A 269,951-nucleotide genomic window follows, 5' to 3' on the forward strand; every position below is an offset into this window, starting at 1 on the left:
TGTGTACCTATACGCGTATGCGTTTGGGTCTTTGTACCATACATCTCAGTTTAATACAGGTACATTCGCATGCTGTGTCAAAAAAAAAGTCATCTCTGGGAAGAAGAGAGGCGTCACCAAATGGTACAAGTGCTTGCTTCGAGTAGCAGATGCCGCACGCTGCAAGCTCAACCGCCAAACTGGGCTACATTATGAGTTTCATACCATATATGGTGAAAGCCTTTTGGAGGATGAGGACTACAATGAATATTTCCACATCAATTTCATTGCGCAGCCAAAGGAGGATCATCATCACAGTTCTAGTTCTGCTGTTGGATTGGGACATCGTTTGTTTTTCTTTGCTGAAGCACCTCGTCCTCCACGCAAGGACTTTAGGGAAGAGGATATCTCTATCTGCTGCCCGGTTGAACCTTCACCAGGGGATATAGGTACTGTAAATCCATCGACATACTCTTTTCACTTCATACTTTCTTGTAGACTTGTTTAGATCTGTAGCCTTGTTAGAAACTGCTCAAAATTTTGCCTGTTTGATCTGTAGCCTTGTTAGAAACTGCTCAAAATAGGCACTTGCCCAAGACATTTCTCATGTCAAAACATTTCCATTTTTTCTACTGATGAAGCATGTATGCATTTTGTTGTCTGTCTGCCTGTTCAATAAGTTATCATAAGTAAGTATTCTTTGTGGCTAATCCTTGTTCTACCCGCACAATGCAGATAACTGCCATGCTTGCCTCAAGGATGAAGAGAAAATCAATCACCCTGCTGTGGAGCCTCTATATCACACCCATGTTCTTCGCTTTGGTGAGCAGTGCTGCGAGATTGGTGCAGTTGATCACGAGTGGGATTTTCGGCCAGCTCTGGGTGTCGACTTTTTATGTTTTGATTCTGACAGGGACTATGGTCTTCTGGAATACCTGCACACTCTTTTTGCTCGCATTGATGCCTATCTGAATGACGATGAAAAATGATGCAGATAACTTGTTTGATAGTCGTGACCTGCCTCTGCCTGGGGTAAATCTTATCTTGCAGAATTACTTCACCAATGGCGAACTCCCTGGTGTGACAACCAAGGGTTGGGTTCTTTCTAGTGGAGGGACATTTTGAAGCTTCTTGCTGGCGACAGTAATTCTTCAAGAGGCCTGTGTTCTTGTACTTTGTAAGGTCTAGCCGCAAATCTCAGCGTGTTTCCGTCAAACGCCGAGGTTCTGGGCATCTTCCACCCTCCTCGCTTGCAAAAATCGATCTGACTTTACATATATAGGCCACTTGTTATTAGCACAACCAGGTGCAGATTAACCTGCCACGCTTGCCTGATGAAGAATCAGCGCAAAATCAATTACCCTAGCTACTGTTGTCGACTCACACACACCAATGATCTTTGTTTTGGTGATCTCGACTGGGATTTCCGGCCAAATAAACCTATTTTTTATTTGATCCTGACAGGGACAATGGCCTGCAAAATCTGTTTGCTCGCATAGACGACTACTGTTCCAATCTGGGCGATGATGAAAATGATGTTGCAGACAATTTGTTTGACACGATATTGTCGTATAGTTTCAAAAGCTATGTATGCCTATAAAAGCAGAGCAGGGCATATAAGTATTCAAGTATATTAGGTCCATTCCCCGATACGTGTTGCCGTGTTGGCTCAAGAAATGCATGCGTTTTGTTTTCTGAAATTTAGGAAATTCGGCGAGAGATAATCACTGCATTCGGCTGGTGTAGGGGACTCCAGCCCTACAGTATTTCCCTCTCACATCCCTCCAGCTCCAGCCACCAGCCAGGTAACAGTATTTTTCTCTCACAGCACTCCAGCTCCAGCCTGTCGAACACAGTAAATGTATAAGACGGATCTCGCGTGTCGCCGTCACAAAGCATACATAATCCACTTGCTAGCGCCACCAGGTGCAAACAGAACACACAAGGAAACATATATGTTGAAAATATTACCCATGTCACATTGTACAACCAAAGCACAGCTAACATCAAATTTTATTCGCTCAAGTTCTCCTCATAATGTCTTGTATGTATCCTCTAGAAAGACACAACCACAGCTCCCACTCTATCGCGGGGGATGAGACGCAACTCCGAACCGTGTTTCAGAAACACATTGCCTGAGCGGAAACAACAACAGTTCATGTCAGAAATTGGAACCCCAGTAAACAAAACTGTAAAGATACATAAATGCATTTGACAGAGAGCAGAAACTCAAAATGGAGAACGTTCAGCCAAATAACGGAGGGACCCATCCATAGAAATAAATGCACAGCAGTACATTTGTGCGAAGCATATCCCATTTTGTTTGCAGAGCAAGCCATGGCATTTTTTGTTAAAGTGCTTATATATTAGATAAGAAATTGCACTAGATGAAAAAAAGACTAAGCACAACTCAACCTTATGAAAGTAGAGGCTAGAGCCTACACAGGTGACTTCAGTTGTCAACTTTTGTGCCAGCGCAATTTAAATGGTACATCATACAGGAACAAAATTAACTAAATGTTTGTCATGTTGTCATGTGCGATTTCAGCGCGACTAGGCATGAGGGGGGAGACGTTAGTCTAGATGGGCAAGTGGTGGTCCAGAAGGATACTTTTCGGTATTTAGGATCGGTGCTACAAAAGGATGGCGACATTGATGAAGATGTTAGTCATAGAATTTCAGCTGGCTGGTTGAAATGGTGGCAAGCTTCTGGCATCCTTTGTGACAAGAGGGTGCCACAAAAGCTAAAAGGCAAATTCTATAGGACAGCAATTTGTCCGGCGATGTTATACGGTGCTGAATGTTGGCCTACAAAAAGGCGACATGTCCAGCAACTGAGTGTAGCAGAGATGCGGATGTTGCGGTGGTTTTGCGGGCACACAAGGAGGGATAGAGTCCGGAACGAAGTTATTCGGGATAGGGTCGGGGTGGCACCAATTGAGGAGAAACGGTAGCATCGGTTGAGAAGGTTTGGACATGTCCAACGAAGGCCTCCTGAGACGCCGGTGCGTAATGGGGTTCTTGAGCGGGTTGATAATGTAAAGAGGGGTAGAGGTAGACCTAAACTGACGTGGGATGAGTCGGTTAAGAGAGACCTTAAGGATTGGAATATCTCTACAGAGATAGCTTTGGAGTTTGGATAGGAGCGCTTGGAGACTAGCTATCAATGTGCCTGAATCTTGAACTTATTTCTTTCGGGTTTCATCTCTAGCTTACCCCAACTTGTTTGGGAAAAAAGGCTATGTTGTTGTTGTTTGTACTAACATTAACATTATCTAATTCAGAATATTAAACCAATCAGCTGATGCAAATTCTTATATGCGCATATTTATGCCTAAAAGGTATTGCACCAATGACTTTCTTCAAGGTAATATGCCAGGAAAAAGCACAGATTCGTAAATAAATGTATGCAAGCATCTGGAAAGGTACCTGCGCTTTGCTGTGGGTTGATGCCAACTCCATCTGCAAAGGAGAAAATGCAACATTATTTCAAGATAAGGTAAGAATGTTATGTATGACAAGCAAGAAAAATCATTTGTGGATCATCAACAAGTTATATGCAAATAAGCAGAGAACTTAAAGATCATCACATGTCACAAGCTTGATGATTAATAAATAACAAAAGCTGCATTAAGAAGAATTATGTTACAAGGCCACTGATCACCAAAAGGTAACAACACATACAGACAACTGAAAGCTACCCACACCATTCTATAGATAAACAACCTTGGAAAGAGAAGTACATTCTTTTCTGGTAGTACCACTATAAAATTAACACATCAAGATGGGGAAACCCCAAGAATTACCATTCTGTGTTTCCAATTACTCTCAAGTAAGATTTCAATGACAGCACTGAAAATCTTACAATAATGACCTTAACAGGAACCAAATGGTTTCTAGACGCAACAGCTTGAAAGGTACAAATTATCTTTCCTAATGCATCAATCAACAGATAAAATATCAGCACAAATACAACTAACAAGGAACTCATTGGAAGAATCGAACTACAGACTGCCATTGCTTGGGACTAAACCCACAATGTCAACAAAAAAAAAAAACTTCAGTAGAATCATCCATCCATAGCGCAGTAACGAATTCCGTTTCTGAGCAACATGGAATTGGATATCTCCCAAACATCTCATCCACTGAAAGCATCAAATTAAAGTATAGTAAATTTTGCTTGCCACAGCTCCCAAATAAATGAGTCATCTACCTAAAGTCTGGACCTAGCCAAGCATATAACCCTAGGCATTCAAATTCTTTTCTAGCGAACATGCCAGAGCATATATTTCATAAAGAGCCTAGGCATCCAAATTCTTTTTAGCGAACATGCCTGAGCACGTATTTCATTAAGAGGCTAGGCATCCAAATTCAATTGTGCATGCTGCAGGTTCAATTCATACACACCCTGAAATGAATCCCATGGTCGCAGGGACCTAAAATTTCATATCTATATACTACATGGCAGTTTCCATTGTCAAGGTCACATGGTGATAGAAACTAGTGCTACGCAATCATCCCAACTGAATAAAACGCCCACTCGATTCCTTCAAATTACCATCACGGTCGGGTAGATCCTCTCTAGGCAATCTAAATCGTGCAAGAGCATCCGGAATCAAATCACGACCCAAGAGAATTCCCATGAGGTGTGATGGGGTACCGTTGGTGATGATGGCGCTGGTCTGGGGCGGGACCTTGAACTCCTCGGCGGCGAACTTGAGCACTGCGGTGAAGGGCGCCGCCTCGGGCACGCTGAACCTGCGGGAATTCAGAGCAAGCGGGCGGTGGGGCGCGCCGGATCAGGGATCAGGATCAGGATCAGGACCAGGACCAGCAACCAGGGCTATCGAGGTCGAGGGAGGGATCAGATCCGTGGGAGCGAGAGCCGGTTACTCACACTTTGAAGGGGAGCTTGGGGTCGGAGGTGAGGATGATCTTGAAGGACACCTTCCCTCCTCCGCCCGCCGCGCCGCCGCCCGCCGCCGCCATGGGTTGCCGAGAAGAGAAGCCTCGCGGCTCGCGTGAGAGGACTAGGAGGTGGCTTCTGCTCTGCTCGGTGGGCCTGCGCTCCGAATCGCGAGCTCTTCCTTCCTTTTGCCAGACTAGAGACAAGAGGAGGAGGGGTTGCGTTTTCTTTTTCAAAAAAAAAAAGGAGGGCTGCGTTTTTCTCAGGCGAGCATGACGTTTGCCGCGCGTTTGCCGCGCGTTCCCGCACATTTCTTTTCCTTTTCTTTTTGTTTTCCTTCCACAATGAATCTCTTTCCTTTCTTTTCCTACTGATGAAATAACTGCTTTACTAATTAATTGGTTGAGCATCATCCTGCAAGAATCTCGAATAATATTTGTGGATTTTGACGAATTTGCATGATACTATGCAGTGCAAGTAGATTTGAATATCATCATCTGTGTAACTGCGTTCCTTCCAAGTCTCGGGGAAAACAATAATTTGCTCTGCGATTATGCAATGCATTTTCACGAATAATGTTCAGCATGTGGTAGGTTCTCAATCATAAGCCTCTGATCCCGACAAATTACGTGCATTTGTAGACCATGAATTCCGCATGATAGTGTATACGACATATACAACTTATAATAATGCCCAATGTTGGATTCAACTCAGAGTTGCTCAGTAACTAACAAGCATTACAAAGTTACAGCCCGAAAATTTCTGCAGCAAGGAGCAAGAGCAACAGCCAACAGGCTACCTTGCTCCAAGGGCACCCGAGACTATGCTAGTCTGGCAACGGCAGGTGCAAAAAAAAAAAATTACAGGAACTGAACAAAATAATTCTTATAAAGAATAACAGAATCTGCATAACACTCCTTGGTGTAGATGCAGGATCATGTGAGTGCTCTACCATTACGTTACAGAACGTCCCTGGAAATGCACAAGGCAGACTCGTTTGCTCCAACTAGCACAAATTCTGAAGCATCATGTCTTCTCCCTTCACATTGTTGGAATCTCCCCTTCCTCCAAGTCATCCCACAGTAACCCAGACATTGCTTCCACCGATTTGTCTCCGGTCATCATTTCAAAATCACAGCTTAAGAAATCGTCAACATCCATATCCCCAAACAGTTCTGGGTAGGTATCCATCATTTCTTGCTCAAAGACCAAGTCGGGTACCTCCGGGAACAGCCCACCATTGTTGTCGTCAAAGTCCAGTGGATAAACTTTCATGCAAGATTTCCTTTTCAGAGCTTCAGGAGTTGAGTTTGGTGTCCTTCTGCTCTGTTGACTATGTTCATGCTGAGGACCAGTCGCACCATCAGGGGCAAGGCTGTTGATGGAAGATGGCACTAAAGTATCTATCTTGATGTCAATCTCAGATAGAGTTGCACCTTCTGCCTCCATAAGGCTGTCAGGATATGAAGTTCCATGCTCCTTGAAATCAACAATGTTCCCCTTTGACGACAACTCACCTTCCCTAGCCTTCTCCATGCTTAGAGGACAGACTTCCATTAGGGATTTAGTTTCTGTACCCCCAAAGCTTCCATTTGATGACATCTTGCTATATTGATTCAGTTCTTTCTGCTGACCACGTATTGCTTGATTGCTGGGATATGAGAGCACCGAAGAATCAACATTGCTATCCCTCCTTGATTCACCTGTAACCTCTGCTGCGGTAAGTTTACTGGCACTCGAAGGTCCGCAGTCCTTGAGATCTATAATCTCCGTCTCAGGTGAAAACTCACCTTCCTCTATTTCCTCCTCATGAAACTTGTTGCCTTCTACAGGTGGATCATCAGTTGTGCTGCCAGTGGTTTTCCCATCTTGAACAAGCTTGTTTGCCACTTTCTCAACTTCGAAGTCACAACTGTCTGATGGAAGAAATACTTTAATAGTTGGATACTCGACAACAAGTACACCCCTCAATTGTGGTCGCAACGGTTCTTCTATATTGAGTAGACGGTATGGTGATTCTGATTCCTATAGCAAGTTAAAATAAACCATCATTTGATGAAATAAAGTAGAGCGAAGGTGAATAAGTATTTTTACACACATGATGACTTGATTTACAATACCTTGGCAGACTTTTGAATGAACAGTTTCAGATCACGAAGTTCTGTATTGCGATATTGTGTAAGCTGATCCTTCCAAGGGCCAGGACTAAGATGTTTTTCCAATAAAGAGAGCAAGGTTGTATGCTCATCTATTCTGAAAAAATAAGGCACAAAATGAGAACATAAAGAAAGTGGGTGATAGCATAACGAGATACAACAGGCTTCTGCAGTCACCATACACATTTCTATTTCACACGCACAAAAAAAATCCTACAGTAGTATGATAAATAATGACAGAATAATAACATGTATAACAGTAGGAAGTTTGAGAATGACAAGAAAACATCTTAAAAATATCTAACAAAATATTGCCATATTGAAACAGTTCCAAATTTGCAAGCAAGCAGATCAGGGGGAAGAAGAAGAATATTGATAGACTTACTCATGGTCAGTTAGGACAACATCTGTTGAATTGAATTTCCATTCGAGTGTCCAGTATATGCAATCCTTTCTGCAAAAGGGGGATTCAGGTGTAAATCTATGAAAAGAACAGAAAAAAATAATTGTGGTAATGGCATTGTTAACGGGGATATGATATAGGTCAATTTAACGAGTTTTTTTCCCTTGTAACCAATGAACTCTGATTGATTGTGAATATCTGTGCTACTTATGGATTGATCGAGGGCATATGCTAAGCAGTAAAAGTGAAACATAGCATTTTTTCACGAGACAACACTAACACAGATTAACTTCCAGTGGTAACTGCACAACACCATTATTCAAAGGAAGTCTGATAACATCTTTTGTCTATCTGGCAAGCACCCAAATATTGGAACAATGCATAGCTGAACTGAATCAAAAGCCTTTTAAATCAAGAGAAAGCAAGAATGGCGAAGCAAACCTGCTGACATCTCAGCAGCAATGCATCATACTGGGGGGGGGGGGGGGGGGGGGGGGGGAGTTTATTAGAGCAGCAAAGGCAGAGCACCTGTAGTTGTGTCGAGAACGGTTGTGCTCTCTCCTGGCCATGCCCCTGGGGAGGAAGTAGAGCCTGATACCCCTGCGCTGCGCGGCCTTGCGGAGGAAAAACAGCCAGCTGGGCAGCTGGGCGCCCCCTTGCCCCCCGAAGTTGCGGCCGAAGCCGCCGATGAGCCTGTGCGCCGACTCCCTGGCCTGCTTGGTCTCCTCCAGAAAGTTGTAATCTTTACGAGCACACACAGGGGAGCAATTCAAGCAGCGGCTTGTATTGATTGATGATGACGAGAGGGACGAAGGAAGCGAAGGAGAAGGTGAGGGATTGGGGTCGGCTTACCGGAGATGAGCTGGTTGTCGTCGAATTGGGCGAGGGGGACGGGGTCGGTGCGGGCGCGCTTGCCGGTGCAGGCGGTGCGGCGCTTGTGCGCCAGGACGCAGGGGAGGCTGCAGGTGAGGCGGGCGCAGCCGGGGCACCGGTACTTCCATGGCTGCTCCCCGCACTCCTCGCACGGGGACCCCTTCTTCTCGCCGCTGCTGGAGGAGGAGGACGCCTTCTCCGCGGGTGGCGGCTCCTGCTGCCGATCTTCCTCCATTCCGGAGGTGACTCGAGGCTCGAGAGGGGCGGCGCGGCGGGGAGGTGCTTGCTAGGGTTTAACGGGCGAGAGGTTTATGAGCGGACCCGCGCGGCCGCCTGGAGCGAGAGCCAGGTAGCCTAGGGGAACACGGAGGCCGACGGATTTTGTACTGGCGGTCGCGGCGGCGCGGGCGGAAACCACCGACGGCACGGCGAGGTGGACGCCGGGAAACCACGGTTCACGATTTGGTTGGTAGACAGCTTCAGCCATGACCATGAGCGAGTCTGCGTGCGTGTTCGCCAGTTCGATGAGACAGGTAAAAAATTGTAATGATCATTTTCTAATAACCTTCATACAATCGTTTAAACTGAAATAAGAGATCGGGCATAACACTTGCTGTAGAGCTACTACGCGGCACACCAACTATTCTATTCATGCTTTTGAAAATTCAGCTCCGGCGTAAATCAACACAGAAGTCAACTCCGAATCAAACCAGAGCAAGGGAGCGCGATCGTACATATATCCAACCAAAACAGGAGACGACAGAGACAGAATGATGATAACTTGCTCATAACATTCTTGGCATACAAACAGCCTCAAGAATTTCATCATCTAACAAAAACGAAAAACACAGAACCACTTCTACAACTTGGAAAACAAAATCTCATTGTCCTCATAATTCAAAGACCAACAGAGAAGCCTCCCCTTGCGCGCTGCATCTGTAAAGCCATTCATCAAATCAATGCGCTGGCTAACTGAAGTATCACTCCATGGAAGATGCCCCAGCACCAAATGTGCCGGTGCCGCCACCGCCACCACGGCCAAAGCCAGGTCTGCTACCCTGAACAAACCAAAACAAGCATGTCATCATTTAACATGATATTTGGCTGCATCATAAGGCAAAAATACTGAATATGATTGCAGCTCATTGATGTTAACAAAGGCCAGTCTACATGGCTGCAGTAGTAAGCAGGTTAAAGCAACACTGCCGACTCATGAAACAAGGTCACAAATCATTACAACTACTTACCAAACCACACTACTGAAACTTCTACAGGCACTTCAAAGTTTGTAATAAATAAGCATAAGACATGAACTTTGCATGCAATACGATACAAACTAAGCATTGAAGTACGAGATGTGGCACAAAATTAAGCTTATAGCTATCCTGAAATGAACTGGACAACGTAAATACAGACACCAATGTTTAAAGCTGCTCCACAATCATAGGTGCAATCCTGATCTCTATATAAGTCTTACCCTAAAAGATGGCTGGAACTCCGCAGGAGCACCACCCTTATCACCACCAAAATCACCTGGAGCACCACGCGGACCTCCTCTGTAACCTTCCCTGTCTCCAAACCTCGGCCTGTCACCCTCAAAACGTGGGGGACCCCTGCCAAATGATCAGAATATGTCAGTAACCATGGCATCACAGTGAGATTATATTGACAATCCAGATACAGACGATAATGTACAAGAGTGAGGACTCAGGAACCATTCATGAATATTATCCATTGCACAAATACTCACAACAAAACAGTGTCTGTCCAAAGACATCAACCTCATCTCCAATATAATAATGAGTTCAATTTGCATTATCTAAAATCTGGATGTCGGAATGCTTAAGTAGAAACAGCTAGTAAACTCTAGTGTCATCATTTTTAAGTAAAAAGGTTAATAGCCCCCACTCCTCAGGACAGTAGAATAACTAATCATCTAAGTAAATACCTAATGCCAGAGATGCAGGTCACATATTTCCTCATAACAATTGCAACAGATATTGTGGATGGATAAGTAGCTGGTGATCACAAATTTACCTGGGGCGGTCACCCGGTGGGCCAGAGCCGAAGGGACGAGACGGGGGCTTGGAGGACTTCTTAAGGGTATTAGGCACAACCTCCGATGGCAGGTTGAGGAAGGTGCGGAGGTGCTCAATGCCATCATTGGTCAGGTACCAGTAGTAATACTGCCAGGAGAAGGTCTCCCTTACATACTCCTTTGACTTGAAGCTCTGCATTAGCTTAATGACCTCCAAGTTGGGGACGTCAAGCTTGGGGTGCTTGGCCAGGTTGTAGTCCTTCTTGGCATACAAGACCCCCTCTGCAGCACAGACAGGTTCAGAAGTGTTGCATATACCCTCAGCCTAACAATGATCACCCATTCTACATACACATTGACATTGTATTGATCCTGGAAATAAAAAATGTCTGAATAGCAGTACCCATAACTAAGAGGCATAACAGGTTACTCTTAAAACATCCAAGAAGTGATTGCATTGGGGACATGTAAATACATTTTGAATCACTCGTTATTAGATATGAAAAAAAAAACAATAATAATCCATGCCCTCTACAGGAGACCTATATATAGAGTATATATAGCAAACAAACATTTAGAAGTTATGTCGCAATGACGAGATCCCTTTATATATATAGCATCTAAAGGCTGCAACAACTCTTCTGACGAGTACTACATTGACAATTGAGAACCTATCGGGCTAAAAATACCGACAACAGGCATCTAATCACAAATGACGGTCTGCGCAAAACCAATTGTTTGGGCGCCACAGCATAGGGATAGAAGAGAAAGGAGCTCACCGTGGAAGAGGTACTTGCAGATCTCGCGGCGGTTCTTCTTGGAGATGATCTGCGAGGGAGGGAGAAAAACACACCATCGCGTTAGAAGACGCCGCTGGAACAAATGCATTTGCAAACTAACGGATGTTGATCCGTTAAGAGCGGGTTACCATGGCGAGGGACGAGGGCCGGAGACGGCAGCGGAGGAGGGAGGGAGACGGCGGCGGCGCCGGGCGGCTTGGGGGCGGGAGAGAGGTGGTGGTGGTGGCCCGCTGCGGGGAGAGAAAACCCTAGCTGTGTGACGAGTCGATATATAGAGGGAGGCGGATCTGGGCCGCCTAGTGGGTCTGTCTGTCTGTTTTAATTGGAATTCCTTTCCTCCTCGTTCTGGGCCTTGCTTTGTTTCGTTTTATTTTATTTTGGATGCAAAAAACGGCCCATGTTCTGATGTCCGGGGCCACTAATTTTTTTCACTTCGTCAATCTCGAGGATTTGCCGGCTCAGCCTTCGAATATACTCATAGAGATAAAATTTGCGTACGTGTATTCATAGAGGTGTGAGTGTGCGTCTTAGTTGTACTGTGTAATCTCAAAAAAAACTATTTTTTTCATTTAAGAACAGCGAAAAATTGGAGCCAGGAAAAGAAGAAAAGATGGAGAGCCTTTGTTCGTCGAGAGAGAAAGCAAGATGTGAGTTTTCTTTTTTTTTAAGGCAAATGGTGAATGTGTTGGGCAGGACTGCTGGATGGATCATGAAAGAAGTGACAAGCGTAGATGCCATGAACAAGCTCATCGATCTGCCACTACCAGCGCTCATATAGTCAGTCATATGCATTGCACCGGACCATGGAGTACTTCAGTCACATAAATGCATGGAAGGGACAGTCGAGTAGACAGCGACATTAGGGCATGTACAACGGTCGTCTATTTGTCGTCTCTGTATTGGCTGTGTTTAGATCATGGAAAAGGCACATCGGATGTTGTAGCACACTGTAGCATTTTTCGTTTATTTATGGTAAATATTGTCTTACCATGACCTAACTAGGCTCAAAAGATTTGCTTCGCAACGTACATCAAAACTATGCAATTAGTTTTTTTATTTAACTACATTTAGTACTCCATGCATAAGTCATTTACTATATTTAATGTTTCGATGTGATGGAAAATTTGGAAAGTTTGGAGAAATTTGGGCATCTAAACACACCCATTGGTGTTTTTGTGGAAACCCCCTCTGTCGGGCGAGTAGACGGTCGCCCCGTCGCCTCGTGAGCAGGGTTAACATATCCAACCGCTAACCGGTAACCGCGGGCCTCCGGTTCCGGTATACCGGTCCGGTTTTACTGGTTACCGGTCGAAACCGGTGAAATTCAAATTTGAATTCAAACTTCGCCGTTCAACCGGTTCCGACCGGTATACCGGCCGGTTAGACCGGTATACCGGCCGGTTTGTCCGGTATACCGGCCGGTTTGACTAGCAACTGGTCAAATTCAATTTTTTTTCTTTTTTGGTTTAAATTCAAATGCCCGCAAAGTATACTAAATAAATGTTTGTACAACATATTTTAGTCTAAATGAACTCTCCAACCCTCTTTTGTACTACTTTTACATTGTATCTGTATACTTTTGTATGCACGTTTTTTTATTTAACTTCAAATCCCCGCAAACTATACTAAATGAACGAATTTTTGAGAAAATTTGACACCATTAGATTCGTCGCACCTTGAAGTATTTTTAGGAATTTTTTGGGAATTTTTCATTTTTTTTTAATTTAAATTTAAATTTTGAATTTGGACCGGTTTCATACCGGACCAAACCGGAACCGGTCCAGACCGGTTTGACTGGTCCGGTTACCGACGGTTTGGTGAACCCTGCTCGTGAGACGACGGGCGGGGCTCGTGCTCCGAGGGGTTGGGGACAGCTCCGACTGCGTTGTACGGCACAGCCTTGCTGCGCGCCTGATTTTTACCTTTTATTTGTATTATATGAAATTTTGTTTGATACGTGGAAGAATAATGTAATTAGATTGATAGAATATTTTTTATGATTGCAATGTATGTGAGACTAATTGGTCAATTTGTTATCTTATTTTTTTTGGCGCAGGTTGTTGCTGTAATTACTGTTAGCAGTTAGCAGGTTAAATAACTTGTGTAGTGGAAAAACTGTATGACATTAACATATAAGGGTAATCACTCTTTTGGTCATCGAGGTCACACTGTACCCACTACCGGATATCGGATCTGTTTTTTTTTTACTCGCTCCCCCCCTCTCTCTTCTGCGCCGGTAGGATCCGGCGCCAGCGAGCTGGGACCAGGCAGCCGGAGCTCGAGCCGGCGACGGGCTTTGGTTTTTGGATAGAGTAATTGTTGTATGTAGGTAGATTTTTTTAAGTAACGTACATAAGATGAATCCGTTGTTTAAGGAGTTTGCTTGCGATGAGCTCATACCACCGACGCTGGAGTTTGCACGTGTATAATTTTTATGTGATTATATTAGTTTGAGTGCAAATGATAGCGTGTATTTGCAAGCAACGTGTAAAGTAACATATAAATTGTATGTTGTTGCATATATGTAGCTGCGCAAAAAATATAGTACATTAATTAGTTTATAGTAGTGGCGGATGGCAAGCCCATACGTTACTATGGGTAATTTTTTTTAAATACTTTTTCAGTTCAGTGTTGATAAATTATGCTAGGTTAATATCATGCCTATGTTGTCTAACAGTATAAGCTTATAGAAATTTACGCATTGTAGAAATCTTTTAATCTATTGGTATGTAGCTATTGTTTTGTTTGTTTTCATAAACAACCGTCAATACTTTAAGTAGCTGGCAGTAATATTGCGAAACATAGGCATGGGTGCATATCAAAGGAGCCTCGGGGCCTGATGTCAGGGGATGGTTCGGAGTTTATGTGTCCTTTGTTTGTCCACATGTTTGTCTACGAGAAGGAGCTACCATGGGGTCCACACGGTCTTTTTTTACCCCCGGCGCCCTCCCACTCTCGCACTTTCTCTCTCTGTCTCGGCCTTCCCACTCCGTCCGCAACCTCCTCGCCACCTCCGCCGCCCGCACTGCCGTAGCTCCTGCCGGCCGTGCCGCCGCAGCTCCGGACGTGCGCGACTCTCTCTCCCTCTCTCTCCCTTTCTCGCTCTCCTTCTCCCATGGCGGATCCAGCGGCAGCCTCCCTCCCCGACGGCATCCCGTGGCGGCCTCGCGCTGCTGCGGCGGACCCAGGGCGGCGGCGCGCCTCCGAGACGGAGGAGCTGGTCTCGCGGCAGAGCGGGGCCCGCACGCGCCTCCTCCTCCCGGCGACCATGGACGGCGAAGCCCTCCCCTGCTCCTTCGGATCCCCGCGCGGGTGGCCATGGCGGCGGTGGAGCGCTGTCCCGGGTGCGAAGGCCGGCGCGAGCGGCATTGCGTGGGGGCGCTCCCCACTCCCCTGTACCCTCCAAGCGGCGGAGCCGAGGATGACCGGCGGCGCGCGAGGTCGGCGGCGGAGGGGCGCGGCGGCGAGCAGCAGGCGTCGGCGGGACTCCTGCGGGAGGACCAGGCCTCGCGCCGCGCGGAGGCCGTGCGGCGCCACAGTGGCTGCGGGCTCGTGGGGCCCGCAGCAGCGGCCGGCGCATGGTGGCTGGCTGGAGGCGCAGTGGCGCTTGGTGGCCGTTCGATGGCCCGATCGGACGGCCGTTTTTTTTCCGGCTGACGTGGCGCGACGAGAAGCCGGGGAATGACACCGAAATCGTGTTTTAGAGATATCCGGCCTCTACATCATTAACATATTGGAAGCACTAGTAGTGTAGCTATAACAATACTCCATGACAAGTTTATGGATGATTCGTTCAACTCATCAACACTGTTTGCTTACTTTGCTTCTTCATTGAGGCCATGTTTAGTTCCCACCCCATAAACCTCGTAAACGCAAAAAAACCGTCACATCGAATGTTTCGACACATGCATGGAGTACTAAATGAAATCTATTTACAAAACTTTTTGCATAGATGAGCTGTAAATCGCGAGACAAATCTTATAAGTCTACTTAATCCATAATTTGCAATATTAACGCTAACCATCAACGACCTCCGCGACCGCCTCGACAGGGCCTGCGGCGGCCGCGTTGTCTCCTGCGCCGACATCCTCACCCTCGCCGCGCGCGACTCCGTGGCCCTGGCCAGCGGCCCGGCCTACGAGGTGCCCCTCGGCCGGCGCGAAGGCCTGGCGCCCGCGTCGCAGGACGCCGTCTTCGCCGCGCTCCCGCCGCCGAGCTCCAACGTCACCACGCTCCTGAGCTTCCTGTCCAGGATCGACCTGGACGCCACCGACCTCGTCGCGCTCTCCGGCGGCCACACCGTCGGCGTCGCCCACTGCGGGTCCTTCGAGGACCACCTGTTCCCGACGCAGGACCCCACCCTGAACCAGTGGTTCGCCGGGCGGCTGAGGCTCACCTGCCCCGCCAAGGGCGCCGACGGCACGACGGCCAACGACATCCGGACGCCCAACACGTTCGACAAGTACTACGTGGACCTGCTCGACCGGGAGGGGCTCTTCACCTCCGACCAGGACCTCTTCACCGACGGCAGGACCAAGCCGCTAGTCACCAAGTTCTCCGTCGACCAGGACACACTAGTAGAAAAAAGTTTTAGGTCCACTCAAAAATACCGGTACGCTCATTCATGGGTTACTTCAAAAGGAAATCATCTCCTTCTCAATCAAAAGAACTGTGTAGCTGAGATGGTAAAAGAGCAACGCGCAAGACTAGAGATCGTGAGTTCAAATCCCAGACAAAGAAAATATTTTTCGGCAGTCGGTGCCTTAAGGCATTTTTTAGTAGTGACGCCTTCTTCCAGCAGTTCGTCTACTCGTACGTCAAGATGGGGCAGATCAATGTGCTGACGGGGGCGACGCAGGGCCAGATCCGCGCCAACTGCTCGGCGCGCAACAACAATGAGCAGCAGCTGCCGCCCTGGTCCGTCGTGGAAACCGTCGTCGACGCCGCCGAGAGCATCGTGCTCTAGATCGATCGATTGACCACTCTACTGGCTACTTGATCGATCAAGTGTGAGGCTTGCAATTGCTGCTAGCGTCCTTCGATGCATGGTTGGGTTAGTGTATGTATGTGACATTGTGAGGCGGCTACCAGACGAACCAATAATAAAGCTGATCTTTCGAGTGCGTACGTACTTATGCATGCATGGCAACAATGAACAAGAAACGCTGACCTATCGGCCTTGTTTGTATTTCCTAGAATTCTAGGAACAATGACACTTTGACTGCTAATTACGGTGTCAAACAAAGTCAGTTTACAAAACCAACTTTAGAACTCCCGCGTTAGGAACCCTGAAGAATCTAACGAGGCTTTTGACCGCGTAATTAGATGATGGTTATTGTAGCATCACTGTAGCTAACCTTCGATTAATTACCATCATTAGATTCGTCGCGAAAAGTTACATCCATATCTGAAGAGATTTTGCAAATGGACATTATCTGATAGCCTATGCATATAAAATTCTTTCCTAAAAAAGTTTATAGATTAGAAAGGAACCAAACAAGGCCGATATCCGTCCAGTGCCTGCGGCTTTCTGAATTCTGACGATGAGCAGCGCGCCGCACCAACGCAACTCCATGAAAATCATGCGTGGGCTGTGCCTTTGTAAGACGGTCCCGGCCCATATGGCAATCTTCTTCTTGTGCTAAAAAAATTCTGCACTCCAAATGGCCCAACATTTATTCAGGTCCATTTTTATATATATATTACCTGGAATAACAGAACACGGGGCCGGCTTGCACTCCTGTGGGCCGGCACACTTTATTTTCTTCTTTTTCTTAGAGCGAGCGAATGTTATTATTGTGCTTAATAGACTTCTTTCCTTTTTTTTATCTGCATGTTTTGCGTATGTATGACTTTGTATATATGCCACACGTATGTATATATAGTATTATACGATCGATCGATAATATATGCTGACGGGCTGGGCCGGGCCGGGCCGATCCGGACACGGGGATCTTCTTATTACTTATTAATAATGGATCGGAGATAGATCTTGTGCAAGGAAAGGAAATATATATATATATATATATATATATATATATATATATATATATATATATATATAGTAGGCATACACAGTAGTCACATATATGTTACGTTTTTGACAAGACGAGGCCGCCGGATCCCTTGAACTTGTCTTCCATGATGGAATCCAACTTTCTCCCCATCTCTTGACTGGATCATGTGGTTTACCCAATCACCCACCATGCCTCTCCTGAAGAAGGCTGATTTCTCATACACCACGTCGGGTCTTGGAAAGCTGCACAACCTTTACCACCTGCTCGACAACGCCGCCCTCTTCTTCCCTGTCGGTGAATGGGAAGGATCTGCCATCATGTCTTCATACTTGAGGAACATCACCCGTACTCGAGGCAATGGTTCCAGAAAGGCCCGTAGGGAAAAGAACCCTCGCAAAACTTCCCATTCACCGCCTGGGTCCAAGTCATGATCAGCGCCAACACGTACGGCCACCGCCTGGGGAGGATCCAGGAAGAAGCTAGCGGCATGGGCATATGGGTGGCGACAAGCCTTGGGGCCTTGAGCCATGTGGTGCCGCACTTGGGGTTTGTGGCTAGGATGATGTCGTCGTGACGAGGCTTGAAGATGTCTTGGAGGAGCATGACTCTCTTGGCGGTCTGGGGCCATAGCCAGTAGCCCTTGTAGAGCACCAAGCCCTCTCTCAGTGGAAGTTAGTTTGGACATAACAAGATCATCCTCATCCATCCCGACGGATCGGAGCTATTGGGTTGTGCCATGGCCGCTACAAGGCTTACTACGCCTAAGGATAAGTCGATCTAGCTGTGTGCGTGCTGAAGAACGAAGGCCGGCCGGAGAATATTATATAGACGGATCGGACATTAATTGATTGTTGTAACTATTATTGGATTGGTTGAATGAATCATCAATAATAATGTAGTACGCATGTTGATGAGATGGTGACATAGTTGATTTTTTTTTTTGTAAATCATTTGATTTGATGCCTAATGTTATCACAATTAATCTTGCTTAGGAGTATGGTAGTACAGCTTTGGATATACCCGCGCCTTCCCCTACTCATACCCATGAGTTAATTATCCAATCAATGCCCTCCCCGTAACTTGCCCATTTTAATTTGTCCATACCCACTGGGTAACGGGGAAATATAGGATGGATACGGGTAAATGCATATAATACAGGATATGAATAACCAAACAAAGCCTGGTCACAGCATTCCAACAGTGAGAGATTGTTGCTTGATCTTATAATACAATAAATCTGTAGTAGCAAGCAGGATATGCACCAACCACGGATACCAGTATCAGTATGGATATGCTAGACAAACCAAACAATAAAAATATGATTGTACAAGAGTTTGCAGGGATTCAGATGCTAGGCCTTGCAGTAGGAACAAGATGAGTGCCTCGTATATAATGTCTATTCTTTCAGAGGCTAAGAGGCAAAGATAACTTCTGCAAGAAGCTGAAAAGGGTGAATTGTTCAATGAGTACTACGAAGGCCACATGTGAATTTTAGAACCTAAGTCACATGTCCAGATAACTGGAGATGTACAATAATCTGTCACGACCCGCCTCTTGGCCGCCGGTGGTGAGGACCGGGACGTGAGGAAGATGGACTACCTCTCACCGATAGATGCTCCCGTGGCCGTCGATGATGGACGCCGCGACGTGAGATGGTCGCCGCCAAGGACGAACACGGAAGGGGAAAAACCGGATTCAGTTTGTGATTTAATTTCTGTCTCATCCTCCCCTCCCATGCGACTTCCTCATGTATCTCCCTTCCACACGCTGACAGCTGGGCCCCACCGTCTATGGACCAAGTCCACATATAGATAGCACGGGTGTTGCACTTCCGCCGCCCCAAAATGTTTCTTGTCCCCAAGCAACACCATTTCCTGGATAGTCTACTCTTTACTCAATCTTTGCTGTCCAACTTTCCTGAAGAATTTGTGCAGAACTAGACTTGTTGAAGTTGAATTTATATATGCCTGGATCCCATGGCCTGATTATCAACAAGATAACCAGTAGTAATTCTTTAGCATTAGGTGCCATGTATGCAGAATCAACTGAGTTCACCCCTTGTTTTCTTGAATCCACAGCAATTGGGAACGTCAACCACATTGCAACACCCTCACTCAATTGATCTGGAGGGACGTACATAAACTCTGCAATGATAAGTTTTGTATAGAAACCATTGCCTTCCTGAGATTTATACTGAATGGATGGTTCTTGTTTCCCATGTGGAGAGTGTTTCCTTCCAAGGACAAGGTGGTATTGCAAGCTGATCATCAGCATACTAGTTAGCTCCCACATACTAGACCCAATCCCACAGTCATCTAACTCAGGATCACACTTCTTCATGCCAACAGTACCAGGTAGTAATTGCAAACTGAATATTTCTGAAGACTTCTGAATGAACTGAATTAGGACTGAGATTTCACTTATCCTCAAGGATAATCCCATGATAAGATTGCTCCAAATGCCAGGATCTCATTGCCAAACAGAAATGCATCCCTGGTACTCCACATCCAGCAAGTACGCATCCAAAAATAATTCAGACTTGAAAGTTTGATTACTGAGCTGTGTGTTAAAGATATCACTCAAAGTCCTTTTCAGCTCAGCTAGTAGAGAAGGCGGCTCGGGCAAAGGAAGGAAGCACAGGAGGTAAATCGAACAGCACGGGCCGATGAAAGAGGGAATCTGATACCAATTATCACGACCCGCCTCTTGGCCGCCGGTGGTGAGGACCGGGACGTGAGGAAGATGGACTACCTCTCATTGATAGATGCTCCCATGGCCGCCGACGATGGACGCCGCGACGTGAGATGGTCGCCGCCGAGGACGAACACGGAAGGGGAAAAACCCGTTTCAGTTTGTGATTTGATTTCTGTCTCATCCTCCCCTCCCATGCGACTTCCTCATGTATCTCCCTTCCACACGCTGACAGCTGGGCCCCACCGTCTATGGACCAAGTCCACATGCAGATAGCACGGGTGTTACATAATCATAGCATGAGCACTAACCAATCCTCTCGTCCCTATCTGTAGAGTACAAGATAACTAGAAATATTGTAAAAGTGCCAAAGAAAAGGCCTTCACATCTGATATATCGAAACAAAAGCACCCAGGGACTGCTAATCTGTATGGAAACCTGGTCTGATCCTGCTCCTGCAACAAAATAGATGGAGTTAAAATGATATATAGCTCCAACAAAATTACCTTTCTAGCCGAGCCTATAGCTATACAATAACATGTATAGCTACTTAACAGTATAGCAGCAATCATATCAAGCAAATAACAAAAGCTAAGTGATGTCATGCAATTCTGCAAGAGTAGTTCAACAGTGAGGGATCGATCATGTGTAGCTTCCATGCACAGTAGTTCAACAGTGGGTGTGGTTTCCTAGTTTCTGCGATCTCTTGGACTCTCTTGCATGCATCTTGCACTCCTGCATAGCGCTACTGCACTACCACAGTGCATAGGGTTAGGTAACAGCTGCTTTAACACAGTGCATAGCACTATTGCACTACACTGTCAGCTGTCACAATAGAGTCAAATTTGTGAGTTCCTACCTGATTGATGCACATCGAGTGCCTTGGAAGGTATGCAGGTGTCAGGAGAGAGATGTCACGAGCAGGTAGGTGCAGACGGCTTCAATCCCAAACGAGCTAGGAACAAACTGGCCACGCTTCCATCTTCGAGCTCGCGGTCGAGGCCGTCGGCCAGCTGCGAAAGATCCACCAAGCGACGGCAGAGCTCGGACTTGCCGGAGAAGCCCCAAGAGGTTGCCCGCGGCGGCGGCGGCGCGGCCGAGATCCCCTTCAGCCTATAATTTGGGTAACGGGGAAGGACGGATAACTACAGTAATACCCTCCCCATACTCGTCTCACATATGGATATATCCATCCCTGCCCGTTAGAGACGGGTACATCCGTACCCTACCCGTTTGTTATGGATGTGGGTTTGGGCAACGGGTTCAGATATCCCTTGGCAACTTGACGTGGAAGACTGGAAGGTGCGACGCTAGCTGGTGCGCCAGTACAGCAGGCAGGCACGACACGACACGCCGCGCCGCCCGTGGTTGGAAGGTGAGCTGCTGTCCACGCGGCCCGGATGCATAGCCATCTGTCAGCAGTTGATGGCTATCTATCTCTCTGCTCCTTTGGGACTTGAGAGAATTTGTCCTACCAACAATCCACTGACTCAGCATCAGAACCTACCAATGCAACAAACACCAAATAACACGGCTACTCGCATGTATATGTGGCACGTAGGCGTAGCCAGCTAGTAGGTCTCGTCTGCTGATCGACACGACACCAAGTTTGGCCAAGAGCACGACCGTATGCATGAGTAGTCCCATGCATGCATGACCATGGACACTGACATGCATGCATGTGTCGTCATATATGAGTCTGCTTGTTTTGTTCAAATTAAAAACAAGTGAAATGAAATTGCGTTGCGTGTATAAATAATGGGAGCGAGCGAGGATACTAGCTTCAGAATTTCAGATGGGTCCTTGTTCTGCTTCGCTCGCTGCCGCAGTGGCGGCCGGCCTCCTCCTCATCTCCGGCGGCTGCGTCGTCGCCCAGCAGCCGCCGCCGGTGGCGCAAGGCCTGTCGTTCGACTTCTACAAGCGGAGCTGCCCCAAGGCGGAGTCCATCGTGCGGAGCTTCGTGCAGGACGCGGTGCGCCGGGACGTGGGCCTCGCCGCGGGCCTCCTGCGCCTCCACTTCCACGACTGCTTCGTCCAGGGCTGCGACGCCTCCGTCCTGCTCGACGGCTCCGCCACCGGCCCCGGCGAGAAGCAGGCGCCGCCCAACCTCACGCTCCGCCCCTCCGCCTTCAAGGCCATCAACGACATCCACACCCGCCTGCAGAGGGAGTGCGCCGCCGCCGTCGTCTCCTGCTCCGACGTCCTCGCGCTCGCCGCCCGCGACTCCGTCGTCGCGGTGAGTAGTTAGCTATGCCTATACATGACTGCAAATTAAATACTTATGCAATAATTAATTCGCGCATATATGCAGTCGGGAGGCCCGAGCTACCGGGTGCCCCTGGGGCGGCGCGACAGCACCAGCTTCGCGACGCAGCAGGACGTGCTCGGCGGCCTCCCGCCGCCCACCGCCACCGCCCCGGCTCTCCTGGCCGTGCTCTCCAAGCTCAACCTGGACGCCGCCGACCTGGTGGCGCTCTCCGGCGGGCACACCATCGGCCTCGGCCACTGCACCTCCTTCGAGGGCCGGCTCTTCCCGCGCCAGGACCCGACCCTGAACGCCACCTTCGCCGGCCTCCTCCGGCGGACCTGCCCGGCCATGGGCACCGACCGGAGGACGGCGCTGGACGTGCGGACGCCCAACAAGTTCGACAACAAGTACTACGTGAACCTGGTGAACCGGGAGGGGCTCTTCACCTCGGACCAGGACCTCTTCAGCAACGCCGCCACCAGGGACATGGTCGCCAGGTTCGCGCAGAGCCAGAAGGCCTTCTTCGACCAGTTCGCGTCCTCCATGGTGAAGATGGGGCAGATCAAGGTGCTCACGGGGAAGCAGGGCCAGATACGCAGCAACTGCTCCGCGCGCAACAACCCAGCCGGCCTGCTGCTGCCATGGTCCATCTCCATCCTCGACGACCAGGCCTTCTAGCTAGATACTTCATGGCTGCTCGTAGTCGATCGTACGTACCGGATCATGAGCACGTGGCAGCTTGTAGCATGCATCTAGCTTATTAGCTTGGGGAAATAAAAGTGACCATGCATCCATGGCACAAATATCAGAGTCCGGCCGGCCGGTGTGTACAAGCATATCTAGATTTTTTTTGTTGCTATTTTCATCTTACTACGACCTCTCGAATATAATAATCAGACGCTCCACGAAATTAAAAGAGATGAAGCTAGATCCCTAGAAAAACAAAAAGAATCAAAATATATGTACAAGCGGCCTCTGACGTGGCCGTGGTGAGAAATTTTTTTAATTGTTTTCGATTTTTATAGTATAGATATGTCATTTGCCGCGCGCAGCGGAGAATGAGATAGGTCACCGCCGGGCCTGTCGTCAGGAATCTAAACTGATGCCGGATATATATTTTAAAACATTAGTATAGGCACCGCACAAAAGATCCAAGCAGAAACACACAGTGAATTGAAAGATCGAGACGAGAAAGAAGCAGCAGGCCCGATCGATCAAATGCCTAGCGTGAGGAGAAGGAAGCAGCAGGCGCGCGCGGCACAGGAGCAGCACTAGTATACGTAGGGGGCGGTAAATAGCCTAAAATTTTGAACAAAAAAAATCTAAGGGCCGGATCTTAAAAGATTGGGCTTTAATTTTATACAAATTTGAATTAAAAAAATTTAAAGATCTTGATGGAATGTGAAAAAGTCACTAGGGTCATGGCCCATTACCACCCCTATATACAGCTGTCTGGGCGATGAGCTAGCTAGCTCCGTTCGTCGATCGGCCTCGGGTTCGGGACGATGCATGCTCAGTAGGTATCCATTGGAGCCGAGCAGCCGGTCATGGCAGGTTCATCACTATGTCCTGTAATCCTACGCAAGCGCAAGTCTGTATGCATGATCCTTGCCCTGAAAGATCTCTCTGCTCTGCTCTGCTCCCCCGCCGGTGCTATTATTTATATCTGACGGTGAAGGAGGGTGTTATGTACGATTGCAAATTTGATCGAGAGCTACCAGCACCTAATATAATATAGTATGTGCTATATATTGTCAGTCATTTCATTATATTCCTTCTAATGTCGTTTATGCAGGTTAATATTTTGAATTTCTCAACATTCTCTAGTTCTATGTACCTTGACATGTGTTTCATTGCAAATATAATGCTGCTGCTGCCCAGCTGTCGACCGAGGAAGGTAAACACAACTACATTGCATAATACATGGTTTTCAGTTAGTAATGTATACATTTACAACGCGCACCCAGTCCATCCGTTATTATTTTGTTCCCACTCTCTTCTTTATTGTCACATAAAGTTCAGTCATGCCAGTCATATACAATGACTTTTTGCTTTCGGATAATTGTAATGGCATGGATCCAATTAACTCTTTTTTTTACAGCTTATTTGATATGTGTACATATTTCCTGATTTTATCTACTCACTTGCAAAGCTCCTTTTCGATCGTCTAAGTAAGCAAAAAGAGTTCAGTCATGTCAGTTTATCTTATTTGTTTTATCTTCCATGTTTATCGTCTCTGCGCGTGCCGCAAAGCACGCACGGTCCTTCCTAGTTCGATTACATTCGAAATGGCACAATTGCAAGAAAAAAACCTGATTTATAAAGGATGCGTAGCTCGTATACTGAGGTTTCACCACACATTACACAAAAGCAGATACCACAGATGGGAGAAACTGATGCCTCTGGTGCCCTTGTGGCTATGTCAAGAACACCAAAACGAAGAGAATAATGAATAGAACGACCAGGAACGCAATCAACATAATCTGCCCCTTGATGCCAGCCTTCTTCATCACCATGGCCACTCTTTTCTGCACCAGCACCACCCAGTGAGACAAAGACATGTTAAGGAGGTAATGCGGGATCAACCCGTCAAGTGCCTTGGCACGTGCTGCGTGCAAAACTGGAACACAAATAAAAGTACCCACTCAAGATAGCCAAACAACACACCTGCACAAAATCAAGTCGGTTGGAAGTAGTCTCCATCTCCAAGCTTAGGTCGTTTAAGATCCTTTCCTGTAAAACAGTCATGTACCCAGGTTAGTTTACAGTTCCTGCACAACTCTACCAACTTTGCACTTTGCCAATAGCAGTTACCTGTCCAGACAGCTCTTCGTGTATGGTTAGCCCTACACCACCAATCCTCTGGACACTCGCACTGAGCTCATCAAGTTCTTCATCCTGCTGCCTGAAGTAAAAGCATGGGTGTAGATATCAAACCAATGCAAAACATATGAACTTCATATTGCTACCGTTGAAACGTATACAGCTATAATTTGGCTAGCAAATTTGAGTTTAATCAGGATATGCATTTTTTTATATATACTATTTCAATAATTAAGGGAAAACAAGTATCAGGAATAACTTAATTGCAATCAAGAGCCTAATGCTTTAGTACATGTATATGTATTACTTCCAGAAACAAGAAAACAACAACAAAGCTAATGAATACCATATAACTACTTTGCAAAAAAAAAAAAAATCAGTATATCTTCCTCCTGAAGGAAAATGGTACAGATATAAAAGAACATAAACATATGAACCACACACCCAGCATGGTCACCATGGCATAATGTGCAGCATAGAAACAACCTGCCTCACAATTCCAAGTTTAATCATTATATGTATTTGTTTCAAATCCTTTGTTTTAAATCTTTTGACAGCTCAACAAACTGGTCATGGACTCAGGGATAACTTGATTAAAATTGATACCCTAACATGTGTGTGATGTACATGCAGTAACAAGAAAGAACAGTAAAAAAAAAATATTTCTACCTAAATAAAAATAAAATATGCTGGAGGAAAGACAAGAATCCATGAAAAAGGATAGGTTATCCAATTTAATAGTCCAGGGCAAGAAGTAAAGGCATCAACTGATTAACTGAACAAGAATACAAGGTTTATGTGCCACTAAGGCGAACTCAGCTTCAAGCAAGTACACTAACATTTTCGTGTGTGTGTCAAAAGAAAAAAAAAAGCCTTAACACAGAAGGGTAGTGTGCTTATGAATTATGATGGTTACAAGCACTGCCATTTACCAGCTGCTTCATGCGTGTGGTGACCAGAAAAAACATCAAATTTATGAATTATAAACCTACGTGCATATGCAACAACAGAATCCTGAGTTTAGTCATAACAACGAATGGATAACGTATTTCTGACCAACAGATTTGCACAGTGCATTAAAAACAACAAATCAAACTCACCTCATGAGTAGCTGCTGTCTATCTGATTCTGAAGAAATGAAGTCATCATTGTCTTGGGCAGAATAGAGGTTAGTCCTGTTTGTGTCCTGGTATTTTGAAGTTGCTGAATTGCTCTTCCCCTTTTCAACAGCTCTCCTGACTGTACCAACCTGAACATGTCCGATTCCGAGTGTAAGTGGGGATCCAGAATATAAAAACAGTAACTTGGCAATTGCAGAAGCGGAACAGGGTAACATGATATCCCCAATTGTTGTCTTTCATTTTCCATAATATAGGATGCCATGCAGGCTGCAATTGCGCAACACATGATGCTTAAAATATACCTCGTAGATAATCCGAAATATCAAAGAGTTCAATCATCAAATCATTGAAGACTTGCTATTTTGTGTGTGTGTGTGGGTTGGGGGGGGGGGGGTTACAAGTATGGAGTGAAGGATGGAATATCAAATGTACACCTGATTACGGGCAGAACCAGTCCAGTTTTTTCGTCTAGAAAGCTCGACCTCATCAAGTCCATAGTATGCTGGATCCCGTGATGCAACAGTGATTGCCTTTTCCAGCTCATCTACCTTTCAAAGCATCAATGCAAGTGAGTACCATTAAGAGCAGGACAATTACATCAAGGAAGTAAGATATCATAGTCCAAATCCCAGCATCAAAAGTGAACTGACACATCATATGACCCCAATGCGTAAGAATAAATTGGCTGCAAAAAATGGCCGAAGAAGGGGGGAAAATAACCTTATAAATGTACCAATGACAGAGTAGTGACAAGAGCAAAGACTTGGTTTGTACCTGCCACTCAATGCTTTCACAGCTGGTAAGAAACTCCTTTGTGAGGTGAACATATTCTCCTGTGTTGGAAGCAGTTTGCTGCCAGCGGTGGAAGGTGCTTTGCAGTTTATCAATCTGGACCAAAAAATAACTATACTCATCAGAACTTAAAAGAATAACATATAATAAAGATGAATTTGGATAAGGCGAGGTAGGCGACAGAAATGCAAAACAGTATTAATGTTGAGGAATAACAGGAAATAGACCTGATGTAATCGCATGGTGGTAGGATATGTTTCTGAAACTATCGCGTTACCTAACAAGAACAAAACGCAGGCAAACTATTCGACCTTGCATTACCAGATCAAGTTAAAGCCCCGAGTCCCCACTAGAAGAGCTTAGTGCTGCAGGTGTATCAATCAAGCAGCTTTCTTATCCCCAATTACATGTGTCTATAAACAAAAGAATGACCTCACACAACCAGGGGCGGAGGGAGGGGGGGGCGGGCAGGGGCCTGGCCCCCCTATGATCCAAAAATTTACACTAGAAATTTAAATTTTGGTTAAATTTTTATATAAATTTGTATGGTTGGCCCCCCCTAACAATGGAAAAAATGACTTTCTGGCTCCGCCCCTGCACACAACAGAGATTAAATTTGGAGAAGATCCCTAGCAGTAATTTGGAATTTTCCTAGTGTAACCAAAGCAGTTAACATCTTCCTCGCCCGATCGGGCATCGGATTTCCAATCTCCGTCGATGCAGAACGACGGCTGGCCGATGATAGGAAAAAGTTGGCAATCACTGGAACGAACGAAGAGGAGCATAAAGAGCGAGGAAAGTAGTAAGGAATACCGAGTCCTGGATCTCCTCCCGGACGATGTAGAACGGATCTTGCGCCGAGCTCATGGTGCCCCCGCGAACGGACTCTATGGATCCAGGATTTCTTCTCCTCCAAACCCTCGGTGACACTGCTGCGGGGAGAGATCCCCAGATCCCACTGCTTCGTCGTCTACCTCGGTGACACTGCTGCGTGCGGTGCGGTGCGGCTGCCTACCGGTCGGTCCGTCCGTGAGAGGCCTACCTGACCTGACCTGACCTGTTCTGCGGAGCTCCCCCCTAGACTCGGTTCACGGAGCACCGCTGGTCTACGTGGCGCATCGGGCCCACCGGACAGAGACGCCCCCCTCTCTCGGACTCTTTCCCCTTCTTCCTCCGCGGCATCGGGAGGGAGAGAGGCGAAGCGGATAAGGCTCGCTCCAGAACCCCCCATGGCGGCCTTCAACCCCGCCGCGGCGCTGACGTCGCCGGCTCCGTGCCGGCCCTCCGCCCTCGCCGTGCGTCTGCCGGCGGCTCGGTCTCTGCCGCTCCGCTGCTCGCCGCTAGCCCTGGGCCTCAGGCGTCGGACCGGGCATTCTCGGCGGGGTTCAGCCGCGCTCCGGGTGAGGCCTTCCTGGCATTCCTTTACTCGATGATTCTCGTTGTTTTCCCGACGAATTAATTTGTCTGCTGTGCCTGTTAGCGAATGGAATAATTGTTGATTTAAAATGTCTCTTAGCACAAACCTAATTCAAGTTAACTGTGGGTTATCGACAAACTTTGGTCCAGTAGTAGCAGCAGCTGACAAAATGCCTCAACTCCATCCTCACACTTTTGCCTTTTGCCTGTTAGCATATTTTTTGGGGCCTGTCCTCATAGTTTTACAACTGTTTTTCGTTTGTATTTCCACACCCCCACCCCCACCAAAAAAAAAAAAAAAAACTTGTGGGTTTCTGTCACCTTTTGTTCTTTCCTGATATTCACTATTTGGATTGTGGATAGGTGGAAGCTAAGAAGCAAACATTCTCTTCATTTGATGAGTTGCTGGAGAAGTCTGAGAAGCCTTTACTAGTTGACTTCTATGCAACTTGGTAAGCTACTGGAAGCAGTGAACCTACCAGATATAAGTTCCTTCCATTATCAGTCTGTTTCTAGGAAGTTTGTTGTATGCCATGTTCCTGCCATTCTGCCCAAAATGACGCTAACCATGTGGGAAATGAGAACTGCACTTGGGATTGCCATGCGTTCATCTTCTGTGTACATCGCATTCATCATATCCATCTCCTTTGCAGTTTCTTTTTTATATATAATATAGGAGTACAAAACTTCTGATAATAACTGAATTAATTTTTACCAAGTGGGGAAGGGCACGTGAGGTTGGGTCTGCTTTCCACTTCAGTCATTATTATTCAACTATGTGGCCTAACAAGTTCGTACCCAGTGCCGTAGGCTCCCGCACTGCGCGGGGTCTGGGGGAGGTTATTAGCGGGAGGTCTTTCCCACACACCGTGCAATGTGTACAAGTTCAATTGTGCAAATTTTCTTTTCACAACTGGCATGTCAAGTGCCCCAAATATAACTTACTGATTTCAATGTGTTTGCTTTGTGTGGTCAGTTTGTTCAAGTACTGTCCATGATGATGTGGATTATGTCCTTCTAAATTCTTACAAAACCAGACATGTGTGGACCATGCTTAATTGTTCATGCACTGTTTATGTTTTCCTTCCGAGTTCTATTACAACTGGGGAGGGAGAACCTAGTCTTGCAGTACACTTGTCAAGCATTGTCCTAACTCCAAACAGACACCAAGCATCTTCTGATTTGTTAGCTTCATTACACCATCTAAATGAACTATGACTAATTCTTATACTTTACATTGCTCTCTGCCTTTATGTAGCTTGATTTAGGAAGGTTGATCAATACTTTAAGGCATACATTTGTATTTCTTTATTTATTTTTTTGATCAGGTGTGGCCCATGCCAATACATGGTTCCCATACTTCAAGAAGTGAGTGAAAAGTTAAGCGAGAAGGTTCAAGTTGTGAAAATTGATACTGAGAAGTACGCAGCCATTGCAAGTCGTTACAGAATTGAAGCATTGCCAACTTTTATCATCTTCAAGAACAGGAAACCTTGCTATCGTTTTGTAAGTATTCAATAAACCATTTTTTGGTTATTTTTTTGAATAGTTTAACTTGGGCCAAACTGGTAATGATGCTATGCTTTATGTTTGGGCATTCAGGAGGGAGCGTTGCCTGCTAACCAGATGATTGAACAAATTGAGAATGCTTTGGCTGTCTCAGAGTAGCACACATGGTGAGCAGAGCAGAAAAGTTTTCTGAAAAATATGTGCTGCTACTGCTACCCCGTAACATGTGCCTCTGCATGTTAATGCTTCATTATTGTTCAAAACATTCTCAATTTTTTCTATATCATTACAGTCTGAAACTATGATATTGAAAATCTTGTAATGATTTGCTACTTGATCTTTCACTGTAGGGGCCAATAGAAATAGCAAAGCGTTCGAGTCCAAGCAAGTTGGGTAGCCTAGAAATAAAACCCAACAAGAGCTACCAACAGTAGGACTACGTTATATTTCGTAGAGAATTGTTTTCAGATCTAATGCAATGAACATTATTGGACACAAAAGTGCTGTGGTTTCATATCCTACTGCAGTCTGTTTTAGTCACCTGCAATTTTTCAGAAATCTGCTCCCTGGTTTCATTTGTTTCATTTCCATCTGCACTCCACAATGATACTCACTTTTGCTGGATTGAGGGATCGATTGGACGGCATATATTTGCCCAAAAATCAGTTAAGATGGTGGGTAGATACAAAATGCTCTTTATTTTTCTGAAGGGTTGTATTGAAAATTAAATATGATGCAATTCAAGTTCCAAGATCCAAACCTTCGACAGTAGATATCCTAAGCTTGAATCTGACTCCTCCACCCACCACCCTAGCCCAGCTACTTAAAGAAACTGATATTGGACCCGAGTTTCTGTTTGTTTGAAGAAACATATTTCTGTATTATCGTGAAAGTAAAATATCGACCAAATTGTTCTGTATTACTAAATATTTGGTGAAAGAAAAACATGTTGGGATGCTTTTATCTGCAATCAATTGTTTTTTTGTTGACTTTCATGATGCAGTTGTTTGTACCAGCTGCGTCTATCTTTTCTTTTGGCAGACTATGTGTAAATGTATTTCCCATGATTTGATCATCTAGCAAAGGTAATTGCCCGCAAGCGATGCTATATCAAGGATATGGAGGTTACATCCAAGATCCATGAGTTGTTAAATCTCTTAGTGTGCTTTGTTGGGTAAAATGTTCTGCTAGACTTTTATATCTTATACACGGTGCCTTTGGGTTCCACCTGCCATATTTGTGAATGATAAGAAAAATTAACGTTTTCATATTCCATTCTTACATGAGTTTCGTTTTATTGACACAGCATATGCATCCCTTCGCATTTGTCTTTCATAAATTCTGCTTTCCCATTTGTAATTTGTCATGTTGCATCCTTTGTCCAGACTTGAGCGGTTGAGCCTTACTATTTGAAAGCTTAGGGAGGATGAATTATTCTTTTGCCCCCGCTGTATCTCTCCCTCGCAGTGCTTGTGATTGTGGATTCTAGCATCTCTCTTCCTTAGAATATTAGCTTGTGTAGCGAATAAACAGATGCTATAAATATCCGTTCAGATTTATCTTCTCCATTCATGGAACCTCAAAAATGTCTGGTCTTTTCTGAACCAAAAGTATTAGTAGTGGTGCTCTGTTTAGCGTTGGAGTTTTTTTTATGGATCATGTACATGAGACTTAGTAAATCCAAACTTGTGTTGTATAAATAAATGCGATTGGCTGAGAACACGTTTCGAAGTGGCGCTGCTGGACATTTTGTAGTATATAACTATTTGCATGATATTGCGATTTTTAGTGTATGTTCTTGGTCTGTACGTGTATATATGCAATGCATGGTCTCGCTGTCATCACTCATCACCCAAAGGCGCCAGCTGAGTACTCTGAACGATCGGTGTGTTAACTTTTGAGAGCCACTCGTCTCGTCCTGGTGGAAAGAAGTTGTCGTCTGAAATGAGGATGAGAGTTATGTCGCACATTTTCTTTTCAGTTTTCACACACAAGATGCACAATTTTTTTTTGTTTAAAGAAACAAATGGGATGTACGTACGTACATTATTATTCTCTGACACTGAAAGAAGAAATGGAATTGATGTCGACATGTCGTCATTTCGTGATAGCTAGGCTTGTCTGAAAGAAGAATAGCTTTACAGAGTGCTGGGGGGAAGAAATCCTCCCAGTTGTCAAATTATCGCATGATCTTTTCAGAAAGAGAGAAAACAACGCGCATTGGAATCTTCATACCTTCACTTATCACCCCTATAAACTATATCTATCTTAGTGAGAATGCAGTAAATTACACCAACTTTTTTAATGTCAATATTCCTTTGAAAAAATTGTGTGAACATGGAAATCGGTCACAATTCCACTAGAGTTTAAATTCCACGAAACAACACTACTCTTGTTCTGTATAATAACCTGCTGAGTTATCAAAAAATATTTTTCTCTTAATGAAATATGTGCTCAAGCATGGTTATGATAACGTCGTAAAAAATTGCTATGTTCGAAATTCGGGTTTCCCTGGTTTTAGAGGTCCCTTCTGTGTGATAGATCATACAAGGACGAAAAAAAACTGGAGCATTGCTGGAAGCATCAGATTCAGGCGTTGTCACAATCTCCCACGAATCCGCAATCCAGGGCTTTCTTTCATTTCAAAAAAACAGTTGATCATCAAATAATTTCACAAACAGAGGCCATATATCATGAAATCGTGGCATGCATGTCATGTAGTGTGCCTCACCTCATCATCGCTCGCCCTATAAATAGGGGGCGCTCCGGCCAGGCATTTGCTGCAACCAAGCTAAGCATCATCAACCCCTTATTAGCTTATTATTGGTTGTGGAGGCAACAACCCAACAACAACAAGAACCAAGGCCGCCGATCGACATGGCTGACTACTACGGCGGCCGGACCATGTACTCCAAGACCGACGAGTGCTACGACGCCGGCAGGCACGGCAGCCGGAGGGTGTACTCCCACACCGACGAGTGCTACGACGACGTGGACCGCAGGAGGCCGGGGGCCTACGCCGACGACTGCTACAACGGCGCCGGCTACGGCGGCGCCAGGCAGGCCGCCGTCTACTCCGACGAGTACTCCCGCGGCGGCTACGGCTACGGCGGCGAGCAGGAGCACTTCAAGAGGGAGGAGAGGGAGCACAAGCACAAAGAGCGCCTCGGCGAGATAGGCGCCCTCGCCGGCGGCGCCTTCGCACTGGTACCGTGCCGTACCGTATATTATATATATATATATATATATGCAAAACGAGGAGTAGTAATATTTATATATATATACTCGATCATTAACCAATATATATATCTATATGCTACGGTTGGGTGCAGTACGAGGGTCACCGTGCGAAGAAGGACCCGGAGCACGCGCAGAGGCACAAGATGGAGGCGGGCGTGGCGACGGCGGCGGCGCTGGGTGCCGGCGGCTACGCGTACCACGAGCACCGCGAGCAGAAGGAGGCCCGCTACGAGGGCAAGGACCACAGCAGGGTGCCGCACGGCTACTACTGCAACTAACTCATCATTATATTACTAGCTACTTGGATCGATCGAGTCATGCATGCATCGACGAGATGAATAATGGACGACCACGATGACGTACGGGCGTGCAAGTACTAGTAAATAAGAGCAGATGTGACGACTTGCTGCTTGTGTGTTGCTCGCTACACTACATATTAATGATATACTACTGCTAATTACTATATTGCAATAATAATCACTACTAGAAAACAGGCCTTCAGCACCGGCTGAGAAGGACCTAAGGTACCGGTTTCCCAATCGGTGCCCCGCAATCGAGACCATTGGCTTGGGTCTAAAACACCGGGTATTTAACCCGGTGCCTTAGGCACCTATTGGTACCGGTTGGAAAGTCCAACAGATACCAAAGAGGCTGCAACGCTGACGCAAGGTGGCAGCGCCTTTGGTACCGGTTGGTCTTTCCAACCGGTACCAATGAACTTTTCTCTTTTTTTTTCTCTCAAATCCAGTTTTGTTTTTATATTTATTACTATTTATTCTTTTATAATTGCTAAACGCACTCAAGCTCTACAGTACTATACGTTCATTGGCCGTTCGTGTTCGTTTTCAGAGAATATTTGAAACTAACTAAAAGTGAAATGCGAGCATATAATTAAGCTAATTAGATGAACTAATATATTTACAAATTTACAAACATCAAGGCATAATGTTTAAAAATATTTACAAATATACAAGTCATGTTTGTAGTCCAACTACTGGTCCCCTCAGGAGGTCGATGGAAGTCCTCTATGGATGTGATCGTCGTGGTAGAACTCGCCTCTAGGATCCAAGATCTCGTTCAAAATGAATCCGGCGAGCTGCTCGCACACGGCGTTGATCCGATCAGTAGAGTAGTATTCATCCCCCATTTGAGACATCTATCATTTAGGAAAAAATGATTAACATCATGTGCGTTAGTACAATTATGAAAATATACTAGTGAACGGTTTGGACGTACTCTCGTGTCTTCATCAGTAGCCTCCCCGCATGAAGTCATGATGTGTAAGTAGTCGCATACATAGTACCCGCACCAATCAGTTCCTTGTTGTTGTCTCGCACACTTAAGGAGAATCAAATAAATTACTCAATTTAGAATAATTTGGGATTATATACTTAACTAGACAAATCTTTATGAATCAACATACCGGATAATCCATGTTAACGTTCAGTTCAGGCCTCCATTGACCACGTCCTTTGTTATTTTTCACAAATTTTTTCCAAACCCTGCGCTCAAAGTTAAGTTTGATATTCAAGAATTGTTATTAACAGAAAAAGGATTTGATTGTGCAAACTGAACTTACCTGTTCAAGGGGTCTAGGATATGTTGGATTGCGGACTTTGGATTTCTCATTGAGTCAAAGACTATAAGATTGCCGGTCTCTACGGAAAGGATGAGTAAAATCCAATGATAACTGTAGATATAGATAGGATATATATATACATGCTTAGATGACTTAGTATTTATTTAGTAATACAACAGAAGATTGAGTCGACCAAGGATTACCCAAAGTTGTATGGTATGAATATATATGATTTGTAATTTTGCCTAGTCAATGAATCATACATGTTTTGGCATGTTTCCTTTTAATTTTCGTTGAGCACTTTCTGGTTGACTAGCAAAGGAGACATGAAGTCGATCTGATGGTGCCATCCATGTTTTCAGCTTCTTTGGGTCTCCTGTCTAAACGATACAATAGAAAATTTATAATGCACACATATAATTATGTTCTTGTTAACAAAAAGTATTAATGTAGAGGTAAGTGATACTTACAAAACCCAAATGGTGATGATAGAGGCGTCGAAGGCTTGTCGATGGTAAATGTGATATAAATTTTCGAAGTACACCCATAAGTCGTCCTCCCCGCGTAAGAAATCATGGTCACGATACTTGACTCCAAACATTTTCCCTTCGTCATTCGACATTCGCAGGTACCATCTATGCAAATTGAACATCTGCGTGCCTAGACTTTTCTCCTCTTCCACAGTGACAAAAGGTTTTCCATGCTGGAATGGAGTAAGAATGGGAGTGACAGGGATTTCCGCCTCCACTTGCCCCGTTGCCTCCTCTAGCGTTAATCCAGTTTCAGAAAGAAATATCGCGGCCTGTAGGTCCGCCTGGAGTTGTACGTCCGTCGGGTGTAGGAGTGACAACCCTGGCACCCGGAGGGGCTCGAGTTCTTTTTGTTGTGTGCCAAGCTGAGGAATGGTCTTGCCACATTTTTTTCTTCAGATTTCTCACGTTGTGTGTCTTTGTCAGAGTACGATCATAGTCCGAGGGTAAGCTTTTCGGTTTTGGTGGGTTGTCTAGGTTTGCGAGAAGCTTTTTCCCTAGTTCTAGAGGTACCTTTTCCCTCGGCGGGGGACTTTAGGCTTCAATTGTTCTTTTATATATCGAGTAGTCTCCTCTTCCAACTCCTCAGCGGTTTTCTTGTAGGTTATTTTTCTTTCGACCATTTTCTGCTTCTTCTTTGAGGGTCCAGCCGCTGGGAGGGATGTTGTCTTTTTCTTTCCTTTTTCTGGTGCAGGAGGAGTTGGAGTACTCGTGGCCCTTTGCGCCGGCGGAGACGATGGTGAAGGAGGTGGTTGTGGGGACGACGGTGAGGGAGGACGCGGAGACGGTCGAACGGTCTGCACGGGAGCCATTGTGCTTGCAGTAAGTTTGATGTCGGCCTTGCGCCATAGAATGATCCCGTGCAGTGTGTATCCCAATGTCTTCTCTCCATCCCCTCCAACGAAGTCGAGCTCAAGATCCTCATTGTTTCCAACTATCTGCTCGACTGTGACGGAGGTGTAGTCAGGGGGTATCGGCCTTCCATGAATTGTAGTAGAAGGATTGAGGGGCAGGGCTGACCCGTATGCGAAATGAATGGATATATTTCTTGCTCGCACATGAAGCTCGCACGGTGTCGGCATGGTGACATCATCCACTGGATACCTCTTGTCATCTACCGTCGTTGGCTCAATCTGGGGTTGCTGTTCCTCTTGTACGTCGGGCGCCGCCGTGGATGCACAGCTGCTGCGTCGCTGAGAGGCCGGGCTTATCACAGCATCCGGGTGCGAACCAGTAGTGCCCCTTTGGCTCAGAGCTAGCTGCACTGCCTCATTGACCCTGGCGTCCATCTGAGATTCCAAGGACGCAACCCTCCTGTTCATCTCTTCTTGTATGGCACAAAATTTCTCTTCCTGTTCGGCTTTGCTCTTTCAGTGAGTCTTGTAAGAGGAATCTCCGGCCCAAGCAACTTTCCATGGGACCACACCGATGCCGCGGGCTCGTCCAGGGTGTTCCGGATTCTTTAATGCCCTTGTCAGCTCATCATTCTCCCTTTGAGGCTGGAATGTTCCTTGTTGGGTCTCATCTATTGCAGCGACTAGATCACGGGACACTTCTTGCATATGGTCGGGCACGACCAAACTTCCATCCAACTGGTTTAGTGTCACGCCATTAGCAAATAACCACCACTTGGATCTATCCGGCCAATCCCAAGTCGTCGGCCTGATGCCTCTATCCATAAGGTCCTACTCCATCTTCTTCCATTTTTTAACTGACTTCTTGTACCCGGCAGCCCCAAGGTGGTGGCTGTACTTCTTATTTGCTGTATTCACCTTGGCCTGTTCGGATTTGTCTTGGGCTTCCTCTGATAGTTTGTATTATTTGAACTCCTCCCAGTATGGTTTAACCTGAGGAAGATCGTCCCAGTTCGGCTCCTTATCCTTCTTGATGTAATTGATGTACAACTTCTTCTTGAAAGTTGCAAAGGCAAGGGCCATCTTTTTCAAGGCACATTTCTTCACAAGTTCTTGGTCAACTCCTTCAGGAAGAGTGAACATATCCTTGAGTTCTACCCACAGCATTTCCTTCTGATGTGCAGGCACGGCGTGTTGCTGTTCTTTGGGTTTGCTCGTTTTCCATAGTCTTGTGGTGATCAGAATTCTTGCCCGAACAATAACCCCACATTGGTTGACAAATTTTGTGCTAGCAGCCTCTGGAGCACTTGGACAGCCCTCTGCGTCCACTTCTGTGACGACCTGTCTTCCCTCCATTTTCTTGGTTGGTAGGCATCTCCCTTTTGACTAGCTCAATGAAGTTGATGCGGAGGTCGACTAAATTACAGAAAAGATATGTTAATCATAAAACTAATCTACCAAAGTCACCATGCATATAGTTTTAAGATTCATACAGGAACATGCTGCTGTTGATTGGGCGGCGACGCAAAGTCATCATCTTCTTCATCGGCATCTCCAGACATATTCAGGAACGAATCAGCTATCCGAGCATCTTCTTTAGTGATTGGCTGGGTGGTGTTGGCTCTCGTATCTTCATTTATTGCGTCCAACATGTATTGCTTGGCGACCTTGTCATCACCGAAGGGGTCCATCCTTAACTGAAACCATAAAAATGTGTTAGAGTATGTGTCCATCCTTAAATGATGTAGGAGAATTCAATTCTTTGAACGAATATGCGTGTTTGAGAGAGAGAGAGTGTGTGTGTCTATGTTAGAGGGACATAGAGAGAGAGAGTTAGTGAGTGTGTGTGTGAGTCAGTGTGTGTGTGTGGGTGTGTGTGTCTGTGTGTTTGTGTGTTAGTGGGATAGAGAAAGAGAGAGAGAGAGTTAGTGTGTGTGAGTCAGTGTGTGAGTGTGTGTGAGTGAGTGAGTGTGTTTGTGTGTCAAGGGTCGAGGGTCGATACTTTATATAAATGTGTTAGAGTGTGTTAGGGTGTGTTTGTGTGTGTGTTAGAGTGTGTGTGTGTGTGTGTCTGTGTGTGTGTGTGAGTGTGTGTGTGTGTGTGTCGATACTTTATACAATTGTGTTAAAGTGTGAGTGTGTGTGTGTGTGTGTGTGTGTTAGAGTCTATTAGACAGTGTGTGTGTGTGTGTGTATGTGTGTGTGTGTGTGTGTGTTAGTGGGAGTGGGAGTGTGTGTGTGTGTGTGTGTGTGTGTGTGTCGTGGAACGGGGTCGAGGAACCAGGTCGAGGAACGGGGTTGAGGGTCGAGGTCTAGGGTTGAGGGTCAAGGTCGAGAGTCGAGGGACGGTGTAACACCCCTGTGTTAATCGTGCTCGCTAATCAAGTGTTTAATCGCTAATCATGGCTTAAACGCGTCATTAGCATCAATCGTGTTCGCTTAGTAAACATTGTTTTAGCCGTGTTCGTCTACGTTTTTCTCCTTGATCCGAGCTTCAAATCAACTTTCGCCCAAAACGAAAGTTGTAGATCTTCTCTTCCTCTACAACTTTTATTTTGGCCAAATTTCAAGTTTCTATATCAAAGTTTGAGTTTAGGATGGTCAAACGCGAGCCAAATTCGGTCCAAAATTCATTGAACTCTACTGTTTGGCTACTGTGCTCGCCACGGTGTCACCCTCCACCCATACCGGCGACTGTGGCCGACGGCGAGTCCCTCCACGCGTCGGCCATCGTGACGATCGACTACCGAGCGAGCTCGAGCTTATCCGGTCGCGGTGCCGTTTTCGTTTTCCTCCCTTCCATCCTCTTCTCCTTCCTCGGAGCACGTCGAGCCGACGCGAGCAGAGCTCGTCGCACCGGCCACTCCTCGCTGCCTCGTCTCAACTCCTCGCACCCCCAACCTCCCTCGCCTCGCCCCGCACCCACGCCGCACCGCTCCGACCTCGATTAGGCCGTTAACCGGCCGGAATCGGGCCGCCGCCGCCATCCGCCATCGTCGTCCGCCCCCGAAGCTTCGCCTCGCCGTTGAACTTCCCTCTCCAGCCGTCCTCCGACCGATTCGAGCCCGCGGTGAGCATCCCCGCAAGCTCCTCCTACTCCCCGGCCTCTTTTCCCCTTGATTCCGCGGCCGCCGGCGTCGGAACGCCACCTCGCCGCCGTGGCCGCCACGCGCCACCACCGGCGCACCCCGCGGGGCCCCCTCTTGCTCGTGACCGCACGCCACGCCGCGCGCCCCGGGACCCCCGGGCTTCCCTGGACACGAGCCTGCCCCTCTCCCCGCCGTCCTTCACCCCGCCAGCGAGGACACCGCGCGCCGCCGTCGCCCCTGCCATGGCGCCGCCATGGGTCGCCTGCGTGCGCCCCTGCGCCACCCCTGGAGCGTGCCCTGCTCCGCCGGTCCGCCCCTGCGTGTGTTGCATTTCATTGCATCATTTCATGAGTCTCATGCATGTCATATTTTTATTCGTATATATGCTAAAACCGAAGTCGCCTACGAGCTGATTGCCGAGCCTGTCCAGGAGCCTTCCGCAGGAGAACCGCAGCCAGGAGAAGTCATTGATCAAGCTCCCAAAAAAATCACTAACCCTACTGACCTGCAAGGCAAGCCCCGGAGCATAACCCCTACTTCAGTATTCAATGTTATTATTTAAGTATTGTGCATTAAGTTTTCTAGGAATTGAATGAAACCCTAGTATTCATGTCTCTCCCTAGGTACCTATGAGTCTCTACTAGTGTACAGGTCGTTAGTACTGTAATGCTTAATTAGGATTCGGTAGAAGTCGAGTGATTCCTGTCACTCGCGAGATATAGGTCCTTGTCACTTATGAAAGGGTTGTCAGAGAATGAATCTTTGGGAAAGAAAGGAAAAATGGAGACCGGGCGGAGATGAATTTGGTTATGGATATGGAAAGTATGGAAAGTGAGTCTCCACCTGTGTCGATTAAGGATCGTACCGTTGTTGGCACTACTGATCGAGGATTGAACAGTACTAACCACATGCCAGAAGTAGGAGGTAGTCGAAACCGGTAAGCTGTGTACCGCTTTACAACGATACTTTGAATCCCTACCTGCTACGCTGGGCGTGGGAGTTGGTGGGTGTTGGATGGATGTCACCTTCGAGTTCTCTGGGAGTTCGCCGTGAGGGGCCCAACACCTGGGTTTTAGCAGGCGCGATTCAGATGTCGTGGTAACATGGAAACAGTTGATGCGTGTGGCCCGATGGGGTTTACATGTGTCGTGTTGGTTAGGTCTACCTTGCAAGGTTAAATCGAATCGATTCGCCGTGACTTGCGGATATGAGAACCTGGATCTCTCTATCACATCGTAGTAAATGATGGAATTGGAAATGGAAAGTTGAGAATATGAGGTATGGTTGTGGTACTCTGAAAATATAATGTGATTAACCATGCGTGCTCTAGATGTACAGGCAAATCTAGTCGGTATTTGTATAATAAACTTGAGCTAAAATACTGAAAGTAAGGATCCATTATTAGTAGCTTTTCAGCAAAATAACTCCAGAGCCAAATAGCTTTGCATGTCTAGGAGTCAGCTAAGTATATACCATAGTCGGGTAAGACTTGCTGAGTATTAGTATACTCAGGGTTGTTGTTGTAACCCCTTTGAGTAGGTTGTGTCTCCGCTGACTTCGAGGAGGTCTGTGCATCCTGGGTTGGACAACCACTTCCTCCTGGGTGGACTGTCGAGTGGGTCCCGTCTTCTCCGTGAAGGTCGGGCAGATCGGCATCACATCGGTGGGCAGGATGTGGCGCTCACCTTGTACCGTCGTCGTGGTTATCGTAGTGTATTTCGAACTCAGTTTTTTTAAACTTTCGCTGTGTATTTAAACTCTGTAGTTTGTTTTCAAACCTTTTAGGTAAAACCTGTATTGTAAATTATTTGAGTATTTCTGTATGCTTGTATCATCTATGCTCGTCTTCGTACGGGTCTACTAGTGCAATTGTGATCCTAGAGTACAATAGTTTAATCGGGATTTACCCGACAGCCTGTCAGATTACACCGTTTTAAGTGCACTGTAACTTGATTAAGTATTAAGATGATGGTTAGTGCATTTAAGCCGGTTTAGTTTAGGCGGTGCTGCTACAGACGGGGTTGAGAGTCGAGATCCAGGGTCGAGGTCGAGAGTCGAGGGACGGCGAATGCGTGAGTGAGTTAGAGAGCGAATACGAACAGGTTTGAGCTTGAGAATTAATTTAAATCAATCTAAATTACAAATGCAATACATGTAATCAAAAATTATACATAAAATTATCACTCGTCGTCGTTACTCGTCATTACTCGTCGTCGTCATTACTCATTGTTGTCGTCATTACTCGTCGTCGTCATTACATTATACAGTGAAATACATGTCGTCGTCGTCTAACCATTAAATACATGATTAAATAAAATCTTTCAATGACACAATTATACACTACATAAGACATAATAATAGAAATAACTAAATTCTCTCTAAATTGTCTCTCTAAATTCTCTTCATTTCCTTCTATATATGAAATAACTAAATTCTAGATAATATCAAATAATGGCAAAAAAATAATGACTACATTCTCTCTAACTAAATTCTCTCCATTTCCTTCTCTAACTAAATTCTCTAACTAATTCTTTTTAATTCTCTAATTCTCTCTATTTGTCTACTAAATCTCTCTAATTGTCCACTAATTCTCTACTAATTCTCTAATAATTCTCCGTAATTCTCTACTTTGATCTCTCTAATTCTCTTCCAAATCACTAATAATTCTCCCTAATTCTCAAATTCTCTACCAAATCACTAATAATTCTATCCTAATTATCTTCTAATTGTCATAAAACTAAAAAAAAGGGCGGTGGCGCTCTGGCGGCCTGGCCGGCCGACCTGCACTTACGGCGAGAAGGGGCGGCAGTAGTCCAAGGGACGGCGGCGTCAAGGCGGCATCGACACGGCGAGGGGGCCGCGGCAACCGAAGGGGCGCCGGCGTCGAGGCGGCCGGCGTCGAGGAGGCGCGCAGGGGAGGCCGGCGTCGAGGAGGCGCGCAGATAAGGCGCCAAAGGGAATGGCGGCGGCGCACCGGGGTTCGGCGTCGAGGGGTCGTTGAGGAAGCCGGAGAGGTCAAGGCGAGGCGGCGGAGCGCGCGGGGCGGCGGCGGAGGACGATCGGCGTGGTGCGTGGAAGGAAGAAGTGAGGAAGAAGACAAGAAACCAGGCACAACCTTATATACACCGAAGGCCTTAGGCACCGGGTGATAATTTCAGCCGGTGCCTTTGAGGGGCTAAGGCACCGGTTTGTAACCCACCCGGTGTCTTAGGTAACCCAAAGGCACCGGGTGATAATTCCACCCGGGACCTTAGAGCTACAACGGGCGGGAGTTGAAAAGTGCCTAAGGCACCGGTTAGTAACAAAAAAACCAGTGCCTAAGGCTGCTAAAATATTTATACTTTAAAGCTTTTGCCGCCAAACCTACCGAGAGCACCGTGTAACGCAGTGGTAACCCTAAGTTTTCTAATCGCAGAGGCCCGAGTTCGACTCCCGCGCGCCACTTTTTTTTTTGCCAAAAATTTGGTACCGGTTCAAACCTTCAACCGGTGCCAATAGGTTATTTACAAAATCGATTAATTGAATAGTAAATCTTTTCATTGTATAACTAATCATATTAATTGCATAATAAATTATAATAAATTAAATAGTTGCATAATAAATCATTTAAATGCATAATAATTTTAATTACTACATAATGAATCATTTAGGTGCATAACTAATTATTTTAATTGCATAATAAAATATAATAAATCAAATAATTTCATAATAAATCATTTAAATGCACAATAATTTTAATTACCACATAATAAATCATTTAGGTGCATAACTAATTATTTAAATTGCATAATAAATCAAATAATTGCATAATAAATCATTTAAATGTACAATAATTTTAATTACTACATAATAAATCATTTAGGCGCATAACTAATTATTTTAATTGCATAATAAATCAAATAATTGCATAATAAATTGTTTAAATGCACAATAATTCTAATTACTACATGATAAATCATTTAGGTGCATAACTAATCATTTTAATTGCATAATAAATCAAATAATTGCATAATAAATCATTTAATTACCCAATAAATCAATTCATTGCATAAGAAATCTGATAATGTTCATAGAAAATATTACAAGACATAATCATTCAACTAAGGGAATATTAACGATGGTTCACTTTACAATCGTCCCTTCATTATGATCATGACGTGCGTACGGAGCCTCCTCTTCGGCTAAAAGAATACTTGTGTCAACATCCACTGCGAACGGAGTCATATCTTCAACTTTATTGTATTCTTCTTCATCTGTGACATCATCGACTCCCACAATTTTCCTTTTTCCTGCCAGAACAATATGGTGCTTTGGCTCATCTCCGGCACCTACAAAACTTGGTTTATTCCTGGACTTGTCCTTTCTCAGTTTGCTAGACATGTGTAAGGATCACTGGGGTGTCCAACCCTAGAGGGGGAGGGGGTGAATAGGGTCGCTAATCGCTTTCTATCCTAGGGCTCAATCTATTTGCATGAGATAAACCTAACACATCCTACACATGCTAGTTATGACTAAGGTTTATCTATGCTACTCTCTACTTACCCCTAAAAGACTTGCAACTTATAACCAATCCTAATCAAACTAACTAGGAAAATAAAGGCACGCAAGATAGAGTAAATGCGGAAACATAATACGATAAGTAAAGAGGTAAGGGAGAGAATATGCAAACTCCCGTGAAGACACTAAGACACACGATTTAACGTGGTTCGGTTAGGACACCAAGTCCCTCCCTACGTCCACGGCCACTTGTCCAACACGAACAAGTGTGATGACAAGTCTCTTCGCTTGATCACCGTCTTGCGTTCGCCACCAAGACTTTCGGCAAGCAAAGGCTAAGTGGCGCCAAGTCACCAAGACAAGACCACCGTCACCGTCTCTCTCAAAGCGTCACCAATGGCACCGTCTTCACTATTGGAGCTTCTCACCAAGAGGGGTCTCCTTCCCCGCACAAAGTGTCGTTGTCGCTCCACACCAAGTCGGAGAGTCACACGATGAGTACACGGTTGCTTGCCGCAGCAAGACTTTGCTCAAGGGAGCTCTCGCAAGAACTAATCCCTATACAAGTGCACAAAGCACTCTCTCAAAGCTTCTCACAAGCTAGATATGACACTAAGCTTTGCTAGGATGGTTGGAGATGTTAGTTTGCTTGGGCAACACTTCTTTCAACTTTTCTGGTGTCCAGCCTTATGCAGCAACCGGCCTTGGGGGTATATATAGCCCACACACCCCAAAAGAGCCGTTGGAAAAGTGGCTGACAAAAAGCGCTATCACCAGTTAAACCGATGATCCACTTTGTGTCATCACCGATTTAACCGGTTAGCACTTTTTTCCAACTAGCCGTTATACTTCAACGGCTACCTTAATCAACCGACGTAATCAACCGGTGAATATATCTTCATCGCCAGTTTTAACCGGTGCATGTAACTATCCCAGAGTTCCCGAAAACCAACTCTCTGGACAACTACACCGACGTTCACTTTGCCTTGATCGCCGGTTTAACCGGTGCCTGTAAAACTCCTGCTGCTTCTTTGGACTCCAAGTCCATTACACCGGTGAGTGTAAAACACCCAACGCCAGTTAATCCGGTGTCAAACCCTAACTCGCAGCTTCTGTGTTCATTGCACCGATGAGTGCAATTTGCTCATCATCGGTTTAACCAATGATAGCAAATTGTCTTCGTTTTGATATTTTCGACTTGGATTTCTTCACGGTCTCTTCAATTCTTGTCCTTTGGACCGAAGATGAGCAAATTGCACCGTAGGTGCGGCCCTTCGGGCCTATCTACGCCTATTTTCTTTTTATCATCACTTGAACCTAAAAGCCTGAGAATGGTCATCTTAACAATCATATTAGTCCAAGTGTTATGTTGTCTATATCAATCAACAAAACATTATATTGAAATATGGCATGAGAGGCCATTTTCACTACAACATGTCCTGCACATAGAAAACTTGAGTGACATCTTTAGCTAGGATGAATGGTTCGTCTCGATAGCCAAGATATTTGAGGTCTACCGTTGTCATTCCGTACTCGTCGATATCGACACCCTTTCCTGTGAGTTTAACCCATTGACAACGAAATAGAGGTATCTTCAACGGCCCATAGTCGAGTTCCCAGATATCTTCAATGTAACCAAAATATGAGTTCATTTGGCCACTAGAGTCGGTGGCATCTATACGGACACCACTATTTTGATTGGTGTTCTTGTTATCTGGGGCTCTTATATAAAATGTGTAACCATTAATTTCATATCCATGGTACATCAGGATTGAATTTGCCGGACCCCTGGCCAGCCAAACTAGCTGCTCATGAATTTGATCGTTGGCCATGACTTCCTTCTGCAACCAGGTGGCGAATGTATCGTTATGATATTTTGTAATCCATGTCTCAGGCTTCAAAGAGTATATGCTTCGCACAATTTGCATGTGCTCCTCCATGTATGGAGCCACCAAGGCTGATTGTTGCAGAACTGTGAGATGTGCTTTGCTCAACGTGGCATGATCTGTGGCATTTACTGATTTTCTTCCAAGGTGCCCTTTCCAATCAGCCGCCCCTCATGACGTGATACTGGAATCCCAATTGGGCAGTGTTCTTCCACATAGTCAACACAAAACTCAATGACCTCCTCTGTGACGTAAACCTTCGCAATGCTTCCTTCTGGACAAGCCCGATTACGAACGTATTTCTTTAGGACTGCAAAGTATCGTTCAAAAGGGAACATATTATGAAGGAAAACAGGACCGAGAATACCAATCTCTTTAACCAGGTGAACTAAAAGATGCGTCATAATATTGAAGAATGATGGAGGAAATATCATTTCAAGACTGACTAAACTTTGGAGAACATCCTCTTGTAGCCTGCTTAAACTCGATGGATCGATTGCCTTCTGAGAAATTATGTTGAGAAAGGCGCATAGCTTTATAATTGTTGCTCGAACATTAGCTGGTAGAATATCTCTAAGTGCAACTGAAATCAATTGCGTCATCAACACGTGACAGTCATGAGACTTTACGTGTGCGAATTTCTTCTCTTCCAAGTTCAGTAGCCTCTTTATATTCGAAGAGTAGCCTGATGGGACATTAATACTGTTCAAACAGTCGAACATACTTTGTTCCTCTTCCTTACTAAGAGTGTAGCACGCAGGACCTAGATAAAGACGTCATTTATCCCTTTTTACTGGATGTAGGGCGGCCCGTTGTTTCATACATTGAAGATCTTGCCGCGTTTCCAATGTATCCTTTGGCATACCGTAGACACCAAGGAAGCCTATAAGGTTCACATAAAGATTTTTTGTTAGGTGCATCACATCAATTGCGCGGCGGACGTCTAAGACTTCCCAATAAGGTAACTCCCAAAAAATACTCTTTTTCTTCCACATAGGTGCACGTCCATGATCACTCTGCACTAATCTGCAGCAGGGTCCTTTTCCAAATACTACTTTTATATCTTTGACCATTTCAAACACCATTTTCCCACAATGGTGCCTAGGCTTGGTACGATGATCTGTCTTTCCATCATAGTGAGCATGCCTCCTCCTTAATGGGTGCTTGATCGGAAGAAATCGACGATGACCCATATACACGATCTTACTATAGTGGTTGAGGTACGTGCTGTCGGTTTCTTCTAAACAATGGGTGCATGCCCTATAACCCTTATTGGATTGTCCGGAGAGGTTACTTAGTGCTAGCTAATCATTGGTGGTTACGAAAAGCAATGCACGAAGATTAAAATGATCCTCTGCGTGTGCATCCCACATACTAACACCCTCCTCTTTCCACTACAATAGAAGATCCTCAATCAGTGGTTTCAGATACACATCTATATCGTTACCGGGTTGCTTCGGGCCGGGAATAAGCATCGGCATCATAATGAATTTCTGCTTCATACACAACCAGGGAGGAAGGTTGTATATATAGAGTGTCACAGGACAGGTCCTATGGCCACTGCTCTGCTCACCGAAAGGATTCATGACATCCGTACTTAATCCGAACCTTATATTCCTCATATCATTTGCAAATGTTGGGAATGTTTTGTCCACTTTTCTCCACTGCGACCCATCAGCGGGGTGTCTCAACATATTGTCTTGCTTACGTTCTTCTTTGTGCCATCGCCTCAATTTAGCATTCGTTTTGTTCATGAACAAACGTTTCAGACGTGGTATTAGAGGGAAATACCACATCACCTTGGCAGGCACCCTCTTCTTGACACGCATCCCCTCAACGTCGCATGGATCACCTCGAGGGATCTTATACCGGCATGCGTTGCATACAGGGCATGAATCCAAATTTTTATACTCACCTCGATATAGGATGCAGTCATTAGGACAAGCATGTATCTTCTGTGCCTCTAATCCTAAAGGACAAACAACTTTTTTTGCCTCGTATGTTGTCGCCGGCAAGGTGTTACCCTCAGGGAGTAAGTTTTTTATAAGTTTCAGCAACTCCTCGAATCCCTTGGCAGACAAACCATTTGATGTCTTCCATTGCAACAATTTCAATGTCGTACCCAACTTCTTTTGGTCTTGTTTGCAATCAGGGTAAAACAATGTTCTATAGTCCTCCAACATACGCTTCAGATCTCTCGATTCCTTTTCTGTTTCGCAACCTTCCTCAGTTCCACGCAGCATTTGACCAAGATCATCTTCTACAACGTATCCTTCAGTATCTTCTTCAGGCTCACCCATTGCAGTGTCATTGAAAAAGGCATTATAATTGGCTGCAAAGTCAGGAATCATGTCATCTTCTTCTACATTATTATCCAACATAATTCCTCTTTCACCATGCTTGGTCCAAATATAGTAGTTCGGCATGAAACCATTATTGAACAAGTGACTGTGGATGGTTCTTGATGGTGAGTAATCCTTCTCATTCTTACAGAATTTGCATGGACAACGAACGAAACCGTCATACTTGTGTTTCTCGGCCGCTTCTATGAATTCATGCACGCTATCAATGAACTCCTTTGAACGCCGGTCGGCCATGTACATCCATTGCCGACTCATCTGGGTCCACAATACATTTATATACATCATTGTAGTGTACAAATAGTTCATTCATACTATCAATTTATAACTAATATTGAATACGCTATTAATAAAACTGAATTACAAAATTATAACGATGCATATGGCCTTCTGACTGCATGACTGTAAAAACTTTGTTTCTCCATATGAAACTTTATATTTTTGTATAAGAAACGACGCATGTGGCCTTCTGGCCTAGCTGAGCTGCGGGTCTTGAATTGGCGCAGCATGCATCTCGAATGTGGAATCTTATAAAGTTTTGGAATTTTGAAGGGAACTAAATAAAGCACCCTTGCATATGTAATTGATAATATTTCCATACAAAATTTGAATTCAAATATATAATTGATAATGCATATAACTATAATAAATAGATAGTATTCACTTATCAAATAAATTGATAAAATATATAAATACAATAATTTGATAGTATTCACATATCAAATAAATTGATAACGCATATAACTACAATAAAATGCTACAACTAAAAATAATTATCATATATATAAACTAAATTAAGTGATAACTGCTTCTAAAAACCAATTGCTAAGTTATGAAAACAAATAACTAACTTTTTTTGAAAAAAACAAAAATTCACCTCCCCTCCCTCACTCAGCTGCCATGAACAGTGAGTTCACGGCAGCTTGGAGAGGGGAGGGGGAGGGGTATTTATAGGCGTGGCTCAAAGGCACCGGTTGGTGCTCAACAACCGGTGGCAAACAATAGGTATAGTCACCGGTTGAAGTTACCAACCGGTGCCTTTGTTGTGGGCACGTGGCGGCACCGGGTCATGGCAAAACCCGGTGACATTGTCCGCCCTTTAGGCACCGGTTTGTGCCATCAACCGGTACACACGCATCAGTACCGGTTGCAAAAGCAGCTAATACCTTTGTCTAGATCTTTGGTCCGTTTTCTAGTAGTGAATGTAAATCACTACTCTGCTGCATGCTTCGGCGGGCAGGCAGGAACGACCCTCTGTGCGTGTGTAACCATCATTATTAATATAATGCAATTATTAAGTTACGCATAGTATAGTATTGTGTATGATCATTATGGAACAAGTCATCTCGATCAGCTCTTTGTTTCTTGTATCGACTGTTGTCGGTGGAATTTTTTTTCACTGTTTAATGTTTACTAGCAAGCATACATGTACGTGCAACACGCACATATTCTTAAAAGATATAGTGAATTTGGTCGGCACCGGAACGGAGCTGCAGACAAAAAATTTGATATTTGACATCTAATTCGCTGGCCTCGCATTTTTTAATCCTCAAAATTCGCAAGTTTTTTTTTAAATATAACCCTCTACCCACGAATTGTTTAGATTTGGAGGACTATTCGGCCCTCTGATCGTATCCATATGTATGGTTCCTTTTCGTCTCCATCTCCACGGCTCCACCTCTTCACCTCTTTATTATGATGAGGCACACAAACAAAAGGTAGTTAAGCAAAATGATCGATCACCATAGTACTTTCTCATCAGTTCCAAATATAATTAAAACGTAAGACACCGTGCACCATGTAACAATAATACATCAGACTGCTATATATATATATATATATCAAGGTTCTAAAAAACGCTAGACGCTAGGCGAACGCTTGCCTATGGTTTAGAGTTTTTTGTGATTAAACGTAGATTGAACATGATTAAACGTGTGTTGTGATTAAAAGACACTGTGATTAAACGCAACGCTTGGCCACCGTTCAGCGTTTAATCAAGATTAAACGACGTTTAAAAATGTTTTTTAGAACACTGATATATATATATATATATATATATATATATATATATATATTTCTCTCAGGCTGTAAGGCACCATGCCACCATGTATACGGTATATATAGTATGTGCATCTTGGCTTAATTATATGCCAAAGAGAGAAAAAAAAAGAGGAACAATTTGTTTGTTTTGAGGAGGAAAATCAAATGTCTGCTAGGAGTAGGACGACGAAGCAAGCAGTAATAATTGGAAACCCGAGAGGGCAAGATGTTTTTTTGAATGGTCACGGGGGCGGAGAGTATCCCCACCCGAATTATATTCAAAAAGTGTGGCAGACCACAGGTCAGAGGCCTCATTTTTAGGGAAAATGAGACAAAACCCACATTGCTCAGTTAATTTGGGAAAACCAGACTAAAACCTCAACAACCACCTATCTAAACTAGGTCTAAACCAATTCTAGAACCCAAGCACATGAGCAAATTTGTGGCATAATCACGAATAGAAAAAACACGCACACCCTATCATAAGGGTGGAAATGTGGCACAACCACGGATAGCTACAAAGCTATTGCCGGCCTTAGGAAGCTAGGGTGGTCGCTTGCGCCGTCTTCCGACGATGTACCGCACCACGGTCCGCTGCAAGCCAAGTCGTCTCGCGAAGTCGTAGCTGCAAGCGCCGTCCATTGACGCTGCCCCATACTGCACTTAGTTGCCGTCGTGGTTCGCTGCAAGCAGCCAGCTGACAACGACGAGACAACCTCTAGCCGCCAGCCAGCCATCAATGTCATATGCTGAGTTGGTTGGTTCTCAAGCAACGACAGCTCCGAGGAGGGGAACGCCGCTCCCGACTGCCACGAGCCACAGCCGCAGGCTGCAACGAAACAGGTTATCCAACGACGACGCTTTCAAGGAAGGAACGACGCCGAGGGCGCCCCGCTGCCCGCCTGAGCGAACTCAGGCAAGGTTTTCACCGAGAGAGACCTGTCAGGGAGAGGAGGGCACCTCGACAACGCCCCCAAGGGGGAACACGGCGTCTACTGAACGTCGTCGCAGCCGGCCCGGCTAGAGGCCGAGCAAGACTTTCGTCTGGCAAATCCCTCATCCCCCAGTCGTCGCAGCACCATGCGCCCTCTGCCGCTGCTGCCGCCATCTCGAGCCGCGGCCACGACCACAGCAGAGGTGGCCGCCGGCCACCATGGCACACGCCCGCGCGCCCACAACGGACACCCCTGTGTGGGGATGCCGCCGCTGGCGCTCATGGGCGTCGGGGACCCCTCAACATGCCTCCGGGCCCGGGGCGCCGGATCCGCCCGCCGGCGACCACGCGCAACCGGCTACGCGCCGCGACGGACGCTCCCGCGTGGTGGAAACCGCCGCCGCCCCGCATAGATCCGGCTAGGGGGTCGCGCTGCCCCGGGCCGCCGCAGCCGCCTCCATGCCTGGCACAAGCCTGCCGTGGTGGTGGTGGGGGCGGGGGGTGGGAGGGGTGCAGATCCGGTTCCCAGGATGCCGGATCCGCAGCCCCGGGCTGCCGCCGCCACCGAGCCCGGCACTCGGCGCAACACGTCGTGCGTGGCCGTGCCTACTCGCAGCACAGGAGAGGCCCCGCCGCCGCCTTCCCCGCAGGTGCACGGGCTTCCGACGCCCTACTCCGGCGGAGTCGAGGTGGAGGGGGAGGTCGGGAGTGGGGGAGCACGGTGGCAGGGGTGGGCGCCGCCCGAGTCGCCCCTCTGTCTATCCTCTCTTTCATTCCGAGAGGGCGAGATGTGGGCTGTCGGCTGCCCAATCAAGGCCAAACTGGGCTTCAGCCTGCCTACATATTATCAGCTCATAAGCCCACAGCAGTAGCCGAGGACTATATATTTTGATTATTTTCCCTGATGTTTTTTGAGCGAGCTAGCTGCTGACTGCTGCATAAAGTGTCAGTGTGTTCATTTATCAAAAAAAACAAAAAGTGCCAGTGTGTTCAACATACATACTGAATCGTTAAAGACCCCGAAACAATACGGACAAAAAAAACAGTAACATGAATAAATAATAAATCAATGCAATGTGAATAAGCAGTACAGGATCGACACACATACAGTAGTAGTAGGACTACGATAGTACGTCCAATTTATTGTACTATATATACAGTATATATCTGTATATATATGCTATATGTGGTGCGCGGTGCACACACACTACACTAATGGCGGTGGCCGTTGCGGCGGTGCTTCTTGGCGTCCTTCTTCTCGTGGTGCTCGTGGAAGGCGAAGCCTGCGCTGCCGACGGCGATGGCGGCGGCGACGTCCTCCTTGATCTTGTGGGAGTGCGCATGGTCGGGGTCCTTCTTGGCCTTGTGCTTCTCGTGCACGGCGTACGCTCCCGCTGCGACGGCGCCGAGCTGGGCGAGCTGCTCCATGTGCTTGTGGTGCTTCTCCTCCTTGCGCCAGTCGGTGACCTTGGGCGGCGCCTCGCCGGCGGCGGTGGCCTTGCTGTGGTGCTTGCCCAGGAAGTGGTGCGCCATTTGGACGGTGCGGACGGACGCCGGCCTAAGCTAGAACAGAGCTGCTGCGAGCTTGTTGATTCAGTGGTGGTGGTGGTGGTGATCAGAGACGACGTTCTTGTGCTGCTTGGATCGTCGAGATGGATGATGGATGTGATGAGGTGTGATGGAAATCTGCCCATGTTTATATAGGATGGAATGGATGGATCGACGTTGACGATCCAAGGCGCGTAGCCGGATTATTTTAACAACGCGTGAACGTCGTAGTTGACGCGTTATGCTTTGTTTTGGCTCCGAAATTGGTTTAGTTGGTTGCTTCGGAACGAATCCTAGCTAGCTATATACTCCCTCCATCCAAGTATAAAAGAATGCAATTCTCACTTTTTGATAAATCAAATAGTTTGAACTTTAACTAAATTATATAAAAAATTAATGACATTCATACGTAAGTACCATTAAATTCAATTTATTTGAAGACATAAGCTAATACTATTTATTACTATATATAAATTTGGTCAAACTTAAACTAGCTTGATCAGCACAAAATCTATAATTGCACTATATTTTGACAGAGGAAGTATTAGGAAGGTCAGATGAATCTAGATACTCCAGGTAGCTAATACGTGTTCAACTGTTCATGTCCGATCCGTGTTGTGTCTTCGTGCTGCACACGAGGGCACGAATACGACAGATACATCAGACAGTGTTTTGACTTGTAGCCACACACACGGACACGGAGTGAACAAGACTTTCTCGGTCGGCAAGAAAATGAAATGAAACACCCTGCTGGATGATCGAGCAAGTCATCGACGACCTTGCTTGACGACTAAGTGTAGTAGCTTAACAGTGATGTGTGGAGGTCCGGTCCGGATTAGTAGCTGAAAAATATAGTATATAATAATTAATAATACTAGTATTTCCTGTTCAGATTATATATATATATATATATATATATATATATATATATATATATATATATATATATATATATATATATATATATATATATATTCTGTGACTGTGACGCCGCCTGTTGATGTCGACATGAACTAACTGACAATGCGGATCGATCGACGCGGTTAAGCAACGACGAACTCGATCTCGGCTGCACGCAGGCATCCATCACCCACCGTACGAATAATAAATATATAGATGGAGAGAAAAGAAACTCGCTCGCTCGTAATAACACCATTAGATAGCCTTGTTTAGTTCCCAAAAAAAATTCTATAGTACCCGTCATATCAAATTTTTGGACACATGCACGGAGCACTAAATACAGTTGAAAAAAAATAACTAATGGTACAGTCTAACTGGTTAGCATAAGATGAATTTTTTAAGCCTAATTAGTCCATAATTGAACATTAATTGTCAAATACTCCCTCCATTCCAAATTATAAGACATCCCAAGAATCTTGGAGAGTCAAAGCAATCTCAAATTTGACCAAAATTATAGAAAAAATATAAAAATTTATGATATCAAATTGATGTACTATAAAAATATAACTAATAAAGAATCTATGATACTTCGTTTATATAATAAATGTCATTATTCTATTATATAAATTTGGTCAAACATAAAAAACTTTGACTCTCCAAAATTATTGAAATGTCTTATAATTTGAAATATATGGAGTAACAACGAAAGTCCTACAGTGTCAAAACTCAAAAATTTTGCGAACTAAACAAGGCCTTAAACGCGTGCAACCAAGATATATACGCGTTGTTTTCGCTTCAGCCTTGGGCCAAGTTGCCAACACGTAGTACGTACTAGCTAGCAGCCAGCACTCCTCTATATAAGTGGATCGATCGATCACCCCTATATATCTAGCTACCTACATACAACCAACACACACAATTGCCAGCACACAATTCGATCACAACCGTATCCCTAACCAGCCAGCTAGTAGCAATACAATAACTAATAATACGATGGGCCACCACCACCACGTCAAGAACAAGGAGGCCGAGGCCGCCGCCGGCGACGACCGGCGGCGCAAGGAGGAGATGAAGCACCACAAGCACATGGAGCAGCTCGCCCAGCTCGGTGCCGCCGCCGCGGGGGCCTACGCCATGCACGAGAAACACAAGGCCAACAAGGACCCCGACCACGCGCGCTCGCACCGGATGAAGCAGGAGATCGCCGCCGCCAGCGCGGGCTTCGCCATCCACGAGCACCACAAGAAGAAAGAGGCCAAGAAGCACGGGCGGCACCACCATTAATTAGCTAGATACATCCGTCTATATATGTGTTTGTTTGTCCTTCATACATTCATTATTTCTCTTTCTCAGATTGTACGTATAAACAGTATTGCGTTGTATTCGAGTTTTGTAAATTAATATTAGCCCTGTATTGTGCTACTAACTTTGTTTTCATACATTTGTTGAAGCCGTTATGAACAGAACGCCTAAAACAAAGGCTCATATCTACGCCTCCGCCTTCTGGGCTAGACTAGATGGGCCCCCACTTGTTGTTTCACACGGACCCAAAACATGCCTGGGCCTGGCTGCTTCTCAGTCCTCTCTCCACCTGCTGACTGCTGTCTGGTCCACTCAAAAAAAAAAGACTGCTGTCTGGTTAAAGAAAAGGAAAAGGATGAAATGAAAAAAATGATACTAAAGTGCGCTTCATATAACTCAGGCATCGTTTTTTTTTCTGAAAAAACAGACACCTTACAACTCAATCAGCAGGGATAGGGGACAGGACAGGTGCAGAGGCAGGAGCCATCTCCATTAATCAAAAAATAATAATGACGTAACGGTAACAGCACGCCGCTCCCGTTGAAAGAGGAGCACGAAAGGAGCGTCGCGTTGTAATTAGCATCTCATTACCCTGCGATTAGCACGCCTTTATAAGCGTACGTAATTTTTTAATTTAACCATGCTTTGCTTTCATCACAAATGCAAATGGCGGGACGGTCAAAGAGCTGGCGCTGCTTCTGCTTCCGGAAAGAGCAAATATACTACTCCTACTAGTACATGAAGGACATCATATCAGCAGGTAAAAGACCGACGCAGAAGAAAGCAGTGAAAGCAAGCAGGAGCATGGAGGAGGAAGAGACATGCACAGCGATTCCAACGCCTCGTTACTGCCGCAACCTCCACAGAAAACAGTGAGCTTTTGCTTTTAGGTAGGGGCATTGTTTGTCCCTGCTCAATCTGGGCTAGCCACTGTAGAGTCATCATCGACGCTGGTCCGCTGCTGCCAAGCCCTGCGCTTTATTATGCGCAGCGCACTCCACAGCTCCTGCTGCCATTGTTGCGTTGCGCGCAGAGCAGAGCAGGAGTTAAAGGAGTTCACGCGCAGAGCAGCAGCTCCACTGTCGGTTTAGCTCCTACTCGTACATTTGTTTGCAGCTCGCGGCTACAAGAAGCGAAGCGGCGGATCTCCGTCGGCAACCAGTTTGAAGATGGAGATGGAGATGCGGCGCTGCGGTGGTTTGGGTGTGCTCTGCCTCCTGTGCGCCGGCGTCTTGGCAGCGTGTTTGCTGCCGCAGCCCGCCGATGGCATGGTAATTAACTAAATTTCTCTTGTTGCTGCTCGACTCAAAAGCCGCAGCATGCTCCCTGCTCTGCTCTCCTCAAACTCATTGATGGATTGCCAAAAACTGTGTGTATCGCAGCAGTGGCAAGGCAATCCCGGGCGGCACGACGGCACCCTCCCGCCGCCTCCCACCGCGGGGGCCGACCTGCCGCCCACCCACCCCGCCCCGCACTTCGGCTTCCCGCTGCAGCCCACGCTCGGCTCCGCCGCGCCGCCCCCCACCTTCGCCGCCGCCGGCGAGGGGTATCCGTTCATCGGCAGCAACCCGACGGTGCCGCTGCCCACCGGCATGACGGACACCGCCACCGTGCTCCCGCTGCCCGACAAGGTGGTGGGGCTGGCAACGACCGTTCGTGTTCACGTCTCCATGATTGGCCTTGCGGTTATCTTCGCCGTCGTCTTCTTGACCACGAGCTGCTGCTGCTGCTGCTAATTGGTCCTAGATCTAGTGCCGTCAATTGTTGAAATGACATGAATCAATCTAGAGATTTTTTTAGCTTTCACCTTCCTGTAAATTTGTTCGCATTATGTTTACTTTGTCCGTTGCTAATGGTCACAGTACCCCTTCCAATTATTTTTTTCATTCGAATTGCATCCCTGGTAAGAAAAAAAAAGGGGGGGGGCAAAACCCACAGGACTTCTAAATAGCTTAGGCCTCTTCACCATGTATTAAAATCAGTGGGCTAAACTTAACACCAATTCATTATCAACCTCAACCATGAAACCATCCATAGCTCTGAAACAAAAGGCAAACACAGCTAGCTCCCATCACAATAACAAACAGGCCACGTTTATGTTACTTACAAAGAATCACAAATGTGTGCCAACTTGTGGAATAAGTTAGCTTAGCTTGTTTTAACACTATGGGCAAGAACGACGATGCATATGCCAGTGTCAGATACGAAAGCAAATCAAACGGCATAATATCTCGTCTGGCACCACTAAACACAACACCACGGCCGTCCAATGCACAACTTCCTTACAGGATGGTACAACAAGAGTTGGTTTTCTTGGCCTGCTTGTAGAACATCTGCATACAGGTGAGACAAATGTCAGCACAACATTATCATAAACAAGTTGCCCATTGGTTATAGCCAGCATAGACAGCCGTAGGAAGTGTCAGTATTGTCACTATAAGGGCAGTCCAACAAATTTTCAGTCCCTTCATAGAATGGCGAAGATTCATATGTAATTCAAGATTATATAAATATGCTGCGATTAAACAAGATACTGCACTTTGAGAGAAATGTCTTGCAAGCAGTATTGCAACTCAAAGGGGTCGTAACATGATGAAGGGCTCATGTTGACCAATTTCCCATAGGCAATAACATACGTATTTGGGCAGCATAAACCACTATAAGAACATCTGTACCTGTGAGGCAGCACTTAGATCTGAACTCTTCTCCACTAGGCTATCCAACCTTTCACCTCTGGCAAGCACACTATCAATGGTTTTATGCTGCAATATCAAAATCATGAGCACACATTCAAAGTTTTGTTAAAAGCAGCAAATAGCCATGACTAGCCTCAACAGTTACATGAATAGAAGTGAAATATAACTGAAAAAGGAGTCTGGCGACCACCAGGTGCTGAAAAGTCCAGCAAACAAGAAATAATACAAAGATTGCATTATTTAAGTGCCACATGAATTTCTCAGACAACTATGGGGCATACCGTTGATGTGCCAGAGTGAATCAACGCCTTCTATTAGCTAGTTTCAAACAGCAAGCAGGATCAAGGTACGGTAGCAAACTCTATAAGACTATGACCCTCATTTAATACCCATTCCTACATAAAATATGTTTCTTATAGATGATAGTGAATCATAATGAAACAGACTAAGAAGATGGCAATAACATTCTAAATATATTGTAGTGCCAGTTCAATAGTGTTCTCTAACATCCCCGCCCCTTCGTTATCTGAACTGTTGGTGTATATGTGAGCCCATGTATAGAGGCCCATCTAGAGGCCCATGTATAGGATCTATATATATCCCAACCTTCTAGGGTTTGGAGGGATAGAAGCCATTATTCTCTCCATCATGGTATCATTAGCCTAGGGTTAGCCTCCTCTCTCCTCTCTCCTCTCTCCTCCCTCCCCTCCCAGCTGCCGCCGCCGCCATGGCCGGCCGCCGGCGCCCCCTCCTCTCTCCTTCCCTCCCCTTCCCTCCTCTTCCTCTGCTCCAGCCATGGCCGCCGCCTCCTCTGCGCTGGGCGCGTGGGCGCCGCCCAGATCTGCGCCGCCAGCCGCAGGCTCCTCCTTCCCAGCCGCCGGCGCCAGATCTGCTCTGCTCCATGCCGCCAGGCCGGCCGGTGGCACCTCTGCCGCCGCCGCCTGGTCTTCTCCGAGTGGACGCGCCCCTGCCCATGCCATGGTCGTGCTCGGGCCGGCCCCGGATGCAGCAGCCGCCGCCGCAGGGCTCGCCCAGGCAGAACCTCCTGGAGGGGCCGCCGCCCCAGCCCCTGCCCATGGAGGATCCCCTCCTGCAGGGGACGCCGCCCCAGCCCCTGCCCGTGGTGGATCCCCTGCAGGGGCTGCCGCCCCAGCCCGTGCAGGGCCCCCTGTAGAGGATGGCGCCCCTGCAGGTGCCCGATGCCACCGCCGTCGATCCGGCCGTCTTGCGGGCCGCGGCACAGCTGCTGCAGGCCGCGGGCGCCGATCCGGCCGCCCTGCAGGCCGCGGTGCAGCTGCTGTAGGATCCCGCAGCCGCAGCCGCTGCGGCCCACCACGCCGCTGTCGCCGCGGGCAATCAGCCCGCCCCCGACGCCGCGCCTGATGCCGCGTGGACCGGGCTCGGGATGTCGCCCGCGGATGCGCCGCTCTCCGCCGCCGCCCTCCGCGGGCAGCAGGCCAACGCCACTCTCGCCGCCGCGGCCCTCCTCGCCACCAAGTCGGAGGCTTCGGCGGCCCAGGAGCGCCTCCGCGTGGCTGCCCTCACCTGGGAGCGCGAGCGCGCCGCGGCCGACGCCTCCGCTCTCCGGGTCGCCGAGGCGGAGCACTTCCTCCGCGTGTCCTCCGGCCAGCTGCCCGTCGACCCCGAGCCTGCCGCCTCTTCCTCCCGCCAGGCCCCGTCCGCTGGATCTGGAGCCCGGCACGACCCGACCGACCCCATGGTCGCCCAGCTCCACCTCCAGGTCGCCGGCGTCCAGAACATCAGGGCCCTGGTCACCGTCCTCCTCGACCCGACGTCCTCCTCCTACGGACGCTGGCGAGACCAGGTTCTGCTCGTCCTCCGCCGCTACGCCCTCGACGACCACGTCCTCCTCGACACGCCGATCGAGGCGCGGGGCGCGGTGTGGCTGCACCTCGACAGCGTCGCCATGTCCTGGATCTTTGGGACCATCTCCCTAGATCTTCAGTACCTCGTCAGGACCCACGGCGGTACCGCGCGGCAGGCCTGGGTGGCGCTCGAGGGGCTGTTCCTCGGCAACGCCGAGTACCGCGCCCTCCAGCTCGACGCCACCTTCCTCACCTTCCAGCAGGGGGACCTCTCCGTTGGTGAGTTCTGCCAGAGGATGAAGGGCATGGCCGATGCTCTTCACAACCTCGAGTGTCCCGTCTCCGATCGGGTCTTGGTGCTCAATGTCCTGCAGGGCCTGAGCAGCACCTACGACCACCTGAAGAGCTGGATCGCCCGCCAAAGGCCCTTCCCTTCCCCTCCTTCCTGCAAGTCCGGGACGACCTCGCCCTCGAGGAGATCACCAGGGGTCTCGCGCCCGGATAGTCCTCGCCCACCCCCACCGCGCTCGTCGCTGCTCCTCCGGCCTCCTCCGCCGCTCCTGTCACCTCGTTCCTTGGTGCTACTCCCGCCGGGCAGACCGGAGGTGGGGGGAGGGGGGCTGTGGACGTCGTCGGCGGGGGGGGGGGGGGGGGGGGGGACGGAGTGGTGGTGGTACTGGTGGCCCTGCTCCTGGGGATGCCGGTACCGGTGGGGGCCGTCGAGGCGCGCCGACTCCGGCTCCGGCTCTCGCTCCTGCCCCTGCCCCTGGAGATACGCCATGGCCATCCTTCAGCAACCCATAGTCAGGGCGCATCTCGATGTGGCCGTTCCAGGGTTCGGGAGGGGGGCCTCGTCCTCAGCTCCAGCCGGCGGCCATGTTCACCGGTGCTGCTCCCTTCTTCGCGCTGTCCTGGACCCCGTCCGCTCAGCCCAGCCAGCAGCCAACCTGGCCTGGGGGGTGGGACCAGGCCGCTCTGGCACAGTCCTTCAGCACCATGGGACTGACGCCGCCGGTCAGCACCGAGTGGATCGCCGACTCGAGTGCCTCCTTCCACACCACTCCTGATGCCGGTATTCTCTCTTCTGTCCGACCACCATACCCCTCTTGTCCTTCTTCTATCATGGTTGGTGATGGGTCTTGCCTTCCTGTCACCGCCGTGGTTCTGCTCCCCGTCTTCCTAATGTTCTTGTTACTCAAATGGTTCACAAACTTCTTTCCATTCGCCAATTTACTGCTGACAACTCCTGTTCTATCGAATTTGACTCTTCTGGTCTTACTGTGAAGGATTCGGCTTCCCGGCGTCCGCTCCTCAAATGTGACAGCCCGGGGCCCCTTTACACTCTTCGGCTTCCTGCTTCCGCTGCTCCGTCTTCGACTTCTTCGTCTATTGCTTTTGTCGTGACGCCTTCTTCCACCACCTGGCACCGCAGGCTTGGACACCCTGGCCGCGACGTTTTGGCTCAGCTTAGTCGTAGTACCGATGTTCCATGTACTAGGGCTCCTACTGAGTACCTCTGTCATGCGTGCCAGTTAGGTCGTCATGTTAGACTTCCGTTTTCTTCTTCTTCTTCGCATGCTGCGCATGCTTTTGATCTTATTCACTATGACCTGTGGACATCTCCTGTACTCAGCATGTCTGGCTACAAATATTATCTGGTCATTGTTGATGATTTTTCTCATTACTCTTGGACTTTTCCTTTGCGCGCCAAGTCCGAGACCTTCCCCACCCTCCTCCACTTCTTTGCCTGGCTGTCCACTCAGTTCGGCCTCACCGTTAAGGCCGTCCAGTGTGACAACGGGCGTGAGTTCGATAACTCCATCTCCCATTCTTTCTTCCTCTCTAGGGGTGTTCAGCTGCGTATGTCTTGTCCGTATACCTCTCCTCAGAACGGCAAGGCTGAGCGGATGATTCGCACGACAAACGACGTCGTGCGCACCCTTCTGATCCAGGCATCTCTGCCCTCGCGCTTCTGGGCTGAGAGCCTCCACACCGCCACCTACTTGCTCAACCGCCTTCCATCCACTGCTTCTCCTGCTCCCACTCCATACCATGCTCTCTTCGATACCCCTCCTCGCTACGACCACCTTCGGGTCTTCGGGTGTGCGTGTTACCCTAACACCGCCGCCACTGCTTCTCACAAGCTGGCGCCCCGCTCGACTCGTGTGTTCCTTGGATACTCCCCTGATCACAAGGGGTACCGATGCTTTGATCTCACCTCTCGCCGCGTTCTGATCTCCCGACACGTCGTCTTTGACGAGTCGGATTTCCCCTACTCCACCTCCTCCACACCTTCTCCTGACCCCGAGCTGGAGTCTCTGTTTCCGACTGACCCGGTGGTTCAGCCACCGTTACCTGTTTGTCCTTTCCCTGCAGGTTTTCCCGGCGCACCGGCACCGCTTCCGGTGATCCCTGCTGCGCCGAACGCGGCCCCGGTGCCTGCGGTCGCGCCACGCGCGGCCCCCGGACCTCCGGTCGTGCCGTGCGCGGACCCGGTGTCTCCTGCTGCGCCACGCACGACCCCGGTGACTTCCCCTGCACCTGCGCGGTACGCTCAGCCGGTGCAGGTGTACCGGCGTCGCTCGGCACCGACACCGGCGCCGCCTCCTGCTCCGGCGGCTCCTGCGGCGCCTACACCGGCGCCGGCGCCGCCGCCGTCTCCGCAGACTCACTCTCGAGCCGAGCCGGCGGTGTACCACCCGCCCGTCGTCCATCGGGATTCTCGGCATATCCATCTCATGGTGACTCGGCGGATGGCGTCTCAACCGCGACTTTCTCCGCCACCGAGGGAGAGCCGCGGGTCTCTCCGGTACCCTCCTCTGTCCGCGACGCCTTGGCGGATCCTCACTGGCATTGCGCAATGGAAGAGGAGTACGCGGCTCTTCTTGCCAACCAGACGTGGGACCTCGTGCCGCGTACGTCTGGTTGCAATGTGGTGACTAGCAAGTGGATCTGGATGCATAAACGTCGGGCTGATAGCACACAGGAGCGCTACAAGGCTCCCTGGGTTCTCCGGGGGTTCACTCAGCGACCTGATGTGGACTATGATGAGACCTTCAGCCCAGTGGTGAAGCCTGCTACTGTGCGCACGGTCCTCTCGCTTGCGCTGTCGCGCTCTTGGTCTGTGCACCAACTGGACGTGAAGAATGCGTTTCTTCATGGCACTCTGTCAGAGACTGTCTACTGCTCTCAGCTGGAGGGATTTGTGGACTCGAGTCGTCCGGATATGGTCTGCCGACTCAACAAGTCTCTCTATGGTCTGAAGCAGGCTCCTCGGGCTTGGTACTCTCGGTTCGCCATGTTCTTGCTGACATTGGGGTTCACCGAGGCCAAGTCTGACACGTCTCTCTTCATTTACCGTCGTGGGGATGAGACTGCATATCTGCTGCTCTATGTCGATGACATTGTGCTCACAGCCTCCAGTCAGCAGTTGCTTCAGAGTGTCATCTCCTCTCTTCAGCAGGAGTTTGCTATAAAGGATCTGGGTCAGCTCCACCACTTCTTGGGCGTCACTGTTGAGCCTCGCCCGTCTGGTCTTCTCCTTCACCAGCGGCAGTACGCGCTCAATATTCTGGAGCGGGCTGGGATGACTGATTGCAAGCCCTGCTCCACTCCTGTCGACACTCAGGCAAAGCTGTCTGCTGATCTGGGTGATCCAGTGGCTGATCCTACTGTCTACCGGAGTCTGGCTGGTGTTTTGCAGTACCTCACCTTCACCAGGCCGGACCTCACCTACGCTGTTCAGCAGGTCTGTCTCCATATGCATGATCCCCGGGAGTCACACCTTGCTGCGCTGAAGCGTCTCCTCCGCTAAGTCCGTGGCACTGTGGACCTCGGCCTGGTACTTCACCGCTCGTCCTCTGCTGAGCTGGTGGTCTACACCGACGCTGACTGGGCTGGCTGCCCGGACACTCGTCGCTCCACTTCCGGCTACGCCGTCTTCCTGGGCGGCAACCTGGTCTCTTGGTCGTCCAAGCGGCAGCCGGTTGTCTCCCGCTCCAGTGCTGAGGCGGAGTACCGGGCTGTCGCTAACGGCGTGGCGGAGGCGTCCTGGCTACGACAGCTCTTGGCGGAGCTCCACAGCCCGCTCGCCAAGAGCACGCTCGTCTACTGCGACAACGTCAGCGCCGTGTATCTCTCCACTAACCCCGTCCAGCATCAGCGGACGAAGCATGTGGAGATCGACCTACACTTCGTGCGCGACAGAGTCGCCATCGGTGATGTTCGGGTACTCCATGTCCCGAATACCTCCCAGTTTGCTGACATCTTCACCAAGGGATTGCCCTCCTCGACCTTCTCGGAGTTTCGCTCCAGCCTCAACGTAGCCGGTGGCTAGTTGTGGCTGCGGGGGGTATTTGCCCTTTGTACTCTATTTGTACTCTCTTCTTGTCCAGTCCTGAACACCGCTGCGCCGGTAGTTCAGACTACAGGGGGTGTTGGCTTTCTTGTTGTCCAGTCTTGAACACCGCTGCGCCGGTAGTTCAGATTGCGGGGGGTGTTGGTGTATATGTGAGCCCATGTATAGAGGCACATCTAGAGGCCCATGTGTAGGATCTATATATCCCACCCTTCTAGGGTTTGGAGGGATAGAAGCCATTATTCTCTCCATCATGAACCATAGCAGTGTAGAACTTTCCCTTGATGTCCTCTTTGCCTAGCCCTCATACATGAAAATAATTCCATTGGGTTTCGACAAGCTTTATATTTATGTTTCCGAGGGTCAGAAAACATACAGCTACTTACCAGAATAATCTTTGTTTCATCCAAGTCCCTCTGAATTTTCAACAACTTGTCAGCCTCTGCTGGATCCTGCAGATAACAGAATTGGAAGACAAATAATTCATTGACAAAACAAGATTCAGTAGTCAGTGAAACAAAGCTGTATTGACAAAAATAGTAAATGCATAAATTTACAAATTTGAGAGATGTGTATAACTAATAAGCACAGCAACCATTTCATTACATACAAGAATATGATTTTTGGAATAAGCATAGTCCAAGGCCATGAGCCCATGATATAAGTTTAGAAGCACATAAGCATGACTGCATGAGCATGGCAAGTGATATGTTTGAGCCGGAGGTAGAGCCTTTGCATATAGCGCCACGATTTACTGTTGAATAAATCATGAGTGAAACCAGTGTTGTCCTAATAATCGCTAAACAGTAAACAGTTGGTCAGCTATAGTTTAGCCAATTACTGGGCTAAACAGCCAATTAAACAGGCTAAACGAACAATTAAATGGAAACTGCCAGCTAGTGTGTAGTACTGTAGTGTTTCATCAATGCTATTTAAACAGCTAAACGACAGCATAACTACTTGTTTATCTCTTTCAAATGTTTAGCCACCCTAGATAACTACTTACTCAAGTAATTATGTAAAAACATCAGATATGAGTGCAAATGAAGCAAACCTGGTATTTTGTTAGGGCATCATTCAAATATTGCCAAGGTTGGGTTGCATCCTCTTTGGTTGTCCTCCATGACTCTCCAAAAGTCTTTTGGTACTCTTCAAGCACCTGTGAAAACCAAAACCGGAGACAGCCGCGCCATCTTTGTTCACATAATGAGGACACACCTTTTTAGAACAAATCAGCCATTGTTACAAGCATCTAGTCCCAGCAAAATCCACTGATCAGAATGGAACGGTACATGGTATGATCACATACAGAAAAACATGGGAAAAGTAGTGGCAACTTGGCGAGCATATTACAGAGGAAAGCAAAATGGCACCATCTAGGATAAGGGTGTATGTCAGTGCAAACATGGCAATTCATCAGGATATAAGTAAATCCAGAGAAATAGTTGGACGAGAGAAGAGTAGATAAGTTGTGCCGTACCATGTTGAGGAGGGAGAAGGCGCTCCTGACGGGGTAGTGGTCGTCGGTGAAGGCGATGGCGCAGAGGCCATTCTGGTTGTAGCAATGCACCTTGTACTCTGCAGGGTGAGGAATCGAGGGCGGATTAGCAGCCGATAGGGTTTGGAGAGGGAAAAGGGGGCAAAGGAAGAGAGGTCGACGTGCCTTCGTGCTGGACGGACTGGCGGCGGCCGGCGGGGGTGCGGAGGGCGACGGTGCGGGCGACGAAGACGATGAACTCGCGGGCGGCGGGGCGCTGGAAGTAGCCGAAGTGGCTGACGTCGGAGGCGTTGGCCAGCACGACGGCCTGCTGCTCCCCACCTCCGGAGGAGGAGGAGGAATCGCCGGGGGATTTGAGCACCAGCAGCGCCGTGATCTTCATGGCGGGATCCGGCCGGGAGGGGAAGGGGATCGAGATGGGTTGGGGTGGGGATTGGGATTGGAATTGGAATTGGATGCCGGCGACGGGCGGTGGCGTTCGGGGAGTTGAGAATTGGCAAGGGGACACCAACACGGTGACGGTGGTGGTGGGAATCGCCCAGTCGCGAACACGATGCTCTCGCTTTGGGAAGGCACCGAAACTACGAAAGGAGAGAGGAGACGAGTCGTCGGCGCACGCGCACGCGCACGCCGCCGACGTGTACCCGTTTCTAGAGATTCCTTCGATTTGACCTCCTTTTTTTCCTTTTTCAATTTCTGTTTAGAGGATTTATTTTTTAAAATTTAACTTTTTCTTTTTCTTGTCGATTTGATTGTCCCGGAGAACTTGCCGCAACAAAAAAAATGTTATTATTGTAGCCGCCCCACAAGTACTGTATATATTGACCTGATCGTCACTCGAAACAAAACAAGAATGCAGACATGGTCCACGATAGAACCAAGGGAGAAACTAGTGTCAACTCAGAATCTTGTGCCCGTCTCTTGCGACATAATCTGTCAACTTGAAACCGTTGTTGGGTCTACCAAAAACGATCATTCATAGTCGCCGCTATGGAAAAATCTGGAGGAATCCAACGACAAGCATGAGCAATGATAGCAGCTGCACCCGCACATTTCTAACGCATTTAGCAAGCATCACGTACGTTTGCACTACAGACGGATTTAGCCCTTCATCAGAATGCCACCATCAACTGATGATCATCACCAGTTTCCTGGGAGAACAACAAAGCTGCTGTGTTTTGCCCCCACAGATTTCAACTGATGGGCACAGGCACACAAAAATATAACTTCTAAAAAATCCACACAATTCTCTACCCACAAAACAACTTATAGAACTATCAGCTATAACAGGTACAACCGATCAAGCCAACCACAAGTTCCACAAAGTGACCTCATAGTCACAGAACAACGAAATACTAGTACAGAACAAAGGTAACCGGGGCAATCACAGATACAAGTGGCCACAATAAGGACCGTCTGCAGAACACAAACATTACCTTGCAATCTCTCTCCCCCCATGAAAAAAAAAACCCACACATGGAGACTGCACGAAAAGGGCAGCACAACTCAGAAGCACTTCCTGTGGACGATTGCTGGGCCAGATTCATCGTACTCCTCCTTTGATATCCACATCTGTTTTACCAATCACAAGACAAATCAGATCACAAGAACTGGTGTAATAACAAGCCATGAGACCTGATGCCTCATCAGTTTTAAACTAATTCAACAAATGTGAAACCAACTGCAGCAGCGCAAGCAGTACCTGTTGGAAGGTGCTGAGAGAAGCTAGGATAGACCCTCCGATCCAGACACTGTACTTGCGCTCAGGTGGAGCAACCACCTTGATCTTCATGCTGCTCGGAGCAAGAGCGGTGATCTCCTTGCTCATACGGTCAGCGATGCCTGGGAACATTGTTGAGCCTCCACTGAGCACAATGTTGCCGTACAGGTCCTTCCTGATATCCACATCACACTTCATGATGGAGTTGTAGGTAGTCTCGTGGATTCCAGGGGATTCCATGCCGATCATGGATGGCTGGAAGAGGACCTCAGGGCACCTAAACCTCTCCGCGCCGATGGTAATCACCTGGCCATCAGGCAGCTCGTAGCTCTTCTCAACCGAGGAGCTGTTCTTGGCAGTCTCCAGCTCCTGCTCATAATCAAGGGCCACATATGCAAGCTTCTCCTTGATGTCCCTCACAATTTCCCGCTCAGCAGAGGTGGTGAAAGAGTATCCTCTCTCAGTGAGGATCTTCATAAGAGAATCCGTGAGGTCACGGCCAGCAAGATCCAGACGGAGGATAGCATGAGGAAGCGCATATCCCTCATAAATGGGCACAGTGTGGCTCACACCATCACCAGAGTCAAGAACGATACCTGCCAGTTATGAGAATGGTATTAGCCAGATACTAGCAGAATCAATATCATTAGATGCACAATCACATTTTCATCTCCTGAATACTACTTGGTGCAAGACATAGAACAGCCCAAATTATACAGTCCGTGAAAAAATAAAGTGGATAAAAGCAAGTGCTTCATAATTAATCATCCAATTTTCAATGTTCATGCAAGTTTGGTGAGGTGCACAACTGAATTCTTAGAATTTTTTAGTAAGCAAATTCATGCTGAACTGGGAAGAAAAATGACAAGTGAAATAGTGTGTTCCATACCTGTTGTACGACCACTAGCATAGAGTGAAAGCACGGCTTGAATAGCAACATACATGGCAGGCACATTGAAGGTCTCAAACATAATCTGTGTCATCTTCTCCCTGTTAGCTTTGGGGTTCAAAGGAGCTTCCGTGAGCAACACTGGGTGCTCCTCAGGTGCAACACGGAGCTCATTGTAGAAAGTGTGATGCCAGATCTTCTCCATGTCATCCCAGTTGCTCACAATACCATGCTCGATTGGGTACTTCAACGTGAGAATACCTCTCTTGGACTGTGCCTCATCCCCAACGTATGCATCCTTCTGCCCCATCCCTACCATCACACCAGTGTGGCGAGGTCGACCAACAATGCTAGGGAAAACAGCCCTTGGTGCATCATCACCGGCAAAACCAGCCTGCAAAATTAAATCCAAGTTCAAATTGGTATAGTTACATTGGGGGATGAAAGATGTAAGCCTGGTAAAGGGAAGCAGTTCCTGACCTTGACCATTCCAGTTCCATTGTCACAGACAAGAGGCTGGATATCCTCACCGTCAGCCATTTCCTACAGGTACTCTGCAAAAGGTTGGGTATCAGTTAACAGAAAATGTATCCGGATAGATAGTTACCCAGCTGTGCAGTGGGAATAAGTAGACACTGTAAGCATAGCCTTTGAAGGCATATATGAACTGAACATATGGATTGATGCCATGCATATCAACTGAACATAAAGGGAGATTCATTCCACCGATTAGGCTAACAGTGTACTAAGAAATAATCTGTTAATATGTTCACAGATGTTTTTTTGCGATATTTATAAATTATGTAATGTGTCGTAGCCAAATACTGGTATGACTAATGTGATAGGAAAAAACTTACACTCCTAAGAAAAAGTAGTGTACATGTACTGGTTAGTAGCCAATTGTACAAGAAAATGGGTGTACCCAATCTAACATGCTTTTTTTTCCTACCTAATAAGGTGTCCTACAGAGTAATAAAAAAATCACATGCTGAATTTTCTGCCTAACATTAGGCGCCAAATAGCCAATTTCAAGATGTGACATTGCCATGACTCAAAATATTGACCACAATCAGGAGGTATATACTCCATTGCTATTTATGGCAGCGAAAAATCTAAACAAGCAGATATGCTCTGCGGATAGCTCTTATAACACTCCCAATGAACTATACACACGAATCTAACACTTTGGTATTTTAATCAGACCAAAATAAGTAGCCACTACTTTGATCCATGCTACCACAGCTACCTGGACTTGCTAGTTTAGAACAGCCTGGAGATGAAGGCGTAACCTCTTCCACTAACATCAACCGGAGCATAGCAAACATTCCTGGCAACTTTGAACCTTAGTGCCGGGAAGCAGTGACACGAACTCAGACATCAGACATCACAGCCACCACCCTAGGTAGTAGGTACCTGGCCCACACGAGCTCCCATGGCGTTCCCCCAAAACACACAAGCACACACGCACCAGATGCATCGAGACGCAGAAATACGACAGATCAGGAACGGACAAGCCCTCGACAAGTTCATCAAGCACGGGTAGGCATGAGACGAACGCCAACAAGGAAGCGGGCTAAGCGCGATCCGTCCGCGGATCCCACGGTATCCGCCCCGGATCTGGCAGAGCAGCGGGAGGGAGCGACCAGAGCGCATGCGGATCTCGAGCCAGGTCGCTCAGATCTGACCGCTAGAACGCCCGAAAGCTGGAGTAGGAGCTAGCGCGTGGAGAGATCGCGAGTGGAGAGGCTTGGGAGAGGGGAGGGGGGAGGAGGAGATTACCGGGGACGAAGCCTGCCGAATCGAGGAAGCGACGGGGCGGCGAGGGGCTTGAAGCTTGGGTGTGTGGGAGGGGGGAGGAGTAGGGTAGTTGTTGAAGCTTGAAGGGGGTGGCTCGCTGGCTGAAGCGGAGGGCCTAAATATTTGCGGTGTGGCCACAGCCAGCCAGGACCAGTTGTAGCAAATTCCCTCCCTTTCCTGCCTTCTCGAGGCTTCCAAATTATTGAGCACTTTGTATGTGTTTTTCTCTCTCTCTCCAACTGCTCTCTGTTTCTTTCAAAAAAAAACTGCTCTCTGAGAAAATAAACCTTTTTCAGAAAGGAAAATATAGTTAGTATTGATATTTATTTTTCCCAAGTGATCTCTAAGAAAATTAAAAAAATATATTCTTAGCATTAGGTTTTATAAACACAGTCAGGCACGGTGTTTTAGCATTATTTTATTTTATGGAGGGAGTATATGATACAGGTCGGCCATTCTAATTTTATTTTAATATAATACTAATGGCTATATAGCATCAAACACTGTCCATATATTATTTATTACAGACGATATGTCATCACATATATTATTGTACAATTATTGCATTTACATAGCAAAGTAATAAGGATATGTCAAACGCTTGGCTTCCAAGTTTTTAGGAAACAATCCATCTGCTGCTAAGTTTGTTTGTATTCATGGCGCTTCGATCGATATTCTTACGCCGCCGTTCTTGGTCGACATTTTGTTGTTATGGAGACCACATAGGCAATTTTCCCGCCCTATATCTTTTGCAATGCACGGAACAAGAACGCTCCCATCTTGATACCAATCAGCTCGATTGCTAGCAAGGTCCTTGACAAAGCTGGTCATCTTCTCGATAGTGACACTAGGCATCACCACGACATGGGCGATATTTTCCTCGCAAGCAAGCTGCCACTTGTATACGAACGCCTCATCTCTTGGCCTCTCGAACACTACCGTGTTGCTCAACGGGTTCAGAAATGCGCTGACCCCCACTTCTCTGAGATGGTGCACGAGGTAGTGTGCATTCCTTAGGCACTTCTGAACTTCCTTGCGAATGCCTCTGTAGCCCTTGTTGTTCAGTGTGTACCACAAGAAGATAGGAGCGTGCCCGTTGCGGCTCCCCATGATGGTCGCATCTCTGGACGACAGGTATTCGATATCGGTAGACAACACGTTCACATGCTCTCGTCTGGTGATCGCAACGCCGCAAGGTACAGGGCATCCTATGAACTTGTTGCCGGAAACGCTGACGCTCCCGATGGGTTTTTGGAATGTCACTTTTGGTGCCTAGTATGTATATCGAAGCGAAGTAAAGAACTTGTGTTAGCTATCTAATACAGTTTATTTTTTTATTTTGGTCACTCAAAAGTCAAAACTAGTAATATGTAACTTGTTGGGCAATTAATTAAATAAATAAAGAACTTCATTTGGTAGCTCACTTGTTTGATAAACGGCATCATAAGGCCAGCGAGTGCACCATCGCAGTGGATGTAAAATCGACCGGCAAATCCACATTTTTGGAGTGTGGCTATGATGCCGTCAAGATCATCGATTGCTCCCTTCACGGTTGTTCCTGCAAGAAGCAAACCAAAAATAAAGCATGCCGGCCTGCAGGCATCCTAATTGTTTGGATGCAAGTAAATGAATATAAATAAAGCAGTAATTAATAACGTAACTAACCAATGTTTACATTGACGATGGCAGGGCTCCCCGGGTTGTGCAGCAGCTTGGACTCGAAATCAGCACAGCTGATCTCCCCTGAAAGCAGAGCATCGACCTTGACACACTTGACCCTGTACATCCCGGCGGCCTTGAAGACAGAGTAGTGTGACTCGGTGGAGGCATATAGGATGCCATCAGGGAAGAGCGACGAGTAGGCCGTGCAAGTTTCCTTCCGTCCCGCAGCTGGTGATGTAGCCCCAGTACTGATCCTTTTGCAGGTCCCAGAGGCGAGCGAACCAGTCGAGCACGGCCACCTCCAATGGCCTCGAGTGCACGCCGTAGTTGCTCTCGATGAAGGGGTCGCCCAGGTTGTTGATGCACAAGTTGTGGAACTGCAAGTCCTCCAAGTTGTTCAGATTCAGATTCAGATTCAGATTGTACGGGTAACCTAAGTGGTGGGCAGTCCTGTCGTGGAGGTGCTGCCTGAAGCCGGCGAGGAGGCGGGCCACGTCGGCCTGGCGCTCCGCCGCGGCCTCCTCGTCCGCCGGCGGCTCCTCCACCGCGAAGGCACAATGCTGCAGCTGCTGCACCTGCACGCATGGGTTGTCATCGTTATTAAGCTGCTGGTGCGGCTGCTGGCCTGCTGCCACCGCCATCGCAATAGCGTTGCTCCCAACCATCTATCTAGCTATCTTGTCGATCGGTGGTCGAGATGAGCAGTGTATGCATATGTGTGTGGGGGGAGAGCGAGGAGATGATCGATCGAGAGGGAGGGTATTTATAGGCGCGCTGTAGAGGTAGAGCAGCAGGTTAGCGAGAAGACGACCAAGAAACAAGCTACTAATAATTAGGGATTCAGAATTACTACTATCTAGTGAAGATAGATATATAGATAGATGGAGAGAGACGTGAAGTTAGCTATTAGCTTGCCGTGCGGGAACGCATGGCCTCATGCTTATTAGCTTACTTTAAATAAATAGGGCGGATTATTCTAAGGGCGGGTTTATTTGTTTAAGTTTTTGGGCAGCTTTTCAGCTGAAGCACATCAAGCGAATTTCTCGTGCAGTTTTCGGAGAACCAAAAGCTCCGAGTTTATATAAAAAAATGAAAAGCTCGGTTTTCTGAATTTTTTATAGATTTTTTAAGCCCAAAAGGTTAAAAGCATCGTCTAAAAGCTAACAAGCTATTGTCAGCTTTTCGGAAGAAAAAAAAAACTTGTAGAAAGGTGAAAAGCTTCAAAATCTGCAGCTCAAACAAACAGGCTTTAATTGAGATGAGAATTAGGCTTGTGATTAAGCTTAAGCTAGGGAATATATACGTCCCGGCACGCGCGGGCGTCTTGCGCTTTCACATGTGCACTACACCGTACCGCAAAAGCTTCTGCAAAAGAACATGTGCGAGCGTGCAACATGCCAAAGCCACATACACGACCCATAAAGTTAAACATTAGTTCGCAATGCTCAACTTAACATTGAGCTAGCGTGAAGCCCGCATGCGATCGAGCGAGCCTACTCATCACTTAACATGCACGTGTATTCTGTTCAACCAGGTGATGCATGCGTACGTAATACTCCCTCTGTTCCAAATTATAAGTCATTCTAAGAATCTTGGAGAGTCAAACCATCTCAAAGTTTGATCAAAATTATAGAGAGAAATATAAAAATTTATGACATCAAATAGGTGTACTATGAAATTATAACTAATAAAGAATATAATAATACTTAATTGGTATCATAAATGTTATTATCTTGTCATATAAATTTGATCAAATTTGAAAAACTTTGACTCTCCAAGATTCTTGGAATGACTTATAATTTGAAACGGAGGGAGTACCAGACATGTCTGTGGATATTTCTTGGAAGGAAAAACAAATTATCAACCAAGGAATAATCTATCCTTAACAAAAAGTTTCCCGAAAAAAAAAGACATGGATTACTTAACAATTCATTCATTATTTAGGCTAAAAAAGTCTTTGCTATATATCTGAGAAATTTAAATCGAGATCATTAACAGTCATCCATTTGAAAAAAAAAAATCTAGGAACCTTGTATGAACTGACCATTGACTTTTTTCCCCCCTCTAATAGGAGAGAGAACAGAGAACGCTCAATATAAATACTAATCCGTGGCTCCGCGTTAAGTATCGTCCGTCGTGCTGGATCTGACGTGGGGCTCTTATTGCTTATTGGTTCTTGCCCTACCGTAGTACCACTCTCTGTACATAATAATAAAGCGCGCCCTTGTTTTTTATAGATCGAGAATCAAACTGGACCATCATGCAACATCTATCTGTTCAATTAACTACTCTAAGCTTGCCATCTAACAAAACTATACACAACTGTAAGTATATTGTTTCATCTGCTTTATGTTCAAATAAATTTATTCTAGTATATTGTTTCATCTGCTTTATGTTCAAATAAATTTATTCAAGCAATCACCTCGATGTAACATTACTTGATGTTAATAAAACTTCCCTTAAAAAAAACTTTTAGTTTTGTAGCTAGGTGCAAGAAAAGGCTTCTATGCAAAAACAAGTGTCTACAACTTTGTAATTCAAAATTTTTTCAGTTGAAGTTGTTTTGGCACTCAAATATATGGTTTAAATTTTGAATTTCAAATTTTTAAAATTTTCAAATGACCTTAGATGCAAAAAGGTGTATACGAAAGTTGTAGCTCGCCACCAGATCTACAACTTTGTAGTTGAAAAGTTTTTCATTTGAGATCGTTATAGCTGTGAAATAGGTTATATAAGACATTAGAAAGAGATGGTAAAAGAAAACTATCTTATTGCTCATCACATGTGATGGTGTAGCCTAGTGGTAGAAAAGGGTACGCTCGAGGCTGAGGTTGTGGGTTCGAATTCTAGTAAGGCAAGAAAAAATCGTATATTCGCGCAAATATTTATTTCTACTGTAAATATTTATTTTAGCACGTAAAGTAATGATGCCCGTCACCTATGTGTTGACATAGGTGACGGACTAAGGATACCATAGGTGACGGCTCACACTGATGTCCGTCACCTTTTAGGTACATAGGTGACGGGTTTTTGCCCGTCACTTTTCTATTCTAATCAGTGACGATGTCGCCGTCACCTTAGGGAGATGACGCCCGTCGCTATAGGCCTCTTCTTACATACTGAATTATACGTACGCGAGACTTATACCAACTTTGCACGGAGCAACGCACGTGCATATTTACCTAATATATATATTACTACAGCAAGCAATAATTCATTGGTCCGTCAATCTGAATCTTAATAAGAATCCAGGTGACCGGAAATTGAGTTAATAAGGGTCCGACACTATTTAGGATTAGATGGATAAAATAGAGAAAAGACTAAAATCCTCCATTGATACACTATAAATACATATAGTGTATATGCTAAATATATTTATATGGCTTCCCATATAAATACATATTTGCTAGATAAGTTTATAATTAAGCACTTGCTTTGTTTAATCCTCTGTCTGTGTGTGTCAGAAAAAGGAACCATCCGTCCCAGGCAGGCAGTTGCGTTTTGATGCCCATGGGGCTTGGGCCGCGCCCTAATGGCACTTGCAAGCCCAGTAACGACCCATCATCGTCATGATTTCTATTCATGCGGATCGGACATGAGCAAGGTGAGAGACGACGCCAGGTGTTGGCATGCCATCCCTTGCTGCTTCTTCTCCGGGGGTCAATCATGCATGCATCTCGAAACGACGGAGGGACATGGCGTTGGCACCACACATTAGCCAGCCCGCCCGCCCGCCCGTGAAGCGCGCGCGTCCTCACGCTCATGTCCGTAGTATATATATATATATACAATCCACCCCCACACGGCGATCACCAGCGTACCTCCTCCATCAACGACGACGCAACAAGATAAGATAGAAGCAGCAGCAGCCATGGCGGGCCAGCAGAGCAGGAGGATGGTGGCCCTGGTCCTGGCCCTTGTGGTGGTAGCGGCGGCGTCCCTGCCCGCGGCCACCGCGTACGGCTGCTACGACGACTGCTACGAGCGGTGCGCCAACGGCAAGGACGACCCCGTCTGCACCAAGATGTGCAACCAGGCGTGCGGCCCCGTCGACCAGGGGGCGGCCGCCGCCGGTGCCGGTGCCGCCGGGGGCGCGCCCAAGGCTTGATCATCTGCTCCAATATCTGCCCAAGGCTGATTCATCCATCGCCCACCCATCACCAACGACGACCTACTACTCTATCTCCTCCTAGTTTAATTTCATCCATCTATTACTTTGTGTGCGTGTGTTCCCCAATTCCCATCCATGAATCAATCTGTGTCGTTTTATTTGTAACGTACTCCTACAATTTAATTTGTAAGTGAAATTAAATTAAATGTCCTCTCTATATATCTCTTTATCATTCAAGATTTTGTTTCGCGATCTCAAACTAACTAACTGTTACAACGACCAACCTCAGTCCTCAGCTCGATCATCTCCGCTGCCAACTCCTAGCAGCAGATCTGGAGTACGTAGTAGATGATGACAATATAATTCATGCATTCATCAAGAGATCGATCACGACGACGTTGCCGGCGGCGGCGGGAACGGCACCTCGACGTGGCCTTCCAGCATGAGGATGACGGTCCTCATGGTCGGCCTTGCCTGCGCGCACCACAGCGCCACCTTGAGCGCCCTCTCCACCTCCAGCGCGTCGGTGGCCATCACCGGCGCCACCTCCCCCTTGAGCAGCCACTCGTGCGCCAGCTCCATGAGGGTGCGCTCCTCGCCGGCCTCCTCCAGCTCCATGCTTCGCCGGCAGGTCACCGTCTCCAGCAGCACGACGCCGTAGCTGTAGACGTCGGCCTTGACCGTGACAGGCCCGCCGCCGCGGTACCACTCGGGGGCCAGGTACCCGGGCGTGCCGCGCACCCCCGTGAAGGTCCGCGTCTGCTCCGGCAGCAGCAGCAGCTTGGCGAGGCCGAAGTCGGCGATCTTGGCCGTCCCCGACGCGTCCATCAGGATGTTGTGCGGCTTCACGTCGCAGTGGATGACGCGCCGCTCCAGCTCGTCGTGGAGGTAGTGCAGGCCGCGCGCGACGTCCAGGGCGATGCGCACGCGCTCCCCCCACGACGGCCAGCCTCCGCCGCCGCCCTTGTTGAAGAGCCGCTCCGCCAGCGACCCGTTGCTCATGTACTCGTACACCAGCAGCCGGTTGGCGCCCTCGTGGCAGAACTGTAACGAACATGGCACCATTTATGCCATTTCGAGTGATTTTGGTGATCGAATGACAACACAACACTTGGACTAATATGATTGTTAAGATGATCATTCTCAGGCTTTTAGGTTCAAGTGATGACAAAGAGAAAGAGAAAATAGGCGTAGCAAGGCCCGAAGGGCAGCCCCTACGGGGGTTCCGCTACCCGGTTAGCGGACGGGGGTCGAGGGGGAGCCGCCCCTCGCGGGTCTCAGGGCAGCGCCCTGAAAGCTCTTCGATTCAGGAGCACCGGAAGAACCGACGCCAGGGCATCGGAGCATCCGGTGGTAGTCGGAAGAACCGACGCCATAATACCTTGGTGCAGAAGGGAATCGAAGCCAAGTCAGCCTATAGGCACCGGTTGAACCGACGGTCCAAAATAGGGCATCGGTGCATTGGGCGTCCTATGTACCAGAGACGATGTCAAGCGCCCAGGAGAAGTTTCTTCAGCACCGGTTCAACCGACGGTGCATCGGAGCATACCATCGGTGCATTGGCCGTCCTTTGTACCAGAGACGATGTCAGGTGCCCAGGAGAAGTGTCTTCAGCACCGGTTCAACCGATGGGGCATCGGTGCATACCACCGGTGTAATGACGTCAGCGTCCAGGAGAAGATTCTTTCAGCACCGGTTGAACCGATGAGGCATCGGTGCATTGCATCGGTTCAACCGGTGGTCTCTGCGTCAGCCATCAGGAGTCCAACGGCTACTTCGTGTTATGAGTGACCGGATGAACCGACGCTACCCTGCCAAGAGGCATCGATTCTTCCGGTGGTACGCAGATTTTCAGCTAACCGTTGGAGCAACGGCTACAAGACTTGGTGGCCTATATATACGCCTCACCCCGGCCATTTGAAGATTGCTGGAGTTGCTGGACATCCCACACACACCCAAGAACATCTCCAAGCCATACAAAAGCATCAAGATCATATCCTTAGCCCTTAGCACACTTTGAGAGTGTTGTGTAAAGGATTAGCTCTTAGTGAGTGAGTTTGCAAGGCTTAGAGCCTTTGTGCTGTGGTTCATTAGTGAACCAAAACAAGAGCTTGGTGCGCCGGCACCTTGGAGCGTGGAGCTCGCCGGCAACGTCATCGACCCTCCGACTTGGTGTGGAGCGGCGACGACACCTTTGTGCGGGGGACGTGGAGACCCCCATCCTTTGTGGAGAAGCTCCTTAGTGGAACCCGGGGCCAAGGTGACCGTGATTGTGTTCACGGAAGAGACTTGGTGGCCGAGTAGCAATACTCTTAGTGAGTGCTACAACAACGTGGATGTAGGTGTGCCTTTGTGGCTAACCGAACCACGAGATAAACACCCGCGTCAAGAGTTTGCTATCTCCTATCCCGCTCTTTAAGCTTTCGCATTTCATTCTAGTAATTTGTATGCCTTTACTTTCATAGAATAGTTTCTTGATAGGAAAGGCTATAGGTTGCTAAACTCTTTTGGGATAGGGGTTTTACACTAGAACAACCTAGTTGCACATCTAGATAGCTTGTTTTAGTTTAAGCTTTGTGCAAACTAGTTGGAGCCATAGGTCTAAGTTTTTATTAGTGCCTAATTCACCCCCTCCCCCTCTTAGGCTAGAGCACCCGATCACTATCAAGAACCCAGCAGCCGGACCAGATTCCGGTGGCTCGTCCGCCCGATCGCGCGCACCTCCAGCTGGAACTCGAGCTCCCCCTCCTTCACCATCTTCTCCAGCCGCTTTACGGCCACCTCTCGCCCGCCCAGCGTGCCCCGGAACACGGTGCCGAACGCGCCGCGCCCCAGCGGATCGCGGAAGCTGCACGTCGCCTGCTCCAGCTCCTGGTAGCTGTACGACCGCAGGGGCGCCTCCTCCTCCTCCTCGTCCGCGTCCGCCAGCTGCCGCCGCTTCCGGGGACACGCACGTCAGTAGCCCGGTGCAGACCAGCGCGACGGTGGCCGCGCGCCCCACGCGGCGTCCGCCCCTGTCGCTGAGCGCGGGGACGGGGCTCGCCGTCCCCGCAGTGGCCTTCTTGACGAAGAGCGTGTACCCGCCGCCCTCGCGGCCGTACCGGAGCGGGAGCTGCTGCTTGGTGCACGTCCTGTCGTTGCCGTTGAGTAGCACGGCGGCGCAGAGGCAGTCGCCCACGCACGCGGCCTGGCAGTCGGCCGCGCTCGAGGCCGCGCCCACCACATCGTACGGCGTGTCCGCCCACGTCATGTTCCGCACCGCCGCCATGGCCATGGTGGCCGCCGCAGCTGTGCAGTCGCCGGCGCTCGACGTCTCGGCGCACCCGAGCGCAGCGTTGGTGTCGTCGATGAAGCCGAACCCCGGCGGGCACCTTCAGCTGGGCTGCGCGTCACGTGGCACCTGTAAGAACCGTCTAATTTGTCCTCGGTTTAGGTGAAATTATTGATTAATTCTTCAAGATGAGGTTAGCACGTGTCCGTCTCTCGACACGCCACGTGCTAATCCACACCTTAGAGGCACTTAATCAACACAATTCACCTAGAACGAGAACAAACCCGGTAGTTCCGGTACGTGTTTGCCACATGCCCAGGATTAAGCACACGTACCGTTACACAAGCACGTACATTGCCGATGATCCACAAAGAGCAATTTTACACACTTAAAATTATAAGTTCAATATAGGAGGGTTCAACTAACTTCTATTACAAGCCTTGGGCTCACGAAAGCCATATTAAACAGAAACTTAAAGATTATTATATTTATATGCTCTCACGGAGCTCGACTACGATATCAACATACTTAAGATGACGGTGTCTTGCTCAAGGACACCACCACGACCGCAGCGACCTACTACTCTCCCGCATTTGGATCAGCGGGGTAGAAGTGGCCGAACACCACTTCCAGCTCACCTTCAAACTAGGTTTAGAAAGCAATATGAGTACAAAGGTACTCGCAAGACTTACGCGATTAAATAAACAAGGATCATGCAATGGCTCAAGTAAAACCTTTAAACTTAAGTAATTATTGCATAAGCATGAGCTCTATAAACTATCACCTAGCAAAATTGATTAATATTGCCCAAACCCTCATTAAATTTTAGTTAGTTAAAAGTATAACATATAAACTCTTATTGATCATCGAGGTGATCAGAATCATTCCCACGTACCGAAACTTTCTACGAGGAGTTCAACGGACAAAGAGCTTGCTCATAACCGAGAGCGCGGCAATTTGAATTGATTTAACCTTGCAAGGGTGTACTACTTTACCCACACGACGCAAGGACCATGCGACTCACCCAACCCGCTAAAGTTGGATAAGGGGGTATTCGCGTCAACCGTTCCCAACAAGACTCGATCATTGAAATCTTCACACCTAACTTATGTGTAGAGACTTAGTTTTCACCGGGGACATCTCTAAACTTTCCTACACGTAGGTCCACCCGGGGACACCTCTAAGCTTCTCTGCATAGCCCATAGCCACGTATCTAGGACTGTACATCAATGATCAAGTCAAAGAAAATAATTGGCTCATCCGTACCATTATATTGGATATGTGGTAGCACGGAAAGGTGGTCAAAACCGACGTCATCCATGGGCGGTCCTTAATCGGTCCAAGCGGACTATGCCCATGTGACTTCATGCTCTAGGCCCTAACTTTCCGCTCGAACCTCGATACTACATTCCACTTGCCCCAGTTGCTCAAGTGCGATCAAGGATAATCAGGTAAGTGTGATACTCCAAACCATTCCTTTCTAGCAAGCAATATGAGTATTCTAAGCAGGGCTAAGCATCTAGTCGGATTAAGTTATTAACTATCTAACTGGTGCCAAGGACAAGGATAACAAATTAAGGAAGGATAATGCATGCAAGTAGGTACAAAAATATAATACATACATACTATATATAACCCAATATTACCCGGTGAGATAACTAATTAAATCAGGTTAAATAGGAGCAAGGATTCATACTTAGCTGCTTGCCTTGGTTAACTTCTGGCTCGACCACGAACTGGACTCCGAGTTCAGGCTCGACGGACTCAGCAGGCTCAACGGGCTCGTTCTCCGATGGTTCAGACACTAGAATGCATGAAGCGATGCGTATGCATTAGTATAATGCAGCGATATCAAAATGGCATGCTATGATTGAAATATAAATGCAACGCAATGCACAAGCACATGAACGCTACACATGCGATGATGCACAAACGTAACACACGCGACTACAAACGATAAGTAAACGCGAACGAGAAAGCTAGAGCAAGAATTAAGAAATGAACTTACACAACAAGCATAAATCACATTTTAAATTGAGCATGCAGGGGACATTACCGGGAACCCATGAAAATTGGTTTTGCAGCAAAAGCATTTTTCTATAATTAATCATAAATATATTAATTTTCAGCCATTTGAAAAAAGATAAATCAGAAAAGGCATGACAACTTAACTAAACAAATCTAAGAAAATTATCATAGAAACTAGGTAGAAACACAAGACTAACAAAACTAGTTTTGTCATTTTATCACTTTTCAGCAAAAAGTTCTACACTAAACCATTTTCGGACAGAGTATACGAAAACACACTAAAACCTTAACAAACAGCACGGAAACATATAAAAAACATTTTTCCTAAGTAGATCTGAGCGATACAAACCCAAAAAAATAAGTTTCGTATTTTTCTGAGGTTGGTACGATTTTCTATGCATTTTTCTAATTTGCAGACATATGAAACGTAATAAAATCCTAGAAAAATGCTAGGTGCACCCACAGCCAGCCAGGCCTGAGCCTGACAGGCGGGGCCCATGGGCCAGCGTCCCACCCAGCCCGGGTCAAGGCAAGGCACGCGCCTTGACCCGCGCGTGGGAGCGGCCACGGCGGCGGCGCGAGGCGGCGTGGCGAGGCGAGGCCGGAGCAGGCCGGGGAAGGTGCGCACGGCGAAGAGGAGGAGGCGGTGGACCTCACCGGCGGCGGCGCGGACGGGGAGCGGTGACGAGCGGGCGGCGCGGCAGCGTTGGGCGGCGGCGGGCGGACCGGCGCGGCGGCGGCCCTGCACGGCAAGGGAAGGGGCCGGGTAAGGAAGGAAATCGGAGGAGGACGACGCGAGGAATCTCCCCATGCGACGAATTGGCGCGGCACTCACCGGAGACGACAAATCGGCGACGGCAACGGAGCTCGGGGGCAGCGGCCATGGCGGGTTGGGGCTAGGGATAGGGTTAGGGTTTGAGGGGAAGGGGCCGGGGCTGGGTCTTAAGGTGAGGAGAGGAGTGAGGGGGCGGCACGACAGCCGAGGATGGCTGGCGCGTGGCGCGAGGATGGCCGGCGGTGGTGGCGACACGTGCGGCGCGCCGAAGCAAAGCAGGGAAGAGGAGAGGAGGAGGCTGACGGGTGGGCTCGGGCGAGGAAAAAGAAGAAAACAAGTTTGAAATTCAAAACGGAGATGTTCCCAGACTCAAAAATTCACCAAATTTTTACAGAAGATAGATAAAATCACCAAGAACACAATGCATCAAGAATAACTCGAAAATATTTTTTAATTTGGTCGAAACAAAAAGAACAAATAGACTACTTTTGAAAATTCCTAGAATTTTGTGCCTCTGTTAAAAGGTCACAAAATTCTGAAAAAATATTTTTAAATCAAAATTTGAGATATAGTATTTAAATAAAATTTTTGGAGGCCAAGTTGCATAACAAAATTTGAACTTTCTTAACAACCACATATTCATACATACACAAAATTAAATTCAAAACACAACAAACATGCACATGATGCTCCTTTATGCCTTAATGATGCTTATGATGATGTTATTTAAATGTTAAGCATGTTTTTACATTTGGGGTCGTGACAGCACCGGTCCCTCGGGCCGATCCACCGGACGTCGGTGCTCCACGACCACGCGCCGGCGGTGGACGCGACGGTGTGGCGGTAAAGGCGCAGCACGCCATCGGGATCGAGCGTGACCCAGTACAAGACCTGCTGCTCACTGCCTGATTTCGGGGCTCCCGGTCGCGTGAGGTTCTTGGTGTAGTTGCCGCTGTTGCCGGTGAGGTAGAGCACGCCGCCGGCGTCGAGGCGTGGCGTCAGGGGGAATCCGATCTGGAACGTGCCTGTGTCCCAGTACGCGGCGGCCGCGATGTTCTCCGTCTGCACTGGGTACATGACGAGGTTGCCGTTGTTGGCCTGGTTGGTGAGGCGGTACTTCCCGGCGGCCCTGTTGGTGTCGGAGACGGCGGAGAAGAGCTGCGCCCCGGGCGCGAGGTCCTGCCCGGGGAGCAGGGTGTCCGTGGGCGTTGCGAAGGTGGACCAGACCACGGTACCGTTGGTGCCGTAGAGCACGAAGCTGCCGTCGTCGCGCGTGGCCGCGGCGACGGCCGGCTCGGAAGGCGCGGCGAGGCTCCTGTCCTGGCCGTCGTTGGTGCCGGTCCAGACGAGGCGGCCGTCGTAGGTGATCCAGAGCGCGCTGCCCATGGCGGGTGTGTCGTTTCGACCGGCCGTCCACGTGACGGTGACGTTGGGCGCGGTGGCGAGCCACACGCCAACGGCTAGCCCCCCGTCCGTGGCGTAGAAGCCGAAGGCGAAGCGGCCGGACGGGGAGGGCCAGGCGGCGCCGCGGCGGCCTGCAGGGAGGAGCCCGAGGTGATGTTTGTGCTCTGCGCGCCTGACAGGGGCAGAGAGGAAAGCAGCAGCAGCAGATGGTGGTTGGGTTTAGACCTTGTTTAGAGGCATAAAATTTTGGGTGTAAAGCACTGTAGTATTTTCGTTTGTATTTGGTAATTATTATCCCGCCGTGGATTAACTAGGCTAAAAAGATTCGTCTCGCAAATTATAGATAAACTGTGTAATTAGTTATTTTGATTAGCTACATTTAATACTTCATGCATGTGTTGAAAAATTTTAATGTGATGAAAAATCTTGTAAAGTTTTGGAATTTTGAAGGGAACTAAAAAGTCCTAGGAGCCATGGCGGCCAAGAAGCTACGATGGATGTGTCTATGGCGAAGCTGCATATCTTATCTGCTCAAGAGGTTCTATTCTAGTAGATGAATCATTCACGCGAGCTGTCCAAGGGTTCAATTCTACTCCCTCCGTTCCAAATTCCAAATTATATGTCATTCCAAAAATTTTGGAGAGTCAAAATTTTTCAAGTTTGACCAAATTTATATGATAAGATAATAACATTTATGATACCAATTAAGTATCATTAGATTCTTTGTTAGATATATTTTCATAGTGCACCTATTTAATGTCATAAATCTTTATATTTCTCTCTATAATTTTAGTCAAACTTTAAAATTATTTGACTCTCTAAGATTCTTGGAATGACTTATAATTTAGAACGGAGAGAGCAGTAGCTGCTTAAGAGGTACTTCCGGTGGTGATGATGTACAGTAGATGATTTGCGGTCTCGTCCAAGGGTTTTCCAGTGCGTCAAGGGCCGTGTTTGGATCGGTCTTGGAGATTCTATAAATAGTGCGCGTACATTTTCCGATAGAAGAATCTCGCATACATGGAGTACTAAATAAAATCTATTTACAAAATCTTTTTAGGGATGGGTGTAACTTTTCGCGACGAATCTAATGACAGTAATTAATCAATAATTGACTATAGTGATGCTACAGTAACCATCTTCTAATCACGCGGTCAAAGACCTCATTAGATTGTTCAAGATTTCTAGCACAGGGTTCTGAAGTTGGTTTTGTGAATTGACTTTGTTTGACACCTTAATTAGCGGTCAAAATTGATAAAATTCTTAGTCCAGATTTTCCTAGTTCAAACCAAACAGGATCAAGCTGTCAAAGTCCAAGGTGAATCATTCATACAATTGAATGAATTCGAGGATGTTTGGTTGGTAGCCATTGAATGCTCAGGTACATATTTATGTCCGCCACAGGTCCGTGGCTAGCCACAGCATGGCGTGGCGTGTTGTGGCTCCAAGCCAAACACGCCATTCATTTGTTCGGCTTTCATTTCAGTTGGTCATCTATTCATAAATTTTGAATTGCAGGAACAATGATGCTATTGGTAGGATATATCTATGTATCTATCTATCTAGGATTACGATTTGCATGAAAGTTGAGAGGGAACGGGGAATTGACTTGACCCAGCTAAAGAGGCTGCTAGGGGTCACACGGGTGCCCCAGCAGACTTATCACCCACTCCAGATTTTATGTTTTTGGGCTCAAATCGACCCAACAAACTGGCCCATAGTTGAATTTATTTTAGAACAAATTTATTTTGTTTCGAAATAATTTTTTAATTATTGTAGCAATAAAAAAATTCTTCGGGAACAATTTTTTCCAAAATAAAAAATAGTTATTAGATCTTGTGCGATAATTGGACTGTCAGTAACCCGAGCGACTTTTAGCATTTGCTGGTCGCGTCGCATCTAGCAAGTGCGCACATGGCATTGACCGTCCATCCATCCATGACAACTGTTGTGAGCAGCCACTCGTGCGCTATCCAGGGTTTAATTAACCGACCGGTCCGGTCAAACCGGCGGGGTCCGGTACCGGTATACCGGACCGGTTTGGCCGGAAACCGATAGAAACCGGTCAAATTCAAATTTGAATTCAAAAAACTCAGTTCAACCGGTTCGTACCGGTATACCGGCCGGTTTGACCGGTTTGAATTAGAATCCAAATTTAAAATCGCATGCGTGACCGGTTTGGAACGGTATACCGGCCGGTTTGACCGGTTTATCAAGTGGGCCTTAATGGGCCGTCTCATTTTTTTTCTTTTCTTTTTCGGTTTAACTTTAAATGTCCGAAAAGTATGTTAAACGAACGAATTTTTGAGAAAATTTGACACCATTAGATTTGTCGCACCTTGAAGTATTTTTAGGAATTTTTCATTTTTTAAATTCAAATTTAAATTTTGAATTTGGGCCGGTTTGGTACCGGCCCAAACCGGAACCGGATCGGACCAGTTTTGTAAACCCTGGCGCTAGCTCGCTCCATGAGCGTGCGCTCCTCGCCGGCCTCCTCCAGCAGGGCCGTCCCGCAAAAAATATGGGCCCTGTGCCAAACTATACTTTAGGCCCCCAATCTAACAAAGCCAACTTCGAATACTTATATATCATGCTTGAACATATTTTTAAAATCAAATCTGATGTTCTAATTCCTTTTTTCTTTTAGTGCTTTCATAACAAGAGTCATATTTTCTATTCCAACTTTTAGAAGACATAATTTAAAATAAAGATGCACAAATAGAGAAAAAATAGAATTAGCAGGGTCACAAATTCAAGAAGAAAATTGCAAGTACATGTATGTTTACATGTACTGATATGATTATTAGTACCCGATCCAACTAGAAGAAGTTTCAAATGGTTTAGCAGAGCCAACCGATCCCATTGATTAATTTGATGCTAAGATTAAGGTGCAAGGACAAACGAGATAGAAGAGAAGAAAATGATATATAAATATGAGGTTGGCATTTGGGGATGATTCATGGTCCAACGGGATTTTACTTGGGGCAAATTGCTGATTAATTAGTGATAGGAGAATGAGAATCAGAAGTACAACTATTATGAGATGATTTACATGTGGCAAGGAAGAAGTGGAAGAGATTTTGGGGAGAAGGAAAATCTGTGTAGGTTTCTCGAGGAAGCTTCATGAGAAATTTACGTTGTGCTAGAAATTACTAATCCTAATTAGTAGTACAACTTAATCTAATGGGGGCCCCACATTTTTGGGGGCCCTGTGCAGGTGCACCGGTGGCACATGCCCAGGGACGGGCCTGTCCTCCAGCTCCATGCTTCGCTGGCAGGTCACCGTCTCCAGCAGCACGACGCCGTAGCTGTAGACGCCGTAGCTGTCGACGCCCAGCTGCGAACCGCCACGAAGCAGCCGAGGAGCGCGTGAATCGCGCGGGATTGGGCGCGCTAGCGAGGGAGGCAAATCCAGCTCGGTCCGGCGCTGGTTTTGGGCGTGCGAATAAATTGGGCACCGTTTTAGGCTACTGTTGGAGCTGAGTTTTTCTCGTTTCTTCCCAAAACTAGTTTGTATAACTATATTTTGAGCACTTTTTGAAGATGCTCTTAAAGTGTTACAACGAATACACCAGCAGCCGAATCGGATCAGGTTCCGGTGACTCGATCGCACACTCACTCGCACTCTCCCCTCCTCCACCGTCGACAGGAACATATCGTCTACCACTGTAAGCACAATGTTGTTAAAATTTTAGAATATTCGCTCTCATAAGAAGTCAACCTGATGTCCTACTGAAAGAGATTGAACTGATATGTCCTGAGATTGACATTCTTAGATAAATCTAGAAAAATACAAACAAGTCAAGTGGATGACTCAAATCTACATGAACGTCAAGAAATGTTACCAGCTGATTTACGCTCAATTCACTTATAAATATATAACATTTAATAAAAATATAATTAACTAGCTGGTTCATTATGTAAAGGAACGTAAACTGTGTGTATTGTGTATATGTGTTGTGTCAGTGTAACAAGCCACCAACAAAATAGAGCTGTTGACTAACTTAATCTGTTGAACCAATCCACACGAGTAAGAGAAAGGCAACTTTCACTGGCTAGTCATCTTCGACCCATCACATTGTTGGTTGCGATGTTGTCAGCCACTGATAACTAATACCTGCTACATGTATTGGTCAGTTGGTCGGTTGTGATGCTGACAAATCAGATCAATATAGGAGAACGGGCATATACGCAGTCCGTGTTCAGTTACAAAAATCAAAATTCCAAATTTTTTTCCGGCACTTGCATGGAGATTTAAATCTAGACAAAATAAAAAACGCATTGCGACTGCTATCTGTAAATGGCGAGACGAATCTAATGAACCTAGTCAGGCTGTAATCAGGCACTAAATTGCTACAGTAATGCTACAGTAAACAACCTCTAATGCCGGATTAATTAGGCTCATTAGATTCATTTCGCGATTTACAGACGAGTTCTGTAATTATTTTTGTGATTAGTCTATGTTTAGTACTTCAAATATAGAAAGATGTCTTTTCAAAATTTTTACATCGCGCAACCAAACGGGGCCGCAGTCTGATAATAAGGCGGTTGAACTTTTCTTTTCTCTTGTGAGCAATTCTCTTAATTAGAATGAATAAAGCTGACAGCGACACGAATACACTCACGATCCGTGCCACTAGCTAGTAGTACATGCATGGATCCTAGCTATTCAAAACGCATCCTTAACTTGTTGGTTTCCCAGTCTCGTGCATGTCGCGCGTGGGCCGCATGAAATACGTGCATAGTATATGTATATTCATGGGAAAAACCGAAGCACGTACATGCTATAGTAACATCTACTACATCCGTTTCAAATTGTAGTTTTTTTACTTCAAATTTGACCACTCATCTTTTTTTAAAAAAATTGTACAAACATTGCCAAATTAAAGTCATTTTTGAAAATCTTGTATTGATAAAGAAGCTCACAACAAAAAGAAGAAGAAGTGATATTTTATACAAATTTTTGAATAAGACGAGTGGTCAAATTTAAAGTCAAAAAAATCAAACGACATACAATTTAAAACGGAGGGAGTACCTACAAGCGTGCACACTAGTAGTAATAAGGTTATCTCCAACCCATAGTGTCCATAGATGGTGTCTAAAGGAAAAAGTGAGTAAGAAACTAGTTATAAACACTACCTCTCCAATGCATAGTTTCTATGATAAATGAAGAAAATAATCCAATCTTCTCTTTCTCTCTCATTGCCTCGCCCTATCATTCTTCTCCTTTTCTTGGTTCTTATGTAGATATGGTGTTTTACATGAGAAATCATACCTATCTTTTCTCTCATTGATCTCCTGCCATGTCACCAAATTGCTTATGTGGCAACCTCATTAATGCTATGGACACCATCCTACTAGGAGGGTTGGGATGGTCTAATACCCAAGCACAAGCAATTTTAATGGGGAGTCATCGCACAATTATTAAACTTGTGAACTTGATAATTGTGCCGGAGGATGGAGTATCAGGGCGACGACACTCATCTTTTATCCTATAAAACTCCCCTCATCTTTTCATAAATGAGACTGTTGTGTTAACAAATTTGCTGATGTGGCACGACAACTCATAACACTTCTACGATACTCCCATTAAGATTGGTCTAATAAGAGTACGTGCTGATCAGTATTTTGTAGCAATGCTCGTGAAACTGACTACGCAACCCTGATCCGATCCATCCGTCAGCTCATCTGCTCATATGGGTCGATCCAGAGAGAGAATGGAGGCCATGGATAGGTCCAGTCAAGGGAAGCGTGCGTTGCGTTTACCAAAAACAGGCCAACAAGAAAAGGAAAGAAAACTCTCCAGCTTCAGTATTTATTTTACCACACTCGCAAAAAAGTACTTATTTTACCACAGCTTCCATTTTACCACCTTCAAATTGAATAGTCTCCTAGTACTAGAATTCTCCGAAAGTTCCACGCTAGTCTACGAACTTCCAATGGCTATACATATATTTATTCGAAATGATTAATTCATCATGATAGTTAGTACAAAGATACAGTGTACTATATGTTTATGTTTCGGGATTGAAACCAAACAAGTTTTTTTTTTTGGCATGTGATGTTTATTTTTGAGGAGCTAGGCGAGGACTGTTTGTTTTCTTGATCAATCACGAGTTATTTTTTGATTGAGGGGATCCTGCTGTGCTGCTGCTGCTGCCACTGGTATTGAGAAAATGCGGGGTATTGTTTTTGTCTTAAAAAGAACTAAAATCTGAAGCAAGCAAGCAAGTAGTAAACGGCAGTTGCCTCGATCAAGCAAGCAAATAGTAAACAGCAGTAGGTTGATCACACTCGCAGGAAAACTGTGAGGGGGAAAAAAAAAAGGAGCAGACAAGGACCGATCGAGCAGCCGCCCTCCCCTCCCCTTCCTGCCCGGCTGCACCTGCCGCAAGACTCAGCGAGCAGCGAGCAGCGAGCAGCAGGCCGCAGCAGCCGAGCCCCCTCGACCTCGAGCCTCGCCTCCCAGGCTCCCACTCCACCACCGCTTCAGATTTCAGAGGCGACAGGCAAGAGGGGGAGACACCCAAACCCAGGCGGCGAGGCCACCGCTCGCCGCCTTAGCCTCTCCCCCACTTGAGAAGAAGGCGGAGCGGAGATCCGCCGCCCGCAGGAGTCCCCACCGCTTCCTCCTCTTCCCGGTAAGAAAGCCCTAGCTTTGCTCGTGGATGGATAACCGGGTCGCCGGATCTTCCCTTTCCTCCTCTGCTGCGCGACCAGTCAATCCCGAATCTTACTTGCTCACCATGGTGGCTGCCCTGCTCCAATCCGTCCACCTCGCTGTGGATTCGCTTGCTATGCGGAGGGCCCCTTTACTCCCGCCTCACTCTGATCCCCACAATGCCTCTGTTGCTTTGCTTCAAACCACCACCATATACCTTCACTAGATGATGAAAGCAGCCAGTGCTACCCTTCAAAAAAATAAATAAAAAGCAGCCAGTGCTTGGGCAGATACCTACAATCCATCGCTCCGCAGGTCTATACATATCAGAATCGTCACAAAAAAATCTTTCTTTCTTTTTATTGCAATCCCTGTTGCGTGTAGTGTAAATGTGTAATCCCTGTGTCTAAGCTTGTAGCTTGCTCTTGGTGCTATCAACCAGTAGACCCCCTGCTCTCTTGAAACACCAGTTTACCCATATTCGTGAGCGTTTTTTTCTTTCCATTCATAGCATAGGTAGACTGCTCGCATTTCATTCCTGTAACCGTTTTCAGAATCGCAGCACCCAGAACATCTCCATATATTCTAGTTCCCTGTAATTTAATTCCATTTTGATTTGACTTACCGTACCAATTGATGTGCTACGGTGGATTTCACTTCATTTCTGTTACATGTGTGCAGGTTATACAATATTCAATCAGAGCTGTTGGTCGCTTGGTCCATATGTGTTGCCACTGTTCTTAAAATTCCATAGTTACTTGGAGATCAGATGCGTCAAACATGCACGCCAAAGGGGCTTCTTCAGATGCCATCAGAGTTAGCACGTCTAGTGCCCCTAGCACATCAAGCCATGGTTCTGCACAAGATGACTATGATTCCTCAGGCGACGTATACGTGTGGGGTGAAGTCATTTGCGACAACACTGTAAGAGTTGGTTCTGACAGAGTAGTCAGGTCAGCTGGGAAGGCTGATGTTCTTCTGCCGAAGCCCTTGGAGTCCAAGTTAGTTCTTGACGTCTATCATGTGGATTGTGGAGTCAAGCACGCTGCTCTGGTCACTAAAAATGGGGAAGTGTTTACATGGGGCGAGGAATCTGGAGGACGTCTTGGCCATGGATCAAGGGAAGACTCTCTTCACCCTCATCTGGTTGAGTCCTTAGCAATTTGCAATGTGGACATCGTTGCCTGCGGGGAGTTCCACACTTGTGCTGTCACAACAGCTGGCGAACTGTACACCTGGGGTGATGGAACACATAATATTGGACTTCTAGGCAATGGTACTGATGTAAGCCACTGGATTCCAAAAAGAATTTCAGGAGCACTTGAGGGTCTTCAAGTTGCCTATGTTTCTTGTGGGACCTGGCATACTGCCTTGATTACATCAAGAGGTCAGCTATTTACCTTCGGTGATGGTACATTTGGAGTCTTAGGACATGGAAACCGTGAGAGTATATCATGTCCAATGGAGGTAGAGTCTTTATCGGGGTTAAAAACAATTGCTGTTGCATGTGGTGTATGGCACACTGCAGCTGTTGTAGAAGTTATAGTGACCCAATCCAGTTCAAGTATATCTTCTGGAAAGCTTTTCACATGGGGAGATGGTGACAAACATCGGCTTGGTCATGGTGACAAGGAACCAAGGCTTAAGCCTACTTGTGTGGCTTCACTTATCGATTATGATTTCTACAGGATAGCATGTGGTCATAGTCTTACTGTAGGCCTGACAACATCTGGACAAGTTTTGAGCATGGGTAATACTGTTTATGGCCAGCTTGGGAATCCCCGCTCAGATGGTAAACTTCCATGCTTAGTTGAAGATATTATGAGTGAACATGTTGTCCAAGTTGCCTGTGGTTCCTACCATGTTGCAGTGTTAACAAATAAGAGTGAAGTTTATACATGGGGGAAAGGGGCCAATGGAAGATTGGGCCATGGAGATATCGAGGACAGGAAAATACCTACACTCGTTGAGGCATTGAGAGACAGGGCTGTTAGGCACATAGCTTGTGGTTCAAACTTCACTGCAGCTATATGCCAGCATAAGTGGGTCTCAGGATCTGAGCAGTCACAATGCGCCTCATGTCGGCAACCGTTTGGATTCACCCGAAAGAGGCACAATTGCCATAACTGTGGGCTTGTCCATTGTAATGCCTGCACCTCACGTAAAGCTCTGAGAGCAGCACTGGCTCCTAATCCTGCGAAACCTTACCGTGTTTGCGATTCCTGTTTCACGAAACTGAACAGTGCGGCATATTCCAGTACAATTAATCAAAATAAGAGGAAAGAGGCTGTGCCTCGCCACTCTGGTGAAAGCAACCCTGATACTAAATCGGCAAAAGCAATTGTACCCAGCAATTTGGATATGATTAGAAGTTTGGATAGCAAGGCAGCAAAACAAGGGAAGAAAACTGATGCACTGTCATTTCTTCGGAATCCTCAAATGACTTCACTTCTTCAGCTAAGAGATATTGCTTTATCTGGTGGAATTGATCTGAACAAATCAGTTCCAAGAGCAGTTCGTACATCAGCAGTTCGATCGTTGAACTCGTCGAGGGCTGTTTCCCCCTTCTCTCGCAAGCCTAGCCCACCACGTTCAACCACACCAGTCCCAACAACTCATGGCCTTTCTATCGCTAAAACTGCTGCTGATAGTCTCGCAAAGACTAATGAGATGTTAAATCAAGAGGTTGAAAGACTCCGTGCACAGGTATTGAGTTTGATTTATATGGAAGTATATAGCTCTGTGTTGTTGTTACATGGACAAACAATTAAATCTGTGCACCTCTTTAGGTTGATAATCTGAGGCACCGCTGTGAGCTTCAAGAACTTGAGTTGCAGAAATCAGCAAAGAAAGTACAAGAGGCCATGACACTGGTTTCAGAGGAATCTGCAAAGTCTAAAGCTGCTAAGGAAGTGATAAAGTCCCTAACAGGACAGGTAATATTGATTGTCTTAGTACTTTTATACCTTCTTAGCTATACTGACGCTGTCGCAAATGGTATTCTGGTGCTGGTTTGGTTCTGTCAACTATCATAGTACCAGAAGGCATATATTTCATATTGCAACAGCAGCGATGGCTTTATGTCATCAAATTACACATTCAAAAAAAAAATGTAGTACTTATACCTAGCTTGATAAAATATAGAAGAGAAAATGTAGGGACTTTATCTGATCCAAGAGAAATTGTGTACTTGTACGTAGCTTGATAAAATATTGATGAGCTTATTTTGTCTTAGCGATGTGCCAACTTTCCCTTGTTTTTGACTGAGTTTGCTTTCTCTGGTGATTGTTGCATGTATTTTCTGCTGTGGCTTGTTTAGCTCAAGGATATGGCTGAGAGACTACCACCAGATCAGGGAGCCTATGATGGTAGTGAAGCAAAACAAGCACATGTTCCTAATGGCATTGAGATGTATGCTTCTATCTACACTAGCATGAATGGTATTCATCAGCCACGAAATGAGTCTGTCAGTGCTGTCAGCACACCTAGCCTGAACATGGGACGAGCATTGCACACAAATGGAATCTCAAGTCATCATAAACCACCTGGAAGTATTAGTGAAAATAGTGAAGTGAGTGCTCACAGCCTTCGGGTTTCAGGTCCTCCTGATGTTGAAAATTTGAATCGAAGAGGACATAGCAGTAGCGATGAGATGCTGAGCGCAAGCAGTAGAGCAGATGATAGTAGCAGCAAGGATGCTAGGTCCCTTTTAAATGGGGAGGATGGTTACAAATCTCGAAGTGCGGTATCAATTCCCAGCAACCAAGTTCAGGCTGAGTGGATTGAGCAGTATGAACCTGGTGTATACATAACACTGACAACTCTTCGTGATGGGACCCGAGATCTAAAGCGCGTACGCTTCAGGTAAATTAATAGTTTCTGTCTTGTTTCTTAGGAGCTGTCATGGTTATTTACATTGTTTATTATTTCATTTATAATTAGACGCATTACTAGTTGACTAGAATAGTAAAAATTGGATTTCACAAATCACTTCATGATCTTGACATTCCAGCTATGCTGGAATGTAGTAGTACTGCAGACACCTTTGCTGGCAAAGGATCATATAAATAATCAATGAGGTATATCATTCTATGAGCATTAGTCTGAAACTATGTGCAAGGAAATTTAAATAATCAATTGATTTACCAGTATCAAATGGCATAAATTTTATAGTGGATCTTATCATGAACCATGATACGGCTTGCTTGTTTCTGCTAACATCTGTTTGCACTTAGCAGCGTGCATTTGCCATTTCCTCTCATCTTAAATTTGTGTGTCCAGTCGAAGGCGGTTTGGGGAGCATCAAGCAGAGAGCTGGTGGAATGAGAACCGCGACAAGGTGTACGAGAAGTACAATGTAAGGAGCTCTGAGCGAGTGTCGTCGGCATCATCAATCCGGTCTGCTCGATGATCCAATACTGCCTGGCAGTTGGAGGGAAACATGAAGAGGAGGCGCCAAAGCCATAGTGCAAATGTGGCGAGGCCTTGAGAATTCTTTTTTTGCCCGTGTAATGTCGATAATTCTTGACACTATTGTTTTGAAAATTTTCCGAGTCATATTATCCGTCCAAGGGCTGGTAGCTAGCCCGGTTCCGATGTAATGCACATAGAGCCGTGGAACGCCGAAACAGGTAGTATGGGGGGCCAGAGCCGCCAGAGGGTGGGACAGCCCTTCTGGCCTTTTGTTGTATTGTAGCCAATGCAGGTGTAAAGAAGTTTTTTCTTTTTCTTTTTCTTTTGAATTATATGTGTTTGCATGTGTACATACTACTTATCCATGCTCGTTTCCATCATCTCATTTAAGAAATTTGATGGCGACAATGTTGCCCATGGAGTGAATGCCAGGAAGGTCGAATGTGATACTAGTGCTAATGCATTAAAGTGTTAAACTTTAGATTAGCACGAGGGTACTAAAGTTTAGTCAAATTTTAAAATAAGAACAAAATAGTATTCCCTCAATCCAGTTACAGTAGCTATATTTCTAAAATTGAAAAATTCAAAATATGATGGAGGGAGTGCATTTGACATTTAGCACCTCCAAACAGTCAGGATCTAAACCTGAATTTCGTGGCCGAAAGAAAGTTGCGAGAATGCTTTGTGCAACGGTGACGAGTTTTTGTTGAGAGTAGAGAGCCGCCTGCCTGCCTGCCGGCCGGCTGCGCCATCCAATCCAACCACCCGCCGCCCTCTGATTCAGGATCCTCCAAATCCACTCCAGCCACAAATCCTCGCCGCCGCCCGGACCCAGCCGACGAGATGCCGCCGCCGCCTCCTTCCAGCTCCACCCCCCGCCTCGCGCTGCCCGCCATGACCCGGTCCCAGGCGGACCCCGACCTCCCATCGCTCATCTCCGACCTCACCTCCCTGCTCCTCCACTTCCCCGCCGCATATTCCGGCGCCGCCGCCCCCGTCTTCTCCTCTTCCTCCCTCTCCATTCCCGCTCCCGCCGCGCCCAAGCCCAAGCCCAATCCCGCGCCCGCCGCAGCAGCCCCCACCCCTCTCGCGCGCGCCGCCATCGGGGCCTGCGCGGGCGCCGCCGCGGGGGCCTTCACCTACGCCGCGCTGCTCCCCATCGACGCCGTCAAGACCCGCCTCCAGGCCGCCGCCGCGCCCTCCGCCACCGCCTGGCAGGTCTTCCTCGACATCCTCCGCACCGACGGGCCCCTCGGCCTCTACCGCGGCCTCTCCGCCGTCATCCTCGGCTCCGCCTCCTCCTCCGCCGTCTACTTCGGCACCTGCGAGCTCGCCAAGTCGCTGCTCCGCCCCCACCTCCCGCCCTTCCTCGTGCCCCCGCTCGCCGGCGCCAGCGGCAACATCTCCTCCTCCGCCATCATGGTCCCCAAGGAGCTCATCACGCAGCGCCTCCAGTCCGGCGCCGCCACAGGCCACTCCTGGCAGGTGCTCCTCCGCATCATCCACACCGACGGCTTCCTCGGCCTCTACGCGGGATACGCCGCCACGCTCCTCCGCAACCTCCCCACCGGGGTGCTCAGCTACTCCTCCTTCGAGTACCTCAAGTCGTTCATCCTCAAGAGTCGCGACAAGGAGAGCCTCACGCCAGGGGACAGCGTGCTCTGCGGCGCTCTCGCGGGGGCCATATCCGCTGCGCTCACCACCCCGCTGGACGTCGTCAAGACGCGCCTCATGACCAGGGTGGGAACGGAGGGCAGCCGCACCATTCTGGGGACGATGAGGGAGGTGGTCGTGGAGGAGGGGCTCATGGGCCTGTCCCGTGGCATTGGCCCCAGGGTGCTGCACAGCGCCTGCTTCGCGGCGCTAGGCTACTGTGCCTTTGAGACAGCAAGGCTTGCCATTCTGCAGTGGTATCTCCTTCAAGGTTGCCAAAGGAAGGCTGCAGCGCAGCCACAGATGGAGCCTCGAGTTGCTGCTGCTGCCGCTGCCACTTGAATTTGCCGTCTCTTCCTTCATTCCTTGAGGGAAGGTAACTGTTGCTGGTGCTCAGACCTCGGTATGCTAGTGCAGGGAGTGTGAGGTTTTGTTTCAGTTAAGTAGATCAAGTGTATTATATTGTATGCTATCTTGAGGTTGATGTACTCCTACCTGTTAAAAGTTTCTCAGCTTTAGCACCATCTAGAGGTCACTGTAGAGTTGAATGATATCAGACCAAAAGAGTTATAATAGCCAGGCAATCAACCATTTGGTTATTTTATTGTTCCTACATGTCTTTTACTGTGAGCTGATAGAAAGTTGATTGCATTCTTTCAGTTGCAACACTTTGCTCTCAGATGATTTTACCAACTTCAAATCTATAATAATTTGACCAAACATGAGAATGCAATCTAATTGTTCATTCTAGTTATGATAAGTGACCATTTAATTGAATTTATTTTATTTTGCAACTTGTTTTTGTATCATGGGACTGCCCGTTACCATCCTATAGGCTGCATGTATTGAAGGAGTCCGATAGCTTATACATTCTGAAGCCTGGATATATATTGCATGATGGTATGGTCCTGATGTTGGGTGACCAACAAGTGAAGCAGATGATGACTGCATGCAACTTGATAACTGACCAGAGGAGACAAGGATGGTGAAGAGGGGATGTGCAGGAGGAAGAAAGCCGGCATGACGGCAATGGTGGCCATGGTTGGAGTGGGAGCGCAAGTGCAGCGAGCAACCGCCGCTACTGGGAAACGATGAGAGACACTACAGACAAATATGGGAATGGACTGACTCTGAGGAGGAAATGGGCCTTCAAGCCCACTATATCCAACCCAATAAGCCGAATGTCGTTGTTGTTTCAAAAGAGCTACAGCTCCTCATGTAATTTAATGTAACCGCGTGGTTTGTTGCAGATTACAATGGCAATTGCAAGAGAAGTTGCTTCTATCACCAAGCTAGGTGTAGAGGTGTATCCTTTCTACTACCCTTCATTTCTTTCTTAATTGAATATACCTGTTATCAAGATTTAGAATTAGTGAAGTAAAATGTGCATAGGTATGCTTGATAGTATTCATTAATTTAATGGTTAGATTCAGTTGCATTGAAAGCATCTTGTATTGTCTTGTTCTTCTCTATTATAATTATATGCTGTGCATTCAAAATGTTCCCTTGCAGGTTGCTATTCTTGTTGGTGGGGGCAATATCTTCTGTGGGGCCTCTTGGGCTGGATGTAGTGGGCTTGACCGCTCATCTGCGGATTGCATCGGGTAACATGCCCAGCGCTTTGTATCTTCATTCACTCATCCTGTGCTCTGCTTGTATGTGGCATTTACAAGAAGTTGAAACAGATAATGAAGCATACCCTGAGCTCAATATCAACCCATTTTGGTAGTTTCATACATCATTCATGTTAACTTTTTAGCAGTTCATCATTTGTAATACCAATGCAAGTGGATCGTGCCTAAGATACAAGCTGGAAAAAAGTTATTTGGGTATTCCATCAAAATAGTTTACTGAGAGGAAATATGAATAACTGTTTTATGGAATTTGCAATTTCGCGAAAGTTCAAAACCTCCTTTAATGTATTACATATTCTCTGTCCATAATGTTCTGTGACTCTGCTGCCAGGGGCGAAGCTACTTAGGAAGTATAGGTTGCCAATGCACCCACGAAAAAAACGAAAGTTACTCATTATAATCAAATTTTTACCACTTATGCAACCCCCCCCCCCCCACACACACAAATTAGATATGCATCCCTCAGAGCAACCTAGTGCTAATGGTGCACCCCCTTCTTGTTTGCTTTAGCTTCACCCCTGACTGCTGGTCATTATGAAAGCCATTTCTTGTGACAAGCAATAGTATGGTTTCTTACTACAAAAAAGTAGCTCAACACTACATCTGATTATATTTCCTAATTCAGCATGTTGGCCACTGTGATGAATTCTATATTTCTTCAAGCAACAATGGGGAGCATTGGAATACCAACCCGTGTGCAAACTGCATTCCGTATGTCAGAGGTTGCAGAACCATACATCCGCCGAAGAGCAGTCAAACATTTAGAGAAAGGAAGGGTTGTTATATTTGCTGCTGGGCCTGGGAGCCCGCAGCCCTTCGATGTGCAGAAAGTAAGTAAATATTCTAAACATAAGTTTTTAAGCATTAGTAGTCATTGCTGTAGTTAGTTGCAGGTAATTGGACTCACAAAAAATCTCACAGCAACATGCTTTAAGAGAGGTGTATTTATTTCACTTCATTTATCTAATGAAGGATGCATGTACATTCTGGTCCGATCAAGTGAAGACGGAAACTGCAGATGCAACTGTTAGGTTAGACAAATAATACTGGCCCAAGCTTAAGCTGGTCTCCTGCCATGGTGCTGGGACTTGTAGAAAATGTTTGTTAGCAGGTGTTTTTAATAACTCTGTTACGTTTTTACACAAGCAATCATTAATCACACTAGTGTTCCTGCAGAAACATGCTATCATTGTGCGAGCTTGAACTTATCTTTCCTAAACTGGCTTCTCAAATGATCATTGTTTTATGTAGAAGTTGTTTAAACTAACAGTATATTTTATACTGATATTTTCCTCCTGCTGTTATATGCAAACAGTCAATGCAGAGGTAGTGCTTAAAGTGACTAATGTTGATGGTCTGTACGACGCGGACCCCAGGCATAATCCCAATGCTCGTCTTCTTGAGACTGTGAGCTATCATGAAGTGACAGCAAGAGATCTCTCAGTAATGGACATGACTGCCATCACATTATGCCAGGAAAACAACATTTCCCGTAAGGATGCTACCAGTTTTGATACTTTGTGTGGGCATTTAATTCCTGTTTTAAGTTTTTAATCTGTCACTTCATTTTTTTTCTTCCAGTTGTTGTGTTTAACTTGCAAAGCCTGGAAACGGCTATTGTTGATTTGTTGGTAAGAAGGTTGTTACCTTTATTGGCTGCACAAGAAATCAGGAACAGAATGGGAACACACTGCGTGGAGAAAGAAAAGATTGGTTAGCGAGGTGTGAGCTCAACAGCTGCACGAGCTGGGAGCTTCCCCTCTTTTCTTATTTAGTTTATGCGTAGGAGGTTTTAGCGGGTTGGAGCTGGGATCAGTATAGATTGAGCATCTCCAAGAGTTCCCTATATCCCCCCCCCCCCCCCCCCCCAAATTTGTTGTTTGGCAACTCCCCAAATAGATATGGGGAGACAAAAGAAAAATCCATCTCCAATAGTACCCTATTTTTACTTCCAATTCAAAAAAAAAAAGAGAAATTGTGGCTCTATTGCTGTTTTTCCGCGCGCCGCGCCTGCAGCCTGCCGTCCGCCGCCCCTCTCTGATCGGCACCCCTCGGCGTCCCTCTCTCCTGTCTTATCGGCACCCCTCCCTGATTGGCTTGGCATCCCTCTCTGATCCACCACTTGCCAGCCTCCATGGCTGATAGGAATTGGTGCAGGGCGGCATGCAGCGGTGCAGGGCGGCAGGGAGCAGGCCCTCCGCCAGGCGCAGGACAACAGCATGCACTCCACCTAGAAGATGAATGGGATCCATAGTTACCTGTGGCAGCTGCGGCCAGTTTTCCTCGTCGGCGATGGCGCGAACGAGGTCTCCTCGCGCGGCGCGAAGAAAGGCGGGAGAAGAGGCGGCGACGAAAAATCACCAATCACCCGTGAGAAGCCGATCGGGAGTCACCGATGAGTGCGTATCTTTACGCACAAAGATGGGCAATATGCCAATTGTTAAGAGATGGGAAATTAGAATAGGGAATTATTGGAGAATGTTTTTTTCTTTTTTTCCAAAGAAATAAAGATGGGGAAGAGGGATGGGGAAGAGGGATGGGGAACTCTTGGAGATGCTCTTAGCGATCAAAGTTCTAATGGCTGTAATCTTGAAAGAAGACACTTGGGGATAAAATTTTCCAGCCGAGTGCTGCTATCCTGTGTATAGTAGACTCAAGATATTACCTAAGCAAATATGTATAAAGATTGCCTGCGGCGCACCTGAAGAACAATGTCACAACTCCTTGTCGATTTCCCAATTACACCTTTTGTCGAACCGGTTGAAGCATGTGAGTTTATTTTTGCGACTGTGGCTGGACACATTTTTCATTAAGAGGAGAAAGCATGCGAGTTTATCTTACAAAATGAAAGAAATGAAGTTTGGATTGAGAGTTGACTCAAAAGAACACTCCAGCGGTCGAAAGCAGTTTGGATTGAGAGTTGACTCAAATAATCACTGCGTTCGGCTGGTGGTGAGACCTCCAGCGCTACAGTGTTTCCCTCTCACATCCCTCCAGCTCCAGTTTCCAGCCACCAGCCAGATAACAGTGTTTTTATCTCACAGCACTCCAGCTCCAGCCTCACCACCAGCCGAATGCAGTGAATGAAATACGACTGTAAAGTGTTTTTGCGGTCAAAAAAGTAAAGTTTTTTTTTTCTGTTCTATACGCATCAGCATCATCATAGTGAGCCGCACCGCAGTAACGGTCACCTCACCCGGAGTGATTGCTGCCGCTGGCCGACTGGCCCTGGCTGACTCGGAGGCCGACACAGCTCCCGAAGCGACCGTCCTTGCCACGTCATCGCCCCCTCTTCTCTCTGACGCGTCAGAGGTCACCGCGCCCGCACCTCCCCTTGCCTCCCACGGTCCCACCCCTCCGCCGCCATGGGCCGCAGCGCGCCGCCGTCGACGAGCTCGCCGGAGCTGCGGCGGAAGCGCACGGCGGCGCCGCCCCCGGAGCCCCCGACGCCGCGCCGCTTCTGCTCCATGGACGACGTCATGCGCCGCTCGCGCCCCGTCCACGCGCCGCCCCCCGTCGCCCGCGCGCGCGAGGCCGTCTACGACGCCGTCCTCTGCGACACATGCGGCTCCGGCGACCGCGATGACGAGCTGCTCCTCTGCGACCGCTGCGACCGAGGACGCCACACCTTCTGCCTCCGCCCCATCGCCGCCAAGGTCCCCATCGGCCCATGGTTCTGCCCCGACTGCGCCCCGCCCGCCAAGCCCGTCAAAAGTGAGTCTTGGGGGCCCTCCTTCCGACATCGATCTCGACATTTCCCTCTACCGTCGCGCTTTCTCCCTCCTCCTTCTCCTAATCTCCTTCAGATTGTCGCCTTCCTTCTCCTGCTGTATCATCTTCTCAGTTCTCCCTGTTTTTTCCTGCTCCCTTTCTGTTTCTGGGGGATCTCTTAGGGTTTCCGATGAAGCAGACCAAGATCGTCAATTTCTTCCGGATTCAGAAGGATGACCACGATGGCGTGCCCGGGAAATGTAGGCTCTCCCAAGGTAATTCCTTCCACCTACGTGCACCATTGCGCGGTGCCCTGTGAAATGCGAGACCTTTTGTTTTCATTGCTTGCGTCGATGATCCCATGGCTATCCAACTGATGCAGCAAATATCCCCTGTACTGTAAATTGCAAGTTCTAGGGAACAAAGACAGCGGTTTACATTAAAATGTGACATATTCTCTTACATCATGACTGGAAATAGGTGGGACAGCATTATCGGGCAAACATTTAGCTGTTTAATTATGCATGCTTTTTGAGTAGTAATGGCAACATGGGGTTGAAACAATTCATGCTGTAGATCATTTATGGTGTCACGGTTTGCGGATTTCTGTTGTGGGTATATGTGTATCCTCTCGATTATCTTGGCTGCATTCATTTAGTCCTAAAAAATATTTCCTGCCTTTGGCTTTCCCATAAGAAATCCATATTCGTATTGGTCCTATTGCTGATTGCTGTATGTTGTACAGGCTCCATTGTCTTCTTTCTAGTCATTGGGTGTATTAGTACAGGCTGAGCTGTGTTTTTTTTATCCATGTGCAGTTCAACTTCAATTACTTCAGGCCTCAAATAACAAAAAATGAGACTTTAATGAACAGACATGTACTTCATCTTGATGGTGCGTTCATTTGCAGTAGTAATGGCAATGTGTGATTGAAAAAAGAAAAAGAATGTGTGCCCACTTCCGTATGTATCTCACAGATATTGCAAAATGTCGAATTTGATGCGCTAGATTGACTGCCTTATTATCTAATATTTTACAGAGTACCGAGCTATTGTTAAACACAAACTAAACTGATATCGGAAATAAATATAAGTAGATTGAGTATGAATCAGAAAGAGATGTATTTACTATGGTACTAACTCAAGTAATTTACTTCATCTTTTTCAGATGTTAGAAAACGAAGGAAGCGCTCTCTCGTCATGCACAAGAAGAGGAGGAGGATACTGCCATTTGTCCCAACTGAAGATAGAGCTAGAAGACTCAAACAAATGGCTTCTCTGGCCACTGCTTTGATATCTTCGAAAACGGTATTCAGTAATGAGTTGACATACATGCCTAATATGGCTCCTAGATCTTCCAATCAGGCAAGATTGGAGGAGGGTGGTATGCAGGTTAGGAAATCTTTCACCCGAAATAATATTGTACCCATTGGGTGTTTTATTCTAATATTGCACCCAACTTTTCAAGATTCTTCCCAAAGAGGATAAAGAAACCATAGAGCTATGCAGAACCATGCAACAAAGAGGCGAATGCCCTCCACTTCTTGTGGTATTTGATTCCTGTGAAGGGTACTTTCTTGAACTAATGGCACTCAGTTCTTTACTTTCTGGAAACTTGTCCGTATACAATTCAAAGTTTGCAATTTTGCGCCCCAAATTTGATATTTGTATGCATACCACTGGAATTTTTGTGTGTGACACTAACCTCGATGTGTCAGTGTCAGCCACGCAAATTTCAGTGGCATACACACAAATTCTGTGAGCAAAGCAGTGGACTCTATTGAGTACATACACATTTTTCTTTCCACTTTTCAGTAGACAGAAATAACACATGCATAGCTATTTGCAGTTTCACTGTGCAGGCTGATGCTGATATTAAGGATATGACCTTCATCACTGAATATGCTGGGGATGTTGATTATCTGGAGAACAGGGCAAGCGATGATTGCGACTGTATTATGACACTCCTTTTGACAGAAGATCCTTCTCAGAGGCTGGTCATTTGCCCTGACAAACGTGGAAACATTTCTCGCTTTATTAGCGGCATCAATAACTACACACCGTAAGTAGTTGCTTTTTCTGTTTGTGTTGTGTTCTCACCTGAAACTGAAAGAAAGGACGTGCACTGTATTCGAAGTTTCAAACTGTTAAATTGTTGCAGGGATGGCAAGAAGAAGCAGAATGTCAAATGTGTGCGTTATGACATTGATGGGGAGAGCCATGTCTTGTTGGTGGCCTGCCGTGATATAGCTTGTGGTGAAAAGCTATACTACGATTACAATGGATACGAGCATGCGTATCCCACTCATCATTTTCTCTAACCTAACCCCCAAGTTTTGACCCGCCCAGCATTAAGGAGGCTGGGCAAAATAGGGCTTATTGGCAATATTTCCAGCTTTGCCACCAAATCTAATAACTTATATGGCTCGTTGGTACAGATGATAGAATCAATCCATTTTTCGGAAGAAATCCTAATGATGGAGTTGGATAGTGCTGGTGACTGGTAGAAGTAATACCTTGATTCAGTTATGGAGCCAAGAAGGATCTTCATTGTTCCTGCTGTCAAGATGCGTCTTCTCATTCATTTTTTCTACAGGGATTCTGATTTCCGATGCCTTTTTGTGAGAGTAAATAGTTGTCTGTGTGTCTCCTACTTGTAAGAATGCTGTAGAGAAGCTAACTGTTGCTGATTAAAGGTTGATAGAATTTTTTTTCTCTTCTACAAAAATTAAGTGGTTCGGCCTTTTCTTGTTCAGCTGTTGTGGTTTTGTTACACACATATATACACACCTCTGTGTGTTCAACACGGGCATAGGATGGTCACGCAGTTGTAAAGTTGTCGAAAGGATGGAAAACAAGACGCCGGAGAAATGGGTGGTGAGCAGCAGGCAGCAGCAAGCCAGCAACGCTCACCTCACCTGGAGAGCTACTGACCTGACGACTCCAGCTGTTGAAAACACAAGCAAGTGCTAACTGTTTGCCTTGTTAATCAAATGTGCTGCTAAATTCGTACCAACCAAAATTGAATTCTTTCACTACACAAGCTACCAAGTAACGCTAAAGCATGCTCTACCCTATATTTTGGAAAATTCTACTAAACACAAGCACTAAAAAAACGCATATGCAACACACTTATTTACAATATAAGGCTTCTAGCAATTGAAGAAAACACTAGTATAGTGGTGGATTCGTGGTTTCAGCACTTACCATCTGCATCTCTTGTTGGTGCCAGAGATTACATCTGTTATTTGAAGAAAAAAACTTTTATGTTGCAGATTAACCCTCACCGTTAGGCTATTATGAGCAAAGGGCTACTGCCACATGGCATGAAATGCTTCATCAAAATGGACGCTGCCACAAGGCTCTTAGCTTTGCTCACTGACATGTGGACCTGACAGCACTCAGGTCTACTACGGCCTGATACAGGTGTGCTTGCAATACTGTGCTTTACATTTCAATTCAGGAGAATCCCATCCCGGTCCAGCAGTATTGCAAGACCAGCGTACCCCATCACCATCTAATACGCCATTGTGTTACATGTTAGTGGCTTCATCCCACTCTTCGCTAGCATCAGATCTCAGATCTTGATCAATCAAACATAAAACCAAGTGTGGTAAAGAGTACAAGCATCTGAAACACCTGTGTAACAATCTCGCAGGTGTGGTGAACATGACCAGCAATTCGACATCCTCTTATCAATCTGAACCCCAAGCCTCATCACGCATGGCTTGTCGAGCGGCAATCCTGTTCTTTCTCTCTTCCTCCTGTTTCTTCAACTCATCTGACCCAAAGTTTGTAAACTGCTTCAATCCCATACCATGAGCAATTAGCCTTTGAGCTGTTCTTGCAGATGTTTTTGGTCTCGGCTTGGGTGGTTCTAGGTCTGCACCAAGACACAAGAGCAACTTTAAACGGAGTGTGTGGTACTTTTTTAAAAAGTAAAAATCGTACAACCAAGGCTGGCGAGCAAGTAGAAAGGAAACATCATAAGATACAGGATATTACCTCTACCGTCTATTTTTGTCAATAAATCATCATTCTCCTTCAATGACCGCACTTTGCATCTTGGAGGTATGCAAGACTGAGCCTCACTAGCTACGAGTTAATTGGAAAGAATCAAGGGATCAGAATACATGCAAGCAAAGACAAGAACAACAAGAGTGGATGGCTGGACGGTTCATATCATCTGCATGAAGTTCAAGCCTTAACAGAATAGAATAACTGTGAGTCAGCATGAAATTTGAACAATCAACCCAGGTAACATAGGCAAACTGTGCATTCTGTTGCCTACTTTGGACTTGACCAAAACATAACATTTATTCCCAGCATGCCACTCACTGGAGGGAGAGGGAATTGTGTTGGTTGCGCCAAAAGAACAACCATGTAGAAATAGCATTAGAAAGAGCTGTAAGAATGAAAGTACCAGCTGATGGAGTCCTAAAAACAGCAAGTGCAGAAGTATCGTTAACCCAGCGAATGGCAACTCCATGATCCCCAAACTTCTCAAAAATCCTTTCCAGATCTGTTGTGCGCGTGCTAGGTGAAAAGTCATATAGGACGAGAACATGCTTTGTCCCAAACTGTCTAGCAGCTACAAAAAAAAAAGCCAAAGAATTAGTCCTTCATCTCTGAGCATAAACAGGCTAACTGTACAGAAAGAAATGAATACCCTTAATACCTGCAACAGCATTGTTCTCCTGCTCATTTACATGGCCTTTTGATCCACTATGAGGACTAGACTCTTTGTCATCCAAATCCCTTTCTGAACCACACTGGTCACTGTACAGAACACTCTTATCATAGAGAAATGAACCCCTCCCCCTCCTTTTGGGTCCTGAAGATGGGGTGCTACTTTTCTCTGAAGAGCTACAAGAAGGCACCCTAGCTTCTTGATCCAGGGAGCGCACTAGTGTGTCATCAAGTGCACCGCTATCTGCAATAGCCTCCCAATCTGCAAGCATCAAAGAATGAAAGATGTCAGTTTTCTATGAGATATGTTCACAAGACAAATAGGTTGGGCACACTACAAAAACAATACCATCTTCTTCATCTTCATTGTTTTGTTCAGTATTAGTTAAGACTTCAGAGTCCTTTGAACCCACTGCACCCTCTTGTGATATACATTTCTGTGTCAACTCCTGGTCCCTTCAGAAAGATTGTTTGACACAAAACAAACAAAAGTAAGAAGGAAAGGGATGTCCAGATAGGAGGATACAGATCAAGCCAACTAAACCACGCAAGTCAAACTAGTACATAACCACTTAGTTCCTGCCTGCTATTTTAGACGCATCGTATTTTGCCACTGAATCTTGGGTAGTACAAAGAATCTACTAGCAGCCAAGAGTCAACGTAATCACGCAGACAGATGGAGTAGCTATATATTCAAGTAGCAAATAATAGGCTAGATAAAGGTTGAGATGCTAAAAGTAGGAGTAATCGAGAATTAAGTGATCAATGCCTCCTGATCTTACATCATCAGGTGTCCTATTAGTAACCTCTGTACAAACCCAAACCCAATGAACCTAACTCTAATATAGTAACCGAACAGAGAAATAAATAAGCAGTTGAACAAATTGGCCGAAGCAACACGCCCCGAGCAGGAACTGCGAGAGCAAGCGTGTAGATTCTTTTCTTGTGGTGTTAAAGGCAACGAGGACGAGAAGGGGAACAAACCCTAGGGCCCCAGGGGCTGCGGCGCGGGATCGGAGGACGATGGCGCGGGCGCGGAGGTCGTCAGCGCGGAGGGTGTTGCCGCGGGAGGCGTGCAGGCCCGCGAGGTCCCCGAGCGCCGTGGCGAGGCGGAGGTCAGCGGCCGAGGGAGCGGCGGCGGAGGTGGAGAGCTTGGAGACGACGGACTCGAGGAGAGCGATGGCGCCATCGACGTTGCCGGCGTCGACCAGGTCGTCGACCTCCTCCGTCCAACGGGGGCCGTCCATGGGCGTGCTCTCCTTCCTTGGAGTAGGGGTAGGGGTGAGCTAGCGCGAGCACGGCGGCGCTCTGCTACTTGGCCACCCCCCACCCCAAGCCCAACCTCTTTTTCGTTTGGACGGGACTTAGGCCACTGTCAGTCCAGAAATTTATGATTTTTTTTACAGTAGAAATTTATGTTTTGGCCACGGTAAAAAGTGGCTTCGCCGAAATATCATCCTGAAATTAGGATCAGCTAGTTTGCTATTACTAGCATAGTGTTCATGCATTACTACGATTAATATATTTACCTAGACCTTTATGAGACCGCTAATTTTTTACTTATACAATTCGTGTCGTGACAGCACAAGGTTAATTCTCCAGAGTTTCAGATTGATTTGGATTCCAATTAGAATCGAATTGATTTATCCAGATTCTGATTTACAGATCAGTGCCCATACCTCATGGTGCCACGCGCTGCACGCTCCCCGCCGCAGCGGTGGAGATGGGTATCAAGGTGAGTGGTGGATTCCATCCTTCCTCTCCGTTGCTATTTGGATTTCGGGGTTGTCGCTGTTTGGTGGCGAATCGGCTGATGGCTGGCTTGGTTCGGGCCTTCGGTGTATGTAGGGTTTGAGGAACGGAGGACAATGCTCCCAAATCGATGAAGGCTCGGCAATTACTTCCGCCACAAAATTGTTGCGCCCCTATCTGCATTGTGTATTTTGCTTTTTCTGAAAGAAAATGAAACAAAGATGAAAGCAACTTGCAGCATTGCATATAATTCATGATAGGATTCTTTGTGATCCGTTGCAACGCACGGGCACGGACCTAATAATATTTTATAATAGCAAACTAGCAGACGCCATAGGTCGCCCCAACCCCCAAGCCCAACCTCTTTTTCGTTTGGACGGGACTTGATGGCATATCACTAACACTCTGTTCGCTTCAAACCAGCTACCAGCCAGCCAACAATGTTTTTCTCTCGCAACAAATCAGCAACAACCACAACCATGAATTGTGATGCCATCTTATCACTAAATGGAGATTCTGGGAAGTCATAATTTTCAACTTAAATATCAAAACTACAGGTACTTGCATGAGTTGTGAAAAAAAAGGTGAGATCACATTCAACAACTTACGATTTCAATCAGTAAAGCAGGTGAGATCATGGCAAACACAACAAAATGAAGTGATTTCGAGAAAATAGCCATGCAGAAAATGAATGGGATAGGATAGGTCCAAGTCCAATTACACCAGCATACATATAATGGGCCTATTACAGCCCAACACTGTGTAGAAGCTGCTCTTAGATATGGTTGGCCCGGTCCGTTTTTTCTCCGACTGGTCGGTTCTTGTATGTATGCATGCACCCGCCGCTCCGAAGGTGGCCTCAGAGACGGCCGGCGATACGATACGACTGCGGTTGCCGCGCCGGCGCCGCCGTCAGCCATATCTTTCTCCGGACGGCCGACATCAGGTGCGTACACCGCCCTCCTCCTCATCCCCTCCCTTCCCTTTTTGTGCAACGCTGGGCATCTGAAGCACCAAGCCCCAGCTTGCGCCTCAAAAAACATATATGTGGTAATGAAGGTTGAATGGCGTTTATTATTGGTAGATCCAGGATTTTCGCGTTGGTTGATTGGCAATTTAGGTAGTTATTATGGTGAACTGTTCAACTTCTTTGAACATATGAACACTTGACTAGGTATTATAATGTACTGTGAGTTCGTTTAGAGATCTGCATAAGGAATGTCTATTATTAGTATCTGAAACAAGTACTAGTACTAGCAGATTATTCAGTGCATTAAATTAACTGCGTTTAGAGGTCTGTATTAACTTTGTTTCAGCGCATTAAACACTCACCTTGTTTGGATTAGGATCTGAAGCAGCTCAGTGCTCATATACTATGCTGAACCCACCGTACCATTCATTTTTCTTATAAAACTTTTTTATACATATTTGCATTGCCTTTGGTTTTTGTATATGGACAAGAGAATATGGAAAACTATATAACTTTCCTACTGATTCTGATGCCCATGTGGCTGCTTCTTTGGTGGTTTCGTGTAAAGCTGTCTAGATTGTCAAGTCCTGCATAACATAGTTGAGCTAACAAATGAGCTTACGCGGTCATCTAATTTGGAGTCTCCTGCCAAACTTACCATGTTTCTGTATGCCTGATCTGAACAAGATATCAAAACAGTCGCTTATGACACCTGTTTGGAGTACTGTCCAACAAACTTATTCTTGGTTAACATTTATCAAAGTTGATGTTTGAACTTACAGGGGAAAAATGGTCATGAGCCCAGCCTTGACATAAAACCTGTATATGGTCTTCTGATGAGTAGATCTGTGTTAGTTTTATTACATCATTTTACTGCTGTGGCCCACATTTTGTACTTTTTCTTTAAAACGCACGCTTCTGCCTCAGTGCTATGAAGATGCTAAAACGTAGAAGAAGCTTGAAGATGAATGAAAGTGTCGATGATCTCACAAGAAGTTCAAAGAAGAATAAAAGAACTTATCTGACAAGAAGCTCAACAAAGAACAAAATAATTCGCAATGAAGGAGAGACAACTGAGTTACTGATTTCAGGTCTTCTGTCCCTTCCTCTTTTCTGCTCATGTTTCTTACAGCTCTATCTGAACACTCACTGCTGCGTTGTATCATGTTTCTTTAACTAGGTGACTTGCATCTGGAATCAAGTCAAGTTGTCTGGAATGAGCTCAGTGAACAAGTTGTATCAAAGTTGTCTAAAAGTGGTCTCGCTTTCTCTATCCAATGGTGATTATATGCGCTGTTTCTACTCTTCTTATTCTTATCATATATTTTAAACATCGCTGATTAAAATTGATGAAAATTACGATTTAGGACGCATGGTGTTATTTACATGCTCAGGCATAGCTGTGAAACGCAAGAGGAACATTACAAGGTTTGTGACTTCAGCAAGCTTGGTTAAAGCTTTATTTAAAGAAAGAAAATACCATGATAACTTAAAGGTTGCTGCTGGTAATCATCCTTTACTAATTCTTTTCTTTTACATAAGATAACTATAAACATTGTTTACCATTCTTTTTCTTTACCATTATAGGTCAAAGTATGCCATAAAGACAATGTCATCATAGGGTTCTTGGGAGAATATGATCTGGATTGCAATTTTGCTGTTGTCAATGCCAAGAACTTCCTGGATCTTGAAACCGTAGGTTTCAGATATCTGTTGGAATTTCCACCTGATGGTAATGTGGTATCTGTAGGGCATGAAATCTCTGGCAACTTAACCACCACAAGTGGGATACTAAAGTGTGATTTAAGCAGATCTGTCCCATCACTTGTGAGAACAACTTGTAAAATCTCTAAGGTAGACTTGCATTGCAACATAAGTATTTTAATCTGTTTCTATTATTATATTTGGTAAAGTATATCTTTGGGGCAATATAATGATGTTTTTCCTACGTAATTCTACTTCGGTTTCACTTTATGTTATTCCAATCATCCTATGTACATGTATCGCTTGTAATCCTTTTCCTGTGCTTGGTGCTAGGTTTGTGAAGGTGGGGCAGTTTTTGATTATGATGGAAACTTTCTTGGCATGAATCTTGTTTTCAGTACCGAAGGAACCTTATTCATGCCAGACTACAGACTTCATGAAACGTTGTTTCGTTTCTGTACACCCATGGAAGAGATTAGATTTCCTAAGAAAGTCAGGTATGTCTTGTATATTTCCAATGAGGCACCTACTCCCTCCTATCCCGTTTCCCTCTCTCTACGTGATTTAATGAGTTTTTTTTATGCCAAACAACTTACGTGACTTGTTGTCTAGGGACACGGCGTGGAGGCGGGAATCTTCCCGCACGTGGAGTTTTGACGGTTTTCTCAAAACCGGCTACCTACCCGGGTTTCGCGGACCCCCAAAACCGCGAACCGGATCTTCATCGACATGACGGCATCGCGGAGAAGGCTTCGAGTCGAAGAAAGAACCTCGGCCGTCGGATGAGTCCAATGTATCTTTTCCGGTTTTGCCCCTACGGGCTTTCTAGTGTCTAGTTAAGTCTATGGGTATTTTAGTCTTTAGTCTAGAGAGTTAGTGGGGATAAAAGAGAGAGGAGGGCAGCCAACTCACCTGCCCATGGAGCCAAGGAACCAGACACCACTCTCATCTCCTCCAGGCGCCCCCTCTGTCCCTTTCTCTCTGTTCTCTCCCTCTCTTCTCTAGGAGTAGAAGTTGAACCATGGGATTTTGAGTTTTTTACTGAGATTGATCGGGAAAGGAGGCCCTTCCCTCCTTGTGCCCTCCGGGGTTTTGAATTCACTTCGATTTCGTTCATCTTGAGCCTCGTCTGTTTGAAATTCGATTTTCCTTTGTCGATTCATGAGCACGAGTTGATGGCTTGGTTATTGATGATTTCGTGACTCTTTGAAGTGACTCTAATACATCTAGCCTAGTGCTACAATCCCTGGAATCACGAGTCCACTCGGATCGAAGTTCTTGATGTTCTAGAGAAAACCCCCGTTCTTGCTCGTAATTCTTCGATTCCTCCCAAACTATGGAGTGATTCGTCGATTCTTTCCGTGGACATGTTCACAAGTCTTTTGTGATCATGGCTGCAAAATTTGAGCTCCTTTGGACTTGATTTGATCTTCCAATCATCGAAGATTCCAAAGATCGCGGGCTGAAAAGGGTTTCTGGACTCTGTTCTTCCTAGCACCGGATGAACCGACGCCTTGAAGTTGTCCGCATCGGATCAACCAGTGTTTAGGATCTTGGTACTTTAGGGTTTTGGACGTTCGGCTTGGTTGCACCGATGCTTTTGTTCCACAAGCATCGGTTCAACCGGTGAAGCCTGAATATCTGTCTCTGCGTGCTGGTTTTTGCCGTTGCACCGGCGTATTGAAGTTTGTCTACGTCGGTTTAACCGGTGCTCAGCACTTTTCGCCTTGTGATCTCTTTGGTCAATTGCACCGACGCTAGGGTTTTGTTGGCGTCGGTTTAACCGGTGTTCACTACGTCGTTTTGCAGTCCCTCTGGACAACTGCACCGACGATTGGGCTTGATTTTGTTGGATCATCCGGTGCTCTATCACCGGTTCAACCGACGCCCTTTGAAGCCTCTGCCTCGGTTCAACCGGTGCTCGCTTTGACTGCTGCCGGCTCTGCTCGTCGGTTGAACCGACGCCATTCAAACTCAAGCGTCGGATCAACCGGTGAGTTATACCGTGCTGTTTTTGTGCTGCTCTTCGTGGTTGCTTCCGCGGTCGCTCTTGCTTGTTCCTATCGCTGCTTTGTGTTAGTGTAGCTCCTCTATAGCTGCTCTACACTTCCCCTAGGACTCGAGGGTTGGGTGTAAACTTGGAATCATAGGCCGAACTTTTAATTGCGAGAATTTTTCATTGGCTCCCATTCACCCCCTCTGGTCGCCTTTTTCGGTCCCTCAAATAGAAAATCGTGGGAGAGAGAAACTTTCCCAAAAAAGAAAAATCAGCCGCTGTCCGAAATCGAGCGCTGGTTGCCGTTCCGGCGCTCGCGCGCTGATTAGCTGAGCCCATATCAGTTCGTTTGCAATGAATGAAAACAATAAAAATAAAATACTACAGTGGAGGCAAGATGGTTGATTCCCTGACCTGACCGAGTGACCGAGCCGGGAAAGCAAAAACCTGCATGCATGCATCCAAAGTACTATGGTATTGGCATGGCATTGCCATTCATGAGTCATGACGACTTTGCTTTTACAATGGCCAATGCATGTTGACAGGCAGCTAGCACATAGCTTTAGCATGGGCAAAAGCAAGCAAACTCATACAGACCGACAAGCTTAGCTAGCCTGGGCGCTCGCTGCTCACATCGATCACCAAGCGTCTCGGGCCGGCGACGCCGCCGGCGTGTAGAACGGCGTCTCGGGAGGCTCCTCCTCATCTTGTTGTGGCTGGTCGCTGTCCCCGTCCTCCTCCTCCTCGTCGATGGTGTAGAGCGGCCCCAACCAGCACCGCTCCCTCGACGAAGCCACGACCGGAGACGGCTGCGCCTGCGAGGAGGAGGAGGCCGGCTCGACGCGCGCGCGCTGGCGATGCCCGGAGCAGGAGCAGGAGCAGAGCATTGTTAGCAGGAAGACGAGGAGGTGGCGGCTCTTGACGGCAGTGGGGTCGTGGGAGAGCGGCAGCTCCGGCGGCGGCGGCCGCTTCCTGCTCCCTCGGCGGTTCTGGCAGACGAGGATGAGCGCGGCGGCCAAGGCGGAGGCGGCCGCGGCGAGGAGGACGAGCTCAGCCACCTCCTGGCGTCCGCTCATCATGGCGTGGCGGATGGGTTTGGGTGCGTGGCGGTTAATTAATATCCGGATATCCGTATTTGAATATGAATGGATCGGGGGATTTGGATTTGGATTCAATCAGTTTCGGATGTGGTTGGAGGGAGAATGGAAGGAATATTTTTGCTCGCTGCTGGAATGGAATGGGAGCAGACATTAGCTTTTCTTTTTCATGAGTCTGTGTGTACTAGCAAAGCAAAGCTAGTGCATGCCTCTGCTTTAGGTAAGGGAAGCTGCACTGCTTCTGCCACGCCACACCACACCACGTCACATGCAACTTAAACTTTTTTCTATTCCGCCTACACTATATTAGGACTAGTTTCAACTCTCCTACTACAGCATCTCTTCCGCTACCGGCACTTTTTACCATAACTTCTGCTCGTTGCAAACTCACTGGATGCTTTTCTTAAGCTTTTGAATCCACAAGTACCCGCGGAAGACCAGAAAACCACCCGACCCTGACGGTTATAATGGTATTGTTGAAACTGGCTTGAACATGAATAATGCCTTTTGTTATTCTACGTGCACTCTTCCATAAACTAAAACGTTCCTACTAGGATGGTAGCATTAATGAGTATGCTACCTAAACAATTTGGTGACATGATAAATGAATTAATGAGAAAAAAGATAGACATGGTTTGTTATGCAAAAACACCATATCTACATAAGAAACAAAAAAGGGAGAAGAGGATTGGATGAGGCAAGGAGAGAGAAAGGAGAGAATTGGATGTGATTTATTTTCTTTATTTATCAGAGAAACTATGCATTGGGGAGACAGTTTCGATGAGTAGTTTTTACTTTTTTTCTATTTAGACACCACCTATAGACACTATGAGTTGGGAATGGTCTAAGAAGCTGCACTACACTGTATGTAAAGAGGAAGGAAACTAAAAAAAATCTTACATATACATACATACATACATACATACATACATACATACAATGCAGGCGGCAACTTGAATAACGAACCTAAGCTTCTGGGCTGGGCTGGCGGCCTGGCCTAGCGAGATCCTCCAACCAAGGAAACCAACAAACCAAACCACGTGCTCAAGTCCTATATATCCTTTTTCCTGATAGCAAGTAAGCAACTGGTGCAGCAAAGTTGGTTTCCGTTGTGTCGAGAGGAAACTTGCATTGTGCGAATTTGGCAAACACGTCAGGATGAAACCGGAAGGCAATCACGGCACACTTGACTTATTAGACCATCTGTCCAAAGTGCCCCCGGCATTGACAGTGTCATAACGCCAGCCAAAATCTCTTGCTTCTTCCTGTCTTTATCTTTCTTGGATATTTATACTTATATAATGATGAAGCCGAGATTATATATATTGCCCCGTACTTGCTTCATAGTACTCTATTTGAAACCGCACAATGGAAATTAAAAATTCTTACTTTAATGTTTGAAGATGCACATGCCAATACGTACTAGTGCTCTAGTTTGAGCCGTTGATCATGTCATGTGCTGTCGCGTGTATAATCCAACAATCACGTGCCTGCATGCCTCCCATCACACAACATATATTATTGTCATTATTATCATCATTATTATAAAAGCATAAATATTGTTAAATTCTAAAAGATTCGTTCTCATGGGAAGTCGAATCCAGAACCAAAAGTTTTGCTCTTGTAACCACTAGGTTATTTACTTTTACAATTGTTTTGATTCTTTCTAGATTTATTATTAGCTGGTTTGATTTTTCTAGATTTATAGAGCTTTGCTAATGCTTAATAATTTGGGAATGAGCGAGTAGTTACTATGGTAAAATATAACAAACCACGACCACTCTCTCCTTTCCTTCCCCGCTCCCAAGTCCAACTCCCCTCCCTCTCGGCCTCGGCTCCGTCTCTCTCTTTGTTTACTCCTACTTTTTTTAATATTATTATCGGCCTCTCCGATTTTTATTCTCGCCCCTCGCGCCGCCTCGCCCTCGCCCCCTCCCCTCCGGCGGACTGCGGTGCGGCGGCCGCCGGCGATCCCCGATCGACCAGCCAGACTCAGGTACTCCTCCACCGATTCTCTTCTGCTCCAATTCGTTTCGATCGTCTTCCTTCCTTCCTTCCTTCCTTCCGATGGCTTGCTCTGATTTCGATTGCTCGGACCTCACAAGTTTTGCGGGTACGCATCCTAATCACTAGTACTTACTACTACGGATCAGTCGAAATCTTCCTCCTCTTTAACTAGCGGGCTTAATTAATTTCCTTTTTATTATATACTTACTTATACCACACATCCACACGCCACACAGTTTGCTTGCTTGCTGTTGCTGTTGCTGATAGGGGGCGCCATTGCTGCCTGACCGCTGTGCTCACGGATTGATGCTGTTTCCGTTTACTCTAGTGGGGGCTACTGCCCTACAGCCCTTTTGCTTCCACACTAGTACTTACCTAGGACCGCTTCTACTTGGGCCACCAATTTATTACCGCAATGGCTTTATTCAATTGCAAACTCGCTTACATCCCATGCATGGCCATGGCCTCCTTTGTTCCAGCTCCTCTTTTTTTTTTCTTCCTCCTTTGTACTACCACCGGCTGTGCCTGGGCGTGCTGCTCTCGGATTTTCCAATGCTTTCGCCGTGTCATGGATGCACTAGATAGATAGATAGATGCTGTTCATGCAGTTGGTAGGTGGTGCTACGCCAAGCCCATGCTCCTCCATGTGATTCCTGCTTCTCTGCTAATGTGTCAATCGTGCGTGATTCACTTTCACTTGCCTGCCCGACCCTACATCTCAGATCGCACACCTCAACACTTCTACCACCAACCTTGATTAACCACTTTGTCTAGTTATTAGTTAGCTAGCAGCTGCTGTATGTTCACTGCACCATCCATCCTAGTGTCCATTCATGAGGAGCCAGGACACTTAGACTTCAAAGCTGCACCTCAATTAAAGTAGCCGCCTGGGTTCACATCCTCCATAGCTTAAGCTTAACAGATGAATCTCATATCCTTCTATGTTTGATGCAGGAACGAATTTCTCTTACATCTGATTCTTAATGCGTTGCTGCTTATATTTTTCACCTTTTCTTACACTAGGGAGTTTTTCCCCCTCAACAGTGCCTTCACACAGTACATTGGAGTGTGATGCAATAGTCGTCTCTTCCATCTTCAAAGGGTCAGATTCTGTCCACCGGCGTTTCCTTGATCATTCAAGTGCCCTTACAACTAAACCGTTCTAGTTTACCTGTATATAGCTGATCAAAGAGTAGCAACAATGGCATCGCTTCAATTGTTGCAACTGACAGAACGCGGCCGCAACCTTTTGTCTTCAAGAAGGTACGCTGATCCAACAATACTGCTTTTTTCTTTTTTTTTCCTTTTTAATTAATTGGCGAGTAGATTATCACCACAAATGTTAACTTGTGCTTCCTTCCTTTTCCCTCAAATTTGTACAGGAGAACAGTTGCAGTTGTTTCTGGAGCGCTAATTGCCGGTGGAACTTTAGCATATACCCAGTCAGGCCGATGGAAAAGGCAACAGAAAACAAATTCTTCCAGCAATGGAAATGCACATACCAAAGACAGAATTGGACATAATGGTACTGATGCTAAATTGGTCAAGCCAAGGAAAAAGAAAAGTGGACTCAAGTCCTTACATTTTCTAGCTGCTATCTTACTGAAGAAGATTGGCTCAAATGGATCAAATTACCTTCTTGGCTTGATTATAACAGCAGTAAGTTATGCAGCTTTCGCTATTTGCTCATTTCAGTTATCTGTCATATTGATATTCATGCTCTGATGCATATCAAAACATGCATGTAATCTATATGCTATTTTCAAAATTTCCATTGCCTTGCATCTTTTTAACCATTCTTTGTGATTTTCTACTGTTTGCCTTTGTAGTGTGTTACTGTGTTGCACTCTTCAATTCTGATTATCTATGGTTAGCTGTATCTTGAGTCTTAATACTCTAAATCATTATGGGCTTTGTGAACATGTATTTCCTGTTTTATTGCCAACTAAGCTAGACATGCCCTCATCGGTGATGTGAACATTGTGACTTTATATTTGCTCCTCTAGGTACATGTAAACCTCAGAACTTTGCTAGACATACTCACGTAGTTATTAATGTTCTAAAGCACTGGGATGATGCATCCAATCTTTTTGCAGGTCTTGCGTACAGCTGTTGGCCACAGATTGGCAAAAGTACAAGGGTATTTGTTCAGAGCTGCTTTCCTTCGGCGTGTTCCAACCTTTACACGTCTGATTATTGAAAACCTTCTTCTATGCTTTCTCCAATCCACAATATACCAGACGTCAAAGTACTTGACAGGGTCCTTAGGCTTGTGCTTCAAGAAAATTTTGACAGATCTTGTCCATGCTGATTATTTTGAGGTATGTTGGGTTATAAAGTTGGAATCCATCAATCGTTTGCACTCTTTGTTACTTTTTTTTCTTTCTCGAACACGCAGGAGAACTGCGCATCAATATATTAAGAAGAAGAAAAAGGGGTGGAGGGCCCCCAAAATGTTACAGCTTATCAGGGCCTGTAACCGCCCTTCTTACATACAACTAACTACTTTACTCTTAGAAACAAAAACACACAACTCGACCAGGAACACAGGACCATGTACCTAAGGGCCTGCAGACGCTTGGGCGAGGAGAAAAGAAACTCCTCGAGCACCAGCAAAAGACCACTGCAGCAGCTCCTCATTAATGACAGAAACGATACTGGATAAGCTAGGATTAATTCCATAAAAAACACAACGATTCCGATGATTCCAAAGTGACCAAGCTCCTAAAATGATAATGGAGTTCAAGCCCTTCTGTCCTTGACCGGAGACCCTCCTGCTTATATTTTCCCACGAATCATCAAAGGACAGCTCCACTACTTGAGGGGCAAGGTCCTGCAAACCGAATCCTTGCAAGACGGTGATTTCCCCTGTTGTCTTTGCCCAGAAAATGAACTAACTCACTTTTTCCCTGGATTTCAGCTGCTTATATTATTATATAGATGCAATGCTCTGGAAAAAAAAATGTGGTGTTCTCTTTGAGGGATCACCTGTAGTTTTCATTCTTTGCATTTGAATATCAAACCCTATCCCCATCTACCCTTCCCTTGCAGGGTTGTAGTGAATCTTTTATGTTCAGCCGGATTGATTCTTTTTCCGTCTTGTGTCCAGAACATGGTGTACTACAAGATTTCACATGTTGATCATAGGATCTCAAACCCAGAGCAAAGAATTGCAAGTGATATACCAAAGTTCTGTGCAGAACTAAGTGACCTTGTACAAGATGATCTGGCAGCAATTGCGGAAGGGTTAATATATATCTGGCGTCTCTGCTCTTATGCAAGTCCAAAATATGTATTATGGATTCTGGTAATTCTTCTATGGATCGACTGTTACTCTTTATGAATTGCAGATGATATTAATACTTGCTTTAAAATAAAATTGCTCCTAGTTCTCCTTTTCTTTTCTCTAGAGAAAGTTTGTTCTCATTTATCGAGAGTCTATTCTTTATATTTAGTTAAATTATTAATAAGTATGCACTTTGCAGGCATATGTTATAGGTGCTGGTGGTACAATTAGAAAATTTTCTCCTGCTTTTGGTAAGTTGAAATCTACGGAACAACAGCTAGAGGGGGAATATCGCCAGGTCCATTCACGATTGAGAACCCATGCTGAGAGCGTGGCATTTTACGGTGGTGAAAACAGAGAAGCATCGCATATTATGCAGCGGTTTGGGGCTCTTGTTAAGCACTTGAATGTTGTTCTTCATGAAAACTGGTGGTTCGGCATGATTCAAGATTTTCTTCTTAAGTATCTTGGTGCCACCGTGGGAGTTATCCTAATTATTGAACCTTTCTTTGCGGGGAATCTTAGACCTGAATCATCCACCTTAGGACGGGCAGAGATGTTGAGCAATCTCCGATATCACACCAGTGTGATAATATCACTATTTCAGTCTCTTGGGACCCTTTCTATCAGTTCGAGGCGCTTAAATATTCTCAGGTAATTGCTGAGTCCACTGTGTCAAATACAACCACCCATAAGCTAAGTACACTGTAATAAAGTAATCTAATCTAACCTGTATCATGTTGAATCACAACCTTAAGTGATCCAAATTGTTAAGATCTAAATGAAATATGTCGCTTGTAAAATTGAGCAATTGCCCCTAACTAGAGTTCCTGAGAACAGGATTGGAATTAGGTGCATTTGAAATAAGAGAAGTACGCACCCAAATTTGAGTTAAAGAGGACTTAAACCTAGGGTGCGGGTGTACATGCAACCTCCAATCTACCGAGCTGTGAATTCAGTTTTAGATTCTCAATGGTCTTGAAATTCCGAGTAGTATTTGATGTTGATTAACTATCTTTTTCTTTTTTTGCAGTGGCTATGCTAATCGTATTCATGAATTACTGGATGTCTCACGTGAGCTATCTGGTGTTCGTGATAGATTGTTGTGTGAAAATTCATCTGCTGGAAATTATATCAGCGAGGCAAATTATATAGAGTTCTCAGGTGTTAAGGTAATAATATACCATACTGATTTCAATTTTATCTACTCTGTGTGGATATTCTTAGAAAGAATTTGTTACAGGTGGTGACACCCTCTGGGAACATCTTGGTTGATGATTTGACACTCCGGTTGGAGTCAGGCTCTAATCTATTGATCACTGGTAATGCTCTTAAATATTTACTCCCATTATCTGGATCTGTGTTACTTATTATCTCAATGCTTGCTCTAAAGGAAATTGAATTGATTGTTGAGTATTCAAATGTACTGCAAGAACAAGAAAATTCGTGCAAGAATAATTTGGTATTTCCTATTCTGTAGATGTGCTTCCCACTTATCTGAGGGTACTGTTTTTGAGTATATGATACATTGAATGTTACTGGTGACTTTCTGTCCTAGTCCAATAGATTTTCTTTCACATTTAATTCTAGTCAGTTGATTTCTTTCTTCTATATAATACAAAAGGGCGCAGCTCACCTGTGTATGCAAGAATAAAAGAGAAAAAAAAGGCCAGTTGACTATAGTGCATTACTTTGGGACTTGTCTTCAAATATTCTCTTTGGCCTGGAATTGGTTGATTCTTGGCTACAAAAAAAATCTTGCCTGGAATACGTGTTTTTCTTACTATTTCAGTTTGAGGTATTCCATTTTTTACCTGATAACAGGGCAAGAGTTCTGGCATTCTTGCCCCATAGGTGCTACACTATTATCAGAGAATATGAAAACACGATACCATAGGGAGCAGCACCCAGAGAAATAACTAAACAGAATATGCTAAACTAACCTGTAGAAGAGGACTTGCCGCATAGGAAGGTTAGCTATTTCTTCTTAATATTATTGGTGCTTGTTCTGTCTGTTTAAGCACCCTTAGATATGTTCATCTTAAAGGACAATTAGGATTATTAAACCAAGCCGGTACAGGCTCTTTTCCCAATGCATCAATCTTGTTTGTGTGGTTCATTGATTCTACTGGTAATCAATGTTACATGAGATATTTTAATTATTTGTTTGGCTTAGATGCACTTAATGTGTCTTCTCGACTGATAATCATCTGGTTAGTCCTCAAAAAAGAAAGTTCATCTCCTTGGACGAGGGTGAGGTTGATGTGTCAAGTAGCTGTTTATTCGTAACATTTTATGCATGCCTAATGCTATTTTTATCTCTGAGATTTCACGTTATGTAAGTTACAGCCATGGGAGATTAATTCTGTGATGCACATGAACTTTATATTTCAGGCCCCAATGGTAGTGGAAAAAGCTCTCTATTCCGTGTTCTTGGTGGTCTGTGGCCACTGGTATCTGGTCATATTGTCAAACCTGGTGTTGGTTCTAATCTCAACAAGGAAATATTCTATGTGCCCCAGAGACCATATACAGCTGTCGGAACACTTCGTGACCAGTTAATCTATCCACTCACAGCCGACCAGGAAACTGAACCACTCAGCTATAGTGGCATGGTGGATCTTCTAAAGAATGTAATAACAAACATGTCTGTATAGTTTATAAATTGGCCAATCAAGCATTACCATCATCCTTGTGTGTGTGTGTGTGTGTGTGTGTGTGTGTGTGTGTGTGTGTGTGTGTGTGTGTGTGTGTGTGTGTGTGTGTGTGTGTGTGCAAACAACTGAAACAACTAGTAACTATGTTGGAAATCTTAATGTTTCCTTTTGATTGCAGGTTGATCTAGAATACTTGCTAGAACGCTATCCCCTTGATAAGGAAGTTAACTGGGGTGATGAATTGTCTCTTGGCGAACAGCAAAGATTAGGAATGGCTAGACTATTCTATCACAAGCCCAAGTTTGCTATCCTGGACGAATGCACTAGTGCTGTGACAATTGATATGGAAGAACGCTTCTGCAAACGGGTTCGAGCAATGGGCACATCATGCATAACAATATCTCACCGTCCAGCATTAGTTGCATTTCATGAAATCGTTTTGTCCTTGGATGGTGAAGGAGGGTGGAATGTTCAGGACAACAGGTAACAGTCATGAAAATATGCTTTTCTTTTCTTTTTAACTTTTGAGCAATGAAAAAGTAAGGCTGAAGTTGATTTTACTATTGTAGAAATGGTTCTTCCTTCTCTCCTGAAGTAGAGTTTGATGTGTTGAAGTCATCAGAAACTGATCGTAAATCTGATGCACGTACTGTTCAAAGAGCTTTTGTCAAGAACACAAAGGTACTTATATTTTCAGAACATCACTTCAGTGTGTTACTATTTGGCTCATCTTCATTCAAACTGAATTTTATTTATACCAGGGAAATGCATCATCAAAGCTCAAGAAGCACTCCTATTCAACAGAGGTCATAGCATCTTCCCCTAGTATGGAGATAGAACATACAGTACAAGCACCTATCGTCACACAATTGCAATGCTCTCCAAGACCTTTGCCTGCCAGAGTTGCTGCAATGTCTCAAATACTGGTACATACTTGTACATAATCTATTTTAGTGTTAGGATAAGTTGTGCTCATTATTATCAGTTGCTTATTTCCTCTTGAACCTGATTTAACATGTGATGATTTGAAGATACCAGAAGCTCAAATCTTGAATTGGATTACTACAAACATACCACAAAACATACTTATATTGATGCTAATTATTTTTTGGTTGCCAGGTTCCAAAGCTGTTTGATAAACAAGGAGGGCAGCTGCTTGCAGTGGCACTACTTGTATTTTCCCGCACTTGGATTTCAGACCGTATAGCTTCACTGAATGGTATGATGTTTGATATTATTCTCTTCGCTAACTATATGGACTAGAGCTGATAGCGTGCTTACATACTAATATATTTCATTTTGATAGGAACAAGTGTCAAGTATGTCTTGGAGCAGGACAAAGCAGCCTTCATTCGTTTGACTGGAATCAGTGTGCTGCAAAGTGCTGCAAATTCTATCGTATCACCCTCACTAAGGTAATTTGTTGGTTCCACTGATTTGAAGTATTTTCTAGATACTCAATTTAGTTCCTCATGGAATATTCACTACATGAATTCCAATTATTATTTTCCCAAGCATACACATTAGCTTCTTGTGCGCCTTAACTGTTTTACATGATTGGTTTCATGGTTTGATTAAATGATTTCTCTGCAGAAATCTTACTTCAAGAATTGCCCTTGGATGGCGGATTCGCATGACCAACCATCTACTTCAATATTATTTGAAAAGAAATGCTTTTTACAAGGTGAGCTATCTCCAATGGAATACTCACCAGGCCTTTATTGCACTGTGGTTTCTTTCCTTTTATCTATTGTTATTCTTTTGTGCGGCACGCGTATCATCGTTTGGATGAGCAAGCATTCAATTTTTTCTCGAATGATGAGCAAGCATTCAATACTATCAGAGAATTTTGGCTATACTCATGTTTGATTGTTCATGTGGTTTGTGTGTATCGCATGTGTGCCTCTATATAGTACTGTGCAACCTCAGTCTGGTACTATCCTGTTCTTTCCCCATTTTTATATCTGGAGTAAATGGATAGATAAAAGTTCGAGAACGTGACAATTTGACCTGTTGCGTTTTTACTCCGCACTCGGCATTAATACTTGATTAATCTTTTTGTAAACATGTCCTGAGCTGCTCACTACCAGAACATTTGAAGTTTCCTGGTAGTTGATACTGTAAATATGTAGTGGGCCGATTCAAAGGCACAGGGTTTTGTACCTCAACTGGATCGTTATGAACTAAATTGACTGTAGATTGGATAGCTAAAGTTAATATTGGTCCTCATTCTGAAAATTTGGTAGACCTTGGGTTTCAGAATGGGCTTGTGTTTTGTGCTGATTCTAATATCTATGATTAAACATACAATTTAACTTTATTTTGCAGGTATTCAACATTTCGGGCATGAATGTGGATGCAGACCAAAGATTGACACATGATGTAGAGAAGTTGACCGATGATCTTGCTGGCTTGGTTACTGGAATGGTGAAGCCACTAGTCGACATTCTTTGGTGAGTTCATGATCTCCGAGTTTTGGCTATGTGTTCCTTAATACTGAGGTTTTGTTTGTAACCCTATTGGAATTCACCAGGTTTACATGGAGAATGAAGCTTTTGTCTGGGCGAAGAGGAGTTGCTATACTGTATGCTTACATGTTCCTAGGTCTTGGTTTTCTAAGAGCTGTGTCCCCTGACTTCGGTGATCTTGCAAACCAAGAACAAGAACTTGAAGGCACATTCAGGTTAGTAATACATACTTCATTGAGCACTCGCAAAGTTCACTTTCTTATCATTTGAAAAGCTTTAAAGTGTTGACCTTGTAACCTTTTTCAAGATTTATGCACTCAAGATTGCGGACACATGCTGAGTCAATAGCTTTCTTTGGTGGTGGATCAAGGGAAAAAGCTGTAAGTTTATTCATACCAAATGAATGCAACTCAAAATTATCTTGTCTATACCATGATGCTTCTGAACAGTGTGTTGTCTGGTGCTTTCTTTCAATCAATCTTGAGGTTGAATCAAAATCGTAATTACCAAGTATTGTACATGCACTTCAATCACAAATTTGTCTGTAGATTAAATTAAAATGCTAAAAAGTTAGAGTTTTGTAGATTATTTGTCATCTTATACATGATCTTTTCTTGGTAAAATTGTATGCCCTCTCTTATGCTTTTTTTCCCCTTTAAAAAACAGATGATTGAAGCTAAATTCTCAACATGGCTCAACCACTCGAAGGTTCTATTGAGGAAAAAGTGGCTTTATGGTATTTTTGATGATTTTGTGACGAAACAATTACCTCATAATGTGACGTGGGGACTGAGTTTGTTTTATGCTTTGGAGCACAAGGGAGACCGAGCTTTGACTTCAACACAAGGTTAATTTTAATCCTAAAAGTTCTATATTAAAAAATATCAAGTCCTTCCATTTTCTATATGGTGTTCCTCTTGCTGTAGAGTTTTAAAGTAGGCACTCATTTTTCTAAATTACAGGAGAGCTGGCACATGCCCTGCGGTTCTTGGCATCTGTGGTGTCACAAAGCTTCATAGCATTTGGTGATATCCTTGAATTACACAAGAAGTTCCTTGAACTTTCTGGTGGTATTAATAGAATATTTGAGCTTGAGGAGCTTCTTCAGGCAGCACAAAGCAGTAAGTGGCAATTCATACTGAAACTTGGTGCTAGTAGGTAGTGGTGTGGCAGACTGATCGTCCACTGAATATTTGCAGTTCAGAAAATGATAAATTTAGACTTATCTGTCTTTTATGTGCTTGATTAATTGGTCACTTGCCTGGACCTGAACATAGTATTGCTGTTCATGTAGATCCTGCTGGGCCTTCTAATGCTATAAATGTTGCCTCCGAAGAAATCATCTCCTTCCATAACGTGGATATTGTCACGCCGTCACAGAAGCTATTGGCTAACCAATTGTCTTGTGATGTATCTCAAGGAAAAAGCCTTCTTGTGACTGGTATATGATCCTGCAGCTTCTGTTTATCTTAAAATTAGCACTGTGACAATATTGTTACTCTAATCTCTATTGTGTTTTTTTTGTTCCTTGAAGGTCCAAATGGTAGTGGAAAGAGCTCTATTTTTAGGGTGCTCCGAGGTTTGTGGCCCATTGCTTCTGGTAGACTTACCAAGCCATCTGAAGGAATTTTTAATGTACCTCAGCGTCCATATACTTGTCTTGGAACCTTGAGGGATCAGATCATATACCCCCTCTCGCATGAGGAAGCGGAGTTGAAGATGCTTTCACACGAAAGAAGTTTGTGCCACCATCTCTGCCAATATGTTGCTGTTTCTATGAAATGCCTCATATTTAGTCCTATATATTTATATCGGTATTGGTATGTAGGTGACAAGTCTGCAGCTTCCAAGTTGTTGGATGATCACTTGAAGATGATTCTAGAGAATGTTCGTTTGGTGTATCTTCTAGAAAGGGAAGGTTGGGATGCTACTCCTAACTGGGAAGATATCCTGTCCTTGGGAGAACAGCAGAGGCTGGGGATGGTCAGTGATTAAGATCTATATCTTTGAACCAGTATTATTTGTGTTTAACAAATTTCCATCTGTTTAAATAGCTGCTTTCTTTTCAGGCTCGTTTATTCTTTCACTGTCCTAAATATGGCATCCTTGACGAGTGCACCAAGTATGTCTTGATATTTTTCTTATTTTCATTTCATTTGTGCTGAACAAACACTGCAGTACTTGGAAATAATACTCTCTTTGCAGTGCCACAAGTGTGGATGTCGAGGAGCATTTGTACAGGATAGCAACCAGCATGGGCATAACAGTCATCACGTCCTCGCAAGTACGCGTTGGCGTTCATCATACTCTCTATTTTTTCTAGTTGGCAGCTGCAGACACAGTTTTTATCTTTGTTTCTCACATGTGAAGTGCATGTTACTGAAACCTTTTTCTTGATTCTTAATTTGCAGCGGCCTGCTCTGATTCCCTTCCATTCGTTGGAACTGAAACTCATCGATGGAGAAGGGAAGTGGGAGCTATGTGCCATCCACCAATAACTAGTGCTGCCATCAACTGACTTTCATCTATAGTTAGTTACCTGTCAATTGTACAAAGAGCTGTTGGCGTCGGTGGCAGTCTTCAGAAGGCAGAAAGGCAATTGCAAGGATGCACGCGGAGCTGTTGTCCTTGGGTTGAAGATTTATTTTTTGGTTTTCAGAAATTTTGAAATACGGAATGGAAGAAATATACATACGTCAGTGTTAGGAAGGAAAGGTTTAGATAGCATAGTACATATAGTCCTGATAATAATGTCGGCCTGATTGTTGAATTTTGTCCGAGAATAGGTTGGTGGTGTGGTGGCCAAGCTGACAGATGAGAATGGATTGGTGCCGTGTAGAATAAATCATATCATCATCATTTGTATGTAAACAAACTGCTGGATAGGGGCACGAAGTGCGCCTTGTAAATGGCAACTGACTATATGTCTATATTTATAGAAAATTCGTCATCTTTTCTCTCTTTTTTTCTCGTTGGTTATTTAGATCGATACAAAAATGTGGTGCTGGGCACTAGAGTTGCAGATCCTGGGATCAAAGCAGCAGCAGCAGCTGCTGCTGCTGCTGCTGCTGCGAGAGCAGGACGAGCAGTTGGGAAGCTGACGAGGCCGAATCAGACGACGGGTGTGACGTCGACGCCGGCGAGGAAGGGCTCCGTGGGCGCGGTACGCCAGCACGTAGGGGATGGAAGGATGAAGAGGAAGCCCAGCGCCGACCACCGTCTTGGCCGTCGCCGGATCCAGGTCCAGGTCGCCTGGCAGCACCCAAGCATGGCACGGGAGCACTGGGGTGCTGCTCGCCGCGTTGGCCGCCGCGTGGTCGCATCATTACAGTTTCTCATGATGAGCGGGTGTCGGCTTCCTGGAATTGAAGCAAGTTACCATCCCTTGAATATTTGAATTGATCTATCGAGCTCCAAGAAAGAATAACAGGCCATTTTATTGATGGAGGGAGCTCGATCGATCTCCCAGTAATTCTTGGGTACTGACCTTGGTGGCGGCGGCAGCGATTGCAGAGACGATCGTTCGTGGCCACGCAAGGTTTGGGAGCCACAAGCCTCCATGAGTGAGTTTTTTTATTTTTTTATTTTTGATAATATCGCATCAGTATTTATAGTTTAGGAAAACATACAGCAGGAAATACGGATACAGACACGCACGGACAGGATACAGCTACGCCAACCAAACTTCGCGAGAGACCCAACCAAAACAAAAATTACAGATATGCTCCTGGATCTTCCGCAAACCTCCTCTGACCGCCCTCCTCGCCGCCGGCCACCGCCACCGGAGAGGAAGACGAGCACCCCTTGAGCTGAAGAAGACCCATCGCACGCTGGCTTTGAGAGGAGTCGAAGTTGAAGAAGCCGTCGGCGGTCGCCCATCGACCGGGGCTGCGCCCCGCCTCCTCCAGCTCCTGGATCTGAGCTCGCCAGTGACGACCACCGTCGCCGTCGAGGAAAGGTTGGCTCAGATCTAGCCGGCCATCGCCCACCAACCTTAAAGCATGCTCCATACCCTTGAAGAAGTAGGAGACCAGCAGCAACATCACCTGACCAAGGCGAAGAAGCTCCAGTCCCGACCTCCAGCTCAAAACTCCACGACTCCACCGCCGACGCAGGAGAGAAGCGCCACCGGAGCGAGGAAGAAGCCTGGAGACAACATTCCCCAGCGCCGCCGCCGCCTTCGCCTCGTCGACGCCACCCAGGAAAACAAGCCACAGAGGAAGCCACTCCCGGCGAACCCTATCCAAGTCCCAGCTAGAGAGGGTGGAGTCGCCAACAACAGATGCTGCAGCAACATCCCACGGCGTCGTCACTGTCTGCACCCTCAGCAAGCTCTAAATCCGGCGAGAAGCCGCCATGGACAGCATCACCCAGAGAACACAGATTATTTAACCTCTAGACAACTACATTATTCTACATACCTACCTCAAACCTACTGAACTACAACCGCCGGGCGTCGATCTGCTGTCTCTCCAACTCCTCCGGTGCCTAAAAGGCAAGCAGAGGAGAGGCCAGCCAGCGAGATCGACGCCGGCGACGGAGTCGCCTCGAAGTCGCCTGGAAGGAGATGCCTTTGTACTGTAGCGCGACATTATCCCTTCGACCCCAACACGATTGTCTTTGAGTTGGATTTGATTTGAAAAATGACGTCGTACCTCCATGAGTGAGTTGAATCGAGAGGCAAGCGGTAGCAGCTGGGGGACCCTATCCATCTTGTGGAAGATGGTTAAACAAGTCATCTATAAAGCCCATTAAGACCCAGTTCATGTTGAACTAGCATTCGGAAATATTGAACTAGTATTTCGAAAATATTGAACTAGTATTTCGAAAATGTTGAAGCAGTATTTTGAAAATGTTGAAACTCACATTTTTTTTCCACATCATCTTCTCCGGTGCCGCCGAGAGCCGGCAACAACGCCGGAGCTCCATGGCGCGGTGGCGGAGACCAGGGGCGGCGGCCATGGCGCGGAGGCGGTCTGGGGCGTCGCCGGGCACGGCGGTGGCCGGGCGCGGAGGCGGTCTGGGGCGTCGCCGGGCACGACGGTGGCCGGGCGCGCGGCGTCGGCCATGGCGCGGAGGCGGTCGGTCGGGGGCGTCGCCGGGCACGGCAGTAGGGCGCGCGGCGTCGGCCATGGCGGCGGCGGCCGGGGGCTGCGGCGGGCGCGGCGATGGCTCGGCGCGGCGGCAAGGTCAGGGGGCGCCGCGCGCGGGCTCAGTGGAGGAAGGGCACGGGAGGGGTTAGGGTTGACTGTGTGGATCCAATGGTGGTTGATATTTGCAAGAATCTCAAACACTGGAAGGTGGATAAGAAAAAAACTTCCGGAAGATATATATGATCCACGGTAGCAGCCTGCCTTGTGTTTGTTTGGACTTTGTGTTGGGCCGGCGGGCCCCCAATAGCATTCCTAGAAGAAAGCAGGCAAGGCCCACTACTTACGGCCCAAGAGACAAACACACTAGACTAATCTTCCCGACGGCCGACTGCGTGCGACTGCTAAGCTCCGCCGAGCGCCGCCGCCCGCCTCCGAATAATGCTCTCCGGGATGCTGCTGCCGCGGCTGCGCTCCTCCACGCGCGTCCTCCGCAAGGTAAGCGGCTCCTCTCCCCGTCCTGCGCCACCCAGCGACGCTGCCTCACCCAATCCCGCCCCATCGTTGCAGCTGTGCGGATTGGAACCCGCGGCGGCGCGACTGCTCTCCTCCGCCGACGCACCCGCGCGTGATAACTCACTCCTGCACCCTCTCCCCGGCCTCGACCTGCCTCCGCCCCTCCCAGACAACCTGGGCCGCAGCCCCACCCGGGTCACCACGCTCCCCAACGGCATCCGCGTCGCCACCGAAGACGTCCCGGTAATGCTCCAAGGCACATCCGCTGTGCCGCCCCCCTTTTCATTTTCAGTTTTTCAGTTGCAGTTGGATTGACTGAAGCTCTGCCCTGCGCAGGGTCCTTCCGCGTGCATCGGTTTCTTTGTTAACTCCGGCTCGGTTTACGAGTCCGCCGAGACCACCGGCGTGTCCTACTTGCTGGAGAAGATGGCCTTCAAGGACACCAACCACCGCACGCACCGCAATCTCGTGCATCAGCTCGAGCTTGCTGGAGGCAACGTTGGTGCCTCCTGTTCCAGGGAGCAGATGGTCTACAGCTATGACACGCTCAAGGGCTACATGCCCGAGGCCATCGAGATACTCGTCGACTGCATGCGCAACCCGCTCTTCCTCCAGGAAGAAGTCCAACGACAGGTACCACCACATGCTGGGCTTCTCGCTTCTCGGTGGGTGTCATACCTCAACGTTTGGTCACTCTCACTCACTCACTGTTATAATTGCTGTCTGTCTGTTAGTTGGTCCTTGCTCAAGAAGAACTCCAGGACCTGCACAAGAACCCTGAGAGGTTTCTTCATGAACAGCTTAACCTTGTCGGATATTCAGGTGCTCTTGCAAATCCGCTAATAGCTCCTGAGGATGCTCTTGCCAGAATCAATCACAAGATTATTCAAAAGTTTTATCATGTAAACTCCTTTTCCTTTCCCCCTTAACATGTGATTCCTGTTCCTTATAAGACACAAAATAGTGCTCATAAGTACATAGTTTTAAGTGACCACACCACAATTGTATCATCTTCCAGTTATTTATGATACTAGTTTGGGTTCATAAACGCATGTAATTCAGTTCACATAGGCTGCATAATGGGTTCTTCAAGTTGGCAGCCTAATTTAATGCTGAAATGCAAATGGTGTTCTAGCCACTACACATACTGCAACAGTTTGATGCTAATGTGCTATTGTCTTACCTTACACTAGTAGAAAGAAAGAAAGAAAGAAAAAACTACTATACATATAGTTGAATTCATATGTTTTATCTGTTATGAAGGAATTCTATGCACAAAAGTGAGAAAAATGCTATTTATGTAACAGGAAAACTATACCGCTGATCGTGTGGTTCTAGCAGCATCTGGTGTTGATCATGAAAGCTTGCTAAACCATGCTGAATTTTTGTTAAATGATTGGCACAAGGGGTCCCCTGTGGAAAAACCAAAGTCTACATACGTGGGTGGTGATTCCAGACACAGAGCAGATTCAGATGTAATATGACCATACAACCCTTTCTGTTTGGGTTTCCTTCTGTTCTACTTCTGTGTATTTGACTAATAGATAGAGGCTTTGCTCATCTTGCTGTCTTATGCAGATGACACATGTTGCATTAGCTTTTGAAGTGCCAGGGGGCTGGCTTCAAGAAAGAGATGCTACAACTATGACCGTCATACAGGTGCATCTAATACTTCTGAATTCTCTAGTAGTTTGCTGGGTTACATTCATTGTTCCTTCCTTTTATAATTGTTAATCCATGAATGTTCATACACAACAACGATATATGGCAGACTTTAATGGGTGGTGGTGGTTCATTCTCCTCTGGCGGTCCTGGGAAAGGAATGCATTCACGGCTTTGTAAGTCTTGAACTCTTGATGATTGCTTCAACTGTACTTGGATTTCTGTACTTTGCACTGTAGTTAGATTGTGGTCATTGCTTTAACTGTTTTGCACTTTGGAGTTGTGCCGCATGGTGCACTATCCACCTCTTTTTTGGTGGTTTTAGTTTCTTCAGGCTTATTTTTTGTCGTGGATGAAATATTCTTGATAAATGTATTCAATTGTTGTTTCTTTGCAGATCTACGGGTCCTAAATAAATATCACTCTGTCCAATCTTTTTCAGCATTTAGTAATGTATATGACAATACTGGTCTCTTTGGCATCTACTTGACCACGGTGAGCTAATCTTTTCCACATGGTTCTGTGCCTCGTATATTTTTTTTTCCATTAAACATGTTTCTGCTTTCAACTAAAGTTTGCAAATTTGATATTTCTGTTTGATCATGTTCTGTGATTATGACTTCTGGGGTTGGATTAAGGCCTTCCCTATTTATCCTGCTTTTATCCCTGTAATTTTCCTGTGGGTGCTAGCTGGTGATGATGTCCCTTGTTGTCTAGTGACTTCCTTCTGGAGATAGGATGGCCTATCGGCCTATAGAAAATACGCAATATGAATAAGTGAATAGTAATGGAACTTCGATCAACATGATAATTACATGTTCCTGCCCAAGTTTGAGCCTTGATTGTTAATATTACTCCTTAGCATGATGGATGGCCTAGTTTGTTTGTTTTTTTCAATGCAAAATTAGCTAGAGAGTAGGTCTCCTGTCTTGGACCAGTCAATTCTAGCATGAGCAACAGGGGTTTGGTTCATGCTGTAACTATGATTTGTCTTTATAAAATTCAACATGGCAGACTCTGCCTTTCTTCTTTGTATGGGGCTCTGATATATCATTTGCCTATTTTAATTGGTTCAGCCACCAGATTTTGTTGCAAAGGCTGTTGATGTTGCAATAAGTGAATTGATTGCTGTTGCAACACCTGGAGAAGGTATGAATCGTGCCCTACTTGGTGGGAAAACTTGACTACTTACTGCCTGTTCTGAAGCATGTGGTTTGCATATACTCAGTGACGGAGGTTGAACTGCAACGAGCTAAAAACTCAACAATTTCGTCTGTATTGATGAATCTTGAATCCAGGGTAATCTTATCTTGAATGTCTAATCTTTTTTCCCTTTTTCTCTCAGGTATACTTAAGATTTGACATCCTTTGTTTACCCTACTGCAGGTAATTGTTGCAGAAGATATTGGAAGGCAGTTGTTGACTTATGGTTGCAGGTAAGTCGGTATGCTAGTTACTTCAGTGTTATCTTTACTAGCTTTAGCTAACTATTGATCCGTTTTGCTCTGTTTTGGCATAACAACAGGAAGCCTATTGATTACTTCCTTCGATGTATGGAAGAAATTACTGTAGATGATATCACAACATTTGCCAGGAAGATGTTATCTTCGCAACCCACAATGGTTAGCTGGGGAGATGGTACGCTCGCTATTGCTGTACTTAGTTTGAAATATACATATATGCTTATGACTGATCGGCTTGCATTACCCATCTTGCAGTTGACAAAGTTCCTCCATATGAATTTGTTTACAAGCGGTTCCAGTAGTACCCTACACAGTGATCCCTGATGGACTTGAAGAATGGTCCATTTGGGTTTTATTTTGACCTTGTACTCGGCCACTGGCTCAGAAACTACTTTCTTTCAGAAGTGCAAATCATTGTTAGGATTTCTGCAGCTACGATCATTTGTAATTGTTCAAACAGCACACAGATGAAATGAATGAAGTTGTCAGAAATGAAAATTTTGAAGAGTTTGTTTGTGAAAATTAGCCATTCCTACATGTTCACTTTTGATCTGTTGCCATGCTGTGCCATTTCTTATCGACAGTGGATTGCTGGAGGAGATCGTGGTCACAAGGGAAACTTGTTTGTTGATGATCAAAACATAAAACCATGATCATTCTATGTGGGCATGATTAATGGATGGGAAATAAAGCCACGATTAATGGAAAAGAAAGCATGCTGCTGATTTCACGTTAAAATCGAGGTTTTCACCATTGCTTCATTCTAAACCACAACACTTGGCAAACAAATGTCGCCAAATAAATCTGCTTGCAAGGTGATGCTACAAAAAAGAACTACAATAAACGCTACTGATCACCATAAAACTTATTACAAGGCACTAATCATCCCATCCTGACAGACCGAGTCCGCCTGAACCCACCTCTGGAACAGAGGATATCATCTTAAGAACTGAGGAATCGGTGATGGTGACTGCCCCTTTTGACTTATTTTTCTTCTTTGTGTGATCAATTACCAATTCTCCAAACTTCCCGTCTGGAGCTGCTTCCTGGGCTGAACTGTCCTTTAGTTTGGGCTCTGAATTGTTTTGCTTGGAGAACACTAAATCAGCAAATGAAATATCAGTATTGTCGATTCCTTCAGCATCTTCTTCGTCAACAAATTTCTTCCTCTTGGCATCCTTCTTATCCTTTCTACCAGTATGATCTACATCATCCTCCCTCTTTGATTTGCCGTCATTGGTAGGTTCTTCCACAGACTTCTTTGCTTCCTTCCTGTCCCTTTTCCTTTCCTTGCCATCCAGAACTTCAGATTTGCCAAGTGCAGAAGTGGTGACACCTGGGGAAATAGTCTTGACTTCAGGCTCTTCAGGGCCCTTTAGATGTTGTTTCGACTGCTGCCTTTTATCCTTTTTTCTATCAATCTCAACTGGATCATATTTGCTTGGAATATTATCTTTTCCACTGCTCTTATCACTCTTGGAGCTGGCCTCTAGGGGCTTTCCATTCAAGATTCTCAAGGTTGGCACAAATTTCTTTACCTGAGAGAATGTATTGGAGTTACTCCACAATTACAACACTTGGAAAATAAGTTTGTCTGGGAATATCACCTTTTTGACAAGACTGTCTTTCTCAGAAATAGGATTTCCCTGCAAATTAAGGTTCCTCAAGTAGCGCAATTCAGAAAGTACCTGGCAACCAAACAAGTAATTGTGGCACTCTAGATTTCCATGATAGATTAGGTAGCAAAATAAGGAGCAAACCTTCAGATCTGAACTCCTCTCAATCAAGTTATTCCCTAAATCAAGGTTCAGGATCTTCACATTTTTAGCCAAATCCGAAGGGATTGTCTGTAAGTTAAGGTTCAAACAAGATGTCAGTCATCAAGTGCAATGGACAACATAAGCTAGCAACAGCAATCTAAGTGAAAAAAACAACAACAAATGAAATCATACAGTGATCTTGTTGTGGGAAAGCCTGAGTTCCTTCAATTCCACGCACGCAGCAAGGGAAGATCCAACATGTTCTATTTGGCAGTGAGACAAGGATAGCTATGGAAAGAAGTACCAGCGACAAATTAGTCATTTAGAGTTAGAGATTCTCAATACGAAAAGCAACACTGCATTTTTATATATTTACTAAGGATTATGAAGAAATGAACAATACCTTTTTCATAGACTTAGCCTTGGCCAGAGCATTGCCGATGGTAAAAACAGGATTCTTAGAGAGAACTGCAGCAGAGTAAATGTTCACAAATTACAGCTACGTGAAGGGAAACATGGCTATTTATTGTCTATAGGTACTAAAAGAAAACATAATGTTTATTAGGTGATACATTTACATATAGATCCAGGAGCAAAATGAATGCCATATTCACAAACTATTATTTACCATGCAGATTTCTATGGTTATATAACAAACATATTGTTCTAATAAAGCAATAAAAAATATTTTTTAATATTACAAGTGCCCAACCATGATAATCATTTTAAGAAAGGATATAAGTATGTGTTGCAAAGATAAGGTAATCCAGTCCAAGATACAACATATGTACTATTTTGATTACATACCAAGTGTATTCAACTGTTGCAGCCGATCAAGCTTGCAGATGGAAGAAATATTGTTATCTGCATTAGAAATTGCAAAGATTCTCATATGCAATTAAGTACACTGCTAACAGATAACATAGGAGCTACTGAAAGTCCCTGATATTCATCCATTGCATTACCGTTCAGAATCAATGCTCCCAGGCTTGTTAAGGATGCAACCTCATCCATTTTTGTAAGTTTGTTCTTGCCAGCATTCAGCACCTGTACAAGCAGAGGGAAGAATGATTGGCAAGAAAGGCAAGTCAAGTGATGTGGTAAGATTCAGGACTGAAGTAGGCCACATGGAAATGCTGGGCAGGAAGGCAACTCACTTGCAGCTTTGATAGTCCTTCGACGCCTTTTAAGCTCACAAGCTTGTTTTCGATAACTGAAAGCCACTTGAGGTGGGCACAAGATGATAAGCCCTTCAGAGCATAAAAGCAAGACCTTTAAGTGAAAGGTAGAATCACAAATAGACAAGCTCAGGTACAAACAGTAACAGTCTATAGCAACTGCTATGGACCTGCTTGGAAGGGAAGATTGGTCTGGAAACTTTAGGATTTAGTCCAAGCTAGTATTTTTTTTTTAGGGTCAGTTGAAGGTTGTACTAAATCCTAAGAATTCAGATCCTAAATCTACCTTTTCCAAACAAGACCTACATGGATTAAGACTGCAAGTAAACAAACATGAAAATGGTAGCATAGTTATCATTTGAGCATGCCCTCAACTTATATCAGTATAGATCGATTTTACAGTACGTCTGCAGAGAAAATGTGGTCAAGAGAAGATGAATGATAATAATAAGAGCACACAAAATCAACCAGACTGAGATTCTAGCAACAGTCCACATCAATCATACATATTTAACCTGTATATGTGCTATTCATCGAAATAGGAGTAGTGCAGACAAACAGCATTGCCCAAATATAATACCCACCGCATATTATACTAGTGTCTGTAACAGCAAGAGCGCAATAGAGGTAAGGTACCTCGAGGGTGACGAGGCAGTTGTAGCCGAGGTCAAGGCGCTCCAGCTTGTTGAAGCTTCTCAGGCACGACACCTGCACACGCAGCACAAAAGGATCATGAGCAAGCAGCACGCGAACCCCCGGGGAGTAGGATGCGAGGTGGAGGGACTCCAGTCCACTGACGTCGGAGAGCGCGCGGTGGGAGAGGTTGAGGGCCTTAGCGCCGCTCCCGTCCGAGCCCGCCTCGCGCGCCGCCTGCTCCACGGTTAGCCGCATCATCTCCTCCCCCTCCGCCGCCGCCGCCGCCGCCGCCGCCGGGACGAAGTGATCGCTCGGTACCCTGTCCTGCCCTAACGGCGGCGAGAGCCCAAAGCAAGCAGAAAAGAGAAGGGGAATTTGGAGGACCCTTACAGGTGGGCCCTCCACCTTAAGTAGGACCCGCTTGTCTGTCTCCACGGAACGGAACGAGTCTCCCGTCTCCGTCTCCAGTCGTCACAAACACAAGGGGAGAGAGAGACAGAGGTGAGGAAAGGCGAAGCTCCTCCTCCTCCTCGCCAACGACGATGGCGATGACCGTCGAAGGTGGTGCTCTTCCTCCCCTAAATTTCAACCGCTCTGCTTCGCTTCGGATCCGATTCGTGTATGGAATCCGGGAGATTGAGTAGCTAGGGTTCGGTTCCATGGGTGGGTGCTGTGGTTTTCTGCGGATTAGGGCTTGGGAGATCCCAATTACTCTACCGGTGGTGGGGGTGCTGTAAGTTATGGATTGTGAGGTAGTGAGGTGTGCATCTCCTGTTACTCAAGGCTCTCCGCAGCGCCACCCGTGGGTTGTTACTGCGATCCGAGGTTGGTCATGGAAATTTGCCAGATTAATCTTGGACAAAGTCATGATGTGCTTGCATATAAGGTTGTTTGCACAGTTGAGTTCCCTGAACCCGGTGCTAATTAGATCGTCCGAGTACTAGCACTAGTTGTTTGGGAGTTAGATTTGTGAAACTCAATGCATGAAATGTATTTGTCTAGTCTTCTGCATTTCACCATTCATCTTTTTCTTTTTGTTCGTTAAAAATCTTCAGGACTTTGAGCTCGGTTACTAACTTTGCATGCTATTTGTCTGCTTGTCCTCCATACTCTTGTGCTGGACGATGCTGTTAACTTACTCTTGGTGTTTCTCTTGGCAGTGTAAGTTTATTGTCCTGATGAGTCTTTTCTTAACTTTGTTTTGCATACAAAAAGTCTCATCTGTTTAATTCCTTCTGTTACAGGCTGGCTGGACTCGCATTTATGTTCTCCACGAGCATTCTGCTGCAAATACTGGTAAGTTCTGCCCACTTATTTAAGGATCCTCTTAGCCTCCACCAGGAACTAATTTGGATTTTTTAAATTTTTAACATCATGTCAATGAACTATCACTTATGATATATTTTAGTGCCTTTGAGAAGTGAGAACGTCACTCAATTTATGTTTGTCCTGTGATATGTGACTGAAGAATGATACACATAAAAAGGAAATCATGAATAACCATTAGATGCTTGCTTAGATTATATCAGAATTATCATATGTGAGTAAGAGTCATAACTCATATGCGCTGGAGGAAGTGCTCTGCAGTCGCAAAGATTGTTTACACACCAGATACTGTTGATTTATATCCTAGTTATAGTATTTTCATGGACAAGGCACCATCGGTTTATCAGACCATTGTTGTTTCACTAAGTTGTGGCCTCTTTAATGTTCAGTTTTGATTTTCAATGGTGCAGGCATGTGCTTTGTACAACAACTGGTGGCCTATGTTAGCAGGTGATTGCTAGTTTGTTGAGCTCCTCAGTCATGAGAAAGTCGCCATGGTCTTTCTACTGACATTGTTACATTCTCATACTCCTGCAGCTCTCATGTATGTCCTTATACCAATGCCATGCCTGTTTTTTGGTGATGGATCCACACACTTTTTGACAAGCAGAGAAGGTGGAGGGTAAGTTCTAATATTTGATGTTGTTGGTTTATGAAAAATTGTACCACACAACATGTATGTGTACAGTTAAAGAGATGTACAGAATAGGCTACTGTGAGGATTTCATAGGTTTATTCAACCCTGTGGTATCACAATGATACTGATAGCCAGGAGGCATTAAACATTTCAGGTGGATTAATGCTGCAAAATTCCTGACTGGTGCATCTGCCATGGGAAGCCTCGCTATCCCAGCTATTCTGAGGCACGCGGGCCTAATTGAGACCGGTGCCATGTTTATCGAGTTCACATCCTTCTTCATCCTTGTATGCACGGTCCTGTGCTTCCATAGGGCTACCCTAGATGAAGATTGGTAAATGTGCATGCACGGACCCCAGAAGAATAGCAATTCTGTGGCCGCTTCTCTCCATGCTAAGCAGAAAAATTCCAGTTGGAAGTTAACAATTAGCATGGATCTGTACAAAGAAGTGTATTTGAATCCCCTCGCTGATGTTTTATATAGGCACTGTTTAAGATCTGTGGTGATGTGGCAAGGCAGATGTTATTTCGATCACTTTGACATCGCAGTCGCATGTTTCTGTGGCGAAGGAACCCAATCTGTGCAAAACATGTGCAAGAGCCTGTACACGATACACCATAGTACTTCTTTGGGTGGCCGCTACATTGCCTTAACATGTTATTCAATGAAGTGGTGGAAACTTGATGCTGATATTTGTTTGATTCTGAACTGTTGAAACCTCGTTGCTTTTGTCGAAAGCTAGAATTGAGATTCCGTATCCAAATTTCTGATACATCTACGTTACACCCTTTGCTGCTCAATGTTGAAGGGAAGCTCGATTAAGTATGAAGATAGATAAAAGGCCAGTTGAACCTTCAAAATCAATTAACAGGCCAAAAACACACAGCACGCAAGGCAGGGATTTTTTTTCTTTTCTAAAATAACATTATTTTAATAGAAAAATGCAAAAACAGATAGTAAAATAGAAAAATTGCAAATCTAGCGTATTGTCGGACACCTGATTGCCGATAGAAATGCTATCGGCAGTGCAACAGCCAACAAGTCTACCTGGCAAAGACGTGGCAATACGTGCATATGGCCCTGTTTGGGACGGTGGGTGAGAAACGCGCGGCGCTTATACGTGTAAGCGGCTGGGAGGCCGCTTTTGCGATTCTGGCTCGCGTAGTTCTTTTTGCCGTGTTTTGCGTTGTGGGCGGCCGGCGGACGCGCGTTCGTCGCGAGGCGTTCGGCGAGATTTTTTTCGCGTTTCTCGCTCATACGCGACGCGTCGCGGTCCCAAACAGGGCCTATATCGGCCCTCAAAAGCCGATTGGCGTAATCGGCAATCCCATAGCCGAGTAGTTGTATGCACCCATTAAATATATCCATCGTTTCGTGCTATGCCTACCCTAATATTTAATTAGAATTTAGATAAAGATACAGTGAGCCAGTTATTGGATTAAACATGGTATTAACTGTTAGCCAGCAACCTGTGCATAGGTTGGTTAATATTGATAGTGCATAGCTGGAGCATCTCTAGTAGATTATGTATCTCTTATACTCTATATATTTTCTCTCTCCATTACATATAATTCCTTTTAAGTTTTTGGCAGCCAGTGCAGTAGCAGATTACTCAAAGGATAAGGTAGAGAGAGGAATCCCCTATATTTTCAGCAAGAATGCTGTGTGTTTTAACGATCACAAAAAATTGTTAGTATTGGCGATGGAATAGACAATCTGCTACACATTCCATTACCAAAAGTACCAGTTTTGGGTGGGGAGAGCCGGTGGAGATGCTCTTAGTATTGTTGTTAGAATAAATATAATATGACATGTAAATAAAAATGAAAGGAGTAGTACTCGTGCATGCTGCAAGAAATTTTGGGTGCATTGTGACGATGAGTTTTCAGTTAAAGCATTGGAGGACTAACAAAAAAAAATCTGCTTTACATTTATTATATGATAAGTAAGGTTATTTTTCTGGATCATTGTGCCAAGGTGAAATATAGCTATCAAAAGGGATGTAGAGAGTATTAATTGTTGTCAGGCTACCTGTGCACTGCATGCATGTGCTTTAATTCTCGAGTGCATGGAGATACTCGCATGCTGCAATCAATTCTCGGGTGCATGGAGATACTACGCAGATGGGCAAAATATATGCGCTTCTCGGTCATTGGAGAGCCGATAGGGCCTCTCGGCTAAGAAATGGCTGACAAGTTCTGCATGCGCCACCGTGGAAGCCTGTAGCCGACAGTTTCTTATGCGTGCGCCGACGTGGAAGCCCGTAGCCGACGTGGAAGGCAACTTGGACAACCAATCGGCTGTTTAAGTGCCGATAACGAGAACTCTCTTATCGGCAATCTACGAGCCGACAGGCTGCTAAATCTACAATTTTCTTAATTGACTATCTATTTTCACACTTTTCTATAATATTATTCAAAAAAAATTCCGCAAGGCAGTGATATAACATCATTCTCCATTAAAACTTTATGCGTTATTAGACATTTTGTAGAATTTCAATCAGAAATGACAGTTTGGCCGAGTGGTCTAAGGCGCCAGATTTAGGCTCTGGTCCGAAAGGGCGTGGGTTCAAATCCCACAGCTGTCAATATTTTTTTCCTTTATTTTGCGAACAAATCCCACAGCTGTCAATGTTTTTTCTTTTCCTTTCTTTTGCGCGCCCACACAAAAAAAACCTTGTTCAGTCCCCTATTATCTGTTCACTTTCTCTTGGCAAACACAGAAAAACTCATGGTCTTCCCTTGGTCACTGATTAGACTGATGATCCTAGTATTAATCTTGTGAGCTGCAGAAGATGCAGATCAATAAACCTTTACCAAGCCCGAGAAGCACATGTTTAGGCCGGCCGGCCGGCCCCTTATCGAGATTCCTCCGACGGTCCAACAATACTTCTCTCTTTCATTCACACCATTTGACATGGTTCAGACTTTTCATTTTGAACCTTGGCTCGCAGCAGATTCAGATAAAACTTGCTTCTTATCGAGATTCCTCCGACGGTCCAACAATACTTCTCTCTTTTCATTCACACCATTTGACATGGTTCAAACTTTTCATTTTGAACCTTTGTTCGCAGCAGATTCAGATAAAACTTGAACGTGTTTATTTAGTACTCCTGTTTCCCAGTGCGTGATATTTCTACAAGTAAAGGTTCTGGATGCAAAGTAGTCAGCCACAGCACCGGTGGAAATAAATTACTCTGCTGTATTCCTCTGAATATTCTGAGACCCTCCTTGAACCAACCCAAAGCAACTGTTTCGTTACTTTTCTACTACTGCTCACCTTGTCAAGTTAAAGAGTTAACAAATTCATCTAATCTAATCTAGCACTAGCATCCTCTCTCTCTCTCTCTCTCTCTCTCTCTCTCTCCATGGCCCTCATGCTCCGTCCTTGGGCCTTTCTTCTCTTCCTTGCACTGGGCTCCTACGATGAATTTGGTCTGCAGAGCAGAAGGAATGGAGTCGCACAGGCCACGCAGAGGGTCTTCCTGTATCCGCAGTCTCCGAAGGTGTCCTCTATTGTCAGCACCAAGTACAGGACTGCCTACCACTTCCAGCCTCCCAAGAACTGGATCAACGGTATGAGCTTGTGCTCTTCTTTTCTCACTACTTATCGCCTGTTGACTTTCTTGCAATCGCAGACCAAAACATGGGTTCATTGCAGTGAAACTTGTCGACACACAAAAAACAACAAATGGCTATTGTCTTCTAGTTTCGGGTCTTTTTCATGGTTCAAGAAAAACCTCTGATCTAGTTTTGCCCAACTGGAGAGAGCTTCCTTTTCTTTCTAGGAAAAAAGAATCATCTGGAGCAGTTAAACCTAGAAGTAGGTGACCATAATTTTTGTGTGCTCATGTCTCATGATATGAGATGGGAAAGTTAGGTAGGCAACTCAATACTTGTGCTTGTGCAGTCCTGTGGCTGAATGCTGCACAGGATAGGTGCTCACATTTATGGCACTGCAGTGCAGTTAGATTTTCAGTAACCGCTGTAATATAGTGATAGCCATATTTAAATCTATGCCCTAATCGAAGTTGTTCGTTGATAAAAAGTTCACATTCATTACCCCATTTTGAAGGGAAGCATTTCAGTTGTCACCCCATACCCATCTTGGTTCATCTCTAGATCTACTATTGGACTTGCTCCACTGGTACTACCACCGTCTGAAAGTATTCAGTTAGGCAATACCGAATACCCTATCAACCCAACTGAAAGTATCTCCAAAATATTAGAGGGATCTTCCGTGATGATCCTTGGGCAATAAAGTGTTAGCAGCTTCTGAACTCTTGCATCTTTGCCCCTGCTTGTACTGTCTTACATATCAATATGCAGTTCTACAAGCTTTTTTGACACCATCTTTCTTTTTTTGTCCTTCAAAATTCTGATGAATGGGCGATCTTTTAAAACCTTTGACAATTCAAAAGATCCAAATGGTATGTGTCTCTCTTACACAAAATACTTGCATACCAAACTGTAAACATTCCTCAACTAATGCTGCCTTCATTTCCAGGACCAATGTACTACAATGGTATCTATCACCAATTCTACCAGTACAATCCAAACGGTTCACTCTGGGGTAACATAGTTTGGGGCCACTCGGTCTCAACAGATCTCATCAACTGGATCCGGTTTGAGCCAGCGATAGAACGAACAACTCCGAGTGACATAAATGGTTGTTGGACTGGTTCAGCCACAATCCTCAAGGGCGGTCGGCCTGCTATCATATACACTGGTGCTGACACAGAGAAGCGTCAAGTCCAAAACATTGTGTTTCCAAAGAACTTGTCTGATCCATACCTGAGGGAATGGATCAAACCAGACAACAACCCATTGATCCAACCAGTTGGTCAAGGATTGAACTCAGACCAGTTTAGAGATCCGACAACCGGATGGATTGGACCAGATGGACTGTGGAGAATAGCAGTTGGGGCTGAGCTGAACGGCTACAGTGCAGCACTTTTGTACAAGAGCGAGGATTTTGTGAACTGGACTAGAGTTGATCACCCACTGTACTCTTCCAATGCCTCCACCATGTGGGAGTGCCCAGATTTCTTTGCAGTATTACCCGGAAAGAACAGTGGATTGGACTTATCTGCAGCTATCCCGAATGGTGCTAAGCATGTCCTCAAAATGAGCTTGGATAATTGTGACAAGTACATGGTTGGTGTTTATGATCTCAAAAGTGATGCCTTTGTCCCAGATACCGTACTTGATGACCGAAGATTGTGGTCAAGGATTGACTACGGCAATTACTATGCTTCTAAGTCGTTCTTCGATTCGAAGAGGGGCAGGAGGATTATATGGGGTTGGACCAATGAGACAGATAGTTCGTCAGATGATGTTGCCAAAGGTTGGGCAGGAATCCATGTAAGCAAATCTGCCTCTAACTGCATTGCCTATTTCCTGTTGAGTTAGTGATTGTTGCTTTAATTCATTTTTCACCCTCGTTTCCCCCCCAAATTTAGGCGATCCCCAGGACTATATGGTTAGATAGCAACAGTAAGCAATTGCTGCAATGGCCAGTTGAAGAGATTGAGTCACTTCGAAGAGAAGAAGTCGGCCACCAAAGCTTGGAGCTGAATCAGGGGGATCTGTTTGAGATTAAGGGAATTGATACTTTACAGGCTAGTTTCTCCTGCACACACTTGCTTACTTGACCCTCCGAGTTCCAAATCGCTCTCTTTTTACTTCAACTGGATGCCATAATAACAGTTAACTTTGTGCCTGTGGTACTTTACGCACACTTAGGTTTTGCCATTCCGGTTTGTTTTTCATAGCAGCTGCAGCTGATCCGGCACATGATTTTCTCGAAACAGGCAGATGTGGAGATATATTTTGAGCTTACATCCATAGATCGTGCTGGTCCTTTTGATCCTTCCTGGCTTTTGGACATCGAGAAGCATTGTCGGGAAGCAGGTGCATCAGTTCATGGTGATGTGGGCCCATTTGGACTTGTGGTTCTTGCGTCTGATAACATGGAAGAGCACACTTCTGTACACTTCAGAGTTTACAAATCACAGGAGAAGTACATGATTCTTATGTGCTCTGATCTGAGAAAGTTAGTACGCGCGTTCCATCTTTTATTTTTCAGTTTTTGCTAACTTTTTCAGACATCTTGATATTTGTAAAAATTTCGTGTCCATTGCATCAATTAATTTTTCTTGTTTATGCAGATCATCCTTGAGACCAGAGCTGTACACACCTGCCTATGGAGGCTTCTTCGAATTTGACCTCGAGAAGGAAAAGACAATATCTTTGAGAACTTTGGTGAGTTGGGGAGCTTTGCTTACACTGTTGTTCATGTAAGAAATGAAATGGATGAATTATAACAGCAATACCTCTGGACGCCCTGCAGATTGATCGCTCTGCGGTGGAGAGCTTTGGTGGCGGTGGCAGGCTCTGCATCATGGCCAGGGTTTACCCCGTGACGCTCATCAACGGCGGCACTCGGATGTATGCGTTCAACAATGGAACTAGCACCGTCAAAGTGCCTCAGCTGAAGGCATGGAGCATGAGGAGAGCACAAGTGAATGTGAAGATCGGATAAGCATGTTACTATACATCATTTAGTAATAACAAACCCTTTTGACCATTGGGGGAGTGCATGAGTTACTACATCAAGGCATTCCTACTTGCAAGCTTATTATTTAGCTCCCGGAAAGAAAAGAAGGGGGGACACAATACAAAACACCAGATGACTGACCTCAGATTATGTAATTCATTTGCTAGAAGGAAAGGAAACAGAGATTATTGTTTAGTACTACTGATTAGAAGAACAAACAACTCCATCGTACAAAGTGAAAGTATTTTATGGACAACTACTATAAAGTTTCAGGACCCGTGAAGACTTGTGTCTGATCTTCAGATCTTGCATCGTCACAAAATAAATTTGTCAGTAGCTTAGCTTGAGAGAAGGAAAGGAAACATAGATTATTGTTTAGTACTACTGATTAGAATAACAAACAACTCCATCGTTCAAAGTGAAAGTATTTTATGGACAACTACTATAAAGTTCCAGGACCCGTGAAGACTTGTGTCTGATCTTTAGATCTTGCATCGTCACAAAATAAATTTGTCAGTAGCTTAGCTCGAGAAAAGCGGGAAAAAAAAGAACAGTGAAAGGGCCCATCCAGATTCGAACCGGAGACCTCTTGATCTGCAGTGAAATGCTCTACCACTGAGCTATGGACCCTTCTGAGCAAACAATTTCCAATGCAACCTATTGGAAGACAACGAACTGTAATAACGCTCATTTTGTGGTGCCGGCTAATAAATAATGTGATTTGCTTTAATGCCACCCCCCCAGATTTGCCTAAAAAAAATGACGCTCCCAGATCGGTTCTACCCCGAAAGCAATTACTGTGGGCATATGACGGCCCTGCTTTGCTCAAGCACATGCCATTTCTATCCTTGCAATTTGCAAATGGGAATCGACGAATGGAACATAGAGTTCTAAATTTGATATACTGATGATCGAGCCAAATAGAAAGTACCAGTGAATACAAGAGGTGCATCACAGCATCCAACTAAAACACTCAACCATCACTACGGATAAATCCGTCTCAAGAATCGTCTCTTATACACCCATGTTTGGAGTGTTTGGCATACAGACTAGACAGCAAGCTAGCAAAGTTGTCCAACTCATTTCGGGTTCCTGAGAACAATGATGACTGAATCCCCACGGAGGAACATCTTGCTTATGAACCTGTCTTTGTTCACCGGAAGAGCCTTCTTCTTGCCTTTACCAGTCTTTGGTATCTGTGATAAGAGCAACAGATGTTAGTGAACACATAAACACAATTGACGGAACTGATACAGCAGCTCAGATAACATGCCATATATTGATATACCTCAGTCCACATCTCCCTAACATTCTCAAGAACCATGTTGCAATGTCGATCAAATGCCCTCACACGACCAAGTAACTTCTTGTTGTTCCGGCAGTTGATAAGAACCTAAGATGTAAGAGAGTGTGATAAGAATAAAGAACAGTTGAACAATTCTATCTGCAGTCAACACTAAGCAATTAAGCATAATATAAAATGCTTAAAATGCGATGCGATACACCAGAGAGAAACTATAATATAGCTGATGGGTAACAAACTAACAATGATATAGCTAGCACACTTTGTAGCCTGCTAACAATGTCCAGGGTTTAAAATGCAGAGTTCAGATCTAGTGCGTGAAAATGTACAACACTGAGACTTGCTGGCCTGGAAGCTAGCAGCACCTAGGTAGACGAATCAGTGTTTATTTGCAATACGTCAATACGTGACCACGTTTTATGGCTAACCAACTTACAAGCAACTTAGACTCAACAAATTAGTCAGGTTACAACAATATCAGTCATTACACTCTGAAAACAGATCAAGGCAAAAACACAAAAATCCAACTTCAGATAGTGAAAATAAATGAAAGACAGGAATGTAGAAAATGTAGGCTGAATAACCTGAGACAGAGGCAGGCACTACTGCTATTGGTCATAACATCAAATCATGATGCAAAACTGACTGTTGCCACCACTTACTGCTGTTGGACATAAGTGATGTTGGAATCACAGCTATGGCCTATGGGGGACATGTTGTAGCAAATGAAACGAGAACCATAGCTAAGGAACATGATGCTGCTACAGAAAATATGGTAACACACCCTAATGATGATATAATTTTCAGGAAGATAACTGTAGAAGATATAGTGCATTCTGTTGTGGGCACCTCGGTTAACTGAACTTTGAGGTAGCACAATTACATGACAAGAAATTATCAGAATTTGTGTACTTGGGCGAGAAAATCAATGTAGATAGACTGACAGTTGAGAGTGGAGAGGTAAGCTGAGATCACAATAGTTGTAGAAATGTAGCAACCTGGGTATTGTTCTTGACGCTCATCATCAGCACTGACAGGGGGCCTGTGCTGAATTCCTCCTCCTCCTTCTTTCCCTGTTTCAACAAAGGCGTTGAACGCACATGAACCAGTTAATACCAAGAAGACAGGCACCACAAAAGTAGAGAAATAAGAGCGGCCACTTGGTGCTTACATTGGCTTCCTCCGCCATCCGTGCGGCTCACCAAGTAGAGCCGGCAGTCTTCACATGGGGCAAAAAAAAAAAGCAAATGCTTAGTAGCTTGAATGAAAGCTTGCTTATTGGGAGCAGTTAACACCGTCTATTGGTTTGGCGGTTATTGGAGTTGGATATACATACCGAGGCGTGATTAATGTATAGCATGGGGGGATTCAGGTTGACCCCCGCAAATTTCATTTCAGAAAATAATAAAAAAAAAAAGAATAGACAACAAAAAAGAGCAATCCTTGGCAGCAAACTAACTAGGGCATTGAAAGCAACAAAACTAGGTCCGGATGGATCTCGAGTCCACGCAAGGCCATCACAGGCTACTTACTAAATACACGGGAGAAGGAAGAGAGGGTGGATTACCTTACCTGGGCGTGGAGGCGACAAGGAAGGCGGCGGCGAGAAGAAACCCTAGTTCGGCTGGGCTGGACGCCTGGACCCCAACCAAGCGAAGAAGGGGGTGGGGGGCGTTCTGGCGGTTTTGCAGATGGCCCCCTGGGTTTAGTCGGATCGCGTGTAATTGTGTTTTGGAGGAGGTGCGGCCCGCGGCCGTGGATGATATGATGGCCCATCGATGATTTTATTTGTTTGGGCTGAAATTGCCCGTGGGTCGAATTTGATTTTTGTTCATTAAATTTCTAGTTTTTATTTATTAAATTTCTAGTGAGTGATCCCTATGTACGTTGCGTTTGGAGGAAAACAGCAGACATAGTCGACGAAACTGAAATACATCCAAACACACATTCATATATCAGGATACCATACAGCAACTATATGTATTAAACGGGAATGGTATGACGATGTCCATCACATCAGACACGATCCATACACGGGAGAGAGAGAGAGAGAGAGAGAGAGAGAGAGAGAGAGAGAGAGGAGAGAGAGAGAGAGAGAGAGAGAGAGAGAGAGAGAGAGAGAGAGAGAGAGAGAGAGAGAGAGAGAGAGAGAGAGAGAGAGAGAATGCAATGCTGACCATTTGCACGAGTCACCTTGAATATAATTCACACGCCAAGCAAAGCAACTAGCAGCTAGCTAGTATTACATCGATCATCAATGGATGGATGAATGATTGTTTATATTTGTGTCATGATATGAATTATGGACGACCACCACCACCAGCAGCAGAGGAAGACGATGAGGACGGCGAGGAGGAGGAGGAGGCGGCATGTCCATGATCGGCCGGTGATGGTTGTTGGTGCTTGAGCGCCCTCTCGATGAGCATGTTGAGCAAGTTCATGACTTGCACCGCATACTTGAGCGCCGTCAGGGGATCCACGCTCTAGTGTGTGTGTTCATCAGAAAATTAATTAATAAATAAAGAAGAAGGTAATAAATAATAATAATAATAATAATAATAATAATAATAAGGCGGCGGCAGCAGCAAGTAGTAGTAATTAATACTAATTAATTAACGATAGATGGATGATCGACCGTACTAGCGTCATGTTTGGCGCGAAGACCATGGCGACGTTCCTCGTGCCCATCTTGTTGGCCTTCTCCTCCCTTGCGACGTCGGCCATGAGGCTGACGGCCCAGTCGAGGAGGGCAGCCTTGGGCGGCGTGAGCCTGGCGGCGCAGAGGCGGGCGCAGTCGTCCTCCGTCTGGCACCGCGCCACCTCGTCCGGCGGCAGGTCGTCCATTAGGCCGCCGGGGAGCTCCCGGAACCAGGCCGCCTTGATGAGGCTCGCCAGGCAGTGGACGTCGACGCCGTCGGGCACGAGGCCGGAGGAGTTGAGGTGGTCCCTGGCGCGCTGCTCCTGGGCGGCGTCGGCGGCGATCCTGAACTGAAGAGGCCCTCGGCGGCGAGGCCGCCCTGGTGGTAGAGGCGGCGCTGCAGGTGGAGCAGGATGGTGGGGACGCTGTTCCCCCTGCCGTCGTAGGAGCAGTGCATCGAGTCGGTGGACACGCCGAACACCGTGCTGCTGGCGCTGGGCGCCCCCGCAGGTCCCGCAGCTCCTCGGGCACGCCGCGGAACCCGTGGAACCGGTCGAACGTCACGTGCGCCACGTGCCGGACGTCCGTCGGCCACCCGATCTCCATCGGCGGCGGCGGCGGCCGGTGGTGGTTGACGAGGCCTGCATCATGTATGTATATTATTATATATGGATATGATTATTTGTCTCGATCGATCGGATTATTGGATCGGGCGACGCGACGGCCGGCCGGTGGGCTGGTCAATAAGCTTAGCAGGGCAGTTGATGGATGATGGATCGGACGGAGGAAGGGGATGAAGAGGTGGATCGATGAGAGAGATGAGGAGACCGAGTAGCTAGGGAGGGAAGGGTGGAATGAAGAGTGGGGAGGTGGTTGGGGATGGATGCGCATGTCATGTCATTCCTAGCTAGTTTGCAGCATAGCTATAGTGACCGACGACGTGGGCGACACTACTACTATACCTACCTGTACGCCATTCATTCTCTACATATACATAATACATAGGACGGAGTTTATTAATTAGTAGAACAAATATATATATATATATATATATATATATATATATATATATATATATATATATATATATATAAGAACAAGCAAGCAAACACAAACCTGTCAAATATATATAATTGAGATGAGATTGAGACGAGGACAAGCAAAAAACCAAGGCTCAGGCTGGCAAAGAATTTGGAGTCGCCACGGTCCGACTCCAAAACACCGGTTTAAATTCACTTGAAATTTGATCAAATCAGAATTTCCACTTGTGTTGGGCCTTGGGCTCCGCTGGGCTGGGCTGGCCTTGTACGGTCCTATCTCTCTCTCTCTCTCGCCCGTCGTCACCTCCCTTCCGCCGCGCCGCCCCGCCCCGCCCCGCCCGACACTAGCCGGCCGTCGATGGCTCTGCTCCGCCTCCACCTCCCAAGGCCTCCGCCGCTACCAGCCCAGCCCTACTCCCGCTCCCCTCTCTCCTCCTACACCTCGTCCTGGTTGCGCCTCCCCGCCGTCTCCCCGCGCCTCCTCTGCTCCACCCACCCGGCCTCGCCCCTCGACGCCGCCCCGCCATCCATCGTCGCCGGCCTCCTCGACTACCTCAACGACTCATGGACGCAATTCCACGCCACAGGTTCCTCACCCGCTCCCGGCCCCTTCTCTAGTCTTCCAGCCTCCTGCCCCCCCGCTCGCTCTAGTGTTCGACGATATTACTCAGTTTCCTGCTAACTCCGCTCCGCTCAACTAACCTCTGCTCCGCCATGCATGCTTGTGTTCCTTCCAGCTGAGGCCAAGCGCCAGCTTCTCGACGCGGGCTTCAAGCTGCTCAGCGAGAGTGATGACTGGGACCTGCAGCCCGGTGGACGCTACTTCTTCACGCGCAACATGTCCTGCTTGGTCGCCTTTGCCATTGGGGAAAAGTCAGTCCACTCACTTCTTTCTTATTCACGCGTGCCTTGCACTTGCCACCCCATATGAATGCATTGCATACACACCGCTGCAGGTACAGGCTCGGGAACGGGTTCAATATAATCGCTGCCCACACTGATAGTCCATGCCTCAAGCTCAAGCCCAGGTCTGCCACCTTCAAATCTGGCCACCAAATGGTCAATGTGCAGACCTACGGGAGTGGGCTGTGGCATACTTGGTTTGACAGGGATCTAACTTTGGCTGGGAGAGTCATCCTCAAGGCTGCAGATGATTCCTTCAAGCATAAGCTCGTCAAGATCACCAGACCATTGATACGTGTGCCCACACTGGCCATACATCTTAACCGGTGATCTCACATACTCATCTTCTTACTTGTCTAGTAAATCTTATGATCATTACCATTTATATATGATTTATGATTTCTACTCTATGCATTGTATATTAAGAAAATACTTCTAAAGTTCATCTATACTTTTTTTTCTCAAAAAAGAGAGAGAAAAAACATGGCTCCTCCCCCCTTGTCTTAGTGAATTCCTTTTCATTTTAGCACAGTGAATTCTGATGGCTTCAAGCCTAACCTAGAGACCCATCTTGTTCCACTTCTTGCAACAAAGCATGAAGAAGCAACTATGAATTCTGATGACAAAAGTTCTAGCTCTACAAAAGTCGCCCACCATCCGCTATTTTTGCAGGTACCTCTAATCCCACTGCTTCTGTTTTGGGGCTTGTCCCCTTCACTGTACGAAAATTTATTTGGAAATTGCAACACATGACTTGAAATCATATCTTCTTCTTATCTCTGTACTCATCAGATTCTCTCAGAGGAAATTGGTTGTCAATCGAATGAAATAATTGGTATGGAATTGAACGTATGTGATACTCAGCCTAGCTGCCTTGGCGGGGGGTACAATGAGTTCATCTATTCTGGAAGACTGGATAATCTTGCCTCATGTTATTGTGCTCTCAGATCCCTCATGGACTCTTCCAAGGCAGCAGAACAACTGTCCAATGAGAAGGCTATAAGAATGGTTGCTATGTTCGATAACGAGGAGGTACGCTATATGCACAAAAAGTGCTGCCCTGCATGAGATGTGTCACAGTACATTTTACTCTACTGGTGAAGAATATATCTTTGCATTTCTAGATTCCTATTCCTCATTAGGATCCTGCTTAAGATGGCTATTTGCTTAAGGTGGCCTTAAGCAAGAAATAAATCTCTAGTTGTGATTTCAGGGAATGCTATATTTTTTAAGGGGGTAATTGGAACTAATTTGATATTCATGTTTGTTCCCTGCACTATTCAGGTGGGTTCAGATTCAATGCAAGGGGCAGGTGCATCAACCATGTTCCAGGCTATGAGACGAATCGTCGATTCCTTGATGCATCAGTCAATGGGGGAGGGAGCTTTGGAACGTGCAATACATTCTTCATTCCTTGGTAAGACTTGAACATGTAGGGCTCATCAGATGTCCCCAGTGATGTAAGAGGATGGAATAGTTGCTCTAACTGACTTTTATTTACCCTTTTTAGTTTCGGCAGACATGGCTCATGCCCTGCACCCAAACTATTCAGACAAGCATGAAGAGTGCCATAGACCAGAGCTACAGAAGGGTCTTGTCATCAAGCACAATGCTAACCAACGTTATGCCACAAGTGCTATTACAGCTTTTCTCTTCAAAGAAATAGCGAGGATCCAAAACCTTCCAGTTCAGGTGCTTTTCAGTTTTCTGCACTATGGTTTTATTAGTAGCCTGGTTTGCAAGAACATAGTGATGTGTATGAAAAGACATGGACGAGCTATTGAGCTGTGCAACGGACTAAAGACAGGCTAATGATGATCTGATTTTTTTTGTTTGTTTATAATCTTTTGCTAGTACCACTGATAGGTAGAGCAGCAACTGCAGTACCGCTGCAAGAAGTGAGATGCTTCTGGCATCCTTTGTGACAAGAGGGTGCCACAAAAGCTAAAAGGCAAATTCTATAGGACAGCAATTCGTCCGGCGATGTTATACGGTGCTGAATGTTGGCCTAAAAAAGGCGACATGTGCAGCAACTGAGTGTAGCAGAGATGCGGATGTTGCGGTGGTTTTGCAGGCACACAAGGAGGGATAGAGTCCGGAACGAAGTTATTTGGGATAGGGTCGGGGTGGCACCAATTGAGGAGAAACTTACTCAACATCGGCTGAGATGGTTTGGACATGTCCAACGAAGGCCTCCTGAGGCGCCGGTGCGTATTGGGGTTCTTGAGCGGGTCGATAATATAAAGAGGGGTAGAGGTAGACCTAAACTGACGTGGGATGAGTTGGTTAAGAGAGACCTTAAGGATTGGAATATCTCTAAAGAGATAGCTTTGGATAGGAGCGCTTGTAGACTAGCTATCAATGTGCCTGAACCTTGAACTTATTTTTTTCGGGTTTCATCTCTAGCCTACCCCAACTTGCTTGGGAAAAAAGGCTATGTTGTTGTTGTTGTTGTTGTTGTTGTTGTAATTTCTTTTCTTAGTCAAATCTCTCTCGTTGCTTCATTTGTGTTTGGATTGCATTAGGTGGTTTTTCCGGAACTATTCATTTGATTTTAATACCATACAGGAATTTGTTGTAAGGAATGATATGGGATGTGGCTCCACTATTGGACCCATACTTGCTTCTGGTGTTGGCATACGGACTGTTGACTGTGGCATTCCTCAGCTTTCGATGCACAGGTATTAATCAGCTCATTCAACATTTGTTATTGGAATGTTTTAATTCAACAAATTTCTCTCGTGAATTGCTGATTTCTTTTTGAAATCTTGCATCGCTGAATACTATACTACCTTGCATTGGTTGCAGCATACGAGAAATGTGCGGCAAAGAAGATGTTGACACAACATACAGGCACTTCAAAGCTTTTTTTGAGATGTTCTCCGATATTGACAGGAAGTTGAATGTAGATTTTTAGGCCTATATCTTTCACTGTTCAATGTTTGAATAATTAATGGAAATTCGAATTGTGGCTATCTAGCATAGCATCAGTTTTATATATTACCGACATCCCGTCTGTTTGTACCATTCAGGACGTGACCATGAGTTGAGAAATCCGTTGATATGTATAAGTTTACGTGCTGACAACTCTGTTTCATGAGATAACTTGGGACATATAAAAGCCTCGCCATTTCTCCTTTTGATGGGATATATATCTGGCTGCATATCGTTAGCTACTTTTGTTTCTTATGATGGAAAATAAGCATCGTCTTACAACAGTTATGATTTCTTAAATAAAAAATAGTTAAAGCTTATAAGTTGACAACCGCAATCCTTAACCTAATAATTCCAATAAAATTTTGTCCACAATTAGGGAAACACGTGTAATAAATCTATCTCCATATTGTTGCATTGGACAAAAGCAGCAGGTGGCATTAGCTAGTAAAACATTCTGATGAAAGTGTTTAATAAATGTATCGCTCAACAATGTCACCTTGAAAGGTTATCATGGATACAGAATGCAATAAACTTTTCATTAACCAGGGAAAGGAAACGATGGTATACCCAGTTGAGTTTTACACTGTATCATGGAATCAATGAAATCCTTAGTGCCAGTGTAGTTTCCTTTGCCAATGATTGCTTCTAACCTATCTGGCGCACAACTGTAAGGAAGGGTAATGATCATTGTCCCAAATATTTGGGACGGCAAGAACTGCTTGTAGAATACACAACCAAGCAGATTGCAGAAACACAGTATGCTTTAGTTGCTCATGGATGACCACTCCTACCATAGATGCCACTGCTGGATAGGAAATCACTCTCTATCCTTTCTTTTACCAGTTCTCGAATCAGCCTTATCTTCTTGCAAACTCTGCTGCACCCCGTTAGATGCCTCATTTGGAGGAACTTCCTGGACTACTCCATTAGTTGTAGGAACTTTGTCAGGTACTTTGCAGGTCCCTGTCCTGCCAATACAAAGCCAAATCCTAACTCTCTCATCCCCAGACTTCTCTTCCATCGGAACATGCCAAGATCCCACCTCGGACTCCTGTAAAAAATATTGCATAAGCAACAGAAAATACAGGGCTCTGGAAAAATAACTGAAACCAGGATACTTACTTGAATCTCTGAAGAATAAGGGGGTGGCATCACAAGCACTGCTTTCCCTTTATTGAAGGTGTACTTTACCTGCACAATAGCAACAAGTTTAAAAATTCCAATATGTGAAAAAGGTTTAAAGAAAAGGATCAAGGCCCTACGAAACTAATAAATCACGCATGGAAAATGGACATTGAGCTCACCCGGTGGCGCTGCTTCCACTTTGGGAAAAAGGATGATCCTAGAAGCTCGAAAATGTGATCTCTCATTTCATCATTGGTCACGAGCAAACAATTTAATTTGATTGCTGCATATAGCCAATACCTGCCAGGAGAGAAACCTAACAATGAGAAAAAGCAAAAACTTCACATACTATGTGATTGTAAATGTTTGTGGTCTGTGCACAATTACTACATAAAGACGAAACACCTCCCAGTTTACAAAAAGGTGGCCACAAGGTGTTTCCATTGTCTTTGAGAACTTTGAACTTAAAAAGTAATTGCAGGGATACTGAAGGCCAGAAACTGAGCATTACCAGTCATCATTTGACCCATTTGGTGTAGTGTACAATGCTCCATTTGCTCTCCAAGTTTCAATCAAATGTCTATCGGACGAATTTTCCATAAGCTTGGCAATTCGTTTATTATGTAAAATGACAAGTGGCCATTTACCATGATATCTACCCCGTAACTCTGTTATAACGGAGTCCAGCTGCTCTATATTAAGCATGTGAATTTGAACAAGAAATAGGATGTATCGTGAAACGACGTGTAAAGGGGTCGGTGTAAAGTGGTGCACAGACCTGAGTCAAACTGAAACCGCCCTCCGCAAAATTTTGTTGATACAATGCGATATTTGCACCATCAACTATAGCTTCATATTCTTTATTCTCTTCCAACCACTCCTACATAAATGATATTACTCAATCGGTGTTCACAAATGGGTAGTGTTTGAAACATAGGGATCTGAATAATTAATTAATAAAGCTATTTCTTTACGCTAGCTCTATAGTCATGTGAATACAATGCATTAGTTATAACATAATAATTTCTAAATGACAGACATGTTTTAGTATGACACTGGCATGAAAAGCAAAGCTTAGGTGCCTAAGGATGCCCGAGCCTAATAAGTCACGTGGCAGCAAACAACAGCTCATTTTTCTGTCGAGGATGTGCGAATCAATGTACATAGAGCACCCTACATATCCAAAGTCCAAGCCTCATAGCATAGCTCTATCTGTATGTATTCTGAAAAGTGGCAGGACACAGTATGTTTATGCCAATTTTCCGAGGTTAATTCTTAGTGATTTAGCAAATGAATGATGGTAACTAGAAGCAATCGGGGATATGCACCTGAAAGTGGCTGAAATTGGCTTTGGTCTCCCTCTCAAGTGCCAAAGCAGCAACAGAATCAGCAAACCTGTGCGTCTTGTCCATGTCAATGTCAACAGAAGCAAGGCGGCATTTACAGCCAGCACACTGACCATGAGGCCCAGATGTGACCCGCTGCAGCGTCCAGGGGCCAGTCCCAAGCCATCCAAGCTGATGGCACCCACCACCATTCAACACAATGGCGTCCTTCACCTCAGCGGCGTCCCACTGGGGCTTACCAGCCATGGCCGCCTTGTCAGTCCTGAACCAAGCCTCGAGGACCTGCGCAGTGTCCTCAGTGACGCAGTCGACGGTTTGCCTGAGCTTGTGCATATACTCATACACCTTGTCCGCGTGGCCGGCTGTGGAGCTGACATGGAGGAGCGCGGCCAGCTCGGGCTCCTCAGGCGACACACCGGAGGCTGCCATGTGGGCCTCGACAGCGTAGGCCCTGGAGGCGTCCCCGGCACGGCGGAAGGCGGCGAGCACGGGGCTGTAGGAGCGGAGGCGCGGGGCGAGGCCGTGCTTGTCCTTCATGGTGGCCACAAGGTGGAAGGCCTCGTCAGGATAATCGAGCAGGGCGCGGGCGAGGGAGGTGATGGTGGCCTCGGACGGCGGCGCGCCGGCCTGGAGCATGTGGTCGAAGACGCGGCGCGCGGCGGCAGCGGGGGTGGGGAAGGAGGAGCGGTCGGCCGTGGCGAGGAGATGGAGGAGCTGGTTGTACTGGTGGGCGGCGAGGCGGGCGGGGGCGTCGGGGTCGGAGACGGCGTTGTCGAAAGCGGCCATGGCGGCAGCGGAGTCCCCGCGGCGGGTGCAATCGGTGAGGGCGCGGGAGAGGTCGGGGTTAGGGCCCTTGGAGCCGCGGCGCCTTGCCATTGCCGTGTGCGGGGCGCGGCGGCGGCTGGAGCGGGGAGGAAGACGGAGAAGAAGAGCCCTAGCTCGCTGGTTTGGGCCCATTAAGCTGATTGAGCCCATGGTGCCTCAGTGGTATTAGTCCCATACCGTGAGCTCACGTGGACAGCGCTCTGCTTATAAGGGATAGATAGCAACGGCGCAGATATGCCACAGGATGAAGTGAGCGGGCCTAACAAGCCCTGGAAAGTCCCCGGGGCCCCCTCTGCGTAGCGATGCGCCCACGGAGACGTGGACGGGCCGGCTCTCCCCGCCGCCTTCTGTGGTGGGGGGCTGAGACGTGTGTGGAGCCAAGGGAGCCGGCTCTGGGTCAAATGGCCGAAATTGTCTCACAGTTATTCACTTGGTCCATGATGACTGGACTAACAGAACGGGGCTTACACTCCTGTGGCATACTTTTTTATTTCCTTTCCAATTTGTTTCCAAAGTTAATTTATAAAACTAACTCCAGAACCTGCGTTATAAACTCTGAAGAATTTAATGAAGCTTTTAATTGCGTAATTAGAGAATAATTACTGTAGCACCATTGTAATCAATTATTAATTAATTACCGTCATTAGATTCCTCGCAAAAAATTATACTCATCTCTAAAAAATTTTTGAATAAACTTTATTTAACACTTCATGCATGCGCGCGGCGGTGTCGGTGTCGACGTGTCGTATTACGGCCCCGTTTGGCACGGCTCACGCCGGCTCCGGCTTCACTGTGCAAACACTGTAGCTCTACTGTAGCGGCACTATTCACCGAAGCGGCTCTGCCTCCCTTCTCTCACTGGCACGAATACTGTTCATAGAAGCTGCCTAAGCCAGGTTTGGGTGGCTCACCCGGCTCCGCGCTACAGTAGTGCTACAGTGCTGAAGCCGGAGCCGCCGTGAGCCGTGCCAAACGGGCCCTACATGCCAGCCGAGAGAATGTGCGGCCAAGGCAGGCAGGTCTCTGCGCTCTCAGCTCTCGTCGTATCGCAAATCGCCCGTCGGGTCGTCAGACTGGGCAGCTGACCAGTCTGCGAGCGTACGCAAAGGGGAATTAATTCATCGCATGCATGCATGCTGGTTTTAATTTGTTGTTGATTTCATTCATTCAACAGTAGTGAACATTTATTACATATTCAGGCATGCATCGCATGCTGCGCTGTAATAATAATATAATGAAGCCAAATGATGGATTAGTAGGCCTTGGCGGTGACCATGGCGATGCCGCGGAACCTGGCGACGGCGCAGTCGGTGGCGAAGATGTCGGAGGACACGTACTTGGGCGCGCCGCCCATGACGGGCATGCTGGCGCTCACGCTCAGCTGGTTGACGTAGTCGGAGCGGTAGGTCTGGCCCAGGACGCCGTGCACGTCGTCGGTGAGGTCGTACAACTTGAAGCCCAGGTCCAGGTGCGCCAGGCTGTCGTCCTCGGTGACGCCGTAGTTGTGGACGCGGGACTCCTCCTCCGTGATGGGCACCACGCTGGCCATCATGTCCAGCACCCCGGCGAGCTGCACCCGCACGCCGTTGGCCGCGGTGGTCCTCGTCACCGACAGCCCCGGCACGGCCGCCGACTCCCAGCGCGCGCCGGCCTCGGCGGGGATGCTGACGGGCTCGTCGTCCAGGGCCAGCTCCAGGCGGTCGACGTCGCTGCTCCACTTGGCCGTCTTCTGGGCGCCCAGGTAGAGGCGGTGGTGGGCGAAGCGGATGCCCAGCGCCTGGATCCAGGTGAAGTCGCGCCTCATGCTCGGGTTGCGCTTGCCGATGAAGTGGGCGTTGATGTGCAGGTTGGCGTCGGAGAGGACGCAGAAGTCCTGGTCCTTCTTGCCGTGGAAGTAGAAGTTGTTGCCGTCGCCGCCGGTGAAGCGGGGGTCGCCGCAGGACACGCCGGGGTAGAAGTCGCACACTGCCGCGGCGGTGAATTATTTGAATCATGCATGCATGTCGAATATAGTATATCAAAAGAGGAGGAGGAAGAAGAAGATATATAATATAATTAAGCAAGCACGTACTGCAGAAGGTCTTGCATCCTGGGCAGAGGACGATGCACTGGTTGGGGCAGCGCCTGTCGCACTTGGCGTTGCAGCTGGGCTTGTTGCCGTTGGGGTCGCCGCAAGCCAGCTGCTGGTCCCTCTTGAACTTGCCCGGGGTGATGATGTGGTAGTTGGACGGCAGCGGCTGCGGCAGAGTTAGCTGCTGCGCGGCGACGGAGGCGGCGGCGGCCACCACCAGGGCCGCCACTGCAGCGCCCAAATAACTCCTCCGCCGGGCCGCCATCTTCTATATATCTTATTAGCTTGTTGGATCGACGACGAGCTGAGCTACTACTGCTGCCTGCTGGTGTGCAGATGGATCCCTCGAATTTATAGGGCGGGCCTGGTAGGTCCTGGCCGTCGATCGTGGCCACCTCGTGCTGTGCATATGCATGCTCAGCCTCCCGGCCGGCCGCCGTAGTGCATGCCCAGCCCAGCCCAGCCCAGCCCAGATGCATGCATGCCATGCCAGCTTGTGCGTGCACCTGAATGCACCTGGCACCTTTCTGTGCGCCTCACGCGAGCCTTCCACAAACTGCATAAACACTTGCTATTGGCTTTGAATTTAATTTGAAACTGGACCCAGCTATTGCCAGAGTTGTTCAGAACACAATCTTCTGATTCTTTATAATCATTGTAGCATACATAGCTCTCATTTGAAATGCACGCATTAATTTTGTGGACTAACAAACTTGTGAAGCGATGCTTTGCCGCTTTACGTAGTCCGGATGCATGCAGCAGCCTCATCACTCGATCTGTCTCCAGATCGAGAGCATCTTCTGCGTGCTGCGACAAATTAAATGCAATGCACGTCACCATGTGCTAATCTACACCCTAGGTGTAGAATAGCATTCTACACCTAGAACCCAACCGACCAGCCAACCCAGCCTATGCACCCGAGACCCGCACCAAAACGGCTCGACCCATCAACTTGACCCACCCTGGGCCAGATACCCCCCCCCGGCACCCACACCCTGATCCTGATCCCAAATCACAAATCAGGAACGCGAATCCCCGGCGGCGATGGCGGGGTGGCGGCGACGGCGAAGCGTGGCGTGGCGAGCCTAGCCGCGCGAGCGAGCGGTGGAGGCTGTAGGGCCGACCTGCGCCACCCATGCAGCGGCATCGAGGAGAGGGGCGCGGAGGCGGCTCACTGGCATCCTCGAGCAGCCGGGTGCGGCGCTAGCGGTGGAGTGCCGACTGTGACCGGCGGCCGCCGGGCGCATCACGCATACAGTCCCGCCCACATCCGCCCGCGCCCTTGCACGGCACTCGCAGAGGCCTCGAGCAGCAGCTGCGGGGTTGACTCTCCCTTTCTCATGCCGGGCCCTTGCGCTGCAGCCGCGGTGGCTTGCGTGCCCCCAGCGGGGGAGCACTGCTGCCTGACCGGGAGGGTGCGCAGCTCGAGCTCCCTGAGCGGGGGAGTTGAGGCGGTGCATGCTCCTGCTTCACGGCTCATTGGCAGATTTGACATTTTTTGGTGAGCGTCCGTTTTCACAATGCATAGCTCCACTTTTTTTTATCGACAAAGCGCATCTCCTATCCTCCATTGCATTTGATCATGCATCCTTTTCAGTAGTTTAGTAACTTATGTTTGCTTTAGTTTCAGTAGTTTATGAGAGCATCCAGTTTCAGCATCCTTTTCAGTAGTTCATTAGGTAGTTCAGCATCCTTTTCAGTAGTTCTGTAAGCAATTTTCAATTCAGTAATTTGTTACTGCAAGCACAAATTTTTTATTGCTTAGTTTAGGCTCAACACTATGTTATTTTCAGTAGTACTACAGTAGTTGGGTTAGCATCTAGCATCAGTAAATTCCAGTCATTACTGAACATATGATGCTGAGTTAGTATAGTAGTTCAGTAGTCATTACTAAACATTTCACTACGGAACCTCATGAGATTAAATAGAGCTCGATCAGTAAGAAAACTACTGAAACTACTCAATATAGTTTGAATAGTCTAATTACTGAACCTTCTAGAGCCAGATACTGATCTTGACGGCTAAGAACAAAACCAAAAACCATGCTATAAACTACTGAAACTCAATCACATGAGTTAGTATAGTAGTTCTATTAGCTTCTAGTATGAGTATTTTTTTTTGTTAGATCAGTAGTACCTTGGCTTTTTCTCTTTGGCTCAGTAATATTCTCAACACCATTTTATCAGCAATTACTAAATGTTGATGTTCTAAATTGAGTAGTTAGGCTAGTAGTATCAGTAATTTGTTAGGTTTAGTAGTTAGACCAGTATTTTTTTTCTGAGCAATGGTGACCTGAACCGAGTACGTAATCTATTAGTTCAGTAACTAGTCATCAGTGAACTACTTGATCAAACAACAAAATACTAGACTACCTAACTATATGAGTTTTTAGGCTAGTAGTTTTGATAGGACTTTAAGTTTAGTTGTCTGGTCTAGGTTTTTTTTATTACTGAGTATTGGATGATCTGAACTGAGTAGTTAGTCGAGTACTTCTATTAGCATTTTTTGGTTCAGTAATTTTTTATTTCAAGCACAATTGTTTTTTTTTTCATTTTTATTTTAAGCTCAGTACTATATTATTTCAGTAGTAGTATAATACATGTGTTTCTAAGTAAAGCAGCAACCCAGTATTTTAGTAGTACACATCCAGCAATTTCTATGTATGTCTTGGATTCAGTATTCTAGAGATCTGATATTCAGTACCTATGTATATCTTGAATTCAGTAATTTTTAGGTTTGTAAATAGCCTAGAATTTTTTATTATTGATGCTTGATGAGAAAGAACTACACACCAATTCTTCCGGATATGGGTTCATCCTACCACCTTCGCTTGCGGTAGGTATCTAGTAATCCAGTAATAATTACAAGTACCAGTAATCCCTCAATGCCCAGTAATTATCAGTAATACAGTAGTACTAGGTGGCATTTAAGTTATTCTCATTAAAACAGTAACCCAGTAATTCAATATTCTGCATGTCTCACTTTGTGTTTTCTCAATGATCTTTTTTAGAGTTTTACCGGTGGCAGGTTCATGTGGGCATGGCACTCTTTTTCCGATTCATCGTCTCACACATACGACAGTGATAGTACTAAACTTGACAATGGAGAGGGTTCTAAGATAAAAAGAAAGATGCTTCATGCCTTTTCCGAAGACTTTTTTTACTTGGATTCAGTAATCCAAAGAAGTAGCTATTCAGTATTATGTACTTTTTTCAGTAGTTTCTCATATTTTTGGTGAATTATTTTTCCAGTAACACACCATTCAGTAATTTAGAGATCCATTATTATTCAGTATTTTCTATGCACATTCAGTTATTTTTCTTATATTTTTGGGTAATTCAAGACTTTCACCAATAATTATTTTTATTACACTCGTTTGGGTTCGATAACGCAGAGATCCAGTTATTTAGGAGCAGCGCCCCCTCTCTTTTTTTTGTGGTTCAGGACTTCCACTAGCACATGTAGATATTGTAATGCTCGTCCAATAATTCCTTTAACAAATTCATACAGCAAATCCAGAGTAAATACTAGATTACTAAACTACTGAACCATCGAAGAGCCAGATACTGAAATTGATGGTTAAGAAGAAAACTAAAATCCCTTATAAATTACTAAATTCAATCACCTCAAAACACACAGAGATAAGTTGTGAAAGGAGGAGTAGTAGCTTAATTAATGAGAGAAGAAGTCCAAGTGCTTCATTATTTTTTAAATTCCAAAGGAAGGTTCAGTAATTTTTTTCGAATCTGCTCGATGCAGTACATCTCCAAGCATGTCCAATCTTCTCACCACACTACACCTCCACGGCTCCACGCATGGTGTACTCGCCGCCCGACGCTCCCTGCCTGGGCGGGTCGCGCCCAATCTTTTTGCACAACTAGGTACTACACACATGCTTTTCAGTAGTCCAGCAACTTACGTTTCCTTTTAATTTCAGTAGTTTAGTAGTTTATGAGAACGCCACATTCTTCAGTAATTTTTTCAAATCATAGTAGAAGGTTCAGTAATTTTTTAACCCCCAATCTACTCGCCATGGAACAGCTAGCCTGCAGGGGTCGCTGCAGGCACGGCGGCATGCACCGTCGTTGCTCCGCTCGAGCGGGTTGCGACGCCGCCTACACAGCAACGGGGACTGCCTACACAATAGCGGGGACGCGTGCAGAACGCGTCGCGGCGACCCGCTGGGGTCTGCGCAACTAAGATCCTCGAATGCGCAAGCGCCTCCCGCGGCCATGGCCAGCTCCCGCGGGACCATCTCCCGGTTACCGCCTGCTCCTCCGCCGTTCCGTGCGGCTACCTTCCCACGCTCCCACAGCCAAAGGCCGTGCTGCTGCCGCTCCCCACCTGCTCGCTAGCCTCTGCGGCCTCTCTACTCTTGCCGCGCATCCGCTGGTCCTTGGCCGCTCCCCGCAGACTGCGAGATCGCGCCGCCGCTCCCAGTGCAGGCTGCCCCGCCGCAGCTCACCGCCCAAGCCGCCCGCCGCAGCTCCCAGCAAGGCCGCGCCGTACGCTCCCGGCACCATATGCCATGCCGCTGCTCCTCGTGCGGGCCTGCGCCGCCGCTCCTTCCTGTGCGGTCGGCGCACCGCAACTCCCAATGGCCCCGTGCGCCGCCGATCTGGGGAGGCCTCACACTCGCCGCTCGCGGTGCTCCGCGCCGCTCGCGGCGCTCCGCGCCGGCGCGTGCTCGCGAACGAAGAAGCTGGACATGTGGGGGCGGGTCGGAAGGGGTGGGGGTATCGATCGGTGGGTTTGCTGGTTTGTTGTTGGGTTGGTTGGGTGTAGAATCCTATTCTACACTTAGGGTGTAGAATAGCGCTGCCGTGTGTGTGTATATATATATATATAGCAATTAAAAGAACGTATTAAATAATCTACAAAACTTGGAAAGATTTGCTTCCGTTGCTCATAAAACTAAAAATATGTTGTAGGAGTATTACTTTTATTTTTTTCAAAAAAATATACCGGAAGCTAGAGCCTCGGAATGACGCTTCACTCGCTCTCTCCGGTAATGGCAATAGCTAGTAGGGATGCAAGTTATATATATTTTGGGTCATTAGGTCCAAAAAGCTGATAAAATAGCATCCTCTCCATGGGCCAGGACTTTGGCATCTTGGGTACAGGGTACCCACTAATAGCATCCTTACTAGCTAGAGATGGAATTCATCAAGTCATCTAAAGCCAAAGAATCACTCTGCTAGCCAGCTGAAAGGCAATTATATATATTAATCGTCGAATATTAGTATGCAGCTAGAGTTGGGCAGAGCTTGATTTAGGATGATGAAAAGGTACGGCAGGTGATGAAAGATTCCTTTCATTTGCTGCCCAATATATATAATCAAGTAGCGGGCTAATAGTAGTCAACTAGATCTTTAGCTAGTTGATTGGTTGATCAGGTAGTTAGGTGCCCATGCCAATACAATCCAGGTGATCGAACGCAAAGTGTTTCCTGATCGACCCGAACACGCCGCCGGCACGACGTGTTAGCTTCGCCGCGACGTACGCCGCCGGGCGCCGGCCCCTATAAATTGGCACCTTCCCTGACCAGGTTCCTCACAACACACTAGCAGCAATTGTAGCAAATAAACTGTACACACACCACAAATTGAAGGCGTCGCCACCAATGGCCCGCCACCTCGCTGCATGTGTGGCTGCCGCCGCCCTTGTCGCGGCCCTGTGCGCCGCCGCGGCCTCCGTAGTGGCGGCGCAGCCACCGCGGCCGCTGCCGTCTAACTACCACGTCATCACCCCGGGCAAGTACAGGAGGGACCAGCAGCTGGCCTGCAACGACGACAAGACCAACAAGACGGCGTGCATGGCCAAGTGCGACAGGCGCTGCCCTAACCAGTGCATCGTCCTCTGCCCAGGATGCAAGACCTTCTGCAGTACGCACTTGCTTGCTTTGTTCTTCTTGAATTCGTCATCACCAGCTATGTAGCTAATCGATCCATCACCATTACTCCCTCCATCCCAAATTATTAGTTATTTTATTTTTTTTACACATTATATCGATTTTGCTATGCATGTCTAGATGTATATAGCAAAATCAATGTATCTAGAAAAATCAAAAAGACTAATAATTTGAGATAGAGTGAATAGTACCAAATAAATAAAGTAACTTTTCTTTCTCAATTCCTTCTTCCTATATGATTCCAGTGTGCGACTTCTACCCCGGCGTGTCGTGCGGCGACCCCCGCTTCACCGGCGGCGACGGCAACAACTTCTACTTCCACGGAAAGAAGGACCAGGACTTCTGCATCCTCTCCGACGCCAGCCTGCACATCAACGCCCACTTCATCGGCAAGCGCAACCCCGCCATGAGCCGCGACTTCACCTGGATCCAGGCCCTCGGCGTCCGCTTCGCCGACCACCGCCTCTACATGGGCGCCAAGAAGACCGCCAAGTGGAACAACGACGTCGATCGCATGAAGCTGGCCTTCGACGGCGCCCCCATCGACATCCCGACCGAGATCGGTGCCGTTTGGCAGTCCGACGCCGTGCCTGGGCTCACCGTCACCAGGACCGCCCCCACCAACGGCGTCAGGGTGCATCTCAAGGGGGTGTTCGACATCATGGCCAACGTGGTGCCCATCAGCGAGGAGGATTCTCGCACCCACAACTACGGCGTCACCGACGACGACAGCCTCGCGCACTTCGACCTCGGCTTCAAGTTCCTCGACCTCACCGACGACGTCCACGGCGTCCTCGGCCAGACCTACCGCTCCGACTACGTCAACAAGCTCAGCGTGAGCTCCAAGATGCCAGTCATGGGCGGGGCGCCCAACTACGCCGTCTCAGACATCTTCGCCACCGACTGCGCCGTTGCAAGGTTCGTCGGCGCCGCCGGCATCGCCACGGTCGTCACTTCTAGGGCCTACTAATTAAACTCGTCGTTGTTACGTCGTTGCCGTGGATGCAACAAGCATAATAATAAATTTTCGTTTAGCAACAAGAACCTCATCTTGTTGATGTTGGGAACGAATTGAAAGATCATTATGGCGGAAGTGGAATAATTATTCAATGTTGCTTATTACTAGTCCCTGTAAAAACTCGATCGCTCCATAATCATTATTCGGTGATGTTGTCTTTGCTCTTGCACGATGCCCGTTTGCTTCCGCCTACCTAGCTATGGAGGGGCGGCGGCGCGTACAAAAGAGTGCAAGGAGGGTGGCGGCGCATGGAGGAGAGGAAAGGTGGGCGAGCAGGGAGGGGCGGCGGCGCAGAGGAGAGAAATGAGAAGTAGAGTTTGGTTCACGAATTGAACTATGGGTTCATTTTAAGAGAGCCGGAGCGTTTTTCTGCAAAATCTGCCAACAACGTAGCAACAAAAGGTAGTTAGACTATGGGTTGATTTCAAGAAAGTATGAGGGTTTTTATATAAAATCTCCATAGTAACTTTTATAGGCAAGATGTACCGCGGATTGATTTCCTTGAGGTATGAGGACTTTTTTTTTTTGAAAAACTCCCGGTCATCGCTGCAGTGATAGACACGCGTCCAAATTAGCGCGCGGAACGTAGAGGAACGAGCAAAACGGGATAACTTTTAAGGCAACGTATCAGGTGCAAACCAACTTCTCCGTGCAAATTATGGAAATTTCAATTTGTACCATCAGATCAACATCCAAGAGGTGTGGAGATTGGGTAATTTTACAATCTAGGCCCGCCCTTTGATTGGGTAATTACACTTTTATAAATCTCTCCTCCCACTTCTCTGCGCCCCTCCCCTCCGAGCTTCCGAGCATCTTACATTGCCTGGCGTCTCGGCCTACTTGGCCATGGGCTTGCGCGCCTGGATCTCGCTGCCGGATGCGGGCACCATGTTGTTGGACACGGAGCGCGGGACCTGGCAGATGGAAGGGACATGGTGTGACATCCCAGAGTTTTAAAATGCTAAGCAAGCAATATTAAATATGATTTTATGCATAATCAACCAAGAAAAATAGAATCGAATACATTTATGCGTGCATGCATGTGTATGTGTGTATGTATGTGCCCATGTATATGCACTTTAGCAATCAATAACTCACAAACCAATAAAGGTATACATATGAAATTGTTTTGGCATGTCACTAACGTCATGATAAACCAAAGTCTAGTTGAAGTTAAAATGAGAAAATAAAATTTTACACATGAAATGACAAGTCTTTTGAATCATGGGTTTTAAAGATTTAAACAATCTTTCAAATTTTAAACAAATATGCTTTGAAAATAATTTCTAAAATATAGCTTAAATAAACTTTTGCCTAGAACCAAAGTTATAGAGTTTTAAATGGTGAACAACTTTCGTGTACAAAATTTTTCGAGTTGCCACACAAAAATGGGAGAAAAATTTCAATTTCGAAGCATATAGTACCTTTTCAAACGCACTCAAGTTTCAAATTTTATTTTTCAAACGAAGCCTCAAATGAAAAAGTGCCTAAAACAAAATTTGTAGATATCGAAATTTTAAGCAAGTTTGATATTCAAAAGTTTTTTATTTGACCTTTAGAATAGGGAGAAAAATTGAGTTTATGAGCTGGAGTTTTGAAACTTTGTTTTAATTATGAAAATGCCCTCACTCCATCTCCCTTCTCTGTTTTAAGTCCTTGGGTTCTCCCGAAGTCTCTCGGCCCCTCCACGCGGCGCCACCTCCCTGCGCGCACGCCGAGGACGGCCGCTCCACGCGCCATGGCGACGACGCGCCGAGCCGTGCCGTGCGCCACTTTCTCCGTTCGCATGCGCCCTCGCCCGTTTCCTCCCCTTTGGGCGGTGCAGCAGACGTGCTCGACCCCCTTTCCACTCTTTTCCCTTTCTCCAGAGCCGAGCCGAGTTTTTCCCTGCGCCAGGGAGCTCGCCGTCGCGTCCATGGCACCGCCGCCCACGGCCTCCACGCCGAGCACCCCTTCCGGCCCTCCTCCACCGAAGCTGAGCACAGGAACGTGTTTCCCTAGCCGCCCGGCACCTCCACGGCCGACCACCGCCGCTCCCCTGCTCAGGAACGGCGCCACCGCTGCGCCACCGCCGCCGCCGCCTAGCTCACGCGGAGCCCTCCCCTCCGTCCCATCCCGACCCGAGCAAACCCTCTCACAAGCTTCACCTCGTTTCCAGGAAGCTCCCCAGCCCACTCACCGCGGCTCACGTTCGCCGGAGCGCCGCCACCGCGGAGCAGAGCTCCCGCCGCCGCCCCCTTCCGCGGCGCGCCCGCCTCCGGCCATCCCGCGCTCAATCGAAACCACCCCATGGTAGCTCCCGACCCCCTCTAGCTCCTCCACCCCCTAGCCCTCGCCGCCGGCGACGCCGGCGAACCTGGGCGCCGGGAAACGGCGGCGCCGCCCTCCCTGCGCGCGCCCTCCTCTGTTTCCTCCGGCCAGGGGCATATTTGCAAGCTCCCAAAACATTCCAGGGGCCTAGATGCAAGAGTTCGTTTTCCTTTTCTTTTGTTTTCAAAAACAGCAAACTTGTAAATTCCATATAAAATCGTAATAAAATAATAAAAATGCAAACTAAAATGTTTTGGAATCCTTAGATCAAAACCTACAACTTTTGTTACATCCACTTTTGCATTTGACCAATAGTTTTATCTTTATATTAAATATTACTTTTATCCACCTTTGTATGTATCTCAAGTTCTACTCACTATATTTAGCTGATTTTTGGAAAGTGTACTACACCCTATATGGATAGCTTAATGTAAAAATTTGAGGACATTTTGACAAATCTAGCTATAGGTTTAATTAGATCTTGGTTTATGTTTGTGTTAAATAGAATTAAATCCACAGGGTTCTATACTAGTTTTCTTGAGCTTAAATTTTTAAGACAGTCTTAGCTTTGTTTCTAGATCCTATAGAAAATTTTTGGTAATTTCTAGTAATGTACTACTAGTCCTTTTGATTTATTCATGAATAAAATTTGTAAATCGAAAGCCCTAGTTTCCTTCATTAGAAAAATCTCATATTTTTACTAGAGCTTGGTTTTCAATACATGAACATGGCTGTAAAATTTTAGCCATTGAAACTTAGTAGTTTACTCTGTAGATTTTTAGTTATATATATGCCTAGAAAAGGAATTTTAATTCTCATGTTTGCTGTGTAGCTCTTTTAATCCTGAAAATTTTACCACAAGCTCATCTTAAGGAATCCAATCTTCAGTTAAAAGATCGTTACCAGCACTTACATTTCCTAGCCTGGAGAATTATTTTTGAATAGAAATGCTTTTTCAGTTCTAATATAAAAGAAAAGCAACACACCCAGCTCTTTTATGAGTTAGTATAGATACAATTGCTACTCTATAAATGACTGCTCGGGAAATATTAATTAAGAATTATCATGTCCAAACTCACTTAGGTGGACTGCAATGTTATCGTGAAGGAAAACTAATAACACATAAATCACTAAGCCACTCGGAACTTTGCATTCATACGTATACATTGTTGCATTTCATTTAGGTACGATAGATGAACCACGTGAAGAATGTGACGTTGGAGCCAAGTCAGAAGACGGTGAATGGTGGAAACGTCTAGAAGATGGACGGATGGATCCTGATGTGCACGACCGAAGGAAGATGCTCGCCGAGCAATTAATCTCTAACTAACACTGACCTAGTGTTATTCTCAGGCAAGCCCCGGTGCATCAATCCCAGTATTTTAAATGCTATTCAAATTATGTTCCTATTATGTATCTGTGCATTTACGTTTACAGGAGTTGACTGGAACCTTAGAGGCATGATCCTAGGTACCCAGGTACTAGTTACTAGAAGTTAAGTGCGATTAGATGCCTGCTAATTAGGACCGGTAAAAGTCGAGTGGTTTCCTGCCGCTCGCGAGATGATAGGTTCTCTACTACATACTGCAGAATATAAGGTCTACGGGCGGGGTTAGGGTAATATGTTTCTGGATGAGACCCCGTCTGTTTAGTGCAGAAAATGTTAAGGCCGCAGTGTGTGGTAGTGGTGGTTAAGCGTTTGAACGTATTAGACACATGTCGAGAATATGGTAATCAGTAAGCTTAAGTACTGGATTGAACCGAGGCCGGAACATACCTCCCACTGTCTTGACTTTGGTCTCATCTGGGATGACGGGTGCAGAGCCGGGCTTTGTAGTTGAGGGCGGTGGGCCTGTTCCGTGAAGCGGGAATTGAAGGGAAAAATTGCACGTGTGACTCTGGGAGTAACCACGTGACGTGTGTTTAGGTCTGCCTGGCCAGGTTAACAAAATCGATTCGAATCGTTCCACCACTCACGGACAATGAGACTGCTTAACCCTTTTGCCACATAGAGTAAGAAGTGGAAGATGAGGATGATGATGAATTTGGCTGGTTGGATGATAAAAAATAACTATTTTCACCATGTATGCTATTGGATAGATGCTCACCTAGAATGGTTAATTGAACTAGAACCTGAAAGGTAAAACCTGCAATCGAGGATCTACTCTTTACTACTTTTCGGCAAAACAAACCCATCAAGCCAAAAGCATTGCATGTCTAGATAAAAGGGCTAAGTATACCCTTAGTCGGGTAAGTCTTGCTGAGTATTAGTATACTCAGCCTTGCTTGTGGCTTTGTTTTTCAGGTGGTACATCTGAGGATGTGGCTGACGTCATGTACGGGTTTCATCATGACGTCTGGTTTCGACGCTAGACTATCGTTCGTTTTTCGTCAAACTTGAACTCTGTTGTACCTTTATAAATTCAAACTTATTTTGTAAAAATAATACTGCAGTTTCATACTCTGTACAGTAAAATTGGTGGAATGTTGTATTCTCTTAACTGCTTTGTCGATCCTGTTTCAAGTGGTTTAATCGGGATTTTATCCGACAGTACTGCCGAATTACTCTGTTTTAAGTGCGTGTTAACCCTAGTTACTGTTTCGGTGATAGTTAGCGCACTTAAATCAGATTAATTTAGACGGGACTGCCACACATGGGAGCTGCCGCTCAACGGGCGGGGGTTCTTCGTCCCGGAGCTCGGCGTGGTCGTCGGCATCACCTGCGCCAGACACTTAGGGCCAGATACGGAGCGGTGCTTCCAGGTGTGCGCGCTCGACGTCGAGGCCCGGCCGCCGGTGGTGGTGCGCCGGTTGGCGATGGAAGGTTCTGCATCTCCCGGTCCTTCATCGTACGTGCGAGGACAAGTGTTCCCCAAGGAGCAGAGCACCTCCTTGACGCTAGTGGACGTGAGCCGCTTGCCTGGTGGCGACCTTGAGCTCGCCGAGCACGGGAACGCGTACCACCATGTGTGGCCGTGGGGGCATATCGGTCGGGCAAGCAACTTTCCTCCAGCGAATTTTTAAAATTTTAATTTTTTTTAAATTTAAAATTTTAATAATAATCTACGTTGTTCTAAATTTTCAGCCCTTTTAGTCACGCCAAAACTCGTGGCGCGACTCACTGAATTGTCGCGCCACATGCTTTGGCGCGACCAACCTGCCACGCTTGCAGCTAAGCTGACCTGGTAAGACTGAGTCGCACCACATGCTTTGGCCTGACTCTTCAGCGAGTCGTGCCGTGCGGCGTGGCGCGACTCTTAAGGAGTCGTGCCGTCCGCGTGGCGCGACTCGTCAGGAAGTCGCGCCGTGCGGCGTGGCGCGACTCAACTTAATAAACGACCACATCTTCTTCCTCCTCCGTTTTCCCCCCGCCCCTCCCACCCGACTTGATCTCCATGCCACCACCCCTCCCACCTCAATATCCACTCTATTCTCCACCCGATTCGAAGGGGAAACGAAGGGAAATCTATTCTTGTGGTAACTCCTCCATTCAAATTGATTGTTTTTTCTCCATTTCGTGAATTTTCTAGGATTTGAGTTGGTTGAGGTTATTATGGCGATCACGCTTGCATTTTCTCTGGTAACTCTTGTTTAATAGCTGGAGTTAAACACTAATTCCAATTAAAACTGGATATCAATTGAAACTATTGGCTCTATTATGTTGCGAAAGTAATCTCTTAGCGAAATCTATGTTGCATTTCAATGGAGATCTATTTCATATCCATTGTGCAGCTCATGTCCTTAATCTTATTGTAAAAAATTGTTTGAAAGTGATTGATGGAGTAATCAATGATATAAGAGAGAGCGTGAAGTACATTAAGGGTTTCAAATCTACAAAGGATAAATTTGAGGAGGTAATTGTACTGATGGGCATAGATTGTGGGAGTCGTCCTACACTAAATGTGCCGACACATTGGAACACAATGTGTGATATGTTAGAGTCAACTTTGCATTTAGAGAAGTTTTTTATAAGTTAGAAAGACAAGACCACAATTACGTATACTTTTCATCACTTGAAGAATGACAAAGAATTAAAATAGTTTGTAATTTGTTAAAGGTATTCGAAAAAGTAACTAATGTTGTTTCCGGTTCAAAATACCCCACCTCTAATTTTTATTTTCATGAAATGTGGAGTGTGAAAAAAGTACTGGACAAGAAAACATCAAGTCAAAACCAACTTATTGCATTTATGGTGATAGAAATGAAGACGAAGTTTGAGAAATATTGGAAAATCTTATACTCAAATTGCATACTAGTTATACTTGATCCTCGATTCAAGTTTGGATTTCTTGAGTTTTGATTAAACAAGACTTTTGGAGACAAAGCTAGTGTTCACGCTAATTAAGTAGGTATGACTATAAGAAATTTGTACAACGGATACTCATCTCATCTGAAATGGGAGAGTCTTTTGATTCTTCTGCTCAAGAAGGTGAGACTGAAAGTTGAGGAAAAGTTCACTCATATGACAATTTATTTCTGTGTGATAATGATAGTTTTGATATATATTTTACACTGGTAGAAGATGCATGCATCAAAATATCCAATTCTAACTTGTATGGTCTGTGATGTATTGCCTGTTATAGCATCTACTATTGCAGCTCAGGATGCAAGTGGGTTGTTATTGGTTTACCCAAAAACTGACCCACACTACTCACTTAATTATATTTGGATTTTGGGTTGGCTTGACCCAATATAATTTTTAAACCAGTGGCACCAGTGTACCTTACTAATTACACCAAAAGTCATACTCCTCCTGTCCCACAATAAGTGCATTTATTTGACTTGCACACATCGTGTTTGATCATTCGTCTTATTCAAAAAATTTATATAAATATTATCTATTTTGTTATGATTTATTACAACACTAAAAATACTTTAATAATAAATTATTTATTTTATAATTTACATAAAAAATTAAATAATACGAATAGTCAAACAAGATGTGTACAAGTCAAAAGATATGCGCTTATTGCGGGACAGAGGGAGCAGTTGTTGTTGTTGATGCTTCGAGGTGAACGCTACAGCCGTGCTGCTGCTAGATGAACGCTGCTTCAAGATGATCGTCAGTACGAGAGAGAGAGAGAGGAGTGCGTGCCTGATGAGGATAGGAGCTCTGTCGATCGTCGGCGGCGCCCCGCTTCCGGCGGTACACTACCGCCGGAAGCAAGCACAGCACAACGCGCCGCCAAAGAAGCGAATCCATCAAGCAACCCACTCCTCCGTGCTGGCCGGCTGGCCGGCCTCCTCCGTGCTGGTGCTGATGAACGGGTCTGGGCTTCTGGCAGCCTCCATAGGTGAGTCCGGCGGCTGTCTGTAGGAGGGGTGTTCTTGCGCTGGGAGACCTGGTGATGCCGGCGACGATGCGGCTCTAGCTTCGGGTCCGTCCTGCGGTCTGCGCTCTGCGGAGGCCAGAGGGGCGAGGTCACTGACACGCCTGCGGCTGAGCGTGGGCGAAGAGGGAGCGGAGCAGCGCAAGGTCGGCGGCGGCGCCGCTGCCGCGAGCTAGGAGATCAGGATAGATCAGCTGTTGCAATTCGGGTTACCCAAATGACACATCAAATATTTTTGGGTCAGCTTAGTGGGTATTTACACTGAAACTTTTATTTTGGGTATTGGGTCATTGGGTCGGTCCAAGAAAATCTGCATTCTAAGTTGCAGCCGAATTTGCATTCAGTACGTGTGGACGAATCGTCACTGACCATTAGGGATGAAAATGAAAATGGTAGTTACCGATTTTCGATGACCGTTTTTGATATTTTACCGACTTTTAAGGCTAAACAAAAATGAAAACAATTATCAGAAAATGAAAACAAAAATGGTAAAAAAATATGAAATGAAAACGAAAGTGATTTGAGCATCTTTCGATCGTTTTCGAGAAATATCATATTTTTGCGATATTTTACCATATTTTTCTTATAGAAATACCGTATTCACGTACAATACCAGCACATCCTGCTATCTATATTTTTAGAATATCATATCTATATTTTTAGAGAGTCATGACTCGTTATTCTTACTCTAAATCACAACCAAGCTGCGTGAATTCATGAGATTATGTATAGTTTCATGGATGACAAGATTAATATCTAAAATTTTAGTATTATAAAATGAGATAAATGTCATGGGTGGGCTGATACTTGGACTAATATCTTAACCATTAGTACTTGTATATGAAATATGTCAAATCATATGGTCAGTGTTGTGCTCTATGATTTGACATATTTATCGTTTTTCAAAATATCGTTTCGATGGTTTCAATCATTTTCGATGTGTCCTCGACCGTATATTTTCGTTTTCGAAATTACCGCATTACCCATGTCGTTTTCATTTTCGATAATATCGTATCGTTTTCGTTTCCGATGAAAAAATGTGAAAGCGAAAGTGGTGGAGCCTTTCGCCGATCGTTTCCGACTATTTTCATCCCAACTGACCATAGGACTAGGCTATCAGGCAATACAACCGAGTCATATACGCAGATGGGCCCGCTTGCATCTTGAGCCAGTGCCATGGAGATCAAGTTGGGTGGGAGAGGCGGGGGGAAGAAAGGAAGGAGGAAGAAGAGGTGATCATTTATTAAGTTGAGTCGCGCCACGCCGCACGACACGACTCGCTGAGAAGTCATGCCAAAGCATGTGGCGCGACTTAGGCTTGCCAGGTCAGCTGAGCTGCCAGCGTGGCAGGGTGGTCGCGCCAAAGAATGTGGCGTGACCCTTCAGTGAGTCGCGCCACGAGTTTTGGCGTGGCCAAAATGGCTAGTTCTTGAAAATTTAGATACACACATATTATTATTAAAATTTTAGATTAAAAAGGGTTAAAATTTTAAAAAAAAATCGCCTCCAGCCTGCTTAGCCTGGTTGGTCTTGTACTGCGCACAATGCATTATTTTGCATCCTACCTAGCTAGTTTATTGGTACCTACTGCTGAGCCTGAGCTCATTACAGTTCCCATGCCAGCAGTGGTGCTCAAGAACATTACATGGGACCTGCTTCTTTGGACCCATCGCCTCCGCTCCCCGTTCGATCATCGGACAAAGACTACATTAGGCAGGTGTTGGACTTTCAATATTGTAACACACTGATGAGTTTGAGTGCTGGCCGAAACACTAATGGCCTATCGGAACAAGATGGCAACAAATTAAAAAAGAAATATCAATTCTCCTTGTAAAGTTTTGTTCCTTGGGATCCCCTTAATGAAGAAATGGATCTCTTTTTCGAATTGAATGCAGTGTCGCTCTGTAATGCCACATTTAATTTGACCATTAAATTATTCTCCTATACCGACAAATAGTATGGCATGGAGTAGGGTGGCAGTTTGATTTTGCTTCTTTACAGCTGGCTGGCGTGGCGGACCGGAGAGTAGCTAGGTACTTTGTCCCCTCATACGCGACTTGCCATGTAAGGCGCGTCACCTCCACTTCAGGTCAACGCGCGGTCGCTTGCGTCCAACTAGTAGCTATAGGCATCATGCATGCATAAGAATCCCAGCCGGCCGGCAGATGGATCGACCGCAAGAGCAAGAGCTAGCTAGCTAAACTGCAGGTCGATCGATCGATGATAATGGCGAGGCGCGGCAGCAGCAGCAGCCTGGTGGTGGTGGTGGTGGCGGCCCTGGCGGCGCTCCTGGTGTGCGTGGCCTCGGCGGCAGGAGGGAAGCCGTTGAAGCCAGCAGCAGCAGCAGCAGGGCGGCGTCCCCTTCCCCCGCGCAACTCCAAGTTCGTGACCCTGACCCCCAAGACGTTCGGGCACAAGCGCAACTACCAGGTGTCCTGCTCCGACGAGGGCGGCCCGGCATGCTATGTCGGATGCCCAAAGGAATGCCCCAACAAGTGCCTCGTATTCTGCGCATACTGCCTCAGCTTCTGCAGTACGTAGTATTTCGATCTTCAATTCACATTGCATTTGAATTTGAATTTGAATTTGCATCTGATCCGTATATATGCGCAGTGTGCGACATCTTCCCCGGCACCTCCTGCGGCGACCCTCGCTTCACCGGCGGCGACGGCAACACCTTCTACTTTCACGGCAAAAAGGACCACGACTTCTGCATCCTCTCCGACGCCGACCTCCACATCAACGCCCACTTCATCGGCAACCACAACCCCGAGCTGAAGCGCGACTTCACCTGGGTGCAGGCCCTGGGCGTCACCTTCGGCGCCGGCCACCGCCTCTACGTCGGCGCCCGCAGGGCCGTCGAGTGGGACGAGGACGAGGACCACATCCAGATCACCTTGGACGCCGAGCCCGTCGACATCGACACCGTCAGGAACGAGCGCTGGGTGTCGGAGGCCCTGCCCGGCCTCTCCGTCACGCGCATGGACGCCGTCAACACCGTCATGGTGGAGCTCGCCGGCGTCTTCAGCATCTCCGCCAACGCCGTGCCCATCACCGACAAGGACAACCGGATCCACAAGTACGGCAGGACGGAGGGCGACAGCCTGGTGCACCTGGACCTGGGCTTCCAGTTCCACAACCTCACCAAGGACGTCGACGGCGTGCTCGGGCAGACCTACCGCCCTGGCTACGCCAGCAAGTTGGACATCAGGGCCAAGATGCCCATCATGGGCGGCGCACCCAAGTACCTCTCCAAGGCTGGTCTCTTCCACACGGACTGCGCCGTCTCCAGGTTCCACCGCAACGCCGGCGCCGGGGTATTCGCCTCCTAATAATATAATAAATTAAGTTAAATTAATTATTAACACGTAAGTATATATATATATATACACACATACATACATACACACGGGGCCGCTCATCCGATCGAGCCACAGGGAATAATAATACTTTCCTTTTTTCTTGCCAAATTAGAAATTACATATTTAAGTGACTAATACTTAGAGTATGTGGGCATATTCATTTTTACACTACTACAAAAAAACATTAACCGTGATCTTTAAAAAGCCATTTGGAGACGGGCACGATCGGTTAATACCTGCGATTAACCGAGGCATTCATTTTTCATTAACCAAGGCGGCTACAAAAAACTGTCTCGCGAAATTGATTAACAGCGGCGGACGCGTTAAATTGTTCGTCTCGATTAACAGACATTAAATGAGGCGGTTGTCCTGACGTAAACGCCTCAATTAATTTATTAACTGAGGCAGGCACGGTAACCTAACCGCCTCGATAAATAAGGCACATCCCGCCAGCCCAAAAAGCCCAGTTCCGAGCACACATATATATATATACAAGACTTAAGAGTTTCTCACACAATTTCACTTCTCCTTCTCCCTCATCCCGCCAGCGCTGCCCTTCCTTCTTCTCTCTCTCCCTCCGACTCCCATTCTCTTCTCTAGCGGGTGCGCCTGCCACCTCCCTCCTCTGCTCCTTCCCTTGCGAGCTCCCCCTCCATGGCGCTCACCTCCTCTTCCTCCTCCTCCACCGCGAGCAACAGCAGATTTGGGCGGATCCCTCCTTCCCGGCGGATCCCCTCTCCACTGGAGGCTACATCTCTAGGTGGCGTCCCAGCGGCCCGAGCATAGCCGGCACAAGCGCGACCGCGGGGGAGTGTGGAGGGATCATGGGCGCGAGGGCCAGGCGTCCCAGGGCATGGGATGATGAGGACGGAGGGGGCCATGGCCATTGGCCGGTGCCCCCATGGTCCTGTTGCACGGGCTCTGCTCCAATCTCTGCGCCAGAGCCCCGATCCGTGTGGGGATGGCCGGCGGTGGGGGCGAGCCGATCAGAGCAGCGGCCGCACGCGTGCCCCGCCCGCCGAGCGTGATGATAGGCATGGTCCAACGAACCCTTTCACTGTTGTAGCAGCCGGAGCTCCTTCATGATGAGGCGCGCGAGCTATCCAGGCATGGATCCAGGCGCTTGTGATATCGGGGAAGGACACAACGGCGCGGCGTGCCGGGGCCGGATCCGGTAGTGGTTGCACAGAGATGGGCTCTTGATGGGCTTGGCGGGCCTTTGCTTTTTTATTTTTTTTTATTCGATTAACCAAGGTGGTTGCATAAAAACCCAGCCTCGGTTAAAGGATTAACCGAGGCGGGTAGAGAAACAGCCTCGATTAAGGCCACAATGAACCGCTATTGGTGTAGAATAAACTGTCACACCTAGTGTGTGTGGTGTGTTTGTGTGTGTGTGTGACCTCTTTCTCACGTGTAAACTTCTCTACCACTGCACCACACAGTCACTTGTGTGTATACTCTATTTTCTTTTCTCACATATTATACTAAACCGAGTGTAAGTTGTTTAATTGTTTGAGGCCCTAAACGAATTCAAATTAAAAAATTGTCAACTACAAAGTTTTATAACTTTTCGAGATCTACAACTTTCATTTTTGTAGTTTCTCTATCCGAGGTCATTTACAAAATTTGAATTTAACTTTGTCGTGTGCCAGATCTAGGGTATACAGCAAATCATGGTTGTTTGCCATGTGCCTTGATCTGGCACACGGCAAACTCTTGCTTTGTCGTGTCTTGATCTGGCACACGGCAAAGCATGTTTGAAATAATTTTTTACCCGCAATTTTTGTAAAATTCAATTTGTTCCACTATTTAATGTTTGCATAATTTTGTCACGATGTTTACCTTGCCAAAGTGACTCAACAATTCATGTTTGATGATTCTATGCAAAAAAATCTATTATTTCATGTCTTTCAAGTTCGAATTTAAATTATATTGTTTAATTGCAAAAAAAATTAAAATTATCAAATGGCTTTGAAAAATAACAAAAATTTTACATGACACAATTTAAATTGTCTATTGGCTATAGACAAAAAAATCAAAGTCAAGCCCAATTTCTATCGTAACTTTTACTCCAAACCTGACCGCATCCTTCTCAACTCTCTGATTCTTCATTGCAAATGTTTAAATTTGTAAGCATCGTACATGACAAAATTTTGAAATCCACTCAAATTTTTACCATACCTTCCACATATGATATCATGAGATATTGACAAATCTCATAATTTTTAGACTTCATTTGTTTTTTTTAAGAATTTTAAAATTGTTCGAATACACGTTCATGGTCGTGTTTCCTGCACATGATGTTCGAAATTTCTTTTAATTTGATGGGTAAGGCCTCAAACTATGTTAAATAACATGAGTATCATTTTTCACTCATTTTATTCTATTATTTGAGTCACTTGTGGTTTAAATTTGACTTGATTAAAAAATTGCATGAAATGCAATTAATTAGTTAAATAAATAAATAAATACAAAAAATACCAAATTTTAACATGGAGTACTAGGTGTTGTATGTGAAGTGTACAAAAAGTTTTGAGGTGATAAGACAAAAAAAATTATTACTTTGTCGTGTGCCAAAATAAAACACACGGCAAAGTCATGCTTTGCCGTGTGTCACGAAAACACACACGCCAAACTATTTCTTTGCCGTGTGCCAAAAAAAGGACACGACAAACTATTTCTTTGCCATGTGCAAAAAAAAAAGTACACGACAAAGCATGTCTCCCTTGTGTGTTATATTTTTGCCATGTGTACATAGGGCAAATTACCGGACACACGGCAAAGAGCCAGATTCCAATAGTGATTCACTAACTCGGTGTAGTAATTTCTGGTCAGTTCGGTCAGTAATTTGACTATTGGGTGTAGAATAAACGCTACACCTAGAGTGTAGAATAGTATTACCGTGTGTGCAAGTCCCACTTGAAAATATAGATAGAAATTAATCTTGGGTGGAGAAAGAAGGAAATGGCGTGGCATTTCATTATTCTTGACTTGACTTGCATAACGTAGCCGACTTATTGCCTGCACTAGACCGGCCGGCCAACAATGCAAGTTGTTCTATATGTGAATATATAACTACAATTGAACGAAGACATTGCATGCATCACTGCAAGTAGGAAGAGGTACCGTAGCATAAAGAGAAACCACTAATATTATTTAGACGCGTATGTACTAGCTAATACACTAGTAGCATGATTATATTATTGGTTGCTTATTGTTTGATTAGGATAGATGTTGCTTGCACTGCATTGCATTCTGTACTCCATCTAATAATAATAATGATGCTGATATAATAATAATAATAATAATAATAATAATAATAATAATAATAATAATAATAATAATAATAATAATAATAATAACAACAACAACAACAACAACTAGTACAAAACATGCATTTTTTCCAAGTTGGGAAAACCCCACTAGTCCCGGTTTCCCAACTGAGAGTACTAATCTGGGACTAAAGACCCCAAGTCTTTAGTCCCGGGTCCAATAACCGCGACTAAAGAACTGTGGCAAGACAAAAAAAATTATTTCGCGCCTAGGACTCGAATCCGAGAGCACCCTGCCTATATAGCACATGTGATTTTGAATGTCATATCTTTCTTTTAAACTAGCCCATACCTATTGGAGTCACTAACCAGGACTAAAATCCCTTTTAGTTTGAATTGGAGCCACCAACAGAGACTAAATTAAAGGGTCATCTTTTAGTCTTGGTTGCCACCAATCAGAACTAAAGGATGACTTTTAGTCTTGATTGATGGCTCCAACCGGAACTAAAACTACCGCTGCGCCCTAGCCTTTAGATCCGCAACTAAAGGCTTCGTCGGTCCCGGCCGGACCTAACGGCGCCGGATCTAATGTGCAGGACCAATAACCCTTTTGTACCAGTGGATCTGTACAATGGCAGCAAGCATCATGCATGCATTATATTTAATTTGTCGCTGAGCCGGGACTCAAGGCTAGCTAGCTACTACTAGCTATCGCGTCAACGGCCGGCTCATCTCGATGTCTTCACTGCTGGCGAGGCCGGGCAAGAAGCAGGCACACCCTCGGCCCAGCCAGCTCGACCGATAGATCCATCACATGTATGCACGTACACGATCATCAGCTAGCTATATATATATAAGACGGGAACATATCTGGTGCAAACCAACACTTCGTAAAAACTCATGCAAACCATGACAAAAAGTCGTCTAAATTCACTAAATAAATCACACATGTAGATGATATGATGATATATAATCTTGTAAAATATCTTGTCCAAACTCGACTTTGTTTGTAAGATATAAAAATAACAAATTTCAAGCCAGAAAGTTGTTCATATGATTTGTTATAAATTTATTATTTTTATATCTCACAAACGAAGTCGAGTTTGGATAAAATATTTTACAAAGTTGTGTATCATCATATCATCTACATGTATGATTTTTTTAGTGAATTTATATGACTTTTTTACCGTGGTTTGCACAAATTTTTATGAAGGTTGTGGTTTGCACTAGATACGTTCCTAGCCTCAGCTAGCAAACAAATTAAAACCCCAGCGGCAAGCCATCATGACCACGACGGCGATGCATCACCGTCTGATGAGCAGCTGTTTGTTGGTGGCCGTGTGCCTGGCAGTGTTTGCCGTCGTGCCGTCGGCGTCCGAGCTGAGCTTGAAGGTGGCAACACCGTCGAGTAAGAAGACGCAGCTCAAGTGCACCAACACCAAGACGAACAGGACCACTTGCACGGCCAGCTGCAACAACCGATGCCCTCACAAATGCCTCATCCAGTGCCCCAGCTGCAAGACATTCTGCCGTACGTATGCATGCAGCCCCCAGCTCCGATCCTCACCAATTGTTTTAATAATTCTGATTCTTACTGATTCAATGCCGCAGGCAGTGTGCGACTTCTACCCCGGCGTGTTGGGTTCCAATCCCGCAGGGCGCAAAGATTGTCCCTGCGGCCGAAACCCGGTTCCAAAACCGGGACAAATAGCCTTTTGGAATCGAGACAAATAGCTCGATCTGTAGTAGTGGGTCTATTAATTCAACAAATACCAACTAAACAATAGTAAGAAATAAGAAAATCCAACAACCTATGAATTTGAAGACAAATTAGTTAGTGTACAATGTAAGAAAATCCAACTAAACCTGTGAATTTGAAGACAAATTAGTTAGTGTATAATATATCATATATGATTATCTAAAAACAGCAGCACACGAGAACAAGGAGACATATCTAACCAGCTCGCCCTGCACTGTAGAACTGAGCTGCTAAGGCAGGCAGATAGGCAGCAGCGGGCACTAGGCGGCAGCCCTGCAGGTTTGCCTGGCTCCGTCGATGGAGACAGCGAACGCTGCTGCTCTACCGCTGCGCCTGACGAAGAAAAGAAGGGTATTAGGGGCTCCTCGCTGGCAGTAGGTGGGGCAGCCCCACCATGCCGCATGAGGAGCTCCGCGCTCTATCAGCATGCATGCATTTCAGTAATAACCACGACAGTATTGTGTGTACACACACTATTAATCCATGACGACGATTTGGAAGAAATTCACCGTGTTCGGCTGGAGGCTGGTGCCTCCAGCCCTACAGTATTTCTCTCTCACATTCCTCCAGCACTAGCCTCCAGCCACCAAACAAGTAACAGTATTTTTCTCTCACACCACTCCAGCTTCAGCCTCCAGCTCCAGCCTGCCGAACACGGTGATTAAAGAAAAGAATGAAGAAATAAATAGGCGTAAATTAAACATTGGATTTACGTGGCAGCTAGGTAGCTCTCACTGGTTCAATTTCAAACCTTTCATCAATATGTATACGTACTTTGGTAATTTCTGATCAGTTTGGTCAATAATTTGACTTTTGGGTGTAGAAAAAACGCTGCACCTAAAGTGCTCCTGGGTGTAGGATAAAAGCTGCACCTAAAGTGTAGAATAGTATACCGTTCAATATGAATGGATCGAAGAGGATGATTGATCACTTGTGTAATCCACTATGCAATTATTATAGTGTGATGGTCTGCACTACTACACAAAATGATTTACCACGACCTTTTGTAAACACCTCCGAGACGGGCAGAAATTTCAACTGCCTCGGTTAATGGTAGACATGAACCGAGGTGCTCATTTTTTATTAACCGAGATGGTTAAAAAAACGACTCGCAAAACTGATTAACCGAGGCGGTGACCCTTAAAATGCCTGTCTCAATTAATATCGATTAACTGATGTGGTTGTTCTAAATCAAATGTCTGTATTAACTATTTAACCGAGGCAGACACACTATAAAGCTCGTCTCAAAAAATACCGAGAGCCAAATAGACCCGAAAGGCTCGGACTTCAAATTACTAAGTTTGGGTTAACAGCCTACCCATTCTCCCACTTCCACCTCTCTCTCTCCCCGGCCCTGCTCTCCCCGACCTAGTCGGCTCCTCGCGACGGTGGTGGAGGCTCCTCACGGTGGCACGGGAGGTTCCTAGTGGCGGCGCTCCTCCCTCCCCCCTTGCTGGATCCAGCGCGGAGCGGCGGTTCCCCTTTCTATTTTTTGTTTTTTATTTGATTAACCGAGGCGGGCCGCCTCTGTAAATAGGTCATTTACCGTGACCTTGCATCCGAGGTGGTTGTGAAAAATACCTCGGTTAATTATTTTTTTCGCCTCGATTAAGATTTTTGTGGTAGTGCTAGCTAGCTAGGGCGTAAAGCAACATGCATGTGAGTGGTGCTGCAATTTTTGTATTCTCTAGCTAGCTAGTATTCTTGGTTTTAATTAATCCTTCCATCGACGTGTGTCTTATTTCATAGCAACTGATAGTTGATTGCAAGTAAAAATATATATAGTTGCCATTCTCTCATAAGAACTGTGACTACTAGATTTACTGTTTATTATATTTTGGTCACTAGTGATTGTTTTTTGATAGAAAATAAAAATCCATAACCACTAGTGTCTTGATAACTTTACTATTTATTATATTCTCGATGTCAATAATAATGTTTTGGAAAAAAAATCTCAGTGCTTCGTAATCAACAGGTTAGTGAATTGCGAAAGGCCTATAGCCTAGTGGTTACAAGAGCCTCGATAGCACCTGTGGTCCTAGGTTCGACTCTTCAAGGGAGCGAATATTCTGAAATTTAACGACATTGTGCATTAAGTGGTAGGCGACGTTCCCGTCGACAGCGAGATGTCTGTGGTGACTTCGTCAATCTTCAGAATTTGCCGGCTCAGTCTTCGAAGATACTCATAGGTGTAAGATTTGCGTACATGTGTTCATAGAGTGTGAGTGTGCATGCGTTGTACTGTGTAATCTAAAAAAACAGGTTAGTAGATTTTTACAGCACATAATAAATATAAAAATAAAGAAGAATAAATCAAAACAAAATTTCTGGTGGGCCTTGACACTTTGTAGTTGGGCCAACTCACGGAAGACGACGGCCTTCGCTGCGCAATCAGCCCATAACCGAGGAGAGCACCCCCACGACGGACCATGGCCTTCGCCGGCGACGGGGAAGACGCCGGCGACCCGGTGGTTCTTGAGATCACTGACACATCCTCCGCCGCCGCCTCCGGTGCTCCCTCCTTGCCTTGTCCCGCGCCGGTCTGCGTCTCCTACCTCGCACGCTTCGACCCGCTTCCGTCCCCAACCGTCGCCGTTCGCGCCGACCGGCACAGGCAACCGCATCTCGACCTAAATCCGAGCTGTTTCCTTTCCTTTGATGATCTAATCCTTTCATCTGGTGCGTGAATCGTAACCAGGCTAATCGAGAGCTCCTCCTACTTCCGCGCACTACTCGGCGGCAGCTTCAGGTCAGCGCTCTAGTCTAGCTGCGACTTAGCTTCAGAAGGTCAGAATTCCTCACGGGCTCTGTGGCTGCAGTGAGTCGGGCAGAGCATATGTGCAGGTCGGCTGCAATTTGGAGGCTGCCGTGCAAGTGCTACGCTATCTGTTTGAGCCTTCCGAGAGCTTCACCATCACGCCCGACAATTTCCTCCCGCTATTGGAGGTATACCCAGCCCCGCATCTGCATACAATCTAGTCTTCTTTCTTATCAGTTCTGAATTGTGAATGCAATGGTCCAGAATTGTGCTGACCATGTTTGCAGTTCTGTACTTAGCTGCTGTTGTTCATAATACAAGATAATGACTCGTTTGGCTTAATGTTGGTATATTTTTAGTATGTTTCATAAATTTGGTCCCGTGCCAACAAGAATTTCATGCATTTTTTGTCTACTGTGGTCACCTCAATATGCTGCTAACCAGTAAATGGGGCCTTGCAGAAAACTGCTGCAGGGGGTGGCCATTTTGGTCATACCTTGCTACCGCCTCCGGTATTTGGTAGGCAGCACTCTAAGCCTCTAACTTACTCTATACCTTCAGGGAGCCTTGTTCCTTGCTGTTGAGGGCCTTCTAGTGGAGTGTGAAAGATGGTTCCGCACCATGTGCTCTCAAACTTCTGCAACGATAGTCCCACTGGATTTCATAATTGAAGTCTGGTACTTTGCTCAAGAGCATGGTCTGTGTCTTTGTTATAGTTTTCTGGTATTCTCGTAGCTTCCACTTTTAACAAAATCTAGTTGATTCTTGAAACCTTTTTGTTGGCTATGGCTGTGGTTGCAGGTGTTACTTTTGTTCAAGACATATGCCCAGAATATCTAGCTCAGAATTTGGTAGGTACAACATACTGCATTGCAGTACTATGGATTTATGATACTTTGCACATGTTCTTTCAGTGTTTGGTTCCTTTCTTATATGCTCATGCATTATGTAATGTGCTTCCTGTATCATTACCGTTGTGTGAACTGTGCAGGCACATGTTATCTCAAGGAGGTCATTTAATAAAATACCTTATGGTTTGTTATGTTCAACCATTGAATGTCCACATCTGACAGTTGATAGGTTCGTCGCATCTTTTCTCATTGTTATTCCAAAACTTGATTGTTATCGTTCCCCTATATGAAGGGAAATAATTTGCTGTACTTGTCCAGTGAAAAACAATTGTGCGAAGCAATTTTATATTGGGTTTCAGAAAATACGAAACCCTGTGAACGACCAAATCCCAACTCAGTAGATGACCATCTCTTCCTTCTTAGCAAGGTACACATTCTACAACATATATGAGTAATATTAGTGTCAAATCCATGTTGAATCCTGCATCTTCTGTAGTATCTTCATCAAGCACCTGACTGTGCTCATTTATGCTAACTTTTTTTTGTTTTAACTTTTTCCACAGGTAAAGATATGCCTTTTACCATTGGAATTTGCGACAGGTACAACTGCTCTATCAGTAGTTTTTAAGTGATAATAGTTAGTCCTCATGTTTATTATTTCTCTACACTACGCACCCTCCAAACTTTCTTGTCATGTGTTAGTAATAAGATGGAAAATTGAATTTTTAGGGACAAAGAGGCATTGGTTTGACTTTGGAAGCAACACTGTGTGTACAATTCTTAATCTTCTCAAGGACAGTTTGAAGACTCTAATGGATGCCATTGCTGACGGTAATATGGAAGGATATTGCATCCGAATAACAGAATATTCGAAGGTTTTCTTTTGCATTCACTTCCATTGTACTAATATTGTTGTGATACATTTAAGCTGTTTAGACTTCTTGACCATTATGATTTATTCATTTGGGTTCTTGTTGCAGTACAGAAAGTTTGTTACTTGTTTATTAGTGAACGGATCTAATGCAACCTCTTCATGTACTTTAATCTGATAAAATGTTGGGAAAATAGGCTAATTATATGCTGCAAAAGGCTTTAGGTTGACTAGATCTTTTTAAAAGCTCATGTTCTCTGATTTTTTTTCTACGTCAATTGTCTTACTTATCTTCCTTTGTAAAATTAGTTTTTTATGCAGAACATGAACTTCGTGTATTCTTAATGGATGATGATTTCATTTTGCAGAACATAGTGCTTTCAGGATGCCCACAAATAACTACAGCATTCTTGTACATATCTGTTCTCCCTACTTATCTGGATGTTTCATTTAAGAGAAGGATAGTAAGTTCATACACCCAGGTTGATCATCAAAGCTTGATTCTTTATGATGAACTTGAGAAGTCTGCTAAAACCTTATTATTTAGGAATGTGCACATGGTGGATCTTTCGAAATGTCCAAATGTTCATTTCGGTGCAGCAATTGACTGGTTAAAGTTGGCTTTTCCTGAACTAAGGATACTCAAGGCTTTATATTGTTTGTCATTTCAGTTTGATGATTTGCTATATCTGTTACTGAGATGTCCATGGATTGATGAAATTGATATGGCTATTGATAAAAGCACCATAACACCCAGACAGTCAGTAGTCTCTTCTAGTTCTGAAGTCCTAGGAAAATTGAAGCGAAATTCAAGAAAATATTACATATCATGTCCATCGTATGACAGGCAACCGAATTTAGTTTTCTTAAACATATCAAGGCTGACATTGGAGGGCAGAGATGATATTGATGGTAATTGGAAACGGTTGAGCTTATTATCTCTTGCTTTGCAGCTGTGTGCATGGTCATTGTATTACTGGCAAGCTAATAACTACTTCTTTTGTGCATGTGCAGATGTGGACTTGCTGAAGATATCTGTGCTGAAAAATTCTCTCTGTTATATAAACATTAGAAACTGCACCCTGTTGACAGATGATGGTATTTCAAACTTTCTGTTGAAATGTACAAAGATCCATTCAATGATTGTTTCTTATACTTCTTTTGGAAATCGGTCAATTCAAACGCTACATGATATGACATTTAATATACAAGAATTACATCTGGGTGGCTGCAAAGGTAAAAAAAAACTTTGTTTGATGCCCTTGATCCCTCCACAGCTGGGAAAATGATAACTTATATAGGAAAGCAGGAATATGGTGATATGGTTGTTTTATTGACTTAAACGGGTGCGGTAGCTAATTAGATTTATGTCTATGTGTAGGTATTGATGCTGCTGCTATGTCCCAGCTAATGGGCATGATAAATAACACAACGTTTCTGTGCTTAAGGGAAACATCACTTACAGATGATGCACTTTGCAAGTTTTTTGGCAGTAGTCTTGAGTATCTTGATGTTTCAGAGACTGTGGTATGATCTTTCTGTTTGAATTGTGGTTTTCTTCAATGTGCTTGGTCACATTGATTATGTGATTTAGTTTTGATCTTCTAATTAATCACATACAATTGACTGATCGATGAAATGCTCATACTGGAATATTCACTGAGCTAGGAGACTATTGAGAGTTACACATACTGAACTGTGGATCATTTGTTTCTATCAGGCTGATCTGTTAGTAGTCCTAGAGTTTGATTTTATTATATAACTTCTAATCATGTGGTGACCTTTTCTGCTTTTTTTTGTTGAATGCAACAGCCATCATTACCTTTGCGTCCAAAGGACAAACCCAAAAGTTTATCGTTTGTTTGTATTTCTCAGTTTTCATGGTCTTTATACCACAGTAAAGTGCTTAATTCTTCTGTGTTTCTGTCCATAAACTTGCAGGTTTCTATGTCATCTTTAGCACCAGTTATACGGAGAAATTGTAATTTGAACTGTCTGAAAACAGCTGGATGCCGTAGTCTTCTGTTTGAACGTGATAAAGTAGAACACATCAGTGGTAACAAGTACGGAGATTTTCTACAGGAGATAGGAAGTACTTGTTTGGAGGATGTTGAAATGGGCTGGGGATTTTGCCCTATTCAAATCGAAGACCTTATTCCTTCTTTTAGTAAAGTAAGGAATATGGCTGTTGGCCTTGGCACAACATTAGCGGAGAATGTACTGCATTCTCTTCCTGTGATTTGCCCATTTCTTGAGTCTCTGACTCTGAGGTTTCAGGTGTGCCCCAACACTCTACTGCATGTTAATCAAGAACTTGTGCCTTTCACTACATCCCATAATAAATTGGCAATCTACATCCAGGTGATATCTGACAGGGTTGTTAGAAATCTACTGGAATCATCGGTAAATCTTCAGGTGCTTTGCCTGCACTATTGTCTTGGCAGTTTAACTTCATTTATCTTTCAAGCAAAGGCACCAGCATTAAGAATATTATGCCTTCAGTGGGTTACTCCTTGGATTACAAACGATGACTTGACAATCCTTACAAAGAATTGTAATCTAGTTGAACTTTCACTGTCTGGTTGCAAACTCCTTGACTCCAGTAAGCTTTACTATATTCATTGTGTGGCTCCACCTATTATTTTGTCAGTTTGAGTTTTCACTTCTTCTTGATCTACAGGCTGTCAAGAGATAATTGCGTCTGGGTGGCCAAACTTGGTGCTTTTACACCTTGAGGTATGCATACTGCAACCTTTAGTGCAGCCATTTGAGCAAAATATTTAATGTTTCAGTGCTTAAAATAAGTTATTTTCCTCTAACATCAATTTGTGGGGTTCGTTTGCATGTTCATATTTTGTGCATTGGCATGTACTCTGAAGTTTTATCTCCCTTGCCGATAGATGTTTTATATTAGTTGAGACTTGATTTTGGCACGTATTTGACTTCGAATTCTATAGAAAATATACTGTACAAATTATTGAAAACTCTATTCTACGGCTGAAATCGTTTTCAACCTGTAAATGCCATCTTTTGTGGATGGAATTATTTTTCCATGTACAGGACTGTGGCCAAGTAACACTTGGAGGGGTTTCTTCTATTTTAAATTGTAAAGCTTTGGAAGATGTCCTATTGCGGCACACGGTGAGTATGAAAAATTCGTAGCCAGGTTCTTGTTTTGGAGATGTATGCTGGAGCCCCTTTCTTCATTAATAAGTTGAAGGGTTGATTTGTTATATAGTTTCTGAGAGTTGAGAACTGCAGGGTAGAGGCATCAGAAGGAGCATAGTAGACGATGCTATCAGAGAGGTACTTCCTCATCCTTTATCATTCCTCTAGCTCTGGCGGTTTTGAAAGCTGTAGCTTAAAGTAAGTTTGATCTCTATTGCAGTTACCACTACTACGGAAGCTGGCTTTGGATCTTTGCGATGCTTGTGAAGAAGGTTATGATAGCCCAAGCGTGAGTAGGCGAAGAGATTCATAGGTGTAACCTGATAGATAAGATTGACGCTAACATGTGGCGGTTACTATTTTGTAGAACGCAGAGGGGAAGATGATGAGAAGCCTAAGGATGAGTAGATGCAAGACGTTGAGGGGGTCTTGTTTGGAGCTCCCCAGTGAAGGGTCCTCAAAGCCGGTGCACAAGGACACCGTGGTGCTGGAATGGAGCAGCACAAGGATGACAACCACCATAGTAAAAGAGAGAGTGTAAATTTTATTTCAAAAGAAAAGAGAGTGTAATTTTATTTCAAAAGAAAAGAGAGTGTAATAAAAGTATAAAACCACCTTTGTTTTATGCATGGTTTGAAATCGCCGGCTATGACGTTTAGCAGGCTATAGCTGGCATTTAGTAAGTTATTATAGCTGGTTTTAGCAAGCTAAATGCTAGAGCCAGCTATTTAAAACCTTTTATGCGGAAGACAGAGGCACTCCTGTCACTTCTACGTTTCTGAAGACAAGTCCCATGTTTTGTAGTACCAGTGTATGCATCTATTATTCACAAAATTAGAGTAGAGTATCCTAGCGTTCAAAGTTTTGTGTTTCCATCGTTTTTCCTTTATTTGTTTTTTTTTTAGAAAAAGACTGAATGAAGCCCTCGATTGATCATGTTCATATGCTTTATTTTCCTCGATTTTTTTTGTAGTAAATATAGAATCTCTTGGACCATGTACACCATCATCAGAGGCAAAAATAGTTTGCGCATCTTGAATCGAATAATCAAGGAAATAAAATGCTGTTAAACCCGTTTAGACTGTACTGTAATAACCTTTTTATAGTTTTGTTTATTTATTTATGCCACAAGCCAACAAACAGGCCTGAAAAGAGATGGTCCGGCCCGGCCCGGCCCATATCGCTCGCCCACCTGGGAGGCTGGGACCGCCGCCGCCGCCGCCGGTTGGAGTTGGAGATGTCCCATCCCGCCGACTCCGCCTCCACGCCGCCGGCTCCAAACGCCGGCACGCCACAAAGGGGGCGGGACAAGGTGGTGATTGTGATGGGCGCCACGGGCGCCGGCAAGTCGCGGCTGGCCATCGACCTCGCGGCCCACTTCGCCGGCGTCGAGGTGGTCAGCGCTGACTCCATGCAGGTCTACCGCAGTCTTGACGTCCTCACCAACAAGGTTCCTCTGCACGAGCAGAAAGGTCTCTGGCTCCCCACTGCCTACCTGCTAACTCCCCAATTACCAACTTCAGTTTCCTGTCAGATTTAATTCTTGATGCGCATCTCCAGGTGTTCCTCATCATCTCCTTAGCGTGATCGATCCCTCCGTCGAGTTCACTTGCCGCGATTTCCGCGACTATGCCGTGCCGGTAAGCCAACACTGCTGCTGCTGCTGTACAAGTTTCACTACTTATTACTCTAGTTGCACATGATTAGTGATGCCCCACCTGGTTTGATTACCCTTGTCACACAATAGCTCCCGTCCTCCCCTCTGGTTGCAGATCATACAGGAAATACTGGATCGCGGTGGCCTCCCTGTTATTGTTGGCGGTACAAACTTCTACATCCAGGTAATTTTGATTTGATGGCATGCTGGATTCTGTAAGATGAAGTTCATCTTATTTTCAATGACTGCAGTATTTGATTTCCTGTCGTGTTTTTGCCCTTACGTATTGTAGGCCCTTGTTAGCCCATTCCTCTTTGATGACATGGCACAAGATATGCAGCACTCTACTTTGAATGATCACCGAGATGATATAGGTCGATAATCTAGTCACATTATATGCTTCTTATTCTTAGCATGAGTAGCACAATTTTCAAACATTGGTTGACCTGTCTGTTATGCCGGTCAGGGCTTACCAGTGATGATGAAGGCGGTGGGTATGAGCGCTTGAAGGAGATCGATCCTGTCGCAGCCCAAAGGATCCACCCAAACGACCATAGAAAAGTAAGGGTGCTGCCCAATTTTCCTAACTTTCTAGGACTACTGTGCTAGGTTCCTTTGCAGTTCCCCATGATGTTGATTGTTTTGTGTTTCTCTATTCTGCATGTGCTTTTGTTTTGGAAAGATAAAACGCTACCTTGAGTTATATGCGACCACAGGTGCCCTACCCAGCAATCTTTTCCAAGGAGAGGCTGCTAAGGTGAGGACTTTTGCTATAGTTGTCTCATCCTGCACAAGTCCTAGTGGAATGCCTGCTTTTTTTTTCTCATTAATATGTTGCCTTACATCTCACCTTGTCTTTTCCTGTATGTCTTAAAATCGCTGGGAATTCTAAATGTCTAAAATGAGACCATTGGTTGTGTCAGAGCAGAAATGGGGCAGGGCTAGTAACTCCAGATTCAACTGTTGTTTCCTGTGGGTAGATGCTGATCTTCAAGTTCTGGATAACTATGTGAACCAAAGGGTTGATTGCATGATGGATGCTGGCTTGCTAGATGAAGTATGCAATATATATGATCCAAATGGTGTTTACACCCAAGGGCTGCGGCAGGCCATTGGGGTTCGTGAATTTGATGAGTTTTTCAGATTATATTTAACAAGAAAAGAATCTGATAAGGATAAGGCGACTTCTTCTGCAACTATGATAACTGTACACGATGATCAACTTAAGAGCTTGCTGGATGAAGCTGTTTCCCCAGCTTAAGACAAACACACGCAGACTTGTTCGACGTCAAGTAAACACTTGCATCCTTTGTTACCTTTGTTTAAAAGATTGAGCAAACTTTGACACGCTTCAATCCCCCACCCCCAGAGACGGAGACTGCATCGGCTGAGTAAAGACTTTGAGTGGAACTTGCATCGTGTTGACGCAACCAAAGCATTCTGCTGTAAGGCCATTTCTACTTAACTGGTGCATATCGTGGAATGCATATTCTTTCTGTAGAATTATAATCCCTTGTGCGTATGTTGCTAGGTGCCACAGGCAACTCATGGAACAAGGAGGTTGTTGAACCTTGTGTGGATGTTGTGAAAAGCTTTTTGTCTGACGGTACAACTTGTTTGCCAAGCACAAATGCCTCAGATGGTATTGGAGAAAGAGAGCTGTGGACTCAATATGTGTGCGAGGTAACTAGTGGTAGCTCTTGAGTTGTATGCATAAGAATGCATAAACTAGTTGCAGTTTAAGTGATGAAGCATGTGTATGTGAATGCTGTGCTGTACAGGCCTGCGACAAGCGCGTGCTCCGAGGGGCGCACGAATGGGAGCAGCACAGGCAAGGGCGAAGCCACCGAAAAAGAGTGCAGCGCCTGAAACAGAACAAGAGCCAAATGATGAGACCACCATCAGAATCTTCGTAAGCAAAGGAAAAAAAAAAGACCCAAGCGGGTATGATTGCAATTTGCAGTGGTGTGCCATTTGTTTGTTTGTAATCGGGCTATAAGCAGTTCAAAATTTTGAAGGTAGCACCAGTCCAGTCCATGTCCATGAGAGTATTATACTATTGTGTGAATGTATTGTATGCTGGTCTCCCAACTTTATTATTATTACTCTGTCTAGTCCCCGGACTCCGGTAGGCCATCATCAGCCACCAGCAGGAGCAGCACATCATCCAACGGCGACGCTGGCACTGCCGCCGGCGGAGCCTTGTTCTCATTGCACTTGGGGGACGCTGCCGGCGATGTGGGGAGAGGGACTAACTAAGATGTGTTACTCCTAGTACGAAGAAAAGTGATAACAGCTGGTTTGCCCGAGTGGTCTAAGGGGGAAGACTTAAGATCTTCTGCACGCTCAGTGCGCGTGGGTTCGAACCCCACAGCCAGCAGAAGGCGTATATGTCTTTTTTTAAAAAAAATATTTATTATTGTAATTACTCTACTATGCATTCCTAAAGTTTTATTCCATTTTATGCATGTACTCTATCCAGTAACAAAACATGCATACCTCCACATACATCAGACAGAGTCCACTGATAGCACGCGATACAACAACACACACCCCGCGCCGCCACTTTGTTGCTCAAATAGCAACTTGACAACATGGTTTAACTGTAAAAACCAGTACAAGATTGCTGCAAGTTGAAAACAAGCAGGCAATCTATAACATTAACACCACAGATTGTAACCGTAATAAATCTGAGATGAAAAGGAATTTACTAGAGTAGACAGAGAGAATGCCACTTGCAAAATGTGAACAAAATACATACTCCGCCACCACATAGCAACATCGGTGACCACTATATGATGGGGATAGAGTGATCCATCATCATCAGGGAAGCGAAATAGCATTAATCTTCTCTGCTAGTTTTAGACCGAAGCAGAGCCAAGTCCATGGATGCAGCAAATCATGATCAAGTCGACCTGTCCGGTGCACCTCCATCCCCATCAGGCGAGTCTGAGTCATTTCTGTCCTGGTTCTCCTTCCACTTGGCCCAGGCCCATCTCAACACAATGAACGCCCCAAGTGCATACACCTAGCAGTATAGTAGGAGATGTCACTTTGCATGGAATACACTTGCCACAAGTCAGCAATATCATTCATATAGTACAGGCACAGTTGAAAATAAAGTCAAAGGCATCTAACTTTTCAGCATGAAATAATCACAGCAAACAAGAGTAAAATTGCTGTCAAGGAACATACATACTAATATATGTTTTTTTTTATCAAGACGTGGACTACCAAAAGGCTGGTAACACTAATATATTCTTCGTCGTCTTGGCGGAACAGTTACACCTTAAATCCCGTCGTCCGTTAGCCAGCAATTGTACAACATAACAAATGAGAAGACCTTTCAAACATAAGTATTGGTTCACAGCCCAGTTCGCCACTTAGCCCAGTGATTTCAAAAGTGCCTACTTGATACCGATCCTGCCAAAAAGTAACAATGAAAGTGCACCCTCGCTACAAGTGATCCTGATTCTAGAACATACACATTCATGCTTTGCCAGTGGGCAACTATATAACATTTTCAGAGCACTGCACTACAAACACGACTAAAGATGACTACAATCGGACAGGCCTAAAAAAATTGAGCAAAATGCAGCGCTTGATAGTTTCTTGAGTTTTTAAAATAAACTCCATAGGAGTTTGGGTGTTTTTGGTGTGTGTGATTTTATCCGAGCAGAAACACCTAAACTAAATGGAAACATATATATATATAGTTGCAAACTTGAAACTATATCAGTTGGCAAGATGCATCAGGTGTCAAGTATCAACAGCCTATTGCATGGCGTCCACACCTCACATGCGTTGTGCAATATATGTTTCTGAAACTTACTAATTTATTATACACTGGGGAATGAGGAAAAAAGCTCAGCGACAACAGATGATACTGTTAGCATGCCACCTTATTAGCGCTCCCGTTTGGATGAACTAGTGCTAAAGTTGAGCACTTTCACCCATTAACACTTATCCAAAAGCTGGGGAATGAGGCTCGTCGACAACAGATGATACTAGAAATTTCAACCCAAATTCCAAACAACTATCTTCGTGTTGACGTGTTGTGGACATGGACGTTATAGAATCAGGAGGCCTAGTGTGCTCTGCTGGTCCAGTGTACACATCAAATTTTTAGACACATGCATGGAGCACTAAATGTAATTGAAAAAAAAAATAATGACACAGTCTAACTGATTAGCACGAGACGAGACGAATCTTTTAAGCTTAATTAGTCCATAATTGAACATTAATTGCCAAATAATAACGAAAGTGCTACGGTACCAAAATCTAAAAAATTTCGCGAACTAAACAGGGTGATGAACTCGGAAACCAGGCAACAAGGGGTTTGGGGTGGTTTAACTGACCTAATCTAGTGTACCTGTAAACCTGGGAGGTGAAGTAAATCCAGACGGCGGCGTAGAGTACCTGCCAGAGGTTGCGCGGGGCCATCTCCTCTTCGGTGGCGGGCGGCGGCGGGCGCCTTCCTCCTCCTCGAGCTTTATCGGCGGCGGCTGCCGAGCCTTTTGGCGCTCCGCATCGGGGAAGAAACGGACCGTGGACGGCGGCGCGCGACGGGCCTCCGCGTCGGCAGCCCCATCCGCGGAGTTCTTGGCCTGCTCCGGCGCGCTCCCGGCGTTGCCCATGGCCTCCTCCCGCTCTCTCTCTCTCTCTCTCTCTCTCTCTCTCTCTCTCTCTCCTTCCTAGTCCAACAGTTTGTTTACTTGTCCCGCTACTCTCAGGATGGATCGCAAGCGAAGCAAAGGATCTCCTTTTCTTCCCTTTTCTTTTGTCCCGCTCTTTCAATTCCAACAACTTTTTTTAATCATCCAGACCAGATAATAATAATGCCAAAAGTCGTACCCAAATTTTTTGGTTCCGTGCGTTGTTTTGGTCCGTTTATATTATTAACAAGTGGGTCTTATCCATCTCATATCCATCTCATATGCGAATCAGACCAACCCTCTCCGTCTGCGAATCAGACCAACCCTCTCCGTCCATGACTTGATCACGTAGATTCCTATAAATTAACACATGGATACCAATACATATCCGATATTTATATTAACTTTATCCGTAACAACGCACGAACATAATTACCTAGTCATAACAAAAAAAATTGCGGAAAGAAATCACCATGTCGTGTACTAAGGCCCATGAGCTAAATAGCATCCCATTTCTCCTAACCTAAAACCTCTTCATTTTATTTCCGAGTTTCCATCTCAAAATCAGACTTTGATAAACTCATCTCACAAAATCAGAGGAATATTATCTTATCAGTGGAAAAAATCTGAGTCTGCCAACATCAATTTCAAGTGGTCAAAGGAACCAAACCACCAGAACTTAATAACCCACCACATCAGCAGATCAGCTATAATATGATATAGTATTGCTACCCAGCAGAGAAATGTGCGCCCAACTAATTAATAATCTCACTCACTCAGGTTGCAACATACGAACAATAACAACTCTCGCCAATGAAATGATTCCAAAGAATTGACTTGACACAGCAGGAGGCGCAACCAAAGTACAATGGGTGGAACACATCAACTCTGACATACGGATAACATCCCTTCCCTTGATAGCAGCACGGAATCTAACAAGATGATCACCTAGGGAGCAACTAGAGCCTCAAAAACGATTACTAGCTTATATGTATCCGACTTCCAAAACACCATAGCACCTGTGACTGCACTCTAAAAGAGCGCCCGCCACCACCTTTCCATCCCATCCGGGGATCACGTTATCTAACTCGACGCTGAAGCCTGTGCCATTTGCCTTTTCACAGCTTCCTTGTATGTCTTGTGCTGATATGTCAATGTTGTCTCCAGCAAATCCTTGAGAGGTGTCTTTGGATTCCAACCTACAGTTAGTCAGCATTTGCCCATTAACAAGTTGTGAGGGAAAATGGCATAACCAGAGAGCAAATCATTCAAAACACAGCAATACCTAGCTGCTTGTTGATTATAGTCATGTCAGGGATTCTCTTGTCACTATCATCATATCCTTCACCGTAGAACTGACTCGAACTCACGTCAATCATGGGTTCATCTAGTGGTGCCTCTCCTGAGACGTTTGCATAGACCTGTATTAACAAGACAACGGATGGCTCACAATAGAGACAAGCAAAGCACCACAAATCTTAAACTGCATCATCCATGGCATACCTCTGTCATCATTTGGGCCAACTCCCTAACAGTAACTTCATTGTTAGGATTCCCAACGTTGAAGATGTGACCATTAGCTCGAGCAGGATTTTCCTTTCATAATTGACAACAGGAAAAAGAAAAGGAGTTCAGTCTCACTGAATTTGAACATAAGAAGCAGCCAGAGACAAAGGTGATAACATACAATCATCAAAACAACAGCTTCGATGGCATCCTTAATGTAGACAAAAGTTCTTTGGGACTGGCCCCCATCAACAAGCTTCAAGGGCTCTCGGCGGAGCAGATTCTGTAAAACCATTAATACCATACATCTCCTGAGAAGACTGAACAAGATGCAAAACAACAACAACAACAACAACAACATAGCCTTTTTTCCCAAGCAAGTTGGGGTAGGCTAGAGATGAAACCCGAAAGAAATAAGTTCAAGGTTCAGGCACATTGATAGCTAGTCTCCAAGCGCTCCTATCCAAAGCTATCTCTTTAGAGATATTCCAATCCTTAATGTCTCTCTTAACCGACTCATCCCACGTCAGTTTAGGTCTACCTCTACCCCTCTTTACATTATCGACCCGCTCAAGAACCCCATTACGCACCGGCGCCTCAGGAGGCCTTTGTTGGACATATCCAAACCATCTCAGCCGATGCTGGGTAAGTTTCTCCTCAATTGGTGCCACCCCGACCCTATCCCGAATAACTTCGTTCCGGACTCTATCCCTCCTTGTGTGCCCGCAAAACCACCGCAACATCCGCATCTCTGCTACACTCAATTGCTGGACATGTCGCCTTTTTGTAGGCCAACATTCAGCACCGTATAATATCGCCGGACAAATTGCTGTCCTATAGAATTTGCCTTTTAGCTTTTGTGGCACCCTCAAGATGCAAAACTAATGTAATAATCCTCAGCCAAAAGGGAGAAAAGAAAAGCACACATACGTTACTGAAGCAGGCCAAAACCCGAGGTACACCCTCACTAGGGCCATCAACACCAGGAATGAAGTCCATCCTTGGTCCAATCCAATTGAAAGGTCTCACAATTGTGAACTCAAGTCCATTTTCTGCACCTTCAGCTGGTGGATATAATGACAAGAATGGTTATAATGAGAAGCTGCGACCATCAGCTACATAGTGACAAAAATAGTACAGGCCAAATTCACTGACCAAAAATAAGCCTCTCAATAAGTTGCTTTGCACATGCATAGGACCATCGCTGTTTCACGATTGGACCAAAAATGCAGGGCGACTCATCTTCTTTTAGAACATAAAATTCAGGTTCCTGTATGAAGAGCATAGTTACCACACAAACATCAGAAAAACGACAAGTATATGATCCAAAAGGAATACAAATACAGGGCATCGACTTCCGACATGCCTACAATCATAACTGTTTTCTTGCTGTTTTCTTTGTAATTTAAGCTTCTTGAACCACAACAAGGTCATGGTAAAATTCACAATTCATTCCATTTGTCAATTTTTTTACAGTTACAATAAATAAGCTCAGATCAAATAGATGGATACAACAGCACTAACTAAAACATTTTCCTTGGCTTGGGTGGAGTACCAACACAATGACACCGTCATTGCTTAATTAAGCATCCAACAGCATGGATTTTAGAAAAGCGAAAAGGAAAATAAATGGTACTGGACAATATACACAGATTAATGGATGAGGAACTCAAATAAGAAAGACCTAGGCTAACATATGCAGTCAAACCATAGATAGTATCCCTCAAAGGTCAACATCCTGTAATGATTTGAAGAATTCAGCATGACAAGAGTATGTCCCAGTGCCAACCAACAACCAAACAGGCCTCAACTAGAAAATTGATCCCCAACTAACATCAAATCTAGCCCCCCAACCTTGGTACAAGGATCGTACTACAAGGACAGCGCTTGCGGGAGAGAACAGTTATATATATACATAAATAGTTAGAAACGTGACAGTTGAGCAACCTGCAGCAGATCTTGGATTCTTTTGTTTATGGAGGCAGCTAATAAATAGACAGAAGAAAAACAAGTGGAGGCATGAAATTGTGGAGCAGAAGCATGAGTGAGGATATGCAGACGGGGTGGAATTATGGTGACCTTGCGGAGAGGGTGGTCTTTGGGGAGGAAGCTGCCGACGGTCTTGCCGTAGACCTCGCAGGTGGAGAAGTGGATGAGACGCTTGTTGTTCTCGGAGCAGTACTTGACCTGCGGAGTGGTGAGAGTTGTGTCATTTTGTGGATAGCAGAGGGTAGGGTAGGAATTAGCGAAAACGAAGAGGTTACCACTGGGAGGGCGTCGATGAAGTTGCTGTAGATGGTGTCGAGGGGCCGCGTGTTGTAGTCGGCGGGCGTGCAGATGGCCGCCAGGTTTATAGTCTGGATGAGATCCAAAGAGCAGCAGTCAGCTCAGCAGATGCATATCCATCCAAATCAGACGGAATGTGAATGCTACTAGTTTTGATTGATGATGAGATGGCAGGCAGCGAAATCAACAGCAAAAGAAAAATTGGAAGAAGAAGCAGCAGATCGGGCAAGCAACCAGATCGGCCATCTTGATGAGTCCCTCGAGCCTGGAGTCGTTCTTGATGTTGAGGCGGTGGAAGGAGATCCGTCCGGCGAGGTGCGGCGGCGCGGGGTCGACGAGGTGGCGGATCTTGTCGCAGTAGACGTCGACGGCGAGGACGACGTGTGCGGTCTCGGCCATGAGCTTCTCGCAGAGGTGGGAGCCGATGAAGCCACCCGCGCCGATCATGCAGATGGTGAGGGGCGCGACGGGGTTGCCGTCCAGATCCATGCGGGCGGGCGCCGGCGAGGGCGACGACATGGTATCCCCGTCTCCCTCCTTTCTTCTTCCTTGCCCCCTCTTGGTGCGGTTGGATCGGGGAGAATGCGCGCGGTGGCAGCGGCGTGGTGTTCGGGGAATGTGGGTGGGTGGGTGGACGACGGGTTACCAGGCGATGTCGGTGGCGGTGGCCTCGCTCGCCTTCCCTTCTCTCCCGATTCTCTCTCTACCTCTATTTATTATTAAGGAGGGAGCAGTAGATAGATAGATAGATTATCATTTGACGCCGTGTTTAGTTCAAAAATCAAAATTCCAAAAAAATTTCCGGCAACTGTATGGAGACTTAAATCTAGACGAAATAAAAAACACATTGCGACTGCTGCCTGTAAATCGCGAGACGAATCTAATGAACCTAATTAGGCTGTAATTAGACACTAAATTGCTACATTAATGCTACAGTAAACACCTCTAATGACGGATTAATTAGGCTCATTAGATTCGTCTCGCGATTTACAGACGAGTTCTGTAATTATTTTTGTGATTAGTCTATATTTAGTACTTTAAATGTAGAAAAATGTCTTTTTAAAAATTTTATGGGAGGCAACTAAACACGGCCTGAGAGAGAAAATGGGGGACAGACAGATGGAGGGAGAAGAGATAGCTGCTACTGCTTCCGCTGCGACTGGGATCCGAGCATCTCCAAAATCTTCTCCAAATCAAACTAGTCAAATTTTATTTAACTAACTATTTAACCATCCTGTCTAAAGGGTGAAAAATCCAACAGCCATCCATCCGCTCTTCCTCTTCCTCTTCCTCTCGCCTACACTCTCCTCTCTGCTCCTCTCCACCCTGGCGACTGAGCAGCCACGGCCGGCTGGAGGGCGCGCGGCCGAAGGAGGAGCGGGCGGAGGGAGGGGCGCACGACGATGGGGGACTCGGTGAAGAGGTGGGGCTCACAAGAATAGGAAGGATACCGACTCAATTGACTTCGGCGTTTTTGCCTCCCAGGAAGGATGATATGCTATGAGGATAGATAACCGGGTTGCTTGGCTAAGCTGTTGGATGCCCATTCTTCTAGTTTTTTTAGCTAATCCATCAGGATATTTTTATAGCATCTCCAGCAATACCTCCAAACTAGACCCTCCGCTTGTCAAGTAGGGGCTCTTCTTATATTTTGAGGACTTGATGTTTTTCATCCAACTTCAGCAAAAGTCTATATATCTCAGTCCCTACTTTCTCCTGACATATGGGGCCTACTTGTCAGTCTCATTTCTTCTTCCCCATGGTAGCAGCCTAGCAGGAGGAAGGACCATGACATCGGTCGGGCACGCCGACGTGTCGAGGGGCGAGGGCGGCGACTCGCGCGGTGCCAACGCACTGGGGCCGGCCAGAGTTCGGCCTGGCACGACGAGGGCGGCGGCTCGCGCGACACCGGGGGGGCAGGAGCCGGCTGGATCTCGGTGCAGGCGGGAAGGGGCTGACCGGAACTCACCCTTGCGCACACGTCGAAGGCGGGGGCGTGCCCGACGCCGGCAGGCACGGTAGAGGAGATGCTTGGAAAAAGGAAAAGGAAGAAGCAATTCAGTGGGCCCACAAATGGAGGGCTCCCTATAGGCCCCCCAGGTCTGGGGGTGGATGGGGGAGATTTGGAGGCTTTTCATTTTAGGGGCCCAAATAGAGAGTGTTTGAGTTGGTTTTTCTGATTTCACCCTTAAATTTAGAATAGGGGGCTTAATAGAGACTCTGCTAGAGTTGTTCTTATCGCAAATCTGCATCTCTCTCCACCATTAGCGATAGAGAAGTAGACTGAGAAAATTCAATCACTCGAGTGCAGCGCAGGCAGGGATGGCCCACCCGCCACAGTGATATCAGGGTTCTTCTTCTTCTTTTTCTCGAACTATTTGTATTTTTTCTAATTTTTCTTCCCATCTTGAATTTTTTTCTACAAATACGGTACAGATGCGACGCTTAAGTATATAATATATACCCATGTAACTTTAACCCTACTTATGAACACCTCTAAGACGGACTGAGAAGGTAGTTCCACGCTTACTATTTAAAGAATAGCATCGGTTAAGTCGTATAGTAAATTTAGAAAAATGGGAGCACACATGCCAAATTGAAAACTCAAACTCAGACGGTCGAATTCCGCCACAAGAAATTTTACCAGCTAAAGCTAAGCTGCCCTTAGTTCGCTCCACATCTTAACAACACTGCTGTTGTGCTGAACTCCCCAAACTGTTGGCAGGAACTCTGTAGTATCTAGAGGTGAATTTATAAAATACATCAGCCATAGATTACTTACTGCACGTGGTCGGATCTTGCTTGCCTTTTCTTTTCCTCGCTTTGACCAGCGCTTCCGTTGAGAGTGATGAAGGAAGATGCTTGTCCTCTTGTTCACTTATCCTCCTCTTCATTTTTTATCAATTCATTCATTCATCTTCTTCTTCGTTTGAGAAGATTTATCAATTCATTTAGTTTTTTTTAAAAAAAACATCAATTCATCGTCATTCTTTCTTTATGGAAGAATCGGGTTTTTATTTTATTCATAACACTAGGTGATATCCCGCAGGTTGATGCGGGAATTTTCTAAATAGAATTTTAAGTTGAAATTTAAAAATAGAAATACTAAGGTGATTGTATGGCAACATTCTTTTGCTAGTGACATTATATATGGAAACATGTTCATTTAGAACGGCTCTTAAATGATTGATCCTCTGTGTAGAAATTTTATAGCGTGATATTCACAAAGACTAATAAGTTGCATGCATGGATGTTATTAGTCACAGAAAATCGATGTAACAAATAAATAGATGGTTTTAGTGGATGGTGATGTGACATTTGATGTAGTGGATTTCTATATGACGTGGATAGCTTGCATGCTGAGAGAAATAGAGTTAACGACTCTTAGTGGGGTGCATCTATATTGGTTATATAGATAGGCTGATTACACCCAAAATTATAAAGACATCCTTAAAGGAAAAAATGTTACATTCAAGTCTTTGTAAACTCTCGGTCGTCGTCGCCACCAGCAATGGGAGCTCTCAGCTTGAACTCAGCTTGAAGCCGACCTCCTCCTTGGAGAAGAATTGAATTTTTTTACGTTGTCCTGAGCAGCACATCGGAGCCGACATGCACTTCAAACGTTCAACGAACCGGCTGAAGATGATGGGCAGAGACCATCGCATCGTCAGGCAACGAGGGATCCAATGCCCCTAGGGCCTCCAGAAACCCCAAATCGCCTAGCGACGAAGAATTCTGAAAGGGAACTGAACCACCAGATGTTGGAACTAACAACCAACCCGAATCCACTTCATGTTGGTAGGTAATCCAACTCGTTTTCTCTACGAGTTGACAAATAAACCTTCTGAAATTTTTACATATATCCATTGCCCTATTCTGGTTTACAAATCTAGCACTATCTTTGGAACCATGGGCAGCAACGGCACTAAGAGAAACTCATGGAAACCAAACATCGACACAGAAGATAAAATCGATGGCCAACCCATCTGTGACACTCTAGGTGTCTGAACAGTAGAACTGTATTTATTTTATGCGTCATGTGCTTAATTTGCTTGAGCAAGGGTCTTATTTTAAAAATATAAGGCTAAATGTGTAAATATGATTTAATGCAAGGACCTTCCTATAGTTTAATTTGAATAGGATGGGCAAATATTGCTTTTGTGGAGGGTTTATTTGTAAAATTCAGTGTAATCATTACTTGGCAGGGAATTTTACTTTTCAGTCTGATTTTAAGGCGAATTTGCTTTGGAAAAGACAAAAGTCTATTAAATTCAAAATTCTTTCTATGTTTTCAAAATAACTCTTTAACCTTTGGTCAAATTAATTTTTGCACAACACCAAAGTTGTAGATCTTGAAAAGTTGTAGATCCTCCGCCGCCTCGCCGGCGTTCCTCGCGCCCCAAGCCTCCCAAACGCCGATTGCCCTTGCCCTCCACCTCCAACGCCCTGCCCCGAGCTCGATTTCGCCGTTCCTCGGCTGGAATCACGCCCGCAACCGCTGGCCGCCATTAACCCTAACCCGAGCTCCGCCCCTCACCGCCGACAGCCCTTTTCCGCCCCTTCTCGACCCGATTCAAGGTAGTGGTGAACTTCATCGTGCTCTACTCCACCTCCCCGACCCCTTTTCCCTTGATTTTGGGCGCCGCAGTCGCTGGGAACGCGTCTCGCCGCCGCTTGCCGCCGCTCGCCCGATGCGGGCCCGCTCTGCGCGAGCCTGCGGGCTGCTGCCGCACGCCCCGAGGCCGCTTGGCCTCCCTGAGTGCTGCGCCGCCCAGTCCCGCGACCACCTTGCCCCGCCACGGCTGGAACGGCGCCACCACCGCGCGCCGCCACGAGCTGCCGCTGCCGCGCTAACGCCGCCGCCTGGCTTCGCCCTGGGCCGCCCCCACATGCGCCCCTGCTCGGCCGCGAGCGCGCTAGCCCTGGGCACGAGCCCGCCGCGTTGCCTCGCTGGCCGGCCGGCCCACGGCCGCCGAGCGCGCGCTCGGCGCACCGCCGGCGTGCGTGGCCAGGGCAGGCCAGGCAAAACAGAGGAGCCCCCCTCTCTCTCCATTCTAATGACGGGTGGGGCCCGCTGGTCAGGGGATTTAGGGGTAGTTTTTGTTTTTCTTTTTCTTGTTTTGAGTTGAAGTTTGATAAATTGTAGAAATTCGTAGAAAAATCCTATAAAGGCAAAACCAGTTCTTATAGCTCCGTAAATTCATGCTCTATCTATTAGAATCATGAGATGGGTAGATCACACTCTTTTGCTAGGTGGTTTTGCCTATGTTTGTTTGATAGTCGCTTGGGTTTATTACATTCCTTATCCATTCCAGAGTTAAGCCTGATCTGATTAATTTTACCCTCTCGTCTTCTTTGATGGAGACACTTCAGGCTAAAAAGGGACTTAGAACCAAACCCTGTCGCCGCATTCCACCACCCTTTTAAACCCTAGTTGAAGCAGCTGATTGTAAATTTTTGTCCGTGCATCCTTTTGTGAGTTTTGCATTGCATTGTATTACATTGCGTTGTATTGCATTGCATCATTTCATGAGTCTCATGCATGGCATATTTTATTCGCGTAGACGCTGGAACCGTAGTCGCCTACGAGTTGGTTGCCGAGCCGACCCAGAAGCAGCAAGCAAGGGAACCGCAAGCCGAGGTAGTTGTTGAGCAAGCTTCAAGCGAAGTCACTAACCCTGCTGACCTGCAAGGCAAGCCCCGGAGCATAACCCCTACTTTTAGTATTCCATGTTATTATTTAAGTATTGTGCATTAAGTTTTCTAGGAGTTGAATGAAACCCTAGTATGCATGTCTCCCTAGGCACCTATGAGTCTCTACTAGTGTACAGGTCGTTAGTACTGCAATGCTTAATTAGGATTCGGGAGAAGTTGAGTGATTCCTGTCACTCGCGAGATATAGGTCCTTGTCACTTATGAAAGGGTTACTAGAGAGTGGATCTTTGGGAAAGAAAGGAAAAATGGAGACCGGGCGGAGATGAATTTGGTTATGGATATGGACGGTATGGAAAGTGAGTCTCCGCCTGTGTCGATTGAGGACCGTACCGTTGTGGCACTACTGATCGAGGATTGAACAGTACTAACCACATGCCGGAAGTAGGAGGTAGTCGAAACCGGTAAGCTGTGTACCACTTTACAACGATACTTTGAATCCCTACCTGCTACGCTGGGCGTGGGAGTTGGTGGGTGTTGGATGGATGCCACCTTCGGGTTCTCTGGGAGTTCGCCGTGAGGGGCCCAACACCTGGGTTTTAGCAGGCGCGTTTCAGAGGTCGTGGTAACGATGGAAACAGTTGATGCGTGTGCCCCGACGGGGTTTACATGTGTCGTGTTGGTTAGGTCTACCTTGCAAGGTTAAATCGAATCGATTCGCCGTGACTCGCGGATATGAGAACCTGGATCTCTCTGTCACATCGTAGTAAATGATGGAATTGGAAATGGAAAGTTGAGATTATGAGGTATGGTTGTGGTTTTCTGAAAAGATAATGTGATCAACCATGCGTGCTCTAGGTGTTCAGGCAAATCTAGTCAGTATTTCCATAATAAACTTGAGCTAAAATACTGAAAGTAAGGATCCACCATTAGTAGCTTTTCAGCAAAACAACTCCAGAGCCAAACAGCTTTGCATGTCTAGGAGTCGGCTAAGTATATACCATAGTCGGGTAAGACTTGCTGAGTTATACTCAGGGTTGTTGTTGTAACCCCTTTTAGCAGGTTGTGTCTCCGCTGACTTCGAGGAGGTCGGTGCGTCCTGGACTGGACAACCACTTCCTCCTGGGTGGACTGTCGAGTGAGTCCCGTCTTCTCCGTGAAGGTCGGGCAGGTTGGCATCACATCGGTGGGCAGGATGTGGAGCTCACCTTGTATCGTCGTCGTGGTTACCGTATTGTATTTCGAACTCGGTTTTTAAACTTCCGCTGTGTATTTAAACTCTGTCGTTTGTTTTCAAACCTTTTATGTAAAATTTGTGTTGTAATTTTGTCGTGGTGCTGCAAACCACAGCCGGGTGGCGGAAGGCACCCGCCCTAGCCCAGAGGGTGTGTACTCGGGGGTTAGCTAGTCTTAGATCGATCTCTCCCAAGAACACGATGAACACAGCCAGATTTAGAGTGGTTCGGGCCGCCCCAGCGTAATACCCTACGTCCACTATGTGTAGTATTGCTTTCTCTCGTTAGAGTTCCAGGGAGCTTGTGTGTTTGTTTTTAGAGCCTATAGTGCACAACGAGCGCCTCCCTTTTATATCTCAAGAGAGGCGCGTACACGGCTGTTGGGTCCCCGACAGGTGGGCCCAACGATGTAGTATAAAATAACGTACTGCTCATACATTATGGCGTCGCAGGCTAAGGTGATCTCTCTTCCGGATCCCTTTGCCTGCTCCTGGAGTCCCTCGTTCATCATGCCCAGGCGCTGTCTTGTCGGGATGATGCCAGATGCAGCTAGTGGTGTCGCCTGCCATGTAGCTTAAGCGGGCTATGTAGCTTGCGGCGTAGGCGGCATGATGGAAAAGCGCTGTGCACCTTGGTAATACGAGGTGCACAGTGAGACCTGACAAAGGTTGTCCCGCGTGCCGCGGCGACAGAGCACGCCTCAACCATCCGCATTAAATGCGGTGGGTGGGCGAGTCTCCCTGCGGAAGACTCGCGCACGAGCCCGCGCCACCGGGACACGTGGCGGCTCCGGACCCCTACGCGGTAAGGGGGGGTCCGGGCGGGCGCAGGAGGTCCCGGACCCCTATGGGGGTCCGCGGCCTCGGCTGTCAGCTCGGATCTTCCCTTCCTTAGAGGCATGTGGCGTCTCCGGACCCATCCCAGGCGGGGAACGGGTCCGGGGCCGTTGGCCTGGTGAGGGAAAAGCCTGGCCCATGGGCCTGGCTACTCCGTCCTTTCCGCGTAGTTACGGATAACTACGCGGGTCCTGCCTTGCCGCAGTAAGAGTGGGTATCCCTGCTACAGGGTACCGACAAATTTAATTTGAGGTTTTCTGTATGCTTGTATCACCTGTGCTCGTCTTCGTACGGGTCTACTAGTGCAATTGTGATCCTGGAGTACAGTAGTTTAATCGGGATTTACCCGACAGACTGTCAGATTATACCATTTTAAGTGCATAGTAACTTGATTAATTATTAAGATGATGGTTAGTGCACTTAAGCCGGCTTAATTTGGGCGGTGCTGCTACAAGCGACATGTGCCATGGAGGAGAAATGGCTAAGAGTTGATGCTATGCTCATATAGTGTGATGGAGGAACTCATTGCATATGAGACATGACATGGAGTTATGTGACCAAAGTGGAGAAGATCAAGACAAGGCTTGGCTTGATGGACCGGTTGCAATGGAGAAGGACAAGTCAAGGCTTTGAAGCGAGGGACCGCAAGGCGGTGAAGCTTGGGCAAGATTTGGCACCGATGGACCGAGGCAACGGTGAAGAGCGAGCAAGGTCAAGATCGATGGACTAAAGAGGTCATGTGATGATATGGAGTGGATCATATCATTCAAGGAAGATCAAGCCAAGTGTTGACTCATGATGATGATCAAAAGGCTTGATGGAGTTTAGTGCTTGTGTGGCATCAACATTTGGGAAGATGAAATGGAATGCGCAAGGCAAAGGTATGACTTGTAGGGCATTTCATTTCACCGGTCAAAGGTTGTGTAGAGAAGTGCATGACCGGATTTAGGATAGATGGCCGTACTATCAAGAGGGGCAATCTTGTTTGCATATCGGTCATCTAGTGCCACTTGAGCGATCTAACATTGCGATGTTGCTAGGATCGAGTGGCGTGGTGAGATCAAGTGAAAGTTCTTTGAAAATGATTGTGAAATGCTAACACACATGCACATGGTGTTGTTCACGTGGTGGTGTTGGCACATTTGCAAAGGAGAAAGAGTTGGAGTTGATGTTTATCAACTTGGGGAAGTAAGAAAGGCTTTTCGGTGTTCTTCGGAGATTAGGTTGGCTCTTGGAGTGAAATATTGCTTTGATCCATTGTGTTTTGGATCAAATATTCAGTTTGATTGTGTAGCCCTCTGAATAAGCTTTCCATAGAGTCCAAGATCACCAAATTTGGACATAGGAGCTAAGAGTTATGGCCGTTTTACCGAGATACATTTCTGCTGGAAATAGACCTGCGGATGGTCCGCTCCTGGGGGGCGGACGGTCCGCCGTTATCTCGGATGAGCTCAAACAGAACCGTTTTTTGCTCTGTTGGTGGTCCAAAATGAACTGCGGACCGTCCGGTCCATGGGGGCGGACGGTCCGCCTTTAACAGCTGAAACGGGCACAGAAACTTGGTAGTTGTGTCTTGGGTGTCCAAATTGTACTGCGGACGGTCCGGCCCTTGGGGGCAGACGGTCCGCCTCCTACTGAAAATTCTGGGACAGAAACACTGCGGTTTCTGTGTGTGCTCACTTTTTGAACGGCGGACGATCCGCCCTTGGGGAGCAGACAGTCCGCCGGTCACTTCCAGATTTAGTCAGAGACATTTGGAATTCGGTTGGTTCGAAGTTTTGAACCGCGGACGGTCCGCCCCAGGGGTGCGGACAGTCCGCCCGGGGCTCTAACAGTCGACTCTGACACATAATCATTGCAGTTCTAGCCGTTGGTTTTGAATGACGGACGGTCCGGTCTCTGTGAGGCGGACAGTCCGCGAAAACTCTGTTTTCACGGGATTTGAGTGTAACGGCTAGTTTGGGGCCTCCCTCTATAAATACAGGGTGTGGCCGGCCATTTGAGGTAGCTGAGCACCTTGGGGACTTGGTGTCCATGTGTGAAAGTGCTTGAGAGCCCTCTACTCACTCTAACTTGATAGTAATCATCCGATCGAGTGAGAGAGCGATTCTAGTGCGATTGCTTTGAGAGATTGCATCGAGTGGCACTAGGTGATCGTGTTGCAAGCCGGTGTGCTTGTTACTCTTGGAGGTTACCACCTCCTAGACGGCTTGGTAGCAAGAGGCTCCGTTGAAGCCCGCAAGAAGATTGTGCGGTGCTCCGGAGAAGAGATTGTGAGGGGTATTGTGCTCACCCCGCGGGAGCCGCGAAGAGCAACTCTAGTTGAGCGAGACGTGAAGAGCAACAAGTGGTTCGGCCGGATCATGTGCTAGAGCTCGGTGTGAGCACTCCACGTGGGAGAGTGTGACTTGAGAGTCACCACTAGCAAGAGGATCGGTGGCAACCTTGGAGCTTGTCTCAACGGGGATTAGCTTGGTGGCAACCAAGTGAACCTCGGGATAAAAATCACCGTGCCAATTTTGTCTACTCTTCTCGGTGGTTTGCATTCTCCGAATCATAAGCCTTGTATTTACATTCATCTATATCTTGTGCTTGTGTAGTTGCTCTTAAGTGATTAATTAGCTTGTGTAGCTTGCTAATCATCTTCTTGCTTGTGTAGCTAGAAGTAGAGATCCTAGTGTAACTAGTTAGATTGTGTAGCTTAATTAGTTGCTCGTGCTTAGATTGTGTAGCTAAGCAAGTTGAGCTCTTGGATTTGGATTGTGTATCCTTGTCCTTGAGCATCTAGTGAGCTTAGGTTTGGTTTTGTGCTTTTGCTCATTAGAATTGTGTAGGAGCTCCCCCGGTTTGTGAAGTACTAGTGCTTAGACTTGTGTGACTTGGCATTAGAATTGTTATGAGAGCTCTTACTAGCTTGCACTCCATTTGCTTTGTGTAGGATCTTTTTATAGGTGCCTTAGAGTCATAGTTAGAGGGGTGAAGTCTTGGCTAAGCGAATAGTTTCAATTCCGCATAAATTTCGGTTAGCCAGCGCAATTAGTTTTAGAAAGGACTATTCACCCCCCTCTAGTCCGCCATCTCGACCATGCACCCTCGACGCGCCTTGACCTCCTCGAGCTCCCTAGCCACCTCTACCTCGCAGCCGGTGAGTCCCCTGGCCGGAACGCCGCCGATTCCCCTCCCTGTCTTCTTCTCAGGCGAACCAGGGACCACACTGCAAACTCTTCTTTCTTTCTAGGGGCCTATCTGCAAAGTATTCAGTTCCTTTCCTTTTGTTTCTAGGCTAAACTTTGAAAATTCCTAGAAATTCGTAGGGAAATCAGAAAAATACAAAACCAAATGTTTTGGAATCCTTGTTATAAGGCCTACAAATTTTGTTACATACACATCTTCAGTTTTGGTTTGCATGTTAATCCAAGAAATAGAATAGAATAAATAAGCTTTAATTGTTCTAGGAGTTGTACTCAGTAACTTCACGTGGTTTTTTAGCTATAATGTGTCTTGCAGTGTTACTAGTGCCTGGTAAAAATTTGAACCCTTTTTGACATATTTAACTAGGTCAAAGTTTCAAGATTCCTAGATCTACTAGTTTTACTATTGTATTTGTGCTGGTAGAAATATTATAGTTCTGAGTGTGAAACTTTTTCCATGCATGTATGCCACTAAAACCTTACTGTTGCACAACTTTTGGGAATTTTAGATCTGTTTAACTATATCTTTGATTTAATGCTTGTTAAGTAGGCTTTAATTATGGTAAATAGTTTCGTTGCTGAGCAAAATCTGAGAAAATTTGTGGAACTCTATTTTGGTCATATGTTCATGTCTATAAAATTTGAGATCCAGAAACAGTATAGAACTTTCTGTGCTAATTAGTTTTACCATATGTGGTTTAATTTTGTCAAAATTATTACTTCTATTTTATGCCTAGATAAATTCTGAAAAATTTAAAGGAAGTTCATAAGCATATGAAGCCTGTTATGAGAAATTTTGAGCTTCATAAGTGTTATAGTTTGTTCTATAGAATTTAATCTTGTTCTAGGTGTTGTCAGAATAAATGTTTTATTCTGAATAATTGGCTGCATGAAATGGCATGAAGTTTACAGGATAGATAGCTCTCTGTACTTCCTATTTAAATTAATTTTGCTGAGTTTAAATATTGTTTATGTGCTGAGTTACTTATTTTTTAGCAAACCATGATTTATTTGCTATATGAACTAACTAAAACTTACTTTGTGAAGATAATCAAGTTGTCTTGTGAGGTTAATCATATTGTTTTGTGTAGTAAGGCATGTTAATTAACTACTGTATATACGATTGCCCATATGCTAAGTTTTGATTGCTATTTGTTAGACTACAATTTTATTGTGAAGTGTGTGTAATTGTAATACTGCTTCTTGCATCATATATAGATACGACTGTTTTAGTGGACGGGACGTACGAGCTGATCCCGAAGTCCGAAGGAGGTGATCAAGAAGCCCAGCTGAACGCCACTACACTGACTGAAGACCCGGACCAAAGTCCGGAAGAGCCCAAGACTGAGTTAGCTAGTGACTACCGCGAAGGCAAGCCTCGGACATAAACCCAGTATTTCAAATTATGCACTATATTTATACCACTTACTTGTGCATTTACAGTTCTTAGGATTTGAATTGAAACCCTAGATGCATGATCCTAGGAACCTATGTACTGAACACTAGACTTGAGTTCGAGTAATTGCTATGCTTATAGGACCGGTAAAAGTCGAGTGATTGCCTGTCACTCGCGAGCTTAATAGGAGTTGCTTGTTTACTTTCTGCAATCACTATAAGGACGTCGGACGGGATCATGTTCGATATCATGACCTTGGGTGAGACCCCGTCTGTATTGATGAATTCTGTTAAGGTCGCGGTGTGTGGTAGCGGTGGTTAAGTGTTTGAACGTACTAGCCGCATGCCGTAAATATGGTACGCGGTAGGCCTAGTAGCTGATCGGACCGGTGAGTGGATATACCTTTCACTCTCTCTTAGATATAGATTTTTATTTATGTTTTTGTTGCGCAACACCACGGGTATAGGGAGGAAGCTGGTGCCCTGTAGTCGGGGAGAGTGACCCTATCCACAAGCCGGAATGAAAGGTCAACGGTTGTTTGGGAACGACCCGACGGTGTTCCAAACGTGTGTGTTAGGTTTATCTTGCAAGGTTGGAAATCCGATTCGAATCGTCCGTCTCTCGCGGATATCGAGACTACTTGATCCCTTTGCCACACAGAGTAATAAGAGCAATGTTATTATGATCAATCTTGATGTTTGATTAAAGTTTTACCATGGTTGATTAGAATTAGTTGCTTACATAGAATGATTAATCAACTAGAATATTGAAAGATAAAATATGAAATTAAGGACCTACTCTTTATTGCTTTTCAGCAAAAGGAAAACCAGAGCCAACAGAACCCTGCATAGTCTAGCTAAGTGGACTAAGTATATCCGTTGACGGTTAAGTCTTGCTGAGTATTAGTATACTCAGCCTTGCTGTTGAATCCTGTTTCAGGTATGAGTTTTGAGGACCAGATCGCTAGCCTAACTTGACCCTGCTCTTTGCTCCCTGGCTGGTCCGTAGAGTGGGATCCGTCTCCGGCCGGCAATGACCCCGACGAGTGATACCTTGCTTGGGCTAGCTTGGTATACTTTTGCGACGTGTTGTAGCCGTCGTGTTTTTTTCGCTGCTTAAACTCTAAAATTTAAACTTATGTCTTGTTTAATGTTCTACTGAGTTTGGACCTGTAATAATACTTTGAACTTGTTGTAATAACTGCTATGCCTGTGTTGTAAAATATATGGTTGTGATATCTCTGGACTTGCCTTCGTGCGGGGTGTGCTTGTTCGATCCGAGAACCGGTGATTGTATCGGGACGTTACCCGACAAACCAAGAATTGTTCCGTTTGAAGTGCGTTTGAGTCGGTGTTGCCTTTATGGTGATGGCCAGCGCACTTGAGCCGGGATAATTCAGGTGGTTCTACCACATCATCGATGTTGAGATCCCCGCAAAAAATGTCACCATTAAGCACCACATGCACCTCAGATAGCACCAGGACTCGCTCACCATAAACACAAGCAATAATGGAGAAACTCCGAAAGAGACAAAAGCCTACGGTCGACAGCTCCGCTGGTAAGAACTCTAACCCTAAATATAGACTAGATAAAACTAGGATATATACATCACCCACCGGATCTGCCATTTCCAAGCATATCGGCGCCAAAAAGACTATCGAAGACGAGGAAAAAACAGTGAATCCGGCCGGGAGTCAAGAAATCGCCGGTGCGTCTGCTCTCTAAACTGTTGGAGAACGGATGATGAATTGATATCATTCGATCGAGCAGACAACGACAATGATGGGCATTTTTTTATATATTTTTCAAAATTGTTTTTTTACAGAAATATATTTTCGGTTTCATAATTTACAGATTTATACCCCTACCGCCCGACTGCGGGGCGGCCGGCCCCCTGCTGCCCTACTGCCGGGCGGTAGGGACCTTAATATAAATAAAATTTATTTTTAATCCTATTTTGGCCCCTGGGGGGAGGCTGCCGCCCGGCAGCCGGGCGGCAGGTACCCGCCGCCCGGTGGCGGGGCGGTAGGCTAGGCAGCCGCCCAGCAGGGGGGCGGCAGGCCCCTCCCGCAGGTTAAACCTTGACCGTCAGTGCGGCATTGCGGCATTAGACACGGGGCCTATGGCGACAGCAGAAGGAACGCAAGGTAAATACCTAATCCGTAGCCCGAATTTATCATGTTCTTCTTATTTCTATGAATAATTTAAATAATTTTAACGGTTTACAGGATCGCACCACCAGCTTCCTGATATGGGTCCTTCTTTGTATCCACCACCAACAGGTACGTATCATGAATATGTACCCAAATATGTGACTTATAAGACGATGATTAATATATCTTAATTGCTACTGCATATGGGCCACACAGAATACCTTTGAGGCGAGCTTCGAAGACTGGAGTCGGTTATTTTCTACACCCAACTAGCAGGTCGATCCTATCTTCCAAACACCTGTGGCCACCGGACGTCCAGGTAGAGACATAGGGCCTCCAGACCGACACACCTACCCTACAGACCACGTCCACGCACATAGTAAAAGAGGTCGACATGGCCGGGGTAGTTAGGAGGTGCTTCTAGTTGTTTCTGTATTTTTGTTATGGACATGTCATCATGTTATACTTATTTCGTTCTCATGCATCACCTATTTCGTTCTCAGTTGCGTATGTGTATGAATTGCTAAGTTATATTTTTCATATTCATCTACTTTACTAACGGTTTTTATTTCTATCCAAAATATTTAAAACCACATCTAATGCTGCACTGCCGCACTAACGGTCAAGGTTTAACGGGGCCTGCCGCCCCCCTACCGGGTGGCGGGTAGGCCTACCGCCCCGCCGCCCAGCTACCGGGCGGCAGTCTCCCCCAGGGGCCAAAATGTGATTAAAAATAAATTTTATTTACATTAAGGTCCCTACCGCCCGGCAAGAGGACGGCAGGGGGCCGGTCACCCCGAAATTATGAAACCGAAAATATATTTCTGTAAAAAACGATTTTGAAAAATATAAAAAAAACGCCAGTGATGGCCAGCTCAACTAGAGCCCAAATAAATAAATGGAAAAATCCTACGGGCCCAGCCCAGCCCATCCTAGCCCATACAGCAGCCCAACTCACGCGTTTCCTTGCTCTCCTCTCTCTTCTCTCTTGTTTTGTTGTTATTTGTTTCCGACCGAGGAAAGGAAGGGAAGACGGCGACCTAAAAAAGCCGACGCCGCCGCACGCCGCACGCCGCACGCGCATCCGCATCCGCCTCCGCACGCCGCCGCCATGGCCGAGGAGACCGACACTAGGCCCACGTCCGCCGGCTCCCGGGGCCGCCCCGCACCGGACGACAACGACAGGGAGGAGGGCGAGATCACTGACGACTCCTCCGCTCCCGCCCCGCCGCTCCACCCCGCCACGCACCCGCTCGAGCACTCCTGGACCTTCTGGTTCGACAACCCGCAGGGAAAGTCCAAGCAGGCCGCATGGGGGAGCTCCATCCGACCCATCCACACCTTCTCCACCGTCGAGGACTTCTGGGGGTAATCAATTTACCTAGCCTCGCCATACTCACTCAGATCCTTTACAATACATATATGAATACTAGTCCGTGGATCTGGGATGTCTACTTACTCCATTATTACTTTCTGATCCTGCTTATTCAATCTCCTACACTAGTTTCTAGGACGAAAATTATTCGTGACGGCAGATTGAGATTTCCATGCCTTGCAACTTGCAAGCGCATCGGTTGCACAAATATTCACAGCTTTTGTGCTGAGCTACAAGACCTATCTGCTTTCTAACTTACACAATTAAACTGGCAAACTCTAAGCCATGAGGCCTTGTTTAGAGTGTTACTAGTTACTTTTGTCAACTGGGCATTTTAAGGTTACTCTTCCTTTAGGATAGCGCCAGTCATCTCTATACAGCTTCTTTCTAATTATACCCCAATCCCCCCTACTCTTTGGAGACATTTTTCCTTTTCATTTGTCATCTTAGATTACAACAAGTTGTTGGTGTGTTATGCAATTATTACTGACTTTCATTGATGTATATTAGCTGTTTGCTCAGTAGCAGCATCATATGGTGCCATTCTCAAAAGGACTGCTGCTAGTCTTTGTTCACCAGGGCAGGTTGTGGGTACTCAAATCCAAACTTTATTATATTCTAAACTGAACATTAACTGAAAGTGGGATTTGTTTTCAGAGGTTCGATTTATAGCTCTATTTTTCAGTAACTTTTGCCTCTTGCAAAAACTTTAGGATGTATTGTTCAGACTTCTGAGGTTCGATTCAATCCACTGAGCCATGCTTACTACGGTGTTGACTCTTTTGGTTGTTGTTTCCTTGCTTATGAAATCTGCTTTGTTCACAAAAGATATCACTTCATGTCTGGTCCAACAAAAAATTATAGTGGGTGTTGCACGGGATTGAAGTCGGGAGATTTGATTAAAAGAAACATAAAACTTGAAAAGGAAGGACATGCATGAGTAGCAGATGTCGATAATTTTAGTCTTTAACTTGCACCTTTTACCCCTGTCCTGGATGAGTACTTGACTCTGTTTTCTTGATAGAGTGGCTGCTTGAGGAATCTTCCGTGTTTTGTTATATTTTCTTCATTCCTTTTAAGTCCTATTCCAGCTTTAGCTATCATCCATTTATATATTCCAGAGGAGTACACTAACTAATTTCGTATTTTTTTCAGCCTTTACAATAATATTCACCACCCTAGCAAGTTGATTGTGGGAGCGGACTTCCATTGCTTCAAGAACAAGATTGAACCAAAATGGGAAGACCCTATTTGTGCTAATGGCGGTAAATGGACCATCAACTGTGGCAGAGGAAAATCTGACACAATGTGGCTGCACACTGTAAGTATTTTTTTTGCATTATAAACAATAAATTTGCTTTGCATAGTTAACCTTTTTATAGCCTCCATGTTATATCTTGTCACATGCTTTTTGTTTAGCTACTGGCAATGATTGGCGAACAATTTGATTATGGTGATGAAATTTGTGGAGCAGTCGTTAGCGTGCGTGGTAAGCAGGAAAGAATAGCTATCTGGACCAAAAATGCTGCTAATGAAGCTGCCCAGGTATTGAGTGCTGCAGTGGCATCTTATGTAAAATGCTTTTTACGGCAGCTTGTTTCTTGTATACAGGCATCATGCTTTTCTGATGGTTTAAAGCATCATGATAGATACAAAAATGATCATATTTGGATATCACATATAAGCATGTGTGTGCTGTTGCTATAATTTCTGTGGATCCATTTAGATCAGGTACCTGTTTCAAATGTATACTCAGGGAGGATTTTGTTTTTAGCTTCATATCATTTTACTCGGGGAGGGTTCTCAGCTTATATATGATATTCTGAAGAGAAGTTCATAATTTTAATGACTTATTCGTTGAAGAGTTGTTATTATAAGTATGATGTCCTCATGATGGAGACTAGAGAGGGTAACTATGGGTGGTTATTGGATTTCCTCGTGAATTGTTATTTTGTTGGTGGCACAAACAGTGCCAGGGCATCAAATCTCAGGTGTTACTTTTGAGTAGCTGATAACTGCAAATTCAATTTGGTTTGGGGGGGGGGGGGGGGGGGGGGGCGTTGCCGTTCCAATATGTTTTTTTGGGTTAATTTTAGGTTTGATGATATCCACTTTCTGTTGGATGTTTCTGGGAACTAAAAATTATTGAAAATTTGGAAGGAAAATGACGAAAATAGAAAGAGTAGCATGGCTTGGATTGGACAAAAAAATGGATCATTTCCCTGCTCCTGGGCAAGGTCCAGGAAATTGTTCAGGATCGATTTTCCGAACCTTGATAACTACTAAAGTGTTTTTTTTTTAAATATTGTAAAATGCTTGAGCCATCAACATGATTTTCATTGATTTGGAGTAATTAGGCGAAACTTGCTGAATATTTACCCTCTTTCTTCAGGTAAGCATCGGGAAGCAGTGGAAGGAACTTCTGGACTACAAGGACTCCATTGGATTCATCGTCCATGTGAGTAGCACCCAAAGCCTGCCTGCCTTTCTTGCCAGTTCCCATTGCTTAAGGCATGTACGTTTCTCACTTGGCCATTTATGCTGCAGGACGATGCAAAGAAGATGGACAAAGGTCCGAAGAACCGTTACACGGTATGATCCTGGAGCTGGAATTCCCAGAGTAGCAGGATCACATGATCCGATGCATTAGAATCGTGCTGTGAGTTGTTTAGGCATGCATAATCTAACATGTCGCATCTATATTCCTGTACTCGATAAGTAAGTCACTTTTGAGTGTTGTTTTGTCTCACTGTTGTGCTTTTGCTATGTAGCTGTGGGAATAATGTACTGAATGAGCTTAATTAATTTGATATGGACTGCAGTACGAGTGCTATGTTTGATGAAAGCCTAAGTACATGCTTGATGCTTTTCGAAAAAAAAAAACAGAACATGGCAAGGGTATGCCAAGCCCTGAGCTCTCATCCAAACAGTGCGAGCAGGACGGCGGCCAAGGCGACTGAGAGCGCAGTGATTCGCCATGGAACCCTTGCGGGATCCTGCCGGAGGAACATCCCCTCCAGCAGCGGGTAGCTCAGCGCCGCAACGTAGCTCAGGAGGAAGAGCTGCGGGAACAGCTCGCCGCCTCTGGGTGTGGTTATCACCATCATCTTCCAGGTCCCTCCGACGAGCGCCGCGGCGTTGAGCACGCAGAGCGTGGTGGCCGGGAGCAGCAGCGTGGAGCAGCCCGTGAAGTCGAAGACGCCCTTGTGGTAGAGGCTGGCGTCGCCGGCCTTGGCGGTGAGGTCGAAGTGGAGAGGCGCGGCGCCGAGCAGGTCCTGGAAGGCGCTGACGCAGCCGAAGAGCTGGCCGGTGACGGCGTTGAGCATCCAGAGCCTCTGCTCGTTCCACCAGGCCCGCACCGCCAGCCTCCGGTTGGCCACCGACACCTCGACCAGGTGCTGGAGCAGCGAGGACGCTAAGGCGGCGGCGGAAGCAGAGCTGCGGCAGGGTGGCGTAGCAGAGCACCGGGAAGGCGTAGAGGGCGAGGAAGCCGAAGTAGGCGATGGCCATGGCCTGGGGCACGGAGACGGCGAGGAGGTCCCGGCAGGCGAGCGGGCAGTGGCGGGAGAGGCCGACGGCGAGCAGGCCGGACATCCAGCGCTTGTTCTGGACGAGGACGTCGTTGAGGTTGGTGGGCACGGTGCCCAGAAACGGGGGCCGCGTCGCCGGCGCCGGGTAGCAGTAGGCCGACGTCCAGCCGCGGGCGAAGAAGCGGCGGTAGCCGGTGAAGTAGTCCTCGACCACCGACTGGTACATGAAGCCGACGTGGTCGCCCCATCCGGTGCCCTCCTCGAAGGCGCACGAGGCCACGAGCGTGGCGTCTAGAGGAACAACGGCGGAGCTGCTGGTGCTGGGTCTGGGTGTTGTCGATTGCAGGTAGGCGGCGGGCGGCGTGGCCCCGTACAGGGCGTCCCTCCGGACGTAGAAGCCGGTGCCGGAGAGGAGCGGGCCCCGGAGGCCGTCCAGGCCCATCCACCGAGTCCCGCAGATGTACTAGAAACACCGCGCAGCCTTGCTGCGCAAGACCTACCATTTATTTATATTATTTGAAATTTTATTTGACAAGACCTGGTTTGTACCATTTATTTGTATTATTTGAAACTTTATTTGGTACATTGAAGAAGAATATAATTAGGTTGATATAGTTTTTTTAAAAATTTGCTATGTATGTGAGATGATTTGGTAAATTTGTTCTCTCCGTTTTTTTGTTTGTTTTGGTCGCAGGTTATTGCTGCACTAACTGTTAGTAGGTTGAACAACATGTGTAGTGAAACAACTGTATAACATTAGAATGTAGCATACAGTATGTAAAAGATATGTTTTTATTTTATCCGTGCATGAGATTTTTAAATATGTGTGACAGGCTAAGCACTTTTTTTGGACATTGGGGGTCACGCAGGGGCCTGGACATTTGTAGAGTAATGCGGCAGGGTGTGTTTTGTCATATTATTGCAGTGAGGCTATGTTTAGATTCCAAAATTTTACATCCAAAAACATTACATCAAATATTTGGACACATGAATAGAGTATTAAATAAAATCTATTTACAAAACTTTTTGCACGGATGGATTGTAAATTGCGAGACGAATCTAATGAGCCTACTTAATCCATGATTTTGTAACAGTGATGTTACGGTGACCATCAACTAATTATGGATTAATCATAGATTCTCTTTCAAAAAGTTTTGTAAATAGATTTTATTTAATACTTTAAATAGCAAGATTCTTTTTCAAAAATTGTTGGCAAAATGGTCTAAACATGGTCTGAATGGATTTTTATTTCTTTTGTCGAGTACTATTTGTAAGTTTAGTGTCTCTTTTGAATATTTTATTCTGATCATCAAGATTCTTTATTCTATACAAAATTCCCCGCACCTGTAATAGACTGTGAGACCCCACATGTCAGTTTTTTTAACCCCCCTCCCCCAACCGACGCCCTCCTCCATCCCTGCCATTCTCTCTCCTAACGCCTTCTCCCAGCTCCCTCCCGATGCCCCTAACTCACCTGGGCCCTCCCGGCGGCTGAGCCGAGGACGGTCGGCGGCGCGTTGAGGCTGGCGATGGAGGGGCGCGACGGCGACAAGCGGGCGGCAGCGGGAGCGGCGGCAGGACTCCTGCGCGATGATTGGGCCTCGCGGTGAGCGGAGGTTGGCCGGCCCTTATGCATCCCGCTGCTATATTATTCCTGCATCCCAAATCCTTCCTGCACATTCATTATTTATTTATTTATATTATTGTCCACAAAACATCAACTTTTGTTTGACAAGCTCTAATACTATATTTTTGAACAGAATGAAAAAACAGTCGTAACTTGTACTCAATCTGCACAAATTATCATCTACCTACAAGGTCACCAGCCCAAATTCCAGCTTCATCACCGCCAGCACCTGCTCTTACTGCAGAAATGAAGAAAAGATGGTTCTAAGTTACAAAACATGAAAAGAAATATTGGATAGCTGATTCAAATGTACAACTGAGCACTGGACAGGTACCTTGAAGTAAGATGTTGCGTGAATCTGGAGGATCACTCGGAAGCTGTAGTAACTAACAAGACAGAATAAGAGCAATTAGAGGCACTTCAACATGTGTACTGTCTTCTTTCCAAGAAAAAACAAAAGCCGGCACTCTAGAATACATGAAGTTAGACATATTATCTGGAATTTATGCAACTATCAAGCAGAGTATAATATTGTATTCACCTTCAATTTTTCCTCAAGCTCTGCAAGCTGATTAGATAAAGCCTCCAACTCTGAAGCTATCATCGCACCCATATCCGGATCATCTTCATTCTCTTTTTCCAAAGCTGTCATGTTGTGAAGTAAAAAGAGCTTATGAGACTAGTAATTTATCACAGGCACCAGAAATACAGTGGCATGCCAAGCTTTTGTCTCCTCAATTTGCTTTTCACAATCCATAAACTGCCTGTATGTAGTCACAACCTAAATGTTTTTAGGAAAAAAAAGAATGTATCAATTGATGAAAAAGAGCTGATCAAATTCCACTGTAATTGGGTAGACGCCAAAGGCAAATTAAATGTTATTGTGAGCGAGCCGAATACCTGATCCAGTTCAGCAACGGACTGTGCAAGTTTTCGGTATTCGCTAGGATCTGAGACAATGTCAGGATCTGCTAACCTAACCTGAAGTAGATAACATCAGATTTGAATGTTTGGTAATTAAATATGAAATGAGATCAAAATTAGATTTTTGTCACATCATTGTGACAGCATTGCAGTTTGCATTGCCTACAGTGCCGTGCTTTTCTCCAATGACGATCAGAAGTTCAGAACTTGATTAGTTCAGTAGTGAAGTAGAATTCGATTTAGTTCCAAAATTAAAATATCCATACGATAAGAAATGGTTACTTCTGAACCATAAGAGGACGAATTGGCGACAAAATCCCAGATTAGTTTGTTATTTCAAGAAGCTACAAAAACAAATGTTAACTCTGAACAGGAGAACCATACCGACATTTCTTTCCAGGCCTTCTCCGCGGAATCCAGCTTCGCTATGAGATACGGCTCCTGCACGAAGCATGCGAAAGGAATTCTCATAAGGCTACGATAAAAACAACGAATCCAGTTTGAGTGAGAAGCGGTGTTGCCACGCTTAGGGACTTTGCTAAGCCAGCGTAAGTACCGTGGGGCCAGATATGTGTCGATGGTAATGATAAGATTAGAAATTGACTTGCTAGGAAGTGTCTGCAAGGATGTGCAGCTGCTTGCCATCAACAATTGGCTGGCCTTGCACCTTGTCACGTGAATGCGTAATGCAATCATCAATTTGTTGCGGAGGTTTTCTAATGGAATTTGCATTTAACTATGCCTCTATCGAAAGAAAATTTAGTTTATTATCCTACAAGCAGAATGAAGTCCAGATGCTTGGACCTGAAGTAGCATGTAACAAAGTCTAGAAGCTATTATCTTGTATTTTTGTCCCATTCATTTTTTTTGTGAAAGATATCTTGTCTAATTCTAAATTTAAGACCTGCATCTAGCTTGCGTGACTGTAAGACAGCAAAATTATTGGATGATACAATAAATCATAGCAGTTTACTAAATTATCTGAACTGATAAACTCGCAATGCAGCGATTTACACTACTCGCTAGCAGTATAGTGAAATGGAATCCTGGAAGGCATTGCACAATAAAGCATGAAACATATATCTTTGTATCTAACCTTTTTATGATCAGAGTGAGTAAAGTATAGTACTGAGTATTAGTAAAAGTTTTTGATACATTGTGCTGGATTTCTAGTGATCTAAGTTAGTGATTGAGGTTAAGAACAATCTTCAATTTATGGAAAATACCAAACATGGATCATATTTATCCATGGAACAACTATGTACCTGCATCCATGGACTATCTTCAGGTATACTTTTAGTTTTAGCTATTATACGATTTATCTTGGAAACAAAATCCATTATAATCAGTGCATTTCTTAATATCATGACACTAAGCCGGACAAATAATTACTCATATATGTTTCATGTGCTATACAGAGTCTTTCTTTGCTACATTTTTTTTCCTTCCACCAGCTTAAAAGAAAACACATTTCAAAGAGAGAGCACCTATTAAGCAAGGGAGGTGAGAGCCATACCAATCCTTCTCCTTGATTTCCTATTTGGGCTTACAGGTTGACCTTGTTAGCATAGACAGGCAAAATAGATGAGACTAGGCAGGTTGGCGCGCTTTGCGCGCCTGTAGCAAAAGATTTGATGTAAAATAATAATAAAAATATATTATCGTATATTACAGTTAAAGCAATATCGTGCTGATATATTTTGGCAACGTGTTGATGTATTGAATGAAGTGTGATAGTTATAGTTGATAGATTGTCATATAATTATATTTTGCGAGTTTATGAAGTGGAATTAAAATACAATAAGTGTAGGGGCTAGCACGTGTAGACGTAGTGTATGAAATATGGTTATTGTTTTCATGTAAATAAATAATTAAATATATTTTGTGGGTGGATTCCAATTGAATATTATGTGGGTAACACCTAAATAACACACAGGGCCCATCCCTGTATAAATAGTACATAGAAGAATTTATTTTGTGTATGTTAGTAGATATAATTGATGGATTAGCTTACACTAATTATTAATTTTGGTAGAAAAAATGATAGGGTTAGAAATGAATGTATGATTCAATTATATTTTGCGAGTTCACAAAGTGAAAATAAAATCCAATATATAATAGAGGTAAATGTAGTATATAATTTTTTTTTCATAAAAAACTAAACATTTAAACACATGGGCCCACTTTTTAATTTTTTTATTTTTAATTTCGAATTATATTTTTTTATTATAAACAGTACCCGGGGCCCACATGAATAGTAGTTTATTATTTTTTATTATGAACAGTACCCCCGGCCCCACATGAACAGTCATTTTATTATTTTTTAAATGATGAACAGTACCCCAGCCCGTGGGCCGCGACGCATGAGCGCGCGCCAATTCCTGGCGCGTTAGTATAGTACTCAATGCAGAAGCAGAAATCAACCTTGAACAAATGAATTGGTAGGGGGTCATTAGACCTTTGCCATCATCTTGAGGAACAGAGGTAAGCCCCGATAGCTTTGCTTGAACCTGGCGGCACTTGACTGGATTTTGATGTAGCACATAATCGGTGTCGTAGGCACTTGTTGCTATATCTGTCACTGCAGTAAATTACAATAAACCGAATACACTTAACACTGCAAGGGACATGGGGGAGGAGAATCAGTAACGTCATCTCTCATAATCAAATCATCGAGCACATCGTGTGCATCTTGAGTATTCACATCGATTCAACATTGGCAATTGCACACAAGCATTTCCGAGCTTGCTGGCATGGGTGGACGTGTGAGCACGACCGTGCCCCCCATGGGGGTCCCGCGGCGGTCGAGGTGGAAGCATATGGCCTCCAGGGCTGTTGCAGGACATGTCGCAGTCCAGCACCAGCACAAAGGGCGCGTTGCTCACAAGGCTCGACACCCGAAGCTGCGTGCAATTCGATCCACCACCTACCAGGGCGTTGAGAGCGCCGGCCTTGAAGGGGTGCGGGGACGCCCCTCCTCTTCTCACGGGACACGTACACCAGCAACGGCATTTCCTCTTCCTCTTCTTCCTTGTCCTCCTCATCGCCAGCACCGGCAGTGATGATCTGCGTGCAGATTCAGATTCAACAGCATGCATGCATGGAAGCAGCCATGCCGCCTTTGTGTCTGCTCGATCTGTCGGTGCAAGCCAAGCCTCAGCGGCTCAGCGCCCTCAGCGTAGCTATAGCTAGAGGAGCCAGCGAGGAGTACATACATATTACTACTACTCCTCCAGTCTCCTTAATTACTTGGCCGGCAATATATTAATTAATATTGCAATTGATTACCCACTGATGATATTTCAGGCCCAATTTTAGTACTAGAAGGTAGAGGCTAATTAAGCAATAACGCAAGCAACTTATGAAAGAAAGTGATGTGCATCCATCCATCAGTGTCAGTGATATGTTTTGCATTGATACGTTTTCTTCTATAAACAAGCTACGCCAAGGCTGAATGAGACATGCAATCAAGAGCCTTTATCAAATATTTACTCCAGAAATTAAAACTAATTACAGTTCACTACTTAGCTTAATTTGTTAATCTAAAATAATTAAGCATGTCTTCAGCAGCTTATGGATTATTATAATCTAAGGGTGTAGCTTATATAATTAAATAAGCTCGAGTGTTTGTTTCCTTGTGAGATTACAGATTTTAAGATGGATTGTACTATAATCTCATGGGCAAACGAACAGAGCCATAATTGCTCAGAAGAATTGTGTATGGCATGCCTGTGGGTAAGTGCCTACAGTTGAGGGGTGGGGGGAATCGAATTTAAAAGCTTCTTGCATGAGCTAAAAGAGGAATTAGATGCAAGGCCATTACTCATTAAGCATAATATACAGGGAATTTGATATGCTCACCACATATTTGTGACTTAGATGCGAAGGCACATGGGCTGTACAGGATTGACATGAACATGCTGTACCACAAGAATATAGGATATGCGAAAAAAAAGCATTAGCTAGCCTTATTTGGAGTTAAAAATATAAAAAAAACTTTCAGCAGTCATGCAGAAATTATCACCAACAACAAGCAGGCAGCGAGCACTCCGTCCATTCTATTCCCTCGTGACTCCTGCACTTGACTCTCTTCTTATTCCGATATATGCCTCTTGATAATTTTGATCTTCTCATCGTCTTTTTTCTTTCTTTCTTAGAATTAGAATAAAACTGGACTTGCAGACATCTCCGTTTGGTTTGGTGTCAGGAATTGCAGGTGATGACATGATGATGGAGCTAAACCAAACTGTTGAATTCTTTCTGTCTCGACAAAACAAAATACAGACACCATGGAGACGAGACACCCAGAATGCTTCAGATAACCTTCCCCAGCCACCTCATCTTGTCGCCCGCTCCATCCACATTTGTCTGTCTTGCACAATTCCATTGGGAGAGGACACGACCAGAAAACACACATTCATATTCATGGGAGGACAAGTGAACAATGGGAATAGCCTTAACAGCTACCGTGGAAGTTACCAACGGGAGGGAAGCACAGACAGGACAGTAAAAAAGGAGCCTCCAAAGCAGGCATATCATTCTACATCTCAGCAGTTTCAGGACCGGAAAAAGAGTGAAATCTGGCATCCAAACTAAACTATCTTGTCTATTCTCAACAATACAATTTTAGGATAGCTAATGCGTGATTCAATTTTCTGACAAACAGATAACACGACCTCCCATGCTGCCAACCGTGTGACTCACGTTGGTGATTTTGGCACCGGCCTCAAATGATGAGAAAAATGCCCTTGATTTTTGACATCAGGCTTCCTGCAATTTCAATCGGAATAAAGGCCCGCCAAGATGCCCACGCGATAAATATTCTGCAGACATTGTCAGTGCAGCATCTCTAAAAGAGAGGAGAAACCCACTGGAGTTGGAGTATGCATCACTGCTTGCTTTCTGTTACCAATCTACATCATGCCAAATTAAACTCCGTCAAACCTGGAGGGCTGGACCTCACTCATGCAATCGTCTGTCCAGCAAGCGTAGTGTTTTCTATTGGGCATGCTCCTCTGACAGCAGCAAACCCCAAATACGTCTAGGTGAGCAACTCTGCAGATAGACGGAAAGCAACGGTTAGATTCGTTTTCAGATCACCGATATTAACCAGCACCATGAAACTTTTCAGATTGCCGATATTAACCAGCACCATGAAACGATGACTAACACCTGAAGAGCATCCAATTATTCATTCTGAAAGAGACAAAAGATAAAAGAGAATCATATACAGTGGAATGAGGATAACTTTTTGTAAACAAATATATGGTTTAAGAAAAGGCATGCTTGCAAGATACGAACTATATGGTTTTAAATGCACATACAGGCGTAAAACAATGTTTTTTTTTGTGCAGCATTCCAAGGGTACACAAGTTGCAGTCCTCGAATACTTTCTCTAGTAAGATAAGACCAATACAAGTTCCCATGCATATGCATAACGATGAAATATTAATAACATCCAATCATATTAAAAAAATAAAAACCATACAGCAAAATTTTCTTGTTATTCACATTTAACAGAAAGAGTTCTATCTTTCATTGCTGAAGGGTAAAATAAACCGATGTTTCCTTTTAAAGAGGAGAGTAGAAGCATTCTTAGGAACTAAGATTAGCTAGCAAACTCAGCTGATCTACTAAAGGGATGACAGTTAAGTCATGTAACACCTAACAAAATTGAATGAAGAAAGAGAACAAGGAAAAACACAAAAGATTCGATCAAATTTGTCAAGAGAGAATAAGATGCTCAGTTATCCTTTCAAAGCGAATAAAAAAAAATCCTTGGGCCTATAAAAGAGGACAGAACAACATCCCAGCTGCAAACCAATTCGGCAATTCCACCCTTCTCAGGCTTCCTCGATACCTTTAAGCAAGGAGCCAAGTACCAATGTCTCAAGCTCAGCCCCTTCATTTCCAGGCCCAGAGGAAACATGTCAAATTTCAGGACAACCAAGCCAATGCTACGAAGGATGGGAGAGCACCAGGAACTGGTGACAAGTTGGGGCATGGCCATCATATGAAAGATGAGAAGAATACGGATGTGGACACCATAGCTTCAGAGTTCATCAAGCTTAAGCATAGGGCTTGGGCACTACAGAAGAGCACAACTATGTATCCAGCTTCTACTTAGAAGTGCCATGGTCCATCTAGTCAACAGTATCTACTTATGCTCTGTCTCTATAGTAGGTCCTAGTTTCAATAACGGATGTTGCTTGCAGCCTTGGATACTTGCAGAGTCAAGTAATCATGGCTTTGTTGCTATTAACTATGAATAAGAATGTAATGTAAATTATATATTTATGTGGCACTATTATTTGCAAGACCGATGTGTGGAGTACTTTACATATGATGAGGGTATTATTACGATCCTGTTATTTGGACTTGTTTTTATTTAGACTGCTAAGATTTTAAAGAATTCTTCTAAATAATAGCCATTCTAATGATCAGTTAAGAAAAAACTGTGCTGATAAAACAGATTTGACAAAGAAGGCTGTAAAAAAACTTCTGGTGGAAGTAAATCAAATAACTCCGCCTATGCTGACTGGAAGACTCTCCTGAGTCGTCTCAGCATAGCCGGTCCCAAGCCCGGATAAAGGAGGAGGGTTGCGTTAGGTTTTGGCAAACCAGCATAAAAATAGCCACTCTAATGGATTTGAAACCCACAAGAAACTCGTTGGGGCGTAACCCTCTTAGCGACGCGCTACATCAGAACCCGGGTGTGGTGATAAATGGGCAAGGGCCGGGTCGCCATCCCCCCAAGGGCGCGTCGTATCATGACTTGGGTACGATGATAAGTGAGTAAGGATCGGGTCGTCACCTGAATGGCGCGCTACATCTACGCCCGGGTGTAGTGAAAAATGAGCAAGGGTCTTCGCACTTTCCTCGACGGGTGCGAAGGGTAAGGAAGCTAGCCGAGCCAATTAGGATTCGTATAGGTAGCTGGAACGTAGGGTCCCTAACGGGTAAGTTGCGAGAGCTAGTTGATGTAGCAATTAGGAGGCGTGTAAATATTCTATGAGTTCAGGAGACTAAATGGAAGGGCCAGAAGGCGAAGGAGGTTGAGGATACTGGCTTCAAGCTTTGGTACACGGGAGAAACTCCGGGTAGGAATCGTGTAGGCATCTTGATTGATAGGAGCCTTAAGGATGGAGTCGTAGAGGTTAGAAGGCAAGGCGACCGGATTATCATAATGTAAGGATCGATGGACCAAGAGGGGGGTGAATTGGGCCTTTTTCAAATTTCTAAGATAGATAAAACAACCTTAACCTATGCAATGCTAGTAAGGCTCAATTCACCAACCGGCTAAACAAAGCAAGCTACACAAGCTAACAAAGATATGAAACTAAGCAAGATAGAGCTAAGCTATGATCTCTAAGGTCAAGCACATGAAAGATTGCATGAAAGTAAGTGCTTGAAAAGAGAGAGAGTCCAAGAGACAACCGGATTTTTTCCCGTGGTGTCGATGTGTTGGCACACACCCCTAATCCACGTTGTGACACTCACTAAGAGTCTTGTCACCTCCCATGTCACCGAGACTTGGGCGCTCACTAAGAGTCTCCGTTCACCATCCCGGCGTGGTGGAGCTCAAGCCACGTACAATCTTCTTCTCCGGGCTCCCACAATCCTTGGCAAGCTCCCCGAGAAACACCTCGATCACCAAGATCGCCTAGGTGATGCCAATCACCAAGAGTAACAAGCTAGGGCCTTCACTTGAGCAAGAACCGATCACCAAGAACGGATGCACACAAGCTTCTCTCTACTCAAGTCCTTAATCTTGCTTCTTGATTGATTGGATGAACAAGTATGTGAAAGATGAAGCTCAAGGTGGCTCTTGACTATAGTATGAGTGTTTGGATGTTGCCTGGTGTCAAGAGTAGCAAAATGACCCATTGGAGGGGTATATATAGGCAGCTCACACGAATAGAGCCGTTGGAGAAAAGCTGCCAGAAAACTGCGTAGCGCCGGTTAATCCGACGATCCTCCAATAGCCAGCGTCGGTTTAACCGATGAATGTAAACTGCCCCTTCTGAAAACTAGCCGTTACAACTTGGGCAGATTAACCGACGTATCATCGGTTTAACCGGTGAGTGTAGTTGTCCACTGATCAACTGAAAAACCAAGTCTCTGGACAACTGCACCGACGTTAACTCAAAACAATCGTCGGTTTAACCGGTGAGTACAACTTCAGAAATCCATGGAAAAACCATCTCACTGGTCAATTGCACCGACGTCTCATTTCAAATAGCGTCGGTTTAACCGGTGTATAGAACTTGAATTACCCTGGAAAAACCAACTCTGGACTAATGCACCGACGTTAAATTCAAACACGTCGGTTTAACCGGTGTATTGACTTGTCCAGACTCTGCTGACTTCGTTTAACCGACGTATATAAAAGGGAGAGCGTCGGTTAAACCGGTGTTAACGACTTTTTCTGATTTTGCCTTTTCTGATTTGAGTCTTGAATGAAATCCAAATATTCTTGACATATAAGTTGAGAACCACTTATTTGAACTTCTAGAAACCTGAGTGACCATAGTGTGCATCTATTTTTGATTGACCATGTCCATGCTCAAGTTACTCGGCCTTAACCCCTCTTAATAGTGCGATCACTACAAAACTATAAATCCTATACTAACCTAAGTGTCCTTCTCAACCTTATGACACTTAGGACTAGAAAGATCCTTAGTCTTGACATAAATATGAGTTGAATACCGAGATCGCCTTTTTGAATAATGAAATTGAGGGGCCTCTTTTGACATATGACCAAATGAGCGATAATGATCTATTAAGCTGCACAAACTCATTAGTCACAATAATGGTTGTCATTAATCACCGAAACATACCTTGAGGGCCTAGATGCTTACACATAATCCGGTTGGTAGTTGGAGATTCGATTTTGAATGTGATCAGTGCCTATGCCCCTCAGGTATGTCTTAGTGAGAGCACCAAGATGCAGTTCTGGGAAGATCTAGATAGCATAGTTAGTACCGTGCCTACCAGCGAGAAACTCTTCATAGGAGGAGATCTCAACGGCCATGTGGATGCGACTAATGTAGGGTTCGAGCGAGTGCACGTGGGTTTTGGGTACGGTAGCAGGAGTCAAGAGGGGGAGGATGTGTTGAACTTCGCGTTAGCCTACGACTTGTTGATAGCGAATACCGTGTTTAAGAAGAGGGAATCCCATCTTGTGACGTTTCGTAGTGGACAACACTCGAGCCAGATCGACTTTATCCTTGCTAGGAGGGAGGATAGACGTGATTGCTTAGATTGTAAGGTGATACCTGGGGAGTGTGTTATCCCTCAACACAAGCTTGTGGTGGCGGACTTTCGTCTTCGGGTACGTGTCCACCGGGACAAACGTGCCAAGATTGCGAGAACAAAGTGGTGGAAGCTTAGAGCGGAAGCGGCACAAGCGTTTAAGGAAAGGATGCTAGGTGAGGGGCCTTGAGAAGAAGGAGAAGACGCAGATGACATGTGGCTAAAGATGGCAACATGTGTTCGGAAGGTGGCCTCAGAGGTGTTTGGCGTGAGTAGAGGATGCAAACAGGAGGGGAAAGACACCTGGTGGTGGAATGACGAGGTGCAAAGGGCTATTAAGGATAAGGAGTGTTTCAAGCGCCTCCACCTTGACAAGAGTGCAGCCAACATCGAGGGCTGTAAATTAGCAAAGAGGGTTGCAAAGCGAGCTGTGAATGTAGCAAAGAGTAAGGCGTATGATGACCTGTATCAGCGGCTAGGCACGAAAGAAGGGGAGAAGGACATTTATAGGATGGTTAGGATCCGCGAGCGGAAGACAAGGGACATCAACCAAATCAAATGCATTAAGGATGTGACAGATCGACTGCTAGTGAAGGATGGGGAGATCATGGATAGATGGAGAGAGTACTTCGACAAGTTGTTTAATGGGGAGAGTGAGGGCCCTACCCTTGAGTTAGATGACTCTTTTGACGATACCAACAGACGTTTTGTGAGGAGAATTCAGGAGGTAGAGATCGGGGAGGCTTTGAAGAGGATGGAGGGAGGTAAATCGATGGGCCGTGATGGTATCCCCATTGAGGTGTGGAGATGCTTAGGAGATAGAGCAATAGTATGGTTAACTAAGCTTTTTAATCTCATTTTTCGGTCAAACAAGATGCCGGAAGAATAGAGGAGAAGTATATTAGTACCTATCTTCAAAAACAAGGGTGATGTTCAAAGTTGTACTAACTACCGTGGGATTAAACTGATGAGCCATACAATGAAGCTTTGGGAGAGGGTTATCGAGCATCGCCTAAGAAGAGTGACAAGTGTGACCCAAAACCAATTTGGGTTCATGCCTGGAAGGTCAACCATGGAGGCGATTTTCTTAATACGACAATTGATGGAGAGATATATGGAACAGAAGAAGGACTTGCACATGGTCTTCATTGACCTTGAGAAGGCATATGACAAAGTACCGAGAAATATTGTGTGGTGGGCCTTGAAGAAGCACAAAGTCCCAACTAAGTACATTACCCTCATTAAGGATATGTACAAGGATGCGACGACATTTGTCCGGACATGTGATGGCAACACCACTGACTTTTCTATTAACATAGGCCCACACCAGGGGTCAGCATTGAGCCCTTATTTATTTGCTTTAGTGATGGATGAGGTCACAAGGGATATACAAGGTGAGATCCCTTGGTGTATGCTCTTTGCTGATGATGTGGTGCTAGTTGACGAGAGTAGCGCAGGGGTTAATAGGAAGTTAGAGCTGTGGAGACGCACGTTAGAGTCGAAAGGGTTCAGACTTAGTAGGACCAAGACCGAGTACATGATGTGCGATTTCAGCGCGACTAGGCATGAGGGGGGAGACGTTAGTCTAGATGGACAAGTTGTGGTCCAGAAGGATACTTTTCGGTATTTAGGATCGGTGCTACAAAAGGATGGCGACATTGATGAAGATGTTAGGCATAGAATTTCAGCTGGCTGGTTGAAATGGCGGCAAGCTTCTGGCATCCTTTGTGACAAGAGGGTGCCACAAAAGCTAAAAGGCAAATTCTATAGGACAACAATTCGTCCGGCGATGCTATACGGTGCTGAATGTTGGCCTACAAAAAGGCGACATGTCCAGCAACTGAGTGTAGCAGAGATGCGGATGTTGCGGTGGTTTTGCGGGCACACAAGGAGGGATAGAGTCCGGAACGAAGTTATTCGGGATAGGGTCGGAGTGGCACCAATTGAGGAGAAACTTACCCAACATCGGCTGAGATGGTTTGGACATGTCCAACGAAGGCCTCCTGAGGCGCCAATGCGTAATGGGGTTCTTGAGCGGGTCGATAATGTAAAGAGGGGTAGAGGTAGACCTAAACTGACGTGGGATGAGTCGGTTAAGAGAGACCTTAAGAATTGGAATATCTCTAAAGAGATAGCTTTGGATAGGAGCACTTGGAGACTAGCTATCAATGTGCCTGAACCTTGAACTTATTTCTTTCGGGTTTCATCTCTAGCCTACCCCAATTTACTTGGGAAAAAAGGCTATGTTGTTGTTGTTGTTGTTGGAAGTAAATCAAATCATGGATGAAATAGCACCATATGCTCTGGACATCCGGAGCTGTAACTACATGATATATTTGCTTAATAAAATTGTCAAGTTCAAGATACATAACAGATATAACACCAGATCAACTACTGAGTTGTATGTAATTAAGGTGGCCAGGTAACACAAGTAACACTACTGATGGTTACAGTATTGCTATCTTACTCTGAATTCTGGAACTGAAAATGGTCCAGAGCATAACAGCATAGTGCTCAAGAATCAAGATATGGGTTCAAGTGTTTTGATTCATTCGGGTCATTTTGTAGAAAGCCAACTGACATAACTGAAATGATGTTAGAATGAAAAACAACAATTTTGAGGATGTGCCACTTGCCACCCTCCTAAGTCAAGTTAAATGGGAATATGCCAGTGAGGCAAATCCTGAAATTTAACCTACTTGTGTGGTAATATCCTTAAAATATATCTAATAAAAGAAAACATCATCAATTTATCTCATCAAACTAAATGTTAGCCATTCCAATTATCAGTTAAGAAAAAACTGTGTTGATAAAATAGATTAAGTGCAAGTGCTCAAATTTTAAGTGCAAGTGCTTCGTGGTTCACAATCTACAAACCAGAACAACATGGTGCTCAAATTCTAAGTGCAAGTGCTTCGATTCATTTCGATCATTTTGTGGGCGACAACTGCTTGCAATGTATGTAATATTAGCAACACTGAATAGAAAGAAAAACAGCAGTTCTGAGGATATGCCACCCTCCTAAGTCAAGTTACAGGGGAATATATCAGGGACACATGGGAGTGGTATATCCTGAAATTCAACTTAGTTGAGTGGTACATCCTTAAAAGATATCTGGTAAAAGATAAACCTCGTCTACTTATTCTCATCAAACTATAAATACCAAACCAAGGTTACTCTAACAATGACAAAAGGCTAAGCTTTAGCTTTCAACACAATCTCACCGACCATAGCTTGCTTCAACTCCAGTCCAGAAGCACCCTCAACTTTGATAGATTCAAACAATTCAGAGACGTGAGGGTGCTTGCGGATGTGGATAGGGCATTTGTAAAGTAAATCTTGAGCCTCAGAATATCTCCCCTCTGCGAAGAACGACTTGAGAACATGCAGGTAGGCAGCAGGTGCCGGGCAAGTATTCATCACTGTCAAGGCCTTGAGAAAGTCCCTTGCGTCTTCAACCGCACCGTGCTTAGCAATGTAAGGAGGGAATGGTTCCGTGAAAGGTGGAAACCTGAGGACTTTCATTGACCTCAGAAGGGCCAGTGCCTCGTCAAGCTTCTTTATCCTCAGCAAGTCATCAATTAGGCGCTTGTAAGTGCCTTGCCAAGGCCTCAGGTGAGCCTTGTCCACCATCTCAACAAACAAAGTGTAGGCAGCATCAACCTTTTGATTGCCACACAGACCTCTGACCATCACATCCAGCAAATTGGCGTCTGCATCCAAGTTGTTGTCTATCATCTCCGTCAAGTACTGCAGAGCTGTGTCCACATCTCCAGCCGCACAGTGCCCTTGGATCAACACGGTCCAAGTCTTCAAATCTGGGACGCAGCCTTCAGCCTCCATTTGATCAAATACTTTGCGAGCATCATCCAACCTGCGAGCCTTGCAGAGACCATACACCAGTTGGCTGTATGTAACATTGTCAGGCTGGTGGCCTTGCGCTCTCATCCTCTGCACAACCTCTGCAGCCTCGTCAAACCTCCCATTGCTGGTGAGCGCCCTGTGAATCCCATCAAACAACATCTTGGTCTTTTTGTCCCACACGGCCTCAAACTTTGTGACAACCCGATTGACAAGGTCAAGGTCCGGCGACGGAGACAGCGAGATACGCCTGATGATGAGCGGCCCATCGTTCTGGGCTGGCTTGAAAGGACCATCCATCATGAGCTCGTAGAGCTCCACAGCCTCCTTGAGCATATGCCGGTTCTGGAAGCTCCTGGAGAGCTTGACGTAGGTGTCGATATCCACGTGGACGCCGGCGGCCTTCATTTCCTGGATGAGGTCCCAGAACTCAGGCATGGATACCTCCCGCCCGAGCACCCTGGCCATGGCATTGTAGGCTACCGAGGCGTGCTTGTAGCCCTGCTGACGCCCAGACCATCGGAAGAAGGCGAGCGCCTTGGTGGGATGGCCCCTCAGCTCCCGCAGCACCTTGGAGACGGCGGTCTCGGTGAGCGGAAGGAGGCCGATGGCGCCCAGCTTCGCATGGAGGTCGGCGCCGTCGAGCTCCAGGACGGCCTCGGCGGCGGCGGAGGTGGTGGTGCCGCCCTTGGCCTCTTCCCGGGACTTGCTGTAGTGCGCGGCGAGGGCGGCGTAATCGGCGGAGAGGCTGGCCTTCTTGAAGGATGCGAGGGCGGCGAGGTAGGTGCCCTGGTCGACGGAGTGGCCAGCCTCGTGCATCTCGCGGAGAAAGGGCCAGAAGTGGCGCTGGGCGGAAGACGGGTCAGAGGCGAGGGTGCGGAGCATGATGTTGTATGCGGCGGAGCAGACGGGCTGGCCGGCGGCGGCGGAGCGGCGGAACAAGGCAAGCGCGCGGGAGGGGTCACTGGAGAGGTTGTGGATGTTGTAGATCACGGCCTCAGGGGAAGCGGGGTTGGGGGTCGTGGTCGTGGAGAGGAGGAGGCGGCGGTGGCGGCGGAGGGCGAGGAGGCGGCGGAGGGAGGGAAGCGCCGCCGCCATTGGGTTTGCTTGGCTTGGTTTGGTTCGGCGACCAGGAATGGGGAAGGGAAAAATACGCCAGAGCTAACTAACATGGGCTGGGCCATCCATGCTTTTTTTTTGAGGCCCAATCAACACATTTCCTGTGAACAGGGCCCAAGTAACATCTCTCTCTCGGCTCCAGTAGTCTGCTCTCTCTCGAGAAACGCTCACAAATGGGCACACACTCAATTCTATCAATACACACGTAGCCCTAGAGACAAACACTATGCTGAAAGGAATAAAAAACTGCAAGCAAATGGCCATTCAGTGGGTAGGACCCATTAGCCATCCAGTGAAAACATAGGAAATAAATCAAAAAGGCAGATTAATAGTTGCTACACAATGCAAGACAAACTAAAAGAAGAACATGCACGATGAGCCTAGTTAGGAAAAGCAGGCATACGCGCTAGTCACTCTGTTCGGCTGGCTGTGGCCGGTGGCTGGCGCTGATTTGTTGTGAGAGAAAAGGACTGCTGGCTAGTGTTGGTTTGGTGTGAGACAAAAATACTATTGACTGATTGAAGCGAACAGAACGAGTATGTTGTAACCCACTAAACAAAAAGACTCAACTTTCTTTCTGGCGAAGAAACATTCAATACTAAGCAGGCGACGCAGCATATGGAATGGGAAAGGTGCAGCGGCTTAGTGATCATGGACCTGAGTCATCACCAGGTCACTTGCTCGCCGGCTTAGCTACGCGAGAAAGGCACTTTTTCTCACAGCTTCCATCCGCTTATTTTCCTTTTGCTGTCCAAACAAATTAAAGAAATCTGCAGGGTGCAGGTGCAGTGACTCACCCGGTTTCAATTCCAACACTTGCTGAATCAAGAAAAAATATGCATGCAGAGACTGGATGATCTGCTCAAGGGTGATGAAAAAACATACGTAACACTTGTTGGATCTTGATTGGCTAATTCAGCTTGCTTATGTTTTTCCAGACCGATGCAAAAGAGTTAATTTGGCAGGGGAAAATAAAGGGAGATTTTATTTGAAGGCACAAATTTTTTAAACCGACCAAAACCTAAGAGATGCAAGACAAATTAATTAGGTAAAAAGCTAATCATGTGGTTAAAAGAAGCTTTTGTCAGCTAATGGCAAGGGGGTTGTGGTGTTAGGTCAAGAGGTCAGAGAATCATTTAATTTTCAGGCAAAGGTAAAGGCGTCCAGCAGATCGATCGACGACGATGCACACAAGGAAAAGGAACTTTGAGTCTCTGTCAATGCAGGAGAGGAACAAGTAAAGCTAGCAGACACTTTGATCCATCGCTGTCTCAGACTGCAGCGAGCGAGTGGCCACAGCTGCTTGTGCTTGCTTTCGATCAGCATACTAATTGTTTTTCGTCTCCATCTTTTTCATCAAAGTCCATGCATGGGGAGTGGTAGCTTTCTGCGCACATAGATGAGCCATGCCATGCCACCAATATAATCAAGCAGGCTCCCATCCCTTGCTGACTGGAAAGCATGCAGTATCATTCCTTGGGTGCAGGCACAGCAAAGAAAGCAGCATTAGTATTTTGCATTCCAGTTTATAAACAGGATCGGATCGGAGAAGCAAAATAGTCAATCGCTTTTTCAAATCAAACGGTTGTTGTTTGTGGGTTTAGAAAAGAAAAACAAAATAAATAAATGCAATGGATCGGTAGCTTCCATTCCAGAGGATCGGATCGGAGGTCGCTCGTGGGTTCGCAGGCCCCGATGATCTTGCGCCCTCGATTTCCATGGTGACTAAAGCAACTGCAGGTTTCACTTTACGTTGCTAGGATGGGACGGAACTCACTGATGAGCAAGTGTACTACGTGAGGCGGCCATGTGGGAGACAGAAAACTCCGACTACTTGGCAATGCAAGAATGCTGCATGCTGGTCCACAACCTCTGGGCTTGGGCAACCTGCAGCTGCTCTTCAATATTAATTACAATCAGTCGCCGTTGAGTCATGCTACTGTCTATTGCTCCTACCTGATGAACTGAGTTCTAGCTTGAAAGCGACTCTAGGAAGAGGGGTTACATTCCTTGCGCCTCACGCAGCTTAAGTTAATTAGCTGGCTGGCGCTCAAGAAATAAAAATTTCTCCCTTTGCATCCTTCTCACCTCGTCCCCTTTTTCTTAGCTTTTGGTCTCCTCTCCTTTTCTATGTAAATAAACAAACTTTTGAGTCACCAATAACACAACACAAGAGAACCCCCCATTTGTTTATGTGGCCACAACTGAAAAGGCAGGGCGGTTGAGAGCCAGTCATATATAAACACACAAGAGGCCGAGCAACTCTGAATGATCCAACCAGACTCCACTCCCTTTATGCTCTGCTCTATAGTCGTTGCATTGCATTGCATGTGCTGCTCTCTTCAGTCTGTTACGCAAGTGCCCTCCTCTTCCTCCTCCTTGTTGAGGCAGTTAGCAAGAGTTGAGCTCAGCAATGGAGGTGGAGGCTTGCTACAACTATGGCTTCCTCCCTGCCGACAGAGGCAGGCACCAGCCGCCGCCGCCGCCACCATATGGGCATGGCCCCTCTCCACCCCATCCGGCAGGTCTGTCTGTCTCTCTGATCCAGGCATGCTTCTTCCGCTGTTTGTTTGTTTTCTGAATTTATTCCCCCTTCAGTTTTTCTCTACCGATCTCTGGGCGATCTCAAGAAAGAAATCAGGTCTTTGATTTTGAATCTGCAATTTCTTTTGCCTTTTATTTTTTCTGTAACTTTACTTCTGCTTTCGAAACATTGGTCTGCTCTGGTCTGTATTGAGGAGGCTCCTAGTGGGTTCTGTCTGTTTGATTCTGTTTCATCAGATGCAACAAGAATATAATTTCCCTCGAGGCAAACAAGAAAAATAATTTTATTTATCGTGTTTCCTTTCGCTTTCCTTTGATAAATTAAGGAGGCTCACCTCAAGTAGGAATCTGGAGCTTTATAATATAGCAACAAAATAGATTTGTGAAAATTCTAAAAAAAAATAGATTTGTGAAAGGGGACTCTGCCTTTTTCTTCAATCCAAGGAATCGTTTGAACGAAGAAAAACCCCCCCTAGTGCCATCAGATTAAACTTGCAAAATACTACCGCTTTAGCTGATTATTGTGGAATTTATTTATTTGTTGCAGATGATGGGGAGTTGTGGGAATACTTCCCTTGCCCTTTCTGCTACATCGAGGTTGAGGTGCCCTTCATCTGCAACCACCTTCAGGAGGAGCATTGCTTTGACACTAGAAACGCTGTAAGTCTGCAACTTCATTGCTCCAAGAGCAGCGCCTGTTTGTTGGAAGTATCACTTTGCAAAATCACTCTAATCAATCAATTTTCTCGTCCCAAAATTTAATAAATTACTCATGGTACATATATATGCTCTTAAAAATCATGGTACAGTTGCTAGTCTCTATCACACTAGTATCTAAGCTAGTATGATGGTCTTGTACATGATAATAGGGCAACCTGAAACTCTCATTGGTTGGTCATTCTTCATATACGTAATTTTCTTTTCCACCTACAAGTCCTAACACCTATTAATGATGATAGCCTGTGAAATGTGAATACTGAAATACTAGTAGAAAATTTTTAACTGTTTACTGATGACCTTTCAGGTTTGCCCGATCTGTGCCAACAATCTAGGGAAAGACATGGCTGCACATTTCAGAGTTCAGCACTCGCATCTTCTCAAGGTACCTCTGCTCCTGCTACTTCAAACCTTTATTTTCTTTACCGCGACTAGTAGCAGTCCATGTTCTAGTCTTTCACCATGGCCATGAACTAATTGATAATTCATGACAGAGGAGGAAACCTTCCAAGCCAAGCTCATGGCCTGCAGCTGCTACCAACTCAGCATCTAGGACGGGAACAGCAACGTATGAAGTGAACTCTTACTTTGAAGATCCCCAGAACTACAGGATGAGCGGCAGACCATACCAAGAGCCTGCGCCTGACCCACTGCTCTCCCAGTTCATCTGCAGCGTTGCACAAACCGACGATGCGATCCCAGGCGATACCAACGCTGAGAAGGGTGCTGTAAAGATCCCAGATGAACAGAGGTAATTCAGATTTTCAGTAGCTCCCGAATAGTTCTGTATCGGACTAGATGCTGAGTGACTTTTGTTTCCCAGGTGGAGAAAGGAAGCCTATGATGATGCCTCATCCAAGCTGGGACTGGAGGAGAGGTTGCAGAGGATCGACTTTCTCACGGAGATACTCATGTCCACCATTCTTTAGTGTGTTGCTATCTAGGGTTTCTTGAGCAGTTTTAGGCCGGTTATTAGAATGTTTTGTGAGTGCATATGTGCACCACTGTCTTTGAAAAGAAAGATGTGTACCACAGGTCCACTGTCATGTATGCAAAGCACTCCCCTGCATCACATGTAAACTTACACTATAACCTTGGCTATCTATACACAAGAATGTTGCATATTCTTGCCCAATCTTGTCCATCTGAATTGTTTTCTGCAGAAGTCTTGTGTGCTGCAATGCTATCAATTCTGAATGCCCATGTTCAGATATGTGCAACAATAAGAAATACGACTCTAAAGAATCCCTCGTTCACATTTCACAAGGTCATTTCCCAGTTAGAGACCCTAAGAACAGCCAGTGCGCAACATACAGGAAAAGGTATCAAAGAATTTTGATTAATCTATATATAATATCTTGTGTGCTCTACACGTGTCATCATCAATATCTAAATCTACTCCAAGGGCTACTGATTGACCAAAAAAAAAACAATGAGTGGAATTAACATCAGAATTTCATCCTATGAGACGAATGTTACGTTTGGGGGAGTTACACCCATCATCTCGTAATACGCTTTCTCCGCCTCAGCCATTCTTGTCTGGAAAATTCCCCATTCTTTTCGGCAACGCTCTCTTACCTACATTGATGGTACCACCATAAAGTTCAGTCGCAACTTGTCATCTGCCTCAACACACTCCTATACAAAAGATGTCATTATGTAACAAAGTAGCAGGATGCATACCCCTTCCCATGGTGCCCTCCCATTCTCCGACTGCCCCTGTGCATTTTCAAGATGGGAAGAGGTTGACATTAGATATAGCAAACTCGGATGCTATGGTTAGATCTGATACTCATACTACACAGTGTGTTATTCTTACCTGGTTCCCGAGAGAAGGAACCACTTGGTGCACGATCCATTGGGAATCAACAACACCGATTTTCTCATGAGCAGGCTGCAAAGAGTTTTAATGGGCCTTAAAATTGAAGACAGGGACAAGATGTTCAAAAGCTACTGAAAATGTTTTTTCTTTAAGCGAATAAAAGAAACGGCGTTATCAAGGGCCAACAAGAGAAACAGTCAGAAAATCTCTTCAATGTGTTGACATGTTGTGAAGTGCGTACCTCCACACATTTTCGGAGAGCAAAATCGAGACCCCATCCATGAATTAAGTCATTCTGCAATAACAAGAAGATATCACAACCAAACTAAGCCAATCGGGCAGTCAGGGGAGAGCAGATACTGAAATTATGTCAGACCTGAATCATATGCCACACACATCTCCATGCATCTCTGGAGAAAACTGGAGCCATAATTTCAACAAACCTGTACATCAAATGGATATGGTTAGTCCCTCGATACCGAGCAACCAGAGTAAGCAGACTCAGCTGCTATGGGGGCAAAAATACATACCCAGCACACGGGGGGACGTGAGGATCTGAGCACCACCCTTCTCTCTCCTCTGTAACCCTGTCAGAACCATCTTTGTAAGATTCTTTTTTCCCTTTCCCAAAAGTTAGTTATATATCTCAGAAAGAGGCTAAATTTTGTAGCCTGGCACCATGATTAAATTTTTCTATCAGCGTACAAAGCAGATTTTGGGAAACAATGCCTCAAGCATCACTACCTATACATGGAGTAACATATACTTCTAGAGGACAACGCAAAAAGCTCATTGTAGCTATAAACTATAGGCCCCACCACTTACATGTGAACCTGACGGTCCCCTCTTCTTTTGGTCATCTGCCATGTCAATCCCTTATCTGGCTCTAAACCAGGTTGTGAGATTTCTAGTTGATATTTCTTGACAAGTTTAATGTACCTGCAATGTAAATCATGTTAGCAAGTCATCTGAGAAAATTATATGAAGAAATGGTCAAGTGAAGATCAACAACGTACTCGTCACCATTAAAATGATCTACTCCAAGGTCCTCATCCCAGATAAATATATACTCATAGGCTGCCACGATATCAGGATGCAAGAATCTTTTAGCATACCACCTAGAGGTCATGATAATCCAGGAAATTTAGCATCATCTTTCAAACTAAGACATGCGAAGAATAATAAAGCATCTCTACGCACCATTTTGCTTGTTTCCGGACGCTTACATGGATAGCTCGCTTTGACCATTCAAATTCATCCCATTCACTCACCCGGCCATCATAGTGAAACAACAGGATAGCAAAATCTCTCGAAAACTGCAACCAAAGGTAAAAAACTATCAGGTAGTTTGCCAAGCTATAACTCCACATATGTGCATTTATATCTAAATTTAGAGTTGCCAAAAAAAATGGAAGTAGTCTTGATTAGACTATAGAACCTGGGATGTAAGAGTAATGTCAGATGTATGAAGATTCTTTAAAAATTACCTTCTTGACAGCCCTATTTATGTTCTCTTTCTGTGAAATGCCGACAGTAAAAGTAACAAGGTACTTCGGCTTGAAGGGTAGGTCCTGCGAATTCAAATATCCATGTCAGCAAAAAAAAAAAATGCACACGTTACAAAACTTGTGGGAGAATTAACTAAAACACTAAGGTTAAAATGACAATGAATCATATCTAGGATGCCGAAATTAAGATGGCAACAACCGGATTTTATGGAAGATGAAGGAAAGGATGCAAAAGGCTGGGCCAAAAAACAGCAAGAAATTAAGCATATACAGGCAGGATGAATAATAAGGTATAAAGTCACAGCAATCCTCAGATGTCGAGCAAATGACAGCTTTCACCAGCAGTGCGAGACAAAGATAATTGAAAAGATTAAATAAGAGCAGCACACAAACACAAGAATTTTACAAGATGACAAGGAGCATGCATATGCTAATTCTTTCTTGCTGACAATGTGAAGGGAAGTATACAACATAACCTCATTTCTAGGAAGAATCAACCATAACCTGGTGCTAGTGGGAAGGAAAAGAAGAAACAGCATCCCAGAACTGAAATACATACAATATGAGACAAGGGCACATACAAGAATAGTTACCTCATCTGGGTTTCCCCATAACCTATGCTGATGAAAATCAGACTCTGGTACAACAATACCAGGTGCTAGGCTCTCTGCACCCCTGGGGTTTGTTGGTACATAAATCTACAAATTTACCAACCAAGATCATTTTTAGATTTAATAACACTAAATGAACGAGGATTGCTCACAAAACAAAAATCAAGGTATAACCCTCAATGATACTGTGATAAAGAGGGAACCATATAATCGAGGGCGATGCACATTTTGAAAATTTTGAAGAAAGAAAAAAAGGGGGCGAGTTCTGTAGAGGAATTCAGAAAACGCTCAGCATCCTACCTTCAAGGTATCATTTGTGTTTGGTTGAGAGCCATTTCCCCTTGCATTCCTGGCCGCAGTCCAAGCATGATTGAGTATGGCTTGAGCTGACAGGCCCGAGTTCTTGTCCTCTATATAAGAAACAATGCTAGATGGAAAATGAAGCTGCAAAATTTCAAACAGTTGAAGGTCAACTTACTGGGAAGCTATTGCATCGATGCCATATGTGGATAGATTTCAAGTCCGTACCTTTGTTATGCTAACTGTTGGGAACGAGATTCCGATAAAGAAACCAAAGACCACACCGACGATTGTTACTACGATAAGCCTCATGCTTTCGTTAGGTTTCCTAATTGCACTGCAAAGAAGCAAAGGATGAAGCAAGCAAAAACAATATGACGGCATAGGTAAAGATAATGAAAAAGGGCAGCATGCAAACCTGCGTGCAACAACTGGGAGTTTAGCCATTGCCTAGTATAGCAGTAAAAGTAGCAAAGGTGGAATCTTGTGTGCGGCAGGTTCTACGCATTGCTCAATGGGGGCATTACGATGGTAGCTGGAATTTGATGCACACCAATAAGACGCCAGGCCACCTGGAAGAGAGTGGGATGTGGATCAGAGCCAAAAGTAGTAGTAATGACAAGGCAGCGAAGCAAAATTACATCAGTATTGAAAGACAAGACTAGAGGTACAATACCTATTTGTACATGAATTAAAACAAATTGTAGATAAATTTAGTATATGTTAGTCGGCATGTTTAGATGGCAGGAGCATAGTATTTTGGTGGAAGCCGCAGAAGGCGAGGCAATAAGGAAAGGAAAGAAGAATACTGTGAGCGTGTGTGAATAAGCAAGCATTGATGAGGGGCATGAGGCATCCACTGATGAATTGATGGATTGAGGAGGAGGTTATGCTTGCAGAATACTTGAATGTGAAGCTCTCAAGTTGCAGCCAGCCTAGTGGCGTCCGGGAATCAATTCCTGTTGGCGGACCCAGTAAGTATAGGGCATTTCGATAATTGTTTGATTTTTTTTGTTGTAAAGAAAGAGGAAAGAAAGAAACAAGGAAAGAAATTGAAGGTAAAATCATGGTCAGATCCGAATAGAAACATTAGGGTTTGGGTGTTGAATTTGGGGCAGCAGGACGGGACGGGGGAAGGGAAGGGAATGCGCGGGCATACCAGTGTAGGACGGTCGTCGCCGGCGAAGCGGACGACGAATAACTGGCGGGCGGCGGCACTCGCCCGGCCTATCGTCGCCGCTACCGCTAGGAAAGGAAGGCACCCGAGACCGAGAGAGACAAGAGACAAGGCGTGGCGCATGCGCGCGACGCGTGGCGCCGTCGCCGAGAGAGGGCCGGCCGGAAGGCCCAAGTCCGATCAACTAGCGATCCGATTCGGGTGCGGGTGGGTGGGGTAGGTGACCCAGACGGGACAATGACTCGTGGGCCCGTTTCCGCTCGCTCGACGCCCCTACCCACCCACCCAATTCCCCTGCTGGCTGCTGCTGCTCTTCGTCTTGGATCCATCTCCACTCTCCCCCCTCCCACCAGAGCAGAGCCCCCCCACCTCCCCCCAGAGCAGAGAGCAGACAGAGCCCAGCATGTCGTCGTCGTCCAAGGTCTTCACCCTCGAGGAGGTCGCCAAGCACAACACCAAGGACGACTGCTGGCTCATCATCGCCGGCAAGGTACCTACCTACGTTGCCTCGCCTGCCTTCTCTGATTTCCCTACTACTACTAGTAGTACTAGTACTACTGCCGGATCCAGCCTTTAATTCTGATTTCCCTCGGGATCTCAAGATTCTCCCCTTTTAGATTCTGATCCCGTGGGGGTCCCGGCTGGGAGCAGCGAGATCTGCCACCAAATCATGGATCGCCTTCATTGTCTAATTTCTCTCCTCGCATCCCATAAACCACTCTAGTATTAGATTGTCTTGTCATATCCCTCCCTCACAATTCCCCGCTCCTACCACAACTTGTTACTGTTTTCTTCTTCAATATTGTGCTTGTGGGCGTCACAACAGCATGCCACCAGATCCGACCCACCGTGCTATTTCTTTCCCCCTAGGCTAGTGCCAATTCTGATGCCACTGTCTCATTTCATCATACTATTCCAAACCTTCAACATGCTCAGTGCAGGACACCTTTTTTTAGAGACCAAGAAAACAAAATCATGTTTTGGATTTCCTGCAGCCAGACAAAACAACCAGTACAAGTAACGTTAAGTTTTGTGCGTCTTCTTGGCGGAGTACATAACACAGGCTCTCTTCAATGTACCAGTTACTAGGATCTCCAGCAGCTCTTAACTCAAAGCTTTTAGTACCCAACTAAATGTTTCATCAACTTGTTATTTCACAGATGATACAAAACATATACTACATCCTGCTAGTGCTAGGTGCCGCTGCCTGTCCATATCATCTCTACACGTACCCAAATGTATTTTGGTAATCTGTCACTTTCTTGGAGCCCACTTCTTGAAGATTATTGTGCAGCCTATAATATTTGGTGGCCTCAGTTTCTACAACCATGTCTTGTAGTGCGTCTAGAATGTTCTTCACCCCTTGTTATCAATCATCTTTGGTTTCATAGCCTCACTATTAATTTGAGTAGCGTCTAGTATTCTAGATCCTTGTTGTATGACAACTGCTGATATTATTTTGATTTGCATCTCTCTATTTTAAGTTCAAAAAAATATATTTGTCCAGATACAGGATGACAATATAAAACCCTGTAACCGAATTTTCATCCCCCCCCCTCCAAATCAATAAGTTATGATTGCGTACTTCTAGTCAAGATGCGTGGCGATGGCAAACTGTGGCCTATGATTTCCCTTTGGAGTTCCTAGGGTTGCTGTTGTTATGTTGACAAGGCTTTGTATGAATATATTGATGAAAAAGTAAACCCCATCCTGTCTCGAGAAACAAAACTTTCTAACGGATACGCTCTACTTTCATAGGTGTATAATGTGACCAAGTTTCTTGAGGATCACCCTGGAGGTGATGATGTTCTGTTGTCTTCCACTGGTAAATCCCAATCACATACTTCTCATCTGTTTTAAAGTTGTGCAGGTGTAATTTCAGCTCTTGATGTTAATTCAGTATGGGTATTTTTTTTTCAGCCAAGGATGCTACTGATGACTTCGAAGATGTGGGCCACAGCACCACTGCTCGTGCGATGATGGACGAGTACTTAGTCGGCGAAATTGATGCAACTACAATACCCACTAAGGTGAAGTACACGCCCCCGAAGCAGCCGCACTACAACCAGGATAAGACCCCTGAGTTCATCATCAAGATTCTCCAGTTTTTGGTCCCCTTGGCGATATTGGGCTTGGCTGTCGCCGTAAGGATCTACACCAAGTCGGAATCCTCCTAATACCGTCATCATTCGATCAAAGATTACAACTGAATAAGTTAGTGAGGATTGTACGAGCTAGCATGGCCTGTCATGAATTTGGAAACTTCAGTCTCTGTGATGGTATGGTTACGTGCAACATCTATTCGTAAAGTGAGACAAGTGAAGTGGATGGATATTCAGTTCTATTTGCCTTATTCCTTAGGAATGTCAAGATGCACATTATGTTGCTCCGTGCCGTTTGTTTTCTATGTTGTCACCTGTTCTGAGCGATATATGTTTTGCTACGTACTCCGAAAGAAGCTACAACCTGAATTAGTTTGCAAAATCACATGTTCACAGTATCTGTTTTCTTTTCAGTACTTGTTTCAAGAAAGAACATGCGTAGAGTTTGCGATCATCACAAATTTGCCCATGCAAGGAAATTTGGAGCAGAAGTTGTCCCAAGTTTTTCTAACATTCGGAACGAATTCAGAAGTGACCCGATACAATGACTTTGCACGCTGTCAGTGTAAATGCATCAAGCAGTCTCGGACAAACTCTGCATTCAGAATTCAGTTCTGTGATAGCGATGGCTCTGTTTGACAGAAAGGTCCTTGAATAAAAAATTGAACATCAGAAGTAAACCGTTCTGATATCTCAATGATGCTGAATTCTTGTTGGGACGATTGTCCTCTTTTCTCCTCCTTAATATATAACGGCCGTTCTCCTGTCCGTTCGATAGAGAGAATAAAGATCCTCCTCGTTGTCGTAACACAGATGACAACAAAGTATCCTTTCCTTGTCAGGTGATTAGCATATTATTCTACTGCTGAATCCAACAAAAAATAGTGACATCGTAAACAAATACCAATACCAATACGGTGAGCATCATTAGTATCTGTTACAGACAGCTACCATGTACTACTACATCTGATGACTTGTTGCATGTCATGAGACAGATGAATTTTCTGGTTGACGGAGAGTAGAATGTTAAGCCTGGAAGATCCTTAACAGACAAAAAATTGTTCTTCATGCCACCTTTAATTGAGCCCTGAAAATTGATTCATATCAGCACTGAAAAGAAGCATCTTAATACCTCATGAATGCTACTAATACCATTGAGCTTGTTTTTAGCAAAAATAAAACCGAGCCAAGGAATGCCGTTTGGTTCTCTTTCTTCTCGTGTTTACTCTTATGCAGGATGAAATTACCAAAATCACCCTGAGTCATGGTTTTGCCATTTTGCAGAACTGTTACTCAGGCAAAGGCTCCTACAAATATTTATGATTGGTTATTAACAGGGAAATACCAACTGGAGTCTATGTCCAGGAAACAAATAAATATCCCTGTAAGCTAAGATGAATTCCATCCAACACTAACCCATACTCAAATGAAGAAAAAGGAAGCATAGTTGACAGATAACCACATGGCTTGGACAGGGTTTCCATTCCACTGATAAGGGGATGACAAGTATATCAAGGGTACATTAATGTGAACTCAGCAAGTACAAGGGATTTGTTCACACTACCACAGAAAAATCTATACATGTGGTGTTACATCTCTAATTGCTAAAAGTTATAGTTTTTTATGTGTCCAAGCCAATTATCTGACTACACCTTTGGAGCAAAGGAAACTAGGATAGAAACATTCACATAACCTACTTACTGAAGGCACCTCGCTGGCTTCCTCTGCTAATAGTGCAAATAGGTGGACAAATTCAGCCTCGGAAAGAGCTAGATGCAATATCTAGTGCTCCAAGATACAACGTTTTTTTGTATAACATAATTTGCCAATGCTAAGTAATTATCAACCATGCCAAAGTATCAACTATGAGCATCTCAGATTAGTTCGACTCGGTGAATTTGTTTCTATGTATAAAATTGGAATTTATTCATATGCAAATGTCCTCCATGTCAATGTCCTGAAACCCACCATATATAGCAGGTCTATCACTTCAAATGTCATGGGACAAGGTTCAATTCTTAGTTTCCCAATGATACTTGGAATGGATTTTACAGGATTATGCAACTATTGGAAATACTCTGGCAATTGAGGAGATAGATTCAGTCCTTGATGTAAACTCCAGGGGGCTAAAAATTTGTCACAAGTATTCGTTAACCTGCCCAATAATGCAGGACCACAGTTGATATATGCATGGCCTAGTAGAACAAATTCTAGAGCTATGATAAAGTTGTACCAGACTATATAGAAAAGAAATACAGTGTTCTTGATCTTGAGTTGCCCTTTTTGTGTCCTTTCTCAACCAAGGAGCATCCTTATAGATCATACCATGTATTTCATGAGTACAAACTATAATATTGGTTCCCATTCACTGGTTTATATGTAAGATTAATAGGCAACCAACTTTGAACCAACTGGATACAGAAGCATGGACTCACAAATCATGCACTTAATGAGGTAACATGCCTGAAACCGTAGTCATATGTAAAAAAAAGATTCAGATATTCAGTATATTCCAACTTGCTTTGTTTATAACAAGTACAACAACAACAACAACAAAGCCTTTTGTCCCAAGCGAGTTGGGGTAGGCTAGAGATGAAACCCAAAAGACACAAAGGTCATGGTTCAGGCACGTTGATAGCTAGTCTCCAAGCGCTCCTATCCAAAGCTTGATACTGAGAATTGTAGCAGTAGTCCAAACTGTAGTATCAAGCTCGGTAGAATGGAGTAGGACCACCAATGAGCGAGAGGTTGGGCGTGTGCTCACTATATTCAACTATTGATGTAGGAGGCAATTGTCCAATACAAATCTCATGCACTGTTGATAACAGAGGAAACAGCTCCTGCCACCCTCGATAAGTTAAGACTTCATAAACTTCTCTTGCTGTGGACACTCCCTGTAAAAATAATAATAAGATTAGATGCACTTATCATTATTTCGGATGGCATATATTCGATTTACCTGGAGTTTCTGGCCATGCAACATCTCTGCCTCTAGCTCATCAAAAGACCTGTCAGAAACAAAATGAGATGATTAACTATCACATTGTAAACCATATGACATAGAAAACTATTTATTTTTTAATACAGGTTATGATATCAGCAGATTATTTTTGTTCTGGGATTCTCCAGCAAAGAGTAAGCATAGCTACATTCAAAAAAAATGAAGACGTGCAGTTTAAAGAAGAAACCTTTGGCCACCATTTCTCGCAAAGGCCTCAGCCACTCTTCTGTTTCTTCCGCCAACTGTCATGGAACACTCATTTTTCAGTGTTTGGCTGTTTTCTGGTTAACTGAGAACAACGAATATACATACGGCATGTAGTTATTAGGTCAGCCACACCGCAGCTCTCAAAGAATGTGTTATCTCTGACTGAAGGAAACAGAAGCTTAGAGAATGCACGCATTTCCCGCAAACCAATCCTCATAATTGCCGCCTAACAAATAGGAGAATGAAATGAGGACATAATATAAAATGATACCATGAAATACATGTTTTTTTTATTTGAAATGTATCAAATAGTAGTGTCTCAACCTTTGTATTGTTTCCCATATCCAAGCCATCAACAAGGCCTGCAAGATAATTCCGCCGCATAAGCCATTAAAATGTTTAAACCAATGGATGTAACCAAACAAAATACGGAGCCATATAGAACCTGCTGCAATAGCCACAATATTTTTGAGAGTCCCACACAGCTCAACTCCTTCAATATCTTCTGCCTGCATATGAAGGGTAAGATGCACCAATAAAAACTCTATTCAACTTCATTTTATATATAAGAAATTATCTTATATGCTTCAAAGATTATGTTTCTAATATCATGCCCATCATAATGTTCATTGGCATCTCTATAATTGCTTTATAAAAGGAATTCAGATTTTTTTTTGAAAGCTATACAGCGAGGGAAGCCCTGCTGCTGGAATTCAGAATTTACTTCATTTTCCCGAGCAACCCTATATTGAGAGGACCAGAACGCAGAGTTCATGAGGATATAGTTGGAAAACTTACAACAGAAACTAGGAAGTAAGGTGTGGTAAAAAGTTTAGCCCATCGGTTTGCCACTTCCTTATCTTTCCTATATCCAATTGTTGCTTCACTGAACTTCTCAACAGCAATCTGCAGTAGAAATGTACAGTCACTTATTTTTGCTTCTGAAGACTAGAAGAAATTTTGCACTGAAAATTCAACAAGTGCTTGCCTCATTTGCAATGTTTGCCCCCATGAGGACACAGCAATTGATTCCAAGTGTATCTGCAATTAACTTAGATATCATGCACGGCCCTTCCATCTTGACCTCCATACCCTTGATGAGGGAGATAGCTTCAGCTCCTGGCCTTAGCTTCCCCACGAGCTTCTTACATATACCCTCCACAAATTGATGGGGAGTCACAAAAACCAGCATGTTCGCATCTTTGACTGAGAAAACCAAATTAAATTCTCACTGAAATTTATTTTACAACTTGCAAGCTTTGTGATGTAATTTTTTATGATAATGAGAACAAGTTTACTCATGCATGTTCATTGTCCTTTACGAAATAGTATATACTTGATCGAATAATAGAACTGAATGTATTACGGGCATTATCGTCAACCCAAAAATCAGAAAAACTAGGTAACATTATGATTACCTGCACTCTCCAAGTCGGGATCAGCAATAACATTTGGTCCAAGCTTTATACCTGGCAAATATTTGCAGTTCTCCTGTAACCCATGAGAATAACTTTAGAATTGTTAATCGGTAGTATTACAAGCCATTGGCTGAGCCAGAAGGAAGATAAGCTAACGAGCTTCAGTTCTCACATTTTCTTCGTTAATGGACTCAGATAGCTTCTTGCCTGTTGGCAGTATCTCCTCAAACACCCACATCCTTACCTCATCTACAGGGAGGTGGAAAAAAATGTCAATAGTTTTGCATGTAAATAGCATAGACCATAAGGCTGATGCATGTCTGAAAAGACTGGACACAAAATTGAAGCAATCTTATCAGATATGGTTGAATACGGCAGAGGCAATAGAATGAGAATTGAAATGGCAGCTGAGACACAAAGACATTGCTCGAGCGCCTGCATGACAGCCATGATTTACTGGGTGCTGTATCTACCATAGAAAGAGGGCAACTTGGCGGTGTTGGAGGCGATGAGGCGAGAGGCGACGCTGCCCCAGTTGCCGCTGCCAATGACCGCCACCCGGTATTTGGCGTGCCCGTTGTCCATCTCCGGCGAGGGTCCGGCGGCCAAGCAATCGATCGAGCAAACCAAGGACAAGAAGAACAAGGATGGAGGACCAGCAAGCGGAACAAGCGCGCGCGTGTGTGTGTATATATAATATACGACGGAGATTGGGGGCCCGGGCGGAGAGGAGAATGTCCGTCGGTGTGGATCGCTAGCTTAGATAGGACCGCGCGGCGGGGAACCCCAAGAATCGCATGCGTTTGTTTTCAGCAAGGCGACAGTGGATGCCATTTCGTCCTCGGGATCCAAGAGGGGAGACGAGCGGTGGCTGCTGGCTGGCTTCAGGCTTGGCTGGCGCGGAGGATTCCTCGATCTGCTTCTCGGTGGTATCGAAGGCAGGCCAGGCTCTGCTGTGGCCCGCCCGCCCAGCAAAACCAAAGGAGGGCCCAAACCACTTCACCTCCCTCTCTGGTTGCCCAAGCAAATCTTGCTTGATTCCTTCACAACTTGGCATCAGAAAGTCAGCCTTTGCTTACCTGAGTGGAGTACTTAGCGTAGCTGTCTCAAAGAAAAAAAAAATAGTGCAGTACGTAGCAAGTGATAAAACTGTTGGCCTCTTGGATGGTTTTGCATTGGTTACAACACAACACAACACAGGGAATTCGATTTCGATCGGTGTTGACGATGTGATTGCACGCTTCCCTTGGGCAGGTTACTTTCTCTTCTCTGGACTGATTCTCTCTTCTTCTTTTTTTTAAAAAAAAAAGATTATTACATGAAGCTTGTACTAGCTAGCTTCTTGTTACCTCGTGGTGCTGCTGCAGCTGTGCTCGTTCTCTGATGGAAACAAGGTTGTTCTTGATCTCACTGCAGATCCTTCCTTCCAGTAGCCTGACCGGAACCCACAGCTTGGGCTCCAGCTCAACCAGGTAGGACAGTGTGGTGTGGTAGTGGTACGAAGAATCAGAATCAGAATCCGAATCTGCTGGTGGTCCAGCCTGACCCTGGTGGTGTTGTTCCTGGACGACGGACCATTTCCCCTGGAAGAGCTTGAAATCGCCGTCGATCATGTTGAAGGCGATCTCCCTCCGCCCCCCCCCCCCCCCCCCGGCTCTCGGCGGGCAGTGACTCCATGTCCCCCTCGTAGCAGTCGATGGTGCCCTTGGCGTTGAACTTGAAGCCAAGCGCCAGATCCTGCTCGCCGACATGAATGTTGATTTGTTGTGGATTTTGTTATATATATATATATATATATATATATATATATATATATATATATATATATATATATATATATATATATATATATATATTACAGTTTTTTTCGAATGGAGATGGAATGGAATCGCAACAAGGTAAGGTAGGCAGCCAAGCCAACCAGGTAGATGCGCGCGAAGCCGTGGGCTTGGTCGAGCAGGCGGCACTCGGAGAGACCGGGGATGAAGTCGGCGAGGCCCTCGTAGTCGGTGAGCGTGGCCCAGACGGCCTCCAGCGGCGCGTCGACGCGCACCACCCGGCGGTTCCGCTTCCCCACCTTGGAGACCTGGATCTGGAAGCCGATGGCGTCGTCCCGGTCGTCGGCGAGCGGCGGCGGATCGGGCGAGGCGAGGGTTCGCCAAGAGAGCCTGGGGGCAGGTGCTACTGCTACTACTGCTGAAGGTGGGTAGACGATGAGGCGGGCGCGTCGTCGTGATCGTGAGGGGCTGCTGCTGCTGCTGCGGTACGAGTAGAAGAGGCGGGGCGAGGAGGCGCAGCAGCAGGCGGCCATGGCCGCCGCCGCCGCCGCCCTAACTACTCGGAGGCGGAGCTGAAGATGGAGAGGTACAGCTGGGCCTGGGCTGGGCTGCCTCCTCCTCCTCCTGAGTAATAATAATAATAAATAAAATAATAAAATAAACAAGGGGACAACGATGGGCCGGCAGAATCAACCATCACTAATCTCTGTGTAGGACAAGATTAATGGAATGGTTGTTGGTTACTACTAAGAGTAGTGACGTATTCTCTTCTCTGGATCTCTCTTCTCTGTGTCATTATTGTTATTATTTCCCTTGTTGTTTCGAATCGAAAAGGAGTCGTGTGGCTACTGTGGGCCGTGCAAGCCAGCTATATTTGAGTTTCTGGTCCTTGCAATTGCAACCAAAAAAGGAGCACCGCGGATATATATAAACAAGATTGGATGCAAACGTGGCCTGGCCTCCTCCTCTCGTCTGGTCTGGTCTGGTTGGGATCATATACTCTTACTCTTAACACTCTAACCTCTATACACCGTGGGGATGGGGCTGGGAGCGCTCGGTCGTTCCGGGAGCGCCGCGTGTCGCAGCTGGAGGGGGACGCCCGACGCGGGCCCTGCTTTCCGCATCGTGCCGCCTCCCACTTGCGCACCGCCTCCCACCTCGGCTTCCTCCTCTGCCTCTTCCTCCTTTTCCCCTTACTCTCAGCGGCAGCGGGCGGAGAGGCTGAGGGGAGGGGTCAGCGGAGCGAAGTAGTTGGTCAGGGGTTGGCCGGCTGGTGCGCTCAGGGTGCAGCTGCTCTGAGCAGCCGCGGAGCGGCGGCGCACCACGCAGCGGGACCGGCGGCGGAGCGGCGGTGGATCCACCGCACGGTGGACCGGCGGCAGAGCCCTTAACCTGCTCGCGGCCAGTGTTTCTCGCTGTTTGGTGAGTTCTAGATTCGGGCGGCGCGGCGGAGCATGGAGGCGGCGATGGATTGCGTGGAGGCGGCCGGCACGGTGGGGCGTGGAGGCGGCCGGCACGGTGGGGCGTGGGTTCCAACCTTCCTGTGGCCGAATCTGCCGAGCGTTGGGAAAGGAACCCCATGAATCTCGCAAATTCAAGGATGAGGATGGAGTAAGGCCTCTTACCTCCTACGCCGCCGGCAAGGACGAACACCTTGCAGCTGCATGTTGCCGCGCTGGATTTGACCAACGCCGAGAGGAAGAGGCAGCGGAACCGTGGCGGATCGATCCGGCCACCGCCGCGGAGGAAGGGGGCCATGGCTTTTGGCGGCTGCAGAGCTCCCCCGGCGAAGCAGTGCTCTGGAGCATTCTGGTCGGCCAGTAAGGGTCGCGTGCGCCTGTCCCATTTGCCTTTCTGGTGAGTAAATCCTGCGCTTTCTCCGTCCACGAGCGCCATTGCTGGTTCCTTGCCTGATATCTCTGTTTTCCCCTTCCTCTTCATCCATGTTGTGACGATGCTTCGCCTGTGCGCTTCGTACCCAATGCGACGAGATTCTGATCTTAGTTTATTTTTCCGTGTTCCTGGTTCCATGGATGCATGATGTTACTGCATTCCACGGCCGCGTGGTTTGGTCCAGTTGTACTGTTGTTCGCTGCGTCCCTGCCTTCCTTCTGATGTTTTCAACCCTTGGTACCTTGCTTCAGAGATGATTTTTTGTCTTAAAGATCGAAATGCAGCAGTAAGTTTGGAGACTCTGTTTTTGTGCGCAACTATTTGGCTGGCCGCAACGGAGCGCAGAGAGACATGCCCAACGTGACACGGTCCATGGATTTGCCGTGCCCACCTGCTGTGGCTGCAGCGCCTCGGCCCAGCCGAGGCCCACAAAAAAGGTATCCACGAGATGGCGCGTCGAAACAGGGCGCGACGGAGCGTGCTATTGTCCTAGTAACTTCTATCCACCCTGGGAAGGGAGAGCGGATGGCTCCCGGAGCCTCTCGGATCGACACGTGGTGGAGAGAAGATGCCCGACGCGAGCCCTGGGCTGCCGGTTCTGTTGTTTCCCAGCGCCGCTCTCGCTGCGAGTGAGGCCGCGACGGTCTGCCGCACCGCCTCTCCCGCAGCACCTCGCCTGCGTGTGAGTCCCGTCAAGGTCCAGTCCGTCTCCACGGGAGGCTGGCCATTCCCACCTCGCCTCCTTCCCGGCGCTCTCCACATCTTCTACCCGCTCGTCGGCCCGGCCGCATCTACCAGTACGCTGACGGCGCGCTCGCCGTGGAGGGAGCAGAGGGCGCCGAGGTCATGGAGGCCGAGGCCGAGGGCGTCGCCGTTGACAAACTCACTGGAGGCAACTGCGGCGGCGAGGCCAAGAGGGTCGTGCAGCAGCTGGTGCCGTACACAAGCGTCTGGAGGGGCTTCGACACGAGCCGGCCTTGAGCACCTGGGAGGCCGCGCTTGGTGGGGGGCCGTGCGAGCTTCCTTCGGCCACGTCGCCACGCGCGCTGCCCCCACTGGCTCCCGCCGCTGCTGGCTCTTGCGCCGCACGCATCTGCGGGTGTGTAGGGTCGAGATGGCGGACTAGAGGGGGGTGAATAGTCCTTTCTAAAACTAATTGCGCCGGCTAACCAAAACTTATGCGGAATTGAAACTATTCGCTTAGTCAAGACTTCACCCCTCTAACTAGAACTCTAAGGCACCTCCAAAAGGATCCTACACAAAGCAAATGGAGTGCCAAGCTAGTAAGAGCTCTCCTAACAATTCTAATGCCAAGTCATACAAGCCTAAGCACTAGTACTTCACAAACCGGGGAGCTCCTACACAATTCTAATGAGCAAAAGCACAAAGCCAAACCTAAGCTCACTAGATGCTCAAGGACAAGGATACACAATCCAAATCCAAGAGCTCAACTTGCTTAGCTACACAATCTAAGCAAGAGCAACTAATTAAGCTACACAAGTTAACTAGTTACACTAGGATCTCTACTTCTAGCTACACAAGCAAGAAGATGATTAGCAAGCTACACAAGCTAACTAATCACTAGAGAGCAACTACACAAGCACAAGATATATATGAATGTAAATACAATGCTTGTGATTTGGAGAATGCAAACCACCGAGAAGAGTAGACAAAATTGACACGGTGATTTTTATCCCGAGATTCACTTGGTTGCCACCAAGCTAATCCCCGTTGAGACAAGCTCCAAGGTTGCCGCCGATCCTCTTGCTAGTGGTGACTCTCAAGTCACACTCTCCCACGTGGAGTGCTCACACCGAGCTCTAGCACATGATCCGGCCGAACCACTTGTTGCTCTTCACGTCTCGCTCAACTAGAGTTGCTCTTCGCGGCTCCCGCGGGGTGAGCACAATACCCCTCACAATCTCTTCTCCGGAGCACCGCACAATCTTCTTGCGGGCTTCAACGGAGCCTCTTGCCACCAAGCCGTCTAGGAGGTGGCAACCTCCAAGAGTAACAAGCACACCGGCTTGCAACACGATCACCTAGTGCCACTCGATGCAATTTCTCAAAGCAATCGCACTAGAATCGCTCTCTCACTCGATCGGATGATTACTATCAAGTTAGAGTGAGTAGAGGGCTCTCAAGCACTCTCACACATGGACACCAAGTCCCCAAGGTGCTAAGCCATCTCAAATGGCCGGCCACACCCTCTATTTATATAGGGAAGCCCCAAACTAGCCGTTACACTCAAATCCCGTGAAAACTGAGTTTTCGCGGACTGTCCGCCTCACAAAAACCGGACCGTCCGCCATTTAAAACCAACGGCTAGAACTGCAATAATTATGTGTCAGAGTCGACCGTTAGAGCCCCGGGCGGACTGTCCGCGGTTCAAAACTTCGAACCAACCGATTTGCAAACGTCTCTGACTAAATCTGGAAGTGACCGGCGGACTGTCCGCACCCCAGGGGCGGACTGTCCGCAGTTCAAAACGTGAGCACACACAGAAACCGCAGTGTTTCTGTCCCAGAATTTTCAGAAGGAGGCGGACCGTCCGCCCCCAAGGACCGGACGGTCCGCAGTTCATTTTGGACACCAAAGACAGAACTACCAAGTTTCTGCGCCCGTTTCAGCTTTTAAAGGCGGACCGTCCGCCCCCATGGACCGGACGGTCCGCAGTTTATTTTGGACCACCAACAGAGCTAAAAACGGTTCTGTTCGAGATCAACCGAGATAACGGCGGACCGTCCGCCCCTCAATGGCGGACCGTCCGCAGGTCTAGGGCGGACCGTCCGCAGGTCTATTTCCAGCAGAAATGTACCTCGGTAAAACGGTCATAACTCTTAGCTCCGATGTCCAAATTAGGTGATCTTGGACTCTATGGAAAGCTAATTCAGAGGGCTACACAACCCAACTGAATTCTTGATCCAAAACACAATGGATCAAAGCAGTATTCCACTCCAAGAGACAACCTAATTTCTGGAGAAAACCAAAAGACCTTTCTTGCTTCCCAAAGTTGATCAACATCAACTCCAACTCTTTTTCCTTTGCAAATGTGCCAACACCACCACATGAACATCACCATGTGCATGTGTGTTAGCATTTCACAATCATTTTCAAAGGATTTTCACTTGATCTCACCACGCCACTCGATCCTAGCAACAACGCAATGTTAGATCGCTCAAGTGGCACTAGATGACCGATATGCAAACAAGTTTGCCCCTCTTGATAGTACGGCCATCTATCCTAAATCCGGTCATGCACTTCTCTACACAACCTTTGACCGGTGAAATGAAATGCCCTACAAGTCATACCTTTGCCTTGCGCATTCCATTTCATCTTCCCAAATATTGATGCCACACAAGCACCAAACTCCATCAAGCCTTTTGATCATCTTCATGAGTCAACACTTGGCTTGATCTTCCTTGAATGATATGATCCACTCCATATCATCACATGACCTCTTTGGTCCATCGATCTTGACCTTGCTCGCTCTTCACCGTTGCCTCGGTCCATCGGCGCCAAATCTTGCCCAAGCTTCACCACCTCGCGGTCCCTCGCTTCAAAGCCTTGACTTGCCCTTCTCCATTTCAACCGGTCCATCAAGCCAAGCCTTGTCTTGATCTTCTCCACTTTGGTCACATAACTCCATGTCATGTCTCATATGCAATGAGTTCCTCCATCACACTATATGAGCATAGCATCAACCCTTAGCCATTTCTCCTCCATGGCATATGTCGCTCATACTAGTGTCTTTGTGTGGACTAATCTCCTGTGGGCCCGCCTGCACACGCCGCGCACGGCGGGCTGCTGGTGATGCTGCTCCGCCGCTTGCTTCTGCCGCCGCCGCTGGTTTGGCGATGAAAGGAGAAACCTTTCGGATAAGATGATGGGTAGTAGAGTCTTTTCTCATGGATGTGGATTTTTTTCCACCCTATTTTATTTTTTTGGTGAACCACTAACTAACAGCGTCCAAATTAAGGTAAACGGAGCTTCCGTTCATCAAAAGTAGGAGCAAAATTGCACAGGTAAAAAATGATGGTGGAATCACCATTTCACTTAGGGTGTATTTAGTTGGTGAAAAGTTTGGATTTTGGTACTGTAGAATATTTTGTTGTTACTTGACAAATAATATCCAATCATTGACTAATTAGGCTTAAAAGATTCATCTCGTAGTAATTAGTTAGATGTGCAATTAGTTTTTTTCAGCTGCATTTAATGCTCGATGCATATGTCCAAAAATTTGTTATGCCGGATACTGTAGAAATTTTTTTGGAACTAAATAGTGCCTTAGGAATAGGGGCAAGAACACCAAAATTCTCTTTTTATGTTTACTGCATATGGATATCGAAGTTCACATTAGCAGTCGCGGATTCTAGCAAGGAGTTTTCTACAAATTTTTTTATACTGTGTTTGCCACGGATATATGTTTAGTGAATACAGTTCTCTTAACACTCCTATAGATCTATAGGTCTGTCAATAGAAGACTATCTCTTATTATCAAAAAGAGAAAAAGGCTATCTCTAATATATTTGTTGTGTTGTGGCTGGTGACTGGTGCTGATTTATCTCTACTACTAAAAAGAGACTAAGGGTGACAAAAATTTTCAGTCGTCTTACCCGTGCGACGTACGTCGCCCCACCCTTTCGTATCGTCCGTCGTCCAGCAAACGTCGAGCGTCTGTTTTGCCACCTCCGATCCTCCTCCGTTAGATCGTGTTCGTATCATGTGATCCCAGTAATTCTGCCGCCTGCCCAGCGCCCGCCCGCAAATCTCGCCACCTACCCAACGCCTCCGCGCGCCCGCCGGCTAATCTCGCTCGCCCAGCACTCACACGTCCTCCGCGGAACGCCACCTCCTCCAACTCTGACCAGGGTTAACGTATCCGACCGGTAACCGCCGGCCTCCGGTTCCGGTATACCGGTCCGGTTTGACCGATTACCGGTCGGAACCGGTGAAATTCAAATTTGAATTCAAACTTCCCCGTTCAACCGGTTCCGACCGGTATACCGGTAGGTTAGACCGGTATACCGGCCGGTTTGGATGGTAACCGGCCGGTTTGACTGGTAACCGATCAAATTCAAATTTTTTTCTTTTTTTGTTTAAATTCAAATGTCCACAAAGTATACTAAATAAATGTTTGTACAACATATTTTAGTCTAAATGAACCCTCCAACTCTTTTTTATACTACTTTTACATTGTATTTGTATACTTTCGTATGCACGTTTTTTTATTTAACTTATAAATTCCGCAAACCATACTAAATGAACGAATTTTTGAGAAAATTTGACACCATTAGATTCTTTGCACCTTAAAATATTTTTAAAATTTTTTTAGGAATTTTTCATTTTTTGAATTCAAATTTAAATTTTAAATTTGGACCTGTTTCATACCGGACCGAACCGGAACCGGTCCGGACCGGTTTGACCGGTAACCGGTCGCATATCCACGGACCGGTTACCGACGGTTCGGTTAACCCTGACTCTGACGCACGCAGTAGCAGCAGCGCGGTGGGATGGTCGCATATCCACGGCGCGTGCGTCGCCGTGCCGACCTGCCTCGGGTTCGTCTCTCTCCAATTATTTCTCCCCCCAATTCCGGGTTCTTGATCTTATCTGTTCACAAATTTGGTTTGGGCGAAGACTCATGGTTTCTTTCCCCCATTCTCCTCGCCTCGCCCCTAGATTCCGGTCGGATGGAAGGCGGCAGTGGATTCGACGGCGCAACCATGAAAAGGCGGCGGAGCAGCGCGGTGAGGAGGCCTAGGCCGGAGGGCGGCCCTGCCACGGACCAGCGGGACAACAGCGTCTCCTCCCCTCCATCGTCGTCTAGGAGCGGCTCGAGGAGGCTGCTGGTGACTTCAGATGAGAACGCCGCCGGCGTCTACGGGGGCCAGCGGAGGCGGGAGTTCCACCTCAACGCCCCATCGCCGGAGAGCGCCACCAAGGGGAGCATCCGGCTGCGTTTCGAGGCCGCGAGCGGTGGAGCCAGGAAGGCCGAGGGTAGCAGCCATGTTGCTCAGCCTGAGGGGAACTGTGTGGTTCGACCCCGGCCGGTGGCAAGCCGGGGAAGGTGAAGCTGAAAATTCGGAACGTGTTGCCAAAACCGGACCCTGATGTAGTGGATTCCAGGTCTTTGCCGGTGAAGCCTCCTCGGCCAGAAGATTCAAGGCACCAGCAAAAGGTTAGTAATCTAGCAAGTGCCTTGAACCATTGTATTTATTTTGTATAGTGTGCTTGCATGCCTTTGCACCGAATTCCTACATAATTAGATTCCAGAAAAGAATAGCCACCTTCTGAAATTGAATGGAAAACTAGCTGATTTTGCTAAATTGAAAAAGACACACATTTGGCAACTGATTCAAAAGGATGATTTGCTTGTAGACAGACGGTGCAAAAGATTCTGACAAGTCATCCTTTTCAAGAGATAAGAAATCCAGAAAGGAGAGGTTAGTTGAAGAAGCAATCAGCCAAAGTTCAGAGAGACCTGAACACTGAGTACTCGTGGTTTAGGGGAGGGAGACGATTCGGGAGGTCCATGCTGCAGCTAAACAAAGGTAAGAAATTCTTTTACTGCTTTGTGTACTGGATTTATGTGACGCTGCGTGAGTTGCTACGGGTGAAACAAATTTTCTCTATTAAAATTAATTTTCATTAAGATCGTTTTGTATGATCACATGTATTCCCATCGTATTGTGTCATTTAAAATAGATCTTGTGAAGTCATTTGTGAAGTTCCAATGTTTTGCCTCACACTAAGATGGAACTATACTCTAAACTATGGTAGAATGATAGCATCTCTGCAATTTGTTCAGTATAATGATTATCTGTTCAATGTCTTGATGTCAGGCTTCAGCTGATGTGTTACAAATATCTTTGTGACAATTTGATCGTTGAGATTTTCTAGCAGAGAATTTCTTTAGCTATTTTGACCTGGACCCCAACTGCTTGTTGTCAGATGATGTCAAGCAGTATTTAGCTCACTGGGATTCAATGCAAAGGTGCTATGTCTCACCTTTAAACTTTGTGGTTTTTTCATAATAGTTCTCAGGCAATTTACTGTTGATAACCGACCAGTTTATTCATGGCATTCAATTCCATGTGCTAGGAAACTGCAGTGGTGCAGAAATCCAGGAAGTGTATGCTAGAGTTGTTTTTCTGACTATTTGTTTGGATATTCATGCTACCATCTACAGCATATTTTATAATCCTTGTGAATTGTAATTTTTGACATGGTTTCTGCTTGCAGGCCTTTGAATGCATGTTGAAATATTTCAAGGCTACCTGCCATACTCTACCGGGTCTGGAAAATCACTACTCGTGAGGTAAATATTAGTTACAGGCTTACAGACTAAACATCAGTAACCAGTTGTGCATACTGCAGAATGGCAAATCAGTATTCTCTAGACCATGGCAGATATGACTGTGTTCGGCTGGCTGATTCTGGTGGCTGGTGCTGATTTTTTGTGAGAGAAAAGTACTGCTGGCTGGCTGGTGCTGGTTTTGTGTGAGAGAGAAATACTGTTGGCTGGATGCAGTGAAGATGAAGCGAACAGTCAGACCATTACCTGCTTTATTTAGTGGTGCAGATATGAACTACAGTCAGACCATTACCTGCTTGATGAATACCAGCTAACTTATGACCCTAGGTGGTTCAAGGACCAAATCCAGGAAGTCCTAAGCTTTTGGCAAGGATCACGGGAACCTAAATTTGTCACTGAAGAGGAGAGGTGGAAATGCAGTTCCTGCAAATTCGCACCAAAATGGCCGATGATCACTTCCACATCAAGGTGTTGACACTAACCAAAACATGCTCAGATTTGGTTGGAGCTTGGTGAAATATTTGACACTGAGCTGAAGAACCGAAAGTAGTATTATTGAAGGAATATTTGAAATGCCTTGCATTCCTTCTTTTGTGTTTTCTGTTTTCTTCTCGGATGAAGAAATGTAACTTTGTCTCTCACGTATTATTGATTAGCGATAGAATTCTGTTCTTGGTGCTTAAGGGCCTTGTAGCCTCTGCTCATTCTGCTCCAGACACGATTAGATATCTTGCTGATGCTTTTCCTCGAACCACCTATTGGCCTATCGAACCATCACGAAGACAACATATCAGTGACGATGTAACCATGACGTGGCCTATGCCTGCCGCCACAGCAATAGATTGTATGAATAAGATGGCTGCCAAGTGCCAAGCTTTTGGGGCATTGGGTTCATACTTTTACTGGTGGTTCAATACTTGATGGCTTGGAACCCATGATGTAAACGAAACATAAAATTAAAATTAAAATTAAGGTTATTTATGCCTTTCCAGGTGGCTGGTTGTGTTTATCACTAAGATGTGCAAGGGATTCATATTCTTCATATTTTAGGAACTATTCATAAAGATATAAAGTCAGGCTATTTCTCAATGATTTGATAGTTGTTTTGTACTTGATGTCCCGTAGCAACGCACGGGCATAGATCTAGTTGTAAGAGAAAAGTACTGCTGGCTGGCTGGTGGATGGTGCGATTTGGTGAGAGGAAAACATTGTTAGCTGATTGCAGCGAACAAAGTGATAATTGATTTAAACACTTAATTAATCATATGTTATTATCACCTACTCCCTCTGTTCCAAAATGTAGATCGTTTTGGTTTTTCTAGATTCATAGTGTTTGCTATGCACTTAAATATCACATATGTCTACGTACATAACAAAATATATAAATCTAAACAAAATTAAAACGAACTACATTTTAAAACGAAGAGATTACTATATTGCTTATTTAAAATCAGTTTGGACGGGCGCACCGTAGCGCGCCTCCTTCCTAGTACTGTTACTATTATAGCGCAAGAGGGAAGTGCCCCTCTTCTTCACCTGTGCACGTCTGCCCGACACGTGTCCATGGAAGAGTCGCGCGTCGCTGAGAATCTTTTTGAGAGGGCCTCTGTACAAGGGACTAGAACATTAGGTGCGCAATGCGCGCCCTACCATTTAAGTGTGCTAGTCTCCAAGTGTTGGCCGCGGCAGCGTGCTTCTGCTTCCCTCCACCTCTAGCCCGGATCCAGCGACTTGTATGTGGTTGATGATCTTGCCGGCACTGGAGGTGAGCCGGTCCACGACCTCGTTGCCGTTGAAGGAAACGGAAACAGTCATCGTGTTGCTCTTCTCGACATAGGTGATACTCTCTCCGCTAAAAAATAATGTAAATCTCGTTTCTCGAGGAATCAAATATTTTTAACTTTGATCGAATTAATACTAAATAGTACTAATATATATTACAACATAAGTATTTTTAAATTAATCATGTAATATATTTATATACTACATCGATTCGGAGACACAAATATTAGTAATTTTTTGTATAAATTTAATCAAAATTAAAAATATTTCACTTCTCGGAAAGTGAGATTTATATTCCTTTTGGGACGGAGGGAATAGTTTGCCCTGAATTGGAGGATGCAATTTGCAAGTTTGAACATTAATTAATAAATGAGGTGAAATACCCAAGACTGACAAATGCTACCTTTTTGCCACGATGAAAAGCTAGCGCCACGCGGCACGGGGCTCCTCTTGCCGGCTTAGGGCAGTCCCAATGCAGACTCCACTCTTAGAGTCTAAGCCTCAAAGACTCCATCACAAGAAACTATACTTCCCAATGCAAAGTGTGTTATTTTGGTTTATATGGCCCACTTGTCTCTCTCACATTCTTTCTTAATTTGCGTGAAGACTTGGAGTCTAAATAAGACTTGGAGTCTTAATTTCTCTCCCTCTCTCTTCCATAAATATACTGCCACATCAGCAAAACACAATAAATAGGAGGCTTAGACTCTATGATAGAGTCTGGATTGGGACTGCCCTAAGCGACCGCCGCCCACCCCACCCGGCCATCCACCACCCAAAATTCACGTACCAGCTCCTAACTGAGCCGCTGACTGCAGGCCCAGGGAAGGCACAACCCCACAGGACAGCGACCCACAGACCAGCTGCTGGGTGAGTTAGGTGCGCGCACAGCAAGCCCCACCCCACCGTCGGACTGCAGCGCACCTAGCACATATCAGGCCAAGAAGCTGAAAGCGGGCCACGGCTAGCAACACGGCCCATTGGTCAGCAGCGTGAAGCCGAGTTTGGACACGGTAAATTATCACCAGCCACCGCAGGAGAAAAGCAAAATGCAGTGCACTACGGCTGCCAAGCGAGCGCTGCTCGACATGTGTCCTCTTTTTTGCGCCGAAGGGAGAGCAGCAAAGAGCAGTAACTTTTAATCAACCTGACTGATGAGGGGAGGAGGTCCTCTTTCCATCTTCCCTGACTTCACTGAGCTCACGCCACTCCTAGTCCTAGTTACATACATTAGGGGCAGGGCAGATGAGAGGAGGAAGGAGCAGCAGCAGCAGCGCACCACAAAATACTACAGTAGGAGTAATGATTTGGCTTGGCTGTAACCAGGATTCACCTTTTCGATCGGAAAGACCGAAATTTCGGTGATTTTTTTCGTTTTCGGTGAACACCGGGATACGAATTTCGGTCCGGAAAGTTTGTGATTTCGGTTTCAAATTCAAAAGTATGAAAGTCAAACTTTGGTAAAAAAAAACGAAATTCACTACAGTGAAAACGAAATTGTAAACCCTGTCAGTAACACACACACATACAAAGAGAGAGAGAGAATTGTTTATTAATCTGTGACAGGCAGGCTAATACACAGTCAACTCACTTATACAATTGGTTGGTTGGTTGGTTGATATCAGGAATTAGGCTTAAATGCAATGCAATGCAATTCTCCTCTCCAGCAGCAGCAGCAGCAGCAGCATACATTCTCAAATCTGCTGGTGCTGCAAACCTCTCTTCTCTTCTATTCACTTGTCTTATTGAATGACTAATTGATTGATTAGGAAGGAGGACCAGCAGCAGCAGCAGCAATAGCAATAGCAGTAGCTGGGTGTCATTTGTCGCCGGCGCGGTGGTGGTGGTGGGACGCCAGCTGCTGCTGCTGGTATCCGTATCCGTATCCGTATCCTCCGTATCCCGCTGCTGCGCCGCTGCCGCTGTTGCTGCCGGTCAGCATGCCGACGGTGACCCACATGGGCGGCGCCGGCGCCGGCACCTGCGCCTGCGGCTCGTGGACGAGGCTGTGCGGCACGGGCGTGGAGGCGAAGATGTGGTCGGAGGCGGAGGGCCCCTCGTTGGAGAGCCCCTGCATCCGCTTCACGTACAGCCGGTACTTCTGCAGGTGGCTCGCCACGTTCTCCCGGGTGAGCCCTTCCACGTTCATCAGCTGCATGATGGTCTTGGGCACCGCGTTCTTGATCCCCAGGTGCGCCACCACGTCCACGAACCGCTTGTGCAGCTGCGGTGTCCACACCAGACGGGGGCGCTTCGACGAGTTGTTGGTCGCCTCGGCGGCTGCTGCTGCTGCTCCTCCTTCTGCTCCTGCTCCAGACAGGAAGTATGGCTGGAAGGACCCCGACGATGAAGACGACGACGCGCGCCGCAGCCGCGACACCGTGGCCGCCGACGCGCGCTGCACGTCCAGCAGCGTCCGCCCGGGCTCCGGCGGGATGCGGAAGGCGGCGGCCAGGCCCGGCGGGACCAGCGGCTGGGAAAGCGGGGTCAGCTCGTCGGCGCCGGGGAGGCCAGTCTCCCACTCCATCACCCGCTCGCAATCGGCGCCGCCCAGCAGCTCCAGGTCGTAGTCGTCCGCCGCCTCCTCTCCCATCCCCACCCCCGATCGATTTGAGTCGATTGCAGCAGCAATTGGAGGCCCGAACCGAATCAAGGGGCCAATTTCTTCTTTCTTTCTAGTCCCCTCCCCTCCCCTCCACCAGAAAAGAAGGAAGGCCCTTCTGCCGGCGGCCGGAGGAGGCGAGGCGGGTGGGTCGGGAGAGGAAAGAGGGGAGCGAGGAAGAAGACGACGATGCGACGAAGATATTTTCTTGGGTTGGGCGGCGGCTGCTGCTGTGCTGGATGGAAGGAAGGACAGATTGGGAATTTAATAATGGGGGAAATGGGAATAAAGAGCAAAAGCGCAGATCAGGATGGATCCACGTGGACCGCTCCCCCCGATATTTTTGATCCCTTCGCTTTTCCATCCATCGCCAGCCGTCCGATCCGATCCTTCCCTCGTTCGGCATCAAACGCAACGCAACGACGAAGCAACACATTTCCTCGAGATGCGCGTTGCGGATGGATGCCACCTCCACATCCGACCGCATCTATTCTGTTCGCTGTGCTTTGCTTGCTTTTTTTTAGACTCATCATGTGCTTTCCATGCTGCTCCGAAGTACCTTTTGAGTACACAGTACAACACGGACGTTTACATCTGCATGCACGTTCTATTTCTATGAACACCTCTGAATGACTGGACCGGCAGATCCGGAAATTTCCGAAGTCACCATTGACGTCTCGTTGTCGACAAAAACGTCACATAACGCTGAAAAATTCTAGAATAAATCCAGATAAATAATACTCGGAATGTTTTTTTTTACAACGGTACTACGGAGTACTCAGAATGTTGGGCGGCCCCAACACCTACCAAACGCCAAAAAAATGTTGGGCCCAACATATTCCACTCTCTGGGCCTAACTAAACAATATATATATATATATATAGAGTTTTTTTTCGTTTTTACAAAGGGTATAATATATGGACCAGAACAGAGTTGGTTGGAAACAAGAAGATGAAAACCACTGGAACGAACGAGAGAGACCAAGGGTAACATGCACAAACAACAGTCTCAAATGAACTGGACTGATGATGCTCTTATTCATTCACACTCACAAATGTAACAAGAAATAATAAAAATGATGCATGGAGGTATTGCTATACATATATATATATATAGGTCTATTTAACACCCTTGGGTATGAAATAGTTTATTTCATACCCGAGGCAGCCAGCGCCCATCCCGACCCGCGCGCTCGACTCCCGGGGCGGCCGGTTCTTTCTTTCGCGGTTTTTGTCTGCATCGCGCCTCACCTCTTGGCGGTTCTACCCCACCCACCCACACACAGGTCGCCGCTCGCCAGCAGATCGGTTTCTGTTCCCGACGGCGCTTGCTCCTCTCGTTCCTGACGCCGCACCCTCCTCTCGAAGCCGCTCTCCTCCTCCAACGGCGTTCACTCCTCCCGACGCCGCTCCCCTCCTCCCCACGCCGCTCCGCGACACCGTCATCCCATCGCCGTCGCCCTCAGGAGATTCTCCTCTGACCCGCAGAGCTCTTTCTGGGTGCGGCGCCATGGCTCCACCTTGGCCATCGTTGTCCCCTCCACAAGTGGTTCTTGTGGCGTCCACAGCTCCGCTAGTTCTCGTGTGCTGATCCGTCTCCCCTCGCGCATGGCGGTATGGCGGTGCTTCATCAGCCAAACCCATGGCTGGATCTCGAGTGTATTGGAGGAGGGCAGCAGGTCTGGCAGCTCCCTGCTACACTCTCCTCGTCCTGCTACTATTCTGCTCATGTGTTCACCTCGAAAACCCCCAGATCCCCTTTTGCAGCTGGCTCCAAATTGAGTGGAGGCTACCATACGGAGCAGTATGCCTTGGCACAATTCCAGATATGATTGAGAGAAGATCCCGTGTCTACTCATTTGATCTTGATTAATTCGTTCCCAATTTAATTTTTTGGGTGCAGATCGGAGCGGAGTGTCCTTGCCTTCAATCGCCATCAGGAAAGGTCCAAATCTCTCGCGGATGCGACCACCTTCCGATCTCAACGGCGACCTCGAATCTGTTCCCCTGTGTCGGCTGGCGGCATCCATCCACCTAGGGCGTCATTGCTGCGTTGCAGTGGCCGTATTTCGTACTGGTGGCCCCGTCAATCAGCATCCCCGAAGAGGAGGCAGGATCCTACGGTAGTACGGTAAGCTGCCGCAAATAGCTGCATCCAGCCATAAACCTTTGAGGTTCATGATTCCCCTATAGGTGCTATGGAAATATATTTTGTCTGTTCAGATCACTATGCCTTCAGTGTCCTTTCACTCTTGCAAATGCATTATAATTTAATACTTGTGTTTTTCCAGCTACATAAAAATCACAGTTCTCTTACGGTAAATTTGTCCAAAAAATCACTCAGGCTTTGTAGATCCTTGAAGTAGTCTGGTTTTTCAGATGTAGAATGAAGGCTTTGTGGAACAGATAACCTTCATGCACTAGGTCGCACAGATTTTAGGTACCAAATAAATCTTTGAATACTTTATTGCTCTTACAGTTAATCAACAGGATGCATAGTATATAGTTCTTGTAATTTACTAGACCTTCATTGATGCTACACCGTGGTAAATTACCCATGTAATATACTAGCATTTGTAATTATGTCGATCTCACCACAGTCTACAGCTGTCAGTGGTTTATCCGGATTTGGGTTCAAAGTAGCATGAAGCTAAAATATCAATTACATCAGAACCTGAATGTTATAGTAAATTCATGAGTTCATATTTCATGAATTTTCATGCATACCTTTCTGTTCTGCTGTTGATTGTCTCCAGAACCAAGCAATTTACTACAACTATTTGATTTCCTGACAGGGTGTTGGTGGGGGAATACCTATTCAGATAACTAAGCTTTATGTCCTTTTAAAAAATGGATTGACGACTTTATTTGTTTATGTATGAGTACCGATTTGAGTTCAGATACACAATATGATTTTGTTCTGAGATGGAAATACTTTTGTTCATATATGAGTGCTCAAATGTGAGTTCAAGTTCCTGAATTTCTTTCTGAGATGCTCCATTGAACACACTCGAGTTATTGACAGTGTGCTGTGAAGCCCTCAACCTCTACTGGCTCTGACCTCAACACAGGTGCTGATCCCAAGGACATCTTTCCAGCAAAACTTTCAGACAGTCTTGTAAGTTCCTGCCTGCTAATTCATTTTGGCACCATAGTCATCAATCTATCTTCAGTTCCCATTCATTTTGTCTTGGCTCTTGTGTTAGATATGTTCTGCAAACTACTCTTTTCATGGAATTAATATTTTTTTTATAAATTAGCATTTTAAGTTTTGCAGTAAAGGGTGGATCAGATTGTCAATTCTATTATTTGCTAAATGAACTAGCCTTTGGTTAGTTTCCTGAAATCATTTCATTATCTCTTTTAAACTGTGTATATTGACCTTTAGGCTTAGGTTTGTGTTGGATCTGTGCAACGAATAATTCATGATTAGCTATATTAATTGATGGCGTAATGTCTTAAAAAATTGATGGCTTTGTGGTAAAACATGCATTTGAAATATGTTGGATTGGCGAAATCAGTAGAGACTAGAGAGTTGTTTGGGATTCTGAACCTGAAGCTTTAGAAGAAAAGGTGTTCATTTCCTCATTCTACATCAAGCACTAACAGCAGCAGGAGCATATTCCTTATTCTGTGCATTTTTTTGACTCTTCACACTTAAAATTTGGTGCCTTATTCTCCTGCATCTGTTGCCTATAAAATATGAGATTTGATCTAAACTATGTCATCATCCTGCATTTCTAGATGCTGGCTAATAGTTAACTTGGCTACCATGGAGAGTTACTATCTAAGCTAAATCATCTCATTTTTATAAAAACAAATTAGTTATCTTCAGTTTGCACATTAGCAAAGAAGATGGTGTTCGGTGCATGTGTCATTGTAGAAGCTAGCATTTTTTTAATGGTTGCACTCACGCCATTTTTCTATATTTCTTTTCTCTCTCTATCCTGTGTTTGGATAACAATTTGAGTCTTTGACCCTTTTCAGTCTTAAGGATGAGTAGCAATAATTTTGCTTGGATGGTTCT

At 45.8% G+C, this 269,951-nt stretch overlaps 42 protein-coding genes, 3 long non-coding RNA genes, 3 other non-coding genes and 5 pseudogenes across 78 annotated transcripts in view; 28 read left to right on the forward strand and 25 right to left on the reverse strand.

Moving 5' to 3' along the window:
• Positions 1–1,906: 1,906 nt before the first annotated feature.
• LOC120709326 (ubiquitin-fold modifier 1) lies at positions 1,907–5,127 on the reverse strand. The gene is made up of 4 exons (XM_039994938.1): positions 4,877–5,127; positions 4,640–4,737; positions 3,409–3,441; positions 1,907–2,114 (listed from the first exon to the last, which is right to left on the reverse strand). Exons 1-4 carry the CDS (start codon positions 4,966–4,968, stop codon positions 2,035–2,037), a joined length of 303 nt encoding a protein of 100 aa, XP_039850872.1. The 5' UTR covers positions 4,969–5,127; the 3' UTR covers positions 1,907–2,034.
• Positions 5,128–5,551: 424 nt separating this feature from the next.
• Positions 5,552–8,831, reverse strand: LOC120709327 (putative box C/D snoRNA protein SPCC613.07). The gene is made up of 5 exons (XM_039994939.1): positions 8,297–8,831; positions 7,973–8,186; positions 7,427–7,495; positions 7,006–7,138; positions 5,552–6,910 (listed from the first exon to the last, which is right to left on the reverse strand). Exons 1-5 carry the CDS (start codon positions 8,550–8,552, stop codon positions 5,927–5,929), a joined length of 1,656 nt encoding a protein of 551 aa, XP_039850873.1. The 5' UTR covers positions 8,553–8,831; the 3' UTR covers positions 5,552–5,926.
• A 193-nt stretch (positions 8,832–9,024) lies between these two features.
• Positions 9,025–11,431, reverse strand: LOC120709329 (40S ribosomal protein S10-1-like). The gene is made up of 5 exons (XM_039994940.1): positions 11,284–11,431; positions 11,135–11,183; positions 10,355–10,637; positions 9,795–9,930; positions 9,025–9,375 (listed from the first exon to the last, which is right to left on the reverse strand). Exons 1-5 carry the CDS (start codon positions 11,284–11,286, stop codon positions 9,298–9,300), a joined length of 549 nt encoding a protein of 182 aa, XP_039850874.1. The 5' UTR covers positions 11,287–11,431; the 3' UTR covers positions 9,025–9,297.
• A 3,042-nt stretch (positions 11,432–14,473) lies between these two features.
• On the forward strand, positions 14,474–16,121 carry LOC120710338 (cationic peroxidase SPC4-like). Its single transcript, XM_039995965.1, has 3 exons — positions 14,474–14,736; positions 15,177–15,732; positions 15,924–16,121. The coding sequence occupies exons 1-3, from the start codon at positions 14,474–14,476 to the stop codon at positions 16,119–16,121; spliced, it is 1,017 nt and encodes a 338-aa protein (XP_039851899.1).
• A 5,519-nt stretch (positions 16,122–21,640) lies between these two features.
• LOC120709330 (cationic peroxidase SPC4-like) lies at positions 21,641–23,031 on the forward strand. The gene is made up of 2 exons (XM_039994941.1): positions 21,641–22,099; positions 22,175–23,031. The coding sequence occupies exons 1-2, from the start codon at positions 21,659–21,661 to the stop codon at positions 22,787–22,789; spliced, it is 1,056 nt and encodes a 351-aa protein (XP_039850875.1). The 5' UTR covers positions 21,641–21,658; the 3' UTR covers positions 22,790–23,031.
• A 1,273-nt stretch (positions 23,032–24,304) lies between these two features.
• Positions 24,305–27,890, reverse strand: LOC120709331 (syntaxin-61-like). The gene is made up of 7 exons (XM_039994942.1): positions 27,661–27,890; positions 26,830–26,943; positions 26,490–26,603; positions 26,035–26,183; positions 24,926–25,016; positions 24,779–24,844; positions 24,305–24,639 (listed from the first exon to the last, which is right to left on the reverse strand). Exons 1-7 carry the CDS (start codon positions 27,712–27,714, stop codon positions 24,529–24,531), a joined length of 699 nt encoding a protein of 232 aa, XP_039850876.1. The 5' UTR covers positions 27,715–27,890; the 3' UTR covers positions 24,305–24,528.
• A 78-nt stretch (positions 27,891–27,968) lies between these two features.
• LOC120709332 (thioredoxin Y, chloroplastic-like) lies at positions 27,969–31,489 on the forward strand. Of its 5 annotated transcripts, none has more exons than XM_039994946.1 (5): positions 27,969–28,247; positions 28,627–28,715; positions 29,592–29,769; positions 29,866–29,939; positions 31,158–31,489. In XM_039994946.1, exons 1-4 carry the CDS (start codon positions 28,077–28,079, stop codon positions 29,929–29,931), a joined length of 504 nt encoding a protein of 167 aa, XP_039850880.1. In that variant the 5' UTR covers positions 27,969–28,076; the 3' UTR covers positions 29,932–29,939; positions 31,158–31,489. The 5 variants fall into 5 exon arrangements, with proteins under 5 accessions (XP_039850880.1, XP_039850882.1, XP_039850879.1 ...); XM_039994948.1 differs by lacking the exon at positions 31,158–31,489 and adding an exon at positions 30,776–31,040; XM_039994945.1 differs by lacking the exon at positions 31,158–31,489 and adding an exon at positions 30,853–31,040.
• A 1,044-nt stretch (positions 31,490–32,533) lies between these two features.
• Positions 32,534–49,264, forward strand: LOC120709333 (abscisic stress-ripening protein 5-like). Of its 3 annotated transcripts, none has more exons than XR_005689642.1 (3): positions 32,534–32,979; positions 33,105–33,407; positions 49,080–49,264. XR_005689642.1 is itself a non-coding variant. In XM_039994949.1 (2 exons), the coding sequence occupies exons 1-2, from the start codon at positions 32,650–32,652 to the stop codon at positions 33,288–33,290; spliced, it is 516 nt and encodes a 171-aa protein (XP_039850883.1). In that variant the 5' UTR covers positions 32,534–32,649; the 3' UTR covers positions 33,291–33,505. The 3 variants fall into 3 exon arrangements, 1 of the variants encoding a protein (XP_039850883.1); XR_005689641.1 differs by having other exon boundaries at positions 33,105–33,404; positions 49,077–49,264; XM_039994949.1 differs by lacking the exon at positions 49,080–49,264 and having other exon boundaries at positions 33,105–33,505.
• A 2,545-nt stretch (positions 49,265–51,809) lies between these two features.
• LOC120709338 (abscisic stress-ripening protein 1-like) lies at positions 51,810–52,470 on the reverse strand. The gene has a single exon (XM_039994953.1). It carries the CDS (start codon positions 52,312–52,314, stop codon positions 51,994–51,996), a length of 321 nt encoding a protein of 106 aa, XP_039850887.1. The 5' UTR covers positions 52,315–52,470; the 3' UTR covers positions 51,810–51,993.
• Positions 52,471–54,049: 1,579 nt separating this feature from the next.
• LOC120709339 (abscisic stress-ripening protein 3-like) lies at positions 54,050–54,666 on the forward strand. Its single transcript, XM_039994954.1, has one exon. The coding sequence runs from the start codon at positions 54,223–54,225 to the stop codon at positions 54,511–54,513; it is 291 nt and encodes a 96-aa protein (XP_039850888.1). The 5' UTR covers positions 54,050–54,222; the 3' UTR covers positions 54,514–54,666.
• Positions 54,667–55,279: 613 nt separating this feature from the next.
• LOC120709337 (bile salt-activated lipase-like) lies at positions 55,280–56,417 on the forward strand. Its single transcript, XM_039994952.1, has 2 exons — positions 55,280–55,802; positions 55,914–56,417. The coding sequence occupies exons 1-2, from the start codon at positions 55,701–55,703 to the stop codon at positions 56,265–56,267; spliced, it is 456 nt and encodes a 151-aa protein (XP_039850886.1). The 5' UTR covers positions 55,280–55,700; the 3' UTR covers positions 56,268–56,417.
• Positions 56,418–56,518: 101 nt separating this feature from the next.
• LOC120709336 (VAMP-like protein YKT61) lies at positions 56,519–65,555 on the reverse strand. Its single transcript, XM_039994951.1, has 6 exons — positions 65,074–65,555; positions 64,891–64,988; positions 64,465–64,569; positions 63,797–63,862; positions 57,207–57,293; positions 56,519–56,864 (listed from the first exon to the last, which is right to left on the reverse strand). The coding sequence occupies exons 1-6, from the start codon at positions 65,288–65,290 to the stop codon at positions 56,814–56,816; spliced, it is 624 nt and encodes a 207-aa protein (XP_039850885.1). The 5' UTR covers positions 65,291–65,555; the 3' UTR covers positions 56,519–56,813.
• A 576-nt stretch (positions 65,556–66,131) lies between these two features.
• LOC120709334 (actin-7-like) lies at positions 66,132–69,486 on the reverse strand. Its single transcript, XM_039994950.1, has 5 exons — positions 69,297–69,486; positions 67,998–68,071; positions 67,518–67,911; positions 66,611–67,224; positions 66,132–66,480 (listed from the first exon to the last, which is right to left on the reverse strand). The coding sequence occupies exons 2-5, from the start codon at positions 68,055–68,057 to the stop codon at positions 66,415–66,417; spliced, it is 1,134 nt and encodes a 377-aa protein (XP_039850884.1). The 5' UTR covers positions 68,058–68,071; positions 69,297–69,486; the 3' UTR covers positions 66,132–66,414.
• Positions 69,487–69,968: 482 nt separating this feature from the next.
• On the reverse strand, positions 69,969–71,617 carry LOC120710339 (annotated as a pseudogene).
• A 3,152-nt stretch (positions 71,618–74,769) lies between these two features.
• LOC120710846 lies at positions 74,770–75,329 on the forward strand. Its single transcript, XM_039996411.1, has one exon. It carries the CDS (start codon positions 74,848–74,850, stop codon positions 75,082–75,084), a length of 237 nt encoding a protein of 78 aa, XP_039852345.1. The 5' UTR covers positions 74,770–74,847; the 3' UTR covers positions 75,085–75,329.
• Positions 75,330–75,474: 145 nt separating this feature from the next.
• On the reverse strand, positions 75,475–86,220 carry LOC120710340 (G-type lectin S-receptor-like serine/threonine-protein kinase LECRK1). Its single transcript, XM_039995966.1, has 6 exons — positions 86,185–86,220; positions 85,814–85,902; positions 81,931–82,737; positions 78,062–78,458; positions 77,809–78,015; positions 75,475–76,131 (listed from the first exon to the last, which is right to left on the reverse strand). The coding sequence occupies exons 1-6, from the start codon at positions 86,218–86,220 to the stop codon at positions 75,475–75,477; spliced, it is 2,193 nt and encodes a 730-aa protein (XP_039851900.1).
• A 2,672-nt stretch (positions 86,221–88,892) lies between these two features.
• LOC120709340 (PH, RCC1 and FYVE domains-containing protein 1-like) lies at positions 88,893–94,000 on the forward strand. The gene is made up of 5 exons (XM_039994955.1): positions 88,893–89,206; positions 89,908–91,932; positions 92,016–92,162; positions 92,546–93,090; positions 93,508–94,000. The coding sequence occupies exons 2-5, from the start codon at positions 90,007–90,009 to the stop codon at positions 93,635–93,637; spliced, it is 2,748 nt and encodes a 915-aa protein (XP_039850889.1). The 5' UTR covers positions 88,893–89,206; positions 89,908–90,006; the 3' UTR covers positions 93,638–94,000.
• Positions 94,001–94,367: 367 nt separating this feature from the next.
• Positions 94,368–98,629, forward strand: LOC120709341 (protein MITOFERRINLIKE 1, chloroplastic-like). 7 transcript variants are annotated; one of them, XM_039994958.1, is made up of 5 exons: positions 94,368–95,695; positions 96,128–96,896; positions 97,552–97,756; positions 98,242–98,418; positions 98,508–98,629. In XM_039994958.1, the coding sequence occupies exon 1, from the start codon at positions 94,483–94,485 to the stop codon at positions 95,632–95,634; it is 1,152 nt and encodes a 383-aa protein (XP_039850892.1). In that variant the 5' UTR covers positions 94,368–94,482; the 3' UTR covers positions 95,635–95,695; positions 96,128–96,896; positions 97,552–97,756; positions 98,242–98,418; positions 98,508–98,629. The 7 variants fall into 7 exon arrangements, with proteins under 7 accessions (XP_039850892.1, XP_039850890.1, XP_039850893.1 ...); XM_039994956.1 differs by having other exon boundaries at positions 96,128–96,596; positions 96,805–96,896; positions 98,242–98,594; XM_039994959.1 differs by having other exon boundaries at positions 96,231–96,596; positions 96,805–96,896; positions 98,242–98,594.
• On the forward strand, positions 97,595–98,644 carry LOC120710341 (uridylate kinase-like). Its single transcript, XM_039995967.1, has 4 exons — positions 97,595–97,756; positions 97,810–97,819; positions 98,242–98,418; positions 98,508–98,644. Exons 1-4 carry the CDS (start codon positions 97,595–97,597, stop codon positions 98,642–98,644), a joined length of 486 nt encoding a protein of 161 aa, XP_039851901.1.
• A 1,534-nt stretch (positions 98,645–100,178) lies between these two features.
• LOC120709343 (probable Histone-lysine N-methyltransferase ATXR5) lies at positions 100,179–103,391 on the forward strand. The gene is made up of 6 exons (XM_039994964.1): positions 100,179–100,640; positions 100,820–100,912; positions 101,805–102,028; positions 102,105–102,205; positions 102,486–102,698; positions 102,798–103,391. The coding sequence occupies exons 1-6, from the start codon at positions 100,292–100,294 to the stop codon at positions 102,955–102,957; spliced, it is 1,140 nt and encodes a 379-aa protein (XP_039850898.1). The 5' UTR covers positions 100,179–100,291; the 3' UTR covers positions 102,958–103,391.
• Positions 103,392–103,948: 557 nt separating this feature from the next.
• LOC120709344 (R3H and coiled-coil domain-containing protein 1-like) lies at positions 103,949–106,691 on the reverse strand. The gene is made up of 6 exons (XM_039994965.1): positions 106,310–106,691; positions 105,675–105,781; positions 105,315–105,587; positions 105,060–105,227; positions 104,642–104,731; positions 103,949–104,519 (listed from the first exon to the last, which is right to left on the reverse strand). Exons 1-6 carry the CDS (start codon positions 106,570–106,572, stop codon positions 104,332–104,334), a joined length of 1,089 nt encoding a protein of 362 aa, XP_039850899.1. The 5' UTR covers positions 106,573–106,691; the 3' UTR covers positions 103,949–104,331.
• Positions 106,692–107,903: 1,212 nt separating this feature from the next.
• LOC120709345 lies at positions 107,904–109,538 on the forward strand. Its single transcript, XM_039994966.1, has 4 exons — positions 107,904–108,023; positions 108,975–109,138; positions 109,228–109,327; positions 109,415–109,538. Exons 1-4 carry the CDS (start codon positions 107,911–107,913, stop codon positions 109,500–109,502), a joined length of 465 nt encoding a protein of 154 aa, XP_039850900.1. The 5' UTR covers positions 107,904–107,910; the 3' UTR covers positions 109,503–109,538.
• A 5,157-nt stretch (positions 109,539–114,695) lies between these two features.
• Positions 114,696–126,224, forward strand: LOC120709346 (ABC transporter D family member 1-like). 3 transcript variants are annotated; one of them, XM_039994967.1, is made up of 27 exons: positions 114,696–114,840; positions 115,875–115,953; positions 116,033–116,114; positions 116,234–116,510; positions 116,948–117,172; positions 117,961–118,158; positions 118,337–118,791; positions 119,171–119,309; positions 119,381–119,459; positions 120,532–120,770; positions 120,973–121,277; positions 121,364–121,475; positions 121,556–121,720; positions 121,914–122,013; positions 122,101–122,209; positions 122,388–122,478; positions 123,123–123,247; positions 123,328–123,477; positions 123,570–123,642; positions 123,929–124,109; positions 124,225–124,383; positions 124,557–124,703; positions 124,797–125,000; positions 125,091–125,245; positions 125,332–125,384; positions 125,468–125,546; positions 125,674–126,224. In XM_039994967.1, the coding sequence occupies exons 3-27, from the start codon at positions 116,053–116,055 to the stop codon at positions 125,758–125,760; spliced, it is 3,969 nt and encodes a 1,322-aa protein (XP_039850901.1). In that variant the 5' UTR covers positions 114,696–114,840; positions 115,875–115,953; positions 116,033–116,052; the 3' UTR covers positions 125,761–126,224. The 3 variants fall into 3 exon arrangements, with proteins under 3 accessions (XP_039850901.1, XP_039850903.1, XP_039850902.1); XM_039994969.1 differs by having other exon boundaries at positions 115,875–116,114; XM_039994968.1 differs by lacking the exon at positions 114,696–114,840 and having other exon boundaries at positions 115,806–115,953.
• Positions 126,225–126,826: 602 nt separating this feature from the next.
• On the reverse strand, positions 126,827–127,889 carry LOC120709351. The gene is made up of 2 exons (XR_005689644.1): positions 127,688–127,889; positions 126,827–127,547 (listed from the first exon to the last, which is right to left on the reverse strand). It is a non-coding gene; the product is annotated as an uncharacterized LOC120709351 (long non-coding RNA).
• An 801-nt stretch (positions 127,890–128,690) lies between these two features.
• On the forward strand, positions 128,691–132,506 carry LOC120709347 (mitochondrial-processing peptidase subunit alpha-like). The gene is made up of 13 exons (XM_039994970.1): positions 128,691–128,850; positions 128,923–129,111; positions 129,205–129,501; positions 129,603–129,770; positions 130,176–130,343; positions 130,447–130,527; positions 130,640–130,706; positions 130,928–131,025; positions 131,607–131,679; positions 131,759–131,829; positions 131,917–131,966; positions 132,056–132,168; positions 132,249–132,506. The coding sequence occupies exons 1-13, from the start codon at positions 128,794–128,796 to the stop codon at positions 132,293–132,295; spliced, it is 1,479 nt and encodes a 492-aa protein (XP_039850904.1). The 5' UTR covers positions 128,691–128,793; the 3' UTR covers positions 132,296–132,506.
• Positions 132,507–132,691: 185 nt separating this feature from the next.
• On the reverse strand, positions 132,692–135,925 carry LOC120709348 (protein phosphatase 1 regulatory subunit SDS22-like). Its single transcript, XM_039994971.1, has 10 exons — positions 135,730–135,925; positions 135,568–135,639; positions 134,911–135,003; positions 134,719–134,800; positions 134,561–134,617; positions 134,157–134,221; positions 133,946–134,041; positions 133,754–133,840; positions 133,601–133,681; positions 132,692–133,531 (listed from the first exon to the last, which is right to left on the reverse strand). The coding sequence occupies exons 1-10, from the start codon at positions 135,823–135,825 to the stop codon at positions 132,872–132,874; spliced, it is 1,389 nt and encodes a 462-aa protein (XP_039850905.1). The 5' UTR covers positions 135,826–135,925; the 3' UTR covers positions 132,692–132,871.
• Positions 135,724–138,223, forward strand: LOC120709350 (vacuolar protein sorting-associated protein 55 homolog). Of its 2 annotated transcripts, none has more exons than XM_039994972.1 (5): positions 135,724–136,128; positions 136,812–136,863; positions 137,304–137,343; positions 137,431–137,515; positions 137,685–138,223. In XM_039994972.1, the coding sequence occupies exons 2-5, from the start codon at positions 136,831–136,833 to the stop codon at positions 137,866–137,868; spliced, it is 342 nt and encodes a 113-aa protein (XP_039850906.1). In that variant the 5' UTR covers positions 135,724–136,128; positions 136,812–136,830; the 3' UTR covers positions 137,869–138,223. The 2 variants fall into 2 exon arrangements, with proteins under 2 accessions (XP_039850906.1, XP_039850907.1); XM_039994973.1 differs by lacking the exon at positions 135,724–136,128 and adding an exon at positions 136,144–136,728.
• A 1,815-nt stretch (positions 138,224–140,038) lies between these two features.
• TRNAL-UAG lies at positions 140,039–140,118 on the forward strand. The gene has a single exon. It is a non-coding gene; the product is annotated as a tRNA-Leu (tRNA).
• Positions 140,119–140,714: 596 nt separating this feature from the next.
• Positions 140,715–144,525, forward strand: LOC120709352 (beta-fructofuranosidase, insoluble isoenzyme 4-like). 2 transcript variants are annotated; one of them, XM_039994974.1, is made up of 7 exons: positions 140,723–141,106; positions 141,952–141,960; positions 142,038–142,894; positions 142,993–143,151; positions 143,344–143,585; positions 143,701–143,794; positions 143,883–144,525. In XM_039994974.1, the coding sequence occupies exons 1-7, from the start codon at positions 140,899–140,901 to the stop codon at positions 144,072–144,074; spliced, it is 1,761 nt and encodes a 586-aa protein (XP_039850908.1). In that variant the 5' UTR covers positions 140,723–140,898; the 3' UTR covers positions 144,075–144,525. The 2 variants fall into 2 exon arrangements, with proteins under 2 accessions (XP_039850909.1, XP_039850908.1); XM_039994975.1 differs by lacking the exon at positions 141,952–141,960 and having other exon boundaries at positions 140,715–141,106.
• Positions 144,526–144,647: 122 nt separating this feature from the next.
• Positions 144,648–144,719, reverse strand: TRNAC-GCA. The gene has a single exon. It is a non-coding gene; the product is annotated as a tRNA-Cys (tRNA).
• A 244-nt stretch (positions 144,720–144,963) lies between these two features.
• On the reverse strand, positions 144,964–147,107 carry LOC120709354 (small nuclear ribonucleoprotein Sm D2-like). Of its 2 annotated transcripts, none has more exons than XM_039994976.1 (5): positions 146,965–147,107; positions 146,564–146,611; positions 146,391–146,465; positions 145,378–145,482; positions 144,964–145,285 (listed from the first exon to the last, which is right to left on the reverse strand). In XM_039994976.1, the coding sequence occupies exons 2-5, from the start codon at positions 146,579–146,581 to the stop codon at positions 145,169–145,171; spliced, it is 315 nt and encodes a 104-aa protein (XP_039850910.1). In that variant the 5' UTR covers positions 146,582–146,611; positions 146,965–147,107; the 3' UTR covers positions 144,964–145,168. The 2 variants fall into 2 exon arrangements, with proteins under 2 accessions (XP_039850910.1, XP_039850911.1); XM_039994977.1 differs by having other exon boundaries at positions 146,960–147,097.
• A 433-nt stretch (positions 147,108–147,540) lies between these two features.
• Positions 147,541–148,641, reverse strand: LOC120709353 (annotated as a pseudogene).
• Positions 148,642–149,302: 661 nt separating this feature from the next.
• LOC120709356 (probable aspartyl aminopeptidase) lies at positions 149,303–153,111 on the forward strand. Its single transcript, XM_039994978.1, has 9 exons — positions 149,303–149,657; positions 149,808–149,943; positions 150,027–150,299; positions 150,501–150,645; positions 150,766–151,005; positions 151,258–151,390; positions 151,484–151,665; positions 152,542–152,654; positions 152,782–153,111. Exons 1-9 carry the CDS (start codon positions 149,429–149,431, stop codon positions 152,888–152,890), a joined length of 1,560 nt encoding a protein of 519 aa, XP_039850912.1. The 5' UTR covers positions 149,303–149,428; the 3' UTR covers positions 152,891–153,111.
• A 263-nt stretch (positions 153,112–153,374) lies between these two features.
• Positions 153,375–156,346, reverse strand: LOC120709357 (proteinaceous RNase P 2-like). Of its 2 annotated transcripts, XM_039994979.1 has the most exons (6): positions 155,364–156,342; positions 154,814–154,915; positions 154,547–154,722; positions 154,215–154,335; positions 154,033–154,101; positions 153,375–153,961 (listed from the first exon to the last, which is right to left on the reverse strand). In XM_039994979.1, exons 1-6 carry the CDS (start codon positions 156,336–156,338, stop codon positions 153,728–153,730), a joined length of 1,677 nt encoding a protein of 558 aa, XP_039850913.1. In that variant the 5' UTR covers positions 156,339–156,342; the 3' UTR covers positions 153,375–153,727. The 2 variants fall into 2 exon arrangements, with proteins under 2 accessions (XP_039850913.1, XP_039850914.1); XM_039994980.1 differs by lacking the exon at positions 154,033–154,101 and having other exon boundaries at positions 155,364–156,346.
• Positions 156,347–157,343: 997 nt separating this feature from the next.
• Positions 157,344–158,612, reverse strand: LOC120710847. The gene is made up of 2 exons (XM_039996412.1): positions 158,278–158,612; positions 157,344–158,171 (listed from the first exon to the last, which is right to left on the reverse strand). The coding sequence occupies exons 1-2, from the start codon at positions 158,540–158,542 to the stop codon at positions 157,459–157,461; spliced, it is 978 nt and encodes a 325-aa protein (XP_039852346.1). The 5' UTR covers positions 158,543–158,612; the 3' UTR covers positions 157,344–157,458.
• Positions 158,613–163,850: 5,238 nt separating this feature from the next.
• LOC120710848 lies at positions 163,851–165,307 on the forward strand. The gene is made up of 2 exons (XM_039996413.1): positions 163,851–164,162; positions 164,434–165,307. The coding sequence occupies exons 1-2, from the start codon at positions 163,901–163,903 to the stop codon at positions 165,156–165,158; spliced, it is 987 nt and encodes a 328-aa protein (XP_039852347.1). The 5' UTR covers positions 163,851–163,900; the 3' UTR covers positions 165,159–165,307.
• Positions 165,308–175,018: 9,711 nt separating this feature from the next.
• Positions 175,019–176,308, forward strand: LOC120710849. The gene is made up of 2 exons (XM_039996414.1): positions 175,019–175,379; positions 175,460–176,308. Exons 1-2 carry the CDS (start codon positions 175,067–175,069, stop codon positions 176,176–176,178), a joined length of 1,032 nt encoding a protein of 343 aa, XP_039852348.1. The 5' UTR covers positions 175,019–175,066; the 3' UTR covers positions 176,179–176,308.
• A 7,303-nt stretch (positions 176,309–183,611) lies between these two features.
• Positions 183,612–192,658, forward strand: LOC120709359 (BTB/POZ domain-containing protein FBL11-like). Its single transcript, XM_039994982.1, is given in 31 exon segments — positions 183,612–183,853; positions 183,938–183,988; positions 184,059–184,185; positions 184,559–184,694; positions 184,799–184,848; positions 184,989–185,077; positions 185,167–185,275; positions 185,412–185,448; positions 185,578–185,723; positions 186,088–186,631; positions 186,734–186,955; positions 187,101–187,246; positions 187,661–187,996; positions 188,081–188,321; positions 188,400–188,455; positions 188,780–188,860; positions 188,981–189,025; positions 189,108–189,176; positions 189,255–189,424; positions 189,728–189,731; positions 190,020–190,359; positions 190,448–190,527; positions 190,660–190,728; positions 190,837–190,918; positions 191,011–191,105; positions 191,227–191,301; positions 191,473–191,796; positions 191,798–191,836; positions 191,914–191,989; positions 192,076–192,227; positions 192,326–192,658. Coding segments are annotated over 31 exon segments (4,311 nt in total). The 5' UTR covers positions 183,612–183,668; the 3' UTR covers positions 192,461–192,658.
• Positions 192,659–192,839: 181 nt separating this feature from the next.
• On the forward strand, positions 192,840–192,924 carry TRNAL-UAA. Its single transcript has one exon. It is a non-coding gene; the product is annotated as a tRNA-Leu (tRNA).
• Positions 192,925–193,014: 90 nt separating this feature from the next.
• Positions 193,015–195,370, reverse strand: LOC120709358 (annotated as a pseudogene).
• A 456-nt stretch (positions 195,371–195,826) lies between these two features.
• On the reverse strand, positions 195,827–199,708 carry LOC120709360 (UDP-D-apiose/UDP-D-xylose synthase-like). Its single transcript, XM_039994983.1, has 9 exons — positions 199,226–199,708; positions 198,970–199,062; positions 198,785–198,892; positions 197,861–197,975; positions 197,636–197,769; positions 196,887–196,988; positions 196,703–196,795; positions 196,485–196,620; positions 195,827–196,398 (listed from the first exon to the last, which is right to left on the reverse strand). The coding sequence occupies exons 1-9, from the start codon at positions 199,508–199,510 to the stop codon at positions 196,283–196,285; spliced, it is 1,182 nt and encodes a 393-aa protein (XP_039850917.1). The 5' UTR covers positions 199,511–199,708; the 3' UTR covers positions 195,827–196,282.
• A 14,741-nt stretch (positions 199,709–214,449) lies between these two features.
• LOC120709363 (eukaryotic translation initiation factor 4E-1) lies at positions 214,450–217,662 on the forward strand. Its single transcript, XM_039994984.1, has 5 exons — positions 214,450–214,822; positions 215,985–216,150; positions 216,249–216,374; positions 217,222–217,287; positions 217,377–217,662. Exons 1-5 carry the CDS (start codon positions 214,566–214,568, stop codon positions 217,425–217,427), a joined length of 666 nt encoding a protein of 221 aa, XP_039850918.1. The 5' UTR covers positions 214,450–214,565; the 3' UTR covers positions 217,428–217,662.
• LOC120709361 lies at positions 217,615–219,964 on the reverse strand (annotated as a pseudogene).
• LOC120709364 lies at positions 219,785–220,533 on the forward strand. Its single transcript, XR_005689646.1, has 2 exons — positions 219,785–219,975; positions 220,120–220,533. It is a non-coding gene; the product is annotated as an uncharacterized LOC120709364 (long non-coding RNA).
• Positions 220,534–233,113: 12,580 nt separating this feature from the next.
• Positions 233,114–235,164, reverse strand: LOC120709365 (pentatricopeptide repeat-containing protein At3g48250, chloroplastic-like). The gene has a single exon (XM_039994985.1). It carries the CDS (start codon positions 235,122–235,124, stop codon positions 233,361–233,363), a length of 1,764 nt encoding a protein of 587 aa, XP_039850919.1. The 5' UTR covers positions 235,125–235,164; the 3' UTR covers positions 233,114–233,360.
• Positions 235,165–237,361: 2,197 nt separating this feature from the next.
• On the forward strand, positions 237,362–239,541 carry LOC120709370 (protein DEHYDRATION-INDUCED 19 homolog 5-like). The gene is made up of 5 exons (XM_039994992.1): positions 237,362–237,670; positions 238,237–238,349; positions 238,714–238,791; positions 238,901–239,157; positions 239,230–239,541. The coding sequence occupies exons 1-5, from the start codon at positions 237,559–237,561 to the stop codon at positions 239,333–239,335; spliced, it is 666 nt and encodes a 221-aa protein (XP_039850926.1). The 5' UTR covers positions 237,362–237,558; the 3' UTR covers positions 239,336–239,541.
• Positions 239,542–239,717: 176 nt separating this feature from the next.
• Positions 239,718–244,005, reverse strand: LOC120709367. 4 transcript variants are annotated; one of them, XM_039994988.1, is made up of 16 exons: positions 243,807–244,005; positions 243,552–243,606; positions 243,066–243,219; positions 242,876–242,984; positions 242,648–242,791; positions 242,330–242,434; positions 241,716–241,799; positions 241,429–241,544; positions 241,245–241,346; positions 241,054–241,167; positions 240,759–240,815; positions 240,605–240,671; positions 240,470–240,523; positions 240,226–240,300; positions 240,090–240,125; positions 239,718–239,984 (listed from the first exon to the last, which is right to left on the reverse strand). In XM_039994988.1, the coding sequence occupies exons 3-16, from the start codon at positions 243,092–243,094 to the stop codon at positions 239,868–239,870; spliced, it is 1,209 nt and encodes a 402-aa protein (XP_039850922.1). In that variant the 5' UTR covers positions 243,095–243,219; positions 243,552–243,606; positions 243,807–244,005; the 3' UTR covers positions 239,718–239,867. The 4 variants fall into 4 exon arrangements, with proteins under 4 accessions (XP_039850922.1, XP_039850920.1, XP_039850923.1 ...); XM_039994986.1 differs by lacking the exon at positions 243,552–243,606; XM_039994989.1 differs by lacking the exons at positions 243,552–243,606; positions 243,807–244,005 and adding an exon at positions 243,457–243,478.
• Positions 244,006–244,094: 89 nt separating this feature from the next.
• LOC120709371 (cytochrome b5-like) lies at positions 244,095–246,282 on the forward strand. The gene is made up of 3 exons (XM_039994993.1): positions 244,095–244,314; positions 245,583–245,649; positions 245,745–246,282. Exons 1-3 carry the CDS (start codon positions 244,228–244,230, stop codon positions 245,999–246,001), a joined length of 411 nt encoding a protein of 136 aa, XP_039850927.1. The 5' UTR covers positions 244,095–244,227; the 3' UTR covers positions 246,002–246,282.
• Positions 246,283–248,235: 1,953 nt separating this feature from the next.
• On the reverse strand, positions 248,236–251,532 carry LOC120709368 (glycerol-3-phosphate dehydrogenase [NAD(+)]-like). The gene is made up of 11 exons (XM_039994991.1): positions 251,026–251,532; positions 250,725–250,801; positions 250,553–250,625; positions 250,123–250,340; positions 249,933–250,040; positions 249,580–249,643; positions 249,459–249,496; positions 249,240–249,360; positions 249,115–249,169; positions 248,886–248,934; positions 248,236–248,820 (listed from the first exon to the last, which is right to left on the reverse strand). Exons 1-11 carry the CDS (start codon positions 251,135–251,137, stop codon positions 248,632–248,634), a joined length of 1,104 nt encoding a protein of 367 aa, XP_039850925.1. The 5' UTR covers positions 251,138–251,532; the 3' UTR covers positions 248,236–248,631.
• Positions 251,533–251,686: 154 nt separating this feature from the next.
• Positions 251,687–252,933, reverse strand: LOC120709369 (annotated as a pseudogene). The gene is made up of 2 exons (XR_005689647.1): positions 252,477–252,933; positions 251,687–252,304 (listed from the first exon to the last, which is right to left on the reverse strand). The product of XR_005689647.1 is annotated as an uncharacterized LOC120709369 (transcript).
• A 6,769-nt stretch (positions 252,934–259,702) lies between these two features.
• LOC120709372 lies at positions 259,703–262,243 on the forward strand. The gene is made up of 5 exons (XR_005689648.1): positions 259,703–259,784; positions 259,906–260,404; positions 260,605–260,777; positions 261,069–261,220; positions 261,469–262,243. It is a non-coding gene; the product is annotated as an uncharacterized LOC120709372 (long non-coding RNA).
• Positions 262,244–264,849: 2,606 nt separating this feature from the next.
• On the reverse strand, positions 264,850–266,338 carry LOC120709373 (transcription factor PCL1-like). The gene has a single exon (XM_039994994.1). The coding sequence runs from the start codon at positions 265,914–265,916 to the stop codon at positions 265,143–265,145; it is 774 nt and encodes a 257-aa protein (XP_039850928.1). The 5' UTR covers positions 265,917–266,338; the 3' UTR covers positions 264,850–265,142.
• Positions 266,339–267,125: 787 nt separating this feature from the next.
• Positions 267,126–269,951, forward strand: part of LOC120709374 — a 3,104-nt gene continuing 278 nt past the window's right edge. The window contains exons 1-4 of one of the 9 annotated variants that reach the window (XM_039994996.1): positions 267,126–267,603; positions 267,678–267,728; positions 267,828–268,047; positions 268,950–269,951. The exon at positions 268,950–269,951 is cut by the window's right edge and continues 278 nt beyond it. In XM_039994996.1, the coding sequence (XP_039850930.1) occupies positions 267,533–267,603; positions 267,678–267,728; positions 267,828–268,047; positions 268,950–269,165 (558 nt within the window). In that variant the 5' untranslated portion in view covers positions 267,126–267,532 and the 3' untranslated portion in view covers positions 269,166–269,951. Of the gene's footprint in view, positions 268,056–268,268; positions 268,365–268,719 lie in introns of all 9 variants that reach the window. The other 8 variants (XM_039994995.1, XR_005689651.1, XR_005689652.1 and 5 more) reach the window with 8 other exon arrangements.

Source organism: Panicum virgatum, chromosome 5K (genome assembly GCF_016808335.1).
Source record: "Panicum virgatum strain AP13 chromosome 5K, P.virgatum_v5, whole genome shotgun sequence".
NCBI lineage: Eukaryota > Viridiplantae > Streptophyta > Magnoliopsida > Poales > Poaceae > Panicum > Panicum virgatum.

Coding starts and splice junctions, on each gene's coding strand:
- LOC120709326 (XM_039994938.1), bottom strand. CDS start 4,968: ATGGCGGCGGCGGGCGGCGGCGCGGCGGGCGGAGGAGGGAAGGTGTCC. Junction 4,738..4,876: donor CCCAAGCTCCCCTTCAAAGT/GTGAGTAACCGG, acceptor GAATTCCCGCAG/GTTCAGCGTGCCCGAGGCGG. Junction 2,115..3,408: donor CAACCCACAGCAAAGCGCAG/GTACCTTTCCAG, acceptor GTTTCCGCTCAG/GCAATGTGTTTCTGAAACAC.
- LOC120709327 (XM_039994939.1), bottom strand. CDS start 8,552: ATGGAGGAAGATCGGCAGCAGGAGCCGCCACCCGCGGAGAAGGCGTCC. Junction 7,496..7,972: donor CGTTCTCGACACAACTACAG/GTGCTCTGCCTT, acceptor CCCCTTTTGCAG/AAAGGATTGCATATACTGGA. Junction 7,139..7,426: donor GTTGTCCTAACTGACCATGA/GTAAGTCTATCA, acceptor TTATTTTTTCAG/AATAGATGAGCATACAACCT.
- LOC120709329 (XM_039994940.1), bottom strand. Junction 10,638..11,134: donor CTGCAAGTACCTCTTCCACG/GTGAGCTCCTTT, acceptor TCTGTGCTGCAG/AGGGGGTCTTGTATGCCAAG. Junction 9,931..10,354: donor CCACCGGGTGACCGCCCCAG/GTAAATTTGTGA, acceptor ATCATTTGGCAG/GGGTCCCCCACGTTTTGAGG.
- LOC120710338 (XM_039995965.1), top strand. CDS start 14,474: ATGGCGGCGGTGGAGCGCTGTCCCGGGTGCGAAGGCCGGCGCGAGCGG. Junction 14,737..15,176: donor GCAGCAGCGGCCGGCGCATG/GTGGCTGGCTGG, acceptor ATTAACGCTAAC/CATCAACGACCTCCGCGACC. Junction 15,733..15,923: donor CCGTCGACCAGGACACACTA/GTAGAAAAAAGT, acceptor CGGTGCCTTAAG/GCATTTTTTAGTAGTGACGC.
- LOC120709330 (XM_039994941.1), top strand. CDS start 21,659: ATGGGTCCTTGTTCTGCTTCGCTCGCTGCCGCAGTGGCGGCCGGCCTC. Junction 22,100..22,174: donor CCCGCGACTCCGTCGTCGCG/GTGAGTAGTTAG, acceptor GCATATATGCAG/TCGGGAGGCCCGAGCTACCG.
- LOC120709331 (XM_039994942.1), bottom strand. CDS start 27,714: ATGAGCTCGGCGCAAGATCCGTTCTACATCGTCCGGGAGGAGATCCAG. Junction 25,017..26,034: donor AGACAGCAGCTACTCATGAG/GTGAGTTTGATT, acceptor CTTTTACTTCAG/GCAGCAGGATGAAGAACTTG. Junction 24,845..24,925: donor ACGAAGAGCTGTCTGGACAG/GTAACTGCTATT, acceptor ACTGTTTTACAG/GAAAGGATCTTAAACGACCT.
- LOC120709332 (XM_039994946.1), top strand. CDS start 28,077: ATGGCGGCCTTCAACCCCGCCGCGGCGCTGACGTCGCCGGCTCCGTGC. Junction 28,716..29,591: donor GTTGACTTCTATGCAACTTG/GTAAGCTACTGG, acceptor TTTTTTGATCAG/GTGTGGCCCATGCCAATACA. Junction 29,770..29,865: donor GGAAACCTTGCTATCGTTTT/GTAAGTATTCAA, acceptor TTGGGCATTCAG/GAGGGAGCGTTGCCTGCTAA.
- LOC120709333 (XM_039994949.1), top strand. CDS start 32,650: ATGGCTGACTACTACGGCGGCCGGACCATGTACTCCAAGACCGACGAG. Junction 32,980..33,104: donor CCGGCGGCGCCTTCGCACTG/GTACCGTGCCGT, acceptor GGTTGGGTGCAG/TACGAGGGTCACCGTGCGAA.
- LOC120709338 (XM_039994953.1), bottom strand. CDS start 52,314: ATGGCGCACCACTTCCTGGGCAAGCACCACAGCAAGGCCACCGCCGCC.
- LOC120709339 (XM_039994954.1), top strand. CDS start 54,223: ATGGGCCACCACCACCACGTCAAGAACAAGGAGGCCGAGGCCGCCGCC.
- LOC120709337 (XM_039994952.1), top strand. CDS start 55,701: ATGGAGATGGAGATGCGGCGCTGCGGTGGTTTGGGTGTGCTCTGCCTC. Junction 55,803..55,913: donor CGCAGCCCGCCGATGGCATG/GTAATTAACTAA, acceptor TGTGTATCGCAG/CAGTGGCAAGGCAATCCCGG.
- LOC120709336 (XM_039994951.1), bottom strand. CDS start 65,290: ATGAAGATCACGGCGCTGCTGGTGCTCAAATCCCCCGGCGATTCCTCC. Junction 63,863..64,464: donor ATGCCCTAACAAAATACCAG/GTTTGCTTCATT, acceptor TGTTATCTGCAG/GATCCAGCAGAGGCTGACAA. Junction 57,294..63,796: donor ATGAAACAAAGATTATTCTG/GTAAGTAGCTGT, acceptor TTGATATTGCAG/CATAAAACCATTGATAGTGT.
- LOC120709334 (XM_039994950.1), bottom strand. CDS start 68,057: ATGGCTGACGGTGAGGATATCCAGCCTCTTGTCTGTGACAATGGAACT. Junction 67,912..67,997: donor ATGGAACTGGAATGGTCAAG/GTCAGGAACTGC, acceptor TTAATTTTGCAG/GCTGGTTTTGCCGGTGATGA. Junction 67,225..67,517: donor TGCTAGTGGTCGTACAACAG/GTATGGAACACA, acceptor CATAACTGGCAG/GTATCGTTCTTGACTCTGGT.
- LOC120710846 (XM_039996411.1), top strand. CDS start 74,848: ATGGCGGGCCAGCAGAGCAGGAGGATGGTGGCCCTGGTCCTGGCCCTT.
- LOC120710340 (XM_039995966.1), bottom strand. CDS start 86,220: ATGTTCCTGTCGACGGTGGAGGAGGGGAGAGTGCGA. Junction 85,903..86,184: donor TGGAGGAGGGGAGAGTGCGA/GTGAGTGTGCGA, acceptor GGCGGTTCGCAG/CTGGGCGTCGACAGCTACGG. Junction 78,459..81,930: donor TGGATCGGCCCGAGGGACCG/GTGCTGTCACGA, acceptor GCCCAGCTGAAG/GTGCCCGCCGGGGTTCGGCT.
- LOC120709340 (XM_039994955.1), top strand. CDS start 90,007: ATGCACGCCAAAGGGGCTTCTTCAGATGCCATCAGAGTTAGCACGTCT. Junction 92,163..92,545: donor TAAAGTCCCTAACAGGACAG/GTAATATTGATT, acceptor TGGCTTGTTTAG/CTCAAGGATATGGCTGAGAG. Junction 93,091..93,507: donor CTAAAGCGCGTACGCTTCAG/GTAAATTAATAG, acceptor TTGTGTGTCCAG/TCGAAGGCGGTTTGGGGAGC.
- LOC120709341 (XM_039994958.1), top strand. CDS start 94,483: ATGCCGCCGCCGCCTCCTTCCAGCTCCACCCCCCGCCTCGCGCTGCCC.
- LOC120710341 (XM_039995967.1), top strand. CDS start 97,595: ATGGGGAGCATTGGAATACCAACCCGTGTGCAAACTGCATTCCGTATG. Junction 98,419..98,507: donor CCAGGAAAACAACATTTCCC/GTAAGGATGCTA, acceptor TTTTTCTTCCAG/TTGTTGTGTTTAACTTGCAA.
- LOC120709343 (XM_039994964.1), top strand. CDS start 100,292: ATGGGCCGCAGCGCGCCGCCGTCGACGAGCTCGCCGGAGCTGCGGCGG. Junction 102,029..102,104: donor TGGAGGAGGGTGGTATGCAG/GTTAGGAAATCT, acceptor CAACTTTTCAAG/ATTCTTCCCAAAGAGGATAA. Junction 102,699..102,797: donor GGCATCAATAACTACACACC/GTAAGTAGTTGC, acceptor AAATTGTTGCAG/GGATGGCAAGAAGAAGCAGA.
- LOC120709344 (XM_039994965.1), bottom strand. CDS start 106,572: ATGGACGGCCCCCGTTGGACGGAGGAGGTCGACGACCTGGTCGACGCC. Junction 105,782..106,309: donor GCAGCCCCTGGGGCCCTAGG/GTTTGTTCCCCT, acceptor ATCTTTCTGAAG/GGACCAGGAGTTGACACAGA. Junction 104,732..105,059: donor TTTTAGGACTCCATCAGCTG/GTACTTTCATTC, acceptor ATTAACTCGTAG/CTAGTGAGGCTCAGTCTTGC.
- LOC120709345 (XM_039994966.1), top strand. CDS start 107,911: ATGCACCCGCCGCTCCGAAGGTGGCCTCAGAGACGGCCGGCGATACGA. Junction 108,024..108,974: donor CTCCGGACGGCCGACATCAG/GTGCGTACACCG, acceptor CTTCTGCCTCAG/TGCTATGAAGATGCTAAAAC. Junction 109,328..109,414: donor CTCGCTTTCTCTATCCAATG/GTGATTATATGC, acceptor ATTACGATTTAG/GACGCATGGTGTTATTTACA.
- LOC120709346 (XM_039994969.1), top strand. CDS start 116,053: ATGGCATCGCTTCAATTGTTGCAACTGACAGAACGCGGCCGCAACCTT. Junction 116,115..116,233: donor AACCTTTTGTCTTCAAGAAG/GTACGCTGATCC, acceptor AAATTTGTACAG/GAGAACAGTTGCAGTTGTTT. Junction 125,547..125,673: donor CAGTCATCACGTCCTCGCAA/GTACGCGTTGGC, acceptor CTTAATTTGCAG/CGGCCTGCTCTGATTCCCTT.
- LOC120709347 (XM_039994970.1), top strand. CDS start 128,794: ATGCTCTCCGGGATGCTGCTGCCGCGGCTGCGCTCCTCCACGCGCGTC. Junction 131,830..131,916: donor TGATGAATCTTGAATCCAGG/GTAATCTTATCT, acceptor ACCCTACTGCAG/GTAATTGTTGCAGAAGATAT. Junction 131,967..132,055: donor TTGTTGACTTATGGTTGCAG/GTAAGTCGGTAT, acceptor GCATAACAACAG/GAAGCCTATTGATTACTTCC.
- LOC120709348 (XM_039994971.1), bottom strand. CDS start 135,825: ATGATGCGGCTAACCGTGGAGCAGGCGGCGCGCGAGGCGGGCTCGGAC. Junction 135,004..135,567: donor ACTGCCTCGTCACCCTCGAG/GTACCTTACCTC, acceptor TATGCTCTGAAG/GGCTTATCATCTTGTGCCCA. Junction 134,801..134,910: donor AAGGACTATCAAAGCTGCAA/GTGAGTTGCCTT, acceptor CTGCTTGTACAG/GTGCTGAATGCTGGCAAGAA.
- LOC120709350 (XM_039994972.1), top strand. CDS start 136,831: ATGTTCTCCACGAGCATTCTGCTGCAAATACTG. Junction 136,864..137,303: donor GCATTCTGCTGCAAATACTG/GTAAGTTCTGCC, acceptor TCAATGGTGCAG/GCATGTGCTTTGTACAACAA. Junction 137,344..137,430: donor CTGGTGGCCTATGTTAGCAG/GTGATTGCTAGT, acceptor ATACTCCTGCAG/CTCTCATGTATGTCCTTATA.
- LOC120709352 (XM_039994974.1), top strand. CDS start 140,899: ATGGCCCTCATGCTCCGTCCTTGGGCCTTTCTTCTCTTCCTTGCACTG. Junction 142,895..142,992: donor AAGGTTGGGCAGGAATCCAT/GTAAGCAAATCT, acceptor CCCCAAATTTAG/GCGATCCCCAGGACTATATG. Junction 143,795..143,882: donor CAATATCTTTGAGAACTTTG/GTGAGTTGGGGA, acceptor GACGCCCTGCAG/ATTGATCGCTCTGCGGTGGA.
- LOC120709354 (XM_039994976.1), bottom strand. Junction 145,483..146,390: donor GCGTCAAGAACAATACCCAG/GTTGCTACATTT, acceptor CTTACATCTTAG/GTTCTTATCAACTGCCGGAA. Junction 145,286..145,377: donor TTAGGGAGATGTGGACTGAG/GTATATCAATAT, acceptor CTCTTATCACAG/ATACCAAAGACTGGTAAAGG.
- LOC120709356 (XM_039994978.1), top strand. CDS start 149,429: ATGGCTCTGCTCCGCCTCCACCTCCCAAGGCCTCCGCCGCTACCAGCC. Junction 151,006..151,257: donor CTATGTTCGATAACGAGGAG/GTACGCTATATG, acceptor TGCACTATTCAG/GTGGGTTCAGATTCAATGCA. Junction 151,666..152,541: donor TCCAAAACCTTCCAGTTCAG/GTGCTTTTCAGT, acceptor AATACCATACAG/GAATTTGTTGTAAGGAATGA.
- LOC120709357 (XM_039994979.1), bottom strand. CDS start 156,338: ATGGGCCCAAACCAGCGAGCTAGGGCTCTTCTTCTCCGTCTTCCTCCC. Junction 154,916..155,363: donor CCAATTTCAGCCACTTTCAG/GTGCATATCCCC, acceptor TCATTTATGTAG/GAGTGGTTGGAAGAGAATAA. Junction 154,336..154,546: donor AATGGGTCAAATGATGACTG/GTAATGCTCAGT, acceptor CTCTCCTGGCAG/GTATTGGCTATATGCAGCAA.
- LOC120710847 (XM_039996412.1), bottom strand. CDS start 158,542: ATGGCGGCCCGGCGGAGGAGTTATTTGGGCGCTGCAGTGGCGGCCCTG. Junction 158,172..158,277: donor AGGATGCAAGACCTTCTGCA/GTACGTGCTTGC, acceptor CCGCCGCGGCAG/TGTGCGACTTCTACCCCGGC.
- LOC120710848 (XM_039996413.1), top strand. CDS start 163,901: ATGGCCCGCCACCTCGCTGCATGTGTGGCTGCCGCCGCCCTTGTCGCG. Junction 164,163..164,433: donor AGGATGCAAGACCTTCTGCA/GTACGCACTTGC, acceptor ATATGATTCCAG/TGTGCGACTTCTACCCCGGC.
- LOC120710849 (XM_039996414.1), top strand. CDS start 175,067: ATGATAATGGCGAGGCGCGGCAGCAGCAGCAGCCTGGTGGTGGTGGTG. Junction 175,380..175,459: donor ATACTGCCTCAGCTTCTGCA/GTACGTAGTATT, acceptor ATATATGCGCAG/TGTGCGACATCTTCCCCGGC.
- LOC120709360 (XM_039994983.1), bottom strand. CDS start 199,510: ATGTCGTCGCCCTCGCCGGCGCCCGCCCGCATGGATCTGGACGGCAAC. Junction 196,989..197,635: donor TTTTGGCCTGCTTCAGTAAC/GTATGTGTGCTT, acceptor ATGGTTTTACAG/AATCTGCTCCGCCGAGAGCC. Junction 196,796..196,886: donor AAGCTGTTGTTTTGATGATT/GTATGTTATCAC, acceptor CAATTATGAAAG/GAAAATCCTGCTCGAGCTAA.
- LOC120709363 (XM_039994984.1), top strand. CDS start 214,566: ATGGCCGAGGAGACCGACACTAGGCCCACGTCCGCCGGCTCCCGGGGC. Junction 214,823..215,984: donor ACCGTCGAGGACTTCTGGGG/GTAATCAATTTA, acceptor TATTTTTTTCAG/CCTTTACAATAATATTCACC. Junction 217,288..217,376: donor CCATTGGATTCATCGTCCAT/GTGAGTAGCACC, acceptor TTTATGCTGCAG/GACGATGCAAAGAAGATGGA.
- LOC120709365 (XM_039994985.1), bottom strand. CDS start 235,124: ATGGCGGCGGCGCTTCCCTCCCTCCGCCGCCTCCTCGCCCTCCGCCGC.
- LOC120709370 (XM_039994992.1), top strand. CDS start 237,559: ATGGAGGTGGAGGCTTGCTACAACTATGGCTTCCTCCCTGCCGACAGA. Junction 237,671..238,236: donor CTCTCCACCCCATCCGGCAG/GTCTGTCTGTCT, acceptor TATTTGTTGCAG/ATGATGGGGAGTTGTGGGAA. Junction 239,158..239,229: donor AAGATCCCAGATGAACAGAG/GTAATTCAGATT, acceptor TTTGTTTCCCAG/GTGGAGAAAGGAAGCCTATG.
- LOC120709367 (XM_039994986.1), bottom strand. CDS start 243,094: ATGGCTAAACTCCCAGTTGTTGCACGCAG. Junction 242,435..242,647: donor ACACAAATGATACCTTGAAG/GTAGGATGCTGA, acceptor GTAAATTTGTAG/ATTTATGTACCAACAAACCC. Junction 240,126..240,225: donor TTCCTTCTCTCGGGAACCAG/GTAAGAATAACA, acceptor GAAAATGCACAG/GGGCAGTCGGAGAATGGGAG.
- LOC120709371 (XM_039994993.1), top strand. CDS start 244,228: ATGTCGTCGTCGTCCAAGGTCTTCACCCTCGAGGAGGTCGCCAAGCAC. Junction 244,315..245,582: donor GGCTCATCATCGCCGGCAAG/GTACCTACCTAC, acceptor CTACTTTCATAG/GTGTATAATGTGACCAAGTT. Junction 245,650..245,744: donor TGTTCTGTTGTCTTCCACTG/GTAAATCCCAAT, acceptor TTTTTTTTTCAG/CCAAGGATGCTACTGATGAC.
- LOC120709368 (XM_039994991.1), bottom strand. CDS start 251,137: ATGGACAACGGGCACGCCAAATACCGGGTGGCGGTCATTGGCAGCGGC. Junction 250,626..250,724: donor AGTCCATTAACGAAGAAAAT/GTGAGAACTGAA, acceptor CATGGGTTACAG/GAGAACTGCAAATATTTGCC. Junction 249,170..249,239: donor TGACCTAATAACTACATGCC/GTATGTATATTC, acceptor GTTCCATGACAG/TTGGCGGAAGAAACAGAAGA.
- LOC120709373 (XM_039994994.1), bottom strand. CDS start 265,916: ATGGGAGAGGAGGCGGCGGACGACTACGACCTGGAGCTGCTGGGCGGC.